Source organism: Manacus candei, unplaced genomic scaffold (assembly GCF_025592945.1).
Source record: "Manacus candei isolate 608988 ecotype Guabito, Panama unplaced genomic scaffold, ASM2559294v1 h1tg000238l, whole genome shotgun sequence".
Classification (NCBI taxonomy): domain Eukaryota; kingdom Metazoa; phylum Chordata; class Aves; order Passeriformes; family Pipridae; genus Manacus; species Manacus candei.
The window spans coordinates 150,236-438,593 of NW_026138286.1; the positions used below are offsets into that span (position 1 = coordinate 150,236).

At 46.9% G+C, this 288,358-nt stretch overlaps 2 protein-coding genes, 8 long non-coding RNA genes and 1 pseudogene across 11 annotated transcripts; 5 read left to right on the forward strand and 6 right to left on the reverse strand.

The window, feature by feature from the left end:
• Positions 1–19,131: 19,131 nt before the first annotated feature.
• Positions 19,132–51,106, reverse strand: LOC127464585 (uncharacterized). Of its 2 annotated transcripts, none has more exons than XR_007901456.1 (2): positions 50,817–51,106; positions 19,132–19,320 (listed from the first exon to the last, which is right to left on the reverse strand). It is a non-coding gene; the product is annotated as an uncharacterized LOC127464585 (long non-coding RNA). The 2 variants fall into 2 exon arrangements; XR_007901455.1 differs by having other exon boundaries at positions 50,806–51,106.
• LOC127464583 (uncharacterized) lies at positions 23,872–30,612 on the forward strand. The gene is made up of 3 exons (XR_007901453.1): positions 23,872–24,003; positions 24,113–24,379; positions 30,487–30,612. It is a non-coding gene; the product is annotated as an uncharacterized LOC127464583 (long non-coding RNA).
• Positions 51,107–69,196: 18,090 nt separating the features above from the next.
• LOC127464588 (uncharacterized) lies at positions 69,197–71,342 on the forward strand. Its single transcript, XR_007901459.1, has 3 exons — positions 69,197–69,340; positions 70,538–70,601; positions 71,175–71,342. It is a non-coding gene; the product is annotated as an uncharacterized LOC127464588 (long non-coding RNA).
• Positions 71,343–84,941: 13,599 nt separating this feature from the next.
• On the forward strand, positions 84,942–88,354 carry LOC127464592 (uncharacterized). The gene is given in 3 exon segments (XM_051774948.1): positions 84,942–85,448; positions 85,451–87,300; positions 88,067–88,354. Coding segments are annotated over 3 exon segments (2,535 nt in total). The 5' UTR covers positions 84,942–85,051.
• Positions 88,355–89,156: 802 nt separating this feature from the next.
• On the forward strand, positions 89,157–202,620 carry LOC127464581 (uncharacterized). The gene is made up of 2 exons (XM_051774946.1): positions 89,157–90,678; positions 202,426–202,620. The coding sequence occupies exon 1, from the start codon at positions 89,222–89,224 to the stop codon at positions 90,362–90,364; it is 1,143 nt and encodes a 380-aa protein (XP_051630906.1). The 5' UTR covers positions 89,157–89,221; the 3' UTR covers positions 90,365–90,678; positions 202,426–202,620.
• On the reverse strand, positions 94,455–98,887 carry LOC127464584 (uncharacterized). Its single transcript, XR_007901454.1, has 3 exons — positions 98,733–98,887; positions 95,377–95,414; positions 94,455–94,793 (listed from the first exon to the last, which is right to left on the reverse strand). It is a non-coding gene; the product is annotated as an uncharacterized LOC127464584 (long non-coding RNA).
• On the reverse strand, positions 117,311–148,837 carry LOC127464586 (uncharacterized). The gene is made up of 2 exons (XR_007901457.1): positions 147,723–148,837; positions 117,311–117,586 (listed from the first exon to the last, which is right to left on the reverse strand). It is a non-coding gene; the product is annotated as an uncharacterized LOC127464586 (long non-coding RNA).
• LOC127464582 (NADH-ubiquinone oxidoreductase chain 2-like) lies at positions 119,686–121,101 on the reverse strand (annotated as a pseudogene).
• Positions 175,861–176,630, reverse strand: LOC127464587 (uncharacterized). Its single transcript, XR_007901458.1, has 2 exons — positions 176,488–176,630; positions 175,861–176,166 (listed from the first exon to the last, which is right to left on the reverse strand). It is a non-coding gene; the product is annotated as an uncharacterized LOC127464587 (long non-coding RNA).
• A 33,501-nt stretch (positions 202,621–236,121) lies between the features above and the next one.
• On the forward strand, positions 236,122–240,253 carry LOC127464590 (uncharacterized). Its single transcript, XR_007901461.1, has 3 exons — positions 236,122–236,176; positions 239,508–239,545; positions 240,091–240,253. It is a non-coding gene; the product is annotated as an uncharacterized LOC127464590 (long non-coding RNA).
• A 14,897-nt stretch (positions 240,254–255,150) lies between these two features.
• On the reverse strand, positions 255,151–257,601 carry LOC127464591 (uncharacterized). The gene is made up of 3 exons (XR_007901462.1): positions 257,011–257,601; positions 255,751–255,814; positions 255,151–255,177 (listed from the first exon to the last, which is right to left on the reverse strand). It is a non-coding gene; the product is annotated as an uncharacterized LOC127464591 (long non-coding RNA).
• Positions 257,602–288,358: the final 30,757 nt, after the last annotated feature.

The window sequence follows — 288,358 nt, forward strand, 5'->3', positions numbered from 1 at the left end:
CAATGGGGGAAGAAATCTGGGCAAATCTGGGAAAAATGTGATAAAAAATCGGGGAAAATGTGGAAAAAATGGGAAAAAAAATCTGGGAAAATCTGGAGAAAAATGTGTGAAAATCTGGGAAAATGTGGGAAAAATGTGGAAAAAATGGGGAAAAATCTGGGAAAATGGGGGGAAAATCTGGGAAAATCTGGACAAAATGGGGAAAAATCTGGGAAATGGGGGAAAAATGGGAAAAAATCTGGGAAAATGGGGGAAAATTGGGAAAAATCTGGAAAATGGGGGGGAAATGGGGAAAAACTCAGGAAAATGTGGAAAAATGGGGGAAAATCTGGGAAAAATGGGGAAAATGGGGGGAAATGTGGAAAAATGGGGAAAAATGTGGAAAAACTGGGTTAAACTGGGAGGAACTGGGAGAAACTGGGCCAGAGGGAAAGGGATGTTGCCATGGAAATGTGAGCCAGCCCCTCCCCCACCCGGCCCAGGGCTCACGGGGGGGGGAACTGGGTTAAACTGGGACATACTGGGAGGCACTGGGGGGGACACAGGGAGTTACTGGGAGCTACTGGAAGCTACTGGGGGGGTCACTGGGGTTACTGGGATGGACACTGGGGTTACTGGGAGCTACTGGGGGGCTTACTGGGAGTTACTGGGAGCTACTGGGTTGGACACTGGGGTTACTGGGAGTTACTGGGGTGGACACTAGGATTACTGGGAGTTACTGGGAGCTACTGGGATAGACACTGGGGTTACTGGGAGCTACTAGGAGCTACTGGGGGGGTCACTGGGGTTACTGGGGGGGTCGCTGGAGATACCGGAGGCATTACTGGGGTTACTGGGAGCTACTGGGAGCCACTGGGAGCGGCCCATCCCCCTCCCTCCCCAAGGTCACCCCAAGGACACGGAGGGGGAGAGGGGGGGAAGCCCTGCCCCCTCCCAGTCCCTCCCAGTCTCTCCTAGTTCCCTCCCAGTCCCTCCCAGTACCTGAACTGGTCACACTGGGAGCGGCTCCAGGTCCCCCCTCCAGTTTGGGCCCCCGGGGCTATTTTTGGGACCCGGTGACATCACTGGGGGGGAGGGGCCTCGAGGGGGCGGCCCCTCCCCTCTCCCTTCCCAGTACAGACCAGTAAGGGACCAGTAACGGCCCCAGTGGGGGGGGGAGGGGAAGGAGGGAACACTGAGGGTGGGGATGGAGCAGGATGGTCCTTGAGCGTGGGGGAAGGGCAGGACCGGCCCTGAGGGTGGGGGAAGGGCAGGAGGTTCCCTGAGGGTGGGGGAGGGGCAGGAGGGACCCCGAGGTGGGGGGAGGGGCAGGAGGGTCCTGAGGGTTGGGGAGGGGCAGGGAGGGACCCCGAAAGTGAAGGAGGGGCCCTGAGGGTCCCTGAGGGTGGGGGAAGGGTAGGAAGTTCCCCGAGGGTGGGGGAGGTGCAGGAGAGTCTCTGAGGTTGGGGGAGGGGTCCTGAGGGCCCCTGAAGGTGGGGGAGGGGCAGGGAGGGCTCCTGAGAGTGGGGGAGGGGTAGCAGGTTCACTGGGGGGAGGGGAAGGAAGAAACCCTGAGGGTGGGGGAGGGACAGGAGAGACCCTGAGGGTTGGGGAGGTGCAGGAAGGGGGGGAGGGGCTTTGGGGGGGCCCTTAAAGGTGGGGGGAGGGGCTGAAAGTGGGTCCATCATTGGGAGGGGACACGCCCACCCAAAACCCAGTAAGTCCCAGTTGAGCTCCCAGTTCAGGGAGGGGGAGAGGATGCAAAAGACACGCCCACTTGCAGAGGCTATGGCCACCTTGGGATGGGACACGCCCACCAGGGAGAGACCACGCCCACCTAAAGAAGGGACACGCCCACCCGCAAACCACTAAGTCCCAGCTGAGTTCTGCCTTAACTGGTCCTTACTGGTCCCACCACCCCATTCCGCGTTCCAGTGACCCGTACTGGTCCATACTGGTTTATACTGGTCTGTACTGGTCTGACCTTGACGGAGATGATGAAGCGCCCCCAACCCCCTTAACTGGTCCTTACTGATCCCACCACCCCATTCCCTGTTTCAGTGACCCGTACTGGTTTATATCGGTTTATACTGCTCTACCCTGGTTTATACTGGTCTATACTGGTCCATACTGGTTTGTACCGGTCTGTACTGGTCTGACCTTGATGGAGATGCTGAAGTGCCCCCAACCCCCTTAACTGGTCCTTACTGGTCCCACCACCCTGCTCGCTGTTCTAGTGACCTGTACTGGTCCATACTGGTCCATACTGGTCCGTACTGTTTTTTTACTGGTCTATACTGGTCTATACCGGTCTATACTGGTCTACACTGGTCTATACTGGTCTATAATGGTCTGACCTTGATGGAGATGCTGAAGTGCCCCCAAGCCCCTTAACTGGTCTTTATCGGTCCCACTGCCCCTTTCCCCATTCCAGTGACCCATATTGGTCTATACTGGTCCATACTGGTTTATACTGGTCTATACCGATCTATACTGGTCTATGCTGCTCTGTACTGGTCTGACCTTGATGAAGATGCTGAAGTGCCCCCAACCCCCTTAACTGGTCCTTACTGGTCCCACCGCCCTGCTCCCCATTCCATTGACCCATACTGGGTCGTGGTGGCAAGAACCCCAGCAGGAGCCAGGTGGGGTCTTCCTGCCATTGGATGAGTGCTCTGGGAGGTCAGGGCTGCTCACAGATCCAGATCACACCAGCACATTTCCAAGAGCACTGTCAAATGGGAAGGGCAAAGCGCAATTATTAGGAAGGAATGGAGCTTTTCTCAGTCAGTGTTTCCAGTTTCCTACTCCTGAGGAATCTGGGGGTTGAGAAATGGAAAAGAAACTCTCATGTTGGACAAGTCACTGAGACTCCTGAGTTGTAACTTGGAATACACAAGTGCTTCTGTAAGCAACTTCCTAAAGTGCTTTTGGTCTCTGCTCTGCTTTTGACAGAAGCAGCATCACTTCTGCTGGACCCATCTGTTTTTTCTTTATCTGCCCTTTTCCACCTGCCTGAGGTTTCTCTCAGGTCAAAGTGAGAGCACAGACATTTGGATGGAGTGGTGACAGGGAAGTCATGAATGGATTTCTGATGTTGAATCTACTGTTTTGAAATCAGAAAATGTAGCGCTGAAGTCATCGTTAGCCTTTGAGAGGGAAACAGGAGAAAAATCGGATAAACTTGTTGCTAAAAATGAGCTAATTCAAACTGAGGTTGACCACCTTCAAAGTCTTGTTGCGCCAGAGTGCAGAGAGAAAACTGTTGCTAAAAAAACAGGCTCCTGGTTTGGTCAGGCAACTTCATAAACCAGTGTCTTACCCTGGCATTGAGACTTGGGAAACCACAGAGAACCCTGATTCTAAGTCTCAGGAGAGAAAGAAACAAGGAGAATTTGAAGTTCAACTGATGTTTCTAGAGTCTCCCAGTTTTCCTCACATTAATGAAAATAGACTGAGTGATCCCTGTGATAATGAACAAAGGGAAGATTATTCTTTACCTCTCTCAATTTCCTTTGTACCTGATACTGAATCCACTAAAAAACCTTGGACTCAAAAAGAGAACCTGACCCAGAAAACAACTCAATTCATTCTGATTCAAGTGGTTAAAGAGCAGAAGCATTATGGCGATAAACCTGGACAAATTAAAAGCCAACCAGTGAAATCCTATCAATATATCACATACCTTGGGATTCCACTTTGTTCTCATCAACAGTTAATACAATTTCCAATGGATATGGGGACAAAATGTTCGCAGCAAAATGCCAAAGATGGGATTAAAACCCAGACGAAAAAGAATTAAAATCACTGGAGAAAAAGAAGAAACCAGTCTTCAACCAAGAGCTTCACCCTGTTACTGTTTTGTTGATATTACCTTTTTGCTTTTTATTCTAATAATCATATTGTATGTTAAAATTTGGATGATTATGAAACAGTCAGCTCACTGATTACCCCCATCAATACTAGACAATGCCCGCAGTATACACCCGTCCCAGCCCCTCCAGGAGCCCTCAAATCCCATCCTGGTCCCACAGGACACTCCCAACTTCCCCTCAAACACTCCGAGGCCCCCAGATTGACTCCCAGATCCAGAAAACTCTTGCTGCCTGCCCATGGAGTGCCCAGTGTGGCCCACCAACTGCACCACAAAGCCAAAGCTTCCAGGCTTTCTTTCCTGGGAATTAGGGCTGTTCTTTCCTATTTTCAGCCATGCCTCCCAACCGATAGCCCAACTCCCAAACTGCTAGCATGCCTGTTGATACAGAATTGTTAAAATAAACCTTGCCAGTATATGTTTTCAGCCACTGATTATTTAGTGTCGTTTCACTTTAATCCACCCCAAGGGAATTATTAATAAAAACCTGAGTTACCCCCTCTCCCCTTTTCCTGGGGTGGGTTGTAACACCAATCAGCACTGACTCCGCCCAGTAGGCATAGCAAAGGAAGTTTCCTTTTGGTTTAGGGTTTAGTGTTAGGGTTAGGGTTAGGGTTAGGGTTTAAGGTTAGGGTTAGGGTTAGGGTTAGGGTTAGGGTTAGGTTTTGAGTTAGGGTTAGGGTTAGAAAGGGTTAGGGTTAGGAAATTTAGGGTTAGAGTTAGAGTTAGCAAAAGTTAGGGTTAGGGTTAGGTTTTCGGTTAGCAAAAGACAGGGTTACTGTTAGGGTTAGGGTTAGGGTTAGGGGTATGGGTAAGGGTTATGGTTAGGAAGAATTTGTCTCAGTGCGCGATCTAACAATCGCGGGTTTAGCCCATTCTGGACACGCAGCGGTGCCCAATAAGCCCCTCTCAGGCTATAAGCCCGATTCATTGCCCACCGCTGTCAGAATCTTGTGCTTTTTCTCTTGGGTCTCTGCTTTTGCTGTTGCTGTTCAGTTGCGTGTCTGGCAGAATACCCACCTATGTACTCTACTTCTATAGAGCACTGTCCCCAACCCCAACATTAAAAGAGATACTGGGAGCTATGCGCAAACCCTGTTCCCTAACCCTAACCAAGAGACTGCAAGCTATGCGCAAACCTTTTTCCCTAACCCTAACCTTAAAAGTGAGAATGCAAGCTATGCGCAAACCCTTTTCCCAAACCCTAACCCTAAAAACGAGACTGCAAGTTATGCGCAAACCCTCTTCCCTAACCCTAACCTTAAAAAAGAGACTGCAAACTATGTGCAAACCCTGTTACCTAACCCTAACCTTAAAAAAGAGACTGCAAGCTATAGGCAAACCCTTTTCTCTGAACCTAACCTTAAAAAAGAGACTGCAAGCTATGCGCAAACCCAATTCCCTGACCCTAATCCTAAAAAAGCGAATGCTTTAGGGTTCGGGTTAGGGTTAAGGTTAGGGTTAGGGTAGGGGTTAGGGTTGGGGTTAGGGTTAGGGTTAGTCAGAATCTGTCTCAATGCGCGATCTAACTATCGCGGGTTTACCCCATTCCAGGAACGCAGTGGTGCCCAGTAAACCCCTCTCGGGCTATAAACCCAATTCAGTGCCCACCACTGTCAGAATCTTTTGCTTTTTCTCTTGGGTCTCTGCTTTTGCTGTTGCTGTTCTGTTGCGTGTCTGGCAGAATACCCACCTCCGTCCGGTATGTACTCTGCTTCTATAGAGCACTGGCCCCGCCCACTGGGTGGAGTCAAGAGGTGGAGTCCGTGTTGATTGTTCTGCGTCACTGGCTCCGCCTACTGGGCGGAGTCAGTGCTGATTGGTGTTACAACCCGCCCCAGGAAAAGGGGAGAGGGGGTAACTCAGGTTTTTATTAATAATTCCCTTGGGGTGGATTAAAGTGAAACGACACTAAATAATCGGTGTCTGAAAACATATACTGGCAAGGTTTATTTTAACAATTCTGTATCAACAGGCATGCTAGCAGTTTGGGTGCTGTCATACCACAATGTGACACAGAGATAACCTTTGGGGGGGGAAAGAAAATGCATAGGGGAGAGAAAGGCAGGATAAGAGCAAGGGAGAGTAAGAGAAAGAAAAGCTGAGAGTGGACAGATGTATATAGTCACCGCCCACAGGGTCCAGCAATGCTTCCATGTCTGTCAGTTGAAGTGGTGGCCTTGATCTGCCGGGGGTGAAGGAGGGAAGTCCCCATACTCCAAGAAGTTATGAGTTATAGCCATGATTAGTGTCACGGACCATGCCTCGAGCCTCCAACATCTTGAGGGTTGCAGTCTCTCTTCTAAGGTTAGGGAACAGGCTTTGGGCATAGCTTGCAGTTACTGTGTGGACCAATTGTCAGAGACTGAAATGGTTAATGATTTATGCATTCTAGGAGACTTTTCAGGCTTTTGACTTGCATGATACCTCTGATGAGCAGTCGGGCCCCTCCCTCCCTCCAGTGCTGACGGTGTGAAGCCCTGAAAAGGCAAGAGCTGAGCTTGCAGGCTTTTGACTGTTGATATATCTGATGAGGAATCAGGCCCCTCCCTCCCTCTGCTATGAGATGTTAGGGTTAGGGTTAGGGTTAAGGTTAGCAAGGGTTAGGGTTTAGGTTGTAGGGTTTACGGTTTGGGGTTTAAGGTAGCGTTAAACCATCATTTTCGGGGTATGGGCCCGATTGCTTAATTAGCTGACCTTACTAGAAAATAATATAGAGGGAGTATAGAGGATTTTGATTCCTTTAGTGTAGGTTTGATTCCTACTTTTCTAAAATTAGGAAATGAGAGGATTGGTATACCTCTATGTTTACTTTATCATAGTAACCCTTTTGGATTCAGGCACATTTCCTTGAGTGTCTTAGGTAGGGGGGTAGGCCTGCATAGGAGATAGGAAGGCTGGTATGCCATAGGCATATGTTAGGGGTAAGAAGTTTTTTCAAAGCAAATGTATGAGTTGATCATATCGGAATCGAGGGTAAGAGGCGCGGATTCATAAGAATCCTGCGGAAAGGAGGAGGGTTTTTGTAGCTAAAGTAGGGGGAATGAGTTCTTGAGGGAGATTAAGTGAGCTGGGGTTTAGGAATAGAATGGTTGTGAGTGCATTTATTAGTATAATATTAGCATATTCGGCAAGAAAAACCAAGGCGAATGGCCCTGCAGCATATTCTACGTTGAACCCTGAGACTAGTTCAGATTCTCCTTCTGTCAGGTCAAATGGAGGGCGGTTTGTTTCGGCAAGAGTGGAGATATATCATATTATTGCTAAGGGCCAGGAGGAGAAAATGAGGTAGAGAGGTTCTTGAGTTGTAGCTAGGGTATTGAGGGTGTAGTTACCACTAAGGATAATTACGGATAGGAGAATAATGGCCAGGGTAACTTCGTAAGAGATAGTTTGTGCGACTGCTCGGAGGGCGCCGATTAAGGCATATTTTGAGTTAGAGGCTCACCCTGATCATAGAATTGAGTAGACTGCCAAGCTAGATAGAGCTAGAAGGAAGAGTATGCCAAGGTTTAGGTCAGTAAGGGGAAAGGGTAGGGGAAGTGGTGTTCAGATTGTAATTGCTAGGAGAAGGGCTAAGATAGGAGTAGATATAAATAAGTAAGGGGATGAAGTTGATGGACGAATTGGTTCTTTAATGAATAGTTTTACTCCATCTGCTATAGGTTGTAAGAGACCAAATGGTCCTACAATATTAGACCCTTTTCGGGTTTGCATATAACTTAGAATCTTACGTTCAACTAGGGTAAGAAATGCTACGGCGATGAGGATGGAGAGAGCATAGGATATTGATATAATAAAGTAAGTGAGGGTTAAGTGAATTGTCATGTGGTTTGTGTTGGAGCTAGGGAGAGGATTTGAACCTCTGGGTAAAGGGCTTAAGCCTTCTGCATTTGCCAAGCTCTGCCACGCTAGCGGTCCTTTTCTAGGAGGGGGTTATGGTGGAGCTCTTAGTAATTTAGTTGGGTTCATTACTGGGTGCGAAGGCGTGCTTGTGGCATAGGCCTTACTTCTTCGATCCTTTCGTACTAGAAGGAGTTGTAACATAGATAGAAACCGACCTGGATTACTCCGGTCTGAACTCAGATCACGTAGGACGGTTAATCGTTGAACAAACGAACCCTTGGTAGCGGTTGCACCACTAGGATGTCCTGATCCAACATCGAGGTCGTAAACCTCCTTGTCGATGTGGGCTCTTGAAGGAGATTGCGCTGTTATCCCTGGGGTAGCTAGGTTCATTAATCAATTATATTGGGTCTGGTTACTATTAGCACGTTGATGGGTAGTTCTTGGTTAAGATGGATTGTCTGATATTTGGAGGTTAAGTTTGTCTCCAAGGTCGCCCCAACCAAAAAATGCACACCAGCAAAATCCCGGTGGAGTAGGCCCTGTGGGTGAGTATTGTTTATGGGAGTGGTAGCAGATTTCAAAGTTCCACAGGGTCTTCTTGTCTTATGGGGTTATTCCTGCTTTTGCACGGGAAGATCAATTTCACTGATTATCTGTAGGAGACAGCTAAGACCTCGTTAAGCCATTCATACAAGTGCCGATTTATGGGACAATTGATTGCGCTACCTTTGCACGGTTAGGATACCGCGACCGTTGAACGAATTGTCACTGGGCAGGCTTCACCTTTAATACTTGGTTTGCTAAAGGCTATGTTTTTGGTAAACAGTCGGGCCTTGGATTTGCCTAGTTCCTTTTACAGATTTTAATCATCTTTGGGGGCGCTCCATAGGTGGGTTAACAGAGTTTTGGGTATAAGGTCTTGTTAAGGTTAAAAAATATCCTGTGGATTGTTAATAATGTTGTAATGTAAGCTTGCGCCATAGAGGGGATCCCTAGTTACTTATTTTAGCATAAATTCTCTTATTTAATATAAGTTGGCCTATTGGGGAAGAGGGAGTCATGAGGAAGTTTAGATTTTTTTAGGTGAGGAGCTTTGACGCATTCTTTAATGGTGGCTGCTTGAAGGCCCACAATTAAGCCGTAATTAAATTTATCCGCTAGGGGAGAGTGTATTCTTTTTTAAAGGAGCTGTACCTCCTTTAAATAGCCCTTAATTCGCTTCATGTGGGTTGAGTGTAGTCCTGGGAGGTGAATTAAGAGGGAACTAAGATTCATTTCATAGGCAACCAGCTATCACCCAGCTCGATTGGCTTTTCGCCACTACTAACGAGTCTTCCCACTCTTTTGCAACAGAGACGGGTTTGCTCAGTAGATAGCTACTCGTGAGTAGCTCACTTGGGTTTCGGGGAAGCAAGCTTAAATTGGCGTTTTGCTTGGGTAGTTCTCGCTAAATCATGATGCAAAAGGTACAAGGGTTGGTCTTTGCTATTTATTGCTTGGGTTGTCATTACTATTTCATTCTTCCCTTACGGTACATGATCTCTATTGCGTCTTGAGTTTACCTTTCTATCGCCTAGACTAGGTTGAGTGAGAGAATGTTTTGATTTAATGGGTAGTATTAACTTAGTTTCTATGTAATCTGGTAGAAGAGCTAGAGTTAGGCTTCAAGGCGATCTGATATGGAACAGATATCTTTCAGGTGTAAGCTGAATGCTTTAGTTATAGCTACGTCTTGGTAGACTAAGTGCACCTTCCGGTACACTTACCTTGTTACGACCTGCCTCATCTCTAGCTTAGGGGTTTATTATAAATAAAATTAATCCTAGCTTGTGAGGAGGGTGACGGGCGGTATGTACGTGCTTCAGAGCCAGTTTAAAGGAGGCATTATTATCCTGCTTTACTGCTAAATCCGCCTTTTAGGAGTGATTTCACACTCCTTGTCGTGAGGTATTCTATGCTAGAAAATGTAACCCATTTCTACCATCTCATGAGCTATACCTTGACCTGTCTTATTAGTGGGATGTTGCTGTTGTGCCCACTGTTAAACCCTCAGTTTAGGGGTGGGCTGACGACGGCGGTATATAGGCTGATTTGGCAAGGGATGGTTGGGTGTATCGTGGGTTCTCGGTTATAGAACAGGCTCCTCTAGGTGGGTTTGGAGCACCGCCAAGTCCTTAGAGTTTTAAGCGTTTGTGCTCGTAGTTCTCAGGCGGATGCTTAAGTGGTGAAAGCATCGGGATTTAGGGCCAGGCATAGTGGGGTATCTAATCCCAGTTTGTGTCCTGGCTTTCGTGGAGTTTTGTTGATCATGAAGCTAAGATCATTTCTATGGGTGTATTGGATGCATCTTGTGCTTATAACAGCTTGGTTACATTTCAGTCTTAGTTGAAGTGATAATGAAAAACCACTCTTTACGCCGTATAAAGTTAATTTGGGTTTCTTGTGTGACCGCGGTGGCTGGCACAAGATTTACCAACCCTGGTAAGTTGCTTTAACTAAGTCAAGTTTACACTTATTGCTTAATATTAATTACTGCTGAAAACCCATGGGGGTGTGGCTAGGCAAGGCGTTTTGGGCTACAATTGGAGTGGTGTGCCTGATGCCTGCTCCTGCTGTCTTTTTAAGGTGCTGAGGGCATTTTCACTGGGATGCGGATACTTGCATGTATATATTTGGCAAGAACTAACTGTAAGGTTAGGACTAAGTCTTTTTTGTCCTTGGGTATGTGTAATAGCCGTCTTAACATCTTCAGTGTTATGCTTTATTGTAAGCTACAAGGACTAAGGCTGTTATAGGCATAGTGATTATTATTTGTGCTTCTTTTAGTTGTAGTAATAGTTGATATTGATTTAGGATTTGTTTAGTGGTTGGAGAAGTAGTTCTAGTGGATAACAAGAATGTGTTGTTGAGAAGTTAGAAGAGTAGAAAGGGGCAGGATTGTAGTGTTGTGGGCGGGTTTGTTAAGGTTTATGTTCTTGTAGTTGAAATTACAACGATGGTTTTTCAGGCCAAAGGTCTTGGATAGAGGCCAAGCAGGAATTGTTATGACGTACTTTATACTATTTTTAAGTGTTAGTTTTATTTTGGGAGGACTAGCAGTTGCTTCCAATCCTTCTCCATACTATGCAGTAGTGGGGTTAGTGTTGGCGTCTATTGTAGGGTGTGGATGGTTAATGAGTTTGGGGGTGTCTTTTGTATCACTAGTGTTATTTCTGGTATATTTAGGTGGGATGTTAGTGGGTTTTGTGTATTCGGTTTCATTGGCAGCAGATCCATTTCCTGAGACCTGAGGGGACTGGCAGGTTGTTGGGTATGGTGCTGGGTTAGTTTTAGTGTTGGGGGGTGGGGTGTTTATTATAGGGCTATCTGAGTTAGAGTGGTTGGGGATAAACACAGTGGATAGTGGGGGTGTTTTATCTATTCGGTTGGATTTTGAGGGAGCGGCTATGTTTTATTCTTGGGGGGTGGGACAATTTTTAATTGCGGGCTCGGTCTGTTGCTGACGTTGTTTGTTGTGCTAGAACTTGTACGAGGGTTGTCTCGTGGGGCAATTAGGGCGGTTTAAGGAGGTGTGGTTCAGAGAATAGTTTAATGAAAATGCCAGCTTTGGGAGTTGGTGATAAAGGTTTGATTCCTTTTTTTCTGAAGGGTTGGAAAAAAGTTTGGGACCAACTGTTAAAGGTGTATGTGGGTGGAATATTAGTTAGAGTAGTGGGGGCGATTAATTGGGGAGGTAAGAGGGTGAAAGTAAATGATGGGGTAGATTAAAGTGTAAACAAACAAATGAACAAATGAATGATGAAAGGAAATGATGGGGTAGATTAAAGTGTAAACAAACAAATGAACAAATGAATGATGAAAGGAAATGATGGGGTAGATTAAAGTGTAAACAAACAAATGAACAAATGAATGATGAAAGGAAATGATGGGGTAGATTAAAGTGTAAACAAACAAATGAACAAATGAATGATGAAAGGAAATGATGGGGTAGATTAAAGTGTAAACAAACAAATGAACAAATGAATGATGAAAGGAAATGATGGGGTAGATTAAAGTGTAAACAAACAAATGAACAAATGAATGATGAAAGGAAATGATGGGGTAGATTAAAGTGTGTTAAAAAAATTTAACAAATTGATGATGCAAATGTCTGAATTGGAAAATTAGGGGAATGGAAAGTTTGTAAAATTTGAAATTTTTGTTAAAAAATTTAAAAACAAAAATTAATGATGAATAGAGGGAAAGTCCCTAGATCATTGCAAAAAATGACAAAATTTTTGTCATTTTTTGTGAAATTGACGACAAAAAATATGTCTGGCATGCATTAATTAAATTGCAACTTGATGAGAGACGTAATGGAAAAACCAAGCCAACAGCACGTGACAGTGCATCAGTGCAACCATATGAGACCGAGTAACACTTGAAACCATATCATTAATTTTCACGCAAAAGTGAGAAAACCGCTCGCTGACCATAAGGGGTCCATGTCAACCATTAATGGGGGCCCCCTGGCGGAGCACTCTGAAGGGCTTATTGAGATCTACCCCAAAAAAAAAAAACCAAAAGTTTAGAAGAGAGAAAATGCCGTGATCACGAGGTCCAGGTTGGCCGAGCATCCCCAACCATTAGTAACGGAGCGCAAGTTTAGGAAAATTAAGCAAGTTATGGCCCTGACCGAGGAACCAGAGGCGACAAAGAGCAAGTTATGAGAGTGGGTTATTGGTGGAAAGGGAAAGAATACACCTGAAGCTGGACATGATAAACATTACTAACGCCGGGTTGCTGGTTTCTCGTGAGGAGTACGACTAATAAGTAACCCAGCATTCTTGGTTGGTACATAGAGCAAGGTTAAGTGGTGAGTGGTCCATGGACCATGGATTTTAGGTTCTGTGACGTTCCTCGTATTGAGAAGGATTTTATGCGAAAATTAGCAGCCTTAGGTTTTAGTTCGTTTGGCGCGATTATTCCTAGAACATGACATGTTATGTCCTTGTGTGGGAATGTACCTAGATCTGTGAATGACAAGTTTTGGATTGTATGGGAGATAGTATGGAAATTTGGATGGTTTTTGCAATAATAGTATGTCAGATTTTCCTACATGCATGTTATGTCTAATGTGGTGGAGGATGCTATGCAAAGTAATACATACTGTAGGGTATGGGGGGAGGGGGGGGCCCCTCCCCTTGATGTACGTGTTGATTGGAAAGTTGGGGGGTGCTTGGATATTTTTTGGAAAACTCTAAGAAGGGGCGGCCTTCAGTCTTTGGTTTACAAGACCAACGTTTTTTATAAACTATTAGAGTGGTTAGAGGTTGAGTATCTTATTTTCTAGGAGACTAGTAATGGGGAATAAGATGAGAATGATTGTGAAGTAGGTAGTTGAGGCGAGTTGTCCGATGATAATAAATGGATGTTCGACTGGTTGGCTCCCGATTCATGTAAGGATTAAAAAATTTGTTACTAGGATTCAGAATAGAAGTTGGGAGAGAGGTCAGAAGGTTATAGTTCGTTGCTTTGATATGTGGAGGAATGGGGCTAGAAATAGAATTAAGATGGAGGCAGCTAGGGCTAGGACTCCTCCTAATTTGTTGGGGATTGATCGTAGGATGGCATATGCAAATAGGAAGTACTACTCAGGTTTAATGTAGGGAGGTGTTACTAATGGGTTTGCAGGTGTAAAATTTTCTGGATCTCCTAAGAGGTTGGGTGAGAATATGGCAAGTGTTATTAGAGGAATGAGGAGGAACAAAAGGCCTAGAATATCTTTTATTGAGAAATAGGGGTGGAATGGGATTTTGTCGCAGTCTGAATAAATACCTAGGGGGTTGTTTGAGCCTGTTTCGTGTAAGAAAGTTAAGTGGATGAGGGTGAGACCTGCAATTAAGAATGGGAGGAGGAAGTGGAGGGCAAAGAACCGGGTAAGTGTAGGGTTGTCAAATGAGAATCCTCCTCAAGCTCATTCTACAAGTGTTTGGCCAATGTAAGGAATTGCTGAGAATAGGTTAGTAATTACTGTAGCGCCTCAGAATGATATTTGGCCTCATGGGAGGACATATCCTACGAAGGCAGTTGCTATTAGAGTTAAGAGGAGAATAACTCCTGTGTTTCAGGTTTCTTTATATAGGTAGGAACCATAGTAGAATCCTCGTCCAATGTGTAGGTAAATGCATATGAAGAAGAAGGAGGCGCCGTTTGCATGGAGGTTTCGGATTAGTCAGCCGAATTGAACATTTCAGCATGTATGGGCGACGGACGTGAATGCCAGGGTGATATCCGCTGTATAATGTATTGCTAGTAGGAGGCCAGTGGTGATTTGGATTGTTAGACAGATGCCAAGAAGAGATCCAAAGTTTCATCAGGCGGAAATGTTTGGTGGTGTTGGCAGGTCAATTAAAGAATTGTTGATTATTTTTAGAAGGGGGTGATGTTTTCGTAAGTTAGGGGTCATTAATTCTTAGTTCTGTGTAAATAAGATTATAATTAAGATAGATAGAGCGAAGGATCCTAGATAGGTTTTGATTAGTCCAGAGTGTAGAGTAGTTGAGATTTTGGATACTTTGAGTTGAAGGGTCACTAGTCCTTCTGGGCCTATTTTTTTATATCAGGATAGGTCGATTAAATGGGATGCAATGTTCTGGCCGTTGTTTAGGAGTTTAGTAGAGCTGAGGCGGTGTATAAGGGGGTTAAAATATCCTAGAGTGCTGGAGAAGTTTATAGTGGTATTTTGTTTGGGGGCAGAGAAGGTATGTGTGAGTTTTGATAGTTCTAATGCCAGAATGATGCCTAATGTTGTAATAATGATAGCAGTGGTTTTTGTGACCAGTGGTATGGTTATAGGAGGGGTTTTTGTAGGGGAGATATAAGAGGTAATTAATAGACCAGCTATAATACTTCCGAGAGCGAGACGAGTAATTGGGTTTGTGACTGCTGGGTTGTTTTCATTGATGGGAGTAATGGAGGGAATCCGGGTGTAGTCAGTTTGTACTAGTAGGGTTATAGGTAGGCTGTAAGTTGCAGTAAAAGCTGTAGCTACGAGGGTTAGGAGGAGTGCTCAGGTGTTTAGATAGGAGGTGTTAAGACTTTGGATAATGAGATCTTTTGAGTAAAACCCTGCTAAAAATGGTGTTCCTATGAGAGCTAAATTTCCGATTGTCAGGCATGAGGTAGTTGTAGGGAGTAGTTTCTGTAATCCTCCTATTTTTCGAATGTCTTGTTCACCGTTAAGGCTGTGAATGATAGACCCAGAGCAAAGGAAGAGTATGGCTTTAAAGAATGCATGCGTAGAGATGTGTAGGAAGGCTAGTTGAGGTAGATTTAGGCCAATAGTGACTATTATTAGTCCTAGTTGGCTGGATGTAGAGAAAGCAATAATTTTTTTGATGTCGTTTTGGGTAAGAGCGCATGTAGCGGCAAACAGGGTGGATAGGGCACCTATACAAAGGCACATAGTTAGGGCAATTTGGTTGTTACATAATATGTGGTGAGTGAGAATAAGTAGAAAGATTCCGGCAACTACTATTGTGTTGGAATGGAGTAGGGCAGATACAGGGGTTGGCCCTTCTATAGCTGCTGGGAGTCATGGATGCAGGCCAAATTGGGCAGATTTACCTGTGGCGGCTAGGATGAGCCCTAAGAGAGGGAGAAGGGATATTTGGTTTGGGGAGGATTGCTGTTGAATTTCTCAAGTGTTTATTGAGGATGCTAGTCATGCTATGTAGAGGATTAGTCCAATATCCCCAATACGGTTGTAAAGTACAGCTTGAAGTGCAGCGGTGTTGGCTTCTGCTCGACCGTGTCACCATCCAATCAGGAGGAAGGATATAATTCCGACTCCCTCTCAGCCGATAAATAAGAGGAATATGTTATTAGCGATGATTAGGATGAGTATTGCAATGAGAAAGATTAGAAGGTAAAGAGAGAATTTTGTGGTGTGGGGTTCTGAGGCTATATATCATGTTGTAAATTGAAGAATAGATCATGTTACGAATAGTGCAATAGGAAAAAACGTTAAGGAGTATTGGTCTATTTTAAGGCTAAAAGGGATTTTGAAGTTCGCAATAAATTTTCATTCTCAATAGAAAGTGGTATTTTCCATCTTTAAGTAGATGGAGAGGATTATGGGAATTAAACTATGAAGGAAGTTTTAACAGTGTGTATGATGGTTGTTGGAGAGTTTAGGTAGTTTTTGGATAGGAGGGGGAGTAGGATGGGTATAGAGAGGGTAGCCAGGGTCAAGAATATAGAGGTGTTGAGGATTAATGGGAAGTCCATTACTTTTACTTGGACTTGCACCAAGATGAATGGCTCCTAAGACCAGTGGATTGCTATTATCCTTTAAAAGTAAGGGGGCTGAGGTCTTAGGCTCAGATGCAAGAGTTAGCAGTTCTTGTTGGTTAAACCTCCCCTCGGCAGGCAAGAAGAGTTTAACTTCTATTTTTAGGATCACAGTCTAATGTTTGGTTTAAAACTATGCTTGCATGTGGGAATTCCTGAGATTAGCTCTGGTTTTAGGATGAGGAGGAGGGAGGGAAGGATATGAAGTGTTATAAGGAGATGTTCTCGTGTATTTGAATTTTGGGTGGTTGTAATATAGGTTGGAGTTGGGCCTCGTTGGGTTATAAGGAGTATGTAGAGGGTATAGGCTGCAGTTAGTAGAGTTGCGGCTCCGGTTAGGATAATGGTGAAGGTGGATCAGTTGAAGAGTGCAATTATGATAGTTAATTCAGCTATCAGGTTAGTGGTAGGAGGAAGGGCTATGTTTGTTAGGTTGGCTAGGAGCCATCAGATTCCTGTTAGAGGTAAAAGGGGTTGTAGGCCTCGTGTTAGAAGGAGAGTACGACTATGTATGCGTTCATAGTTTGTATTAGCTAGGCAAAATAGTATGGAAGAGGTGAGTCCATGTGAAATCATTAGGATTATGGCCCCTGAAAAGGATCAGTGGGTTTGGATTATTGTTGCGGCAATGACTAGACCTATGTGGCTTACTGAGGAGTAGGCGATTAATGACTTAAGGTCGATTTGGCGTAGGGAGATGGAGCTTGTCATTAGTGCCCCTCATAAGGCTAGGGTTAAAAATGGGTAGTAGAGGTAGTCTAATAGGGAGTTTGTAATTATTGAGGTACGCATAATGCTGTATCCCCCAAGTTTGAGGAGGAGCGCAGCGAGGAGTATGGATCCTGCGATTGGTGCCTCTACGTGGGCTTTTGGGAGTCATAGGTGTAGTCCGTAAAGGGGAGCTTTCACTATGAAAGCGAGCAAAAGGGCTAGACTTGATATGAGGCCTGTTCAGGAGTTTGTAAGAGATGAGTGTGAAAGTTTTATTATAGTGATGTGTATAGTTCCTGTTTGGGTGTGAAGATAGAGGATCACTACTACTAGGGGAAGAGAACTAATTAGTGTATAAAATAAGAGGTAGATTCCAGCACTTAAACGTTCTGGTTGGCTACCCCATTGTGTGATTAGAATTAGGGTAGGGATTAGGGTAGCTTCGAATGCGATATAAAATAATATCAGTTCTAAGGCTGAGAAGGCCAAGATAATGAATGGTTGGGTGAGGATTATGGTTATGGTAAAAATTAAAAATATATTTTCGTGTGGGAGATTCTTGTTGAAGGTGATGTTGGCTTGCCAGGATTATAAGAGGTAGAAGTCAACAAGATAGAACTAATAAGGGGGATGAAATTTGATCAGTTCCAAGTCATGGTGATAGGTTTTTGCTAGGGTAATAGGTTGAAGGAAGTCATTGTAAGCTAGCGGTTGCAATTAAGAGGCTGTGCGAGGTGACATTGAGTCATAGGAATTTTGGAGGAGATAAGAGGGTCGTGGGGAGTAATATGACTGTGGGGAGAATAATTTTTAACATTGTAGAAGGTTTAGATTGTGTAAATGATCCGATCCGTGAGTTCGGGTGGAAGCTACTAGGACTGCTAGACCGGCGCCTGCTTCACAGGCTGAGAATGCTAACATAAGAATGGGCATTAAGGTGGGGGATGTTGTTTGGGTTTGAATAGGTCATATGGAGAGAGCAATGTATATTGATAGTATTATGCTTTCTAAGCATAGCAGGGCAGAAATTAGGTGTATTCAGTGAAAGGCTAGTCCTAGACTACTTAGGGTGAAGGCAGAGTAGAAGCTTAAATGCAGAAAGGTCATTGAGAAAGTCACGGGGTAGGACTGTGGTTTGTTGAGCCGAAATCAACTGTCTTTGCTAGACTAACTTTCTGAAGTTATTCTGCTCATTCTAAGCCCCCTTGAATTCATTCATAAATTAGCCCTAGTGTGAGGAGGAGAATGACTGTGGAGGTTCATGTTAAGGTAGTGAGGGGGGAGAGGAGTTGAGTAGCCCATGGGAGGGGCAGTAGGAGGGCAATTTCTAGGTCGAACAAGAGGAATAAGATTGCGACAAGGAAGAATCGGATTGAAAATGGGAGGCGGGCAGAGCCCAGTGGGTCAAAGCCACATTCGTATGGGGATAATTTTTCTGAATCTGGATTTATTTGAGCTAATCAAAAGTTTAGTGAAGTTAAGATAATACATAGTGATAGAGAAATTGTGAATATAAAGAGGATGATGTTAATTGCCTTTCTCTGGTTTTGATCCAGATTTTAGAGATTGGAAGTCAATTGTAATTAATATACTAGAAGGGCAAGATCCTCATCAATGGATTGTTATGTAGAGGAACAGTCAGATAATGTCAACAAAATGTCAGTATCAGGCCGCTGCTTCAAAGTCAAAGTGGTGGTTGGATGTGAAGTGGAATTTTACGAGGCGGAGGAGGCAAATCAAGAGGAAGGAGGATCCAGTGATTACATGGAGACCATGAAATCCTGTGGTGACGAAAAAGGTTGATCCATAGACTCCGTTGGCAATTGAGAATGGAGCTTCATAATATTCTAGTGCTTGAAGTGCTGTAAAGTAGAATCCTAATAGGACGGTTATAAGTAGGGCTTGGGTAGCTTGGTTCCGATTGCCCTCTGTAATGCTGTGATGTGCTCATGTGACAGTGACTCCTGAGGCTAGGAGGATAGCAGTGTTTAGTAGGGGGACTTCTATTGGATTGAGAGGTTTGATTCCTATAGGAGGTCATTGTCCTCCGAGTTCTGGAGTGGGGACTAAGCTGGAGTGGAAGAATGCTCAGAAGAATCCTAGGAAGAAGAATGCTTCGGATGTAATAAATAAAATTATTCCGTAATGTAAGCCCTTTTGGACTGTAGGGGTATGGTGGCCTTGGAATGTGCTTTCTTGTACAATGTCACGTCATCATTGGAGTATCACTAGGATTATAGAGAGTAGGCCTAGGAGTAAGAGTTGGATAGAGTTGTGGTGAAATCATATGGCTAACCCAGAGGTAGTGAGGAGGGCGGCTGCTGCTCCAAAAATGGGTCAAGGGCTTGGGTCTACTATGTGAAATGAGTGGGCTTGGTGTGTCATTAAGGGTTAAATGTTTTCTTGTAAGTAAAGGCTTAGAAGAAGTACAAAGACATACACTTGGATTATTGCCACGGCCACTTCTAGAATTGTTAAGAGGAGTAGAATTGTTATAGTTAGAAGGGACACGGTAGGTATAATGGGAAGGAGGACGGTAGTGGCTGTTGAAATGAGTTGGATGAGTAGGTGTCCTGCTGTGAGGTTGGCTGTGAGGCGAACTCCTAAGGCTAAAGGGCAAATGAGAAGGCTTGTTGTTTCAATTATGATGAGGGCAGGAATTAGAGGTGTTGGGGTGCCTTCTGGTAGGAGGTGTCCAAGGGAAGCTGAAGGTTGGTTTCGTAGGCCTGTTAGCAGGGTGGCAAGTCATAGAGGGAAGGCGAGGGCTAGGTTTATTGATAGTTGGGTAGTAGGTGCGAATGTGTAAGGTAGGAGGCCTAATAGGTTAATTGTTAGAAGTATAATTATGAGTGATGATAGGATTAGGGCTCATTTATGGCCTTTTTTGTTTAATGGGGTTATTAGTTGTTTTGTGATTAAATGGAGAAATCAGAGTTGAAGAGTTGAAAGATGATTTGTAACTCATCAATTGCCAGGAGAAGGAAGTAATAGGGTTGGGAATAACAGCGAGATGAGGATAAGGGGGATTCCGAGGAGGGTTGGGCTTATGAATTGATCAAAGAAGCTTAGGTTCATGGTCAGTTTCAGGAATGGGTTTTTATAGTGGGTAGTGTTTTGTTGGAGGGTGAGTTAGTTGGGGTAAATAGTAAGAGTTTAGGTTGAAGGATAAGAGAAAAAGTGAATCATGAAGTTAGTATGATAAAAAGTCAAGGTGCGGGGTTTATTTGGGGCATGTCATTAAGGAGGGTGAATAATCCTCTTTCTCTAGCTTAAAAGGCTAGTGCTGGTTCATAGCTTCTTAATGATTAGGATGTTAGAAGTGAAGATCAGTTTTCGAAGTGTGTTAGAGGGGCTGATTCTACTACGATAGGTATGAAGCTGTGGTTGGCTCCACAGATTTCTGAGCACTGACCGTAGAAGATTCCAGGACGGGTTGTGATAAAGGAAGTTTGGTTCAGTCGTCCTGGAATTGCATCGGTTTTTACACCAAGGCTAGGAACAGCTCAGGAGTGGAGAACGTCATCAGCTGTAACAATAATTCGAATCGGGGATTCTATTGGAATGACGATGCAGTTATCAACTTCTAGGAGGCGGAAATGACCGAGTGGTAGATCCATAGTTGGTAGTATGTAAGAGTCAAAAGATAAATCTTTAAAGTCTGTATATTCGTAGGATCAGTATCATTGGGGGCCAATAGCTTTGAGGGTGAGGTCAGGTTCATCGATTTCGTCTATCATGTAGAGGATTTGAAGGGATGGGAGGGCTAGTATAATTAGGACAATGGCAGGTAAGATTGTTCAGACAAGTTCTACTTCTTGTGCGTCGACGGTGTTGGAGGATAGTTTTTCTATAAGTATAAGAGCTAGTAAATACAGGACTAGGCTACAAATGGCTAGTGCGACTATTAGGGCGTGGTTGTGAAATTCAATAAGTTCTTCTATAATAGGGGATGAAGCGTCTTGAAAACCAAATTGAGAGTGGTTGGCCATGGAGTTGGGATGGGAGGTGCTGGGTTTTCACCTGTGATTTAGTCTTGACAAGACTATGTAATGATTTTACTAACAACCCATAAGAAAGAAGCATGAGTGGTTTGATGCGGTTGGCTTGAAACCAGCTTATGAGGGTTCGATTCCTTCCTTTCTTGTACTTGGACAAAAGCTGGTTCTTCAAAGGTATGGTAGGGAGGAGGGCAGCCGTGAATTCATTCAATGTTTGTGGAGGTAAGTTCTGGTTGCACTACGTTCCGTTTGGATGCGAAGGCTTCTCAGATAATGAACATTAGTATAATTACAGCTACTATGGAGATGAGGGAGCCGATGGAGGATAGGGTGTTTCATAGGGTATAAGCATCTGGGTAGTCTGAGTATCGTCGTGGTATACCAGCTAGGCCTAGGAAATGTTGTGGGAAGAATGTTAGGTTGACCCCAAAGAATATTACTCCAAAGTGGGCTTTAGCTCATGTAGAGTGAAGGGTGTAGCCAGTGAACAGTGGGAATCAATGTGTGAAGCCAGCAAAAATGGCGAATACTGCCCCCATAGATAATACATAGTGGAAATGTGCAACTACGTAGTAGGTGTCGTGCAGGGCGATGTCTAGGGAGGAGTTGGCAAGAATGATGCCTGTTAGTCCACCAATGGTGAAGAGGAAAATAAAGCCTAGGGCTCATAGTATGGGCGGGTCTCATTTGATTGTTCCACCGTGTAGGGTTGCTAGTCAGCTGAAGACTTTAATGCCAGTGGGGATTGCAATAATTATGGTGGCGGATGTGAAGTAAGCTCGGGTATCTACGTCCATTCCAACTGTAAATATGTGGTGAGCTCATACGATAAAGCCCAAGAAACCAATGGATAATATGGCTCAGACTATGCCTATGTAGCCAAAGGGTTCTTTTTTACCGGCGTAGTAGGCTACAACATGGGAAATAATTCCGAATCCTGGTAGGATAAGGATGTAGACTTCTGGATGGCCAAAAAACCAGAATAAGTGTTGATATAAAATTGGGTCTCCACCTCCTGCGGGGTCAAAGAATGTAGTGTTTAGGTTTCGATCTGTTAGAAGCATTGTAATGCCAGCAGCGAGGACTGGTAGGGAGAGGAGAAGTAGAACTGCAGTAATTGGGACGGATCAAACGAATAGAGGGGTTTGGTATTGTAAGAGAGCAGGTGGTTTTATATTGATTGCTGTGGTGATAAAGTTGATTGCCCCAAGGATGGATGAGACACCTGCCAGGTGAAGGGAGAAGATGGCAAGGTCTACTGATGCACCGGCGTGGGCTAGATTTCCGGCTAGGGGTGGGTATACTGTTCATCCTGTTCTGGTCCCGGTTTCTACTGTAGAAGATGCTAGAAGAAGTAGGAAGGATGGAGGAAGTAGTCAGAAGCTCATGTTATTTATTCGTGGAAATGCTATGTCGGGGGCACCAATTATTAATGGTACTAATCAGTTACCAAACCCTCCGATTATAATAGGCATTACTATAAAGAAAATTATAACGAAGGCATGTGCCTAAAAGGGTGCCTGGTTGTCCTAGTTCTGCTCGAATGAGGAGACTAAGGGCTGTGCCGATTATACCAGCTCATGCGCCAAAAATAAGGTAAAGTGTGCCGATATCTTTGTGGTTAGTGGAAAATAGTCAACGGTTGATGAAAGTCATAGGTAAGATGGCTGAGTGTAGAAGCGTTAGGTTGTAGTCCTTTTTACAGAGGTTTGATTCCTCTTCTTATCGATTCTGTAGTGAAGTTCATGTTGAGTTGCAAGCTCATTGATGTGCATTAAACATGCGTCGGGATCTAGTAGACAGAAGCCTGTTGGTTGGGGCATTTAGCTGTTAACTAAAATTTAATGGGATCAAAGCCCATCTGTCTAGGGGGAGGTTCTAGCTTAATTAAAGCATCTGAGTTGCATTCAGGAGATGCAGGTTAGTATCCTGTGTACCTTAACAGAAACTAAGAGGGATTAGCCCTTGTTTAAGGCTTTGAGGGCCTTCGGTTTAAATAACCTAAGTTTCTAAGGGATTGCGAGTACTATGGGAGATAGTGGTAGGAGTATAATTGATAAGGAGGTAAAGGTTGTGGTTAGGGTGTTAGTTGGTTTGTTAGTTTGTCATTGTTTTATGTAGTTAGTGAAGTTTGGGGGTAGTGTGATGGTTGCACAGTAGGCCAGTCGTAGGTAGAAGAAAAGTCCAAGTAAAGAGAGTAGGGTAATAGCTGTGGCTACTACTGTTAGTTCTTGTTTTGTGAGCTCTTGAATAATTAACCATTTGGGTAGGAATCCCGTTAGGGGAGGAAGACCTGCAAGGGAGAGGAGAGTGAGCATAAGGATTGTGGTTAGTGATGGAATTTTGGTTCATGTGGATATAACAGTGGATAGTTTTAGGGTATTGGTTGTGTTAAGGATGAAGAAGATGGCGGAAGTTGTTACAGTATATAGATAGAACGTAATTAAAGTCAGATTGGGGTTATAGTTGAGAATAATAGTTATTCGTCCTAGGTGTGCGATAGATGAGAAAGCTAAAATTTTGCGAGTTTGGGTTTGGTTAAGTCCTATTCAGCCACCTAGGACTGCGGAAGCAATAGCTATCGAAGATAGGAGAGTTGGGTTGAGTGAGGGGGATGTTAGGTAGAATAGTGTGGTTGGTGGAAATTTTGTGACTGTGGCTAGTAGGAGGCATGTTGTTATAGTTGAGCCTTGAAGAACTTCTGGAAATCAGAAATGAAATGGGACTAAGCCTAGTTTAATTGAAATTGCAATAGTTAGTAGTATACATGATATGGGGTGGGTTAGTTGGGTGATGTCCCATTGGCCAGAGAATCATGCATTGGTCATGCTGGAGAGTAAAAGTAGCGTAGATGCGACTGCTTGAGTTAGAAAGTATTTAGTAGAGGCTTCAATGGCTCGTGGATGGTGGCTTTTAGAGATTAATGGAAGAATAGCTAAAGTGTTAATTTCTAAGCCGACTCATGCTATTATTCAGTGGTTACTCGAAATTGTGATTGAGGTTCCTAGGAGTAAGCTTATTGTGGAGATTAGTTTAGCTTGGGGATTCATTAGTAAGGGAAGGAGTTAAAGATGAATCCAGACTATAAAATTCTGAAATGAGAAGTTCGGTTGTACTAGACTTTCTATTTTGCAGAAATTCCTGAGATTCATTGCGTTGTCCGAGCCCATACGATTGGACACACCTGTTCACCTGTCCAAACTTGGAAACTAGGTCTGCCAACCGGGAAAAGATTATCTCAAGTACTGTTGACTCCAAGTAAATGATCACTGTAATCCACTTAGATCTCCTCACTGGGGATAGACATGATTATATTATTGTCTGTATTTCCACTGTTACTCAGTTGTTATGTTGTTTACATTTTTAGAAATGACACTTCATCAATACACTGTTCGAGTCATTCACCAGTGTCATGGTCCAACCATGGACCACGCGGTGGGATGGAATCCAACAGCCCCCAGGAGCTGGTTTCTCCCCTGAGGGTGCAGAGCAGCAGGGCCTTTTCCAGACCCAACTGTACCTTCCAGAAAGATATCAGCTATACTTTGCTTCTTTGCTGACTTCTGTTTTAGATGTCAATGTGTGGACCACCCTGGCCAACGTGACGAAGATGGACGTGATATGTGTGTCCATGGTAACTCCCACGAGTCCTTTTTGCACCTGTCTGGTTGGAGTACCCATTGATAACTACTGGTGGGGAACTCTATATAATGAGACCATGTTAGCAAACTGCACATATCCAGGAGTTGTCATTTCTTCTTAGAGATATATACCAGAACGCATCAGCTTGGTGCAATGAGACTCTGCAAAAACGATTTATTCCTGGATCCGATGTGATAGGTCTCCCAAATGATCTGTTTCTCATTTGTGGACAAAGAGCATGGAAAGGTATTCCGGGAAAGGCTGTAGGAGGCCCTTGTGCCTTTGGACGATTAACCTTTTTTCATCCTCGCAGCGTAACCTTGCCTAAACTAAGAAGACGCAGACGTAGCACACGGCGATTTATTCCAGACTGTAACTCTGATGTAGAGTTTTGGAATAAGGCTGAAAGAATAACTGCTAGTGTAATATCTCAGATAGGGACTGCTCATGCTTTGGCTTCTCTAAATAAACTAGGATGCTGGTTGGCTAAAGAAGCTAATGCTACTTCTGCTGCTTTGAGTGCATTGCTCACAGATGTAGACTCTGTTAGACATGCAAGTTTACAAAATAGAGCTGCTATTGATTTTTTGTTGTTAGCCCAGGGACATGGCTGTCAAGATTTTGAGGGCATGTGCTGTATGAATTTAAGTGATCATTCTGAATCTGTTCATGCTAGCATCCAGAAATTAAAAACCCTTACTCAACAATTACATGTTCATGATGAATGGAACCTCTTCGGTGATTGGAAATGGGGATGGCCCTGGTTACGAAAAGCGTTAATAGGTTTGTCAATAGTTGGATGTATAATAACATGCATATTGTGTATGATTCCCTGTATACTAACATGTGTACGTCGAATGATAAACACCAGGCTAAATGCATTACAATCACGAGTAGTTCGTTATCACCCTCTTGCTACCATTGATTACGCGGTGGTATGTAAGGGGGGTACTTTTGAATTAGATGATCAATGGAGCATAGAGGCGTGAGAACGAAGTCATATTAGGATGTGAAACCAGCTAGAGTATGGTACAATGTAACTTCATGGCAGAAGCTAATTGTAAAGTCCATTGTGCTTTTCAACAAGTCAGCTTGTAAGGTCCATTGTGCTTTTTAGCAAGTCAGCTTGATATTCCCTATTATCCGAGCTGAGTTTTTCCTTGGTTTTGCTATATATTGCAAGATAGATACATCTACCCTTGAAACACAATGGTAGAGGTCATCCATAGGGGTGAGAAAGATAATGATGGGAGGAAGATTATGTGGGCAGGGGTCGCTCGCCCCTTGCCCCACAAGTAGGGCATGCGCAGACTGTTGCCATTAGGTAATGATCAGGTGGGGTTTGGCTGCCATTCAGGCATCACCTTATACTGCATACTGGCCCTACGTAGTGTAATGTGGAACTGATAAAATGGGGTGTCGGAGCTGCTGAGTTGAGCGATACTCATCCTACCACCGAGACTGTGTTGCTCCGCGGGGACGCCCGCAAAGCATGGGTACCGACCAGCTGCTGCAGATCCTGACAGCCCTGGCCTGTCTGTGTGGGTAAGCACAGTTTTTTGATAGGAAGCAACTGAGAGAACAAACTTTTTTAATATCCTTTTTGTGTTCCTTTAATTCTCCTTTTATGTTTATAGTATTTTTCCTTTAGTTTCCCTTTTTACTAACCAATATCATGTTATCCATAATATTGTGTTAAGATCCTTCTTTGGTATCCTTTTTTCACTAGTTAATACTGTATTAAATGCTGTTCGTAGTATTTGTTTTAATGCCACCCGATAAGATAGTTATTTTGTATCCCTTTTTCTTTTTAGTTTTTAATCCCTCTTGTTAAGTTTATTACTAGTATTATTATTCTCACTGTAATAAAAGATATTTTGTGTGCTTGAGTATTTTTGGCACTTGTCTTTATTCCGGACATGTATCCGAACGTACTGCTACATAAATTGGCGTAGTCGGCAGGATACATGGAGGAATAAGCAGTGTCCCCGGGAATTCGTTGGTGGAGTGCTCAGCTGACGTGTCCCTGTGTATTGGTGGGAGATCTTCAGGTGGAGTGCACAGCCTGGAGAGCCGCGTCCCCATGTGTGTTGTGTAAAAGGGAGATTCTCAGGTGGAGAGCATAGCCTGGGAAGCCGCGTCCCTGTGTGTGTGGTGAACTCTGTGTGGGTGCCGTGAGTGCCAGTGTCTGGGTTCATATCTTATAATTGTTTTGTTTTAAAGTGGTTTTTGTTGTTCTTGTTGATTAAGTTACTATATGGGTGGCAATGCTTGTGTTTTATATGCTTTGTTTGTTTTTTGCATATGGGAGGTAGTTCTGAGCAATTAATTGTGAGTATACCACACTTCTTGAGACCTAGAATTAAGATTTGTCCTTTTTTGCAACTGTTGTTTATATGTACGACTTTGTTGTATTAATTGTAATAAATATATCTTGGGACGTAGAGGCAGCCAGGAGATAAGGCTAGATCGGACTTTAAATTTTTATTGTATTCGGTGTGGAGCGAATCAAAGCCTAGAAGATACCCAGTGGATTAGGTTTTATTGTTGTTTCACTCATAGATATGTCTTTCTGAGGATTCATTTAGAGTTACTGTAGAGTGTGTATTTTGTGGTTGGTATATAAAGATTTTAGATTTGATGTGTATGTGTAGTTAGGCTTGTTTGTGATGTAAGAGCCATAGTGTGTGGATTAGTGTGTCTCTGTGTTTAGCTTAAAAATTGAGAATCTTTTGTCATTGTTCTGTTAGTGAGAACATTAGTAGATTAAGATGAAAAAGTGGTTAGGAGGGTCAGCCGCAGGCGGCAATGAACCTAAGAAAGCTCCTCCCCGTGAATTAATAGAATTGGGGCAGGAGCCATAGATTACTTTGTAGAATAAGTGGGAAGCATGTACAAAGATTCCTCTTGAGTATTGGGGGCAGCAGACCCCGACGGAGGTATTGCAATACTGGGAGCAGTTTACCCCTACTACTAAATCAAGCAGTCATCTGGAACAGGTTGGACGAATAGGGGGTGCACTGCTTACTGCATACAAGTTAACTGTGGAAAAATGCAAAAAACTGCAGGAGCAGCTGAATGCTCTAAGAGCCACTCAGTTGGTACAACGCCAGACTTTACTTGACCTTCAGGCCTAAAAGAACAGGGTAGAAGATAAATGTGTTACTTTAGCTGAGAAATATGCTGTGAGAACTGTTCGGCACAGACAAAGGAAAATAGACCCAAGTGATCGGGGACCAGGGGTGTGAGCTATAATCACTTCCCCTGATTGAGATCCAGAGAAGTGGGATAGTAACATATAGAGTAGTAGTGATGATTCTGATGAGGACGATTTTATAGAAAATTCAGAGAAGTTATCAACATCAGATGAGTTAGCACACAGAGCAAGGGGCTGACTCTGTGATAATAGACGATGTTGATGCCACGAAGTTTTTAGGGTTAACTAATGATGTATATGTACAAAATGCCCTTCGGCGTTTAAGACGAACACCAGGAGTTGATAGAACTTTGGTTTCAGTTATTGCTGAAGGTCTCAGTGACCGTTTTACTAATGATGGATCATGGCAGGATGGAAGTTCATCCTGGGTAACTCTGCATCAAGCAATCAAAATATTAAAGGGGGAAGAAGTGAAAATAGCTATTGAGCTGCAAAGCCCTGAACTTTACATGCAACAGCCTTTAATTCCAGTAATGCGAAACAAATTGTTAGAAGGTTGTCCTGTACCCTGGAAACCATACATTATTCCACTGTTAGTGTCTAACTCAGGCGCACCCACAGAAGAGATCATAGAGAGGTTGCAGCAACTTGGTGACCTTCCAGGCCTCCCACCCACAGAACAAAACCTTAACTTGATACTGTTGTAATGAGGAGGGGTAATATGATACCTCAAGTAAATATTAAGTTGTTAGTATTTGGAAGGGGGGAGTTGTTTGTGTTTTGTCTCCCACAGGACCCTGCTGGCTTCCAGCATGTTTGATGAAACCTTATCATGAGCGGCAAGAATTCTGGACAGAGATCAGTGAATGCTGAGCAGCACAAGACCAGCCCGAATATCACATGGAAGAAAAACATATCCTAAATATAATTAATTGTGTCTACTAACTTTTGCTAACTGGTGTAATGACTCAGTTATCGTGTACCTGTCTCTCGTGTGTCTTGTCCACACCTGATGTTGTGATTTATGTAATGAACAATGTCCTGGCCAGAGGCTGGGAGGCTATAGCTACCAAAGCCATGATTACTCCTGCATTAGCCTATTCAGTGCAGGTCATGTATCTTGAATAACAAGATGGATTGGTTATTCTTTCCTGCATAGCAAGTCTCGTGTCCCAATAGATCCCTGGATCTACTGCTCCAGAGATAAGAAGGTTTATATTTCTTAGATGAGTTGCACCAACAATCTGTATGCTTTGTTTTGTATTACTGGTAAGCAACAATCAGAATTGGAATATTATTCCTGAACAGTGTGCTGCCAAGTTGTTCTTGCAGCAGTGTTAAAGGTAAAGGCTAAAGCTAAGCCCTGGCTTCAAGAAGTGAAGGACATATGTGATGCCGTGTGCAGAGGGACTGCAATTGTACTTGGTTTTGTCTCCTGGGATGGGGCAGACGTGCCATTAAGGGGGGAAAGAAGACAATAGAAAACTATAAAACTTGTAACATCCTGAAGCCTAATGGTCATCACTGTATAGAATGATCTGTTTCTGTGCTATTCATGCCACACCAATGATGTTTGTGAAGATCAGGCAGAACGGTGTGGTTTGGGAATTCTAAATCAGACACTGATTGTTTAGCAGTGCTCATATTTGTATGTGTTTCATCCCGGTAGTGTTACAGCAGGTGGCAAGAATTATTTGGAATCTACAAATGGCAGAAACCTTTGGCTTACGAGTCTATACAAGAATATATGTGATTGTGAAATAACCATGTGTGAGGTGCTGGGCCTCGCAGAAGAAAAGATTATGTTGAAAAGCTGGTTGGTAAGACTGCAAATGAAGGACTGATGTTTGTGGACCTCCCTATGGGCTCTGGCTCGCATCATGTTTACAATTTTCTTATGATGAACTGGTAATATTCTAGTTAAGTACAGAAATGATTTCACACTCAATGGTATAGTTAATATGAAGATGGATAAAATTCTTTTATAGCATGGAGGCAAGAGATAACCTGTACTATCACTCCATGAGGTGAAGGGGGATTGACTGCAGTCAGGGGTAAACTGGGGCAGGACGGTTTGCTCCCAATGAGGCCTGGAATCTGTACAGAGAGTGCAAGCTTTCTGTGGGAGCGGTTGGTGAGACCAGGATGTTGTCTGGTGTTGCATCAAACTCCAGATAAACATTGCCTGTGATAGCGCCTAACAGACCTATAAACGTGTGACTGGCAGTCAACCACTTCATACTATAAAAGATGAATCCAGACTATAAAATTCTGAAATGAGAAGTTCTGTTGTACTACACTTTCTATTTTGCAGAAATTCCTGAGATTCATTGTGTTGTCCGGGCCCATACGATTGGACACACCTGTTCACCTGTCCAAACTTGGAAACTAGGTCTGCCAACCGGGAAAAGATTATCTCAAGTACTGTTGACTCCAAGTAAATGACCACTGTAATCCACTAAGATCTCCTCACTGGGGATAGACATGATTATATTATTGTCTGTATTTTCACTGTTACTCAGTTGTTATGTTGTTTACATTTTTAGAAATGACACTTCATCAATACACTGTTCGAGTCATTCATCAGTGTCATGGTCCAACCATGGACCATGCGGTGGGATGGAATCCAACAGCCCCCAGGAGCTGGTTTCTCCCCTGAGGGTGCAGAGCAGCAGGGCCTTTTCCAGACCCAACTGTACCTTCCAGAAAGATATCAGCTATACTTTGCTTCTTTGCTGACTTCTGTTTTAGATGTCAATGTGTGGACCACCCTGGCCAACGTGACGAAGATGGACGTGATATGTGTGTCCATGGTAACTCCCACGAGTCCTTTTTGCACCTGTCTGGTTGGAGTACCCATTGATAACTACTGGTGGGGAACTCTATATAATGAGACCGTGTTAGCAAACTGCACATATCCAGGAGTTGACAGTTTTTCTTAGAGATATATACCAGAACGCATCAGCTTGGTGCAATGAGACTCTGCAAAAACAATTTATTCCTGGATCTGATGCAATAGGTCTCCCAAATGATCTGTTTCTCATTTGCGGACAAAGAGCATGGAAAGGTATTCCGGGAAAGGCTGTAGGAGGCCCTTGTGCCTTTGGACGATTAACCTTTTTTCATCCTCACAGCGTAACCTTGCCTAAACTAAGAAGACGCAGACGTAGCATACGGCGATTTATTCCAGACTGTAACTCTGATAGTGCACGGAAGAAGAGAAGAAAGAGTTAAGGAAGAAACCGAGAGGTCAAAGCAGCCACTGGAGAGAGTGGAGAGGGTCAACGCAACATCGAAAGCGGTGAGTGACTGGGACACACCCCGCACGTCTAAGACTGCTCCCTGGGCGAAAGCGTGCCTGCAGCTCGGAGAACGAGCCGCGGAGCACCTTAAGATCGTCAGGGAAAGGCCTGTTAGTCCCCTGAGTGTCGGTCATCTGGTAAAGCGACTCTTCGCTACCGACTGTGTGGACCATGTGCAAGAAGCGGCTTGCCGCTGCCGCGTCCTAGTAACCCCAGCCACCGCTGACCCCCGCGGAGCCCCCGCTCCAGTTTTCTGTCCAGCAGAAACTGGCCGTGGCTCCCCGCCTGCTCACCGCTGCTGACTGACCCTGCGGCGTGCTTAAAAAGCACTGCCAGCAAAAAGCCCCTGCACCGTATTCAGACCGCGCGGGCTTCACCGAGGCGCCGCGCCGCGCCTTCCGACACAGCGCGCCCCCGACCCCCGCGCCGCCCAGCGAACCGCGGGAACCCCCGGAGCCGCCGCTGCCGCCGCTGCGAACGCCGCGCTCAGCGGAGACGGAGCCGGGACCACGCCGAGCCGCCGCCACGTGACTGAGACGCCGCCGCCAGCGCCGCCGCTTCGTTCGCCGCTTTGCAACCCGCACACGCCGATCCCTGCAGCCCCAAGCCGCCGCCTCTACAACCAGCCCCTGCGTCCGTCGCTACAGCTGCCCGTGCCTGCCGCCGCCGCTTGCCGCTTGCCGCCTGCGCCGGGACATCAGCCGCCGCCGACGGGACGCCACAGCCCAACCGACAGTGAGCCAACACAAATCAACAAACCGACAGACCCTCTTCAGCAGCGCACCCCAGCAGCGCCGAGACACAAAGGTAACATGGGAAATTTTTTCCCTACCGAAGTATCACGGGACACAGAAGCACTGGCTGCTCTGCTGAATCCTTACTATGTTCAGGTTACAAGGGCTGAACTATCAGAGTTGGTGCGGCTCATTAAAGCAGCCGTACCAGAACTACCTCTGGTTGAAGCCCTCAACATTCACATATGGGACAAAATAGGCAATCTTATCAAACTCAAGGCTCAGAGAGGGGATTCCCAAGCAAACAATGCTTACCCAGCCTGGCAAGCTATAATGACTGCATTAAGCAGATCCCACCAAAGAACGACGAACACATACACCCCCACTCAGGCTGCAAGCAGCAGCCCCACTTTTACGCGCCGCAGTTTGAACTCACAAAGCTCCGCGGGGGGAGGGGGTGGAGCCGTTCACAATTCAACTCCGGGGAAGGGAACCGGGAGCCCAAGGGACACGGACCGGCGGGAGGGAGCGGGGCCCCAGATGCGAGGTTCCAGTCAGTGGGACAGCAACAGGGGGTCCCGTGACGGGAGTGGGGGGGCTAGCCCAGCTTACTCGCCAACCCATCCCGCGCATGAACGCCGAGTACGCGCCCAGGAGCGGGCACCACCATCTCGCCTGCCACGCGGTTCGGACACCGACCCGTCCTTCCCCGCCCCCGCGCCGTACTCCCCAACCACCACCACCACCCACCCACAGACAGCCGCTTTCGCCGGAGCTGCAGGGGGGGGGGGGGAATGGGAGGAATGGGGGGAGGAGGAGGGGGATTTCGGGATAGCTCCGCCGGCAAGGGATGAAGCAACATACCGAGAAGGTACAATTGATAGGTGGGCTTTATGCAGAGAAGAGGCATTGCGTACTGGGGACTTACAAGTTATACAAGCATGTCCAGTAATTATCGGTCCACGTCAAAGCCGCAGGTTCCAACCATTACCACATGAACTAACCAAAGAACTAAGACAGTTAATGAGAGAAACTGGTGTATCATCCCCTAACACGCTTGCATTTTTAGAGTCACTAAGTTCCACATACATCTTCATGCCTCATGACTGGAGAACCTTGTTACAAATAAGCCTTTCTAACACACAATACAATGTATTGCTGAACGATTTTGGAGAAATCTGTTCTGCTTATGCTAATGACCCACAAGCAGGGGTATCAGCACACCAACTCACAGGGGATGGGAACTATCGTTCCATAGATGCTCAAACCGGTTACAATAGAGAGGTATACGAGGTAATAGCAAAACATGCCATGCGGGCAATAAGAAAATTACCTACATCAGACAGAGATGCAAACTTGTCATTTACCAAAATAATACAGGGCCCAACAGAACCTAAAACAAAATTCCTAGATCGGCTGCAATCTGCTCTGGATAGGCAGATTGAAAATGAGGAAGCCAGGGAAATCCTTAGTAGAAGACTGGCTTTCGAAAATGCTAATGTGGATTGTAAAAGAGTTCTGCAAACCCTTCCTAAGAGGGAAACTTGCAGTATCTCAGAATTAGTTCGTGCCTGCCAAGAGGTGGGTTCTTTAACACATCAATCAGATTTGCTAGCAGTAGCACTGAGTACTCAGTTAAGGACAGAGCAGGGGGTCAGACCCAAAGATGGTTGTTTCATTTGTGGGGCCCCTGACCATTTCCAAAGGGACTGCCCTCAGAAACCTCTAGCATTGGCACCTCGAAAGCAACCCAAAGCAAGGAGGATGCCAAAAAACTGGAGGCGAGGGGCGCTGTCGCACGCCCCGGTACAGCAATCACATGCGACACAGGGGAACAGGCTGGCGATTTGTGCCCCCCCAGCTCAGCCAGCGCTCTGTGCCCCTGCACCCCAGCCAGCGATCTGTGCCCCGCCACATCAGCCAGCGCTGGGCTGGACTTATCCAACAGGGACACAGTCCTCATAACTTCCACTGAGGTGGTGCTAATCCCGACTGGACATCGGGGTCCCCTTAATCCAGGGGTACATGCACTGCAGATTGGAAGGTCCTCTACCACCAGAATGGGTTTGTTTGTGCTGCCAGGTGTAATAGACTCGGATTCTCATAGGGAGATTCTGATAATGGCATGGACCCCTTCACCCCCCTGCTTCATCCCGAAAGGACAGAAGCTTGCTCAGTTAATCCCCTTATACAGTACGTTGCCTGCAGGGGAGGGGGGGAGAGAGCGGGGTTCAGGGGCCTTTGGTAGCACGGGACAACCACAAGTTTACTGGGCAGCAGCCATCACAGCAGCACAGCAGCTCATGACGTGCCAGGTTAATGGGCACCGATTTACAGGCCTTTTGGATTCGGGAGCCGATGTTTCCATCATAAAGGACTCCGAATGGCCACTTGACTGGCCTACTGTTTGCCCAGCTGCAACCATTCAAGGGGTGGGAGGCACACAAAGACCCAGACAGAGTGCTCAAGTACTCACTGTCTTGGGACCAGAGGGGCAAGTAGCAAAGGTAGCTCCATTCATAGCCCCGATCCCTTGCTCTCTGTGGGGACGTGATATACTTTCACAGTTTGGCACAGTAATGCAAATTCCTCCTGCAAGCAACCAGGTTTTTCAATAGGGGCCATTGGTCAGCCGTCCCAAGCACCGATTAAGCTGGTCTGGAAAAGTGACCAGCCGGTCTGGGTAGACCAATGGCCCATGAAAAAAGAAAGGCTTGAACATTTAAAGATGTTTGTAGAGGAACAATTGGAAGCAGGACACATTGTGCCAACAAATAGTCCCTGGAACACTCCTGTATTTTGCATTCCCAAAAAAACTGGCAAATGGAGGATGATTCAGGATCTCAGACCAGTAAACGCAGTCATTGAGTCTATGGGGGCATTGCAACCAGGATTACCCTCACCTGCTATGCTCCCAGCGAACTGGCCTCTGACAATAATTGATTTAAAGGACTGCTTTTTCACCATATTCCTGCACCCCGAGGATGCCCCAAGGTTTGCATTTTCTATTCCAGCATTAAACAACTCACAGCCTATGCAAAGGTATCACTGGGTTGTTCTCCCTCAGGGGATGAAGAACAGTCCAACCATATGCCAAACAGTAGTTGCAAATGCTATTCAACCCGTCAGAAAACGTTTTCCCTCTGCAATAATCTACCAATACATGGATGATATTTTAATAAGCATGGCCACAGAAAATGAACTGCAAATTGTTGTTACTGCTTTAACTGATGCTGTCCAAGAAGCAGGTTTACAGGTTGCAGAAGAGAAAATCCAGCGATCGCAGCCCTGGAGCTATCTTGGATGGAGAATCACGCAACAACAGATTTCCCCACAGCCGCTGCAGCTCGAGGTAAAAGACACTTTAACCTTACATGAGTTGCAAAAACTCCTGGGAGCTATTAATTGGTTAAGGCCTGTTCTAGGCTTAACCACAGAGGAGCTACACCCTCTCTTTGTGTTACTAAAGGGGGACTCTGATCTGACGTCTAATAGGACTCTGACAGCAGAGGCCAAACAGGCGTTAGACATCTGTGCCAAGGCGATCGAATCTAGGCAGAGCAGAAGGAGAGATCCTGAACTGCAAATCTGCCTGGCCTTAATTCCCAGCAGGTACCAGCCATTTGCAGTCTTATTCCAGTGGGACCAGACTGAAAAGGACCCACTGCTGGTTCTAGAATGGCTATTTCTGCCCCACACCCCACCTAAAACTGTATGGACAATTAATGAAATGTTTGCTAAGCTTGTTATTAAAGGCAGAGTTCGATTACAGGAACTAGATGGAAGGGATCCAGCGGTCATTACATTCCAGCCACGAAGGACAATTTAGCTTGGATGCTGGCTGAGGACACCGAGTTCCAAGCTACCTTAGCAGGTTTTGATGGTAACATTTCAGTTAATCTCCCCAAGCACAAACTTTGGGCAGAAATCGGTAATTTGCCTTTAAGAACCACGACTAGATGCAGAAGTGAGCCAGTAAAAGGCCTCACAGTTTTTACAGATGCATCTGGGCGATCACAGAAAGCTGCAGTGACTTGGATAAATCCTGATACCGGACAATGGGAACAAAAAGTACAGACCATGAACCAATGCTCTGTGCAGGTTCTGGAACTGGCTGCCATTTGTATTGCCTTGGAAAAGTTTTCTGAACAACCTGTTAATATTGTCACTGATTCTTGTTATGCTGCAGGGCTAGTTTCACGTCTAGAATGTTCATTTCTTCGGGATGTTTCTAACCCTCATTTGTTGTTTGAAATGCGTTGTATTTGGTTCCTTGTTAATCACAGAAGGTTTGATTTTTATATAATGCACATCAGGTCTCACACTGACATGCCAGGGCCAATAGCTGAAGGGAACCGAGAAGCTGACAAAGCAGCAATGTTCAACACAGTACCCAGGACCCTTGAGCAAGCAAAATTGTCCCATTCATTTTTCCACCAGAATGCACGCTCTCTAAAGAGACAATTCAAAATTACTATCAATCAGGCCCGAGATATCATATTGACTTGTCCAGACTGTCAAAAAATTACCCCCATGCCATCTCAGGAAGGTGTTAACCCCAGAGGGTTAATATCCAATCAGATATGGCAAACAGATGTTACACACATCCCAGAATTTGGCCCCTTGAAATATGTACATGTAACTGTAGACACACATTCACAGTACATCACTGCTACAGCACACACAGGTGAGAAAGCCAAGGATGTAATAAGACACTGGCTAAGCTGTTTTGCTACCCTTGGCACTCCACAACAGATTAAGACCGATAACGGACCAGCATACGTCTCTGAAAAGGTAAGGAATTTCCTATCAGAATGGGGAATTTCACATATTACAGGAATTCCACACTCACCTACGGGACAAGCAATTGTAGAAAGCGCACACCGCACACTGAAAGAGATGCTAATAAAACAAAGAGGGGGGGAGAAACTATACAGTCCGCAAGAACGTTTGTGGAAAGCCACATATGTTATCAATTTTTTAAATTGTGACAGTGCTGAAAGAAGCAGATATGAGAAGCAGCACAAATCTCAGGCGTTTGCCTCTCCCAGGCCATTAGTCATGGTAAAAGATTTGATCTCGGTGTTGCAAAGCAGTTTAAATTTAGTAGTAGAATGGCTAAGGCTTAAGTAAAAGGGTAAGGCCTAGAAAGCAACACATTACAGTAGTGAGTTAAGCAGCAGCCTTGTTCGTGGGAATAGAATGTACTGAAGAAGTAGAAACAATAATCAAAAGATTTAGTCAAGCATGTACGTAACGATTTGTACCTTAGATGTGGTAAGGGTCTGTTAAACAGTTTCTAGGGGGGTAGGACAACTTAAGCAGATTTATGATTAAAGTAGATGATTGTTAATTGTTATAAACTACTGCACCTGGGTTGCTATAGAAACTGTAATTGTTTTAGCCGTGAGAATACATGTAAACTTGTTTGTGTATAAAAGTTGAACTGAGAACGAGGGTCGTCGGAATCCTGACTTGGGGCGTTAGCCCGCAGGTTCCCGGGGCCCCGAATAAAGCACCCATAAACCGGCACTCTGTTGGTTTGTGTCTTTGTTTACGGGCAACATCGGGACAATGGACAGGACCTTTAGATCTTCTGACTTGGGGGAGAGGTTACGCTTGTGTGGCAACAGGAAAAGAACTGAAGTGGATTCCCTCCAGGTGTGTAAAGCCCTATTTGGATACACAATCACAGCTGCAGGAACCAGATAACTCAGGAGTTTAAAAACAGTTATGTTATGTTTCAGTTTATATTAATGACCAATGTGGTGACAAGCAAACTGCAAATATTGGTGTGTGTATGTGTATGCGTGACTGATGACGGCCGTCGTGTGTGAGATGAGTGAATGAATAAGAGAGTTGTGTGACTGGAAAACATAAAAACACAGAATACCTCACAAGACCACATTACCTACACCACAAGGTCACCTTGAAAGAATTGAGTTTTGATATGCTTACCCTGTTTCTTGAATAAAGTTTGAAATCCCCAGTTATTAAAAAACCCTCAGATTAATAAAAGTTATAGTTTACACACAGTTGGGCTAAAGGCCCCAAGTTAATAAAATAATTATCCAAGTTGCACTACCCTATAGGAATATAAGGTTTTAAAAGGTTTATATTAGAGTTAAGAAGCTAAGCGAAGCAATGCGCTGGGTCGCTGCGAAGCTTGGTAGTTTACAATGTTCTGGTTGTTTGCACTGTTTTTTGCACTGCTTTTTGTGACTTCTTTAAGATATTAGAGAGAGGGGATATGTGGGAGGCGTGTCTGGATGCACAGGGGATGTGCCAGGGCGATGAGCCCAAGGGGACATGCGCAGTCACATATAACTCTATTGGCTGAAGAAGTCACATGGTACGCAGGGATTTAAGAGTGGGAATTTTGAATAAACTTCTCTTTGTCTCACCACCACACGAGGAGCATCATTCATTCCTTGTTATACAAGGGTCGCCTGCTGCTGTTGGACATGAGCTTCCTCCGGGCATCAGGAAATGTCCAAGGAGGAAAAGGCAGTGAAAACTTTGGGACAGGTTTCCTAGATCAAACCCATGAATTCCTCTGAGCATCTACCCTCATCCCAAGTATCTGCAGTCACACATATATAGATTCTGGACTGTAGAAGACAGGCTTAGCATGACTTTAAGATGATTTCTTCTCAATTTTTTGATTTATTTTTCTACTGCCAGGTCTGAGAGGGGCATCGTGGAACCAAAGGAACCCTGAGACATTTCAGAATCCCACGTGTTGGGTCTGTCTGAGCTGGAGTTCATTTTCTCACTGCAGGCGTCACAGTGCTGTGCTTTGCATTGGGAGTTACAAAGGGGTTAATCACACCAGTGCTTTGGCAACTGCTGAGCAGGGCTGGTGCAGCATCTGCATTGTCAGCTTCGTCCCCTGAATCGGGGGCAAGATCATGGGAGGCGATACAGACAGGTCAGTTGAGCCAAATGGACCAAAGGGACATTGCAGAATATATGGCGTCAGCTCAGCTACAAGAACTCAGGAAAGGAACAGGAAAGGGGGAAAATCCATTTTTTTACAATACATGCCTTCTGAGCGGCTTCTCTGTGTGGTGAAGCCCTGCTTCCCATGAAGTGGCCAGGAAGTAGAGAGAAAATCTTTTTATTTCTCATCTATCGCACACCTAGGATGAATAACTATTATTCTCAACTATAACCCCAATCTGACTTTAATTACGTTCTATCTATATACTGTAACAACTTCCGCCATCTTCTTCATCCTTAACACAACCAATACCCTAAAACTATCCACTGTTATATCCACATGAACCAAAATTCCATCACTAACCACAATCCTTATGCTCACTCTCCTCTCCCTTGCAGGTCTTCCTCCCCTAACGTGATTCCTACCCAAATGGTTAATTATTCAAGAGCTCACAAAACAAGAACTAACAGTAGTAGCCACAGCTATTACCCTACTCTCTTTACTTGGACTTTTCTTCTACCTACGACTGGCCTACCATCACACTACCCCCAAACTTCACTAACTACATAAAACAATGACAAACTAACAAACCAACTAACACCCTAACCACAACCTTTACCTCCTTATCAATTATACTTCTACCACTATCTCCCATAGTACTCGCAATCCCTTAGAAACTTAGGTTATTTAAACCGAAGGCCTTCAAAGACTTAAACAAGGGCTAATCCCTCTTAGTTTCTGTTAAGGTACACAGGATACTAACCTGCATCTCCTGAATGCAACTCAGATGCTTTAATTAAGCTAGAACCTCCCCCTAGACAGATGGGCTTTGATCCCATTAAATTTTAGTTAACAGCTAAATGCCCCAACCAACAGGCTTCTGTCTACTAGATCCCGGCGCATGTTTAATGCACATCAATGAACTTGCAACTCAACATGAACTTCACTACAGAATCGATAAGAAGAGGAATCAAACCTCTGTAAAAAGGACTACAACCTAACGCTTCTACACTCAGCCATCTTACCTATGACTTTCATCAACCGTTGACTATTTTCCACTAACCACAAAGATATCGGCACACTTTACCTTATTTTTGGCGCATGAGCTGGTATAATCGGCACAGCCCTTAGTCTCCTCATTCGAGCAGAACTAGGACAGCCAGGCACCCTTTTAGGCGATGACCAAATTTACAATGTAATCGTCACCGCACATGCCTTCGTTATAATTTTCTTTATAGTAATGCCTATTATAATCGGAGGGTTTGGTAACTGATTAGTACCATTAATAATTGGTGCCCCCGACATAGCATTTCCACGAATAAATAACATGAGTTTCTGACTACTTCCTCCATCCTTCCTACTTCTTCTAGCATCTTCTACAGTAGAAGCCGGGGTCGGAACAGGATGAATAGTATACCCACCCCTAGCCGGAAATCTAGCCCACGCCGGTGCATCAGTAGACCTTGCCATCTTCTCCCTTCACCTGGCAGGTGTCTCATCCATCCTTGGGGCAATCAACTTTATCACCACAGCAATCAATATAAAACCACCTGCTCTCTCACAATACCAAACCCCTCTATTCGTTTGATCCGTCCCAATTACTGCAGTTCTACTTCTCCTCTCCCTACCAGTCCTCGCTGCTGGCATTACAATGCTTCTAACAGATCGAAACCTAAACACTACATTCTTTGACCCCGCAGGAGGCGGAGACCCAATTTTATATCAACACTTATTCTGGTTTTTTGGCCATCCAGAAGTCTACATCCTTATCCTACCAGGATTCGGAATTATTTCCCATGTTGTAGCCTACTACGCCGGTAAAAAAGAACCCTTTGGCTACATAGGCATAGTCTGAGCCATATTATCCATTGGTTTCTTGGGCTTTATCGTATGAGCTCACCACATATTTACAGTTGGAATGGACGTAGATACCCGAGCTTACTTCACATCCGCCACCATAATTATTGCAATCCCCACTGGCATTAAAGTCTTCAGCTGACTAGCAACCCTACACGGTGGAACAATCAAATGAGACCCGCCCATACTATGAGCCCTAGGCTTTATTTTCCTCTTCACCATTGGTGGACTAACAGGCATCATTCTTGCCAACTCCTCCCTAGACATCGCCCTGCACGACACCTACTACGTAGTTGCACATTTCCACTATGTATTATCTATGGGGGCAGTATTCGCCATTTTTGCTGGCTTCACACATTGATTCCCACTGTTCACTGGCTACACCCTTCACTCTACATGAGCTAAAGCCCACTTTGGAGTAATATTCTTTGGGGTCAACCTAACATTCTTCCCACAACATTTCCTAGGCCTAGCTGGTATACCACGACGATACTCAGACTACCCAGATGCTTATACCCTATGAAACACCCTATCCTCCATCGGCTCCCTCATCTCCATAGTAGCTGTAATTATACTAATGTTCATTATCTGAGAAGCCTTCGCATCCAAACGGAAAGTAGTGCAACCAGAACTTACCTCCACAAACATTGAATGAATTCATGGCTGCCCTCCTCCCTACCATACCTTTGAAGAACCAGCTTTTGTCCAAGTACAAGAAAGGAAGGAATCAAACCCTCATAAGCTGGTTTCAAGCCAACCGCATCAAACCACTCATGCTTCTTTCTTATGGGTTGTTAGTAAAATCATTACATAGTCTTGTCAAGACTAAATCACAGGTGAAAACCCAGTACATCCCATCCCAACTCCATGGCCAACCACTCTCAATTTGGTTTTCAAGACGCTTCATCCCCTATTATAGAAGAACTTATTGAATTTCACGACCACGCCCTAATAGTCGCACTAGCCATTTGTAGCCTAGTCCTGTATTTACTAGCTCTTACACTTATAGAAAAACTATCCTCCAACACCATCGACGCACAAGAAGTAGAACTTGTCTGAACAATCTTACCTGCCATTGTCCTAATTATACTAGCCCTCCCATCCCTTCAAATCCTCTACATGATAGACGAAATCGATGAGCCTGACCTCACCCTCAAAGCTATTGGCCACCAATGATACTGATCCTACGAATATACAGACTTTAAAGATTTATCTTTTGACTCTTACATACTACCAACTATGGATCTACCACTCGGTCATTTCCGCCTCCTAGAAGTTGATAACCGCATCGTCATTCCAATAGAATCCCCGATTCGAATTATTGTTACAGCTGATGACATTCTCCACTCCTGAGCTGTTCCTAGCCTTGGTGTAAAAACCGATGCAATTCCAGGACGACTGAACCAAACTTCCTTTATCACAACCCGTCCTGGAATCTTCTACGGTCAGTGCTCAGAAATCTGTGGAGCCAACCACAGCTTCATACCTATCGTAGTAGAATCAGCCCCTCTAACACACTTCGAAAACTGATCTTCACTTCTAACATCCTAATCATTAAGAAGCTATGAACCAGCACTAGCCTTTTAAGCTAGAGAAAGAGGATTATTCACCCTCCTTAATGACATGCCCCAACTAAACCCCGCACCTTGACTTTTTATCATACTAACTTCATGATTCACTTTTTCTCTTATCCTTCAACCTAAACTCTTACTATTTACCCCAACTAACTCACCCTCCAACAAAACACTACCCACTATAAAAACCCATTCCTGAAACTGACCATGAACCTAAGCTTCTTTGATCAATTCATAAACCCAACCCTCCTCGGAATCCCCCTTATCCTCATCTCACTGTTATTCCCAACCCTATTACTTCCTTCTCCTGGCAATCGATGAGTTACAAATCATCTTTCAACTCTTCAACTCTGATTTCTCCATTTAATCACAAAACAACTAATAACCCCATTAAACAAAAAAGGCCATAAATGAGCCCTAATCCTATCATCACTCATAATTATACTTCTAACAATTAACATATTAGGCCTCCTACCTTACACATTCACACTTACTACCCAACTATCAATAAACCTAGCCCTCGCCTTCCCTCTATGACTTGCCACCCTGCTAACAGGCCTACGAAACCAACCTTCAGCTTCCCTTGGACACCTCCTACCAGAAGGCACCCCAACACCTCTAATTCTTGCCCTCATCATAATTGAAACAACAAGCCTTCTCATTCGCCCTTTAGCCTTAGGAGTTCGCCTCACAGCCAACCTCACAGCAGGACACTTACTCATCCAACTCATTTCAACAGCCACTACCGTCCTCCTTCCCATTATACCTACCGTGTCCCTTCTAACAATTCTACTCCTCTTAACAATTCTAGAAGTGGCCGTGGCAATAATCCAAGCGTATGTCTTTGTACTTCTTCTAAGCCTTTACTTTCAAGAAAACATTTAACCCTTAATGACACACCAAGCCCACTCATTTCACATAGTAGACCCAAGCCCTTGACCCATTTTTGGAGCAGCAGCCGCCCTCCTCACTACCTCTGGGTTAGCCATATGATTTCACCACAACTCTATCCAACTCTTACTCCTAGGCCTACTCTCTATAATCCTAGTGATACTCCAATGATGACGTGACATTGTACAAGAAAGCACATTCCAAGGCTACCATACCCCTACAGTCCAAAAGGGCTTACGTTACGGAATAATTTTATTTATTACATCCGAAGCATTCTTCTTCCTAGGATTCTTCTGAGCATTCTTCCACTCCAGCTTAGTCCCCACTCCAGAACTCGGAGGACAATGACCTCCTATAGGAATTAAACCTCTCAATCCAATAGAAGTCCCCCTACTAAACACTGCTATCCTCCTAGCCTCAGGAGTCACTGTCACATGAGCACATCACAGCATCACAGAGGGCAATCGGAACCAAGCTACCCAAGCCCTACTTATAACCGTCCTATTAGGATTCTACTTTACAGCACTTCAAGCAATAGAATATTATGAAGCTCCATTCTCAATTGCCGATGGAGTCTATGGATCAACCTTTTTTGTCGCCACAGGATTTCATGGTCTCCACGTAATCATTGGATACTCCTTCCTCTCGATTTGCCTCCTCCGCCTCGTAAAATTCCACTTCACATCCAACCACCACTTTGACTTTGAAGCAGCGGCCTGATACTGACATTTTGTTGACATTATCTGACTGTTCCTCTACATAACAATCCATTGATGAGGATCTTGCCCTTCTAGTATATTAATTACAATTGACTTCCAATCTCTAAAATCTGGATCAAAACCAGAGAAAGGCAATTAACATCATCCTCTTTATATTCACAATTTCTCTATCACTATGTATTATCTTAACTTCACTAAACCTTTGATTAGCTCAAATAAATCCAGATTCAGAAAAATTATCCCCATACGAATGTGGCTTTGACCCACTGGGCTCTGCCCGCCTCCCATTTTCAATCCGATTCTTCCTTGTCGCAATCTTATTCCTCTTGTTCGACCTAGAAATTGCCCTCCTACTGCCCCTCCCATGGACTACTCAACTCCTCTCCCCCCTCACTACCTTAACATGAACCTCCACAGTCATTCTCCTCCTCGCACTAGGGTTAATTTATGAATGAATTCAAGGGGGCTTAGAATGAGCAGAATAACTTCAGAAAGTTAGTCTAGCAAAGACAGTTGATTTCGGCTCAACAAACCACAGTCCTACCCCGTGACTTTCTCAATGACCTTTCTGCATTTAAGCTTCTACTCTGCCTTCACCCTAAGTAGTCTAGGACTAGCCTTTCACCGAATACACCTAATTTCTGCCCTGCTATGCTTAGAAAGCATAATACTATCAATATACATTGCCCTCTCCATATGACCTATTCAAACCCAAACAACATCCCCCACCTTAATGCCCATTCTTATGTTAGCATTCTCAGCCTGTGAAGCAGGCGCCGGTCTAGCAGTCCTAGTAGCTTCCACCCGAACTCACGGATCGGATCATTTACACAATCTAAACCTTCTACAATGTTAAAAATTATTCTCCCCACAGTCATATTACTCCCCATAACCCTCCTATCTCCTCCAAAATTCCTATGACTCAATGTCACCTCGCACAGCCTCTTAATTGCAACCGCTAGCTTACAATGACTTCCTTCAACCTATTACCCTAGCAAAAACCTATCACCATGACTTGGAACTGATCAAATTTCATCCCCCTTATTAGTTCTATCTTGTTGACTTCTACCTCTTATAATCCTGGCAAGCCAAAATCACCTTCAACAAGAACCTCCCACACGAAAATATATTTTTACCATAACCATAATCCTCACCCAACCATTCATTATCTTGGCCTTCTCAGCCTTAGAACTGATATTATTTTATATCGCATTCGAAGCTACCCTAATCCCTACCCTAATTCTAATCACACAATGGGGTAGCCAACCAGAACGTTTAAGTGCTGGCATCTACCTCTTATTTTATACACTAATTAGTTCTCTTCCCCTAGTAGTAGTGATCCTCTATCTTCACACCCAAACAGGAACTATACACATCACTATAATAAAACTTTCACACTCATCTCATTCAAACTCCTGAACAGGCCTCATATCAAGTCTAGCCCTATTGCTCACTCTCATAGTGAAAGCTCCCCTTTACGGACTACACCTATGACTCCCAAAAGCCCACGTAGAGGCACCAATCGCAGGATCCATACTCCTAGCTGCGTTCCTCCTCAAACTTGGGGGATACAGCATTATGCGTACCTCAATAATTACAAACTCCCTATTAGACTACCTCTACTACCCATTTTTAACCCTAGCCTTATGAGGGGCACTAATAACAAGCTCCATCTGCCTACGCCAAATCGACCTTAAGTCATTAATCGCCTACTCCTCAGTAAGCCACATAGGTCTAGTCATTGCCGCAACAATAATCCAAACCCACTGATCCTTTTCAGGGGCCATAATCCTAATGATTTCACATGGACTCACCTCTTCCATACTATTTTGCCTAGCTAATACAAACTATGAACGCATACATAGTCGTACTCTCCTTCTAACACGAGGCCTACAACCCCTTTTACCTCTAACAGGAATCTGATGGCTCCTAGCCAACCTAACATAGCCCTTCCTCCTACCACTAACCTGATAGCTGAATTAACTATCATAATTGCACTCTTCAACTGATCCACCTTCACCATTATCCTAACCGGAGCCGCAACTCTACTAACTGCAGCCTATACCCTCTACATACTCCTTATAACCCAACGAGGCCCAACTCCAACCTATATTACAACCACCCAAAATTCAAATACACGAGAACATCTCCTTATAACACTTCATATCCTTCCCTCCCTCCTCCTCATCCTAAAACCAGAGCTAATCTCAGGAATTCCCACATGCAAGCATAGTTTTAAACCAAACATTAGACTGTGATCCTAAAAATAGAAGTTAAACTCTTCTTGCCTGCCGAGGGGAGGTTTAACCAACAAGAACTGCTAACTCTTGCATCTGAGCCTAAGACCTCAGCCCCCTTACTTTTAAAGGATAATAGCAATCCACTGGTCTTAGGAGCCATTCATCTTGGTGCAAGTCCAAGTAAAAGTAATGGACTTCCCATTAATCCTCAACACCTCTATATTCTTGACCCTGGCTACCCTCTCTATACCCATCCTACTCCCCCTCCTATCCAAAAACTACCTAAACTCTCCAACAACCATCATACACACTGTTAAAACTTCCTTCATAGTTAGTTTAATTCCCATAATCCTCTCCATCTACTTAAAGATGGAAAATACCACTTTCTATTGAGAATGAAAAGTTATTGCGAACTTCAAAATCCCTTTTAGCCTTAAAATAGACCAATACTCCTTAACATTTTTTCCTATTGCACTATTCGTAACATGATCTATTCTTCAATTTACAACATGATATATAGCCTCAGAACCCCACACCACAAAATTCTCTCTTTACCTTCTAATCTTTCTCATTGCAATACTCATCCTAATCATCGCTAATAACATATTCCTCTTATTTATCGGTTGAGAGGGAGTCGGAATTATATCCTTCCTCCTGATTGGATGGTGACACGGTCGAGCAGAAGCCAACACCGCTGCACTTCAAGCCGTACTTTACAACCGTATTGGGGATATTGGACTAATCCTCTGCATAGCATGACTAGCATCCTCAATAAACACTTGAGAAATTCAACAGCAATCCTCCCCAAACCAAATATCCCTTCTCCCTCTCTTAGGGCTCATCCTAGCCACCACAGGTAAATCCACCCAATTTGGCCTGCATCCATGACTCCCAGCAGCTATAGAAGGGCCAACCCCTGTATCTGCCCTACTCCATTCCAGCACAATAGTAGTTGCCGGAATCTTTCTACTTATTCTCACTCACCACATATTATGTAACAACCAAATTGCCCTAACTATGTGCCTTTGTATAGGTGCCCTATCCACCCTATTTGCCGCTACATGCGCTCTTACCCAAAACGACATCAAAAAAATTATTGCTTTCTCTACATCCAGCCAACTAGGACTAATAATAGTCACTATTGGCCTAAATCTACCTCAACTAGCCTTCCTACACATCTCTACGCATGCATTCTTTAAAGCCATACTCTTCCTTTGCTCTGGGTCTATCATTCACAGCCTTAACGGTGAACAAGACATTCGAAAAATAGGAGGATTACAGAAACTACTCCCTACAACTACCTCATGCCTGACAATCGGAAATTTAGCTCTCATAGGAACACCATTTTTAGCAGGGTTTTACTCAAAAGATCTCATTATCCAAAGTCTTAACACCTCCTATCTAAACACCTGAGCACTCCTCCTAACCCTCATAGCTACAGCTTTTACTGCAACTTACAGCCTACCTATAGCCCTACTAGTACAAACTGACTACACCCGGATTCCCTCCATTACTCCCATCAATGAAAACAACCCAGCAGTCACAAACCCAATTACTCGTCTCGCTCTCGGAAGTATTATAGCTGGTCTATTAATTACCTCTTATATCTCCCCTACAAAAACCCCTCCTATAACCATACCACTGGTCACAAAAACCACTGCTATCATTATTACAACATTAGGCATCATTCTGGCATTAGAACTATCAAAACTCACACATACCTTCTCTGCCCCCAAACAAAATACCACTATAAACTTCTCCAGCACTCTAGGATATTTTAACCCCCTTATACACCGCCTCAGCTCTACTAAACTCCTAAACAACGGCCAGAACATTGCATCCCATTTAATCGACCTATCCTGATATAAAAAAATAGGCCCAGAAGGACTAGCGACCCTTCAACTCAAAGTATCCAAAATCTCAACTACTCTACACTCTGGACTAATCAAAACCTATCTAGGATCCTTCGCTCTATCTATCTTAATTATAATCTTATTTACACAGAACTAAGAATTAATGGCCCCTAACTTACGAAAACATCACCCCCCTTCTAAAAATAATCAACAATTCTTTAATTGACCTGCCAACACCACCAAACATTTCCGCCTGATGAAACTTTGGATCTCTTCTTGGCATCTGTCTAACAATCCAAATCACCACTGGCCTCCTACTAGCAATACATTATACAGCGGATATCACCCTGGCATTCACGTCCGTCGCCCATACATGCCGAAATGTTCAATTCGGCTGACTAATCCGAAACCTCCATGCAAACGGCGCCTCCTTCTTCTTCATATGCATTTACGTACACATTGGATGAGGATTCTACTATGGTTCCTACCTATATAAAGAAACCTGAAACACAGGAGTTATTCTCCTCTTAACTCAAATAGCAACTGCCTTCGTAGGATATGTCCTCCCATGAGGCCAAATATCATTCTGAGGCGCTACAGTAATTACTAACCTATTCTCAGCAATTCCTTACATTGGCCAAACACTTGTAGAATGAGCTTGAGGAGGATTCTCAGTTGACAACCCTACACTTACCCGGTTCTTTGCCCTCCACTTCCTCCTCCCATTCTTAATTGCAGGTCTCACCCTCATCCACTTAACTTTCTTACACAAAACAGGCTCAAACAACCCCCTAGGTATTTATTCAGACTGCGACAAAATCCCATTCCACCCCTATTTCTCAATAAAAGATATTCTAGGCCTTTTGTTCCTCCTCATTCCTCTAATAACACTTGCCATATTCTCACCCAACCTCTTAGGAGATCCAGAAAATTTTACACCTGCAAACCCATTAGTAACACCTCCCCACATTAAACCTGAGTGGTACTTCCTATTTGCATATGCCATCCTACGATCAATCCCCAACAAATTAAGAGGAGTCCTAGCCCTAGCCGCCTCCGTCTTAATTCTATTTCTAGCCCTATTCCTCCACATATCAAAGCAACGAACTATAACCTTCTGACCTCTCTCCCAACTTCTATTCTGAATCCTAGTAACAAATCTTTTAATCCTTACATGAATCGGTAGTCAACCAGTCGAACATCCATTTATTATCATCGGACAACTCGCCTCAGCTACCTACTTCACAATCATTCTCATCTTATTCCCCACTACTAGTCTCCTAGAAAATAAGATACTCAACCTCTAACCACTCTAATAGTTTATAAAAAACGTTGGTCTTGTAAACCAAAGACTGAAATCCGCCCCTTCTTAGAGTTTTCCAAAAAATATCCAAGCACCCCCCAACTTTCCAATCAACACGTACATCAAGGGGAGGGCCCCCCCCCCCCCCCATACCCTACGGTATGCATTACTTTGCATAGCATCCTCCACCACATTAGACATAACATGCATGTAGGAAAATCTGACATACTATTATTGCAAAAACCATCCAAATTTCCATACTATCTCCCATACAATCCAAAACTTGTCATTCACAGATCTAGGCACATTCCCACACAAGGACATAACATGTCATGTTCTAGGAATAATCCCGCCAAACGAACTAAAACCTAAGGCTGCTAATTTTTGTATAAAATCCTTCTCAATACGAGGAACGTCACAGAACCTAAAATCCATGGTCCATGGACCACTCACCACTTAACCTTGCTCTATGTACCAACCAAGAAGTGCTGGGTTATTTATTAGTCGTACTCCTCACGAGAAACCAGCAACCCGGCGTTAGTAATGTTTATCATGTCCAGCTTCAGGTGTATTCTTTCCCTTTCCACCAATAACCCACTCTCATAACTTGCTCTTTGTCGCCTCTGGTTCCTCGGTCAGGGCCATAACTTGCTTAATTTTCCTAAACTTGCGCTCCGTTACTAATGGTTGGGGATGCTCGGCCAACCTGGACCTCGTGATCGCGGCATTTTCTCTCTTCTAAACTTTTGGGTTTTTTTTTTGGGGTAGATCTCAATAAGCCCTTCAGAGTGCTCCGCCAGGGGGCCCCCATTAATGGTTGACATGGACCCCTTATGGTCGGCGAGCGGTTTTCTCACTTTCGCGTGAAAATTAATGATATGGTTTCAAGTGTTATTCGGTCTCATACGGTTGCACTGATGCACTGTCACGTGTTGTTGGCTTGGTTTTTCCATTACGTCTCTCATCAAGTTGCAGTTTAATTAATGCACGCCAGACATATTTTTTGTCGTCAATTTCACAAAAAATGACAAAAATTTTGTCATTTTTTGCAATGATCTAGGGACTTTCCCTCTATTAATCATTAATTTTTGTTTTTAAATTTTTTAACAAAAATTTCAAATTTTACAAACTTTCCATTCCCCTAATTTTCCAATTCAGACATTTGCATCATCAATTTGTTAAATTTTTTTAACACACTTTAATCTACCCCATCATTTCCTTTCATCATTCATTTGTTCATTTGTTTGTTTACACTTTAATCTACCCCATCATTTCCTTTCATCATTCATTTGTTCATTTGTTTGTTTACACTTTAATCTACCCCATCATTTCCTTTCACCCTCTTACCTCCCCAATTAATCGCCCCCACTACTCTAACTAATATTCCACCCACATACACCTTTAACAGTTGGTCCCAAACTTTTTTCCAACCCTTCAGAAAAAAAGGAATCAAACCTTTATCACCAACTCCCAAAGCTGGCATTTTCATTAAACTATTCTCTGAACCACATCTCCTTAAACCGCCCGAATTGCCCCACGAGACAACCCTCGTACAAGTTCTAGCACAACAAACAACGTCAGCAACAGACCCCAGCCCGCAATTAAAAATTGTCCCACCCCCCAAGAATAAAACATGGCCGCTCCCTCAAAATCCAACCGAATAGATAAAACACCCCCACTATCCACTGTGTTTATCCCCAACCACTCTAACTCAGATAGCCCTATAATAAACACCCCACCCCCCAACACTAAAACTAACCCAGCACCATACCCAACAACCTGCAAGTCCCCTCAGGTCTCAGGAAATGGATCTGCTGCCAATGAAACCGAATACACAAAACCCACTAACATCCCACCTAAATATACCAGAAATAACACTAGTGATACAAAAGACACCCCCAAACTCATTAACCATCCACACCCTACAATAGACGCCAACACTAACCCCACTACTGCATAGTATGGAGAAGGATTGGAAGCAACTGCTAGTCCTCCCAAAATAAAACTAACACTTAAAAATAGTATAAAGTACGTCATAACAATTCCTGCTTGGCCTCTATCCAAGACCTTTGGCCTGAAAAACCATCGTTGTAATTTCAACTACAAGAACATAAACCTTAACAAACCCGCCCACAACACTACAATCCTGCCCCTTTCTACTCTTCTAACTTCTCAACAACACATTCTTGTTATCCACTAGAACTACTTCTCCAACCACTAAACAAATCCTAAATCAATATCAACTATTACTACAACTAAAAGAAGCCCCAATAATAATCACTATGCCTATAACAGCCTTAGTCCTTGTAGCTTACAATAAAGCATAACACTGAAGATGTTAAGACGGCTATTACACATACCCAAGGACAAAAAAGACTTAGTCCTAACCTTACAGTTAGTTCTTGCCAAATATATACATGCAAGTATCCGCATCCCAGTGAAAATGCCCTCAGCACCTTAAAAAGACAGCAGGAGCAGGCATCAGGCACACCACTCCAATTGTAGCCCAAAACGCCTTGCCTAGCCACACCCCCATGGGTTTTCAGCAGTAATTAATATTAAGCAATAAGTGTAAACTTGACTTAGTTAAAGCAACTTACCAGGGTTGGTAAATCTTGTGCCAGCCACCGCGGTCACACAAGAAACCCAAATTAACTTTATACGGCGTAAAGAGTGGTTTTTCATTATCACTTCAACTAAGACTGAAATGTAACCAAGCTGTTATAAGCACAAGATGCATCCAATACACCCATAGAAATGATCTTAGCTTCATGATCAACAAAACTCCACGAAAGCCAGGACACAAACTGGGATTAGATACCCCACTATGCCTGGCCCTAAATCCCGATGCTTTCACCACTTAAGCATCCGCCTGAGAACTACGAGCACAAACGCTTAAAACTCTAAGGACTTGGCGGTGCTCCAAACCCACCTAGAGGAGCCTGTTCTATAACCGAGAACCCACGATACACCCAACCATCCCTTGCCAAATCAGCCTATATACCGCCGTCGTCAGCCCACCCCTAAACTGAGGGTTTAACAGTGGGCACAACAGCAACATCCCACTAATAAGACAGGTCAAGGTATAGCTCATGAGATGGTAGAAATGGGTTACATTTTCTAGCATAGAATACCTCACGACAAGGAGTGTGAAATCACTCCTAAAAGGCGGATTTAGCAGTAAAGCAGGATAATAATGCCTCCTTTAAACTGGCTCTGAAGCACGTACATACCGCCCGTCACCCTCCTCACAAGCTAGGATTAATTTTATTTATAATAAACCCCTAAGCTAGAGATGAGGCAGGTCGTAACAAGGTAAGTGTACCGGAAGGTGCACTTAGTCTACCAAGACGTAGCTATAACTAAAGCATTCAGCTTACACCTGAAAGATATCTGTTCCATATCAGATCGCCTTGAAGCCTAACTCTAGCTCTTCTACCAGATTACATAGAAACTAAGTTAATACTACCCATTAAATCAAAACATTCTCTCACTCAACCTAGTCTAGGCGATAGAAAGGTAAACTCAAGACGCAATAGAGATCATGTACCGTAAGGGAAGAATGAAATAGTAATGACAACCCAAGCAATAAATAGCAAAGACCAACCCTTGTACCTTTTGCATCATGATTTAGCGAGAACTACCCAAGCAAAACGCCAATTTAAGCTTGCTTCCCCGAAACCCAAGTGAGCTACTCACGAGTAGCTATCTACTGAGCAAACCCGTCTCTGTTGCAAAAGAGTGGGAAGACTCGTTAGTAGTGGCGAAAAGCCAATCGAGCTGGGTGATAGCTGGTTGCCTATGAAATGAATCTTAGTTCCCTCTTAATTCACCTCCCAGGACTACACTCAACCCACATGAAGCGAATTAAGGGCTATTTAAAGGAGGTACAGCTCCTTTAAAAAAGAATACACTCTCCCCTAGCGGATAAATTTAATTACGGCTTAATTGTGGGCCTTCAAGCAGCCACCATTAAAGAATGCGTCAAAGCTCCTCACCTAAAAAAATCTAAACTTCCTCATGACTCCCTCTTCCCCAATAGGCCAACTTATATTAAATAAGAGAATTTATGCTAAAATAAGTAACTAGGGATCCCCTCTATGGCGCAAGCTTACATTACAACATTATTAACAATCCACAGGATATTTTTTAACCTTAACAAGACCTTATACCCAAAACTCTGTTAACCCACCTATGGAGCGCCCCCAAAGATGATTAAAATCTGTAAAAGGAACTAGGCAAATCCAAGGCCCGACTGTTTACCAAAAACATAGCCTTTAGCAAACCAAGTATTAAAGGTGAAGCCTGCCCAGTGACAATTCGTTCAACGGTCGCGGTATCCTAACCGTGCAAAGGTAGCGCAATCAATTGTCCCATAAATCGGCACTTGTATGAATGGCTTAACGAGGTCTTAGCTGTCTCCTACAGATAATCAGTGAAATTGATCTTCCCGTGCAAAAGCAGGAATAACCCCATAAGACAAGAAGACCCTGTGGAACTTTGAAATCTGCTACCACTCCCATAAACAATACTCACCCACAGGACCTACTCCCCCGGGATTTTGCTGGTGTGCATTTTTTGGTTGGGGCGACCTTGGAGACAAACTTAACCTCCAAATATCAGACAATCCATCTTAACCCAGAACTACCCATCAACGTGCTAATAGTAACCAGACCCAATATAATTGATTAATGAACCTAGCTACCCCAGGGATAACAGCGCAATCTCCTTCAAGAGCCCACATCGACAAGGAGGTTTACGACCTCGATGTTGGATCAGGACATCCTAGTGGTGCAACCGCTACCAAGGGTTCGTTTGTTCAACGATTAACCGTCCTACGTGATCTGAGTTCAGACCGGAGTAATCCAGGTCGGTTTCTATCTATGTTACAACTCCTTCTAGTACGAAAGGATCGAAGAAGTAAGGCCTATGCCACAAGCACGCCTTCGCACCCAGTAATGAACCCAACTAAATTACTAAGAGCTCCACCATAACCCCCTCCTAGAAAAGGACCGCTAGCGTGGCAGAGCTTGGCAAATGCAGAAGGCTTAAGCCCTTTACCCAGAGGTTCAAATCCTCTCCCTAGCTCCAACACAAACCACATGACAATTCACTTAACCCTCACTTACTTTATTATATCAATATCCTATGCTCTCTCCATCCTCATCGCCGTAGCATTTCTTACCCTAGTTGAACGTAAGATTCTAAGTTATATGCAAACCCGAAAAGGGTCTAATATTGTAGGACCATTTGGTCTCTTACAACCTATAGCAGATGGAGTAAAGCTATTCATTAAAGAACCAATTCGTCCATCAACTTCATCCCCTTACTTATTTATATCTACTCCTATCTTAGCCCTTCTCCTAGCAATTACAATCTGAACACCACTTCCCCTACCCTTTCCCCTTACTGACCTAAACCTTGGCATACTCTTCCTTCTAGCTCTATCTAGCTTGGCAGTCTACTCAATTCTATGATCAGGGTGAGCCTCTAACTCAAAATATGCCTTAATCGGCGCCCTCCGAGCAGTCGCACAAACTATCTCTTACGAAGTTACCCTGGCCATTATTCTCCTATCCGTAATTATCCTTAGTGGTAACTACACCCTCAATACCCTAGCTACAACTCAAGAACCTCTCTACCTCATTTTCTCCTCCTGGCCCTTAGCAATAATATGATATATCTCCACTCTTGCCGAAACAAACCGCGCTCCATTTGACCTGACAGAAGGAGAATCTGAACTAGTCTCAGGGTTCAACGTAGAATATGCTGCAGGGCCATTCGCCTTGGTTTTTCTTGCCGAATATGCTAATATTATACTAATAAATGCACTCACAACCATTCTATTCCTAAACCCCAGCTCACTTAATCTCCCTCAAGAACTCATTCCCCCTACTTTAGCTACAAAAACCCTCCTCCTTTCCGCAGGATTCTTATGAATCCGCGCCTCTTACCCTCCATTCCGATATGATCAACTCATACATTTGCTTTGAAAAAACTTCTTACCCCTAACATATGCCTATGGCATACCAGCCTTCCTATCTCCTATGCAGGCCTACCCCCCTACCTAAGACACTCAAGGAAATGTGCCTGAATCCAAAAGGGTTACTATGATAAAGTAAACATAGAGGTATACCAATCCTCTCATTTCCTAATTTTAGAAAAGTAGGAATCGAACCTACACTAAAGGAATCAAAATCCTCTACACTCCCTCTATATTATTTTCTAGTAAGGTCAGCTAATTAAGCAATCGGGCCCATACCCCGAAAATGATGGTTTAACGTTACCTTAAACCCCAAACCGTAAACCCTACAACCTAAACCCTAACCCTTGCTAACCTTAACCCTAACCCTAACCCTAACATCTCATAGCAGAGGGAGGGAGGGGCCTGATTCCTCATCAGATATATCAACAGTCAAAAGCCTGTAAGCTCAGCTCTTGCCTTTTCAGGGCTTCACACTGTCAGCACTGGAGGGAGGGAGGGGCCCGACTGCTCATCAGAGGTATCATGCAAGTCAAAAGCCTGAAAAGTCTCCTAGAATGCATAAATCATTAACCATTTCAGTCTCTGACAATTGGTCCACACAGTAACTGCAAGCTATGCCCAAAGCCTGTTCCCTAACCTTAGAAGAGAGACTGCAACCCTCAAGATGTTGGAGGCTCGAGGCATGGTCCGTGACACTAATCATGGCTATAACTCATAACTTCTTGGAGTATGGGGACTTCCCTCCTTCACCCCCGGCAGATCAAGGCCACCACTTCAACTGACAGACATGGAAGCATTGCTGGACCCTGTGGGCGGTGACTATATACATCTGTCCACTCTCAGCTTTTCTTTCTCTTACTCTCCCTTGCTCTTATCCTGCCTTTCTCTCCCCTATGCATTTTCTTTCCCCCCCCAAAGGTTATCTCTGTGTCACATTGTGGTATGACAGCACTCAAACTGCTCGCATGCTTGTTGATACAGAATTGTTAAAATAAGCCTTGCCAGTATATGTTTTCAGACACCGATTATTTAGTGTCGTTTCACTTTAATCCACCCCAAGGGAATTATTAATAAAAACCTGAGTTACCCCCTCTCCCCTTTTCCTGGGGCGGGTTGTAACACCAATCAGCACTGACTCCGCCCAGTAGGCGGAGCCAGTGACGCAGAACAATCAACATGGACTCCACCTCTTGACTCCACCCAGTGGGCGGGGCCAGTGCTCTATAGAAGCAGAGTACATACCGGACGGAGGTGGGTATTCTGCCAGACACGCAACAGAACAGCAACAGCAAAAGCAGAGACCCAAGAGAAAAAGCAAAAGATTCTGACAGCGGTGGGCACTGAATCGGGTTTATAGCCCGAGAGGGGTTTACTGGGCACCACTGCGTTCCTGGAATGGGGTAAACCCGCGATAGTTAGATCGCACATTGAGACAGATTCTGACTAACCCTAACCCTAACCCCAACCCTAACCCCTAATCCTTACCCCAACCCTAACCCTAACCCTAAACCCTAACCCCAACCCTAACCCTTACCCTAACCCTAACCCTAACCCTAGTAGTTTGCAGTCTCTTTTTTAAAGTTAGGGTTAGGGAACTGGTTTTGTGCATAGCTTGCAGTCTCTTTTTTAAGGTTAAGGTTAGGGAACAGGGTTTGCACATAGCTTGCATTCACTTTTTTAGGATTCGGGTCAGGGAATCGGGTTTGCGCATAGCTTGCAGTCTCTTTTTTAAGGTTAGGTTCAGAGAAAAGGGTTTGCCTATAGCTTGCAGTCTCTTTTTTAAGGTTAGGGTTAGGTAACAGGGTTTGCGCATAGTTTGCAGTCTCTTTTTTAAGGTTAGGGTTAGGGAAGAGGGTTTGCGCATAACTTGCAGTCTCGTTTTTAGGGTTAGGGTTAGGGAAAAGGGTTTGCGCATAGCTTGCATTCTCACTTTTAAGGTTAGGGTTAGGGAAAAAGGTTTGCGCATAGCTTGCAGTCTCTTGGTTAGGGTTAGGGAACAGGGTTTGCGCATAGCTTCCAGTCTCTCTTTTAATGTTGGGGTTAGGGGACAGTGCTCTATAGAAGTAGAGTACATAGGTGGGCATTCTGCCAGACACGCAACTGAACAGCAACAGCAAAAGCAGAGACCCAAGAGAAAAAGCACAAGATTCTGACAGCGGTGGGCAATGAATCGGGCTTATAGCCTGAGAGGGGCTTATTGGGCACCGCTGCGTGTCCAGAATGGGCTAAAACCGCGATTGTTAGATCGCGCACTGAGACAAATTCTTCCTAACCCTAACCCTTACCCATACCCCTAACCCTAACCCTAACCCTAACAGTAACCCTGTCTTTTGCTAACCCTAACCCTAACCCTAACCCTAACTTTTGCTAACTCTAACTCTAACCCTAAATTTCCTAACCCTAACCCTAACCCTTTCTAACCCTAACCCTAACTCAAAACCTAACCCTAACCCTAACCCTAACCCTAACCCTAAACCCTAACCCTAATCCTAACCCTAAACCAAAAGGAAACTTCCTTTGCTATGCCTACTGGGCGGAGTCAGTGCTGATTGGTGTTACAACCCGCCCCAGGAAAAGGGGAGAGGGGGTAACTCAGGTTTTTATTAATAATTCCCTTGGGGTGGATTAAAGTGAAACGACACTAAATAATCGGTGTCTGAAAACATATACTGGCAAGGTTTATTTTAACAATTCTGTATCAACAGGCATGCGAGCAGTTTGGGAGTTGGGCTATCAGTTGGGAGGCATGGCTGAAAATAGGAAAGAACAGCCCTAATTCCCAGGAAAGAAAGCCTGGAAGCTTTGGCTTTGTGGTGCAGTTGGTGGGCCACACTGGGCACTCCATGGGCAGGTAGCAAGAGTTTTCTGGATCTGGGAGTCAATCTGGGGGCCTCGGAGTGTTTGAGGGGAAGTTGGGAGTGTCCTGTGGGACCAGGATGGGATTTGAGGGCTCCTGGAGGGGCTGGGACGGGTGTATACTGCGGGCATCGTCTAGTATTGATGGGGGTAATCAATGAGCTGACTGTTTCATAATCATCCAAATTTTAACATACAATATGATTATTAGAATAAAAAGCAAAAGGGTAATATCAACAAAACAGTAACAGGGTGAAGCTCTTAGTTGAAGACTGGTTTCTTCTTTTTCTCCAGTGATTTTAATTCTTTTTCGTCTGGGTTTTAATCCCATCTTTGGCATTTTGCTGCGAACATTTTGTCCCCATATCCATTGGAAATTGTATTAACTGTTGATGAGAACAAAGTGGAATCCCAAGGTATGTGATATATTGATAGGATTTCACTGGTTGGCTTTTAATTTGTCCAGGTTTATCGCCATAATGCTTCTGCTCTTTAACCACTTGAATCAGAATGAATTGAGTTGTTTTCTGGGTCGGGTTCTCTTTTTGAGTCCAAGGTTTTTTAGTGGATTCAGTATCAGGCACAAAGGAAATTGAGGGAGGTAAAGAATAATCTTCCCTTTGTTCATTATCACAGGGATCACTCAGTCTATTTTCATTAATGTGAGGAAAGCTGGGAGACTCTAGAAACATCAGTTGAACTTCAAATTCTCCTTGTTTCTTTCTCTCCTGAGACTTAGAATCAGGGTTCTCTGTGGTTTCCCAAGTCTCAATGCCAGGGTAAGACACTGGTTTATGAAGTTGCCTGACCAAACCAGGAGCCTGTTTTTTTAGCAACAGTTTTCTCTCTGCACTCTGGCGCAACAAGACTTTGAAGGTGGTCAACCTCAGTTTGAAGCAGTTCATTTTTAGCAACAAGTTTATCCGATTTTTCTCCTGTTTCCCTCTCAAAGGCTAACGATGACTTCAGCACCACATTTTCTGATTTCAAAACAGTAGATTCAACATCAGAAATCCATTCGTGACTTCCCTGTCACCACTCCATCCGAATGTCTGTGTACTCACTTTGACCTGAGAGAAACCTCAGGCAGGTGGAAAAGGGCAGATAAAGAAAAAACAGATGGGTCCAGCAGAAGTGATGCTGCTTCTGTCAAAAGCAGAACAGAGACCAAAAGCACTTTAGGAAGTTGCTTACAGAAGCACTTGTGCATTCCAAGTTACAGCTCAGGAGTCTCAGTGACTTGTCCAACATGAGAGTTTCTTTTCCATTTCTCAACCCCCAGATTCCTCAGGAGTAGGAAACTGGAAACACTGACTGAGAAAAGCTCCATTCCTTCCTAATAATTGTGCTTTGCCCTTCCCATTTGACAGTGCTCTTGGAAATGTGCTGGTGTGATCTGGATCTGTGAGCAGCCCTGACCTCCCAGAGCACTCATCCAATGGCAGGAAGACCCCACCTGGCTCCTGCTGGGGTTCTTGCCACCATGACCCAGTATGGGTCAATGGAATGGGGAGCAGGGCGGTGGGACCAGTAAGGACCAGTTAAGGGGGTTGGGGGCACTTCAGCATCTCCATCAAGGTCAGACCATTATAGACCAGTATAGACCAGTGTAGACCAGTATAGACCAGTATAGACCAGTATAGACCAGTATAGACCAGTAAAAAACCAGTACGGACCAGTATGGACCAGTATGGACCAGTACAGATCACTAGAACAGCGAGCAGGGTGGTGGGACCAGTAAGGACCAGTTAAGGGAGTTGGGGGCACTTCAGCATCTCCATCAAGGTCAGACCAGTACAGACCGGTACAAACCAGTATGGACCAGTATAGACCAGTATAAACCAGGGTAGAGCAGTATAAACCGATATAAACCAGTACGGGTCACTGAAACAGGGAATGGGGTGGTGGGATCAGTAAGGACCAGTTAAGGGGGTTGGGGGCGCTTCATCATCTCCGTCAAGGTCAGACCAGTACAGACCAGTATAAACCAGGATAGACCAGTATAAACCAGTATGGACCAGTACGGGTCACTGGAACGCGGAATGGGGTGGTGGGACCAGTAAGGACCAGTTAAGGCAGAACTCAGCTGGGACTTAGTGGTTTGCGGGTGGGCGTGTCCCTTCTTTAGGTGGGCGTGGTCTCTCCCTGGTGGGCGTGTCCCATCCCAAGGTGGCCATAGCCTCTGCAAGTGGGCGTGTCTTTTGCATCCTCTCCCCCTCCCTGAACTGGGAGCTCAACTGGGACTTACTGGGTTTTGGGTGGGCGTGTCCCCTCCCAATGATGGACCCACTTTCAGCCCCTCCCCCCACCTTTAAGGGCCCCCGCAAAGCCCCTCCCCCCCTTCCTGCACCTCCCCAACCCTCAGGGTCTCTCCTGTCCCTCCCCCACCCTCAGGGTTTCTTCCTTCCCCTCCCCCCAGTGAACCTGCTACCCCTCCCCCACTCTCAGGAGCCCTCCCTGCCTCTCCCCCACCTTCAGGGGCCCTCAGGACCCCTCCCCCAACCTCAGAGACTCTCCTGCCCCTCCCCCACCCTCGGGGAACTTCCTACCCTTCCCCCACCCTCAGGGACCCTCAGGGTCCCTCCTTCACTTTCGGGGTCCCTCCCTGCCCCTCCCCAACCCTCAGGACCCTCCTGCCCTTCCCCCCACCTCGGGGTCCCTCCTGCCCCTCCCCCACCCTCAGGGAACCTCCTGCCCTTCCCCCACCCTCAGGGCCGGTCCTGCCCTTCCCCCACGCTCAAGGACCATCCTGCTCCATCCCCACCCTCAGTGTTCCCTCCTTCCCCTCCCCCCCCCACTGGGGCCGTTACTGGTCCCTTACTGGTCTGTACTGGGAAGGGAGAGGGGAGGGGCCGCCCCCTCGAGGCCCCTCCCCCCCAGTGATGTCACCGGGTCCCAAAAATAGCCCCGGGGGCCCAAACTGGAGGGGGGACCTGGAGCCGCTCCCAGTGTGACCAGTTCAGGTACTGGGAGGGACTGGGAGGGAACTGGGAGGGACTAGGAGGGACTGGGAGGGGGCAGGGCTTCCCCCCCTCTCCCCCTCCGTGTCCTTGGGGTGACCTTGGGGAGGGAGGGGGATGGACCGCTCCCAGTGGCTCCCAGTAGCTCCCAGTAACCCCAGTAATGCCTCCGGTATTTCCAGTGACCCCCCCAGTAACCCCAGTGACCCCCCCAGTAGCTCCTAGTAGCTCCCAGTAACCCCAGTGTCTATCCCAGTAGCTCCCAGTAACTCCCAGTAATCCTAGTGTCCATCCCAGTAACTCCCAGTAACCCCAGTGTCCACCCCAGTAGCTCCCAGTAACTCCCAGTAAGCCCCCCAGTAGCTCCCAGTAACTCCCAGTAACCCCAGTGACCCCCCCAGTAGCTCCCAGTAACCCCAGTGTCCATCCCAGTAACCCCAGTGACCCCCCGAGTAGCTTCCAGTAGCTCCCAGTAACTCCCAGTGTCCCCCCCAGTGCCTCCCAGTATGTCCCAGTTTAACCCAGTTCCCCCCCCCGTGGGCCCTGGGCCGGGTGGGGGAGGGGCTGGCTCACATTTCCATGGCAACATCCCTTTCCCTCTGGCCCAGTTTCTCCCAGTTCCTCCCAGTTTAACCCAGTTTTTCCACATTTTTCCCCATTTTTCCACATTTCCCCCCATTTTCCCCATTTTACCCAGATTTTCCCCCATTTTTCCACATTTTCCTGAATTTTTCCCCATTTCCCCCCCATTTTCTAGATTTTTCCCAATTTTCCTACATTTTCCCAGATTTTTTCCCATTTTTCCCCCATTTTCCCAGATTTTTCCCCATTTTTTTCTACATTTTTCCCACATTTTCCCAGATTTTCACACATTTTTCTCCAGATTTTCCCAGATTTTTTTTCCCATTTTTTCCACATTTTCCCCGATTTTTTATCACATTTTTCCCAGATTTGCCCAGATTTCTTCCCCCATTTTCCTGGATTTTTCCCAGAATTTCCCATATTTTCCCCATTTCTCCAAAATTTTTTTTATCTTTCCCCATTTTTCCCCATTTCCTGGATTTTCTCCCATTTTTTCCACATTTTCCCAGATTTTTCCTCATTTTTCCCAGATTTTCCCAGATTTTTCCCCATTTTCCCCAGATTTTCCCCAGATTTTTTCCCATTTTTTTAAATCTTTCCCCATTTTTCCCCATTTTCTGGGATTTTTTTCCCATTTTTCTCCATTTCCCCCCATTTTCCCCAGATTTTCCAGCATTTCCCCCCCAGTTTGTCCCCATTTTCCCAGATTTCTCCCAGATTTTCCCAGATTTTTCCCTATTTTTTCCCCATTTTCCCGGATTTTTCCCAGATTTGTCCTCCACTTTTCCCAGAATTTCCCACATTTTCCCAGATTTTTCCCACATTTTTTCCCATTTTTCCCACATTTTCTCAGATTTTTCTCCAGATTTTCTTCAGATTTTCCCACATTTTCCCAGATTTTCCCCCATTTTTCTTGATTTTTCCCGATTTTCCCCATTTTTCGGATTTTTTTCCCATTTTTTCCCATTTTCACACATTTTTTCCTCATTTTCCTCCATTTTCACGGATTTCTCCTCATTTCCCCCATTTTCCCACAGTTTTTCCCAATTTTTTCACATTTTCCCAGATTTTTCCCCATTTTCCCCATTTTCCCCAGATTTTTCCCCATTTCACCCCCATTTTCTCGGATTTTTCCCCATTTTCCCACATTTTCCCAAATTTTTTCCCACATTTTCCCAGATTTTCTCCCTATTTCCCCAGATTTTTCCTCATTTTTCCCATTTTTTCCCAGATTTTTTCCCAATTATTTCCCCCATTTTCCCAGATTTCCCCCCTTTTTTTCCCACATTTCCCCGGATTTTTTCCCAATTTCCCCCCATTTTCCATGATTTTTCCCACATTTTTTCCACATTTTCCCAGATTTTTCCTCATTTTCCCCCATTTTTCCCAGATTTTTCCCCATTTTTCTCAGATTTTTTTCCCCAGATTTCCAGATTTTCCCAGAATATTCCCCATTTTCCCCCCATTTTTTCCCTATTTTCCCAGATTTTTCCCATTTTTTCCCCTTTCCCCCCCATTTTTTTCACATTTTCCCCAGATTTTCTCCCATTTTCCCCAGAATTTCCCAGGGTTTTCCCAATTTTTTCCCCATTTTCCCAGTTTTTTCCCAATTTTTTCCCCATTTTCCCGGAGTTTTTCTCGATTTCCCTATTTTCCCAGATTTCCCCCCCATTTTTCCCACATTTTCCCAGATTTTCACACATTTTTCCCCATTTTCCCCCTTTTTTTCCTCATTTTTCCATATTTTCCCATATTTTCCCCCATTTTCCCCAGAATTTCCCACATTTTCCCCCATTTTTCCCCAGTTCCCCGGATTTTTCTCACATTTTCCCCAGAATTTTCCACAATTTCCCCATTTGCCCACATTTTCCCAGATTTTTCACCATTTTCCTGATTTTCCCCCCATTTTTCCCACATTTTCACAGATTTTTCTCCAGATTTCCCCCACATTTTTCCCCCATTTCCCCACATTTTCTTGGATTTTTGGGTCCCCAGTTTTCCAAATTTCCCAAATTTCCCCAGTGGGGAAAAATGGGGGGAAAAAACCAGGAATTTTGGGGAAAATGGGGAAAAATTGGGGAAAAAAGTGGGAAATTTGGTGAACACGAATGAAAAATTGGGAAAAATGGGGGAAAATTTGAGAAAAAAGTGGGAAATTTGGGGAAAATTGATAAAAATGGGGAAAAATGGGGGGAAATTTAGGAAAACTGGGGGAAAATCCAGGAAAATGTGGAAAAATGGGGGAAATTTTGGGGAAAAAGTCAGAAATTTGGGGAAATGGGGGATTTTGAGGGGAAATGGAGGGAAAACTGGGAAAAAAGTAAGAAATTTGGGGAAAAAGGGGTGAAAAATCAGGAAAAATGAGGGATAATTGGGAAAAATTAGGGGAAATATAGGAAAAAATTGGGAAAAAATGGCGGAATTTGGGGAAAATGGGGGGAATTGAGAAAAAAAAAGGGGAATTTGGGTAAAATTGGATGAAAAATTGGGGAAAGTTGGGAAAAATGGGGGGAAATTTGGGGAAAATGGGAAAAAATGGGGGAAATTTGGGAACAATGGAAGGAATTTGGAAAAAAAATGGGGAAAAATTGAGAAAAATGGGGAAATTTGGGAAAAATGGGGGAAATGGGGGGAAAATTGGGGAAAGAGTGGGAAATTTGGGAGAAATGGATGAAAAACTGGGAAAAATGAGGGGAAATTTGGGAAAAACTTGGGTGTCCCCACCAGGTTCGGCCCCGCCATGGCCTCGATAGCCCCGGGATCACGTGAGACCCCTACCCCATGCCCTGACCCCTCCCCCTCCCCGAGGTCACTGCCCTGACCCCCCGAGTCCAGGCTGTCACCCCTCCCCCACCCCGTGGCCCCTCCCACACTTTATGGCCCCTTCCCCATTTTGTGGCCCCTACCCCATTCTGTAGCCCCTACCCCACTCTGTGACCCCTCTCCCACTTCATGGCCCCTCCCCCACTCTCTGACCCCTCCCCCACTCTATGGCCCCTCATCCACTTTATGGCCCCTCCCCCACTCTCAGACCCTTCCCCCTTATTATGGCCCCTCCCCCACTCTGTGGCTCCTCCCCCACTCTGTGACCCCTCCCCCATTCTGTGACCCCTCTCCCACTCTGTGACCCCTCCCCCACTTTACGGCCTCTCCCCCACTCTGTGACCCCTCCCCCACCGACAGCTTCTCCCTGCAGAGAGAACAGCCAACACACTATTTCACTTCTCACTTTAACAAAGCTCTTTTCTCCTTCAAGCCCCTCAAAGGCGCCAAGGCCACATAGGAGGCCACACACAAACTCCTCTTCCCACTTGACTACACCTTCTCCCTCACTGTTCTACAGGGAACACCAGGAATCTGCTCGCAGAGGCCTCTCCTTTCCCATCAGTAGCTCAGCACAAGGAGTTAAAGGAGCTCAAGCCTTAGGCCACAAGAGCTGACAGCGAGGAAACTTTGGGAGCAAACTAATGCTGCTAACACGGACCCAGCTGAATCCAGCACACAATCACAGAATCCAAGAGTCCTTCAGCTTGGAAAAGACCTCCAAGCTCACTGAGTCTTGTGCAGCCCCTCCCCGACTGCCTGCAGGGACTGGATGATGCTTTGCACAAGCACCAAAAGGAATGTTGTGAAAGCCATGGTCTGCAGGAGGACACAGAGAAGGGCTTGGTTGGGGCTGGGAAGGAGGGAGCTGGCGCTGGGGGAGCGGGGATGGAGCCTCGGGGATGTGACGCAGCAAGGACAGGGGCCCAGGCAGTTGGCAGGCGGCAAGGCCTCACCTCCTGCCCCAGCAGCAGCACTGGGCCCTGCCCAAGGCGCTCCTGCCAGGGGCTGGGCCCTGCAGGCAGGGGCAGAACCCACTCCCTGGGGCGGCCTTGCTGCCCTGGCCCTCGTCCGGCCCAGCCTCTCCCTGTGTGCGTGCTCCCCACAGCACAGGCTGCACTGGGCAGCATCCCCTGATGGGCCCTGCAGAGCTGCCCCCCGGGGACACTTCCCTTTTATGTCACAGGTGCCACAGCCTGTCCCAGCCAGCCCTGCCCATTGTCCCCACCCCGGCTCAGTGACTCACAGTGGCCCCTGGCAACCAAAGAACCAAAGCCCCACACCCCCAGAGTGCAGCCCTACCCATGTGCAAGGGGCCCCCAAAGGGTTCCCTGCTCAAAGCAGCCCCTCCAAACCCTTGTCAGATAGAAAACTGGGGGACGTGACCCTTGGATGCTTTTAGTACAGAGATACAAGCTTTTCTTGAATAATGGAGGGGGGCACTTTTTAATTATTAATATTTACAGTTATCCATTTGGGGACAGGATGTCCTACAGGCTAATGTGGTGTCACATTTGGAGTAAAAAGTACTTTTCAAAGAAACCCAGGGTGCATGGGTGATGCAGAGGAAGCTGCCAAGTCACCCAATGTGAAGCTCAACACTGCTTTGCACCAGCACTGCCCTTTCACACACATCTTTGGCAAAGACAAAGATGTCAGGGTTTAGTTTCTAAATCAGTAACACTTGACAAGACCTCTTTATGAACTGACAGCAAAAGAACTTAGGAGCAGCTTAGGGTTGGCAAGAAGAGAAGGGTTGATGGGTATGTCATGAACACGGACAGCTGGATGGTCTTGGAGCTGACCAAGGACTGCCAGATACAAAAGACATCACCTGCTGGACTTGGCCCAAACACCAGCCCCTCCTCTCCCTTCTCAACCACTCAACCACAGCCTGCACACACCCACACCTGCCCGGTGCCAACTGGCTGTTTCTCTTCTCTTTTCTGCCTGGGGGCGAAGGAAGGACAGGGAGGGCATTTGCCTTCGGGCCAGAGGGAAGGGGAAGGAGATCCCCCCAAATCCATCCCTGGCAGGATGGGGGCTGGAGGAGACATTGGGGGACCCCCAAGAATATTTTCGAGGGGAAGAAAGGATGGGGGCACCCACAGGGGGTTGGGGGGAGGGAGGGACCCAGGAATCTCGTGGTGGGACACTGGGGAGTTCCCAGTAGTTTCTTGGGGGGGTGGACCCCCAGCAGTCCGGGGTGGAAAAATGGACGGAGGAATCCGCTGTAAAGGGTTGGTGACACCCAAAAGACTCTAGGAGGGGGTCGGGAGGGGCCCCGGAGTCCTGAAGAGTGTTTGGGGGTCCCCAGGAGGGAGTCTGGGGGTCTGAGGTAGTCCCAGGAGATTTTCAAGGGTTAAGGGGATGCACAGGAGATTTGGGGGAGGAGGGGGAAGGGCGCGGGGTCCCCAGGAGTCTTGGGGGGGATTCGGAGGGGTCACCAGGAGCCCCTGGACCCCCTGAACTCACCCCACACCACCATGGCCTCGTTGGGGCCGCACGTGAAAAACAGCGCGGCGGGGGGAGACCCTGGGGCCGGGATCGATCGGGACCAATCGGGTTCAATCCCGATCCTCCCTTCCCCCGCCATCACTGCCCCGCTCCCGGCAGCCCCCGCGGAAGTTTCGACGTTCTATTGGGTGACTCACCGGCACAAGGACAGGGGCCCAGCAGAATTTGGCAATGACGTCATTCCAGCAGAGCCGTTCTATTGGCTGCGACCCACGAGGGAGTCCCAAAACCTGTTCATGGCTTGGGGGGGAAGGAGAGCCGGCACGGCCGGGAACGGGGGTTCAGAGGGTGTTCAAGTGCCCAGGAAAGGGGCAAAAAACTTTCCCCTCTCTCTCCCAGTGCCCCCTCAGCCCATCCCAGTGTCTCCCCTCTCTCCCAGCACCCCCTCAGCCCATCCCAGTGTCTCTCCCAGTGCCCCCTCGACCCATCCCAGTCTCTCCCCTGCTCTCCCAGTGCCCCCTCAGCCCATCCTGGTCTCTCCCCTGCTCTCCCAGTGCCCCCGTCCATCCATCGAGGTCCCAGCCCGGCCCTGCCCCCTGCTCTGCTCCGCCCTGGATTTCTCCCCTGCAGGGGCAGCTGAGGTGGCTCCAGGGCGGGCGGAAGCTTTCGGGGCAGGGGTGGCTCCTGACATGCTGCTGGAACCGCCCCTGTCTGGGCGGGCCCGTCAGCCTGGGGCACCTCCTCACCCGAGCCTGGGGGACGGGCCGGCAACTGGGAGGGGCTTTGGGGAGGAATGGGGAGGCTGAGAAGGGCTTGGAGGTCGTGGAGGTAACTGGGAAGGGGTTTGGGGGAGTTTGGGGGTTTGGGAGGGAGGTTGGGGAGATTGGGGCAGCTGTGAGGGGTTTTGGGGAATCGTCGGGGATGTGGGAAGGAACTGGGAGAGAGTTTGGGGGCATACTCAAGGGGAAGGGGGCAACTAGGAGAGGGTTTGAAAGGTCCTGGGAGGGCTGGAGGTAACTGGGAGGGGTTTGGGGGCATCTTGTGGGTTTTTGTGGGTCTGGGAGGCAGTCTGGGGGCCTCGGAGGGTTTAAGGGGAAGTTGGGAGTGTCCTGTGGGACCGGGATGGGATTTGAGGGTTCCTGGAGGGGCTGGGAGGGCTTTATGCCTTTATACTGTGGGCAATGTCTAGTATTGATGGGGGTAATCCGTGAGTTGACTGTTTCATAATCATCCAAATTTTAACAAGACTTTGAAGGTGGTCAACCTCATTTTGAAGCAGCTCATTTTTAGCAACAAATTTATCCGATTTTTCTCCTGTTTCCCTCTCAAAGGCTAACGATGACTTCAACACCACATTTTCTGATTTCAAAACAGTAGACTCAACATCAGAAATCCATTCATGACTTCCCTGTCACCACTCCATCCGAATGTCTGTGCACTCACTGTGACCGGAGAGAAACCTGCCTGTTTGCAGCGCACTGACTGGGCAACTTTTCTTTTTGCAGGTGGAAAAGGGCAGATAAAGAAAAAACAGATGGGTCCAGCAGAAGTGATGCTGCTTCTGTCAAAAGCAGAGCAGAGGCCGAAAGCACTTTAGGAAGTTACTTACAGAAGCATTGTGCATTCCAAGTTACAGCTCAGGAGTCTCAGTGACTTGTCCAACATGGGAGCTCCTTTTCCATTTCTCAACCCCCAGATTCCTCAGGAGCAGGAAACTGAAAACACTGACTGAGAAAAGCTCCATTCCTTCCTAATAATTGTGCTTTGTCCTTCCCATTTGACAGTGCTCTTGGAAATGTGCTGGTGTGATCTGGATCTGGGAGCAGCCCTGACCTCCCACAGCCCTGACCACACACACCTCATCCAACGGCAGGAAGAACCTGCCTGGCTCCTGCTGGGGTTCTCACCACCCACCGACAGCTTCTCCCTGCAGAGGGGTGGGCAACTACCCAGGCAGGATGAGACCTGACCCCAGCAGGCAGCAAAGTCCCTGCCCTGGCACAAAGAACCCTGGAGCACAGGGACCCTGCTCTGCGGGACAACCCCGGGCATCCCTGGCTGCACCCCCACCTTCCCACCCCGCAGCCATCCCTGGGAGAAGGAGCCCACCTGCGCTGTCCCTCTGACGGTGCTGCAGGGAAGGCCTGCCCTGGAGAACATCCTCCTCCTGTGCAACAGAGAAACTGGGAGAGTCCTGACAGATGCGCAAGGTGTGGGATGTGGTAGCTTTAGGAGATTCCTCCAGGAACACAAGCGACATTGCCCTGCACCTGTAGACTCACTCTGCAGAGGAGTGTGAAGTTGTGTCCCCAAGTTGAGTCTCAGCTGAACATCTCCCATCTTTCTGCTGCCTTTAACCTCCCTTTGCCTTTCTTCTCTTCTCTCGTGCCTACAGGCAGTGCCCTCGGCCCTGCTGGGCTGTGCAGAGGAGCTGCTCCTGGGCAGAGCTGTCTCTCTGCAGTGCTGCCCGCTTGCCAGGATTTCCCTGTGTGCCAGGAGCCCGGCCCAGCTGAGTAGCACAGCAAGAGCCAAAGGCAACCCTTTCTCTGCCCCTCTGGGTTCCCCACAGGTGTCCCTGGGGCTCCAGGGGAACCTGCTGTGGAACAGGCTGAAGGAAACAATGATGTTCCCTCTTCTCACCTCTTCAGTGACACTTCTTTCCAGCAGTGACACTTCTTTCCAGCAGTGACATTTCTCCTCTTAGAAAATTACCAGGGTATGATGATCACCTTTTCTAGTTTCATCATTACACAGGACACCAGGAGGGTGACAGTAAAGGATCTGGTAACTCCCTGGCACAGTGGGGGTTTTTCCTGGAGTCCCACAGAGAAATGTGTCAGGGCTCTGAGAGGTGTCCAACCCTGAGCTGGACTGATGCACACACGGGGGTGTTCAGAGACACGAGTCCTTCCCTCGCACACACACAGGCAGTTCAATGCAGCAGGGGCAGTGTCTCCCTGGGCTCCTGCTACCACTCCCAGAGCCTGGAGCCACCTCAGCCCTGTAATGCTCCCACCCTGCCCACTCCTACACTTCAGATGAACATTGGGGTTTTCTAGTCACTGGAACTGCCCAGACCAGCCCCTCCCTGGTCCCCCCATCTCCCTGCCCCGCCCCAGCCCAGCAGAGCAGCACAGTCGTTTCCTGTCCTGCAGCAAGAAAGGGAGGCAATAGAGGACAGGGACAGTGACTGCATGTCTGGACTGCTCAGGAGATCATCAGCTCAGGCGGCAGCTCCTGCAGCCCCAGGGCCAGACCCGCTTCCCAGTGGCCCAGGCAGCTGCTGCCACGTGGGCACAAGCTCTGCTGCCCAGGAGGGTCCTGTAGTGAAGGACTTTGCAGATGGCCACGTAGCGGTCATAGGGCATGATGGTGAGAAGGGCAAGCTCCGCTGTGATCAAGAAGAAAAGCAAAAAACACCTGTGCAGCTCATCCTGAGTAGGACATGCCCGTGGTGTTCCAGAGGGAATTGGCCATGGCTTTGGGGAGAGTGGTGCAGATGCAGCCCGGGTGTGTGAGGGAGAGGTGGAGCAGGAAGAAGTCCCTGGGGGGTGTGCAGGTGGTGGTGGCAGGCTACGGCGCTGAGGATGAGGCCGTTGCCCAGGAGGGCAGCCAGGGAGATGCCCAGGAAGAAGCAGAAGTGCAAGAGCTGCAGCCAGGAGGAGGAAGTGGGGGATGGAGCTGCTGTTGGACATGAGCTTCCTCCGGGCATCAGGAAATGTCCAAGGAGGAAAAGGCAGTGAAAACTTTGGGACAGGTTTCCTAGATCAAACCCATGAATTCCTCTGAGCATCTACCCTCATCCCAAGTATCTGCAGTCACACATATATAGATTCTGGACTGTAGAAGACAGGCTTAACATGACTTTAAGATGATTTCTTCTCAATTTTTTGATTTATTTTTCTACTGCCAGGTCTGAGAGGGGCATCGTGGAACCAAAGGAACCCTGAGACATTTCAGAATCCCACATGTGTTGGGTCTGTCTGAGCTGGAGTTCATTTTCTCACTGCAGGCGTCACAGTGCTGTGCTTTGCATTGGGAGCTACAAAGGGGTTAATCACACCAGTACTTTGGCAACTGCTGAGCAGGGCTGGTGCAGCATCTACATTGTCAGCTTCGTCCCTTGAATCGGGGGCAAGATCATGGGAGGCGATACAGACAGGTCAGTTGAGCCAAATGGACCAAAGGGACATTGCAGAATATATGGTGTCAGCTCAGCTACAAGAGCTCAGGAAAGGAACAGGAAAGGGGGAAAATCCATTTTTTTACAATACATGCCTTCTGAGCGGCTTCTCTGTGTGGTGAAGCCCTGCTTCCCATGAAGTGGTCAGGTATCGCCGCTGACAGGAAGTAGAGAGAAAATCTTTTTTTTCCCTCTTCACTTATGCATGCGCAAACTTTGGCTTTTGCTTTAGTAAAGTACCTGATCTCAAGGTAGAAATAATTTTCCATCTTATTCTGTCTCTTCTGTCTGGCTGGGAAGGGCAGCAATAGAGCAGCTTGGTGGGCACCTGGCATCCAGGTAAGGTCAACCCACTGCAACATTGCAGGCTCTCATGGAACCAAAGGACTGCTGGGAGACTGGGGGAACTCACGGAATCAAGTGGCCGTCGTGGCACTGCCCTGCATCATAGAAGCAAATGTTCCCTGGGAAACTACAGAAACCAGGGACTTAAGGGACATCATTGGGATGTGCGGGACCTCATGGAATTAAACAAACCGTGGGATATTTTTGGAACTTCATAGAATCAAAGGGATAAAACAAAAGAATTAAACCCCATGACCAGAAACCATTGGATCGAACATTTCTTTAATATGCCAGCTGGGGATTCATGGGGGTACTCTGCCATGCATGAATCAAAGAATCAGTATAAATTTCGGTATCAAGTGATACTTGAAAGACCCTCCCCTTCACAAGCAGTCCAAAATTCTCTTATGATTTTAGGGTCAAATCACCTCTTAGATTTTATTCGTGGAGCAAGACTGCCATCTAGCGTCCATTTCTTCTGGGAGGGGCAGTCATTTTCACAGAGTGGTCTTCTCCCTTAGCAGGCCTCGTAGCATCTCTGACTGATCTATCCGACCCCTAACCCCTAAACTAAATGCTTTAGGACCAGCTAAGACGTGTCTTAGAACTTCCCATTTGCTTAAACAATGCATAATTGACTTTCTTCTTAACAGAACAATCTCTTATTAAACAAGTTTTCTGAGGCCTGTAAGCTAATTTCTTGAAGATGGGCATATGATACACTCTCTATTAGTTTCCATGTATCATCTACATTCTCTCTCCTACAACTAATTGTAGTCTTAAAAGAAAAGAAAAGACTGCTACCATGCCAAGAAAGCAAACCCCTTTGTTGATTAGGATTTTTATCTAAGAAAAACTTCTGATTTACGAAGTCATTAAGGATGGAGTCATTCAGTCATTTCAGTGCCATTGTGACAATATGGGGCCTCATGTAACACATGGAACACAGAACACTGCACATTCCCAAGCAATCAAGGGCCTCATGGAAGACGGAGGCCCCGCAGAGAGACCTCAAATCAGAGGTTTGACCTCAAATCCTCAACCAGAGGAAGTTCAACAAGGGGAAGTGCCAGATTCTGTCCCTGTGATGGGGCAGCCCCGAATGTCCGGACAGACTGGGAATAATATTCTGCATAGCAGAGCTGGAAAATGGCCTCTGGGGTCCTGGTGGATGGCCAGTTGGCCAAGAGTCAGTGGTGCTCTAGTGGGGGCTCACTGCTCGGTCACAGGAGGGTTTTCAGACACACGAGTCCTTCGCTTGCACACAGACACAGACAGTTCATGGCAGCAGGGGCAGTATCTCCTGGGATTCCTGCTGCCGCACCAGGAGCCTGGATGCACCTAAGCCCTTGTGGGGTGCCACCTACTCTGCCACTATCTGACATGCCCCACCGCCTGAGAGGAGAAAGAGAATGAAATTTTTGAATGTGCCTCTGAGTGCCCCTCAACCTGCTGCAAATGTGCAGATTCCAGTACATCCAGTTCAGGTGTGACAGGCTGTTCCCTGGTCCTCTGAGTAAGAAGAGCTGGACGAGGGACACAGCAGAACTCGCTTACTGAGCCTGTATCTCCATGAATCCCAAAGCAAGTGCGAGGGGTTATGCCACGTCCGAGTTTTCTCAGGGGGTGTTTCTCCCATGCATTGCCTCCCCGTGGAACTGGTGCCACAGCCCCCGACAAAACCACAAGTGGTCTTTGTCCCTAGCAAAAGTGCTCCTGCTGCTAGCCGGGATTTTCCACGGGAAAGGCCAGGAAAAGTTGAGTCCGGAGGGCACTGAGCCCGGAGGGATGTTCTGCCTCTCGTGCCCCTCGACCATTCTCCCAAGCCCAGCCCTGCCCTGCCGGTTCTACGGTGCAGAACACGGACCTTTTTCGCGCTGCCGCCACTCTCTCCTGGCCTCCGCCTCCAGCCAGCACCCGAGGAGAGCCCGAGAGGCGCCGGCGCCTGTCCCAGCCCCGGGGCGGATTTGTCGGAGGAGGACAGGGGAGGAGGGAGAGGAAGGCAGAGGAGGCGGAGAGAAGGCGGACAACCATGAGCAGAGAGTCGGGGCTGGTGGGGGCAGGGAAGCGCCGGGAAGCGGATCGGCGTTGTCGGGGAGCGGGGCTGGCGGCGCTGGTCGCGGTTTTGATCTGTGCGCAGGGCCGGTGGCCGGACACCGTATCCATTCCTACCGGCAACTCCCGGGTCACAGCCCCGATCTCCTCGTACGCGCTGCTAAATGGTCCAGAGAGCTGCGGACGCCAACGGTGTGGCTGTTGGTGACGGGAGACGGTCTTTCCGCCGTCCTCTGGCTCACCGGAACCCATCATGGGTAGCGGTTCTGTATTCCTGGGCCCTGGCGGACACAGACTCATTGACACTGTCGTCTTCAGATTTCAAGGGATTCTCTTAGGAAAAAAACTCGGTTAATTGGTTCTACGGCAGAGCAAATTAGCACCCTTATGAAAACATGGCTTTTCATTCCTACACAGAGCGCAGGCTTGCGACAGAATGCCTGAGTGCAAAATGATTTATACAGCACAGGACAGTGCAAATCTGGGCATCCTGCAGTAAGTTGTCAGGTGTGTCCTTACCTTCTCTTGAGGCATCGTCTCCTGGTTACTCTGATCCACTCCAGGTAGGAACCGCGATTCTCTGGTTCATGAAGATCTTTCTCTTTGGATGGGAGGAGGGGTTCTTGCCTTGCCTGGAGTGTGGAAAAGACAGAGAGTAAGGGTCCGCAAGATTTGGAGTGTCACTCGTCAAGGATCTGAACACAACATCTCGGACGTGTTCTGAAGTAGCTGTGAAGGCAGACAGTGCGAAAGGAGCGAGGTGCAACCAAGCCAGACCAAGTGTTAGAGGTGGTGAGAGAGGAAAGCAAAGCAGTAAGAAAGGAGAGACCTCCAACAATATGGCCCTGGCCTCAGGAAGGGTGGTTGCAGGACCATCCTTCATTAGCCTCTCAGTAAAAATGCAGAATTCTCAGCTTCCTCTAAATGTGTTATCTCTCCTCTGATATTTAAGATGGTAGAAAATTTTCAGGAGCACACAGGCATAAGGAGGGTGAACTCGATAATGCTCTTCCACCTGGGAAGCATGTGAAAGCCTCTGTTTCCTGTGGTGTGATGGGTGCCTGGGATCCCTCTGGACTTGGTTTAGGGAAGGGACTGGGTGTAAGGGTCTCCATCTGCCAAGCCCCCAGACCTTCAACTGCCCTGGGTGGGCCAGGGCTCTCCTAGCCCCACCACTCGCAAGCAGCACTCTGGTAGTTGCCCCATGTGCTCCCTGCATGTGCGTCAGGGTCTTCATCCTGTTCCCTGCTCATCCCTTGGTACATTCCCTAGGGCATATGCTCTTCTTGCCATCGCTGGAGCTGGGATATCCAGCAGCCCTGCTGGAGCCACGTTCCTCTCAGACTTTGCGTTTTCGCAGAAGAGAAAGGCAACTCTAGAGACACTGGGCTGCTGCCCAGCAGGGCTCATCTCCCTTTCCCGGGGAGCTGGGAGAGAGGCATTCTTCCCAGGCAGACGAAGGACAGGGGAAAAGCCACAGAAGTGGAGGAGACACGTGTTCCCAGAGGAAACTGCAAGCAGCCCAGAGAGCTGAGGACAGTACGGGAAGATGTGAAAGGTGCAGAGGGGTAGAAGCCGGGAGCTCCCAAAAGCACATCAGCGGGTGTGCAGCAGAGTAGGCGATTGTAACTGGGGATGGGAGGACTGCACTGCGAGCTGACCGCGAACAATCTCTGCTCATGAGTGAGACCCCAGAGCCAGGCAATGCTCAGAATGTCATCGGCTGGGGGAGCCAGACGGGCTGTTGCTTGGGGAGGGAGAAACCCAAAGAGAGCATTTGAGGTACTGAAAGTACAGTTCATTTCTCGACCCTCCTGCTTCCTTTACTCCCCCTCTAAGAGATTCGTTTCTGGCAACTCTCTTCTCTCGGCACAGGGTGGAGATTTCTGACACTCTCGGCAAACAGGCAGGTTCGTCTCAGCATGAATTTTGGCTACCTCGACGTCACTTTCTACCTGGTACACCTCCTCTCTATATCCCAACTTTTCATAAATGCATTCTTTTTCCTCCCAGGAAATAGTCAACTGCCTTTTCAGGCCCCGTGGGGGAATACAACTGAATAGAGAAACATCGCTGCAGATCATGTACTTACTGTCCTTCATGTGTTCACTCCAGGCGATCTTACTTCTCTAAAGAAATAAAGAGGGAAAAAAGTGAAAGCTCAGGCCTCCTTCTCTCTCTGCTCGCCACTTCAACTTCACTATCCCTCTCCGTCTGTCCTTTCCTCCACATGCTACCACCAAAAGATATCTCGGCTCTCTCTACAGTCACACATTTCTCCTTTTCTAAAGAAAATCAGGAGATCATTCCAAAGCTGCTCCCGGTCTATCAAACTCTCATCTCACTAACTTTATTAATGCATCCCTTTCAACCTGCAGGCTGCCTCTGGCACGACTTCCAGTTTTCCCCGGCTGGCAACATATTCAAATCTCTCTGTTTGCAGTGGGCCATGGCTTACGGGGGCTGCGATACACAGGGATACCTATCGACGTCTCTGGGGAGCGGAGCTGTCAGCAGGAGCATTTCTGCTGGAGACAAATTGCACCTTAGTTTTAGACTTGGTCTGTGGACCAGTTCTACGCTGAAGTAGTGCATGGGTGAAGCACCTGCCCATGAGAAATCATGGCATGGCATCTCCCACCCGCTTTGGACCAATGGAGATACAGTCTCCGTGATGAGATCCCAGATGTGTCACTTCTCCTGCTCAGAAGACTAGGGAACACCTGAAATATGTATGCTTGTCCTGAAGACAGAGAGTTCTAACTATTTGGGCAGCCTGGAGAAAACTGGAGGTCGTGCCAGAGGCAACCTGGAAGCAGAATCTGACGCATTATTAAGTTTAGTGAGATGAGGATTTGATAGGCCAGGGGTAAAGTCAGTGTTCTAGCACTGGTGCCTCTTGCGCTGCGCTGTGCTTTTTACGTCACTTGGTACCCAGGTACTCAAGCCTGTTCTCTTTGTATGGCTGAAAACCCTGTTTTAATAGAAGCACTAATACCCGACTCGTCGTCCATGACGGTGCCCGGAGAGCCAGAGGATGGTGGAAAGACCATCACCCGTCACCCACAGCCGCCCCGTTGGCGCCCGCAGCTCTCTGGACCATTTAGCACCGAGAAACTCGGGGCTGTGACCCGGGAGCTGCCGGTAGGAATGGATAAATTCACCGTTTCGTATGTTGGCGTGTGAGCACTTGGTGATTTCACTGCTCCCGCTGGTCTCTACCAATGGGTCCTGCTGCACCTGGGCTCTACCAGCAGACACGGGCAGGGAGCTGAAGAAAAACCGTCGGAAGTGTTTTTGTACTGGATGTTTTTGCCCAAAACAAAGGGCACAGCAGCAGTCAAGCCAATACGGAGAAGAATTTGAAGAGGATATAAAGGTGTCTAGTAGTTGAAATGTCCAATAATATTTGCTGGAGAGAGGTGAGCGGAAAAGAGAAGTGGATTGGTGAAGTCACAGAAGAATGGAAAGCTGCGGGATTAAGCCAAGTGAAGAGAGGAAGAAAAGTAGGAAAGGGGAAGGACGGACTGCACGAATTCACTGAAGGACAGAGAGTAAAGCAAGGAAAGAATAACGGCTCGACAAAGAAAAAAGCGATGAGTGTTCCCAGGGAATACTTTATGGACCAGAGGGAGGGAGGGCTGGGAAGATAGTTCGGGAGAAGAGCTTTGTGAAGAACCTACCAGACAGGAGGGCAACCTCGAGGAATATGCACCCCAGGGGGCTGCCCCGGCCCCTACGGTCTCCGGCCGCCAGCCCTGCGCACAGATCAAAACCGCGGCCAGCACCGCCAGCCCCGTTCTCCGAAAACGCCGCAGCCGCCGATCCGCTTCCCGGTGCCCCGCTGCCCCCGCCAGCCCCGACTCTCTGCTCCTAGCGGGTCGCCTCCGCCTCCTCTGCCTTCCTCTCCCTCCTCCCCTGTCCTCCTCCGACAAATCAGCCCCGGGGCTGGGACAGGCGCCGGCGCCTCTCGGGCTCTCCTCGGGTGCTGGTTGGAGGCGGAGGCCAGGTGACAGCGGCGGCAGCGCGGCGGCGGTCCATGCTCTGCACCGTAGAACCGGCGGGGCCGGACTGGGTGGCAGGGGTGGTGTTTGGTATCGAGGATCTTCAGATTGACAGACCATGTGCTTCTTACACCGCCATCGTCTCTTCCCTCACATCTCTCTTTTGGCACGTAGAGACTCCTGAATTGTCCTCCAGGGTAAGCGCTTGCCGGAATGGTCGAGGGGTACGAGAGGCAGAACATCCCTCCAGGCTCAGTGCCCTCCGGGTTCAACCTCTCCAGGCCTTTCCCGTGGAACATCCCGGCTAGCAGCAGGAACACTTTTGCTAGGGACAAAGACCACTTGTGGTTTTGTCGGGGGCTGCGGCACCAGTGCCACGGGGAGGCAGTGCATGGGAGAAACACCTTCCCCTGAGAAAACTCGGACGTGGCATAACCCCTCGCACTTGCTTTGGGATTCATGGAGATGCAGGCTCAGTAAGCGAGTTCTGCTGTGTCCCTCGTCCAGCTCTTCTTGCTCAGAGATGCCAGGGATCAGCCTCTCACACCTGAACTGGATGTACTGGAATCTGCACATTTGCAGCAGGTTGAGGGGCACTCAGAGGCACATTCAAAAATTTCATTCTCTTTCTCATCTCTGTCACCTCCGTAGGACATAAATGACCACCAAAACAGGGTGTGATCTATTGCCATGTGCACTGGAAAACCCAGGTCATCTCCTCAGGGCATTCATCACAGACCTGTCATCCGCTCTTGGCACTCACAATAGAACCACAACTTCCAACACTGGCTTCTCACCCGGTAAACAGAGATTCTTTTGCCTTCCTTGGAGAGGCCGGAAGAACTAGACAGGGTGTATCTGTTTGCATTGCACAGACAAGTCTTGAGCACACACCTGCTGTTGGTGTGGGGAGATGACCCTGAGCAAGAACAATTGCCATCAACCTCCTGGGGAGACCTTGAAGTTATGTGAGACAAAGAGTGTCTCGGTGTCACATTGCATTTACGGTTCTAAATCCTGGCAAAGCCCATGCGTGCAGCTCTGGGATGTGCTTCTCTTGGACAGAGCTCCGCGTTTCCGTCTCTCAGGCGGTGGGGCATCTCAGATAGTGGCAGAGCAGGTGGCACCCCACAAGGGCTTAGGTGCATCCAGGCTCCTGGCGTGGCAGCAGGAATCCCAGGAGATACTGCCCCTGCTGCCATGAACTGTCTGTGTCTGTGTGCAAGTGAAGGACTCGTGTGTCTGAAAACCCTCCTGTGACCGAGCAGTGAGCCCCCGCCAGAGCACCACTGACTCTTGGCCAACTGGCCATCCACCAGGACTCCAGAGGCCATTTTCCAGTGCCGCTATGCAGAATATTATTCCCAGTCTGTCCGGACGTTCGGGGTTGCCCCATCACAGGGACAGAATCTGGCACTTCCCCTTGTTGAACTTCCTCTGGTTGAGGATTTGAGGTCAAACCTCTGATTTGAGGTCTCTCTGCGGGGCCTCCGTCTTCCATGAGGCCCTGGAGTGTTACAATGGCCCCTTGATTGCTTGGGAATGTGCAGTGTTCTGTGTTCCATGTGTTACATGAGGCCCCATATTGTCACAATGGCACTGAAATGAGAGAGGATCTCCATCCTTAATGGCTTCGTAAATCAGAAGTTTTTCTTAGATAAAAATCCTAATCAACAAAGGGGTTTGCTTTCTTGGCATGGTAGCAGTCTTTTCTTTTCTTTTAAGACTACAATTAGTTGTAGGAGAGAGAATGTAGATGATACATGGAAACTAATAGAGAGTGTATCATATGCCCATCTTCAAGAAATTAGCTTACAGGCCTCAGAAAACTTGTTTAATAAGAGATTGTTCTGTTAAGAAGAAAGTCTTACATTGTTTAAGCAAATGGGAAGTTCTAAGACACGTCTTAGCTGGTCCTAAAGCATTTAGATTAGGGGTTAGTGGTCGGATAGATCAATCAAAGATGCTACGAGGTCTGTTAAGGGAGAAGACCACTCTGTGAAAATGACTGCCCCTCCCAGAAGAAATGGACGCTAGATGGCAGTCTTGCTCCACGAATAAAATCCAAGAGGCGATTTGACCCTAAAATCATAAGAGAATTTTGGACTGCTTGTGAAGGGGAGGGTCTTTCAAGTATCACTGTATTTATACTCCGAAATTTATACTGATTCTTTGATTCATGCATGGCAGAGTACCCCCATGAATCCCCAGCTGGCATATTAAAGAAATGTTCGATCCAATGGTTTCTGGTCATGGGGTTTAATTCTTTTGTTTTATCCCTTTGATTCCATGAAGTTCCAAAAATATCCCACGGTTTGTTTAATTCCATGAGGTCCCGCACATCCCAATGATGTCCCTTAAGTCCCTGGTTTCTTAGTTTCCCAGGGAACATTTGCTTCTATGATGCAGGGCAGTGCCACGACGGCCACTTGATTCCGTGAGTTCCCCCAGTCTCCCAGCAGTCCTTTGGTTCCATGAGAGCCTGCAATGTTGCAGTGGGTTGACCTTACCTGGATGCCAGGTGCCCACCAAGCTGCTCTATTGCTGCCCTTCCCAGCCAGACAGAAGAGACAGAAGAAGATGGAAAATTATTTCTACCTTGAGATCAGGCACTTTACTAAAGCAAAAGCCAAAGTTTGCGCATGCATAAGTGAAGAGGGAAAAAAAAGATTTTCTCTCTACTTCCTGTCAGCAGCGATACCTGGCCACTTCATGGGAAGCAGGGCTTCACCACACAGAGAAGCCGCTCAGAAGGCATGTATTGTAAAAAAATGGATTTTCCCCCTTTCCTGTTCCTTTCCTGAGCTCTTGTAGCTGAGCTGACACCATATATTCTGCAATGTCCCTTTGGTCCATTTGGCTCAACTGACCTGTCTGTATCGCCTCCCATGATCTTGCCCCCGATTCAAGGGACGAAGCTGACAATGTAGATGCTGCACCAGCCCTGCTCAGCAGTTGCCAAAGCACTGGTGTGATTAACCCCTTTGTAGCTCCCAATGCAAAGCACAGCACTGTGACACCTGCAGTGAGAAAATGAACTCCAGCTCAGACAGACCCAACACGTGGGATTCTGAAATGTCTCAGGGTTCCTTTGGTTCCACGATGCCCCTCTCAGACCTGGCAGTAGAAAAATAAATCAAAAAATTGAGAAGAAATCATCTTAAAGTCATGCTAAGCCTGTCTTCTACAGTCCAGAATCTATATATGTGTGACTGCAGATACTTGGGATGAGGGTAGATGCTCAGAGGAATTCATGGGTTTGATCTAGGAAACCTGTCCCAAAGTTTTCACTGCCTTTTCCTCCTTGGACATTTCCTGATGCCCGGAGGAAGCTCATGTCCAACAGCAGCTCCATCCCCCACTTCCTCCTCCTGGCTGCAGCTCTTGCACTTCTGCTTCTTCCTGGGCATCTCCCTGGCTGCCCTCCTGGGCAACGGCCTCATCCTCAGCGCCGTAGCCTGCCACCACCACCTGCACACCACCAGGGACTTCTTCCTGCTCCACCTCTCCCTCACACACCCGGGCTGCATCTGCACCACTGTCCCCAAAGCCATGGCCAATTCCCTCTGGAACACCAGGGGCATGTCCTACTCAGGATGAGCTGCACAGGTGTTTTTTGCTTTTCTTCTTGATCACAGCGGAACTTGCCCTTCTCACCATCATGTCCTACGACTGCTACATGTCCATCTGCAAAATCCTTCACTACAGGACCCTCCTGGGCAGCAGAGCTTGTGCCCACTTGGCAGCAGCTGGCTGGGCCACTGGGAAGCGGGTCTGGCCCTGGGGCTGCAGGAGCTGCCGCCTGAGCTGATGATCTCCTGAGCAGTCCAGACACGCAGTCACTGTCCCTGTCCTCTATTGCCTCCCTTTCTTGCTGCAGGACCAGAAACGACTGTGCTGCTCTGCTGGGCTGGGGCGGGGTAGGGAGATGGGGGGACCAGGGGGGGCTGGTCTGGGCAGTTCCAGTGAGTAGAAAACCCCAATGTTCATCTGAAGTGTAGGAGTGGGCAGGGTGGGAGCATTACAGGGCTGAGGTGGCTCCAGGCTCTGGGAGTGGTAGCAGGAGCCCAGGGAGACACTGCCCCTGCTGCAATGAACTGCCTGTGTGTGTGCGAGGGAAGGACTCGTGTCTCTGAACACCCCCGTGTGTGCATCAGTCCAGCTCAGGGTTGGACACCTCTCAGAGCCCTGACACATTTCTCTGTGTGACTCCAGGAAAACCCCCACTGTGCCAGGGAGTTACCAGATCCTTTACTGTCACCCTCCTGGTGTCCTGTGTAATGATGAAACTAGAAAAGGTGATCATCATACCCTGGTAATTTTCTAAGAGGAGAAATGTCACTGCTGGAAAGAAGTGTCACTGCTGGAAAGAAGTGTCACTGAAGAGGTGAGAAGAGGGAACATCATTGTTTCCTTCAGCCTGTTCCACAGCAGGTTCCCCTGGAGCCCCAGGGACACCTGTGGGGAACCCAGAGGGGCAGAGAAAGGGCACAGCCCAGCAGGGCCGAGGGCACTGCCTGTAGGCACGAGAGAAGAGAAGAAAGGCAAAGGGAGGTTAAAGGCAGCAGAAAGATGGGAGGTGTTCAGCTGAGACACAACCTGGGGACACAACTTCACACTCCTCTGCAGAGTGAGTCTACAGGTGCAGGGCAATGTCGCTTGTGTTCCTGGAGGAATCTCCTAAAGCTACCACATCCCACAGCCTTGCACATCTGTCAGGACTCTCCCAGTTTCTCTGTTGCACAGGAGGAGGATGTTCTCCAGGGCAGGCCTTCCCTGCAGCACCGTCAGAGGGACAGCGCAGGTGGGCTCCTTCTCCCAGGGATGGCTGCGGGGTGGGAAGGTGGAGGTGCAGCCAGGGATGCCCGGGGCTGTCCCGCAGAGCAGGGTCCCTGTGCTCCGGGGTTCTTCGTGCCAGGGTGTTGCAAAGCAGTTTAAATTTAGTAGTAGAATGGCTAAGGCTTAAGTAAAAGGGTAGGCCTAGAAAGCAACACATTACAGTAGTGAGTTAAGCAGCAGCCTTGTTCGTGGGAATAGAATGTACTGAAGAAGTAGAAACAATAATCAAAAGATGTAGTCAAGCATGTACGTAACGATTTGTACCTTAGATGTGGTAAGGGTCTGTTAAACAGTTTCTAGGGGGGTAGGACAACTTAAGCAGATTTATGATTAAAGTAGATGATTGTTAATTGTTATAAACTACTGCACCTGGGTTGCTATAGAAACTGTAATTGTTTTAGCCGTGAGAATACATGTAAACTTGTTTGTGTATAAAAGTTGAACTGAGAACGAGGGTCGTCGGAATCCTGACTTGGGGCGTTAGCCCGCAGGTTCCCGGGGCCCCGAATAAAGCACCCATAAACCGGCACTCTGTTGGTTTGTGTCTTTGTTTACGGGCAACAGTTTTGGCGACACCAGATGGAACTCCGGGGGTAGCTGGGCGGCTCACGAGCTGATCTACTCCATGCCGGCAACCAGGTGATTTCTGGGGAGACATCGACCCGTGCCCGACCCGCGCCCGCCGGACAACCCTCTAGGTAAGCCCGAAGGTGCTTTATTCTTTTAGGTTTGTTGGTTGGGAGCCTGCCTATAAGACGGGATAGTGAGTGTCCCGCTGGGTTGGGCTAAAGGTACCTTGGTTGGGAAGCCTAGGCGCTGGTCTTAAGACGCGGCGAAAGCTGCGCAGTACCAGCACTCGCCTCTCAGAGGGAGAATCGGCGAGTTGGTTTTGGTTTTGGTTTTGTTCTGGTTTATATTGTTGTGTTATCGTGCTGGTCGTTAAAAGTATTGTTTTGTGTTGTTGTGTTATTGTGAATTTGATGAATTTAGATTGTGGTGTGTGTGTGAGCAAGTAGCAAGCATGATGTCATTTAAAACCTTTAGAGCACTATCCTGCACAGAAAAAGATATCCCTAGCGATTCTCCGCTTGGTTGCTTGTTAAAACATTGGAAGGAAGGAAATTTTGGACAAGAGTTAAGCAAGAAACAGTTGATTGATTATTGTAATAATGTATGGCCTCAATATGAAACAGAAGGAATGCAGTGGCCCAGAAATGGATCACTGACTTTGGAAATTATAACCCCTTTGATGCGATATTTACGAGAGAATGAGAAGTGGGATGAAATACCGTATCTGGATTTATTTTATTATTTAGAACAAAACACTGAATGGCAAAAGGAATGTGGTATCTTAGTGTTGAAAGAACTGGAACTGGAGGATGATAAATGTAAGAAATGTCAAGAGCGGAGTATAAAGATATTGAAAGGATTGGATGATAAACATGAGCAGAAAATACGGTTTTCAGAACCAGAGGAGGATGTGTCTTTGTTAGTCTCCCCCGGAGTAACTCCAAGTGCGCCCCCGAGAAATAGTCTCCCTTCACGTGCAAGGGCACAATCACACACCATGCCCCCGTTAGAATCATCCTCGGATGAGGAAGAAACAGGGGGGCGGGAATGTGACAGAACTCCTCTAGCAGAACGGACTCGGAGAGGGCGAAGGGAGAGGGAAAGAAGACGGGGAGGGGGGAGGGAGACAGACGTTTCGCTCTCACCCCCTAGATTGATGGCTCCCTTGCGAGAAGCGGTTGGAGCAGGCAGGGGAAAAATCATGATAAAAGTTCCTTTTTCGCCTAATGATTTACTAATTTGGAAACAGTCAGCTGGGACATATAGAGAAAATCCTGAGCGGGTGGCTCGTGTTATAAAAATGGTTATAAAAACACAAGACCCGGACTGGAATGATTTACAGGTATTAATAGATACAATTTTAGATTCAACAGAAAAAGAAATGGTATTAAAGGTGATGGTGGAGAGAGCAAAGGAAAGGATTCGTACCCTGCCTCGGGCAGCGCGGGGGACGGTAAACGATTTTGTACCGTGGGAGGACCCCGACTGGGACGCTAATAACCCCGCAGATTATAAAAAGTTAAAAATTTACCAGGAATTATTGGTAGAGGGAATACGATGTGGCATTCCAAAAACGTTGAATTGGTCTAAGTTATATTCAGTAATGCAAGATAAGACTGAGTCCCCTTCTGCCTTTTTAGAAAGGCTAAAGGAAACAGCTAGGAGGTATACAGACTTAGATGTTGAAGACGAGTCTGGAAAATTACAATTAGCATTGATCTTTATGGGACAATCACAAGAATATATTAGAAAGAAATTTCAAAAACTGGAAGGGAGAGAAACAAGAGATTTAGAGAAATTGTTAGAAGTGGCTTGGAAAGCATATAACAATCGGGAAAAGGAAAGTACTAAGAAACAACAAGCGAGCTTGTTGGCGCTTTTACAAGCTTCAGGAGAGAACAATGGGGCCGGTGGCCATAGAGGAAGAAGTCGTGGTAATAGGGGAAGGGGAGGAATGGGTAGAGGATTTAACAATCAGTCGGGATTTGGAAATCAATACGGGGGAGGACGTGGTAGAGTAGGACCAAATCAGTGTGCTCTTTGTAAAGGACAAGGACATTGGAAAAACGAATGCCCATTAAATGCTGGAAATGGAATGAATCCTTGGAATCCTCAAAGCTTTGTGAATCCACAAAACCCTGTTGGTATGGGCACGCCACAGGGTGTCGCCCAAGCATTTATGTTAGGGAGTTGTGGAAGACAGAGTCGGCTAGATTCAGACTAAAAGGTTGTTTTGCAAGTAGAGGGGGAGCCGACGGAATTTAGAATCGATACTGGAGCTAGTTTTTCGGCAATGAATGAATTGATGGGGCCATTAAGTGATTTAACCGTACAAGTAGTGGGAGTTTCAGGACAAATAGAGGAAAGAACATTTCTGCGACCTCTAGATATCAAATTTAAGGGAAGAGAATTAGATCATCAATTTCTGTACATGCCTAACAGTCCTGAATGTTTATTAGGAAGGGATTTGCTTTCAGCCTTGCAAGCTAAAATTATATTTGAAAAAGAGAGAGTCAAGATAGAAATTCCAGAAGAAAATTTAGCAAAAATTTTTGTTGTGAAAGAAGTGGAAAAGGAAGAAATACCCCAAGAGATTGAACAGGCTGTTGTACCCTGGGTGTGGGAGACCGGGGTTCCTGGGAAATCTAAAGCAGCCACCCCAGTTAGAATAGAATTAAAAGAAGGAGCACAACCTGTCAGAGTTAGGCAATACCCAATTAGTTTAGAAGCAAGAAAGGGAATAGCCCCTATGATTTCACAGTTCCTAACTCTAGGAATATTACAAGAATGTGAATCAGAATTTAACACCCCCATATTTCCGATAAAAAAAAACCAAATGGAAAATATAGATTAGTACAAGATTTGAGAGCAGTAAATCTTATTACAAAAGATATTCACCCGGTTGTAGCAAATCCTTATACCTTGCTAACATCTGTGTCTGAGAAGTTTCAGTGGTTTACTGTGGTTGATTTGAAAGATGCTTTCTTCTGCATACCACTGGCACGAGAAAGTTGGAAAATCTTTGCCTTTGAATGGGAAAGTCCGGAGACAGGACGAAAGAGACAGCTCGCTTGGACTCGATTACCACAAGGATTCAAATGCTCACCCACGATATTTGGTAATCAGTTAGCAAAGGAACTAGAGGAATGGAAGACTACTCAGGTAAAAGAATCTCCTTTTTCATATATAATACTGCAATATGTAGATGACATTTTCTTAGGAGCTACAGAACAGGGACTTTGTCGTCAGTTAACTATTGAACTGTTAAACATGCTGGGCCAAGCAGGCTACCGAGTCTCAAAAGAAAAAGCACAATTAGTAAAACGGAAAGTTATCTATCTGGGATGTGAAATTTCCCAAGGAGTCCGGCGCCTGGGAACAAATAGAATTCAAGCAATATGTGCTATACCTGTGCCTAGAAATAATCAAGAACTGAGATCTTTTCTAGGAATGGTCGGATGGTGCAGGCTGTGGATTCCTAACTTCGGACTGACTGCTCGACCACTGTATGAAGCAGCAAAGGAGTCCAAGCTAACCTGGGGGACAGAGCAAGAAAAAGCATTCCAGGAACTGAAGAAAGCCCTCCAGGAAGCACCTGCCCTGGGACTACCGGACCCAACCAAGGAATTTCAGCTCTATGTTTGTGAGAGACAGCGAATGGCCTTAGGAGTCCTCACTCAGCGTCTAGGATCCTGGAAGAGACCGGTTGGGTACTTCTCCAAACGGCTAGACGCAGTAAGTGGGGGATGGCCGGGGTGTCTCAGAGCTGTGGCAGCGACGGTCATTTTAATACAGGAAGCGCGCAAATTGACTCTGGGAAAACACATGATAGTGTACGTGCCCCACATGGTCATAGCAGTTCTAGAGCAAAAAGGGGGGCATTGGCTCTCCTCCAGCCGCATGTTGCAATACCAGGCTTTGTTGAGAGAACAAGATGATGTTGAACTGAAAATTACTAACCATCTCAACCCAGCAGAATTCCTTAGGTCTACACAGGAAGAAGGCACCCTGGAGCATGACTGTGTAGAGACCATTGAACAAGTCTACGCGAGCAGAAGAGACTTGAAGGACGAACCACTGACAGATCCTGACTGGGAGTTGTTCACCGACGGATCTAGCTTTGTGGAAAATGGCACCAGGTATGCTGGGTATGCAGTGGTCACTTTACAACAAGTGATAGAAGCGAATGCACTACCCCAAGGTACGTCTGCACAAAAGGCCGAGATATGGGCATTGGTGAGAGCTTTAATATTAAGCCAAGGAAGGAGAGTTAACATATGGACTGACTCCAAATATGCTTTTGGGGTAGTTCATGTTCACGGAGCACTCTGGAAGGAGAGAGGACTTCTTACTTCTCAGGGGACAACGATTAAACATCGGGAAGAAATTTTACAATTGCTAGAGGCAATACATAAGCCCTCAGCAGTGGCAATAATGCATGTCAGAGGACACCAGGCTGATCCAGGACGAGAGTTTCAGGGAAATCGATACGCTGACCAAGCAGCCAGGAGGGCTGCGAGAGAGGTATGGACTCAAATGGTTCTTTTACCAACCCGGAATAATCCAGCAATAGCATTCATGGAAGAGAAACCGCATTATTCACCTGAAGATGAGAAATTAGCTGTGATGATGGAAGCGAAGAAAAATATCAGGGGGTGGTATATCACTCCTACGAGACAGGTAATTTTACCAGTCAGAATAATGAAAGCAGTGCTTGAAATGGAACACAACAAGTGCCACTGGGGTGCAGAAGCACTAGTGAAATTCTTGAAAAACGAAATTTTCTCAAACCAGATGTTAACACTAGCTAAAAGGGTGAATGCAATGTGTCCTATGTGTATAAAGAATAATCCAGTAGTCAGGAAGCAAGTACAAATGGGAAAACTACAAGTAGGACAGTTACCAGGAGACTATTGGCAAGTAGATTTTTCTGAGTTGCCTAAGGCCCAAACTTTTAAATATCTGCTAGTGTATGTTTGTACCTTCTCAGGGTGGCCAGAAGCTTTTCCATGCAGGACCAATCAGGCAAAAGAAGTAGTGAAAACCCTTCTGAAGGAAATCATCCCAAGATTTGGAGTTCCCCTAGGGTTGTCCTCTGATCGAGGACCGCACTTTACAGCAGGGATAGTCCAAGATGTGTCAGCTGTATTAGGGATAACATGGAATCTCCATACACCATGGAGACCGCAGTCTAGTGGACAAGTAGAAAGAATGAATCAGACATTAAAAGGTCAATTGAAGAAGATCTGTCAGGAAGCCAAAATCCAGTGGCCCCAAGCAGTACCCCTCGCTCTGCTGAGAGTTAGGATTAAACCAAGGGAAAGAATAGGAGTAAGTCCATACGAAATATTGTATGGCAAGCCCTATCATGCGGCTACTTACCAAGGGGATCCTCATGTAGTGGGTGATCAGGCAAGTATTTAACTATGTGTTATCTTTGAATAAGACCCTCACAGCCCTCAGAGGAGCGCTGCAGTGGAATCGGCCTCTGCCCCTGGAGAATCCGGTTCATGACATTTCTCCAGGAGACCAAGTCTATGTGAAAAACTGGTCAGTGGAACCATTAAAGGGAACATGGGACGGTCCTCGCCAGGTGATAATGACCACTTATACGGCGGTGAAAGTCGAGGGAATCGACAATTGGATCCATTACACCCGAGTCAAGAAGGTTCCAGTCTCATGGTCGGTAGAACCTCTCTCACCTACGAAGATGGTATTTCGAGCCAACAATTGAAGATTGTGGTATTCCTGGGGTTGATAAGTTTAGCAGAGACCACCGTGAGAATTGAAACCCCAGATCCTTATTTGTTTGTACCAGAACACACTGATGTAAACTTAACTTGTCTGTTTTCAGATGACCAGGGAGCTGAATTAAGAGATGTCCACGTCAAGTGGAGACGGAGAGATCAAGATCGAATCATAACAGAAGGAGTGACAACAGTTTGGGATGCGACACAACAAAAGGGTTATACCGTTCTGCAGGTACCTGAGGTGTCTAAAACCGTAGAAGGGACATACATGTGTGTAGTTTGGATTCAAAGGAGTTTTGATTATGGGTATGTAGAAATACACATGATAAACAAAACTCGGGAAATAATGACTAAGGTACAAGTTATACCCCCTAGGAAAACTCGACATGTGAGAGATCTGCAGATTCCGAATAGAGAAATAGAACAGGAAAATTTAATTGTGGGCCTAATTCGAGATTTTGGGGAAAGTACAAAACGTTACTAAAATTACTGCATGTCTCCCTATGCCTCATGCAGCAGGAGACCCAATTCCATGGGGAATAATTCCAGTGCCGGAAATACCCAAAATGTTTAAGAATATTACAAGGAATTGCAAATTTGTAACCATCACATGGAGCGAAACGGTAGATGTATGTTTATTAAGTGACAAAATGATGAAGAAGCAATGTGAACAGATGCCGGGATATTTCCGATGGGTAGTAATTGGGACATGGGTAACAAGTGAAACAATTAATGAATTAAAAGGATACTGTTTAGTTACAAATTCGACACACCCATGCTCTAAAGTTCCGGCTTCAGTAAAACGAGAAAAACAAGAAGAGGTCTGTCAAAATATTACCAGTTCTACAACCATGGAAGAATGGCAAACAATTTGGGGACCCAGCCTGCTAGAGACATATAGTTATATTGGAAAGGTACAGTGGTGCATTCACTGGAAGGGGAAAAAGAATCAAACTTATTCTACAGGAAATAGAGGGAATCATAATTGGAGGACAGAAACACATACAAAAGAGGATTGGAATTGTACCCGAATATACACATGTGATACCCCAGACGATGAAATAGGCTTAATGCCAGTCAAAACACTCCTGCAGTTAGGATGTGAGTGTCGAGGATATAACCATACTATTAAAGGACATGTGAAAAACATTGATTGTCACACTACTACAGTTAGAAGTCCCGGAAACCTAGTATGGGTCATGGGACATGGTCAATGGACCACCCACATGCCACTAGACGGTCCGGTTGTACCTGTCACACTAGGGATACCTACTCTTTGTCCACTCTGGAGAAAAGAGAAGTTAACACCAGCAGAGATGCGATCACGGGAGAAAAGAGAAGTCAGTAATGACATTAATGACCTGGAACTAACAGATTGGCATGAGCCATCAGCAGGAGTTAAATTCGGATGGGCACTAGAATCTTTGTTTGCCCCAATTTCAACATATCGAAATAGAGAAATGTTGTTCAAATTGATGAGCCAGACCGAAAGGTTAGCAGCAGTCACTAAGAAAGGATTTAAAGATCTAAATTTACAATTACAAGCCACCTCTAGAATGACCATACAAAACCGCATGGCATTAGACCTGATATTACTCAAAGAACATGGAGTTTGCGGTTACCTGCATGCAAAGGATGAGCATTGTTGTGTACACATCCCAAATGTCACTCAAGAAGTAGAGAAAGATATTAATCAATTAGAACAAATTGACGAGAATGTTCATAAACTGCAGAAAGAAGCGGAACACAATTGGATAGGACAATTATTCAGCTCCCTAGGTCTCCATGTGTCAGGATGGATATCTTCTGTTATCCAGTACGGAATATTGATTGTAATAATTGTTGTCATAGCCATAACTGTTTACAAGTGTCTTTTAGGAATGATTGTAAAAGAAGGTCAACATACGAGACGCATCATGAAAGCTATAACAAGAAAAGAAGTAATCTCACCGCAAAATGGATCACCTCCCATCCATCAAGAAACTGCAACCTGAAGATTGCTGTATTTGAGCATCCTTGCAAGCAAAGCCTGAAGAATGCTCAAAAGGGGGGACTGTTGCAAAGCAGTTTAAATTTAGTAGTAGAATGGCTAAGGCTTAAGTAAAAGGGTAGGCCTAGAAAGCAACACATTACAGTAGTGAGTTAAGCAGCAGCCTTGTTCGTGGGAATAGAATGTACTGAAGAAGTAGAAACAATAATCAAAAGATGTAGTCAAGCATGTACGTAACGATTTGTACCTTAGATGTGGTAAGGGTCTGTTAAACAGTTTCTAGGGGGGTAGGACAACTTAAGCAGATTTATGATTAAAGTAGATGATTGTTAATTGTTATAAACTACTGCACCTGGGTTGCTATAGAAACTGTAATTGTTTTAGCCGTGAGAATACATGTAAACTTGTTTGTGTATAAAAGTTGAACTGAGAACGAGGGTCGTCGGAATCCTGACTTGGGGCGTTAGCCCGCAGGTTCCCGGGGCCCCGAATAAAGCACCCATAAACCGGCACTCTGTTGGTTTGTGTCTTTGTTTACGGGCAACAAGGGCAGGGACTTTGCTGCCTGCTGGGGTCAGGTCTCATCCTGCCTGGGTAGTTGCCCACCCCTCTGCAGGGAGAAGCTGTCGGTGGGTGGTGAGAACCCCAGCAGGAGCCAGGCAGGTTCTTCCTGCCGTTGGATGAGGTGTGTGTGGTCAGGGCTGTGGGAGGTCAGGGCTGCTCCCAGATCCAGATCACACCAGCACATTTCCAAGAGCGCTGTCAAATGGGAAGGACAAAGCACAATTATTAGGAAGGAATGGAGCTTTTCTCAGTCAGTGTTTTCAGTTTCCTACTCCTGAGGAATCTGGGGGTTGAGAAATGGAAAAGGAGCTCCCATGTTGGACAAGTCACTGAGACTCCTGAGCTGTAACTTGGAATGCACAATGCTTCTGTAAGCAACTTCCTAAAGTGCTTTCGGCCTCTGCTCTGCTTTTGACAGAAGCAGCATCACTTCTGCTGGACCCATCTGTTTTTTCTTTATCTGCCCTTTTCCACCTGCAAAAAGAAAAGTTGCCCAGTCAGTGCGCTGCAAACAGGCAGGTTTCTCTCAGGCCGCAGTGAGTGCACAGACATTCGGATGGAGTGGTGACAGGGAAGTCATGAATGGATTTCTGATGTTGAGTCTACTGTTTTGAAATCAGAAAATGTGGTGTTGAAGTCATCGTTAGCCTTTGAGAGGGAAACAGGAGAAAAATCGGATAAATTTGTTGCTAAAAATGAGCTGCTTCAAACTGAGGTTGACCACCTTCAAAGTCTTGTTAAAATTTGGATGATTATGAAACAGTCAACTCACGGATTACCCCCATCAATACTAGACAATGCCCGCAGTATAAAGGCATAAAGCCCTCCCAGCCCCTCCAGGAACCCTCAAATCCCATCCCGGTCCCACAGGACACTCCCAACTTCCCCTTAAACCCTCCGAGGCCCCCAGACTGCCTCCCAGACCCACAAAAACCCACAAGATGCCCCCAAACCCCTCCCAGTTACCTCCAGCCCTCCCAGGACCTTTCAAACCCTCTCCTAGTTGCCCCCTTCCCCTTGAGTATGCCCCCAAACTCTCTCCCAGTTCCTTCCCACATCCCCGACGATTCCCCAAAACCCCTCACAGCTGCCCCAATCTCCCCAACCTCCCTCCCAATCCCCCAAACTCCCCCAAACCCCTTCCCAGTTACCTCCACGACCTCCAAGCCCTTCTCAGCCTCCCCATTCCTCCCCAAAGCCCCTCCCAGTTGTCGGCCCGTCCCCCAGGCTCGGGTGAGGAGGTGCCCCAGGCTGACGGGCCCGCCCAGACAGGGGCGGTTCCAGCAGCATGTCAGGAGCCACCCCTGCCCCGAAAGCTCCCGCCCGCCCTGGAGCCACCTCAGCTGCCCCTGCAGGGGAGAAATCCAGGGCGGAGCAGAGCAGGGGGCAGGGCCGGGCTGGGACCTCAATGGACGGGGGCACTGGGAGAGCAGGGGAGAGACCGGGATGGGTTGAGGGGGCACTGGGAGAGCAGGGGAGAGACTGGGATGGGCTGAGGGGGCACTGGGAGAGCAGGGGAGAGACCAGGATGGGCTGAGGGGGCACTGGGAGGGAGAGGGGAAAGTTTTTGCCCCTTTCCTGGGCACTTGAACACCCTCTGCACCCCCGTTCCTGGCCGTGCCGGTTGTCCTTTCCCCCCAAGCCATGAACAGGTTTTGGGACTCCCTCGTGGATCGCAGCCAATAGAACGGCTCTGCTGGAATGACGTCATTGCCAATTTCTGCTGGGCCCCTGTCCTTGTGCCGGTGAGTCACCCAATAGAACGTCGAAACTTCCACGGGGGCTGCCGGGAGCGGGGCAGTGATGGCGGGGGAAGGGAGGATCGGGATTGAACCCGATTGGTCCCGATCGATCCCGGCCCCAAGGTCTCCCCCCGCCGCGCTGTTTTTCACGTGCGGCCCCAACGAGGCCATGGTGGTGTGAGTTCAGGGGGTCCGGGGGCTCCTGGTGACCCCTCTGAATCTCCCCCAAGACTCTCGGGAACTGCCCAGATCCCCCCCAAGGCTCTTGGGGACCCCCCCCCCTTTCCCCCTCCTCCCCCAAATCTCCTGTGCATCCCCTTAACCCTTCAAAATCTCCTGGGACCACCTCAGACCCCCAGACTCCCTCCTGGGGACCCCCAAACACTCTTCAGGACTCCGGGGCCCCTCCCGACCCCCTCCTAGAGTCTTTTGGGTGTCACCAACCCTTTACGGCGGATTCCTCTGTCCATTTTTCCACCCCGGACTGCTGGGGGTCCACCCCCCCAAGAAACTACTGGGAACTCCCCAGTGTCCCACCACGAGATTCCTGGGTCCCTCCCCCCCCCCAACCCCCTGTGGGTGCCCCCATCCTTTCTTCCCCTCAAAAACATTCTTGGGGGTCCCCCAATGTCTCCTCCAGCCCCCATCCTGCCAGGGATGGATTTGGGGGGATCTCCTTCCCCTTCCCTCTGGCCCGAAGGCAAATGCCCTCCCTGTCCTTCTTCCTTCGCCCCCAGGCAGAAAAGAGAAGAGAAACAGCCAGTTGGCCCTGGCAGGTGTGGGTGTGTGCAGGCTGTGGTTGAGTGGTTGAGAAGGGAGAGGAGGGGCTGGTGTTTGGGCCAAGTCCAGCAGGTGATGTCTTTTGTGTCTGGCAGTCCTTGGTCAGCTCCACGACCATCCAGCTGTCAGTGTTCATGACATACCCATCAGCCCTTCTCTTCTTGGCTCCTACACTTGCCAACCCTAAGCTGCTCCTAAGTTCTCTTACTGTCAGTTCATAAAAAGGTCTTGTCAAGTGTTACTGATTTAGAAACTAAACCCTGACATCTTTGTCTTTGCCAAAGATGTGTGTGAAAGGGCAGTGCTGGTGCAAAGCAGTGTTGAGCTTCACATTGGGTGACTTGGCAGCTTCCTCTGCATCACCCATGCACCCTGGGTTCTTTGAAAAGTACTTTTCACTCCAAATGTGACACCACATTAGCCTGTAGGACATCCTGTCCCCAAATGGATAACTGTAAATATTAATAATTAAAAAGTGCCCCCCTCCATTATTCAAGAAAAGCTTGTATCTCTGTACTAAAAACATCCAAGGGTCACGTCCCCCAGTTTTCTATCTGGCACATGGGTAGGGCTGCACTCTGGGGGTGTGGGGCTTTGGTTCTTTGGTTGCCAGGGGCCACTGTGAGTCACTGAGCCGGGGTGGGGACAATGGGCAGGGCTGGCTGGGACAGGCTGTGGCACCTGTGACATAAAAGGGAAGTGTCCCCGTGGGGAGGCTCTGCAGGGCCCATCAGGGGATGCTGCCCAGTGCAGCCTGTGCTGTGGGGAGCACGCACACAGGGAGAGGCTGGGCCGGACGAGGGCCAGGGCAGCAAGGCCGCCCCAGGGAGTGGGTTCTGCCCCTGCCTGCAGGGCCCAGCCCCTGGCAGGAGTGCCTTGGGCAGGGCCCGGTGCTGCTGCTGGGGCAGGGGGTGAGGCCTTGCCGCCTGCCAGCTGTCTGGGCCCCTGTCCTTGCTGCGCCACATCCCCGAGGCTCCATCCCCGCTCCCCCAGCGCCAGCTCCCTCCTTCCCAGCCCCAACCAAGCCCTTCTCTGTGTCCTCCTGCAGACCATGGCTTTCACAACATTCCTTTTGGTGCTTGTGCAAAGCATCATCCAGTCCCTGCAGGCAGTCGGGGAGGGGCTGCCCAAGACTCAGTGAGCTTGGAGGTCTTTTCCAAGCTGAAGGACTCTTGGATTCTGTGATTGTGTGCTGGATTCAGCTGGGTCCGTGTTAGCAGCATTAGTTTGCTCCCAAAGTTTCCTCGCTGTCAGCTCTTGTGGCCTAAGGCTTGAGCTCCTTTAACTCCTTGTGCTGAGCTACTGATGGGAAAGGAGAGGCCTCTGCGAGCAGATTCCTGGTGTTCCCTGTAGAACAGTGAGGGAGAAGGTGTAGTCAAGTGGGAAGAGGAGTACTGTTTGTGTGTGGCCTCCTATGTGGCCTTGGCGCCTTTGAGGGGCTTGAAGGAGAAAAGAGCTTTGTTAAAGTGAGAAGTGAAATAGTGTGTTGGCTGTTCTCTCTGCAGGGAGAAGCTGTCGGTGGGGGAGGGGTCACAGAGTGGGGGAGAGGCCGTAAAGTGGGGGAGGGGTCACAGAGTGGGAGAGGGGTCACAGAATGGGGGAGGGGTCACAGAGTGGGGGAGGAGCCACAGAGTGTGGGAGGGGCCATAAAGTGGGGGAAGGGTCTGAGAGTGGGGGAGGGGCCATAAAGTGGATGAGGGGTCATAGAGTGGGGGAGGGGTCAGAGAGTGGGGGAGGGGCCATGAAGTGGGAGAGGGGTCACAGAGTGGGGTAGGGGCTACAGAATGGGGTAGGGGCCACAGAATGGGGAAGGGACCATAAAGTGTGGGAGGGGCCACGGGGTGGGGGAGGGGTGACAGCCTGGACTCGGGGGGTCAGGGCAGTGACCTCGGGGAGGGGGAGGGGTCAGGGCATGGGGTAGGGGTCTCACCTGATCCCGGGGCTATCGAGGCCATGGCGGGGCCGAACCTGTTGGGGACACCCAAGTTTTTCCCAAATTTCCCCTCATTTTTCCCAGTTTTTCATCCATTTCTCCCAAATTTCCCACTCTTTCCCCAATTTTCCCCCCATTTCCCCCATTTTTCCCAAATTTCCCCATTTTTCTCAATTTTTCCCCATTTTTTTTCCAAATTCCTTCCATTGTTCCCAAATTTCCCCCATTTTTTCCCATTTTCCCCAAATTTCCCCCCATTTTTCCCAACTTTCCCCAATTTTTCATCCAATTTTACCCAAATTCCCCTTTTTTTTTCTCAATTCCCCCCATTTTCCCCAAATTCCGCCATTTTTTCCCAATTTTTTTCCTATATTTCCCCTAATTTTTCCCAATTATCCCCCATTTTTCCTGATTTTTCACCCCTTTTCCCCAAATTTCTTACTTTTTTCCCAGTTTTCCCTCCATTTCCCCTCAAAATCCCCCATTTCCCCAAATTTCTGACTTTTTCCCCAAAATTTCCCCCATTTTTCCACATTTTCCCGGATTTTCCCCCAGTTTTCCTAAATTTCCCCCCATTTTTCCCCATTTTTATCAATTTTCCCCAAATTTCCCACTTTTTTCTCAAATTTTCCCCCATTTTTCCCAATTTTTCATTCGTGTTCACCAAATTTCCCACTTTTTTCCCCAATTTTTCCCCATTTTCCCCAAAATTCCTGGTTTTTTCCCCCCATTTTTTCCCACTGGGGAAATTTGGGAAATTTGGAAAACTGGGGACCCAAAAATCCAAGAAAATGTGGGGAAATGGGGGAAAAATGTGGGGGAAATCTGGAGAAAAATCTGGGAAAATGTGGGAAAAATGGGGGGAAAATCAGGAAAATGGTGAAAAATCTGGGAAAATGTGGGCAAATGGGGAAATTGCGGAAAATTCTGGGAAAAATGTGAGAAAAATCCAGGGAACTGGGGAAAAATGGGGGAAAATGTGGGAAATTCTGGGGAAAATGGGGGAAAATATGGGAAAATATGGAAAAATGAGGAAAAAAAGGGGGGAAATGGGGAAAAATGTGTGAAAATCTGGGAAAATGGGGGAAAAATGGGGGGAAATCTGGGAAAATGGGGGGAAATCGAGAAAAAATCCGGGGAAATGGGGAAAAAATTGGGAAAAAAATGGGAAAATGGGGAAAAATTGGGAAAAACCCTGGGAAATTCTGGGGAAAATGGGAGAAAATCTGGGAAAAATGTGGAAAAAATGGGGGGGAAAGGGGAAAAAATGGGAAAAATCTGGGAAAATAGGGAAAAAATGGGGGGAAAATGGGGAATATTCTGGGAAAATCTGGAAATCTGGGGAAAAAAATCTGAGAAAAATGGGGAAAAATCTGGGAAAAATGGGGGAAAATGAGGAAAAATCTGGGAAAATGTGGAAAAAATGTGGGAAAAATCATGGAAAATGGGGGGAAATTGGGAAAAAATCCGGGGAAATGTGGGAAAAAAAGGGGGGAAATCTGGGAAAATGGGGAAAATAATTGGGAAAAAATCTGGGAAAAAATGGGAAAAATGAGGAAAAATCTGGGGAAATAGGGAGAAAATCTGGGAAAATGTGGGAAAAAATTTGGGAAAATGTGGGAAAATGGGGAAAAATCCGAGAAAATGGGGGTGAAATGGGGAAAAATCTGGGGAAAATGGGGAAAATGGGGAAAAATCTGGGAAAATGTGAAAAAATTGGGAAAAACTGTGGGAAAATGGGGGAAATGAGGAGAAATCCGTGAAAATGGAGGAAAATGAGGAAAAACGTGTGAAAATGGGAAAAAATGGGAAAAAATCTGGAAAAATGGGGAAAATCGGGAAAAATCAAGAAAAATGGGGGAAAATCTGGGAAAATGTGGGAAAATCTGAAGAAAATCTGGAGAAAAATCTGAGAAAATGTGGGAAAAATGGGAAAAAATGTGGGAAAAATCTGGGAAAATGTGGGAAATTCTGGGAAAAGTGGAGGACAAATCTGGGAAAAATCCGGGAAAATGGGGAAAAAATAGGGAAAAATCTGGGAAAATCTGGGAGAAATCTGGGAAAATGGGGACAAACTGGGGGGGAAATGCTGGAAATTCTGGGGAAAATGGGGGGAAATGGAGAAAAATGGGAAAAAATCCCAGAAAATGAGGAAAAATGGGGAAAGATTTAAAAAAATGGGAAAAAATCTGGGGAAAATCTGGGAAAAATAGGGAAAAATCTGGGAAAATCTGGGAAAAATGAGGAAAAATCCGGGAAAATGTGGAAAAAATGGGAGAAAATCCAGGAAATGGGGAAAAATGGGGAAAGATAAAAAAAATTTTGGAGAAATGGGGAAAATATGGGAAATTCTGGGAAAAATCCAGGAAAATGGGGGAAGAAATCTGGGTAAATCTGGGAAAAATGTGAGAAAAAATCGGGGAAAATGTGGAAAAAATGGGAAAAAAAATCTGGGAAAATCTGGAGAAAAATGTGTGAAAATCTGGGAAAATGTGGAAAAAATGGGGAAAAAATGGGGAAAAATCTGGGAAAATGGGGGGGAAATCTGGGAAAATCTGGACAAAATGGGGAAAAATCTGGGAAAATGGGGGAAAAATGGGAAAAAATCTGGGAAAATGTAGGAAAATTGGGAAAAATCTGGAAAATGGGGGGGAAATGGGGAAAAATTCAGGAAAATGTGGAAAAATGGGGGAAAATCTGGGAAAAATGGGGAAAATGAGGGGAAATGTGGAAAAATGGGGGGAAATGTGGAAAAACTGGGTTAAACTGGGAGGAACTGGGAGAAACTGGGCCAGAGGGAAAGGGATGTTGCCATGGAAATGTGAGCCAGCCCCTCCCCCACCCGGCCCAGGGCCCACGGCGGGGGGGAACTGGGTTAAACTGGGACATACTGGGAGGCACTGGGGGGGACACAGGGAGTTACTGGGAGCTACTGGAAGCTACTGGGGGGGGTCACTGGGGTTACTGGGATGGACACTGGGGTTACTGGGAGCTACTGGGGGGCTTACTGGGAGTTACTGGGAGCTACTGGGGTGGACACTGGGGTTACTGGGAGTTACTGGGGTGGACACTAGGATTACTGGGAGTTACTGGGAGCTACTGGGATAGACACTGGGGTTACTGGGAGCTACTAGGAGCTACTGGGGGGGTCACTGGGGTTACTGGGGGGGTCACTGGAGATACCGGAGGCATTACTGGGGTTACTGGGAGCTACTGGGAGCCACTGGGAGCGGCCCATCCCCCTCCCTCCCCAAGGTCACCCCAAGGACACGGAGGGGGGAGAGGGGGGGAAGCCCTGCCCCCTCCCAGTCCCTCCCAGTCCCTCCCAGTTCCCTCCCAGTCCCTCCCAGTACCTGAACTGGTCACACTGGGAGCGGCTCCAGGTCCCCCCTCCAGTTTGGGCCCCCGGGGCTATTTTTGGGACCCGGTGACATCACTGGGGGGGAGGGGCCTCGAGGGGGCGGCCCCTCCCCTCTCCCTTCCCAGTACAGACCAGTAAGGGACCAGTAACGGCCCCAGTGGGGGGGGGAGGGGAAGGAGGGACCCCGAGGTGGGGGGAGGGGCAGGAGGGTCCTGAGGGTTGGGGAGGGGCAGGGAGGGACCCCGAAAGTGAAGGAGGGGCCCTGAGGGTCCCTGAGGGTGGGGGAAGGGTAGGAAGTTCCCCGAGGGTGGGGGAGGGGCAGGAGAGTCTCTGAGGTTGGGGGAGGGGTCCTGAGGGCCCCTGAAGGTGGGGGAGAGGCAGGGAGGGCTCCTGAGAGTGGGGGAGGGGTAGCAGGTTCACTGGGGGGAGGGGAAGGAAGAAACCCTGAGGGTGGGGGAGGGACAGGAGGGACCCTGAGGGTTGGGGAGGTGCAGGAAGGGGGGGAGGGGCTTTGGGGGGGCCCTTAAAGGTGGGGGGAGGGGCTGAAAGTGGGTCCATCATTGGGAGGGGACACGCCCACCCAAAACCCAGTAAGTCCCAGTTGAGCTCCCAGTTCAGGGAGGGGGAGAGGATGCAAAAGACACGCCCACTTGCAGAGGCTATGGCCACCTTGGGATGGGACACGCCCACCAGGGAGAGACCACGCCCACCTAAAGAAGGGACACGCCCACCCGCAAACCACTAAGTCCCAGCTGAGTTCTGCCTTAACTGGTCCTTACTGGTCCCACCACCCCATTCCGCGTTCCAGTGACCCGTACTGGTCCATACTGGTTTATACTGGTCTATACCGGTCTATACCAGTCCATACTGGTCTATACTGGTTTATACTGGTCTGTACTGGTCTGACCTTGACGGAGATGATGAAGCGCCCCCAACCCCATTAACTGGTCCTTACTGATCCCACCACCCCATTCCCTGTTTCAGTGACCCGTACTGGTTTATATCGGTTTATACTGCTCTACCCTGGTTTATACTGGTCTATACTGGTCCATACTGGTTTGTACCGGTCTGTACTGGTCTGACCTTGATGGAGATGTTGAAGTGCCCCCAACCCCCTTAACTGGTCCTTCCTGGTCCCACCACCCTGCTCCCCATTCCATTGACCCATACTGGGTCGTGGTGGCAAGAACGCCAGCAGGAGCCAGGTGGGGTCTTCCTGCCGTTGGATGAGTGCTCTGGGAGGTCAGGGCTGCTCACAGATCCAGATCACAGCAGCACATTTCCAAGAGCACTGTCAAATGTGAAGGACAAAGCACAATTATTAGGAAGGAATGGAGCTTTTCTCAGTCAGTGTTTCCAGTTTCCTACTCCTGAGGAATCTGGGGGTTGAGAAATGGAAAAGAAACTCTCATGTTGGACAAGTCACTGAGACTCCTGAGCTGTAACTTGGAATGCACAAGTGCTTCTGTAAGCAACTTCCTAAAGTGCTTTCGGTCTCTGCTCTGCTTTTGACAGAAGCAGCATCACTTCTGCTGGACCCATCTGTTTTTTCTTTATCTGCCCTTTTCCACCTGCCTGAGGTTTCTCTCAGGTCAAAGTGAGAGCACAGACATTTGGATGGAGTGCTGACAGGGAAGTCATGAATGGATTTCTGATGTTGAATCTACTGTTTTGAAATCAGAAAATGTAGTGCTGAAGTCATCGTTAGCCTTTGAGAGGGAAACAGGAGAAAAATCGGATAAACTTGTTGCTAAAAATGAGCTGCTTCAAACTGAGGTTGACCACCTTCAAAGTCTTGTTGCGCCAGAGTGCAGAGACAAAACTGTTGCTAAAAAAACAGGCTCCTGGTTTGGTCAGGCAACTTGATAAACCAGTGTCTTACCCTGGCATTGAGACTTGGGAAACCACAGAGAACCCTGATTCTAAGTCTCAGGAGAGAAAGAAACAAGGAGAATTTGAAGTTCAACTGATGTTTCTAGAGTCTCCCAGCTTTCCTCACATTAATGAAAATAGACTGAGTGATCCCTGTGATAATGAACAAAGGGAAGATTATTCTTTACCTCCCTCAATTTCCTTTGTACCTGATACTGAATCCACTAAAAAACCTTGGACTCAAAAAGAGAACCTGACCCAGAAAACAACTCAATTCATTCAAGTGGTTAAAGAGCAGAAGCATTATGGCGATAAACCTGGACAAATTAAAAGCCAACCAGTGAAATCCTATCAATATATCACATACCTTGGGATTCCACTTTGTTCTCATCAACAGTTAATACAATTTCCAATGGATATGGGGACAAAATGTTCGCAGCAAAATGCCAAAGATGGGATTAAAACCCAGACGAAAAAGAATTAAAATCACTGGAGAAAAAGAAGAAACCAGTCTTCAACCAAGAGCTTCACCCTGTTACTGTTTTGTTGATATTACCTTTTTGCTTTTTATTCTAATAATCATATTGTGTGTTAAAATTTGGATGATTATAAAACAGTCAGCTCACTGATTACCCCCATCAATACTAGACAATGCCCGCAGTATACACCCGTCCCAGCCCCTCCAGGAGCCCTCAAATCCCATCCTGGTCCCACAGGACACTCCCAACTTCCCCTCAAACACTCCGAGGCCCCCAGATTGACTCCCAGATCCAGAAAACTCTTACTGCCTGCCCATGGAGTGCCCAGTGTGGCCCACCAACTGCACCACAAAGCCAAAGCTTCCAGGCTTTCTTTCCTGGGAATTAGGGCTGTTCTTTCTTATTTTCAGCCATGCCTCCCAACTGATAGCCCAACTCCCAAACTGCTCGCATGCCTGTTGATACAGAATTGTTAAAATAAACCTTGCCAGTATATGTTTTCAGACACCGATTATTTAGTGTCGTTTCACTTTAATCCACCCCAAGGGAATTATTAATAAAAACCTGAGTTACCCCCTCTCCCCTTTTCCTGGGGCGGGTTGTAACACCAATCAGCACTGACTCCGCCCAGTAGGCATAGCAAAGGAAGTTTCCTTTTGGTTTAGGGTTTAGTGTTAGGGTTAGGGTTAGGGTTAGGGTTAGGGTTTACGGTTAGGGTTAGGGTTAGGGTTAGGGTTAGGGTTAGGTTTTGAGTTAGGGTTAGGGTTAGAAAGGGTTAGGGTTAGGAAATTTAGGGTTAGAGTTAGAGTTAGCAAAAGTTAGGGTTAGGGTTAGGGTTAGGTTTTCGGTTAGCAAAAGACAGGGTTACTGTTAGGGTTAGGGTTAGGGTTAGGGGTATGGGTAAGGGTTAGGGTTAGGAAGAATTTGTCTCAGTGCGCGATCTAACAATCGCGGTTTTAGCCCATTCTGGACACGCAGCGGTGCCCAATAAGCCCCTCTCAGGCTATAAGCCCGATTCATTGCCCACCGCTGTCAGAATCTTGTGCTTTCTCTCTTGGGTCTCTGCTTTTGCTGTTGCTGTTCAGTTGCGTGTCTGTCAGAATACCCACCTATGTACTCTACTTCTATAGAGCACTGTCCCCTAACCCCAACATTAAAAGAGAGACTGGAAGCTATGCGCAAACCCTGTTCCCTAACCCTAACCAAGAGACTGCAAGCTATGCGCAAACCTTTTTCCCTAACCCTAACCTTAAAAGTGAGAATGCAAGCTATGCACAAACCCTTTTCCCTAACCCTAACCCTAAAAACGAGACTGCAAGTTATGCGCAAACCCTCTTCCCTAACCCTAACCTTAAAAAAGAGACTGCAAACTATGCGCAAACCCTGTTACCTAACCCTAACCTTAAAAAAGAGACTGCAAGCTATAGGCAAACCCTTTTCTCTGAACCTAACCTTAAAAAAGAGACTGCAAGCTATGCGCAAACCCGATTCCATGACCCTAATCCTAAAAAAGCGAATGCTTTAGGGTTCGGGTTAGGGTTAAGGTTAGGGTTAGGGTAGGGGTTAGGGGTTAGGGTTGGGGTTAGGGTTAGGGTTAGTCAGAATCTGTCTCAATGCGCGATCTAACTATCGCGGGTTTACCCCATTCCAGGAACGCAGTGGTGCCCAGTAAACCCCTCTCGGGCTATAAACCCGATTCAGTGCCCACCACTGTCAGAATCTTTTGCTTTTTCTCTTGCGTCTCTGCTTTTGCTGTTGCTGTTCTGTTGCGTGTCTGGCAGAATACCCACCGCCGTCCGGTATGTACTCTGCTTCTATAGAGCACTGGCCCCGCCCACTGGGTGGAGTCAAGAGGTGGAGTCCGTGTTGATTGTTCTGCGTCACTGGCTCCGCCTACTGGGCGGAGTCAGTGCTGATTGGTGTTACAACCCGCCCCAGGAAAAGGGGAGAGGGGGTAACTCAGGTTTTTATTAATAATTCCCTTGGGGTGGATTAAAGTGAAACGACACTAAATAATCGGTGTCTGAAAACATATACTGGCAAGGTTTATTTTAACAATTCTGTATCAACAGGCATGCGAGCAGTTTGGGTGCTGTCATACCCCAATGTGACACAGAGATAACCTTTGGGGGGGGAAAGAAAATGCATAGGGGAGAGAAAGGCAGGATAAGAGCAAGGGAGAGTAAGAGAAAGAAAAGCTGAGAGTGGACAGATGTATATAGTCACCGCCCACAGGGTCCAGCAATGCTTCCATGTCTGTCAGTTGAAGTGGTGGCCTTGATCTGCCGGGGGTGAAGGAGGGAAGTCCCCATACTCCAAGAAGTTATGAGTTATAGCCATGATTAGTGTCACGGACCATGCCTCGAGCCTCCAACATCTTGAGGGTTGCAGTCTCTCTTCTAAGGTTAGGGAACAGGCTTTGGGCATAGCTTGCAGTTACTGTGTGGACCAATTGTCAGAGACTGAAATGGTTAATGATTTATGCATTCTAGGAGACTTTTCAGGCTTTTGACTTGCATGATACCTCTGATGAGCAGTCGGGCCCCTCCCTCCCTCCAGTGCTGACGGTGTGAAGCCCTGAAAAGGCAAGAGCTGAGCTTACAGGCTTTTGACTGTTGATATATCTGATGAGGAATCAGGCCCCTCCCTCCCTCTGCTATGAGATGTTAGGGTTAGGGTTAGGGTTAAGGTTAGCAAGGGTTAGGGTTTAGGTTGTAGGGTTTACAGTTTGGGGTTTAAGGTAGCGTTAAACCATCATTTTCTGGGTATAGGCCCGCTAGCTTAATTAGCTGACCTTACTAGAAAATAATATAGAGGGAGTATAGAGGATTTTGATTCCTTTAGTGTAGGTTCGATTCCTACTTTTCTAAAATTAGGAAATGAGAGGATTGGTATACCTCTATGTTTACTTTATCATAGTAACCCTTTTGGATTCAGGCACATTTCCTTGAGTGTCTTAGGTAGGGGGGTAGGCCTGCATAGGAGATAGGAAGGCTGGTATGCCATAGGCATATGTTAGGGGTAAGAAGTTTTTTCAAAGCAAATGTATGAGTTGATCATATCGGAATGGAGGGTAAGAGGCGCGGATTCATAAGAATCCTGCGGAAAGGAGGAGGGTTTTTGTAGCTAAAGTAGGGGGAATGAGTTCTTGAGGGAGATTAAGTGAGCTGGGGTTTAGGAATAGAATGGTTGTGAGTGCATTTATTAGTATAATATTAGCATATTCGGCAAGAAAAACCAAGGCGAATGGCCCTGCAGCATATTCTACGTTGAACCCTGAGACTAGTTCAGATTCTCCTTCTGTCAGGTCAAATGGAGGGCGGTTTGTTTCGGCAAGAGTGGAGATATATCATATTATTGCTAAGGACCAGGAGGAGAAAATGAGGTAGAGAGGTTCTTGAGTTGTAGCTAGGGTATTGAGGGTGTAGTTACCACTAAGGATAATTACGGATAGGAGAATAATGACCCGGGTAACTTCGTAAGAGATAGTTTGTGCGACTGCTCGGAGGGCGCCGATTAAGGCATATTTTGAGTTAGAGGCTCACCCTGATCATAGAATTGAGTAGACTGCCAAGCTAGATAGAGCTAGAAGGAAGAGTATGCCAAGGTTTAGGTCAGTAAGGGGAAAGGGTAGGGGAAGTGGTGTTCAGATTGTAATTGCTAGGAGAAGGGCTAAGATAGGAGTAGATATAAATAAGTAAGGGGATGAAGTTGATGGACGAATTGGTTCTTTAATGAATAGCTTTACTCCATCTGCTATAGGTTGTAAGAGACCAAATGGTCCTACAATATTAGACCCTTTTCGGGCTTGCATATAACTTAGAATCTTACGTTCAACTAGGGTAAGAAATGCTACGGCGATGAGGATGGAGAGAGTATAGGATATTGATATAATAAAGTAAGTGAGGGTTAAGTGAATTGTCATGTGGTTTGTGTTGGAGCTAGGGAGAGGATTTGAACCTCTGGGTAAAGGGCTTAAGCCTTCTGCATTTGCCAAGCTCTGCCACGCTAGCGGTCCTTTTCTAGGAGGGGGTTATGGTGGAGCTCTTAGTAATTTAGTTGGGTTCATTACTGGGTGCGAAGGCGTGCTTGTGGCATAGGCCTTACTTCTTCGATCCTTTCGTACTAGAAGGAGTTGTAACATAGATAGAAACCGACCTGGATTACTCTGGTCTGAACTCAGATCACGTAGGACGGTTAATCGTTGAACAAACGAACCCTTGGTAGCGGTTGCACCACTAGGATGTCCTGATCCAACATCGAGGTCGTAAACCTTGTCGATGTGGGCTCTTGAAGGAGATTGCGCTGTTATCCCTGGGGTAGCTAGGTTCATTAATCAATTATATTGGGTCTGGTTACTATTAGCACGTTGATGGGTAGTTCTTGGTTAAGATGGATTGTCTGATATTTGGAGGTTAAGTTTGTCTCCAAGGTCGCCCCAACCAAAAAATGCACACCAGCAAAATCCCGGTGGAGTAGGCCCTGTGGGTGAGTATTGTTTATGGGAGTGGTAGCAGATTTCAAAGTTCCACAGGGTCTTCTTGTCTTATGGGGTTATTCCTGCTTTTGCACGGGAAGATCAATTTCACTGATTATCTGTAGGAGACAGCTAAGACCTCGTTAAGCCATTCATACAAGTGCCGATTTATGGGACAATTGATTGCGCTACCTTTGCACGGTTAGGATACCGCGGCCGTTGAACGAATTGTCACTGGGCAGGCTTCACCTTTAATACTTGGTTTGCTAAAGGCTATGTTTTTGGTAAACAGTCGGGCCTTGGATTTGCCTAGTTCCTTTTACAGATTTTAATCGTCTTTGGGGGTGCTCCATAGGTGGGTTAACAGAGTTTTGGGTATAAGGTCTTGTTAAGGTTAAAAAATATCCTGTGGATTGTTAATAATGTTGTAATGTAAGCTTGCACCATAGAGGGGATCCCTAGTTACTTATTTTAGCATAAATTCTCTTATTTAATATAAGTTGGCCTATTGGGGAAGAGGGAGTCATGAGGAAGTTTAGATTTTTTTAGGTGAGGAGCTTTGACGCATTCTTTAATGGTGGCTGCTTGAAGGCCCACAATTAAGCCGTAATTAAATTTATCCGCTAGGGGAGAGTGTATTCTTTTTTAAAGGAGCTGTACCTCCTTTAAATAGCCCTTAATTCGCTTCATGTGGGTTGAGTGTAGTCCTGGGAGGTGAATTAAGAGGGAACTAAGATTCATTTCATAGGCAACCAGCTATCACCCAGCTCGATTGGCTTTTCGCCACTACTAACGAGTCTTCCCACTCTTTTGCAACAGAGACGGGTTTGCTCAGTAGATAGCTGCTCGTAAGTAGCTCGCTTGGGTTTCGGGGAAGTAAGCTTAAATTGGCGTTTTGCTTGGGTAGTTCTCGCTAAATCATGATGCAAAAGGTACAAGGGTTGGTCTTTGCTATTTATTGCTTGGGTTGTCATTACTATTTCATCCTTCCCTTGCGGTACATGATCTCTATTGCGTCTTGAGTTTACCTTTCTATCGCCTAGACTAGGTTGAGTGAGAGAATGTTTTGATTTAATGGGTAGTATTAACTTAGTTTCTATGTAATCTGGTAGAAGAGCTAGAGTTAGGCTTCAAGACGATCTGATATGGAACAGATATCTTTCAGGTGTAAGCTGAATGCTTTAGTTATAGCTACGTCTTGGTAGACTAAGTGCACCTTCCGGTACACTTACCTTGTTACGACCTGCCTCATCTCTAGCTTAGGGGTTTATTATAAATAAAATTAATCCTAGCTTGTGAGGAGGATGACGGGCGGTATGTACGTGCTTCAGAGCCAGCTTAAAGGAGGCATTATTATCCTGCTTTACTGCTAAATCCGCCTTTTAGGAGTGATTTCACACTCCTTGTCGTGAGGTATTCTATGCTAGAAAATGTAGCCCATTTCTACCATCTCATGAGCTATACCTTGACCTGTCTTATTAGTGGGATGTTGCTGTTGTGCCCACTGTTAAACCCTCAGTTTAGGGGTGGGCTGACGACGGCGGTATATAGACTGATTTGGCAAGGGATGGTTGGGTGTATCGTGGGTTCTCGGTTATAGAACAGGTTCCTCTAGGTGGGTTTGGAGCACCGCCAAGTCCTTAGAGTTTTAAGCGTTTGTGCTCGTAGTTCTCAGGCGGATGCTTAAGTGGTGAAAGCATCGGGATTTAGGGCCAGGCATAGTGGGGTATCTAATCCCAGTTTGTGTCCTGGCTTTCGTGGAGTTTTGTTGATCATGAAGCTAAGATCATTTCTATGGGTGTATTGGATGCATCTTGTGCTTATAACAGCTTGGTTACATTTCAGTCTTAGTTGAAGTGATAATGAAAAACCACTCTTTACGCCGTATAAAGTTAATTTGGGTTTCTTGTGTGACCGCGGTGGCTGGCACAAGATTTACCAACCCTGGTAAGTTGCTTTAACTAAGTCAAGTTTACACTTATTGCTTAATATTAATTACTGCTGAAAACCCATGGGGGTGTGGCTAGGCAAGGCGTTTTGGGCTACAATTGGAGTGGTGTGCCTGATGCCTGCTCCTGCTGTCTTTTTAAGGTGCTGAGGGCATTTTCACTGGGATGCGGATACTTGCATGTATATATTTGGCAAGAACTAACTGTAAGGTTAGGACTAAGTCTTTTTTGTCCTTGGGTATGTGTAATAGCCGTCTTAACATCTTCAGTGTTATGCTTTATTGTAAGCTACAAGGACTAAGGCTGTTATAGGCATAGTGATTATTATTTGTGCTTCTTTTAGTTGTAGTAATAGTTGATATTGATTTAGGATTTGTTTAGTGGTTGGAGAAGTAGTTCTAGTGGATAACAAGAATGTGTTGTTGAGAAGTTAGAAGAGTAGAAAGGGGCAGGATTGTAGTGTTGTGGGCGGGTTTGTTAAGGTTTATGTTCTTGTAGTTGAAATTACAACGATGGTTTTTCAGGCCAAAGGTCTTGGATAGAGGCCAAGCAGGAATTGTTATGACGTACTTTATACTATTTTTAAGTGTTAGTTTTATTTTGGGAGGACTAGCAGTTGCTTCCAATCCTTCTCCATACTATGCAGTAGTGGGGTTAGTGTTGGCGTCTATTGTAGGGTGTGGATGGTTAATGAGTTTGGGGGTGTCTTTTGTATCACTAGTGTTATTTCTGGTATATTTAGGTGGGATGTTAGTGGTTTTTGTGTATTCGGTTTCATTGGCAGCAGATCCATTTCCTGAGACCTGAGGGGACTGGCAGGTTGTTGGGTATGGTGCTGGGTTAGTTTTAGTGTTGGGGGGTGGGGTGTTTATTATAGGGCTATCTGAGTTAGAGTGGTTGGGGATAAACACAGTGGATAGTGGGGGTGTTTTATCTATTCGGTTGGATTTTGAGGGAGCGGCTATGTTTTATTCTTGGGGGGTGGGACAATTTTTAATTGCGGGCTCGGTCTGTTGCTGATGTTGTTTGTTGTGCTAGAACTTGTACGAGGGTTGTCTCGTGGGGCAATTAGGGCGGTTTAAGGAGGTGTGGTTCAGAGAATAGTTTAATGAAAATGCCAGCTTTGGGAGTTGGTGATAAAGGTTTGATTCCTTTTTTTCTGAAGGGTTGGAAAAAAGTTTGGGACCAACTGTTAAAGGTGTATGTGGGTGGAATATTAGTTAGAGTAGTGGGGGTGATTAATTGGGGAGGTAAGAGGGTGAAAGGAAATGATGGGGTAGATTAAAGTGTAAACAAACAAATGAACAAATGAATGATGAAAGGAAATGATGGGATAGATTAAAGTGTAAACAAACAAATGAACAAATGAATGATGAAAGGAAATGATGGGATAGATTAAAGTGTAAACAAACAAATGAACAAATGAATGATGAAAGGAAATGATGGGGTAGATTAAAGTGTAAACAAACAAATGAACAAATGAATGATGAAAGGAAATGATGGGGTAGATTAAAGTGTAAACAAACAAATGAACAAATGAATGATGAAAGGAAATGATGGGGTAGATTAAAGTGTGTTAAAAAAATTTAACAAATTGATGATGCAAATGTCTGAATTGGAAAATTAGGGGAATGGAAAGTTTGTAAAATTTGAAATTTTTGTTAAAAAATTTAAAAACAAAAATTAATGATGAATAGAGGGAAAGTCCCTAGATCATTGCAAAAAATGACAAAATTTTTGTCATTTTTTGTGAAATTGACGACAAAAAATATGTCTGGCGTGCATTAATTAAATTACAACTTGATGAGAGACGTAATGGAAAAACCAAGCCAACAGCACGTGACAGTGCATCAGTGCAACCATATGAGACCGAGTAACACTTGAAACCATATCATTAATTTTCACACGAAAGTGAGAAAACCGCTCGCCGACCATAAGGGGTACATGTCAACCATATATGGGAGCCCCCTGGCGGAGCATTCTGAAGGGCTTATTGAGATCTACCCAAAAAAAAAAACCAAAAGTTTAGAAGAGAGAAAATGCCGCGATCACGAGGTCCAGGTTGGCCGAACATCCCCAACCATTAGTAACGGAGCGCAAGTTTAGGAAAATTAAGCAAGTTATGGCCCTGACCGAGGAACCAGAGGCGACAAAGAGCAAGTTATGAGAGTGGGTTATTGGTGGAAAGGGAAAGAATACACCTGAAGCTGGACATGATAAACATTACTAGCGCCGGGTTGCTGGTTTCTCGTGAGGAGTACGACTAATAAGTAACCCAGCACTTCTTGGTTGGTACATAGAGCAAGGTTAAGTGGTGAGTGGTCCATGGACCATGGATTTTAGGTTCTGTGACGTTCCTCGTATTGAGAAGGATTTTATGCGAAAATTAGCAGCCTTAGGTTTTAGTTCGTTTGGCGGGATTATTCCTAGAACATGACATGTTATGTCCTTGTGTGGGAATGTGCCTAGATCTGTGAATGACAAGTTTTGGATTGTATGGGAGATAGTATGGAAATTTGGATGGTTTTTGCAATAATAGTATGTCAGATTTTCCTACATGCATGTTATGTCTAATGTGGTGGAGGATGCTATGCAAAGTAATACATACTGTAGGGTATGGGGGGAGGGGGGGGCCCTCCCCTTGATGTACGTGTTGATTGGAAAGTTGGGGGGTGCTTGGATATTTTTTGGAAAACTCTAAGAAGGGGGCGGCCTTCAGTCTTTGGTTTACAAGACCAACGTTTTTTATAAACTATTAGAGTGGTTAGAGGTTGAGTATCTTATTTTCTAGGAGACTAGTAATGGGGAATAAGATGAGAATGATTGTGAAGTAGGTAGTTGAGGCGAGTTGTCCAATGATAATAAATGGATGTTCTACTGGTTGGCTACCGATTCATGTAAGGATTAAAAAATTTGTTACTAGGATTCAGAATAGAAGTTGGGAGAGAGGTCAGAAGGTTATAGTTCGTTGCTTTGATATGTGGAGGAATGGGGCTAGAAATAGAATTAAGACGGAGGCGGCTAGGGCTAGGACTCCTCCTAATTTGTTGGGGATTGATCGTAGGATGGCATATGCAAATAGGAAGTACTACTCAGGTTTAATGTGGGGAGGTGTTACTAATGGGTTTGCAGGTGTAAAATTTTCTGGATCTCCTAAGAGGTTGGGTGAGAATATGGCAAGTGTTATTAGAGGAATGAGGAGGAACAAAAGGCCTAGAATATCTTTTATTGAGAAATAGGGGTGGAATGGGATTTTGTCGCAGTCTGAATAAATACCTAGGGGGTTGTTTGAGCCTGTTTTGTGTAAGAAAGTTAAGTGGATGAGGGTGAGACCTGCAATTAAGAATGGGAGGAGGAAGTGGAGGGCAAAGAACCGGGTAAGTGTAGGGTTGTCAACTGAGAATCCTCCTCAAGCTCATTCTACAAGTGTTTGGCCAATGTAAGGAATTGCTGAGAATAGGTTAGTAATTACTGTAGCGCCTCAGAATGATATTTGACCTCATGGGAGGACATATCCTACGAAGGCAGTTGCTATTTGAGTTAAGAGGAGAATAACTCCTGTGTTTCAGGTTTCTTTATATAGGTAGGAACCATAGTAGAATCCTCGTCCAATGTGTAGGTAAATGCATATGAAGAAGAAGGAGGCGCCGTTTGCATGGAGGTTTCGGATTAGTCAGCCGAATTGAACATTTCGGCATGTATGGGCGACGGACGTGAATGCCAGGGTGATATCCGCTGTATAATGTATTGCTAGTAGGAGGCCAGTGGTGATTTGGATTGTTAGACAGATGCCAAGAAGAGATCCAAAGTTTCATCAGGCGGAAATGTTTGGTGGTGTTGGGAGGTCAATTAAAGAATTGTTGATTATTTTTAGAAGGGGGTGATGTTTTCGTAAGTTAGGGGCCATTAATTCTTAGTTCTGTGTAAATAAGATTATAATTAAGATAGATAGAGCGAAGGATCCTAGATAGGTTTTGATTAGTCCAGAGTGTAGAGTAGTTGAGATTTTGGATACTTTGAGTTGAAGGGTCGCTAGTCCTTCTGGGCCTATTTTTTTATATCAGGATAGGTCGATTAAATGGGATGCAATGTTCTGGCCGTTGTTTAGGAGTTTAGTAGAGCTGAGGCGGTGTATAAGGGGGTTAAAATATCCTAGAGTGCTGGAGAAGTTTATAGTGGTATTTTGTTTGGGGGCAGAGAAGGTATGTGTGAGTTTTGATAGTTCTAATGCCAGAATGATGCCTAATGTTGTAATAATGATAGCAGTGGTTTTTGTGACCAGTGGTATGGTTATAGGAGGGGTTTTTGTAGGGGAGATATAAGAGGTAATTAATAGACCAGCTATAATACTTCCGAGAGCGAGACGAGTAATTGGGTTTGTGACTGCTGGGTTGTTTTCATTGATGGGAGTAATGGAGGGAATCCGGGTGTAGTCAGTTTGTACTAGTAGGGCTATAGGTAGGCTGTAAGTTGCAGTAAAAGCTGTAGCTACGAGGGTTAGGAGGAGTGCTCAGGTGTTTAGATAGGAGGTGTTAAGACTTTGGATAATGAGATCTTTTGAGTAAAACCCTGCTAAAAATGGTGTTCCTATGAGAGCTAAATTTCCGATTGTCAGGCATGAGGTAGTTGTAGGGAGTAGTTTCTGTAATCCTCCTATTTTTCGAATGTCTTGTTCACCGTTAAGGCTGTGAATGATAGACCCAGAGCAAAGGAAGAGTATGGCTTTAAAGAATGCATGCGTAGAGATGTGTAGGAAGGCTAGTTGAGGTAGATTTAGGCCAATAGTGACTATTATTAGTCCTAGTTGGCTGGATGTAGAGAAAGCAATAATTTTTTTGATGTCGTTTTGGGTAAGAGCGCATGTAGCAGCAAATAGGGTGGATAGGGCACCTATACAAAGGCACATAGTTAGGGCAATTTGGTTGTTACATAATATGTGGTGAGTGCGAATAAGTAGAAAGATTCTGGCAACTACTATTGTGCTGGAATGGAGTAGGGCAGATACAGGGGTTGGCCCTTCTATAGCTGCTGGGAGTCATGGATGCAGGCCAAATTGGGCGGATTTACCTGTGGCGGCTAGGATGAGCCCTAAGAGAGGGACAAGGGATATTTGGTTTGGGGAGGATTGCTGTTGAATTTCTCAAGTGTTTATTGAGGATGCTAGTCATGCTATGCAGAGGATTAGTCCAATATCCCCAATACGGTTGTAAAGTACGGCTTGAAGTGCAGCGGTGTTGGCTTCTGCTCGACCGTGTCACCATCCAATCAGGAGGAAGGATATAATTCCGACTCCCTCTCAGCCGATAAATAAGAGGAATATGTTATTAGCGATGATTAAGGTGAGTATTGCAATGAGAAAGATTAGAAGGTAAAGAGAAAATTTTGTGGTGTGGGGTTCTGAGGCTATATATCATGTTGTAAATTGAAGAATAGATCATGTTACGAATAGTGCAATAGGAAAAAACGTTAAGGAGTATTGGTCTATTTTAAGGTTAAAAGGGATTTTGAAGTTCGCAATAAATTTTCATTCTCAATAGAAAGTGGTATTTTCCATCTTTAAGTAGATGGAGAGGATTATGGGAATTAAACTAACTATGAAGGAAGTTTTAACAGTGTGTATGATGGTTGTTGGAGAGTTTAGGTAGTTTTTGGATAGGAGGGGGAGTAGGATGGGTATAGAGAGGGTAGCCAGGGTCAAGAATATAGAGGTGTTGAGGATTAATGGGAAGTCCATTACTTTTACTTGGACTTGCACCAAGATGAATGGCTCCTAAGACCAGTGGATTGCTATTATCCTTTAAAAGTAAGGGGGCTGAGGTCTTAGGCTCAGATGCAAGAGTTAGCAGTTCTTGTTGGTTAAACCTCCCCTCGGCAGGCAAGAAGAGTTTAACTTCTATTTTTAGGATCACAGTCTAATGTTTGGTTTAAAACTATGCTTGCATGTGGGAATTCCTGAGATTAGCTCTGGTTTTAGGATGAGGAGGAGGGAGGGTAGGATATGAAGTGTTATAAGGAGATGTTCTCGTGTATTTGAATTTTGGGTGGTTGTAATATAGGTTGGAGTTGGACCTCGTTGGGTTATAAGGAGTATGTAGAGGGTATAGGCTGCAGTTAGTAGAGTTGCGGCTCCGGTTAGGATAATGGTGAAGGTGGATCAGTTGAAGAGTGCAATTATGAGAGTTAATTCAGCTATCAGGTTAGTGGTAGGAGGAAGGACTATGTTTGTTAGGTTGGCTAGGAGCCATCAGATTCCTGTTAGAGGTAAAAGGGGTTGTAGGCCTCGTGTTAGAAGGAGAGTACGACTATGTATGCGTTCATAGTTTGTATTAGCTAGGCAAAATAGTATGGAAGAGGTGAGTCATTAGGATTATGGCCCCTGAAAAGGATCAGTGGGTTTGGATTATTGTTGCGGCAATGACTAGACCTATGTGGCTTACTGAGGAGTAGGCGATTAATGACTTAAGGTCGATATGGCATAGGCAGATGGAGCTTGTCATTAGTGCCCCTCATAAGGCTAGGGTTAAAAATGGGTAGTAGAGGTAGTCTAATAGGGAGTTTGTAATTATTGAGGTACGCATAATGCCGTATCCCCCAAGTTGAGGAGGAGCGCAGCTAGGAGTATGGATCCTGCGATTGGTGCCTCTACGTGGGCTTTTGGGAGTCATAGGTGTAGTCCGTAAAGGGGAGCTTTCACTATGAAAGCGAGCAAAAGGGCTAGACTTGATATGAGGCCTGTTCAGGAGTTTGTAAGAGATGAGTGTGAAAGTTTTATTATAGTGATGTGTATAGTTCCTGTTTGGGTGTGAAGATAGAGGATCACTACTACTAGGGGAAGAGAACTAATTAGTGTATAAAATAAGAGGTAGATGCCAGCACTTAAACGTTCTGGTTGGCTACCCCATTGTGTGATTAGAATTAGGGTAGGGATTAGGGTAGCTTCGAATGCGATATAAAATAATATCAGTTCTAAGGCTGAGAAGGCCAAGATAATGAATGGTTGGGTGAGGATTATGGTTATGGTAAAAATATATTTTCGTGTGGGAGGTTCTTGTTGAAGGTGATTTTGGCTTGCCAGGATTATAAGAGGTAGAAGTCAACAAGATAGAACTAATAAGGGGGATGAAATTTGATCAGTTCCAAGTCATGGTGATAGGTTTTTGCTAGGGTAATAGGTTGAAGGAAGTCATTGTAAGCTAGCGGTTGCAATTAAGAGGCTGTGCGAGGTGACATTGAGTCATAGGAATTTTGGAGGAGATAGGAGGGTCATGGGGAGTAATATGACTGTGGGGAGAATTATTTTTAACATTGTGGAAGGTTTAGATTGTGTAAATGATCCGATCCGTGAGTTCGGGTGGAAACTACTAGGACTGCTAGACTGGCGCCTGCTTCACAGGCTGAGAATGCTAACATAAGAATGGGCATTAAGGTGGGGGATGTTGTTTGGGTTTGAATAGGTCATATGGAGAGGGCAATGTATATTGATAGTATTATACTTTCTAAGCATAGCAGGGCAGAAATTAGGTGTATTCGGTGAAAGGCTAGTCCTAGACTACTTAGGGTGAAGGCAGAGTAGAAGCTTAAATGCAGAAAGGTCATTGAGAAAGTCACGGGGTAGGACTGTGGTTTGTTGAGCCGAAATCAACTGTCTTTGCTAGACTAACTTTCTGAAGTTATTCTGCTCATTCTAAGCCCCCTTGAATTCATTCATAAATTAGCCCTAGTGTGAGGAGGAGAATGACTGTGGAGGTTCATGTTAAGGTAGTGAGGGGGGAGAGGAGTTGAGTAGCCCATGGGAGGGGCAGTAGGAGGGCAATTTCTAGGTCGAACAAGAGGAATAAGATTGCGACAAGGAAGAATCGGATTGAAAATGGGAGACGGGCAGAGCCCAGTGGGTCAAAGCCACATTCGTATGGGGATAATTTTTCTGAATCTGGATTTATTTGAGCTAATCAAAGGTTTAGTGAAGTTAAGATAATACATAGTGATAGAGAAATTGTGAATATAAAGAGGATGATGTTAATTGCCTTTCTCTGGTTTTGATCCAGATTTTAGAGATTGGAAGTCAATTGTAATTAATATACTAGAAGGGCAAGATCCTCATCAATGGATTGTTATGTAGAGGAACAGTCAGATAATGTCAACAAAATGTCAGTATCAGGCCGCTGCTTCAAAGCCAAAGTGGTGGTTGGATGTGAAGTGGAATTTTACGAGGCGGAGGAGGCAAATCAAGAGGAAGGAGGATCCAATGATTACATGGAGACCATGAAATCCTGTGGCGACGAAAAAGGTTGATCCATAGACTCCGTTGGCAATTGAGAATGGAGCTTCATAATATTCTAGTGCTTGAAGTGCTGTAAAGTAGAATCCTAATAGGACGGTTATAAGTAGGGCTTGGGTAGCTTGGTTCCGATTGCCCTCTGTAATGCTGTGATGTGCTCATGTGACAGTGACTCCTGAGGCTAGGAGGATAGCAGTGTTTAGTAGGGGGACTTCTATTGGATTGAGAGGTTTGATTCCTATAGGAGGTCATTGTCCTCCGAGTTCTGGAGTGGGGACTAAGCTGGAGTGGAAGAATGCTCAGAAGAATCCTAGGAAGAAGAATGCTTCGGATGTAATAAATAAAATTATTCCGTAACGTAAGCCCTTTTGGACTGTAGGGGTATGGTGGCCTTGGAATGTGCTTTCTCGTACGATGTCACGTCATCATTGGAGTATCACTAGGATTATAGAGAGTAGGCCTAGGAGTAAGAGTTGGATAGAGTTGTGGTGAAATCATATGGCTAACCCAGAGGTAGTGAGGCGGGCGTCTGCTGCTCCAAAAATGGGTCAAGGGCTTGGGTCTACTATGTGAAATGAGTGGGCTTGGTGTGTCATTAAGGGTTAAATGTTTTCTTGTAAGTAAAGGCTTAGAAGAAGTACAAAGACATACGCTTGGATTATTGCCACGGCCACTTCTAGAATTGTTAAGAGGAGTAGAATTGTTATAGTTAGAAGGGACACGGTAGGTATAATGGGAAGGAGGACGGTAGTGGCTGTTGAAATGAGTTGGATGAGTAAGTGTCCTGCTGTGAGGTTGGCTGTGAGGCGAACTCCTAAGGCTAAAGGGCGAATGAGAAGGCTTGTTGTTTCAATTATGATGAGGGCAGGAATTAGAGGTGTTGGGGTGCCTTCTGGTAGGAGGTGTCCAAGGGAAGCTGAAGGTTGGTTTCGTAGGCCTGTTAGCAGGGTGGCAAGTCATAGAGGGAAGGCGAGGGCTAGGTTTATTGATAGTTGGGTAGTAGGTGTGAATGTGTAAGGTAGGAGGCCTAATAGGTTAATTGTTAGAAGTATAATTATGAGTGATGATAGGATTAGGGCTCATTTATGGCCTTTTTTGTTTAATGGGGTTATTAGTTGTTTTGTGATTAAATGGAGAAATCAGAGTTGAAGAGTTGAAAGATGATTTGTAACTCATCGATTGCCAGGAGAAGGAAGTAATAGGGTTGGGAATAACAGCGAGATGAGGATAAGGGGGATTCCGAGGAGGGTTGGGCTTATGAATTGATCAAAGAAGCTTAGGTTCATGGTCAGTTTCAGGAATGGGTTTTTATAGTGGGTAGTGTTTTGTTGGAGGGTGAGTTAGTTGGGGTAAATAGTAAGAGTTTAGGTTGAAGGATAAGAGAAAAAGTGAATCATGAAGTTAGTATGATAAAAAGTCAAGGTGCAGGGTTTAGTTGGGGCATGTCATTAAGGAGGGTGAATAATCCTCTTTCTCTAGCTTAAAAGGCTAGTGCTGGTTCATAGCTTCTTAATGATTAGGATGTTAGAAGTGAAGATCAGTTTTCGAAGTGTGTTAGAGGGGCTGATTCTACTACGATAGGTATGAAGCTGTGGTTGGCTCCACAGATTTCTGAGCACTGACCGTAGAAGATTCCAGGACGGGTTGTGATAAAGGAAGTTTGGTTCAGTCGTCCTGGAATTGCATCGGTTTTTACACCAAGGCTAGGAACAGCTCAGGAGTGGAGAACGTCATCAGCTGTAACAATAATTCGAATCGGGGATTCTATTGGAATGACGATGCAGTTATCAACTTCTAGGAGGCGGAAATGACCGAGTGGTAGATCCATAGTTGGTAGTATGTAAGAGTCAAAAGATAAATCTTTAAAGTCTGTATATTCGTAGGATCAGTATCATTGGGGGCCAATAGCTTTGAGGGTGAGGTCAGGTTCATCGATTTCGTCTATCATGTAGAGGATTTGAAGGGATGGGAGGGCTAGTATAATTAGGACAATGGCAGGTAAGATTGTTCAGACAAGTTCTACTTCTTGTGCGTCGACGGTGTTGGAGGATAGTTTTTCTATAAGTATAAGAGCTAGTAAATACAGGACTAGGCTACAAATGGCTAGTGCGACTATTAGGGCGTGGTCGTGAAATTCAATAAGTTCTTCTATAATAGGGGATGAAGCGTCTTGAAAACCAAATTGAGAGTGGTTGGCCATGGAGTTGGGATGGGAGGTGCTGGGTTTTCACCTGTGATTTAGTCTTGACAAGACTATGTAATGATTTTACTAACAACCCATAAGAAAGAAGCATGAGTGGTTTGATGCGGTTGGCTTGAAACCAGCTTATGAGGGTTTGATTCCTTCCTTTCTTGTACTTGGACAAAAGCTGGTTCTTCAAAGGTATGGTAGGAAGGAGGGCAGCCGTGAATTCATTCAATGTTTGTGGAGGTAAGTTCTGGTTGCACTACGTTCCGTTTGGATGCGAAGGCTTCTCAGATAATGAACATTAGTATAATTACAGCTACTATGGAGATGAGGGAGCCGATGGAGGATAGGGTGTTTCATAGGGTATAAGCATCTGGGTAGTCTGAGTATCGTCGTGGTATACCAGCTAGGCCTAGGAAATGTTGTGGGAAGAATGTTAGGTTGACCCCAAAGAATATTACTCCAAAGTGGGCTTTAGCTCATGTAGAGTGAAGGGTGTAGCCAGTGAACAGTGGGAATCAATGTGTGAAGCCAGCAAAAATGGCGAATACTGCCCCCATAGATAATACATAGTGGAAATGTGCAACTACGTAGTAGGTGTCGTGCAGGGCGATGTCTAGGGAGGAGTTGGCAAGAACAATGCCTGTTAGTCCACCAATGGTGAAGAGGAAAATAAAGCCTAGGGCTCATAGTATGGGCGGGTCTCATTTGATTGTTCCACCGTGTAGGGTTGCTAGTCAGCTGAAGACTTTAATGCCAGTGGGGATTGCAATAATTATGGTGGCGGATGTGAAGTAAGCTCGGGTATCTACGTCCATTCCAACTGTAAATATGTGGTGAGCTCATACGATAAAGCCCAAGAAACCAATGGATAATATGACTCAGACTATGCCTATGTAGCCAAAGGGTTCTTTTTTACCGGCGTAGTAGGCTACAACATGGGAAATAATTCCGAATCCTGGTAGGATAAGGATGTAGACTTCTGGATGGCCAAAAAACCAGAATAAGTGTTGATATAAAATTGGGTCTCCGCCTCCTGCGGGGTCAAAGAATGTAGTGTTTAGGTTTCGATCTGTTAGAAGCATTGTAATGCCAGCAGCGAGGACTGGTAGGGAGAGGAGAAGTAGAACTGCAGTAATTGGGACGGATCAAACGAATAGAGGGGTTTGGTATTGTGAGAGAGCAGGTGGTTTTATATTGATTGCTGTGGTGATAAAGTTGATTGCCCCAAGGATGGATGAGACACCTGCCAGGTGAAGGGAGAAGATGGCAAGGTCTACTGATGCACCGGCGTGGGCTAGATTTCCGGCTAGGGGTGGGTATACTATTCATCCTGTTCCGGCCCCGGCTTCTACTGTAGAAGATGCTAGAAGAAGTAGGAAGGATGGAGGAAGTAGTCAGAAGCTCATGTTATTTATTCGTGGAAATGCTATGTCGGGGGCACCAATTATTAATGGTACTAATCAGTTACCAAACCCTCCGATTATAATAGGCATTACTATAAAGAAAATTATAACGAAGGCATGTGCGGTGACGATTACATTGTAAATTTGGTCATCGCCTAAAAGGGTGCCTGGTTGTCCTAGTTCTGTTCGAATGAGGAGACTAAGGGCTGTGCCGATTATACCAGCTCATGCGCCAAAAATAAGGTAAAGTGTGCCGATATCTTTGTGGTTAGTGGAAAATAGTCAACGGTTGATGAAAGTCATAGGTAAGATGGCTGAGTGTAGAAGCGTTAGGTTGTAGTCCTTTTTACAGAGGTTTGATTCCTCTTCTTATCGATTCTGTAGTGAAGTTCATGTTGAGTTGCAAGCTCATTGATGTGCATTAAACATGCGTCGGGATCTAGTAGACAGAAGCCTGTTGGTTGGGGCATTTAGCTGTTAACTAAAATTTTATGGGATCAAAGCCCATCTGTCTAGGGGGAGGTTCTAGCTTAATTAAAGCATCTGAGTTGCATTCAGGAGATGCAGGTTAGTATCCTGTGTACCTTAACAGAAACTAAGAGGGATTAGCCCTTGTTTAAGGCTTTGAGGGCCTTCGGTTTAAATAACCTAAGTTTCTAAGGGATTGCGAGTACTATGGGAGATAGTGGTAGGAGTATAATTGATAAGGAGGTAAAGGTTGTGGTTAGGGTGTTAGTTGGTTTGTTAGTTTGTCATTGTTTTATGTAGTTAGTGAAGTTTGGGGGTAGTGTGATGGTTGCACAGTAGGCCAGTCGTAGGTAGAAGAAAAGTCCAAGTAAAGAGAGTAGGGTAATAGCTGTGGCTACTACTGTTAGTTCTTGTTTTGTGAGCTCTTGAATAATTAACCATTTGGGTAGGAATCCCGTTAGGGGAGGAAGACCTACAAGGGAGAGGAGAGTGAGCATAAGGATTGTGGTTAGTGATGGAATTTTGGTTCATGTGGATATAACAGTAGATAGTTTTAGGGTATTGGTTGTGTTAAGGATGAAGAAGATGGCGGAAGTTGTTACAGTATATAGATAGAACGTAATTAAAGTCAGATTGGGGTTATAGTTGAGAATAATAGTTATTCGTCCTAGGTGTGCGATAGATGAGAAAGCTAAAATTTTGCGAGTTTGGGTTTGGTTAAGTCCTATTCAGCCACCTAGGACTGCGGAAGCAATAGCTATCGAAGATAGGAGTGTTGGGTTGAGTGAGGGGGATGTTAGGTAGAATAGTGTGGTTGGTGGAAATTTTGTGACTGTGGCTAGTAGGAGGCATGTTGTTATAGTTGAGCCTTGAAGAACTTCTGGAAATCAGAAATGAAATGAGACTAAGCCTAGTTTAATTGAAATTGCAATAGTTAGTAGTATACATGATATGGGGTGGGTTAGTTGGGTGATGTCCCATTGGCCAGAGAATCATGCATTGGTCATGCTGGAGAGTAAAAGTAGCGTAGATGCGACTGCTTGAGTTAGAAAGTATTTAGTAGAGGCTTCAATGGCTCATGGATGGTGGCTTTTAGAGATTAATGGAAGAATAACTAAAGTGTTAATTTCTAAGCTGACTCATGCTATTATTCAGTGGTTACTCGAAATTGTGATTGAGGTTCCTAGGAGTAAGCTTATTGTGGAGATTAGTTTAGCTTGGGGATTCATTAGTAAGGGAAGGAGTTAAAGATGAATCCAGACTATAAAATTCTGAAATGAGAAGTTCGGTTGTACTAGACTTTATATTTTGCAGAAATTCCTGAGATTCATTGCGTTGTCCGAGCCCATACGATTGGACACACCTGTTCACCTGTCCAAACTTGGAAACTAGGTCTGCCAACCGGGAAAAGATTATCTCAAGTACTGTTGACTCCAAGTAAATGACCACTGTAATCCACTTAGATCTCCTCACTGGGGATAGACATGATTATATTATTGTCTGTATTTCCACTGTTACTCAGTTGTTATGTTGTTTACATTTTTAGAAATGACACTTCATCAATACACTGTTCGAGTCATTCACCAGTGTCATGGTCCAACCATGGACCACGCGGTGGGATGGAATCCAACAGCCCCCAGGAGCTGGTTTCTCCCCTGAGGGTGCAGAGCAGCAGGGCCTTTTCCAGACCCAACTGTACCTTCCAGAAAGATATCAGCTATACTTTGCTTCTTTGCTGACTTCTGTTTTAGATGTCAATGTGTGGACCACCCTGGCCAACGTGACGAAGATGGACGTGATATGTGTGTCCATGGTAACTCCCACGAGTCCTTTTCGCACCTGTCTGGTTGGAATACCCATTGATAACTACTGGTGGGGAACTCTATATAATGAGACCATGTTAGCAAACTGCACATATCCAGGAGTTGACATTTCTTCTTAGAGATATATACCAGAACGCATCAGCTTGGTGCAATGAGACTCTGCAAAAACGATTTATTCCTGGATCCGATGTGATAGGTCTCCCAAATGATCTGTTTCTCATTTGTGGACAAAGAGCATGGAAAGGTATTCCGGGAAAGGCTGTAGGAGGCCCTTGTGCCTTTGGACGATTAACCTTTTTTCATCCTCGCAGCGTAACCTTGCCTAAACTAAGAAGACGCAGACGTAGCACACGGCGATTTATTCCAGACTGTAACTCTGATGTAGAGTTTTGGAATAAGGCTGAAAGAATAACTGCTAGTGTAATATCTCAGATAGGGACTGCTCATGCTTTGGCTTCTCTAAATAAACTAGGATGCTGGTTGGCTAAAGAAGCTAATGCTACTTCTGCTGCTTTGAGTGCATTGCTCACAGATGTAGACTCTGTTAGACATGCAAGTTTACAAAATAGAGCTGCTATTGATTTTTTGTTGTTAGCCCAGGGACATGGCTGTCAAGATTTTGAGGGCATGTGCTGCATGAATTTAAGTGATCATTCTGAATCTGTTCATGCTAGCATCCAGAAATTAAAAACCCTTACTCAACAATTACATGTTCATGATGAATGGAACCTCTTCAGTGATTGGAAATGGGGATGGCCCTGGTTACGAAAAGCGTTAATAGGTTTGTCAATAGTTGGATGTATAATAACATGCATATTGTGTATGATTCCCTGTATACTAACATGTGTACGTGGAATGATAAACACCAGGCTAAATGCATTACAATCACGAGTAGTTCGTTATCACCCTCTTGCTACCATTGATCACGCGGTGGTATGTAAGGGGGGTACTTTTGAATTAGATGATCAATGGAGCATAGAGGCGTGAGAACGAAGTCATATTAGGATGTGAAACCAGTTAGAGTATGGTACAATGTAACTTCATGGCAGAAGCTAATTGTAAAGTCCATTGTGCTTTTCAACAAATCAGCTTGTAAGGTCCATTGTGCTTTTTAGCAAGTCAGCTTGATATTCCCTATTATCCGAGTTGAGTTTTTCCTTGGTTTTGCTATATATTGCAAGATAGATACATCTACCCTTGAAACACAATGGTAGAGGTCATCCATAGGGGTGAGAAAGATGATGATGGGAGGAAGATTATGTGGGCAGGGGTCGCTCGCCCCTTGCCCTACAAGTAGGGCACGCGCAGACTGTTGCCATTAGGTAATGATCAGGCGGTGTTTGGCTGCCATTCAGGTATCACCTTATACTGCATACTGGCCCTACGTAGTGTAATGTGGAACTGATAAAATGGGGTGTCGGAGCTGCTGAGTTGAGCGATACTCATCCTACCACCGAGACTGTGTTGCTCCGCGGGGACGCCCGCAAAGCATGGGTACCGACCAGCTGCTGCAGATCCTGACAGCCCTGGCCTGTCTGTGTGGGTAAGCACAGTTTTTTGATAGGAAGCAACTGAGAGAACAAACTTTTTAAATATCCTTTTAGTGTTCCTTTAATTCCCCTTTTATGTTTATAGTATTTTTCCTTTAGTTTTCCCTTTTTACTAACCGCTATCGTGTTATCCATAATATTGTGTTAAGATCCTTCTTTGGTATCCCTTTTTCACTAGTTAATACTGTATTAAATGCTGTTCGTAGTATTTGTTTTAATGCCACCCGATAAGATAGTTATTTTGTATCCCTTTTTCTTTTTAGTTTTTAATCCCTCTTGTTAAGTTTATTACTAGTATTATTATTCTCACTGTAATAAAAGATATTTTGTGTGCTTGAGTATTTTTGGCACTTGTCTTTATTCCGGACATGTATCCGAACGTACTGCTACATAAATTGGCGTAGTCGGCAGGATACATGGAGGAATAAGCAGTGCCCCAGGGAATTCGTTGGTGGAGTGCTCAGCTGACGTGTCCCTGTGTATTGGTGGGAGATCTTCAGGTGGAGTGCACAGCCTGGAGAGCCGCGTCCCCATGTGTGTTGTGTAAAAGGGAGATTCTCAGGTGGAGAGCATAGCCTGGGAAGCCGCGTCCCTGTGTGTGTGGTGAACTCTGTGTGGGTGCCGTGAGTGCCAGTGTCTGGGTTCATATCTTATAATTGTTTTGTTTTAAAGTGGTTTTTGTTGTTCTTGTTGATTAAGTTACTATATGGGTGGCAATGCTTGTGTTTTATATGCTTTGTTTGTTTTTTGCATATGGGAGGTAGTTCTGAGCAATTAATTGTGAGTATACCACACTTCTTGAGACCTAGAATTAAGATTTGTCCTTTTTTGCAACTGTTGTTTATATGTACGACTTTGTTGTATTAATTGTAATAAATATATCTTGGGACGTAGAGGCAGCCAGGAGATAAGGCTAGATCGGACTTTAAATTTTTATTGTATTCGGTGTGGAGCGAATCAAAGCCTAGAAGATACCCAGTGGATTAGGTTTTATTGTTGTTTCACTCATAGATATGTCTTTCTGAGGATTCATTTAGAGTTACTGTAGAGTGTGTATTTTGTGGTTGGTATATAAAGATTTTAGATTTGATGTGTATGTGTAGTTAGGCTTGTTTGTGATGTAAGAGCCATAGTGTGTGGATTAGTGTGTCTCTGTGTTTAGCTTAAAAATTGAGAATCTTTTGTCATTGTTCTGTTAGTGAGAACATTAGTAGATTAAGATGAAAAAGTGGTTAGGAGGGTCAGCCGCAGGCGGCAATGAACCTAAGAAAGCTCCTCCCCGTGAATTAATAGAATTGGGGCAGGAGCCATAGATTACTTTGTAGAATAAGTGGGAAGCATGTACAAAGATTCCTCTTGAGTATTGGGGGCAGCAGACCCCGACGGAGGTATTGCAATACTGGGAGCAGTTTACCCCTACTACTAAATCAAGCAGTCATCTGGAACAGGTTGGACGAATAGGGGGTGCACTGCTTACTGCATACAAGTTAACTGTGGAAAAATGCAAAAAACTGCAGGAGCAGCTGAATGCTGTAAGAGCCACTCAGTTGGTACAATGCCAGACTTTACTTGACCTTCAGGCCTAAAAGAACAGGGTAGAAGATAAATGTGTTACTTTAGAAATATGCTGTGAGAACTGTTCGGCACAGACAAAGGAAAATAGACCCAAGTGATCGGGGACCAGGGGTGCGAGCTATAATCACTTCCCCTGATTGAGATCCAGAGAAGTGGGATAGTAACATATAGAGTAGTAGTGATGATTCTGATGAGGACGATTTTATAGAAAATTCAGAGAAGTTATCAACATCAGATGAGTTGGCACACAGAGCAAGGGGCTGACTCTGTGATAATAGACGATGTTGATGCCACGAAGTTTTTAGGGTTAACTAATGATGTATATGTACAAAATGCCCTTTGGCATTTAAGACGAACACCAGGAGTTGATAGAACTTTGGTTTCAGTTATTGCTGAAGGTCTCAGTGACCGTTTTACTAATGATGGATCATGGCAGGATGGAAGTTCATCCTGGGTAACTCTGCATCAAGCAATCAAAATATTAAAGGGGGAAGAAGTGAAAATAGCTATTGAGCTGCAAAGCCCTGAACTTTACATGTAACAGCCTTTAATTCCAGTAATGCGAAACAAATTGTTAGAAGGCTGTCCTGTACCCTGGAAACCATACATTATTCCACTGTTAGTGTCTAACTCAGGCGCACCCACAGAAGAGATCATAGAGAGGTTGCAGCAACTTGGTGACCTTCCAGGCCTCCCACCCACAGAACAAAACCTTAACTTGATACTGTTGTAATGAGGAGGGGTAATATGATACCTCAAGTAAATATTAAGTTGTTAGTATTTGGAAGGGGGGAGTTGTTTGTGTTTTGTCTCCCACAGGACCCTGCTGGCTTCCAGCATGTTTGATGAAACCTTATCATGAGCGGCAAGAATTCTGGACAGAGATCAGTGAATGCTGAGCAGCACAAGACCAGCCCGAATATCACATGGAAGAAAAACATATCCTAAATATAATTAATTGTGTCTACTAACTTTTGCTAACTGGTGTAATGACTCAGTTATCGTGTACCTGTCTCTCGTGTGTCTTGTCCACACCTGATGTTGTGATTTATGTAATGAACAATGTCCTGGCCAGAGGCTGGGAGGCTATAGCTACCAAAGCCATGATTACTCCTGCATTAGCCTATTCAGTGCAGGTCATGTATCTTGAATAACAAGATGGATTGGTTATTCTTTCCTGCATAGCAAGTCTCGTGTCCCAATAGATCCCTGGATCTACTGCTCCAGAGATAAGAAGGTTTATATTTCTTAGATGAGTTGCACCAACAATCTGTATGCTTTGTTTTGTATTACTGGTAAGCAACAATCAGAATTGGAATATTATTCCTGAACAGTGTGCTGCCAAGTTGTTCTTGCAGCAGTGTTAAAGGTAAAGGCTAAAGCTAAGCCCTGGCTTCAAGAAGTGAAGGACATATGTGATGCCGTGTGCAGAGGGACTGCAATTGTACTTGGTTTTGTCTCCTGGGATGGGGCAGACGTGCCATTAAGGGGGGAAAGAAGACAATAGAAAACTATAAAACTTGTAACATCCTGAAGCCTAATGGTCATCACTGTATAGAATGATCTGTTTCTGTGCTATTCATGCCACACCAATGATGTTTGTGAAGATCAGGCAGAACGGTGTGGTTTGGGAATTCTAAATCAGACACTGATTGTTTTGCAGTGCTCATATTTGTATGTGTTTCATCCCGGTAGTGTTACAGCAGGTGGCAAGAATTATTTGGAATCAACAAATGACAGAAACCTTTTGGCTTATGAGTCTATACAAGAATATATGTGATTGTGAAATAACCATGTGTGAGGTGCTGGGCCTCGCAGAAGAAAAGCTTATGTTGAAAAGCTGGTTGGTAAGACTGCAAATGAAGGACTGATGTTTGTGGACCTCCCTATGGGCTCTGGCTCGCATCATGTTTACAATTTTCTTATGATGAACTGGTAATATTCTAGTTAAGTACAGAAATGATTTCACACTCAATGGTATAGTTAATATGAAGATGGATAAAATTCTTTTATAGCATGGAGGCAAGAGATAACCTGTACTATCACTCCATGAGGTGAAGGGGGATTGACTGCAGTCAGGGGTAAACTGGGGCAGGACGGTTTGCTCCCAATGAGGCCTGGAATCTGTACAGAGAGTGCAAGCTTTCTGTGGGAGCGGTTGGTGAGACCAGGATGTTGTCTGGTGTTGCATCAAACTCCAGATAAACATTGCCTGTGATAGCGCCTAACAGACCTATAAACGTGTGACTGGCAGTCAACCACTTCATACTATAAAAGATGAATCCAGACTATAAAATTCTGAAATGAGAAGTTCTGTTGTACTACACTTTCTATTTTGCAGAAATTCCTGAGATTCATTGTGTTGTCCGGGCCCATACGATTGGACACACCTGTTCACCTGTCCAAACTTGGAAACTAGGTCTGCCAACCGGGAAAAGATTATCTCAAGTACTGTTGACTCCAAGTAAATGACCACTGTAATCCACTTAGATCTCCTCACTGGGGATAGACATGATTATATTATTGTCTGTATTTTCACTGTTACTCAGTTGTTATGTTGTTTACATTTTTAGAAATGACACTTCATCAATACACTGTTCGAGTCATTCACCAGTGTCATGGTCCAACCATGGACCACGCGGTGGGATGGAATCCAACAGCCCCCAGGAGCTGGTTTCTCCCCTGAGGGTGCAGAGCAGCAGGGCCTTTTCCAGACCCAACTGTACCTTCCAGAAAGATATCAGCTATACTTTGCTTCTTTGCTGACTTCTGTTTTAGATGTCAATGTGTGGACCACCCTGGCCAACGTGACGAAGATGGACGTGATATGTGTGTCCATGGTAACTCCCACGAGTCCTTTTCGCACCTGTCTGGTTGGAGTACCCATTGATAACTACTGGTGGGGAACTCTATATAATGAGACCGTGTTAGCAAACTGCACATATCCAGGAGTTGACAGTTTTTCTTAGAGATATATACCAGAACGCATCAGCTTGGTGCAATGAGACTCTGCAAAAACAATTTATTCCTGGATCCGATGCAATAGGTCTCCCAAATGATCTGTTTCTCATTTGTGGACAAAGAGCATGGAAAGGTATTCCGGGAAAGGCTGTAGGAGGCCCTTGTACCTTTGGACGATTAACCTTTTTTCATCCTCACAGCGTAACCTTGCCTAAACTAAGAAGACGCAGACGTAGCATACGGCGATTTATTCCAGACTGTAACTCTGATAGTGCACGGAAGAAGAGAAGAAAGAGTTAAGGAAGAAACCGAGAGGTCAAAGCAGCCACTGGAGAGAGTGGAGAGGGTCAACGCAACATCGAAAGCGGTGAGTGACTGGGACACACCCCGCACGTCTAAGACTGCTCCCTGGGCGAAAGCGTGCCTGCAGCTCGGAGAACGAGCCGCGGAGCACCTTAAGATCGTCAGGGAAAGGCCTGTTAGTCCCCTGAGTGTCGGTCATCTGGTAAAGCGACTCTTCGCTACCGACTGTGTGGACCACGTGCAAGAAGCGGCTTGCCGCTGCCGCGTCCTAGTAACCCCAGCCACCGCTGACCCCCGCGGAGCCCCCGCTCCAGTTTTCTGTCCAGCAGAAACTGGCCGTGGCTCCCCGCCTGCTCACCGCTGCTGACTGACCCTGCGGCGTGCTTAAAAAGCACTGCCAGCAAAAAGCCCCTGCACCGTATTCAGACCGCGCGGGCTTCACCGAGGCGCCGCGCCGCGCCTTCCGACACAGCGCGCCCCCGACCCCCGCGCCGCCCAGCGAACCGCGGGAACCCCCGGAGCCGCCGCTGCCGCCGCTGCGAACGCCGCGCTCAGCGGAGACGGAGCCGGGACCACGCCGAGCCGCCGCCACGTGACTGAGACGCCGCCGCCAGCGCCGCCGCTTCGTTCGCCGCTTTGCAACCCGCACACGCCGATCCCTGCAGCCCCAAGCCGCCGCCTCTACAACCAGCCCCCGCGTCCGTCGCTACAGCTGCCCGTGCCTGCCGCCGCCGCTTGCCGCTTGCCGCCTGCGCCGGGACATCAGCCGCCGCCGACGGGACGCCACAGCCCAACCGACAGTGAGCCAACACAAATCAACAAACCGACAGACCCTCTTCAGCAGCGCACCCCAGCAGCGCCGAGACACAAAGGTAACATGGGAAATTTTTTCCCTACCGAAGTATCACGGGACACAGAAGCACTGGCTGCTCTGCTGAATCCTTACTATGTTCAGGTTACAAGGGCTGAACTATCAGAGTTGGTGCGGCTCATTAAAGCAGCCGTACCAGAACTACCTCTGGTTGAAGCCCTCAACATTCACATATGGGACAAAATAGGCAATCTTATCAAACTCAAGGCTCAGAGAGGGGATTCCCAAGCAAACAATGCTTACCCAGCCTGGCAAGCTATAATGACTGCATTAAGCAGATCCCACCAAAGAACGACGAACACATACACCCCCACTCAGGCTGCAAGCAGCAGCCCCACTTTTACGCGCCGCAGTTTGAACTCACAAAGCTCCGCGGGGGGAGGGGGTGGAGCCGTTCACAATTCAACTCCGGGGAAGGGAACCGGGAGCCCAAGGGACACGGACCGGCGGGAGGGAGCGGGGCCCCAGATGCGAGGTTCCAGTCAGTGGGACAGCAGCAGGGGGTCCCGTGACGGGAGTGGGGGGGCTAGCCCAGCTTACTCGCCAACCCATCCCGCGCATGAACGCCGAGTACGCGCCCAGGAGCGGGCACCACCATCTCGCCTGCCACGCGGTTCGGACACCGACCCGTCCTTCCCCGCCCCCGCGCCGTACTCCCCAACCACCACCACCACCCACCCACAGACAGCCGCTTTCGCCGGAGCTGCGGGGGGGGGGAATGGGAGGAATGGGGGGAGGAGGAGGGGGATTTCGGGATAGCTCCGCCGGCAAGGGATGAAGCGACATACCGAGAAGGTACAATTGATAGGTGGGCTTTATGCAGAGAAGAGGCATTGCGTACTGGGGACTTACAAGTTATACAAGCATGTCCAGTAATTATCGGTCCACGTCAAAGCCGCAGGTTCCAACCATTACCACATGAACTAACCAAAGAACTAAGACAGTTAATGAGAGAAACTGGTGTATCATCCCCTAACACGCTTGCATTTTTAGAGTCACTAAGTTCCACATACATCTTCATGCCTCATGACTGGAGAACCTTGTTACAAATAAGCCTTTCTAACACACAATACAATGTATTGCTGAACGATTTTGGAGAAATCTGTTCTGCTTATGCTAATGACCCACAAGCAGGGGTATCAGCACACCAACTCACAGGGGATGGGAACTATCGTTCCATAGATGCTCAAACCGGTTACAATAGAGAGGTATACGAGGTAATAGCAAAACATGCCATGCGGGCAATAAGAAAATTACCTACATCAGACAGAGATGCAAACTTGTCATTTACCAAAATAATACAGGGCCCAACAGAACCTAAAACAAAATTCCTAGATCGGCTGCAATCTGCTCTGGATAGGCAGATTGAAAATGAGGAAACCAGGGAAATCCTTAGTAGAAGACTGGCTTTCGAAAATGCTAATGTGGATTGTAAAAGAGTTCTGCAAACCCTTCCTAAGAGGGAAACTTGCAGTATCTCAGAATTAGTTCGTACCTGCCAAGAGGTGGGTTCTTTAACACATCAATCAGATTTGCTAGCAGTAGCACTGAGTACTCAGTTAAGGACAGAGCAGGGGGCCAGACCCAAAGATGGTTGTTTCATTTGTGGGGCCCCTGACCATTTCCAAAGGGACTGCCCTCAGAAACCTCTCGCATTGGCACCTCGAAAGCAACCCAAAGCAAGGAGGATGCCAAAAAACTGGAGGCGAGGGGCGCTGTCGCACGCCCCGGTACAGCAATCACATGCGACACAGGGGAACAGGCTGGCGATTTGTGCCCCCCCAGCTCAGCCAGCGCTCTGTGCCCCTGCACCCCAGCCAGCGATCTGTGCCCCGCCACATCAGCCAGCGCTGGGCTGGACTTATCCAACAGGGACACAGTCCTCATAACTTCCACTGAGGTGGTGCTAATCCCGACTGGACATCGGGGTCCCCTTAATCCAGGGGTACATGCACTGCAGATTGGAAGGTCCTCTACCACCAGAATGGGTTTGTTTGTGCTGCCAGGTGTAATAGACTCGGATTCTCATAGGGAGATTCTGATAATGGCATGGACCCCTTCACCCCCCTGCTTCATCCCGAAAGGACAGAAGCTTGCTCAGTTAATCCCCTTATACAGTACGTTGCCTGCAGGGGAGGGGGGGAGAGAGCGGGGTTCAGGGGCCTTTGGCAGCACGGGACAACCACAAGTTTACTGGGCAGCAGCCATCACAGCAGCACAGCAGCTCATGACGTGCCAGGTTAATGGGCACCGATTTACAGGCCTTTTGGATTCGGGAGCCGATGTTTCCATCATAAAGGACTCCGAATGGCCACTTGACTGGCCTACTGTTTGCCCAGCTGCAACCATTCAAGGGGTGGGAGGCACACAAAGACCCAGACAGAGTGCTCAAGTACTCACTGTCTTGGGACCAGAGGGGCAAGTAGCAAAGGTAGCTCCATTCATAGCCCCGATCCCTTGCTCTCTGTGGGGACGTGATATACTTTCACAGTTTGGCACAGTAATGCAAATTCCTCCTGCAAGCAACCAGGTTTTTCAATAGGGGCCATTGGTCAGCCGTCCCAAGCACCGATTAAGCTGGTCTGGAAAAGTGACCAGCCGGTCTGGGTAGACCAATGGCCCATGAAAAAAGAAAGGCTTGAACATTTAAAGATGTTTGTAGAGGAACAATTGGAAGCAGGACACATTGTGCCAACAAATAGTCCCTGGAACACTCCTGTATTTTGCATTCCCAAAAAAACTGGCAAATGGAGGATGATTCAGGATCTCAGACCAGTAAACGCAGTCATTGAGTCTATGGGGGCATTGCAACCAGGATTACCCTCACCTGCTATGCTCCCAGCGAACTGGCCTCTGACAATAATTGATTTAAAGGACTGCTTTTTCACCATATTCCTGCACCCCGAGGATGCCCCAAGGTTTGCATTTTCTATTCCAGCATTAAACAACTCACAGCCTATGCAAAGGTATCACTGGGTTGTTCTCCCTCAGGGGATGAAGAACAGTCCAACCATATGCCAAACAGTAGTTGCAAATGCTATTCAACCCGTCAGAAAACGTTTTCCCTCTGCAATAATCTACCAATACATGGATGATATTTTAATAAGCATGGCCACAGAAAATGAACTGCAAATTGTTGTTACTGCTTTAACTGATGCTGTCCAAGAAGCAGGCTTACAGGTTGCAGAAGAGAAAATCCAGCGATCGCAGCCCTGGAGCTATCTTGGATGGAGAATCACGCAACAACAGATTTCCCCACAGCCGCTGCAGCTCGAGGTAAAAGACACTTTAACCTTACATGAGTTGCAAAAACTCCTGGGAGCTATTAATTGGTTAAGGCCTGTTCTAGGCTTAACCACAGAGGAGCTACACCCTCTCTTTGTGTTACTAAAGGGGGACTCTGATCTGACGTCTAATAGGACTCTGACAGCAGAGGCCAAACAGGCGTTAGACATCTGTGCCAAGGCGATCGAATCTAGGCAGAGCAGAAGGAGAGATCCTGAACTGCAAATCTGCCTGGCCTTAATTCCCAGCAGGTACCAGCCATTTGCAGTCTTATTCCAGTGGGACCAGACTGAAAAGGACCCACTGCTGGTTCTAGAATGGCTATTTCTGCCCCACACCCCACCTAAAACTGTATGGACAATTAATGAAATGTTTGCTAAGCTTGTTATTAAAGGCAGAGTTCGATTACAGGAACTAGATGGAAGGGATCCAGCGGTCATTACATTCCAGCCACGAAGGACAATTTAGCTTGGATGCTGGCTGAGGACACCGAGTTCCAAGCTACCTTAGCAGGTTTTGATGGTAACATTTCAGTTAATCTCCCTAAGCACAAACTTTGGGCAGAAATCGGTAATTTGCCTTTAAGAACCACGACTAGATGCAGAAGTGAGCCAGTAAAAGGCCTCACAGTTTTTACAGATGCATCTGGGCGATCACAGAAAGCTGCAGTGACTTGGATAAATCCTGATACCAGACAATGGGAACAAAAAGTACAGACCATGAACCAATGCTCTGTGCAGGTTCTGGAACTGGCTGCCATTTGTATTGCCTTGGAAAAGTTTTCTGAACAACCTGTTAATATTGTCACTGATTCTTGTTATGCTGCAGGGCTAGTTTCACGTCTAGAATGTTCATTTCTTCGGGATGTTTCTAACCCTCATTTGTTGTTTGAAATGCATTGTATTTGGTTCCTTGTCAATCACAGAAGGTTTGATTTTTATATAATGCACATCAGGTCTCACACTGACATGCCAGGGCCAATAGCTGAAGGGAACCGAGAAGCTGACAAAGCAGCAATGTTCAACACAGTACCCAGGACCCTTGAGCAAGCAAAATTGTCCCATTCATTTTTCCACCAGAATGCACGCTCTCTAAAGAGACAATTCAAAATTACTATCAATCAGGCCCGAGATATCATATTGACTTGTCCAGACTGTCAAAAAATTACCCCCATGCCATCTCAGGAAGGTGTTAACCCCAGAGGGTTAATATCCAATCAGATATGGCAAACAGATGTTACACACATCCCAGAATTTGGCCCCTTGAAATATGTACATGTAACTGTAGACACACATTCACAGTACATCACTGCTACAGCACACACAGGTGAGAAAGCCAAGGATGTAATAAGACACTGGCTAAGCTGTTTTGCTACCCTTGGCACTCCACAACAGATTAAGACCGATAACGGACCAGCATACGTCTCTGAAAAGGTAAGGAATTTCCTATCAGAATGGGGAATTTCACATATTACAGGAATTCCACACTCACCTACGGGACAAGCAATTGTAGAAAGCGCACACCGCACACTGAAAGAGATGCTAATAAAACAAAGAGGGGGGGAGAAGCTATACAGTCCGCAAGAACGTTTGTGGAAAGCCACATATGTTATCAATTTTTTAAATTGTGACAGTGCTGAAAGAAGCAGATATGAGAAGCAGCACAAATCTCAGGCGTTTGCCTCTCCCAGGCCATTAGTCATGGTAAAAGATTTGATCTCGGGACAATGGACAGGACCTTTAGATCTTCTGACGTGGGGGAGAGGTTATGCTTGTGTGGCAACAGGAAAAGAACTGAAGTGGATTCCCTCCAGGTGTGTAAAGCCCTATTTGGATACACAATCACAGCTGCAGGAACCAGATAACTCAGGAGTTTAAAAACAGTTATGTTATGTTTCGGTTTATATTAATGACCAATGTGGTGACAAGCAAACTGCAAATATTGGTGTGTGTATGTGTATGCGTGAATGATGACGGCCGTCGTGTGTGAGATGAGTGAATGAATAAGAGAGTTGTGTGACTGGAAAACATAAAAACACAGAATACCTCACAAGACCACATTACCTACACCACAAGGTCACCTTGAAAGAATTGAGTTTTGATATGCTTACCCTGTTTCTTGAATAAAGTTTGAAATCCCCAGTTATTAAAAACCCCTCAGATTAATAAAAGTTATAGTTTACACACAGTTGGGCTAAAGGCCCCAAGTTAATAAAATAATTATCCAAGTTGCACTACCCTATAGGAATATAAGGTTTTAAAAGGTTTATATTAGAGTTAAGAAGCTAAGCGAAGCAATGCGCTGGGTCGCTGCGAAGCTTGGTAGTTTACAATGTTCTGGTTGTTTGCACTGTTTTTTGCACTGCTTTTTGTGACTTCTTTAAGATATTAGAGAGAGGGGATATGTGGGAGGCGTGTCTGGATGCACAGGGGATGTGCCAGGGCGATGGGTCCGAGGGGACATGCGCAGTCACATATAACTCTATTGGCTGAAGAAGTCACATGGTACGCAGGGATTTAAGAGTGGGAATTTTGAATAAACTTCTCTTTGTCTCACCACCACACGAGGAGCATCATTCATTCCTTGTTATACAAGGGTCGCCTGCTGCTGTTGGACATGAGCTTCCTCCGGGCATCAGGAAATGTCCAAGGAGGAAAAGGCAGTGAAAACTTTGGGACAGGTTTCCTAGATCAAACCCATGAATTCCTCTGAGCATCTACCCTCATCCCAAGTATCTGCAGTCACACATATATAGATTCTGGACTGTAGAAGACAGGCTTAGCATGACTTTAAGATGATTTCTTCTCAATTTTTTGATTTATTTTTCTACTGCCAGGTCTGAGAGGGGCATCGTGGAACCAAAGGAACCCTGAGACATTTCAGAATCCCACATGTGTTGGGTCTGTCTGAGCTGGAGTTCATTTTCTCACGGCAGGCGTCACAGTGCTGTGCTTTGCATTGGGAGTTACAAAGGGGTTAATCACACCAGTGCTTTGGCAATTGCTGAGCAGGGCTGGTGCAGCATCTGCATTGTCGGCTTCGTCCCCTGAATCGGGGGCAAGATCATGGGAGGCGATACAGACAGGTCAGTTGAGCCAAATGGACCAAAGGGACATTGCAGAATATATGGCATCAGCTCAGCTACAAGAACTCAGGAAAGGAACAGGAAAGGGGGAAAATCCATTTTTTTACAATACATGCCTTCTGAGCGGCTTCTCTGTGTGGTGAAGCCCTGCTTCCCATGAAGTGGCCAGGAAGTAGAGAGAAAATCTTTTTATTTCTCATCTATCGCACACCTAGGATGAATAACTATTATTCTCAACTATAACCCCAATCTGACTTTAATTACGTTCTATCTATATACTGTAACAACTTCCGCCATCTTCTTCATCCTTAACACAACCAATACCCTAAAACTATCCACTGTTATACCCACATGAACCAAAATCCCATCACTCACCACAATCCTTATGCTCACTCTCCTCTCCCTTGCAGCTCTTCCTCCCCTAACGGGATTCCTACCCAAATGGTTAATTATTCAAGAGCTCACAAAACAAGAACTAACAGTAGTAGCCACAGCTATTACCCTACTCTCTTTACTTGGACTTTTCTTCTACCTACGACTGGCCTACTGTGCAACCATCACACTACCCCCAAACTTCACTAACTACATAAAACAATGACAAACTAACAAACCAACTAACACCCTAACCACAACCTTTACCTCCTTATCAATTATACTCCTACCACTATCTCCCATAGTACTCGCAATCCCTTAGAAACTTAGGTTATTTAAACCGAAGGCCTTCAAAGCCTTAAACAGGGGCTAATCCCTCTTAGTTTCTGTTAAGGTACACAGGATACTAACCTGCATCTCCTGAATGCAACTCAGATGCTTTAATTAAGCTAGAACCTCCCCCTAGACAGATGGGCTTTGATCCCATTAAATTTTAGTTAACAGCTAAATGCCCCAACCAACAGGCTTCTGTCTACTAGATCCCGGCGCATGTTTAATGCACATCAATGAGCTTGCAACTCAACATGAACTTCACTACAGAATCGATAAGAAGAGGAATCAAACCTCTGTAAAAAGGACTACAGCCTAACGCTTCTACACTCAGCCATCTTACCTATGACTTTCATCAACCGTTGACTATTTTCCACTAACCACAAAGATATCGGCACACTTTACCTTATTTTTGGCGCATGAGCTGGTATAATCGGCACAGCCCTTAGTCTCCTCATTCGAGCAGAACTAGGACAGCCAGGCACCCTTTTAGGCGATGACCAAATTTACAATGTAATCGTCACTGCACATGCCTTCGTTATAATTTTCTTTATAGTAATGCCTATTATAATCGGAGGGTTTGGTAACTGATTAGTACCATTAATAATTGGTGCCCCCGACATAGCATTTCCACGAATAAATAACATGAGCTTCTGACTACTTCCTCCATCCTTCCTACTTCTTCTAGCATCTTCTACAGTAGAAACCGGGACCAGAACAGGATGAACAGTATACCCACCCCTAGCCGGAAATCTAGCCCACGCCGGTGCATCAGTAGACCTTGCCATCTTCTCCCTTCACCTGGCAGGTGTCTCATCCATCCTTGGGGCAATCAACTTTATCACCACAGCAATCAATATAAAACCACCTGCTCTCTTACAATACCAAACCCCTCTATTCGTTTGATCCGTCCCAATTACTGCAGTTCTACTTCTCCTCTCCCTACCAGTCCTCGCTGCTGGCATTACAATGCTTCTAACAGATCGAAACCTAAACACTACATTCTTTGACCCCGCAGGAGGTGGAGACCCAATTTTATATCAACACTTATTCTGGTTTTTTGGCCATCCAGAAGTCTACATCCTTATCCTACCAGGATTCGGAATTATTTCCCATGTTGTAGCCTACTACGCCGGTAAAAAAGAACCCTTTGGCTACATAGGCATAGTCTGAGCCATATTATCCATTGGTTTCTTGGGCTTTATCGTATGAGCTCACCACATATTTACAGTTGGAATGGACGTAGATACCCGAGCTTACTTCACATCCGCCACCATAATTATTGCAATCCCCACTGGCATTAAAGTCTTCAGCTGACTAGCAACCCTACACGGTGGAACAATCAAATGAGACCCGCCCATACTATGAGCCCTAGGCTTTATTTTCCTCTTCACCATTGGTGGACTAACAGGCATCATTCTTGCCAACTCCTCCCTAGACATCGCCCTGCACGACACCTACTACGTAGTTGCACATTTCCACTATGTATTATCTATGGGGGCAGTATTCGCCATTTTTGCTGGCTTCACACATTGATTCCCACTGTTCACTGGCTACACCCTTCACTCTACATGAGCTAAAGCCCACTTTGGAGTAATATTCTTTGGGGTCAACCTAACATTCTTCCCACAACATTTCCTAGGCCTAGCTGGTATACCACGACGATACTCAGACTACCCAGATGCTTATACCCTATGAAACACCCTATCCTCCATCGGCTCCCTCATCTCCATAGTAGCTGTAATTATACTAATGTTCATTATCTGAGAAGCCTTCGCATCCAAACGGAACGTAGTGCAACCAGAACTTACCTCCACAAACATTGAATGAATTCACGGCTGCCCTCCTCCCTACCATACCTTTGAAGAACCAGCTTTTGTCCAAGTACAAGAAAGGAAGGAATCGAACCCTCATAAGCTGGTTTCAAGCCAACCGCATCAAACCACTCATGCTTCTTTCTTATGGGTTGTTAGTAAAATCATTACATAGTCTTGTCAAGACTAAATCACAGGTGAAAACCCAGCACCTCCCATCCCAACTCCATGGCCAACCACTCTCAATTTGGTTTTCAAGACGCTTCATCCCCTATTATAGAAGAACTTATTGAATTTCACAACCACGCCCTAATAGTCGCACTAGCCATTTGTAGCCTAGTCCTGTATTTACTAGCTCTTATACTTATAGAAAAACTATCCTCCAACACCGTCGACGCACAAGAAGTAGAACTTGTCTGAACAATCTTACCTGCCATTGTCCTAATTATACTAGCCCTCCCATCCCTTCAAATCCTCTACATGATAGACGAAATCGATGAACCTGACCTCACCCTCAAAGCTATTGGCCCCCAATGATACTGATCCTACGAATATACAGACTTTAAAGATTTATCTTTTGACTCTTACATACTACCAACTATGGATCTACCACTCGGTCATTTCCGCCTCCTAGAAGTTGATAACTGCATCGTCATTCCAATAGAATCCCCGATTCGAATTATTGTTACAGCTGATGACGTTCTCCACTCCTGAGCTGTTCCTAGCCTTGGTGTAAAAACCGATGCAATTCCAGGACGACTGAACCAAACTTCCTTTATCACAACCCGTCCTGGAATCTTCTACGGTCAGTGCTCAGAAATCTGTGGAGCCAACCACAGCTTCATACCTATCGTAGTAGAATCAGCCCCTCTAACACACTTCGAAAACTGATCTTCACTTCTAACATCCTAATCATTAAGAAGCTATGAACCAGCACTAGCCTTTTAAGCTAGAGAAAGAGGATTATTCACCCTCCTTAATGACATGCCCCAACTAAACCCCGCACCTTGACTTTTTATCATACTAACTTCATGATTCACTTTTTCTCTTATCCTTCAACCTAAACTCTTACTATTTACCCCAACTAACTCACCCTCCAACAAAACACTACCCACTATAAAAACCCATTCCTGAAACTGACCATGAACCTAAGCTTCTTTGATCAATTCATAAGCCCAACCCTCCTCGGAATCCCCCTTATCCTCATCTCGCTGTTATTCCCAACCCTATTACTTCCTTCTCCTGGCAATCGATGAGTTACAAATCATCTTTCAACTCTTCAACTCTGATTTCTCCATTTAATCACAAAACAACTAATAACCCCATTAAACAAAAAAGGCCATAAATGAGCCCTAATCCTATCATCACTCATAATTATACTTCTAACAATTAACCTATTAGGCCTCCTACCTTACACATTCGCACCTACTACCCAACTATCAATAAACCTAGCCCTCGCCTTCCCTCTATGACTTGCCACCCTGCTAACAGGCCTACGAAACCAACCTTCAGCTTCCCTTGGACACCTCCTACCAGAAGGCACCCCAACACCTCTAATTCTTGCCCTCATCATAATTGAAACAACAAGCCTTCTCATTCGCCCTTTAGCCTTAGGAGTTCGCCTCACAGCCAACCTCACAGCAGGACACTTACTCATCCAACTCATTTCAACAGCCACTACCGTCCTCCTTCCCATTATACCTACCGTGTCCCTTCTAACAATTCTACTCCTCTTAACAATTCTAGAAGTGGCCGTGGCAATAATCTAAGCGTATGTCTTTGTACTTCTTCTAAGCCTTTACTTACAAGAAAACATTTAACCCTTAATGACACACCAAGCCCACTCATTTCACATAGTAGACCCAAGCCCTTGACCCATTTTTGGAACAGCAGCCGCCCGCCTCACTACCTCTGGGTTAGCCATATGATTTCACCACAACTCTATCCAACTCTTACTCCTAGGCCTACTCTCTATAATCCTAGTGATACTCCAATGATGACGTGACATCGTACGAGAAAGCACATTCCAAGGCCACCATACCCCTACAGTCCAAAAGGGCTTACGTTACGGAATAATTTTATTTATTACATCCGAAGCATTCTTCTTCCTAGGATTCTTCTGAGCATTCTTCCACTCCAGTTTAGTCCCCACTCCAGAACTCGGAGGACAATGACCTCCTATAGGAATTAAACCTCTCAATCCAATAGAAGTCCCCCTACTAAACACTGCTATCCTCCTATCCTCAGGAGTCACTGTCACATGAGCACATCACAGCATCACAGAGGGCAATCGGAACCAAGCTACCCAAGCCCTACTTATAACCGTCCTATTAGGATTCTACTTTACAGCACTTCAAGCACTAGAATATTATGAAGCTCCATTCTCAATTGCCAACGGAGTCTATGGATCAACCTTTTTCGTCGCCACAGGATTTCATGGTCTCCATGTAATCATTGGATCCTCCTTCCTCTTGATTTGCCTCCTCCGCCTCGTAAAATTCCACTTCACATCCAACCACCACTTTGGCTTTGAAGCAGCGGCCTGATACTGACATTTTGTTGACATTATCTGACTGTTCCTCTACATAACAATCCATTGATGAGGATCTTGCCCTTCTAGTATATTAATTACAATTGACTTCCAATCTCTAAAATCTGGATCAAAACCAGAGAAAGGCAATTAACATCATCCTCTTTATATTCACAATTTCTCTATCACTATGTATTATCTTAACTTCACTAAACCTTTGATTAGCTCAAATAAATCCAGATTCAGAAAAATTATCCCCATACAAATGTGGTTTTGACCCACTGGGCTCTGCCCGCCTCCCATTTTCAATCCAATTCTTCCTTGTCGCAATCTTATTCCTCTTGTTCGACCTAGAAATTGCCCTCCTACTGCCCCTCCCATGGACTACTCAACTCCTCTCCCCCCCCACTACCTTAACATGAACCTCCACAGTCATTCTCCTCCTCACACTAGGGCTAATTTATGAATGAATTCAAGGGGGCTTAGAATGAGCAGAATAACTTCAGAAAGTTAGTCTAGCAAAGACAGTTGATTTCGGCTCAACAAACCACAGTCCTACCCCGTGACTTTCTCAATGACCTTTCTGCATTTAAGCTTCTACTCTGCCTTCACCCTAAGTAGTCTAGGACTAGCCTTTCACCGAATACACCTAATTTCTGCCCTGCTATGCTTAGAAAGCATAATACTATCAATATACATTGCCCTCTCCATATGACCTATTCAAACCCAAACAACATCCCCCACCTTAATGCCCATTCTTATGTTAGCATTCTCAGCCTGTGAAGCAGGCGTCGGTCTAGCAGTCCTAGTGGAAGCTAGTAGCTTCCACCCGAACTCACGGATCGGATCATTTACACAATCTAAACCTTCTACAATGTTAAAAATTATTCTCCCCACAGTCATATTACTCCCCATAACCCTCCTATCTCCTCCAAAATTCCTATGACTCAATGTCACCTCGCACAGCCTCTTAATTGCAACCGCTAGCTTACAATGACTTCCTTCAACCTATTACCCTAGCAAAAACCTATCACCATGACTTGGAACTGATCAAATTTCATCCCCCTTATTAGTTCTATCTTGTTGACTTCTACCTCTTATAATCCTGGCAAGCCAAAATCACCTTCAACAAGAACCTCCCACACGAAAATATATTTTTACCATAACCATAATCCTCACCCAACCATTCATTATCTTGGCCTTCTCAGCCTTAGAACTGATATTATTTTATATCGCATTCGAAGCTACCCTAATCCCTACCCTAATTCTAATCACACAATGGGGTAGCCAACCAGAACGTTTAAGTGCTGGAATCTACCTCTTATTTTATACACTAATTAGTTCTCTTCCCCTAGTAGTAGTGATCCTCTATCTTCACACTCAAACAGGAACTATACACATCACTATAATAAAACTTTCACACTCATCTCTTACAAACTCCTGAACAGGCCTCATATCAAGTCTAGCCCTATTGCTCGCTTTCATAGTGAAAGCTCCCCTTTACGGACTACACCTATGACTCCCAAAAGCCCACGTAGAGGCACCAATCGCAGGATCCATACTCCTCGCTGCGTTCCTCCTCAAACTTGGGGGATACAGCATTATGCGTACCTCAATAATTACAAACTCCCTATTAGACTACCTCTACTACCCATTTTTAACCCTAGCCTTATGAGGGGCACTAATAACAAGCTCCATCTCCCTACGCCAAATCGACCTTAAGTCATTAATCGCCTACTCCTCAGTAAGCCACATAGGTCTAGTCATTGCCGCAACAATAATCCAAACCCACTGATCCTTTTCAGGGGCCATAATCCTAATGACTCACCTCTTCCATACTATTTTGCCTAGCTAATACAAACTATGAACGCATACATAGTCGTACTCTCCTTCTAACACGAGGCCTACAACCCCTTTTACCTCTAACAGGAATCTGATGGCTCCTAGCCAACCTAACAAACATAGCCCTTCCTCCTACCACTAACCTGATAGCTGAATTAACTATCATAATTGCACTCTTCAACTGATCCACCTTCACCATTATCCTAACCGGAGCCGCAACTCTACTAACTGCAGCCTATACCCTCTACATACTCCTTATAACCCAACGAGGTCCAACTCCAACCTATATTACAACCGCCCAAAATTCAAATACACGAGAACATCTCCTTATAACACTTCATATCCTACCCTCCCTCCTCCTCATCCTAAAACCAGAGCTAATCTCAGGAATTCCCACATGCAAGCATAGTTTTAAACCAAACATTAGACTTGATCCTAAAAATAGAAGTTAAACTCTTCTTGCCTGTCGAGGGGAGGTTTAACCAACAAGAACTGCTAACTCTTGCATCTGAGCCTAAGACCTCAGCCCCCTTACTTTTAAAGGATAATAGCAATCCACTGGTCTTAGGAGCCATTCATCTTGGTGCAAGTCCAAGTAAAAGTAATGGACTTCCCATTAATCCTCAACACCTCTATATTCTTGACCCTGGCTACCCTCTCTATACCCATCCTACTCCCCCTCCTATCCAAAAACTACCTAAACTCTCCAACAACCATCATACACACTGTTAAAACTTCCTTCATAGTTAGTTTAATTCCCATAATCCTCTCCATCTACTTAAAGATGGAAAATACCACTTTCTATTGAGAATGAAAAGTTATTGCGAACTTCAAAATCCCTTTTAGCCTTAAAATAGACCAATACTCCTTAATGTTTTTTCCTATTGCACTATTCGTAACATGATCTATTCTTCAATTTACAACATGATATATAGCCTCAGAACCCCACACCACAAAATTCTCTCTTTACCTTCTAATCTTTCTCATTGCAATACTCATCCTAATCATCGCTAATAACATATTCCTCTTATTTATCGGTTGAGAGGGAGTCGGAATTATATCCTTCCTCCTGATTGGATGGTGACACGGTCGAGCAGAAGCCAACACCGCTGCACTTCAAGCTGTACTTTACAACCGTATTGGGGATATTGGACTAATCCTCTGCATAGCATGACTAGCATCCTCAATAAACACTTGAGAAATTCAACAGCAATCCTCCCCAAACCAAATATCCCTTGTCCCTCTCTTAGGGCTCATCCTAGCCGCCACAGGTAAATCCGCCCAATTTGGCCTGCATCCATGACTCCCAGCAGCTATAGAAGGGCCAACCCCTGTATCTGCCCTACTCCATTCCAGCACAATAGCAGTTGCTGGAATCTTTCTACTTATTCGCACTCACCACATATTATGTAACAACCAAATTGCCCTAACTATGTGCCTTTGTATAGGTGCCCTATCCACCCTATTTGCCGCTACATGCGCTCTTACCCAAAACGACATCAAAAAAATTATTGCTTTCTCTACATCCAGCCAACTAGGACTAATAATAGTCACTATTGACCTAAATCTACCTCAACTAGCCTTCCTACACATCTCTACGCATGCATTCTTTAAAGCCATACTCTTCCTTTGCTCTGGGTCTATCATTCACAGCCTTAACGGTGAACAAGACATTCGAAAAATAGGAGGATTACAGAAACTACTCCCTACAACTACCTCATGCCTGACAATCGGAAATTTAGCTCTCATAGGAACACCATTTTTAGCAGGGTTTTACTCAAAAGATCTCATTATCCAAAGTCTTAACACCTCCTATCTAAACACCTGAGCACTCCTCCTAACCCTCGTAGCTACAGCTTTTACTGCAACTTACAGCCTACCTATAGCCCTACTAGTACAAACTGACTACACCCGGATTCCCTCCATTACTCCCATCAATGAAAACAACCCAGCAGTCACAAACCCAATTACTCGTCTCGCTCTCGGAAGTATTATAGCTGGTCTATTAATTACCTCTTATATCTCCCCTACAAAAACCCCTCCTATAACCATACCACTGGTCACAAAAACCACTGCTATCATTATTACAACATTAGGCATCATTCCGGCATTAGAACTATCAAAACTCACACATACCTTCTCTACCCCCAAACAAAATACCACTATAAACTTCTCCAGCACTCTAGGATATTTTAACCCCCTTATACACCGCCTCAGCTCTACTAAACTCCTAAACAACGGCCAGAACATTGCATCCCATTTAATCGACCTATCCTGATATAAAAAAATAGGCCCAGAAGGACTAGCGACCCTTCAACTCAAAGTATCCAAAATCTCAACTACTCTACACTCCGGACTAATCAAAACCTATCTAGGATCCTTCGCTCTATCTATCTTAATTATAATCTTATTTACACAGAACTAAGAATTAATGGCCCCTAACTTACGAAAACATCACCCCCTTCTAAAAATAATCAACAATTCTTTAATTGACCTCCCAACACCACCAAACATTTCCGCCTGATGAAACTTTGGATCTCTTCTTGGCATCTGTCTAACAATCCAAATCACCACTGGCCTCCTACTAGCAATACATTATACAGCGGATATCACCCTGGCATTCACGTCCGTCGCCCATACATGCCGAAATGTTCAATTCGGCTGACTAATCCGAAACCTCCATGCAAACGGCGCCTCCTTCTTCTTCATATGCATTTACCTACACATTGGACGAGGATTCTACTATGGTTCCTACCTATATAAAGAAACCTGAAACACAGGAGTTATTCTCCTCTTAACTCAAATAGCAACTGCCTTCGTAGGATATGTCCTCCCATGAGGTCAAATATCATTCTGAGGCACTACAGTAATTACTAACCTATTCTCAGCAATTCCTTACATTGGCCAAACACTTGTAGAATGAGCTTGAGGAGGATTCTCAGTTGACAACCCTACACTTACCCGGTTCTTTGCCCTCCACTTCCTCCTCCCATTCTTAATTGCAGGTCTCACCCTCATCCACTTAACTTTCTTACACAAAACAGGCTCAAACAACCCCCTAGGTATTTATTCAGACTGCGACAAAATCCCATTCCACCCCTATTTCTCAATAAAAGATATTCTAGGCCTTTTGTTCCTCCTCATTCCTCTAATAACACTTGCCATATTCTCACCCAACCTCTTAGGAGATCCAGAAAATTTTACACCTGCAAACCCATTAGTAACACCTCCCCACATTAAACCTGAGTAGTACTTCCTATTTGCATATGCCATCCTACGATCAATCCCCAACAAATTAGGAGGAGTCCTAGCCCTAGCCGCCTCCGTCTTAATTCTATTTCTAGCCCCATTCCTCCACATATCAAAGCAACAAACTATAACCTTCTGACCTCTCTCCCAACTTCTATTCTGAATCCTAGTAACAAATTTTTTAATCCTTACATGAATCGGTAGCCAACCAGTCGAACATCCATTTATTATCATCGGACAACTCGCCGCAGCTACCTACTTCACAATCATTCTCATCTTATTCCCCATTACTAGTCTCCTAGAAAATAAGATACTCAACCTCTAACCACTCTAATAGTTTATAAAAAACGTTGGTCTTGTAAACCAAAGACTGAAGGCCGCCCCCTTCTTAGAGTTTTCCAAAAAATATCCAAGCACCCCCCAACTTTCCAATCAACACGTACATCAAGGGGAGGGCCCCCCCCTCCCCCCATACCCTACAGTATGTATTACTTTGCATAGCATCCTCCACCACATTAGACATAACATGCATGTAGGAAAATCTGACATACTATTATTGCAAAAACCATCCAAATTTCCATACTATCTCCCATACAATCCAAAACTTGTCATTCACAGATCTAGGCACATTCCCACACAAGGACATAACATGTCATGTTCTAGGAATAATCCCGCCAAACGAACTAAAACCTAAGGCTGCTAATTTTCACATAAAATCCTTCTCAATACGAGGAACGTCACAGAACCTAAAATCCATGGTCCATGGACCACTCACCACTTAACCTTGCTCTATGTACCAACCAAGAAGTGCTGGGTTACTTATTAGTCGTACTCCTCACAAGAAACCAGCAACCCGGCGTTAGTAATGTTTATCATGTCCAGCTTCAGGTGTATTCTTTCCCTTTCCACCAATAACCCACTCTCATAACTTGCTCTTTGTCGCCTCTGGTTCCTCGGTCAGGGCCATAACTTGCTTAATTTTCCTAAACTTGCGCTCCGTTACTAATGGTTGGGGATGTTCGGCCAACCTGGACCTCGTGATCGCGGCATTTTCTCTCTTCTAAACTTTTGGGTTTTTTTTTTTTGGGTAGATCTCAATAAGCCCTTCAGAATGCTCCGCCAGGGGGCTCCCATATATGGTTGACATGTACCCCTTATGGTCGCCGAGCGGTTTTCTCACTTTCGCGTGAAAATTAATGATATGGTTTCAAGTGTTACTCGGTCTCATACGGTTGCACTGATGCACTGTCACGTGCTGTTGGCTTGGTTTTTCCATTACGTCTCTCATCAAGTTGTAATTTAATTAATGCACGCCAGACATATTTTTTGTCATCAATTTCACAAAAAATGACAAAAATTTTGTCATTTTTTGCAATGATCTAGGGACTTTCCCTCTATTCATCATTAATTTTTGTTTTTAAATTTTTTAACAAAAATTACAAATTTTACAAACTTTCCATTCCCCTAATTTTCCAATTCAGACATTTGCATCATCAATTTGTTAAATTTTTTTAACACACTTTAATCTACCCCATCATTTCCTTTCATCATTCATTTGGTCATTTGTTTGTTTACACTTTAATCTACCCCATCATTTCCTTTCATCATTCATTTGTTCATTTGTTTGTTTACACTTTAATCTACCCCATCATTTCCTTTCATCATTCATTTGTTCATTTGTTTGTTTACACTTTAATCTACCCCATCATTTCCTTTCACCCTCTTACCTCCCCAATTAATCCCCCCCACTACTCTAACTAATATTCCACCCACATACACCTTTAACAGTTGGTCCCAAACTTTTTTCCAACCCTTCAGAAAAAAAGGAATCAAACCTTTATCACCAACTCCCAAAGCTGGCATTTTCATTAAACTATTCTCTGAACCACATCTCCTTAAACCGCCCGAATTGCCCCACGAGACAACCCTCGTACAAGTTCTAGCACAACAAACAACGTCAGCAACAGACCGAGCCCGCAATTAAAAATTGTCCCACCCACCAAGAATAAAACATAGCCGCTCCCTCAAAATCCAACCGAATAGATAAAACACCCCCACTATCCACTGTGTTTATCCCCAACCACTCTAACTCAGATAGCCCTATAATAAACACCCCACCCCCCAACACTAAAACTAACCCAGCACCATACCCAACAACCTGCCAGTCCCCTCAGGTCTCAGGAAATGGATCTGCTGCCAATGAAACCGAATACACAAAAACCACTAACATCCCACCTAAATATACCAGAAATAACACTAGTGATACAAAAGACACCCCCAAACTCATTAACCATCCACACCCTACAATAGACGCCAACACTAACCCCACTACTGCATAGTATGGAGAAGGATTGGAAGCAACTGCTAGTCCTCCCAAAATAAAACTAACACTTAAAAATAGTATAAAGTACGTCATAACAATTCCTGCTTGGCCTCTATCCAAGACCTTTGGCCTGAAAAACCATCGTTGTAATTTCAACTACAAGAACATAAAACCTTAACAAACCCGCCCACAACACTACAATCCTGCCCCTTTCTACTCTTCTAACTTCTCAACAACACATTCTTGTTATCCACTAGAACTACTTCTCCAACCACTAAACAAATCCTAAATCAATATCAACTATTACTACAACTAAAACAAGCCCCAATAATAATCACTATGCCTATAACAGCCTTAGTCCTTGTAGCTTACAATAAAGCATAACACTGAAGATGTTAAGACGGCTATTACACATACCCAAGGACAAAAAAGACTTAGTCCTAACCTTACAGTTAGTTCTTGCCAAATATATACATGCAAGTATCCGCATCCCAGTGAAAATGCCCTCAGCACCTTAAAAAGACAGCAGGAGCAGGCATCAGGCACACCACTCCAATTGTAGCCCAAAACGCCTTGCCTAGCCACACCCCCACGGGTTTTCAGCAGTAATTAATATTAAGCAATAAGTGTAAACTTGACTTAGTTAAAGCAACTTACCAGGGTTGGTAAATCTTGTGCCAGCCACCGCGGTCACACAAGAAACCCAAATTAACTTTATACGGCGTAAAGAGTGGTTTTTCATTATCACTTCAACTAAGACTGAAATGTAACCAAGCTGTTATAAGCACAAGATGCATCCAATACACCCATAGAAATGATCTTAGCTTCATGATCAACAAAACTCCACGAAAGCCAGGACACAAACTGGGATTAGATACCCCACTATGCCTGGCCCTAAATCCCGATGCTTTCACCACTTAAGCATCTGCCTGAGAACTACGAGCACAAACGCTTAAAACTCTAAGGACTTGGCGGTGCTCCAAACCCACCTAGAGGAACCTGTTCTATAACCGAGAACCCACGATACACCCAACCATCCCTTGCCAAATCAGCCTATATACCGCCATCGTCAGCCCACCCCTAAACTGAGGGTTTAACAGTGGGCACAACAGCAACATCCCACTAATAAGACAGGTCAAGGTATAGCTCATGAGATGGTAGAAATGGGCTACATTTTCTAGCATAGAATACCTCACGACAAGGAGTGTGAAATCACTCCTAAAAGGCGGATTTAGCAGTAAAGCAGGATAATAATGCCTCCTTTAAGCTGGCTCTGAAGCATGTACATACCGCCCGTCACCCTCCTCACAAGCTAGGATTAATTTTATTTATAATAAAACCCTAAGCTAGAGATGAGGCAGGTCGTAACAAGGTAAGTGTACCGGAAGGTGCACTTAGTCTACCAAGACGTAGCTATAACTAAAGCATTCAGCTTACACCTGAAAGATATCTGTTCCATATCAGATCGCCTTGAAGCCTAACTCTAGCTCTTCTACCAGATTACATAGAAACTAAGTTAATACTACCCATTAAATCAAAACATTCTCTCACTCAACCTAGTCTAGGCAATAGAAAGGTAAACTCAAGACGCAATAGAGATCATGTACCATAAGGGAAGAATGAAATAGTAATGACAACCCAAGCAATAAATAGCAAAGACCAACCCTTGTACCTTTTGCATCATGATTTAGCGAGAACTACCCAAGCAAAACGCCAATTTAAGCTTGCTTCCCCGAAACCCAAGCGAGCTACTTACGAGCAGCTATCTACTGAGCAAACCCGTCTCTGTTGCAAAAGAGTGGGAAGACTCGTTAGTAGTGGTGAAAAGCCAATCGAGCTGGGTGATAGCTGGTTGCCTATGAAATGAATCTTAGTTCCCTCTTAATTCACCTCCCAGGACTACACTCAACCCACATGAAGCGAATTAAGGGCTATTTAAAGGAGGTACAGCTCCTTTAAAAAAGAATACACTCTCCCCTAGCGGATAAATTTAATTACAGCTTAACTGTGGGCCTTCAAGCAGCCACCATTAAAGAATGTGTCAAAGCTCCTCACCTAAAAAAATCTAAACTTCCTCATGACTCCCTCTTCCCCAATAGGCCAACTTATATTAAATAAGAGAATTTATGCTAAAATAAGTAACTAGGGATCCCCTCTATGGCGGAAGCTTACATTACAACATTATTAACAATCCACAGGATATTTTTTAACCTTAACAAGACCTTATACCCAAAACTCTGTTAACCCACCTAGGGAGCACCCCCAAAGACGATTAAAATCTGTAAAAGGAACTAGGCAAATCCAAGGTCCGACTGTTTACCAAAAACATAGCCTTTAGCAAACCAAGTATTAAAGGTGAAGCCTGCCCAGTGACAATTCGTTCAACGGCCGCGGTATCCTAACCGTGCAAAGGTAGCGCAATCAATTGTCCCATAAATCGGCACTTGTATGAATGGCTTAACGAGGTCTTAGCTGTCTCCTACAGATAATCAGTGAAATTGATCTTCCCGTGCAAAAGCAGGAATAACCCCATAAGACAAGAAGACCCTGTGGAACTTTGAAATCTGCTACCACTCCCATAAACAATACTCACCCACAGGGCCTACTCCACCGGGATTTTGCTGGTGTGCATTTTTTGGTTGGGGCGACCTTGGAGACAAACTTAACCTCCAAATATCAGACAATCCATCTTAACCAAGAATTACCCATCAACATACTAATAGTAACCAGACCCAATATAATTGATTAATGAACCTAGCTACCCCAGGGATAACAGCGCAATCTCCTTCAAGAGTCCACATCGACAAGGAGGTTTACGACCTCGATGTTGGATCAGGACATCCTAGTGGTGCAACCGCTACCAAGGGTTCGTTTGTTCAACGATTAACCGTCCTACGTGATCTGAGTTCAGACCGGAGTAATCCAGGTCGGTTTCTATCTATGTTACAACTCCTTCTAGTACGAAAGGATCGAAGAAGTAAGGCCTATGCCACAAGCACGCCTTCGCACCCAGTAATGAACCCAACTAAATTACTAAGAGCTTCACCACAACTCCCTCCTAGAAAAGGACCGCTAGCATGGCAGAGCTTGGCAAATGCAGAAGGCTTAAGCCCTTTACCCAGAGGTTCAAATCCTCTCCCTAGCTCCAACGCAAACCACATGACAATTCACTTAACCCTCACTTACTTTATTATATCAATATCCTATGCTCTCTCCATCCTCATCGCCGTAGCATTTCTTACCCTAGTTGAACGTAAGATTCTAAGTTATATGCAAGCCCGAAAAGGGTCTAATATTGTAGGACCATTTGGTCTCTTACAACCTATAGCAGATGGAGTAAAGCTATTCATTAAAGAACCAATTCGTCCATCAACTTCATCCCCTTACTTATTTATATCTACTCCTATCTTAGTCCTTCTCCCAGCAATTACAATCTGAACACCACTTCCCCTACCCTTTCCCCTTACTGACCTAAACCTTGGCATACGCTTCCTTCTAGCTCTATCTAGCTTGGCAGTCTACTCAATTCTATGATCAGGGTGAGCCTCTAACTCAAAATATGCCTTAATCGGCGCCCTCCGAGCAGTCGCACAAACTATCTCTTACGAAGTTACCCGGGTCATTATTCTCCTATCCGTAATTATCCTTAGTGGTAACTACACCCTCAATACCCTAGCTACAACTCAAGAACCTCTCTACCTCATTTTCTCCTCCTGGTCCTTAGCAATAATATGATATATCTCCACTCTTGCCGAAACAAACCGCCCTCCATTTGACCTGACAGAAGGAGAATCTGAACTAGTCTCAGGGTTCAACGTAGAATATGCTGCAGGGCCATTCGCCTTGGTTTTTCTTGCCGAATATGCTAATATTATACTAATAAATGCACTCACAACCATTCTATTCCTAAACCCCAGCTCACTTAATCTCCCTCAAGAACTCATTCCCCCTACTTTAGCTACAAAAACCCTCCTCCTTTCCGCAGGATTCTTATGAATCCGCGCCTCTTACCCTCCATTCCGATATGATCAACTCATACATTTGCTTTGAAAAAACTTCTTACCCCTAACATATGCCTATGGCATACCAGCCTTCCTATCTCCTATGCAGGCCTACCCCCCTACCTAAGACACTCAAGGAAATGTGCCTGAATCCAAAAGGGTTACTATGATAAAGTAAACATAGAGGTATACCAATCCTCTCATTTCCTAATTTTAGAAAAGTAGGAATCGAACCTACACTAAAGGAATCAAAATCCTCTATACTCCCTCTATATTATTTTCTAGTAAGGTCAGCTAATTAAGCTAGCGGGCCTATACCCAGAAAATGATGGTTTAACGCTACCTTAAACCCCAAACCGTAAACCCTACAACCTAAACCCTAACCCTTGCTAACCTTAACCCTAACCCTAACCCTAACATCTCATAGCAGAGGGAGGGAGGGGCCTGATTCCTCATCAGATATATCAACAGTCAAAAGCCTGTAAGCTCAGCTCTTGCCTTTTCAGGGCTTCACACCGTCAGCACTGGAGGGAGGGAGGGGCCCGACTGCTCATCAGAGGTATCATGCAAGTCAAAAACCTGAAAAGTCTCCTAGAATGCATAAATCATTAACCATTTCAGTCTCTGACAATTGGTCCACACAGTAACTGCAAGCTATGCCCAAAGCCTGTTCCCTAACCTTAGAAGAGAGACTGCAACCCTCGAGATGTTGGAGGCTCGAGGCATGGTCCGTGACACTAATCATGGCTATAACTCATAACTTCTTGGAGTATGGGGACTTCCCTCCTTCACCCCCGGCAGATCAAGGCCACCACTTCAACTGACAGACATGGAAGCATTGCTGGACCCTGTGGGCGGTGACTATATACATCTGTCCACTCTCAGCTTTTCTTTCTCTTACTCTCCCTTGCTCTTATCCTGCCTTTCTCTCCCCTATGCATTTTCTTTCCCCCCCCAAAGGTTATCTCTGTGTCACATTGTGGTATGACAGCACTCAAACTGCTCGCATGCCTGTTGATACAGAATTGTTAAAATAAACCTTGCCAGTATATGTTTTCAGACACCGATTATTTAGTGTCGTTTCACTTTAATCCACCCCAAGGGAATTATTAATAAAAACCTGAGTTACCCCCTCTCCCCTTTTCCTGGGGCGGGTTGTAACACCAATCAGCACTGACTCTGCCCAGTAGGCGGAGCCAGTGACGCAGAACAATCAACACGGACTCCACCTCTTGACTCCACCCAGTGGGCGGGGCCAGTGCTCTATAGAAGCAGAGTACATACCGGACGGCGGTGGGTATTCTGCCAGACACGCAACAGAACAGCAACAGCAAAAGCAGAGACCCAAGAGAAAAAGCAAAAGATTCTGTCAGCGGTGGGCACTGAATCGGGCTTATAGCCCGAGAGGGGTTTACTGGGCACCACTGCGTTCCTGGAATGGGGTAAACCCGCGATAGTTAGATCACACATTGAGACAGATTCTGACTAACCCTAACCCTAACCCCAACCCTAACCCCTAACCCTTACCCCAACCCTAACCCTAACCCTAACCCTAAACCCTAACCCCAACTCTAACCCTTACCCTAACCCTAACCCTAACCCTAGTAGCTTGCAGTCTCTTTTTTAAAGTTTGGGTTAGGGAACTGGTTTTGTGCATAGCTTGCAGTCTCTTTTTTAAGGTTAGGTTCAGAGAAAAGGGTTTGCGTATAGCTTGCAGTCTCTTTTTTAAGGTTAGGGTTAGGTAACAGGGTTTGCGCATAGTTTGCAGTCTCTTTTTTAAGGTTAGGGTTAGGTAACAGGGTTTGCGCATAGCTTGCAGTCTCTTGGTTAGGGTTAGGGAACAGGGTTTGCGCATAGCTTCCAGTCTCTCTTTTAATGTTGGGGTTAGGGGACAGTGCTCTATAGAAGTAGAGTACATAGGTGGGTATTCTGCCAGACACGCAACTGAACAGCAACAGCAAAAGCAGAGACCCAAGAGAAAAAGCACAAGATTCTGACAGCGGTGGGCAATGAATCGGGCTTATAGCCTGAGAGGGGCTTATTGGGCACCGCTGCGTGTCCAGAATGGGCTAAAAACGCGATTGTTAGATCGCGCACTGACACAAATTCTTCCTAACCCTAACCCTTACCCATACCCCTAACCCTAACCCTAACCCTAACAGTAACCCTGTCTTTTGCTAACCCTAACCCTAACCCTAACCCTAACCCTAACTTTTGCTAACTCTAACTCTAACCCTAAATTTCCTAACCCTAACCCTTTCTAACCCTAACCCTTTCTAACCCTAACCCTAACTCAAAACCTAACCCTAACCCTAACCCTAACCCTAACCCTAAACCCTAACCCTAATTCTAACCCTAAACCAAAAGGAAGCTTCCTTTGCTATGCCTACTGGGCGGAGTCAGTGCTGATTGGTGTTACAACCCGCCCCAGGAAAAGGGGAGAGGGGGTAACTCAGGTTTTTATTAATAATTCCCTTGGGGTGGATTAAAGTGAAACGACACTAAATAATCGGTGTCTGAAAACATATACTGGCAAGGTTTATTTTAACAATTCTGTATCAACAGGCATGCGAGCAGTTTGGGAGTTGGGCTATCAGTTGGGAGGCATGGCTGAAAATAGGAAAGAACAGCCCTAATTCCCAGGAAAGAAAGCCTGGAAGCTTTGGCTTTGTGGTGCAGTTGGTGGGCCACACTGGGCACTCCATGGGCAGGTAGCAAGAGTTTTCTGGATCTGGGAGTCAATCTGGGGGCCTCGGAGTGTTTGAGGGGAAGTTGGGAGTGTCCTGTGGGACCAGGATGGGATTTGAGGGCTCCTGGAGGGGCTGGGACGGGTGTGTACTGCGGGCATCGTCTAGTATTGATGGGGGTAATCAGTGAGCTGACTGTTTCATAATCATCCAAATTTTAACACACAATATGATTATTAGAATAAAAAGCAAAAGGGTAATATCAACAAAACAGTAACAGGGTGAAGCTCTTGGTTGAAGACTGGTTTCTTCTTTTTCTCCAGTGATTTTAATTCTTTTTCGTCTGGGTTTTAATCCCATCTTTGGCATTTTGCTGCCAACATTTTGTCCCCATATCCATTGGAAATTGTATTAACTGTTGATGAGAACAAAGTGGAATCCCAAGGTATGTGATATATTGATAGGATTTCACTGGTTGGCTTTTAATTTGTCCAGGTTTATCGCCATAATGCTTCTGCTCTTTAACCACTTGAATCAGAATGAATTGAGTTGTTTTCTGGGTCAGGTTCTCTTTTTGAGTCCAAGGTTTTTTAGTGGATTCAGTATCAGGCACAAAGGAAATTGAGGGAGGTAAAGAATAATCTTCCCTTTGTTCATTATCACAGGGATCACTCAGTCTATTTTCATTAATGTGAGGAAAGCTGGGAGACTCTAGAAACATCAGTTGAACTTCAAATTCTCCTTGTTTCTTTCTCTCCTGAGACTTAGAATCAGGGTTCTCTGTGGTTTCCCAAGTCTCAATGCCAGGGTAAGACACTGGTTTATCAAGTTGCCTGACCAAACCAGGAGCCTGTTTTTTTAGCAACAGTTTTCTCTCTGCACTCTGGCGCAACAAGACTTTGAAGGTGGTCAACCTCAGTTTGAAGCAGTTCATTTTTAGCAACAAGTTTATCCGATTTTTCTCCTGTTTCCCTCTCAAAGGCTAACGATGACTTCAGCACCACATTTTCTGATTTCAAAACAGTAGATTCAACATCAGAAATCCATTCATGACTTCCCTGTCAGCACTCCATCCAAATGTCTGTGTACTCACTTTGACCTGAGAGAAACCTCAGGCAAGTGGAAAAGGGCAGATAAAGAAAAAACAGATGGGTCCAGCAGAAGTGATGCTGCTTCTGTCAAAAGCAGAGCAGAGACCGAAAGCACTTTAGGAAGTTGCTTACAGAAGCACTTGTGCATTCCAAGTTACAGCTCAGGAGTCTCAGTGACTTGTCCAACATGAGAGTTTCTTTTCCATTTCTCAACCCCCAGATTCCTCAGGAGTAGGAAACTGAAAACACTGACTGAGAAAAGCTCCATTCCTTCCTAATAATTGTGCTTTGCCCTTCCCATTTGACAGTGCTCTTGGAAATGTGCTGCTGTGATCTGGATCTGTGAGCAGCCCTGACCTCCCAGAGCACTCATCCAATGGCAGGAAGACCCCACCTGGCTCCTGCTGGGGTTCTTGCCACCACGACCCAGTATGGGTCAATGGAATGGGGAGCAGGGCGGTGGGACCAGTAAGGACCAGTTAAGGGGGTTGGGGGCACTTCAGCATCTTCATCAAGGTCAGACCAGTACAGAGCAGCATAGACCCGTATAGATTGGTATAGACCAGTATAAACCAGTATGGACCAGTATAGACCAATATGGGTCACTGGAATGCGGAATGGGGCAGTGGGACCAGGAAGGACCAGTTTAGGGGCTTGGGGGCACTTCAGCATCTCCATCAAGGTCAGACCATTATAGACCAGTATAGACCAGTGTAGACCAGTATAGACCAGTATAGACCAGTATAGACCAGTATAGACCAGTAAAAAACCAGTACGGACCAGTATGGACCAGTATGGACCAGTACAGGTCACTAGAACAGCGAGCAGGGTGGTGGGACCAGTAAGGACCAGTTAAGGGAGTTGGGGGCACTTCAGCATCTCCATCAAGGTCAGACCAGTACAGACCGGTACAAACCAGTATGGACCAGTATAGACCAGTATAAACCAGGGTAGAGCAGTATAAACCAACATAAACCAGTACGGGTCACTGAAACAGGGAATGGGGTGGTGGGACCAGTAAGGACCAGTTAAGGGGGTTGGGGGCGCTTCATCATCTCTGTCAAGGTCAGACCAGTACAGACCAGTATAAACCAGTATAGACCAGTATGAACTGGTATAGACCAGTATAGACCAGTATAAACCAGTATGGACCAGTACGGGTCACTGGAACGCGGAATGGGGTGGTGGGACCAGTAAGGACCAGTTAAGGCAGAACTCAGCTGGGACTTAGTGGTTTGCGGGTGGGCGTGTCCCTTCTTTAGGTGGGCGTGGTCTCTCCCTGGTGGGCGTGTCCCATCCCAAGGTGGCCATAGCCTCTGCAAGTGGGCGTGTCTTTTGCATCCTCTCCCCCTCCCTGAACTGGGAGCTCAACTGGGACTTACTGGGTTTTGGGTGGGCGTGTCCCCTCCCAATGATGGACCCACTTTCAGCCCCTCCCCCCACCTTTAAGGGCCCCCCCAAAGCCCCTCCCCCCCTTCCTGCACCTCCCCAACCCTCAGGGTCCCTCCTGTCCCTCCCCCACCCTCAGGGTTTCTTCCTTCCCCTCCCCCCAGTGAACCTGCTACCCCTCCCCCACTCTCAGGAGCCCTCCCTGCCTCTCCCCCACCTTCAGGGGCCCTCAGGACCCCTCCCCCAACCTCAGAGACTCTCCTGCCCCTCCCCCACCCTCGGGGAACTTCCTACCCTTCCCCCACCCTCAGGGACCCTCAGGGCCCCTCCTTCACTTTCGGGGTCCCTCCCTGCCCCTCCCCAACCCTCAGGACCCTCCTGCCCCTCCCCCCACCTCGGGGTCCCTCCTGCCCCTCCCCCACCCTCAGGGAACCTCCTGCCCTTCCCCCACCCTCAGGGACAGTCCTGCCCTTCCCCCACGCTCAAGGACCATCCTGCTCCATCCCCACCCTCAGTGTTCCCTCCTTCCCCTCCCCCCCCCACTGGGGCCGTTACTGGTCCCTTACTGGTCTGGACTGGGAAGGGAGAGGGAAGGGCCGCCCCCTCGAGGCCCCTCCCCCCCAGTGACGTCACCGGGTCCCAAAAATAGCCCCGGGGGCCCAAACTGGAGGGAGGACCTGGAGCCGCTCCCAGTGTGACCAGTTCAGGTACCAGGAGGGACTGGGAGGGAACTGGGAGGGACTGGGAGGGACTGGGAGGGGGCAGGGCTTACCCCCCTCCCCCCCCTCCGTGTCCTTGGGGTGACCTTGGGGAGGGAGGGGGATGGGCCGCTCCCAGTGGCTCCCAGTAGCTCCCAGTAACCCCAGTAATGCCTCCGGTATCTCCAGTGACCCCCCCAGTAACCCCAGTGACCCCCCCAGTAGCTCCTAGTAGCTCCCAGTAACCCCAGTGTCTATCCCAGTAGCTCCCAGTAACTCCCAGTAATCCTAGTGTCCATCCCAGTAACTCCCAGTAACCCCAGTGTCCACCCCAGTAGCTCCCAGTAACTCCCAGTAAGCCCCCCAGTAGCTCCCAGTAACTCCCAGTAACCCCAGTGACCCCCCCAGTAGCTCCCAGTAACCCCAGTGTCCATCCCAGTAACCCCAGTGACCCCCCGAGTAGCTTCCAGTAGCTCCCAGTAACTCCCAGTGTCCCCCTCAGTGCCTCCCAGTATGTCCCAGTTTAACCCAGTTCCCCCCCCCGTGGGCCCTGGGCCGGGTGGGGGAGGGGCTGGCTCACATTTCCATGGCAACATCCCTTTCCCTCTGGCCCAGTTTCTCCCAGTTCCTCCCAGTTTAACCCAGTTTTTCCACATTTCCCCCCATTTTTCCACATTTCCCCCCATTTTCCCCATTTTTTCCAGATTTTCCCCCATTTTTCCACATTTTCCTGAATTTTTCCCCATTTCCCTCCCATTTTCCAGATTTTTCCCAATTTTCCTACATTTTCCCAGATTTTTTCCCATTTTTCCCCCATTTTCCCAGATTTTTCCCCATTTTGTCCAGATTTTCCCAGATTTTCCCCCCATTTTCCCAGATTTTTCCCCATTTTTTCCACATTTTTCCCACATTTTCCCAGATTTTCACACATTTTTCTCCAGATTTTCCCAGATTATTTTTCCCATTTTTTCCACATTTTCCCCGATTTTTTCTCACATTTTTCCCAGATTTGCCCAGATTTCTTCCCCCATTTTCCTGGATTTTTCCCAGAATTTCCCATATTTTCCCCATTTCTCCAAAATTTTTTTTATCTTTCCCCATTTTTCCCCATTTCCTGGATTTTCTCCCATTTTTTCCACATTTTCCCAGATTTTTCCTCATTTTTCCCAGATTTTCCCAGATTTTTCCCCATTTTCCCCAGATTTTCCCCAGATTTTTTCCCATTTTTTTAAATCTTTCCCCATTTTTCCCCATTTTCTGGGATTTTTTCCCATTTTTCTCCATTTCCCCCCATTTTCCCCAGAATTTCCAGCATTTCCCCCCCAGTTTGTCCCCATTTTCCCAGATTTCTCCCAGATTTTCCCAGATTTTTCCCTATTTTTTCCCCATTTTCCCGGATTTTTCCCAGATTTGTCCTCCACTTTTCCCAGAATTTCCAACATTTTCCCAGATTTTTCCCACATTTTTTCCCATTTTTCCCACATTTTCTCAGATTTTTCTCCAGATTTTCTTCAGATTTTCCCACATTTTCCCAGATTTTCCCCCATTTTTCTTGATTTTTCCCGATTTTCCCCATTTTTCCAGATTTTTTTCCCATTTTTTCCCATTTTCACTCATTTTTCCTCATTTTCCTCCATTTTCACGGATTTCTCCTCATTTCCCCCATTTTCCCACAGTTTTTCCCAATTTTTTCACATTTTCCCAGATTTTTCCCCATTTTCCCCAGATTTTTCCCCATTTCATCCCCATTTTCTCGGATTTTTCCCCATTTTCCCACATTTTCCCAAATTTTTCCCACATTTTCCCAGATTTTCTCCCTATTTCCCCAGATTTTTCCTCATTTTTCCCATTTTTTCCCAGATTTTTTCCCAATTATTTTCCCCATTTTCCCAGATTTCCCCCCTTTTTTTCCCACATTCCCCCGGATTTTTTCCCAATTTCCCCCCATTTTCCATGATTTTTCCCACATTTTTTCCACATTTTCCCAGATTTTTCCTCATTTCCCCCATTTTTCCCAGATTTTTCCCCATTTTTCTCAGATTTTTTTCCCCAGATTTCCAGATTTTCCCAGAATATTCCCCATTTTCCCCCCATTTTTTCCCTATTTTCCCAGATTTTTCCCATTTTTTCCCCTTTCCCCCCCATTTTTTCCACATTTTTCCCAGATTTTCTCCCATTTTCCCCAGAATTTCCCAGGGTTTTTCCCAATTTTTTCCCCATTTTCCCGGAGTTTTTCTCGATTTCCCCCCATTTTCCCAGATTTTCCCCCCATTTTTCCCACATTTTCCCAGATTTTCACACATTTTTCCCCATTTTCCCCCTTTTTTTCCTCATTTTTCCATATTTTCCCATATTTTCCCCCATTTTCCCCAGAATTTCCCACATTTTCCCCCATTTTTCCCCAGTTCCCCGGATTTTTCTCACATTTTTCCCAGAATTTTCCGCAATTTCCCCATTTGCCCACATTTTCCCAGATTTTTCTCCAGATTTCCCCCACATTTTTCCCCCATTTCCCCACATTTTCTTGGATTTTTGGGTCCCCAGTTTTCCAAATTTCCCAAATTTCCCCAGTGGGAAAAAATGGGGGAAAAAAACCAGGAATTTTGGGGAAAATGGGGAAAAATTGGGGAAAAAAGTGGGAAATTTGGTGAACACGAATGAAAAATTGGGAAAAATGGGGGAAAATTTGAGAAAAAAGTGGGAAATTTGGGGAAAATTGATAAAAATGGGGGAAAATGGGGGGAAATTTAGGAAAACTGGGGGAAAATCTGGGAAAATGTGGAAAAATGGGGGAAATTTTGGGGAAAAAGTCAGAAATTTGGGGAAATGGGGGATTTTGAGGGGAAATGGAGGGAAAACTGGGAAAAAAGTAAGAAATTTGGGGAAAAGGGGTGAAAAATCAGGAAAAATGGGGGATAATTGGGAAAAATTAGGGGAAATTTAGGAAAAAATTGGGAAAAAATGGCGGAATTTGGGGAAAATGGGGAAATTTGGGAAAAATGGGGTGAATTGAAAAAAAAAAGGGGGAATTTGGGTAAAATTGGATGAAAAATTGGGGAAAGTTGGGAAAAATGGGGGGAAATTTGGGGAAAATGGGAAAAAATGGGGGAAATTTGGGAACAATGGAAGGAATTTGGAAAAAAAATGGGGAAAAATTGAGAAAAATGGGGAAATTTGGGAAAAATGGGGGAAATGGGGGGAAAATTGGGGAAAGAGTGGGAAATTTGGGAGAAATGGATGAAAAACTGGGAAAAATGAGGGGAAATTTGGGAAAAACTTGGGTGTCCCCACCAGGTTCGGCCCCGCCATGGCCTCGATAGCCCCGGGATCAGGTGAGACCCCTACCCCATGCCCTGACCCCTCCCCCTCCCCGAGGTCACTGCCCTGACCCCCCGAGTCCAGGCTGTCACCCCTCCCCCACCCCGTGGCCCCTCCCACACTTTATGGCCCCTTCCCCATTCTGTGGCCCCTACCCCATTCTGTAGCCCCTACCCCACTCTGTGACCCCTCTCCCACTTCATGGCCCCTCCCCCACTCTCTGACCCCTCCCCCACTCTATGGCCCCTCATCCACTTTATGGCCCCTCCCCCACTCTCAGACCCTTCCCCCACTTTATGGCCCCTCCCACACTCTGTGGCTCCTCTCCCACTCTGTGACCCCTCCCCCATTCTGTGACCCCTCTCCCACTCTGTGACCCCTCCCCCACTTTACAGCCTCTCCCCCACTCTGTGACCCCTCCCCCACCGACAGCTTCTCCCTGCAGAGAGAACAGCCAACACACTATTTCACTTCTCACTTTAACAAAGCTCTTTTCTCCTTCAAGCCCCTCAAAGGCACCAAGGCCACATAGGAGGCCACACACAAACAGTACTCCTCTTCCCACTTGACTACACCTTCTCCCTCACTGTTCTACAGGGAACACCAGGAATCTGCTCGCAGAGGCCTCTCGTTTCCCATCAGTAGCTCAGCACAAGGAGTTAAAGGAGCTCAAGCCTTAGGTCACAAGAGCTGACAGCGAGGAAACTTTGGGAGCAAACTAATGCTGCTAACACGGACCCAGCTGAATCCAGCACACAATCACAGAATCCAAGAGTCCTTCAGCTTGGAAAAGACCTCCAAGCTCACTGAGTCTTGTGCAGCCCCTCCCCGACCGCCTGCAGGGACTGGATGATGCTTTGCACAAGCACCAAAAGGAATGTTGTGAAAGCCATGGTCTGCAGGAGGACACAGAGAAGGGCTTGGTTGGGGCTGGGAAGGAGGGAGCTGGCGCTGGGGGAGCGGGGATGGAGCCTCGGGGATGTGGCGCAGCAAGGACAGGGGCCCAGGCAGCTGGCAGGCGGCAAGGCCTCACCCCCTGCCCCAGCAGCAGCACCGGGCCCTGCCCGAGGCGCTCCTGCCAGGGGCTGGGCCCTGCAGGCAGGGGCAGAACCCACTCCCTGGGGCGGCCTTGCTGCCCTGGCCCTCGTCCGGCCCAGCCTCTCCCTGTGTGCGTGCTCCCCACAGCACAGGCTGCACTGGGCAGCATCCCCTGATGGGTCCTGCAGAGCTGCCCCACAGGGACACTTCCCTTTTATGTCACAGGTGCCACAGCCTGTCCCAGCCAGCCCTGCCCATTGTCCCCACCCCGGCTCAGTGACTCACAGTGGCCCCTGGCAACCAAAGAACCAAAGTCCCACACCCCCAGAGTGCAACCCTACCCATGTGCAAGGGGCCCCCAAAGGGTTCCCTGCACAAAGTAGCCCCTCCAAACCCTTGTCAGATAGAAAACTGGGGGACGTGACCCTTGGATACTTTTAGTACAGAGATACAAGCTTTTCTTGAATAATGGAGGGGGGCACTTTTTAATTATTAATATTTACAGTTATCCATTTGGGGACAGGATGTCCTACAGGCTAATGTGGTGTCACATTTGGAGTGAAAAGTACTTTTCAAAGAAACCCAGGGTGCATGGGTAATACAGAGGAAGCTGCCAAGTCACCCAATGTGAAGCTCAACACTGCTTTGCACCAGCACTGCCCTTTCACACACATCTTTGGCAAAGACAAAGATGTCAGGGTTTAGTTTCTAAATCAGTAACACTTGACAAGACCTCTTTATGAACTGACAGCAAAAGAACTTAGGAGCAGCTTAGGGTTGGCAAGAAGAGAAGGGCTGATGGGTATGTCATGAACACTGACAACTGGATGGTCGTGGAACCGACCAAGGACTGCCAGACACAAAAGACATCACCTGCTGGACTTGGCCCAAACACCAGCCCCTCCTCTCCCTTCTCAACCACTCAACCACAGCCTGCACACACCCACACCTGCCCGGTGCCAACTGGCTGTTTCTCTTCTCTTTTCTGCCTGGGGGCGAAGGAAGAAGGACAGGGAGGGCATTTGCCTTCGGGCCAGAGGGAAGGGGAAGGAGATCCCCCCAAATCCATCCCTGGCAGGATGGGGGCTGGAGGAGACATTGGGGGACCCCCAAGAATATTTTCGAGGGGAAGAAAGGATGGGGGCACCCACAGGGGGTTGGGGGGGGGGAGCGACCCAGGAATCTCGTGGTGGGACACTGGGGAGTTCCCAGTAGTTTCTTGGGGGGGTGGACCCCCAGCAGTCCAGGGTGGAAAAATGGACGGAGGAATCCGCCGTAAAGAGTTGGTGACACCCAAAAGACTCTAGGAGGGGGTTGGGAGGGGCCCCGGAGTCCTGAAAAGTGTTTGGGGGTCCCCAGGAGGGAGTCTGGGGGTCTGAGGTAGTCCCAGGAGATTTTGAAGGGTTAAGGGGATGCACAGGAGAATTGGGGGAGGAGGGGGAAAGGCGGAGGGTCCCCAGGAGTCTTGGGGGGGATCTGGGCAGCTCCCGAGAGTCTTGGGGGAGATTCGGAGGGGTCACCAGGAGCCCCCGGACCCCCTGAACTCACCCCACACCACCATGGCCTCGTTGGGGTCGCACGTGAAAAACAGTGCGGCGGGGGGAGACCCTGGGGCCGGGATCGATCGGGACCAATCGGGTTCAATCCCGATCCTCCCTTCCCCCGCCATCACCGCCCCGCTCCCGGTAGCCCCCGCGGAAGTTTCGACGTTCTATTGGGTGACTCACCGGCACAAGGACAGGGGCCCAGCAGAATTTGGCAATGTCATTCCAGCAGAGCCGTTCTATTGGCTGCGACCCACGAGGGAGTCCCAAAACCTGTTCATGGCTTGGGGGGAAAGACAGCCGGCACGACCGGGAACGGGGGTTCAGAGGGTGTTCAAGTGCCCAGGAAAGGGGCAAAAAACTTTCCCCTCTCCCTCCCAGTGCCCCCTCAGCCCATCCCAGTGGCTCCCCTCTCTCCCAGCGCCCCCTCAGCCCATCCCAGTGTCTCTCCCAATGCCCCCTCGACCCATCCCAGTCTCTCCCCTGCTCTCCCAGTGCCCCCTTAGCCCATCCCGGTCTCTCCCCTGCTCTCCCAGTGCCCCCGTCCATCCATCGAGGTCCCAGCCCGGCCCTGCCCCCTGCTCTGCTCTGCCCTGGATTTCTCCCCTGCAGGGGCAGCTGAGGTGGCTCCAGGGCGGGCGGAAACTTTCGGGGCAGGGGGTGGCTCCTGACATGCTGCTGGAACCGCCCCTGTCTGGGCGGGCCCGTCAGCCTGGGGCACCTCCTCACCCAAGCCTGGGGGATGGGCCGGCAACTGGGAGGGGCTTTGGGGAGGAATGGGGAGGCTGAGAAGGGGTTGGGGGTCGTGGAGGTAACTGGGAAGGGGTTTGGGGGAGCTTGGAGGGTTGGGAGGGAGGTTTGGAGATTGGGGTGACTGTGAGGGGTTTTGGGGAATCGTCGGGGATGTGGGAAGGAACTGGGAGAGAGTTTGGGGGCATACTCAAGGGGAAGGGGGCAACTAGGAGAGGGTTTGAAAGGTCCTGGGAGGGCTGGAGGTAACTGGGAGGGGTTTGGGGGCATCTTGTGGGTTTTTGTGGGTCTGGGAGGCAGTCTGGGGGCCTCGGAGGGTTTAAGGGGAAGTTGGGAGTGTCCTGTGGGACCGGGATGGGATTTGAGGGTTCCTGGAGGGGCTGGGAGGGCTTTATGCCTTTATACTGTGGGCATTGTCTAGTATTGATGGGGGTAATCCGTGAGTTGACTGTTTCATAATCATCCAAATTTTAACAAGACTTTGAAGGTGGTCAACCTCATTTTGAAGCAGCTCATTTTTAGCAACAAATTTATCCGATTTTTCTCCTGTTTCCCTCTCAAAGGCTAACAATGACTTCAACACCACATTTTCTGATTTCAAAACAGTAGACTCAACATCAGAAATCCATTCATGACTTCCCTGTCACCACTCCATCCGAATGTCTGTGCACTCACTGTGACCGGAGAGAAACCTGCCTGTTTGCAGTGCACTGACTGGGCAACTTTTCTTTTTGCAGGTGGAAAAGGGCAGATAAAGAAAAAACAGATGAGTCCAGCAGAAGTGATGCTGCTTCTGTCAAAAGCAGAGCAGAGGCCGAAAGCACTTTAGGAAGTTGCTTACAGAAGCATTGTGCATTCCAAGTTACAGCTCAGCAGTCTCAGTGACTTGTCCAACATGGGAACTCCTTTTCCATTTCTCAACCCCCAGATTCCTCAGGAGTAGGAAACTGAAAACACTGACTGAGAAAAGCTCCATTCCTTCCTAATAATTGTGCTTTGTCCTTCCCATTTGACAGTGCTCTTGGAAATGTGCTGGTGTGATCTGGATCTGGGAGCAGCCCTGACCTCCCACAGCCCTGACCACACACACCTCATCCAACGGCAGGAAGAACCTGCCTGGCTCCTGCTGGGGTTCTCACCACCCACCGACAGCTTCTCCCTGCAGAGGGGTGGGCAACTACCCAGGCAGGATGAGACCTGACCCCAGCAGGCAGCAAAGTCCCTGCCCTGGCACAAAGAACCCCGGAGCACAGGGACCCTGCTCTGCAGGACAGCCCCGGGCATCCCTGGCTGCACCCCCACCTTCCCACCCCGCAGCCATCCCTGGGAGAAGGAGCCCACCTGCGCTGTCCCTCTGACGGTGTTGCAGGGAAGGCCTGCCCTGGAGAACATCCTCCTCCGGCGCGACAGAGAAACTGGGAGAGTCCTGACAGATGTGCAAGGCTGTGGGATGTGGTAGCTTTAAGAGATTCCTCCAGGAACACAAGCGACATTGCCCTGCACCTGTAGACTCACTCTGCAGAGGAGTGTGAAGTTGTGTCCCCAAGTTGTGTCTCAGCTGAACGCCTCCCATCTTTCTGCTGCCTTTAACCTCCCTTTGCCTTTCTTCTCTTCTCTCGTGCCTACAGGCAGTGCCCTCGGCCCTGCTGGGCTGTGCAGAGGAGCTGCTCCTGGGCAGAGCTGTCTCTCTGCAGTGCTGCCCACTTACCAGGATTTCCCTGTGTGCCAGGAGCCCGGTCCAGCTGAGCAGCACAGCAAGAGCCAAAGGCAGCCCTTTCTCTGCCCCTCTGGGTTCCCCACAGGTGTCCCTGGGGCTCCAGGGGAACCTGCTCTGGAACAGGCTGAAGGAAACAATGATGTTCCCTCTTCTCACCTCTTCAGTGACACTTCTTTCCAGCAGTGACACTTCTTTCCAGCAGTGACATTTCTCCTCTTAGAAAATTACCAGGGTATGATGATCACCTTTTCTAGTTTCATCATTACACAGGACACCAGGAGGGTGACAGCAAAGGATCTGGTAACTCCCTGGCACAGTGGGGGTTTTCCTGGAGTCACACAGAGAAATGTGTCAGGGCTCTGAGAGGTGTCCAACCCTGAGCTGGACTGATGCACACACGGGGGTGTTCAGAGACACGAGTCCTTCCCTGGCACACACACAGGCAGTTCATTGCAGCAGGGGCAGTGTCTCCCTGGGCTCCTGCTACCACTCCCAGAGCCTGGAGCCACCTCAGCCCTGTAATGCTCCCACCCTGCCCACTCCTACACTTCAGATGAACATTGGGGTTTTCTAGTCACTGGAACTGCCCAGACCAGCCCCTCCCTGGTCCCCCCATCTCCCTGCCCCGCCCCAGCCCAGCAGAGCAACACAGTCGTTTCTGGTCGTGCAGCAAGAAAGGGAGGCAATAGAGGACAGGGAGAGTGACTGCATGTCTGGACTGCTCAGGAGATCATCAGCTCAGGCGGCAGCTCCTGCAGCCCCAGGGCCAGACCCGCTTCCCAGTGGCCCAGGCAGCTGCTGCCAAGTGGGCACAAACTCTGCTGCCCAGGAGGGTCCTGTAGTGAAGGACTTTGCAGATGGCCACGTAGCGGTCATAGGACATGATGGTGAGAAGGGCAAGCTCCGCTGTGATCAAGAAGAAAAGCAAAAAACACCTGTGCAGCTCATCCTGAGTAGGACATGCCCCTGGTGTTCCAGAGGGAATTGGCCATGGCTTTGGGGAGAGTGGTGCAGATGCAGCCCGGGTGTGTGAGGGAGAGGTGGAGCAGGAAGAAGTCCCTGGTGGTGTGCAGGTGGTGGTGGCAGGCTACGGCGCTGAGGATGAGGCCGTTGCCCAGGAGGGCAGCCAGGGAGATGCCCAGGAAGAAGCAGAAGTGCAAGAGCTGCAGCCAGGAGGAGGAAGTGGGGGATGGAGCTGCTGTTGGACATGAGCTTCCTCCGGGCATCAGGAAATGTCCAAGGAGGAAAAGGCAGTGAAAACTTTGGGACAGGTTTCCTAGATCAAACCCATGAATTCCTCTGAGCATCTACCCTCATCCCAAGTATCTGCAGTCACACATATATAGATTCTGGACTGTAGAAGACAGGCTTAGCATGACTTTAAGATGATTTCTTCTCAATTTTTTGGTTTATTTTTCTACTGCCAGGTCTGAGAGGGGCATCGTGGAACCAAAGGAACCCTGAGACATTTCAGAATCCCACATGTGTTGGGTCTGTCTGAGCTGGAGTTCATTTTCTCACGGCAGGTGTCACAGTGGTGTGCTTTGCATTGGGAGCTACAAAGGGGTTAATCACACCAGTGCTTTGGCAACTGCTGAGCAGGGCTGGTGCAGCATCTGCATTGTCAGCTTCGTCCCTTGAATCGGGGGCAAGATCATGGGAGGCGATACAGACAGGTCAGTTGAGCCAAATGGACCAAAGGGACATTGCAGAATATATGGCGTCAGCTCAGCTACAAGAACTCAGGAAAGGAACAGGAAAGGGGGAAAATCCATTTTTTTACAATACATGCCTTCTGAGCGGCTTCTCTGTGTGGTGAAGCCCTGCTTCCCATGAAGTGGCCAGGTATCGCTGCTGACAGGAAGTAGAGAGAAAATCTTTTTTTTCCCTCATCACTTATGCATGTGCAAACTTTGGCTTTTGCTTTAGTAAAGTGCCTGATCTCAAGGTAGAAATAATTTTCCATCTTATTCTGTCTCTTCTGTCTGGCTGGGAAGGGCAGCAATAGAGCAGCTTGGTGGGCACCTGGCATCCAGGTAAGGTCAACCCACTGCAACATTGCAGGCTCTCATGGAACCAAAGGACTACTGGGAGACTGGGGGAACTCACGGAATCAAGTGGCCGTCGTGGCACTGCCCTGCATCATAGAAGCAAATGTTCCCTGGGAAACTAAGAAACCAGGGACTTAAGGGACATCATTGGGATGTGCGGGACCTCATGGAATTAAACAAACCATGGGATATCTTTGGAACTTCATGGAATCAAAGGGATAAAACAAAAGAATTAAACCCCATGACCAGAAACCATTGGATCGAACATTTCTTTAATATGCCAGCTGGGGATTCATGGGGGTACTCTGCCATGCATGAATCAAAGAATCAGTATAAATTTCAGAGTATAAATACAGTGATACTTGAAAGACCCTCCCCTTCACAAGCAGTCCAAAATTCTCTTATGATTTTAGGGTCAAATCGCCTCTTGGATTTTATTCGTGGAGCAAGACTGCCATCTAGCGTCCATTTCTTCTGGGGGGGGCAGTCATTTTCACAGAGTGGTCTTCTCCTTTAGCAGGCCTCGTAGTATCTCTGAATCAAAGAATCAGTATAAATTTCGGAGTATAAATACAGTGATACTTGAAAGACCCTCCCCTTCACAAGCAGTCCAAAATTCTCTTATGATTTTAGGGTCAAATCGCCTCTTGGATTTTATTCGTGGAGCAAGACTGCCATCTAGCGTCCATTTCTTCTGGGGGGGGCAGTCATTTTCACAGAGTGGTCTTCTCCCTTAGCAGGCCTCATAGCATCTCTGATTAATCTATCCGACCACTAACCCCTAAACTAAATGCTTTAGGACCAGCTAAGACGTGTCTTAGAACTTCCCATTTGCTTAAACAATGTAAGACTTTCTTCTTAACAGAACAATCTCGTATTAAACAAGTTTTCTGAGGCCTGTAAGCTAATTTCTTGAAGATGGGCATATGATACACTCTCTATTAGTTTCCATGTATCATCTACATTCTCTCTCCTACAACTAATTGTAGTCTTAAAAGAAAAGAAAAGACTGCTACCATGCCAAGAAAGCAAACCCCTTTGTTGATTAGGATTTTTATCTAAGAAAAACTTCTGATTTACGAAGCCATTAAGGATGGAGATCCTCTCTCATTTCAGTGCCATTGTGACAATATGGGGCCTCATGTAACACATGGAACACAGAACACTGCACATTCCCAAGCAATCAAGGGGCCATTGTAACACTCCAGGGCCTCATGGAAGACGGAGGCCCCGCAGAGAGACCTCAAATCAGAGGTTTGGGCAATCTCAACCAGAGGAAGTTCAACAAGGGGAAGTGCCAGATTCTGTCCCTGTGATGGGGCAACCCCGAATGTCCGGACAGACTGGGAATGATATTCTGCATAGCAGCGCTGGAAAATGGCCTCTGGGGTCCTGGTGGATGGCCAGTTGGCCAAGAGTCAGTGGTGCTCTGGCGGGGGCTCACTGCTCGGTCACAGGAGGGTTTTCAGACACACGAGTCCTTCACTTGCACACAGACACAGACAGTTCATGGCAGCAGGGGCAGTATTTCCTTGGGTTCCTGCTGCCACGCCAGGAGCCTGGATGCACCTAAGCCCTTGTGGGGTGCCACCTACTCTGCCACTATCTGAGATGCCCCACCGCCTGAGAGACGGAAACGCGTAGCTCTGTCCAAGAGAAGCACATCCCGGAGCTGCACGCATGGGCTTTACCAGGATTTAGAACCGTAAATGCAATGTGACACCGAGACACTCTTTGTCCCACATAACTTCAAGGTCTCCCCAGGAGGTTGATGGCAATTGTTCTTGCTCAGGGTCATCTCCCCACACCAACAGCAGGTGTGTGCTCAAGACTTGTCTGTGCAATGCAAACAGATACACCCTGTCTAGTTCTTCCGGTCTCTCCAAGGAAGGCAAAAGAATCTCTGTGTGCCGGGTGAGAAGCCAGTGCTGGAAGTTGTGGTTCTATTGTGAGTGCCAAGAGCGGATGGCAGGTCTGTGATGAATGCCCTGAGGAGATGACCTGGGTTTCCAGCGCACATGGCAATAGATCACACCCTGTTTTGGTGGTCATTTATGTCCTACGGAGGTGACAGAGATGAGAAAGAGAATGAAATTTTTGAATGTGCCTCTGAGTGCCCCTCAACCTGCTGCAAATGTGCAGATTCCAGTACATCCAGTTCAGGTGTGAGAGGCTGATCCCTGGCATCTCTGAGCAAGAAGAGCTGGACGAGGGACACAGCAGAACTCGCTTACTGAGCCTGCATCTCCATGAATCCCAAAGCAAGTGTGAGGGGTTATGCCACGTCCGAGTTTTCTCAGGGGAAGGTGTTTCTCCCATGCATTGCCTCCCCGTGGCACTGGTGCCACAGCCCCCGACAAAACCACAAGTGGTCTTTGTCCCTAGCAAAAGTGCTCCTGCTGCTAGCCGGGATGTTCCACTAGAAAGGCCAGGAGAAGTTGAGTCGGGAGGGCACTGAGCCCGGAGGGATGTTCTGCCTCTCGACCATTCTCGCAAGCCCAGCCCGGCCCCGCCGGTTCTAGGGTGCAGAACACGGACCGCTGCCGCGCTGCCGTCGCTCTCTCCTGGCCTCCGCCTCCAGCCAGCACCCGAGGAGAGCCCGAGAGGCACCGGCGCCTGTCCCAGCCCCGGGGCGGATTTGTCGGAGGAGGACAGGGGAGGAGGGAGAGGAAGGCAGAGGAGGCGGAGAGAAGGCGGCCCACCATGAGCAGAGAGTCGGGGCTGGTGGGGGCAGGGAAGCGCCGGGAAGCGGATCGGCGGCTGCGGCATTGTCGGGGAGCGGGGCTGGCGGCTCTGGTCGCGGTTTTGATCTGTGCACAGGGCCGGTGGCCGGAGACCGTATCCATTCCTACTGGCAACTCCCGGGTCACAGCCCCGATCTCCTCGTACGCGCTGCTAAATGGTCCAGAGAGCTGCGGACGCCAACGGTGTGGCTGTTGGTGACGGGAGACGGTCTTTCTGCCGTCCTCTGGCTCTCCGGACCCCATCATGGGAAGGGGCTCTGTATTCCTGGGCCCTGGCGGACACGGACTCATTGACACTGTCGTCTTCAGAGATTTCAGGGGTTCTCTTAGAAACAAAACTCGGTTAATTGGTTCTACGGCAGAGTAAATTAGCACCCTTATGCCTGGGAAGAATGCCTCTCTCCCAGCTCCCCGGGAAAGGGAGATGAGCCCTGCTGGGCAGCAGCCCAGTGTCTCTAGATTTGCCTTTCTCTTCTGCGAAAACGCAAAGTCTGAGAGGAACGTGGCTCCAGGGCTGCTGGATATCCCAGCTCCAGCGATGGCAAGGAGAGCATATGCCCTAGGGAATGTACTGAGGGATGAGCAGGGAACAGGATGAAGACCCTGACGCACATGCAGGGAGCACATGGGGCAACTACCAGAGTGCTGCTTGCGAGTGGTGGGGCTAGGAGAGCCCTGGCCCACCCAGGGCAGTTGAAGGTCTGGGGGCTTGGCAGTAAGAAAGGAGAGACCTCCAACCATGTGGCCCTGGCCTCAGGAAGGATGGTTGCAGGACCATCCTTCATTAGCCTCTCAGTAAAAATGCAGAATTCTCAGCTTCCTCTAAATGTGTTATCTCTCCTCTGATATTTAAGATGGTAGAAAATTTTCAGGAGCACACAGGCATAAGGAGGGTGAACTCGATAATGCTCTTCCATCTGGGAAGCATGTGAAAGCCTCTGTTTCCTGTGGTGTGATGGGTGCCTGGGATCCCTCTGGACTTGGTTTAGGGAAGGGGCTGGGTCTCCATCTGCCAAGACACGTGTTCTCCGAGGAAGCTGCAAGCAGCCTAGAGAAATGAGGACAGCACGGGAAGATGTGAAAGGTGCAGAGGGGTAGAAGCCGGGAGCTCCCAAAAGCACATCAGCGGGTGTGCAGCAGAGCAGGCGATTGTAACTGGGGATGGGAGGACTGCACTGCGAGCTGACCGCGAACAATCTCTGCCACTGAGTGAGACCCCAGAGCCAGGTAATGCTCAGAATGCCATCGGCTGGGGGAGCCAGACGGGCTGTTGCTTGGGGAGGGAGAAACCCAAAGAGAGCATTTGAGGTACTGAAAGTACAGTTCATTTCTCGACCCTCCTGCTTCCTTTGCTCCCCCTCTAAGAGATTCGTTTCTGGCAGCTCTCTTCTCTCGGCACAGGGTGGAGATTTCTGACACTCTCGGTAAACAGGCAGGTTCGTCTCAGCATGAATTTTGGCTACCTCGACGTCACTTTCTACCTGGTACACCTCCTCTCTATATCCCAGTGTTTCATAAATGCATTCTTTTTCCTCCCAGGAAATAGTCAACTGCCTTTTCAGGCCCCGTGGGGGAATACAACTGAATAGAGAAACATCGCTGCAGATCATGTACTTACTGTCCTTCATGTGTTCACTCCAGGCGATCTTACTTCTCTAAAGAAATAAAGAGGGAAAGAAGTGAAAGCTCAGGCCTCCTTCTCTCTCTGCTCGCCACTTCAACTTCACTATCCCTCTCCGTCTGTCCTCTCCTCCACATGCTACCACCAAAAGATATCTCGACTCTCTCTACAGTCACACATTTCTCCTTTTCTAAAGAAAATCAGGAGATCATTCCAAAGCTGCTCCCGGTCTATCAAACTCTCATCTCACTAACTTTATTAATGCATCCCTTTCAACCTGCAGGCTGCCTCTGGCACGACTTCCAGTTTTCCCCGGCTGGCAACATATTCAAATCTCTCTGTTTGCAGTGGGCCATGGCTTACGGGGGCTGCGATACACCGGGAGACCGATCGACGTCTCTGGGGAGCGGAGCTGTCAGCAGGAGCATTTCTGCTGGAGACAAATAGCACCTTAGTTTTAGACTTGGTCTGTGGACCAGTTCTACGCTGAAGTAGTGCATGGGTGAAGCACCTGCCCATGAGAAATCATGGCATGGCATCTCCCACCTGCTTTGGACCAATGGAGATACAGTCTCCGTGATGAGATCCTAGTTGTGTCACTTCTCCTGCTCAGAAGACTAGGGAACACCTGAAATATGTATCTTGTCCTGAAAACAGAGAGCGCTAACTATTTGGGCAGCCTGGAGAAAACTGGAGGTCGTGCCAGAGGCAACCTGGAAGCAGAATCTGACGCATTATTAAGTTTAGTGAGATGAGGATTTGATAGGCCAGGGGTAAAGTCAGTGTTCTAGCACTGGTAACTCTTGCGCTGCGCTGTGCTTTTTACGTCACTTGGCACCCAGGTACTCAAGCCTGTTCTCTTTGTATGGTTGAAAACCCTGTTTTAATAGAAGTGCTAATACCCAACTCGTCTCCATGACGGTGCCCGGAGAGCCAGAGGATGGTGGAAAGACCATCACCCGTCACCCACAGCCGCCCCGTTGGTGCCCGCAGCTCTCTGGACCATTTAGCACCGAGAAACTCGGGGCTGTGACCCGGGAGCTGCCGGTAGGAATGGATAAATTCACCGTTTCGTATGTTGGTGTGTGAGCACTTGGTGATTTCACTGCTCCCGCTGGTCTCTACCAATGGGTCCTGCTGCACCTGGGCTCTACCAGCAGACACGGGCAGGGAGCTGAAGAAAAACCGTCGGAAGTGTTTTTGCACTGGATGTTTTTGCCCAAAACAAAGGGCACAGCAGCAGTCAAGCCAATACGGAGAAGAATTTGAAGAGGATATAAAGGTGTGTAGTAGTTGAAATGTCCATTAATATTTGCTGGAGAGAGGTGAGCGGAAAAGAGAAGTGGATTGGTGAAGTCACAGAAGAATGGAAAGCTGCGGGATTAAGCCAAGCGAAGAGAGGAAGAAAAGTAGGAAAGGGGAAGGACGGACTGCACGAATTCACTGAAGGACAGAGAGTAAAGCAAGGAAAGAATAACGGCTCGACAAAGAAAAAAGCGATGAGTGTTCCCAGGGAATACTTTATGGACCAGAGGGAGGGAGGGCTGGGAAGATAGTTCGGGAGAAGAGCTTTGTGAAGAACCTACCAGACAGGAGGGCAACCTCGAGGAATATGCACGTCCACCCCAGGGGGCTGCCCCGGCCCCTACGGTCTCCGGCCGCCAGCCCTGCGCACAGATCAAAACCGCGGCCAGCGCCACCAGCCCCGTTCTCCGAAAACGCCGCAGCCGCCGATCCGCTTCCCGGTGCCCCGCTGCCCCCGCCAGCCCCGACTCTCTGCTCCTAGCGGGTCGCCTCCGCCTCCTCTGCCTTCCTCTCCCTCCTCCCCTGTCCTCCTCCGACAAATCCGCCCCGGGGCTGGGACAGGCGCCGGCGCCTCTCGGGCTCTCCTCGGGTGCTGGTTGGAGGCGGAGGCCAGGTGACAGCGGCGGCAGCGCGGCGGCGGTCCATGCTCTGCACCGTAGAACCGGCGGGGCCGGACTGGGTGGCAGGGGTGGTGTTTGGTATCGAGGATCTTCAGATTGACAGACCATGTGCTTCTTACACCGCCATCGTCTCTTCCCTCACATCTCTCTTTTGGCACGTAGAGACTCCTGAATTGTCCTCCAGGGTAAGCGCTTGCCGGAATGGTCGAGGGGTACGAGAGGCAGAACATCCCTCCGGGCTCAGTGCCCTCCGGGTTCAACCTCTCCTGGCCTTTCCCGTGGAACATCCCGGCTAGCAGCAGGAGCACTTTTGCTAGGGACAAAGACCACTTGTGGTTTTGTCGGGGGCTGTGGCACCAGTGCCACGGGGAGGCAGTGCATGGGAGAAACACCTTCCCCTGAGAAAACAAGGGCTTAGGTGCATCCAGGCTCCTGGTGTGGCAGCAGGAACCCCAGGAGATACTGCCCCTGCTGCCATGAACTGTCTGTGTCTGTGTGCAAGCGAAGGACTCGTGTGTCTGAAAACCCTCCTGTGACCGAGCAGTGAGCCCCCGCTAGAGCACCACTGACTCTTGGCCAACTGGCCATCCACCAGGACCCCAGAGGCCATTTTCCAGCGCTGCTATGCAGAATATCATTCCCAGTCTGTCCGGACATTCGGGGTTGCCCCATCACAGGGACAGAATCTGGCACTTCCCCTTGTTGAACTTCCTCTGGTTGAGGATTGCCCAAACCTCTGATTTGAGGTCTCTCTGCGGGGCCTCCGTCTTCCATGAGGCCCTGGAGTGTTACAATGGCCCCTTGATTGCTTGGGAATGTGCAGTGTTCTGTGTTCCATGTGTTACATGAGGCCCCATATTGTCACAATGGCACTGAAATGAGAGAGGATCTCCATCCTTAATGGCTTCGTAAATCAGAAGTTTTTCTTAGATAAAAATCCTAATCAACAAAGGGGTTTGCTTTCTTGGCATGGTAGCAGTCTTTTCTTTTCTTTTAAGACTACAATTAGTTGTAGGAGAGAGAATGTAGATGATACATGGAAACTAATAGAGAGTGTATCATATGCCCATCTTCAAGAAATTAGCTTACAGGCCTCAGAAAACTTGTTTAATACGAGATTGTTCTGTTAAGAAGAAAGTCTTACATTGTTTAAGCAAATGGGAAGTTCTAAGACACGTCTTAGCTGGTCCTAAAGCATTTAGTTTAGGGGTTAGGGGTCGGATAGATCAATCAGAGATGCTACGAGGCCTGCTAAGGGAGAAGACCACTCTGTGAAAATGACTGCCCCTCCCAGAAGAAATGGACGCTAGATGGCAGTCTTGCTCCACGAATAAAATCCAAGAGGCGATTTGACCCTAAAATCATAAGAGAATTTTGGACTGCTTGTGAAGGGGAGGGTCTTTCAAGTATCACTGTATTTATACTCTGAAATTTATACTGATTCTTTGATTCATGCATGGCAGAGTACCCCCATGAATCCCCAGCTGGCATATTAAAGAAATGTTCGATCCAATGGTTTCTGGTCATGGGGTTTAATTCTTTTGTTTTATCCCTTTGATTCCATGAAGTTCCAAAGATATCCCACGGTTTGTTTAATTCCATGAGGTCCCGCACATCCCAATGATGTCCCTTAAGTCCCTGGTTTCTTAGTTTCCCAGGGAACATTTGCTTCTATGATGCAGGGCAGTGCCACGACGGCCACTTGATTCCGTGAGTTCCCCCAGTCTCCCAGCAGTCCTTTGGTTCCATGAGAGCCTGCAATGTTGCAGTGGGTTGACCTTACCTGGATGCCAGGTGCCCACCAAGCTGCTCTATTGCTGCCCTTCCCAGCCAGACAGAAGAGACAGAATAAGATGGAAAATTATTTCTACCTTGAGATCAGGCACTTTACTAAAGCAAAAGCCAAAGTTTGCACATGCATAAGTGAAGAGGGAAAAAAAAGATTTTCTCTCTACTTCCTGTCAGCAGCGATACCTGGCCACTTCATGGGAAGCAGGGCTTCACCACACAGAGAAGCCGCTCAGAAGGCATGTATTGTAAAAAAATGGATTTTCCCCCTTTCCTGTTCCTTTCCTGAGCTCTTGTAGCTGAGCTGACGCCATATATTCTGCAATGTCCCTTTGGTCCATTTGGCTCAACTGACCTGTCTGTATCGCCTCCCATGATCTTGCCCCCGATTCAGGGGACGAAGTCGACAATGCAGATGCTGCACCAGCCCTGCTCAGCAGTTGCCAAAGCACTGGTGTGATTAACCCCTTTGTAACTCCCAGTGCAAAGCACAGCACTGTGACGCCTGCCGTGAGAAAATGAACTCCAGCTCAGACAGACCCAACACATGTGGGATTCTGAAATGTCTCAGGGTTCCTTTGGTTCCACGATGCCCCTCTCAGACCTGGCAGTAGAAAAATAAATCAAAAAATTGAGAAGAAATCATCTTAAAGTCATGCTAAGCCTGTCTTCTACAGTCCAGAATCTATATATGTGTGACTGCAGATACTTGGGATGAGGGTAGATGCTCAGAGGAATTCATGGGTTTGATCTAGGAAACCTGTCCCAAAGTTTTCACTGCCTTTTCCTCCTTGGACATTTCCTGATGCCCGGAGGAAGCTCATGTCCAACAGCAGCTCCATCCCCCACTTCCTCCTCCTGGCTGCAGCTCTTGCACTTCTGCTTCTTCCTGGGCATCTCCCTGGCTGCCCTCCTGGGCAACGGCCTCATCCTCAGCGCCGTAGCCTGCCACCACCACCTGCACACCCCCCAGGGACTTCTTCCTGCTCCACCTCTCCCTCACACACCCGGGCTGCATCTGCACCACTCTCCCCAAAGCCATGGCCAATTCCCTCTGGAACACCAGGGGCATGTCCTACTCAGGATGAGCTGCACAGGTGTTTTTTGCTTTTCTTCTTGATCACAGCGGAGCTTGCCCTTCTCACCATCATGTCCTACGACTGCTACATGTCCATCTGCAAAGTCCTTCACTACAGGACCCTCCTGGGCAGCAGAGCTTGTGCCCACTTGGCAGCAGCTGGCTGGGCCACTAGGAAGAGGGTCTGGCCCTGGGGCTGCAGGAGCTGCCGCCTGAGCTGATGATCTCCTGAGCAGTCCAGACACGCAGTCACTGTCCCTGTCCTCTATTGCCTCCCTTTCTTGCTGCACGACCAGAAACGACTGTGCTGCTCTGCTGGGCTGGGGCGGGGCAGGGAGATGGGGGGACCAGGGAGGGGCTGGACTGGGCAGTTCCAGTGACTAGAAAACCCCAATGTTCATCTGAAATGTAGGAGTGGGCAGGGTGGGAGCATTACAGGGCTGAGGTGGCTCCAGGTTCTGGGAGTGGCAGCAGGAGCCCAGGGAGACACTGTCCCTGCTGCAATGAACTGCCTGTGTGTGTGCGAGGGAAGGACTCGTGTCTCTGAACACCCCAGTGTGTGTGAGCAGTGCATCAGTCCAGCTCAGGGTTGGACACCTCTCAGAGCCCTGACACATTTCTCTGTGTGACTCCAGGAAAACCCCCGCTGTGCCAGGGAGTTACCAGATCCTTTGCTGTCACCCTCCTGGTGTCCTGTGTAATGATGAAACTAGAAAAGGTGATCATCATACCCTGGTAATTTTCTAAGAGGAGAAATGTCACTGCTGGAAAGAAGTGTCACTGGAGAGGTGAGAAGAGGGAACATCATTGTTTCCTTCAGTCTGTTCCACAGCAGGTTCCCCTGGAGCCCCAGGGACACCTGTGGGGAACCCAGAGGGGCAGAGAAAGGGCTGCCTTTGGCTCTTGCTGTGCTGCTCAGCTGGGCCGGGCTCCTGGCACACAGGGAAATCCTGGCAAGCGGGCAGCACTGCAGAGAGACAGCTCTGCCCAGGAGCAGCTCCTCTGCACAGCCCAGCAGGGCCGAGGGCACTGCCTGTAGGCACGAGAGAAGAGAAGAAAGGCAAAGGGAGGTTAAAGGCAGCAGAAAGATGGGAGGTGTTCAGCTGAGACACTCAGCAGAGTGAGTCTACAGGTGCAGGGCAATGTCGCTTGTGTTCCTGGAGGAATCTCCTAAAGCTACCACATCCCACAGCCTTGCATATCTGTCAGGACTCTCCCAGTTTCTCTGTCGCCCCGGAGGAGGATGTTCTCCAGGGCAGGCCTTCCCTGCAGCACCGTCAGAGGGACAGCGCAGGTGGGTTCCTTCTCCCAGGGATGGCTGCGGGGTGGGAAGGTGGGGGTGCAGCCAGGGATGCCCGGGGCTGTCCCGCAGAGCAGGGTCCCTGTGCTCCGGGGTTCTTCGTGCCAGGGCAGGGACTTTCCTGCCTGCCGGGGTCAGGTCTCATCCTGCCTGGGTAGTTGCCCACCCCTCTGCAGGGAGAAGCTGTCGGTGGGTGGTGAGAACCCCAGCAGGAGCCAGGCAGGTTCTTCCTGCCGTTGGATGAGGTGTGTGTGGTCAGGGCTGTGGGAGGTCAGGGCTACTCCCAGATCCAGATCACACCAGCACATTTCCAAGAGCACTGTCAAATGGGAAGGACAAAGCACAATTATTAGGAAGGAATGGAGCTTTTCTCAGTCAGTGTTTTCAGTTTCCTACTCCTGAGGAATCTGGGGGTTGAGAAATGGAAAAGGAGCTCCCATGTTGGACAAGTCACTGAGACTGCTGAGCTGTAACTTGGAATGCACAAGTGCTTCTGTAAGCAACTTCCTAAAGTGCTTTTGGCCTCTGCTCTGCTTTTGACAGAAGCAGCATCACTTCTGCTGGACCCATTTGTTTTTTCTTTATCTGCCCTTTTCCACCTGCAAAAAGAAAAGTTGCCCAGTCAGTGCACTGCAAACAGGCAGGTTTCTCTCCGGTCACAGTGAGTACACAGACATTCGGATGGCGTGGTGACAGGGATGTCATGAATGGATTTCTGATGTTGAATCTACTGTTTTGAAATCAGAAAATGTGGTGTTGAAGTCATCGTTAGCCTTTGAGAGGGAAACAGGAGAAAAATCGGATAAATTTGTTGCTAAAAATGAGCTGCTTCAAAATGAGGTTGACCACCTTCAAAGTCTTGTTAAAATTTGGATGATTATGAAATAGTCAACTCACGGATTACCCCCATCAATACTAGACAATGCCCACAGTATAAAGGCATAAAGCCCTCCCAGCCCCTCCAGGAACCCTCAAATCCCATCCCGGTCCCACAGGACACTCCCAACTTCCCCTTAAACCCTCCGAGGCCCCCAGACTGCCTCCCAGACCCACAAAAACCCACAAGATGCCCCCAAACCCCTCCCAGTTACCTCCAACCCTCCCAGGACCTTTCAAACCCTCTCCTAGTTGCCCCCTTCCCCTTGAGTATGCCCCCAAACTCTCTCCCAGTTCCTTCCCACATCCCCGACGATTCCCCAAAACCCCTCACAGCTGCCCCAATCTCCCCAACCTCCCTCCCAAACCCCCAAACTCCCCCAAACCCCTTCCCAGTTACCTCCACGACCCCCAACCCCTTCTCAGCCTCCCCATTCCTCCCCAAAGCCCCTCCCAGTTGCCGGCCCGTCCCCCAGGCTCGGGTGAGGAGGTGCCCCAGGCTGACGGGCCCGCCCAGACAGGGGCGGTTCCAGCAGCATGTCAGGAGCCACCCCCTGCCCCGAAAGTTTCCGCCCGCCCTGGAGCCACCTCAGCTGCCCCTGCAGGGGAGAAATCCAGGGCGGAGCAGAGCAGGGGGCAGGGCCGGGCTGGGACCTCGATGGACGGGGGCACTGGGAGAGCAGGGGAGAGACCGGGATGGGCTGAGGGGGCACTGGGAGAGAGGGGAGACACTGGGATGGGCTGAGGGGGCACTGGGAGGGAGAGGGGAAAGTTTTTTACCCCTTTCCTGGGCACTTGAACACCCTCTGCACCCCCGTTCCCGGCCGTGCCGGTTGTCCTTTCCCCCCCAAGCCATGAACAGTTTCTGGGGCTCCCTCGTGGGTCGCAGCCAATAGAACGGCTCTGCTGGAATGACGTCATTGCCAAATTCTGCTGGGCCCCTGTCCTTGTGCCGGTGAGTCACCCAATAGAACGTCGAAACTTCCGCGGGGGCTGCCGGGAGCGGGGCGGTGATGGCGGGGGAAGGGAGGATCGGGATTGAACCCGATTGGTCCCGATCGATCCCGGCCCCAGGGTCTCCCCCCGCCGCGCTGTTTTTCACGTGCGACCCCAGCGAGACCATGGTGGTGTGGGGTGAGTTCAGGGGGTCCGGGGGCTCCTGGTGACCCCTCCGAATCTCCCCCAAGACTCTCGGGAACCACCCAGATCCCCCCCAAGACCCCTGGGGACCCTCCGCCTTTCCCCCTCCTCCCCCAAATCTCCTGTGCATCCCCTTAACCCTTGAAAATCTCCTGGGACCACCTCAGACCCCCAGACTCCCTCCTGGGGACCCCCAAACACTCTTCAGGACTCCGGGGCCCCTCCCGACCCCCTCCTAGAGTCTTTTGGGTGTCACAAACTCTTTACGGCGGATTCCTCCGTCCATTTTTCCACCCCGGACTGCTGGGGGTCCACCCCCCCAAGAAACTACTGGGAACTCCCCAGTGTCCCACCACGAGATTCCTGGGTCCCTCCCACCCCCCAACCCCCTGTGGGTGCCCCCATCCTTTCTTCCCCTCAAAAACATTCTTGGGGGTCCCCCAATGTCTCCTCCAGCCCCCATCCTGCCAGGGATGGATTTGGGGGGATCTCCTTCCCCTTCCCTCTGGCCCGAAGGCAAATGCCCTCCCTGTCCTTCTTCCTTCGCCCCCAGGCAGAAAAGAGAAGAGAAACAGCCAGTTGGCCCTGGCAGGTGTGGGTGTGTGCAGGCTGTGGTTGAGAAGGGTAAGGAGGGGGCTGGTGTTTGGGCCAAGTCCAGCAGGTGATGTCTTTTGTGTCTGGCAGTCCTTGGTCGGCTCCACGACCATCCAGCTGTCAGTGTTCATGACATACCCATCAGCCCTTCTCTTCTTGGCTCCTACACTTGCCAACCCTAAACTGCTCCTAAGTTCTCTTGCTGTCAGTTCATAAAGAGGTCTTGTCAAGTGTTACTGATTTAGAAACTAAACCCTGACATCTTTGTCTTTGCCAAAGATGTGTGTGAAAGGGCAGTGCTGGTGCAAAGCAGTGTTGAGCTTCACATTGGGTGACTTGGCAGCTTCCTCTGCATCACCCATGCACCCTGGGTTCTTTGAAAAGTACTTTTCACTCCAAATGTGACACCACATTAGCCTGTAGGACATCCTGTCCCCAAATGGATAACTGTAAATATTAATAATTAAAAAGTGCCCCCCTCCATTATTCAAGAAAAGCTTGTATCTCTGTACTAAAAGTATCCAAGGGTCACGTCCCCCAGTTTTCTATCTGACAAGTGTTTGGAGGGGCTGCTTTGAGCAGGGAACCCTTTGGGGGCCCCTTGCATATGGGTAGGGCTGCACTCTGGGGGTGTGGGGCTTTGGTTCTTTGGTTGCCAGGGGCCACTGTGAGTCACTGAGCCGGGGTGGGGACAATGGGCAGGGCTGGCTGGGACAGGTTGTGGCACCTGTGACATAAAAGGGAAGTGTCCCCGTGGGGCAGCTCTGCAGGGCCCATCAGGGGATGCTGCCCAGTGCAGCCTGTGCTGTGGGGAGCACGCACACAGGGAGAGGCTGGGCCGGACGAGGGCCAGGGCAGCAAGGCCGCCCCAGGGAGTGGGTTCTGCCCCTGCCTGCAGGGCCCAGCCCCTGGCAGGAGCGCCTTGGGCAGGGCCTGGTGCTGCTGCTGGGGCAGGGGATGAGGCCTTGCCGCCTGCCAGCTGTCTGGGCCCCTGTCCTTGCTGCGCCACATCCCCGAGGCTCCATCCCTGCTCCCCCAGCGCCAGCTCCCTCCTTCCCAGCCCCAACCAAGCCCTTCTCTGTGTCCTCCTGCAGACCATGGCTTTCACAACATTCCTTTTGGTGCTTGTGCAAAGCATCATCCAGTCCCTGCAGGCAGTCGGGGAGGGGTTGCCCAAGACTCAGTGAGCTTGGAGGTCTTTTCCAAGCTGAAGGACTCTTGGATTCTGTGATTGTGTGCTGGATTCAGCTGGGTCCGTGTTAGCAGCATTAGTTTGCTCCCAAAGTTTCCTTGCTGTCAGCTCTTGTGGCCTAAGGCTTGAGCTCCTTTAACTCCTTGTGCTGAGCTGCTGATGGGAAAGGAGAGGCCTCTGCGAGCAGATTCCTGGTGTTCCCTGTAGAACAGTGAGGGAGAAGGTGTAGTCAAGTGGGAAGAGGAGTACTGTTTGTGTGTGGCCTCCTATGTGGTCTTGGCGCCTTTGAGGGGCTTGAAGGAGAAAAGAGCTTTGTTAAAGTGAGAAGTGAAATAGTGTGTTGGCTGTTCTCTCTGCAGGGAGAAGCTGTCGGTGGGGGAGGGGTCACAGAGTGGGGGAGGGGTCACAGAATGGGGGAGGGGTCACAGAGTGGGGGAGGGGTCACAGAATGGGGGAGGGGTCACTGAGTGGGGGAGAGGCCGTAAAGTGGGGGAGGGGTCACAGAGTGGGAGAGGGGTCACAGAATGGGGGAGGGGTCACAGAGTGGGGGAGGAGCCACAGAGTGGGGGAGGGGCCATAAAGTGGGGGAAGGGTCTGAGAGTGGGGAAGGGGCCATAAAGTGGATGAGGGGCCATAGAGTGGGGGAGGGGTCAGAGAGTGGGGGAGGGGCCATGAAGTGGGAGAGGGGTCACAGAGTGGGGTAGGGGCTACAGAATGGGGTAGGGGCCACAGAATGGGGAAGGGGCCATAAAGTGTGGGAGGGGCCACGGGGTGGGGGAGGGGTGACAGCCTGGACTCGGGGGGTCAGGGCAGTGACCTCGGGGAGGGGGAGGGGTCAGGGCATGGGGTAGGGGTCTCACCTGATCCCGGGGCTATCGAGGCCATGGCGGGCCGAACCTGGTGGGGACACCCAAGTTTTTCCCAAATTTCCCCTCATTTTTCCCAGTTTTTCATCCATTTCTCCCAAATTTCCCACTCTTTCCCCAATTTTCCCCCCATTTCCCCCATTTTTCCCAAATTTCCCCATTTTTCTCAATTTTTCCCCATTTTTTTTCCAAATTCCTTCCATTGTTCCCAAATTTCCCCCATTTTTTCCCATTTTCCCCAATTTTCCCCCCATTTTTCCCAACTTTCCCCAATTTTTCATCCAATTTTACCCAAATTCCCCCTTTTTTTTCTCAATTCACCCCATTTTTCCCAAATTTCCCCATTATCCCCAAATTCTGCCATTTTTTCCCAATTTTTTCCTAAATTTCCCCTAATTTTTCCCAATTATCCCCCATTTTTCCTGATTTTTCACCCATTTTCCCCAAATTTCTTACTTTTTTCACAGTTTTCCCTCCATTTCCCCTCAAAATCCCCCATTTCCCCAAATTTCTGACTTTTTCCCCAAAATTTCCCCCGTTTTTCCACATTTTCCCAGATTTTCCCCCAGTTTTCCTTAATTTCCCCCCATTTTTCCCCATTTTTATCAATTTTCCCCAAATTTCCCACTTTTTTCTCAAATTTTCCCCCATTTTTCCCAATTTTTCATTCGTGTTCACCAAATTTCCCACTTTTTTCCCCAATTTTTCCCCATTTTCCCCAAAATTCCTGGTTTTTTCCCCCCATTTTTTCCCACTGGGGAAATTTGGGAAATTTGGAAAACTGGGGACCCAAAAATCCAAGAAAATGTGGGGAAATGGGGGAAAAATGTGGGGGAAATCTGGAGAAAAATCTGGGAAAATGTGGGAAAAATGGGGGGAAAATCAGGAAAATGGTGAAAAATCTGGGAAAATGTGGGCAAATGGGGAAATTGCGGAAAATTCTGGGAAAAATGTGAGAAAAATCCGGGGAACTGGGGAAAAATGGGGGAAAATGTGGGAAATTCTGGGGAAAATGGGGGAAAATATGGGAAAATATGGAAAAATGAGGAAAAAAAGGGGGGAAATGGGGAAAAATGTGTGAAAATCTGGGAAAATGGGGGAAAAATGGGGGGAAATCTGGGAAAATGGGGGGAAATCGAGAAAAACTCCGGGAAAATGGGGAAAAATTGGGAAAAACCCTGGGAAATTCTGGGGAAAATGGGAGAAAATCTGGGAAAAATGTGGAAAAAATGGGGGGGAAAGGGGAAAAAATGGGAAAAATCTGGGAAAATAGGGAAAAAATGGGGGGGAAATGGGGAATATTCTGGGAAAATCTGGAAATCTGGGGAAAAAAATCTGAGAAAAATGGGGAAAAATCTGGGAAAAATGGGGGAAAATGAGGAAAAATCTGGGAAAATGTGGAAAAAATGTGGGAAAAATCATGGAAAATGGGGGGAAATTGGGAAAAAGTCCGGGGAAATGTGGGAAAAAAAGGGGGGAAATCCGGGAAAATGGGGAAAATAATTGGGAAAAAATCTGGGAAAAAATGGGAAAAATGAGGAAAAATCTGGGGAAATAGGGAGAAAATCTGGGAAAATGTGGGAAAAAATTTGGGAAAATGTGGGAAAATGGGGAAAAATGCGAGAAAATGGGGGCGAAATGGGGAAAAATCTGGGGAAAATGGGGAAAATCTGGGAAAATGTGAAAAAATTGGGAAAAACTGTGGGAAAATGGGGGAAATGAGGAGAAATCCGTGAAAATGGAGGAAAATGAGGAAAAATGTGTGAAAATGGGAAAAAATGGGAAAAAAATCCGGAAAAATGGGGAAAATCGGGAAAAATCAAGAAAAATGGGGGAAAATGTGGGAAAATGTGGGAAAATGTGGGAAAATGTGGGAAAATCTGGAAGAAAATCTGGAAGAAAATCTGGAGAAAAATCTGAGAAAATGTGGGAAAAATGGGAAAAAATGTGGGAAAAATCTGGGAAAATGTGGGAAATTCTGGGAAAAGTGGAGGACAAATCTGGGAAAAATCCGGGAAAATGGGGAAAAAATAGGGAAAAATCTGGGAAAATCTGGGAGAAATCTGGGAAAATGGGGACAAACTGGGGGGGAAATGCTGGAAATTCTGGGGAAAATGGGGGGAAATGGAGAAAAATGGGAAAAAATCCCAGAAAATGAGGAAAAATGGGGAAAGATTTAGAAAAATGGGAAAAAATCTGGGGAAAATCTGGGAAAATCTGGGAAAAATGAGGAAAAATCTGGGAAAATGTGGAAAAAATGGGAGAAAATCCAGGAAATGGGGAAAAATGGGGAAAGATAAAAAAAATTTTGGAGAAATGGGGAAAATATGGGAAATTCTGGGAAAAATCCAGGAAAATGGGGGAAGAAATCTGGGCAAATCTGGGAAAAATGTGATAAAAAATTGGGGAAAATGTGGAAAAAATGGGAAAAAAAATCTGGGAAAATCTGGAGAAAAATGTGTGAAAATCTGGGAAAATGTGGGAAAAATGTGGAAAAAATGGGGAAAAATCTGGGAAAATGGGGGGAAAATCTGGGAAAATCTGGACAAAATGGGGAAAAATCTGGGAAAATGGGGGAAAAATGGGAAAAAATCTGGGAAAATGTAGGAAAATTGGGAAAAATCTGGACAATGGGGGGGAAATGGGGAAAAATTCAGGAAAATGTGGAAAAATGGGGGAAAATCTGGGAAAAATGGGGAAAATGGGGGGAAATGTGGAAAAATGGGGGGAAATGTGGAAAAACTGGGTTAAACTGGGAGGAACTGGGAGAAACTGGGCCAGAGGGAAAGGGATGTTGCCATGGAAATGTGAGCCAGCCCCTCCCCCACCCGGCCCAGGGCCCACGGGGGGGGAACTGGGTTAAACTGGGACATACTGGGAGGCACTGGGGGGGACACTGGGAGTTACTGGGAGCTACTGGAAGCTACTGGGGGGGTCACTGGGGTTACTGGGATGGACACTGGGGTTACTGGGAGCTACTGGAGGGGTCACTGGGGTTACTGGGAGTTACTGGGAGCTACTGGGGGGCTTACTGGGAGTTACTGGGAGCTACTGGGGTGGACACTGGGGTTACTGGGAGTTACTGGGGTGGACACTAGGATTACTGGGAGTTACTGGGAGCTACTAGGAGCTACTGGGGGGGTCACTGGGGTTACTGGGGGGGTCGCTGGAGATACCGGAGGCATTACTGGGGTTACTGGGAGCTACCGGGAGCCACTGGGAGCGGCCCATCCCCCTCCCTCCCCAAGGTCACCCAAAGGACACGGAGGGGGAGAGGGGGGTAAGCCCTGCCCCCTCCCAGTCCCTCCCAGTCCCTCCCAGTTCCCTCCCAGTCCCTCCCAGTACCTGAACTGGTCACACTGGGAGCGGCTCCAGGTCCCCCCTCCAGTTTGGGCCCCCGGGGCTATTTTTGGGACCCGGTGACGTCACTGGGGGGGAGGGGCCTCGAGGGGGCGGCCCCTCCCCTCTCCCTTCCCAGTACAGACCAGTAAGGGACCAGTAACGGCCCCAGTGGGGGGGGGAGGGGAAGGAGGGAACACTGAGGGTGGGGATGGAGCAGGATGGTCCTTGAGCGTGGGGGAAGGGCAGGACCGTCCCTGAGGGTGGGGGAAGGGCAGGACCGTCCCTGAGGGTGGGGGAGGGGTAGTCGGGTCCCTGAGGGTGGGGGAGAGGCAGGAGGAACCCCGAGGTGGGGGGAGGGGCAGGAGGGTCCTGAGGGTTGGGGAGGGGCAGGGAGGGACCCTGAAAGTGAAGGAGGGGCCCTGAGGGTCCCTGAGGATGGGGGAAGGGTAGGAAGTTCCCCGAGGGTGGGGGAGGGGCAGGAGAGTCTCTGAGGTTGGGGGAGGGGTCCTGAGGGCCCCTGAATGTGGGGGAGGGGCAGGGAGGGCTCCTGAGAGTGGGGGAGGGGTAGCAGGTTCACTGGGGGGAGGGGAAGGAAGGGACCCGGAGGGTGGGGGAGGGACAGGAGAGACCCTGAGGGTTGGGGAGGTGCAGGAAGGGGGGGAGGGGCTTTGGGGGGGCCCTTAAAGGTGGGGGGAGGGGCTGAAAGTGGGTCCATCATTGGGAGGGGACACGCCCACCCAAAACCCAGTAAGTCCCAGTTGAGCTCCCAGTTCAGGGAGGGGGAGAGGATGCAAAAGACACGCCCACTTGCAGAGGCTATGGCCACCTTGGGATGGGACACGCCCACCAGGGAGAGACCACGCCCACCTAAAGAAGGGACACGCCCACCCGCAAACCACTAAGTCCCAGCTGAGTTCTGCCTTAACTGGTCCTTACTGGTCCCACCACCCCATTCCGCGTTCCAGTGACCCGTACTGGTCCATACTGGTTTATACTGGTCTATACTGGTTTATACTGGTCTGTAGTGGTCTGACCTTGACGGAGATGCTGAAGCGTCCCCAACCCCCTTAACTGGTCCTTACTGATCCCACCACCCCATTCCCTGTTTCAGTGACCCGTACTGGTTTATATCGGTTTATACTGCTCTACCCTGGTTTATACTGGTCTATACTGGTCCATACTGGTTTGTACCGGTCTGTACTGGTCTGACCTTGATGGAGATGCTGAAGTGCCCCCAACCCCCTTAACTGGTCCTTACTGGTCCCACCACCCTGCTCGCTGTTCTAGTGACCTGTACTGGTCAATACTGGTCCATACTGGTCCATACTGGTTTTTTACTGGTCTATACTGGTCTATACTGGTCTACACTGGTCTATACTGGTCTATAATGGTCTGACCTTGATGGAGATGCTGAAGTGCCCCCAAGCCCCTTAACTGGTCCTTCTCGGTCCCACTGCCCCATTCCCCATTCCAGTGACCCATATTGGTCTATACTGGTCCATACTGGTTTATACTGGTCTATACCGATCTATACTGGTCTATGCTGCTCTGTACTGGTCTGACCTTGATGAAGATGCTGAGGTGCGCCCAACCCCCTTAACTGGTCCTTCCTGGTCCCACCACCCTGCTCTCCATTCCATTGACCCATACTGGGTCGTGGTGGCAAGAACCCCAGCAGGAGCCAGGTGGGGTCTTCCTGCCGTTGGATGAGTGCTCTGGGAGGTCAGGGCTGCTCCCAGATCCAGATCACAGCAGCACATTTCCAAGAGCACTGTCAAATGGGAAGGGCAAAGCACAATTATTAGGAAGGAATGGAGCTTTTCTCAGTCAGTGTTTCCAGTTTCCTACTCCTGAGGAATCTGGGGGTTGAGAAATGGAAAAGAAACTCTCATGTTGGACAAGTCACTGAGACTCCTGAGCTGTAACTTGGAATGCACAAGTGCTTCTGTAAGCAACTTCCTAAAGTGCTTTCGGCCTCTGCTCTGCTTTTGACAGAAGCAGCATCACTTCTGCTGGACCCATCTGTTTTTTCTTTATCTGCCCTTTTCCACCTGCCTGAGGTTTCTCTCAGGTCAAAGTGAGAGCACAGACATTTGGATGGAGTGCTGACAGGGAAGTCATGAATGGATTTCTGATGTTGAATCTACTGTTTTGAAATCAGAAAATGTAGTGCTGAAGTCATCGTTAGCCTTTGAGAGGGAAACAGGAGAAAAATCGGATAAACTTGTTGCTAAAAATGAGCTGCTTCAAACTGAGGTTGACCACCTTCAAAGTCTTGTTGCGCCAGAGTGCAGAGACAAAACTGTTGCTAAAAAAACAGGCTCCTGGTTTGGTCAGGCAACTTGATAAACCAGTGTCTTACCCTGGCATTGAGACTTGGGAAACCACAGAGAACCCTGATTCTAAGTCTCAGGAGAGAAAGAAACAAGGAGAATTTGAAGTTCAACTGATGTTTCTAGAGTCTCCCAGCTTTCCTCACATTAATGAAAATAGACTGAGTGATCCCTGTGATAATGAACAAAGGGAAGATTATTCTTTACCTCCCTCAATTTCCTTTGTACCTGATACTGAATCCACTAAAAAACCTTGGACTCAAAAAGAGAACCTGACCCAGAAAACAACTCAATTCATTCTGATTCAAGTGGTTAAAGAGCAGAAGCATTATGGCGATAAACCTGGACAAATTAAAAGCCAACCAGTGAAATCCTATCAATATATCACATACCTTGGGATTCCACTTTGTTCTCATCAACAGTTAATAAAATTTCCAATGGATATGGGGACAAAATGTTCGCAGCAAAATGCCAAAGATGGGATTAAAACCCAGACGAAAAAGAATTAAAATCACTGGAGAAAAAGAAGAAACCAGTCTTCAACCAAGAGCTTCACCCTGTTACTGTTTTGTTGATATTACCTTTTTGCTTTTTATTCTAATAATCATATTGTATGTTAAAATTTGGATGATTATGAAACAGTCAGCTCACTGATTACCCCCATCAATACTAGACAATGCCCGCAGTATACACCCGTCCCAGCCCCTCCAGGAGCCCTCAAATCCCATCCTGGTCCCACAGGACACTCCCAACTTCCCCTCAAACACTCCGAGGCCCCCAGATTGACTCCCAGATCCAGAAAACTCTTGCTACCTGCCCATGGAGTGCCCAGTGTGGCCCACCAACTGCACCACAAAGCCAAAGCTTCCAGGCTTTCTTTCCTGGGAATTAGGGCTGTTCTTTCCTATTTTCAGCCATGCCTCCCAACCGATAGCCCAACTCCCAAACTGCTCGCATGCCTGTTGATACAGAATTGTTAAAATAAACCTTGCCAGTATATGTTTTCAGACACCGATTATTTAGTGTCGTTTCACTTTAATCCACCCCAAGGGAATTTTTAATAAAAACCTGAGTTACCCCCTCTCCCCTTTTCCTGGGGCGGGTTGTAACACCAATCAGCACTGACTCCGCCCAGTAGGCATAGCAAAGGAAGTTTCCTTTTGGTTTAGGGTTTAGTGTTAGGGTTAGGGTTAGGGTTTAAGGTTAGGGTTAGGGTTAGGGTTAGTGTTAGGGTTAGGTTTTGAGTTAGGGTTAGGGTTAGAAAGGGTTAGGTTAGGAAATTTAGGGTTAGAGTTAGAGTTAGCAAAACTTAGGGTTAGGGTTAGGGTTAGGTTTTCGGTTAGCAAAAGACAGGGTTACTGTTAGGGTTAGGGTTAGGGTTAGGGGTATGGGTAAGGGTTATGGTTAGGAAGAATTTGTCTCAGTGCGCGATCTAACAATCGCGGTTTTAGCCCATTCTGGACACGCAGCGGTGCCCAATAAGCCCCTCTCAGGCTATAAGCCCGATTCATTGCCCACCGCTGTCAGAATCTTGTGCTTTTTCTCTTGGGTCTCTGCTTTTGCTGTTGCTGTTCAGTTGCGTGTCTGGCAGAATACCCACCACCGTCCGGTATGTACTCTACTTCTATAGAGCACTGACCCCTAACCCCAACATTAAAAGAGAGACTGCAAGCTATGCGCAAACCCTGTTCCCTAACCCTAACCTTAAAAGTGAGAATGCAAGCTATGCGCAAACCCTTTTCCCTAACCCTAACCCTAAAAACGAGACTGCAAGTTATGCGCAAACCCTCTTCCCTAACCCTAACCTTAAAAAAGAGACTGCAAACTATGCGCAAACCCTGTTACCTAACCCTAACCTTAAAAAAGAGACTGCAAGCTATACGCAAACCCTTTTCTCTGAACCTAACCTTAAAAAAGAGACTGCAAGCTATGCGCAAACCCGATTCCCTGACCCTAATCCTAAAAAAGTGATTGCTTTAGGGTTCGGGTTAGGGTTAAGGTTAGGGTTAGGGTAGGGGTTAGGGGTTAGGGTTGGGGTTAGGGTTAGGGTTAGTCAGAATCTGTCTCAATGCGCGATCTAACTATCGCGGGTTTACCCCATTCCAGGAACGCAGTGGTGCCCAGTAAACCCCTCTCGGGGTATAAACCCGATTCAGTGCCCACCGCTGTCAGAATCTTGTGCTTTTTCTCTTGCGTCTCTGCTTTTGCTGTTGCTGTTCTGTTGCGTGTCTGGCAGAATACCCACCGCCGTCCGGTATGTACTCTGCTTCTATAGAGCACTGGCCCGCCCACTGGGTGGAGTCAAGAGGTGGAGTCCGTGTTGATTGTTCTGCGTCACTGGCTCCGCCTACTGGGCGGAGTCAGTGCTGATTGGTGTTACAACCCGCCCCAGGAAAAGGGGAGAGGGGGTAACTCAGGTTTTTATTAATAATTCCCTTGGGGTGGATTAAAGTGAAACGACACTAAATAATCGGTGTCTGAAAACATATACTGGCAAGGTTTATTTTAACAATTCTGTATCAACAGGCATGCTAGCAGTTTGAGTGCTGTCATACCACAATGTGACACAGAGATAACCTTTGGGGGGGGAAAGAAAATGCATAGGGGAGAGAAAGGCAGGATAAGAGCAAGGGAGAGTAAGAGAAAGAAAAGCTGAGAGTGGACAGATGTATATAGTCACCGCCCACAGGGTCCAGCAATGCTTCCATGTCTGTCAGTTGAAGTGGTGGCCTTGATCTGCCGGGGGTGAAGGAGGGAAGTCCCCATACTCCAAGAAGTTATGAGTTATAGCCATGATTAGTGTCACGGACCATGCCTCGAGCCTCCAACATCTCGAGGGTTGCAGTCTCTCTTCTAAGGTTAGGGAACAGGCTTTGGGCATAGCTTGCAGTTACTGTGTGGACCAATTGTCAGAGACTGAAATGGTTAATGATTTATGCATTCTAGGAGACTTTTCAGGCTTTTGACTTGCATGATACCTCTGATGAGCAGTCGGGCCCCTCCCTCCCTCCAGTGCTGACGGTGTGAAGCCCTGAAAAGGCAAGAGCTGAGCTTGCAGGTTTTTGACTGTTGATATATCTGATGAGGAATCAGGCCCCTCCCTCCCTCTGCTATGAGATGTTAGGGTTAGGGTTAGGGTTAAGGTTAGCAAGGGTTAGGGTTTAGGTTGTAGGGTTTACGGTTTGGGGTTTAAGGTAGCGTTAAACCATCATTTTCTGGGTATAGGCCCGATAGCTTAATTAGCTGACCTTACTAGAAAATAATATAGAGGGAGTATAGAGGATTTTGATTCCTTTAGTGTAGGTTTGATTCCTACTTTTCTAAAATTAGGAAATGAGAGGATTGGTATACCTCTATGTTTACTTTATCATAGTAACCCTTTTGGATTCAGGCACATTTCCTTGAGTGTCTTAGGTAGGGGGGTAGGCCTGCATAGGAGATAGGAAGGCTGGTATGCCATAGGCATATGTTAGGGGTAAGAAGTTTTTTCAAAGCAAATGTATGAGTTGATCATATCGGAATGGAGGGTAAGAGGCGCGGATTCATAAGAATCCTGCGGAAAGGAGGAGGGTTTTTGTAGCTAAAGTAGGGGGAATGAGTTCTTGAGGGAGATTAAGTGAGCTGGGGTTTAGGAATAGAATGGTTGTGAGTGCATTTATTAGTATAATATTAGCATATTCGGCAAGAAAAAACAAGGCGAATGGCCCTGCAGCATATTCTACGTTGAACCCTGAGACTAGTTCAGATTCTCCTTCTGTCAGGTCAAATGGAGCGCGGTTTGTTTCGGCAAGAGTGGAGATATATCATATTATTGCTAAGGGCCAGGAGGAGAAAATGAGGTAGAGAGGTTCTTGAGTTGTAGCTAGGGTATTGAGGGTGTAGTTACCACTAAGGATAATTACGGATAGGAGAATAATGGCCCGGGTAACTTCGTAAGAGATAGTTTGTGCGACTGCTCGGAGGGCACCGATTAAGGCATATTTTGAGTTAGAGGCTCACCCTGATCATAGAATTGAGTAGACTGCCAAGCTAGATAGAGCTAGAAGGAAGAGTATGCCAAGGTTTAGGTCAGTAAGGGGAAAGGGTAGGGGAAGTGGTGTTCAGATTGTAATTGCTGGGAGAAGGACTAAGATAGGGGTAGATATAAATAAGTAAGGGGATGAAGTTGATGGACGAATTGGTTCTTTAATGAATAGCTTTACTCCATCTGCTATAGGTTGTAAGAGACCAAATGGTCCTACAATATTAGACCCTTTTCGGGCTTGCATATAACTTAGAATCTTACGTTCAACTAGGGTAAGAAATGTTACGGCGATGAGGATGGAGAGAGCATAGGATATTGATATAATAAAGTAAGTGAGGGTTAAGTGAATTGTCATGTGGTTTGCGTTGGAGCTAGGGAGAGGATTTGAACCTCTGGGTAAAGGGCTTAAGCCTTCTGCATTTGCCAAGCTCTGCCACGCTAGCGGTCCTTTTCTAGGAGGGAGTTGTGGTGAAGCTCTTAGTAATTTAGTTGGGTTCATTACTGGGTGCGAAGGCGTGCTTGTGGCATAGGCCTTACTTCTTCGATCCTTTCGTACTAGAAGGAGTTGTAACATAGATAGAAACCGACCTGGATTACTCCGGTCTGAACTCAGATCACGTAGGACGGTTAATCGTTGAACAAACGAACCCTTGGTAGCGGTTGCACCACTAGGATGTCCTGATCCAACATCGAGGTCGTAACCCTCCTTGTCGATGTGGACTCTTGAAGGAGATTGCGCTGTTATCCCTGGGGTAGCTAGGTTCATTAATCAATTATATTGGGTCTGGTTACTATTAGCACGTTGATGGGTAGTTCTTGGTTAAGATGGATTGTCTGATATTTGGAGGTTAAGTTTGTCTCCAAGGTCGCCCCAACCAAAAAATGCACACCAGCAAAATCCCGGTGGAGTAGGCCCTGTGGGTGAGTATTGTTTATGGGAGTGGTAGCAGATTTCAAAGTTCCACAGGGTCTTCTTGTCTTATGGGGTTATTCCTGCTTTTGCACAGGAAGATCAATTTCACTGATTATCTGTAGGAGACAGCTAAGACCTCGTTAAGCCATTCATACAAGTGCCGATTTATGGGACAATTGATTGCGCTACCTTTGCACGGTTAGGATACCGCGGCCGTTGAACGAATTGTCACTGGGCAGGCTTCACCTTTAATACTTGGTTTGCTAAAGGCTATGTTTTTGGTAAACAGTCGGACCTTGGATTTGCCTAGTTCCTTTTACAGATTTTAATCGTCTTTGGGGGCGCTCCATAGGTGGGTTAACAGAGTTTTGGGTATAAGGTCTTGTTAAGGTTAAAAAATATCCTGTGGATTGTTAATAATGTTGTAATGTAAGCTTGCGCCATAGAGGGGATCCCTAGTTACTTATTTTAGCATAAATTCTCTTATTTAATATAAGTTGGCCTATTGGGGAAGAGGGAGTCATGAGGAAGTTTAGATTTTTTTAGGTGAGGAGCTTTGACGCATTCTTTAATGGTGGCTGCTTGAAGGCCCACAATTAAGCTGTAATTAAATTTATCCACTAGGGGAGAGTGTATTCTTTTTTAAAGGAGCTGTACCTCCTTTAAATAGCCCTTAATTCGCTTCATGTGGGTTGAGTGTAGTCCTGGGAGGTGAATTAAGAGGGAACTAAGATTCATTTCATAGGCAACCAGCTATCACCCAGCTCGATTGGCTTTTCACCACTACTAACGAGTCTTCCCACTCTTTTGCAACAGAGACGGGTTTGCTCAGTAGATAGCTGCTCGTGAGTAGCTCACTTGGGTTTCGGGGAAGCAAGCTTAAATTGGCGTTTTGCTTGGGTAGTTCTCGCTAAATCATGATGCAAAAGGTACAAGGGTTGGTCTTTGCTATTTATTGCTTGGTTTGTCATTACTATTTCATTCTTCCCTTACGGTACATGATCTCTATTGCGTCTTGAGTTTACCTTTCTATTGCCTAGACTAGGTTGAGTGAGAGAATGTTTTGATTTAATGGGTAGTATTAACTTAGTTTCTATGTAATCTGGTAGAAGAGCTAGAGTTAGGCTTCAAGGCGATCTGATATGGAACAGATATCTTTCAGGTGTAAGCTGAATGCTTTAGTTATAGCTACGTCTTGGTAGACTAAGTGCACCTTCCGGTACACTTACCTTGTTACGACCTGCCTCATCTCTAGCTTAGGGGTTTATTATAAATAAAATTAATCCTAGCTTGTGAGGAGGGTGACGGGCGGTATGTACGTGCTTCAGAGCCAGCTTAAAGGAGGCATTATTATCCTGCTTTACTGCTAAATCCGCCTTTTAGGAGTGATTTCACACTCCTTGTCGTGAGGTATTCTATGCTAGAAAATGTAGCCCATTTCTACCATCTCATGAGCTATACCTTGACCTGTCTTATTAGTGGGATGTTGCTGTTGTGCCCACTGTTAAACCCTCAGTTTAGGGGTGGGCTGACGACGGCGGTATATAGGCTGATTTGGCAAGGGATGGTTGGGTGTATCGTGGGTTCTCGGTTATAGAACAGGTTCCTCTAGGTGGGTTTGGAGCACCGCCAAGTCCTTAGAGTTTTAAGCGTTTGTGCTCGTAGTTCTCAGGCGGATGCTTAAGTGGTGAAAGCATCGGGATTTAGGGCCAGGCATAGTGGGGTATCTAATCCCAGTTTGTGTCCTGGCTTTCGTGGAGTTTTGTTGATCATGAAGCTAAGATCATTTCTATGGGTGTATTGGATGCATCTTGTGCTTATAACAGCTTGGTTACATTTCAGTCTTAGTTGAAGTGATAATGAAAAACCACTCTTTACGCCGTATAAAGTTAATTTGGGTTTCTTGTGTGACCGCGGTGGCTGGCACAAGATTTACCAACCCTGGTAAGTTGCTTTAACTAAGTCAAGTTTACACTTATTGCTTAATATTAATTACTGCTGAAAACCCATGGGGGTGTGGCTAGGCAAGGCGTTTTGGGCTACAATTGGAGTGGTGTGCCTGATGCCTGCTCCTGCTGTCTTTTTAAGGTGCTGAGGGCATTTTCACTGGGATGCGGATACTTGCATGTATATATTTGGCAAGAACTAACTGTAAGGTTAGGACTAAGTCTTTTTTGTCCTTGGGTATGTGTAATAGCTGTCTTAACAACTTCAGTGTTATGCTTTATTGTAAGCTACAAGGACTAAGGCTGTTATAGGCATAGTGATTATTATTGGGGCTTGTTTTAGTTGTAGTAATAGTTGATATTGATTTGGGATTTGTTTAGTGGTTGGAGAAGTAGTTCAAGTGGATAACAAGAATGTGTTGTTGAGAAGTTAGAAGAGTAGAAAGGGGCAGGATTGTAGTGTTGTGGGCGGGTTTGTTAAGGTTTATGTTCTTTTAGTTGAAATTACAATGATGGTTTTTCAGGCCAAAGGTCTTGGATAGAGGCCAAGCAGGAATTGTTATGACGTACTTTATACTATTTTTAAGTGTTAGTTTTATTTTGGGAGGACTAACAGTTGCTTCCAATCCTTCTCCATACTATGCAGTAGTGGGGTTAGTGTTGGCGTCTATTGTAGGGTGTGGATGGTTAATGAGTTTGGGGGTGTCTTTTGTATCACTAGTGTTATTTCTGGTATATTTAGGTGGGATGTTAGTGGGTTTTGTGTATTCGGTTTCATTGGCAGCAGATCCATTTCCTGAGACCTGAGGGGACTGGCAGGTTGTTGGGTATGGTGCTGGGTTAGTTTTAGTGTTGGAGGGTGGGGTGTTTATTATAGGGCTATCTGAGTTAGAGTGGTTGGGGATAAACACAGTGGATAGTGGGGGTGTTTTATCTATTCGGTTGGATTTTGAGGGAGCGACTATGTTTTATTCTTGGGGGGTGGGACAATTTTTAATTGCGGGCTGGGGTCTGTTGCTGACGTTGTTTGTTGTGCTAGAACTTGTACGAGGGTTGTCTCGTGGGGCAATTCGGGCGGTTTAAGGAGATGTGGTTCAGAGAATAGTTTAATGAAAATGCCAGCTTTGGGAGTTGGTGATAAAGGTTTGATTCCTTTTTTTCTGAAGGGTTGGAAAAAGTTTGGGACCAACTGTTAAAGGTGTATGTGGGTGGAATATTAGTTAGAGTAGTGGGGGCGATTAATTGGGGAGGTAAGAGGGGGAAAGGAAATGATGGGGTAGATTAAAGTGTAAACAAACAAATGAACAAATGAATGATGAAAGGAAATGATGGGGTAGATTAAAGTGTAAACAAACAAATGAACAAATGAATGATGAAAGGAAATGATGGGGTAGATTAAAGTGTAAACAAACAAATGAACAAATGAATGATGAAAGGAAATGATGGGGTAGATTAAAGTGTAAACAAACAAATGAACAAATGAATGATGAAAAGAAATGATGGGGTAGATTAAAGTGTGTTAAAAAAATTTAACAAATTGATGATGCAAATGTCTGAATTGGAAAATTAGGGGAATGGAAAGTTTGTAAAATTTGAAATTTTTGTTAAAAAATTTAAAAACAAAAATTAATGATGAATAGAGGGAAAGTCCCTAGATCATTGCAAAAAATGACAAAATTTTTGTCATTTTTTGTGAAATTGATGACAAAAAATATGTCTGGCGTGCATTAATTAAATTGCAACTTGATGAGAGACGTAATGGAAAAACCAAGCCAACAGCACGTGACAGTGCATCAGTGCAACCGTATGAGACCGAATAACACTTGAAACCATATCATTAATTTTCACGCGAAAGTGAGAAAACCGCTCGCCGACCATAAGGGGTCCATGTCAACCATTAATGGGGGCCCCCTGGCGGAGCACTCTGAAGGGTTTATTGAGATCTACCCCAAAAAAACCCCCAAAAGTTTAGAAGAGAGAAAATGCCGCGATCATGAGGTCCAGGTTGGCCGAGCATCCCCAACCATTAGTAAGGGAGCGCAAGTTTAGGAAAATTAAGCAAGTTATGGCCCTGACCGAGGAACCAGAGGCGACAAAGAGCAAGTTATGAGAGTGGGTTATTGGTGGAAAGGGAAAGAATACACCTGAAGCTGGACATGATAAACATTACTAGCGCCGGGTTGCTGGTTTCTCGTGAGGAGTACGACTAATAAATAACCCAGCACTTCTTGGTTGGTACATAGAGCAAGGTTAAGTGGTGAGTGGTCCATGGACCATGGATTTTAGGTTCTGTGACGTTCCTCGTATTGAGAAGGATTTTATGCGAAAATTAGCAGCCTTAGGTTTTAGTTCGTTTGGCGGGATTATTCCTAGAACATGACATGTTATGTCCTTGTGTGGGAATGTGCCTAGATCTGTGAATGACAAGTTTTGGATTGTATGGGAGATAGTATGGAAATTTGGATGGTTTTTGCAATAATAGTATGTCAGATTTTCCTACATGCATGTTATGTCTAATGTGGTGGAGGATGCTATGCAAAGTAATGCATACCGTAGGGTATGGGGGGAGGGGGGGGCCCTCCCCTTGATGTACGTGTTGATTGGAAAGTTGGGGGGTGCTTGGATATTTTTTGGAAAACTCTAAGAAGGGGCAGCCTTCAGTCTTTGGTTTACAAGACCAACTTTTTTATAAACTATTAGAGTGGTTAGAGGTTGAGTGTCTTATTTTCTAGGAGACTAGTAATGGGGAATAAGATGAGAATGATTGTGAAGTAGGTAGTTGAGGCGAGTTGTCCAATGATAATAAATGGATGTTCGACTGGTTGGCTCCTGATTCATGTAAGGATTAAAAGATTTGTTACTAGGATTCAGAATAGAAGTTGGGAGAGAGGTCGGAAGGTTATAGTTCGTTGCTTTGATATGTGGAGGAATGGGGCTAGAAATAGAATTAAGACGGAGGCGGCTAGGGCTAGGACTCCTCCTAATTTGTTGGGGATTGATCGTAGGATGGCATATGCAAATAGGAAGTACCACTCAGGTTTAATGTGGGGAGGTGTTACTAATGGGTTTGCAGGTGTAAAATTTTCTGGATCTCCTAAGAGGTTGGGTGAGAATATGGCAAGTGTTATTAGAGGAATGAGGAGGAACAAAAGGCCTAGAATATCTTTTATTGAGAAATAGGGGTGGAATGGGATTTTGTCGCAGTCTGAATAAATACCTAGGGGGTTGTTTGAGCCTGTTTTGTGTAAGAAAGTTAAGTGGATGAGGGTGAGACCTGCAATTAAGAATGGGAGGAGGAAGTGGAGGGCAAAGAACCGGGTAAGTGTAGGGTTGTCAACTGAGAATCCTCCTCAAGCTCATTCTACAAGTGTTTGGCCAATGTAAGGAATTGCTGAGAATAGGTTAGTAATTACTGTAGCGCCTCAGAATGATATTTGGCCTCATGGGAGGACATATCCTACGAAGGCAGTTGCTATTAGAGTTAAGAGGAGAATAACTCCTGTGTTTCAGGTTTCTTTATATAGGTAGGAACCATAGTAGAATCCTCGTCCAATGTGTAGGTAAATGCATATGAAGAAGAAGGAGGCGCCGTTTGCATGGAGGTTTCGGATTAGTCAGCCGAATTGAACATTTCGGCATGTATGGGCGACGGACGTGAATGCCAGGGTGATATCCGCTGTATAATGTATTGCTAGTAGGAGGCCAGTGGTGATTTGGATTGTTAGACAGATGCCAAGAAGAGATCCAAAGTTTCATCAGGCGGAAATGTTTGGTGGTGTTGGGAGGTCAATTAAAGAATTGTTGATTATTTTTAGAAGGGGGTGATGTTTTCGTAAGTTAGGGGCCATTAATTCTTAGTTCTGTGTAAATAAGATTATAATTAAGATAGATAGAGCGAAGGATCCTAGATAGGTTTTGATTAGTCCGGAGTGTAGAGTAGTTGAGATTTTGGATACTTTGAGTTGAAGGGTCGCTAGTCCTTCTGGGCCTATTTTTTTATATCAGGATAGGTCGATTAAATGGGATGCAATGTTCTGGCCGTTGTTTAGGAGTTTAGTAGAGCTGAGGCGGTGTATAAGGGGGTTAAAATATCCTAGAGTGCTGGAGAAGTTTATAGTGATATTTTGTTTGGGGACAGAGAAGGTATGTGTGAGTTTTGATAGTTCTAATGCCAGAATGATGCCTAATGTTGTAATAATGATAGCAGTGGTTTTTGTGACCAGTGGTATGGTTATAGGAGGGGTTTTTGTAGGGGAGATATAAGAGGTAATTAATAGACCAGCTATAATACTTCCGAGAGCGAGACGAGTAATTGGGTTTGTGACTGCTGGGTTGTTTTCATTGATGGGAGTAATGGAGGGAATCTGGGTGTAGTCAGTTTGTACTAGTAGGGCTATAGGTAGGCTGTAAGTTGCAGTAAAAGCTGTAGCTACGAGGGTTAGGAGGAGTGCTCAGGTGTTTAGATAGGAGGTGTTAAGACTTTGGATAATGAGATCTTTTGAGTAAAACCCTGCTAAAAATGGTGTTCCTATGAGAGCTAAATTTCCGATTGTCAGGCATGAGGTAGTTGTAGGGAGTAGTTTCTGTAATCCTCCTATTTTTCGAATGTCTTGTTCGCCGTTAAGGCTGTGAATGACAGACCCAGAGCAAAGGAAGAGTATGGCTTTAAAGAATGCATGCGTAGAGATGTGTAGGAAGGCTAGTTGAGGTAGATTTAGGCCAATAGTGACTATTATTAGTCCTAGTTGGCTGGATGTAGAGAAAGCAATAATTTTTTTGATGTCGTTTTGGGTAAGAGCGCATGTAGCGGCAAATAGGGTGGATAGGGCACCTATACAAAGGCACATAGTTAGGGCAATTTGGTTGTTACATAATATGTGGTGAGTGCGAATAAGTAGAAAGATTCCAGCAACTGCTATTGTGCTGGAATGGAGTAGGGCAGATACAGGGGTTGGCCCTTCTATAGCTGCTGGGAGTCATGGATGCAGGCCAAATTGGGCAGATTTACCTGTGGCGGCTAGGATGAGCCCTAAGAGAGGGAGAAGGGATATTTGGTTTGGGGAGGATTGCTGTTGAATTTCTCAAGTGTTTATTGAGGATGCTAGTCATGCTATGCAGAGGATTAGTCCAATATCCCCAATACGGTTGTAAAGTACGGCTTGAAGTGCAGCGGTGTTGGCTTCTGCTCGACCGTGTCACCATCCAATCAGGAGGAAGGATATAATTCCGACTCCCTCTCAACCGATAAATAAGAGGAATATGTTATTAGCGATGATTAGGATGAGTATTGCAATGAGAAAGATTAGAAGGTAAAGAGAGAATTTTGTGGTGTGGGGTTCTGAGGCTATATATCATGTTGTAAATTGAAGAATAGATCATGTTACGAATAGTGCAATAGGAAAAAACATTAAGGAGTATTGGTCTATTTTAAGGCTAAAAGGGATTTTGAAGTTCGCAATAAATTTTCATTCTCAATAGAAAGTGGTATTTTCCATCTTTAAGTAGATGGAGAGGATTATGGGAATTAAACTAACTATGAAGGAAGTTTTAACAGTGTGTATGATGGTTGTTGGAGAGTTTAGGTAGTTTTTGGATAGGAGGGGGAGTAGGATGGGTATAGAGAGGGTAGCCAGGGTCAAGAATATAGAGGTGTTGAGGATTAATGGGAAGTCCATTACTTTTACTTGGACTTGCACCAAGATGAATGGCTCCTAAGACCAGTGGATTGCTATTATCCTTTAAAAGTAAGGGGGCTGAGGTCTTAGGCTCAGATGCAAGAGTTAGCAGTTCTTGTTGGTTAAACCTCCCCTCGACAGGCAAGAAGAGTTTAACTTCTATTTTTAGGATCAAGTCTAATGTTTGGTTTAAAACTATGCTTGCATGTGGGAATTCCTGAGATTAGCTCTGGTTTTAGGATGAGGAGGAGGGAGGGTAGGATATGAAGTGTTATAAGGAGATGTTCTCGTGTATTTGAATTTTGGGCGGTTGTAATATAGGTTGGAGTTGGACCTCGTTGGGTTATAAGGAGTATGTAGAGGGTATAGGCTGCAGTTAGTAGAGTTGCGGCTCCGGTTAGGATAATGGTGAAGGTGGATCAGTTGAAGAGTGCAATTATGATAGTTAATTCAGCTATCAGGTTAGTGGTAGGAGGAAGGGCTATGTTTGTTAGGTTGGCTAGGAGCCATCAGATTCCTGTTAGAGGTAAAAGGGGTTGTAGGCCTCGTGTTAGAAGGAGAGTACGACTATGTATGCGTTCATAGTTTGTATTAGCTAGGCAAAATAGTATGGAAGAGGTGAGTCCATGTGAAATCATTAGGATTATGGCCCCTGAAAAGGATCAGTGGGTTTGGATTATTGTTGCGGCAATGACTAGACCTATGTGGCTTACTGAGGAGTAGGCGATTAATGACTTAAGGTCGATTTGGCGTAGGGAGATTGTTGCAAAGCAGTTTAAATTTAGTAGTAGAATGGCTAAGGCTTAAGTAAGAGGGTAGGCCTAGAAAGCAACACTTTACAGTAGTGAGTTAAGCAGCAGCCTTGTTCGTGGGAATAGAATGTACTGAAGAAGTAGAAACAATAATCAAAAGATTTAGTCAAGCATGTACGTAACGATTTGTACCTTAGATGTGGTAAGGGTCTTTTAAACAGTTTCTAGGGGGGTAAGACAACTTAAGCAGATTTATGATTAGAGTAGATGATTGTTAATTGTTATAAACTACTGCACCTGGTTTGCTATAGAAACTGTAATTGTTTTAGCCGTGAGAATACATGTAAACTTGTTTGTGTATAAAAGCTGAACTGAGAACGAGGGTCGTTGGAACCCTGTCTTGGGGCGTTAGCCCGCAGGTTCCCGGGGCCCCGAATAAAGCACCCATAAACCGGCACTTTGTTGGTTTGTGTCTTTGTTTACGGGCCTAGGAAATGTTGTGGGAAGAATGTTAGGTTGACCCCAAAGAATATTACTCCAAAGTGGGCTTTAGCTCATGTAGAGTGAAGGGTGTAGCCAGTGAACAGTGGGAATCAATGTGTGAAGCCAGCAAAAATGGCGAATACTGCCCCCATAGATAATACGTAGTGGAAATGTGCAACTACGTAGTAGGTGTCGTGCAGGGCGATGTCTAGGGAGGAGTTGGCAAGAACGATGCCTGTTAGTCCACCAATGGTGAAGAGGAAAATAAAGCCTAGGGCTCATAGTATGGGCGGGTCTCATTTGATTGTTCCACCGTGTAGGGTTGCTAGTCAGCTGAAGACTTTAATGCCAGTGGGGATTGCAATAATTATGGTGGTGGATGTGAAGTAAGCTCGGGTATCTACGTCCATTCCAACTGTAAATATGTGGTGAGCTCATACGATAAAGCCCAAGAAACCAATGGATAATATGGCTCAGACTATGCCTATGTAGCCAAAGGGTTCTTTTTTACCGGCGTAGTAGGCTACAACATGGGAAATAATTCCGAATCCTGGTAGGATAAGGATGTAGACTTCTGGATGGCCAAAAAACCAGAATAAGTGTTGATATAAAATTGGGTCTCCGCCTCCTGCGGGGTCAAAGAATGTCGTGTTTAGGTTTCGATCTGTTAGAAGCATTGTAATGCCAGCAGCGAGGACTGGTAGGGAGAGGAGAAGTAGAACTGCAGTAATTGGGACGGATCAAACGAATAGAGGGGTTTGGTATTGTGAGAGAGCAGGTGGTTTTATATTGATTGCTGTGGTGATAAAGTTGATTGCCCCAAGGATGGATGAGACACCTGCCAGGTGAAGGGAGAAGATGGCAAGGTCTACTGATGCACTGGCGTGGGCTAGATTTCCGGCTAGGGGTGGGTATACTATTCATCCTATTCCGGCCCCGGCTTCTACTGTAGAAGATGCTAGAAGTAGGAAGGATGGAGGAAGTAGTCAGAAGCTCATGTTATTTATTCGTGGAAATGCTATGTCGGGGGCACCAATTATTAATGGTACTAATCAGTTACCAAACCCTCCAATTATAATAGGCATTACTATAAAGAAAATTATAACGAAGGCATGTGCGGTGACGATTACATTGTAAATTTGGTCATCGCCTAAAAGGGTGCCTGGCTGTCCTAGTTCTGCTCGAATGAGGAGACTAAGGGCTGTGCCGATTATACCAGCTCATGCGCCAAAAATAAGGTAAAGTGTGCCGATATCTTTGTGGTTAGTGGAAAATAGTCAACGGTTGATGAAAGTCATAGGTAAGATGGCTGAGTGTAGAAGCGTTAGGTTGTAGTCCTTTTTACAGAGGTTTGATTCCTCTTCTTATCGATTCTGTAGTGAAGTTCATGTTGAGTTGCAAGCTCATTGATGTGCATTAAACATGCGTCGGGATCTAGTAGACAGAAGCCTGTTGGTTGGGGCATTTAGCTGTTAACTAAAATTTAATGGGATCAAAGCCCATCTGTCTAGGGGGAGGTTCTAGCTTAATTAAAGCATCTGAGTTGCATTCAGGAGATGCAGGTTAGTATCCTGTGTACCTTAACAGAAACTAAGAGGGATTAGCCCTTGTTTAAGGCTTTGAGGGCCTTCGGTTTAAATAACCTAAGTTTCTAAGGGATTGCGAGTACTATGGGAGATAGTGGTAGGAGTATAATTGATAAGGAGGTAAAGGTTGTGGTTAGGGTGTTAGTTGGTTTGTTAGTTTGTCATTGTTTTATGTAGTTAGTGAAGTTTGGGGGTAGTGTGATGGTTGCACAGTAGGCCAGTCGTAGGTAGAAGAAAAGTCCAAGTAAAGAGAGTAGGGTAATAGCTGTGGCTACTACTGTTAGTTCTTGTTTTGTGAGCTCTTGAATAATTAACCATTTGGGTAGGAATCCCGTTAGGGGAGGAAGACCTGCAAGGGAGAGGAGAGTGAGCATAAGGATTGTGGTTAGTGATGGAATTTTGGTTCATGTGGATATAACAGTGGATAGTTTTAGGGTATTGGTTGTGTTAAGGATGAAGAAGATGGCGGAAGTTGTTACAGTATATAGATAGAACGTGATTAAAGTCAGATTGGGGTTGTAGTTGAGAATAATGGTTATTCATCCTAGGTGTGCGATAGATGAGAAAGCTAAAATTTTGCGAGTTTGGGTTTGGTTAAGTCCTATTCAGCCACCTAGGACTGCGGAAGCAATAGCTATTGAAGATAGGAGAGTTGGGTTGAGTGAGGGGGATGTTAGGTAGAATAGTGTGGTTGGTGGAAATTTTGTGACTGTGGCTAGTAGGAGGCATGTTGTTATAGTTGAGCCTTGAAGAACTTCTGGAAATCAGAAATGAAATGGGACTAAGCCTAGTTTAATTGAAATTGCAATAGTTAGTAGTATACATGATATGGGGTGGGTTAGTTGGGTGATGTCCCATTGGCCAGAGAATCATGCATTGGTCATGCTGGAGAGTAAAAGTAGCGTAGATGCGACTGCTTGAGTTAGAAAGTATTTAGTAGAGGCTTCAATGGCTCGTGGATGGTGGCTTTTAGAGATTAATGGAAGAATAGCTAAAGTGTTAATTTCTAAGCCGACTCATGCTATTATTCAGTGGTTACTCGAAATTGTGATTGAGGTTCCTAGGAGTAAGCTTATTGTGGAGATTAGTTTAGCTTGGGGATTCATTAGTAAGGGAAGGAGTTAAAGATGAATCCAGACTATAAAATTCTGAAATGAGAAGTTCTGTTGTACTAGACTTTATATTTTGCAGAAATTCCTGAGATTCATTGCGTTGTCCGAGCCCATACGATTGGACACACCTGTTCACCTGTCCAAACTTGGAAACTAGGTCTGCCAACCGGGAAAAGATTATCTCAAGCCCTGTTGACTCCAAGTAAATGATCACTGTAATCCACTTAGATCTCCTCACTGGGGATAGACATGATTATATTATTGTCTGTATTTCCACTGTTACTCAGTTGTTATGTTGTTTACATTTTTAGAAATGACACTTCATCAATACACTGTTCGAGTCATTCACCAGTGTCATGGTCCAACCATGGACCACGCGGTGGGATGGAATCCAACAGCCCCCAGGAGCTGGTTTCTCCCCTGAGGGTGCAGAGCAGCAGGGCCTTTTCCAGACCCAACTGTACCTTCCAGAAAGATATCAGCTATACTTTGCTTCTTTGCTGACTTCTGTTTTAGATGTCAATGTGTGGACCACCCTGGCCAACGTGACGAAGATGGACGTGATATGTGTGTCCATGGTAACTCCCACGAGTCCTTTTCGCACCTGTCTGGTTGGAGTACCCATTGATAACTACTGGTGGGGAACTCTATATAATGAGACCGTGTTAGCAAACTGCACATATCCAGGAGTTGACATTTCTTCTTAGAGATATATACCAGAACGCATCAGCTTGGTGCAATGAGACTCTGCAAAAACAATTTATTCCTGGATCCGATGCAATAGGTCTCCCAAATGATCTGTTTCTCATTTGTGGACAAAGAGCATGGAAAGGTATTCCGGGAAAGGCTGTAGGAGGCCCTTGTACCTTTGGACGATTAACCTTTTTTCATCCTCACAGCGTAACCTTGCCTAAACTAAGAAGACGCAGACGTAGCATACGGCGATTTATTCCAGACTGTAACTCTGATAGTGCACGGAAGAAGAGAAGAAAGAGTTAAGGAAGAAACCGAGAGGTCAAAGCAGCCACTGGAGAGAGTGGAGAGGGTCAACGCAACATCGAAAGCGGTGAGTGACTGGGACACACCCCGCACGTCTAAGACTGCTCCCTGGGCGAAAGCGTGCCTGCAGCTCGGAGAACGAGCCGCGGAGCACCTTAAGATCGTCAGGGAAAGGCCTGTTAGTCCCCTGAGTGTCGGTCATCTGGTAAAGCGACTCTTCGCTACCGACTGTGTGGACCACGTGCAAGAAGCGGCTTGCCGCTGCCGCGTCCTAGTAACCCCAGCCACCGCTGACCCCCGCGGAGCCCCCGCTCCAGTTTTCTGTCCAGCAGAAACTGGCCGTGGCTCCCCGCCTGCTCACCGCTGCTGACTGACCCTGCGGCGTGCTTAAAAAGCACTGCCAGCAAAAAGCCCCTGCACCGTATTCAGACCGCGCGGGCTTCACCGAGGCGCCGCGCCGCGCCTTCCGACACAGCGCGCCCCCGACCCCCGCGCCGCCCAGCGAACCGCGGGAACCCCCGGAGCCGCCGCTGCCGCCGCTGCGAACGCCGCGCTCAGCGGAGACGGAGCCGGGACCACGCCGAGCCGCCGCCACGTGACTGAGACGCCGCCGCCAGCGCCGCCGCTTCGTTCGCCGCTTTGCAACCCGCACACGCCGATCCCTGCAGCCCCAAGCCGCCGCCTCTACAACCAGCCCCCGCGTCCGTCGCTACAGCTGCCCGTGCCTGCCGCCGCCGCTTGCCGCTTGCCGCCTGCGCCGGGACATCAGCCGCCGCCGACGGGACGCCACAGCCCAACCGACAGTGAGCCAACACAAATCAACAAACCGACAGACCCTCTTCAGCAGCGCACCCCAGCAGCGCCGAGACACAAAGGTAACATGGGAAATTTTTTCCCTACCGAAGTATCACGGGACACAGAAGCACTGGCTGCTCTGCTGAATCCTTACTATGTTCAGGTTACAAGGGCTGAACTATCAGAGTTGGTGCGGCTCATTAAAGCAGCCGTACCAGAACTACCTCTGGTTGAAGCCCTCAACATTCACATATGGGACAAAATAGGCAATCTTATCAAACTCAAGGCTCAGAGAGGGGATTCCCAAGCAAACAATGCTTACCCAGCCTGGCAAGCTATAATGACTGCATTAAGCAGATCCCACCAAAGAACGACGAACACATACACCCCCACTCAGGCTGCAAGCAGCAGCCCCACTTTTACGCGCCGCAGTTTGAACTCACAAAGCTCCGCGGGGGGAGGGGGTGGAGCCGTTCACAATTCAACTCCGGGGAAGGGAACCGGGAGCCCAAGGGACACGGACCGGCGGGAGGGAGCGGGGCCCCAGATGCGAGGTTCCAGTCAGTGGGACAGCAGCAGGGGGTCCCGTGACGGGAGTGGGGGGGCTAGCCCAGCTTACTCGCCAACCCATCCCGCGCATGAACGCCGAGTACGCGCCCAGGAGCGGGCACCACCATCTCGCCTGCCACGCGGTTCGGACACCGACCCGTCCTTCCCCGCCCCCGCGCCGTACTCCCCAACCACCACCACCACCCACCCACAGACAGCCGCTTTCGCCGGAGCTGCGGGGGGGGGGGGAATGGGAGGAATGGGGGGAGGAGGAGGGGGATTTCGGGATAGCTCCGCCGGCAAGGGATGAAGCGACATACCGAGAAGGTACAATTGATAGGTGGGCTTTATGCAGAGAAGAGGCATTGCGTACTGGGGACTTACAAGTTATACAAGCACGTCCAGTAATTATCGGTCCACGTCAAAGCCGCAGGTTCCAACCATTACCACATGAACTAACCAAAGAACTAAGACAGTTAATGAGAGAAACTGGTGTATCATCCCCTAACACGCTTGCATTTTTAGAGTCACTAAGTTCCACATACATCTTCATGCCTCATGACTGGAGAACCTTGTTACAAATAAGCCTTTCTAACACACAATACAATGTATTGCTGAACGATTTTAGAGAAATCTGTTCTGCTTATGCTAATGACCCACAAGCAGGGGTATCAGCACACCAACTCACAGGGGATGGGAACTATCGTTCCATAGATGCTCAAACCGGTTACAATAGAGAGGTATACGAGGTAATAGCAAAACATGCCATGCGGGCAATAAGAAAATTACCTACATCAGACAGAGATGCAAACTTGTCATTTACCAAAATAATACAGGGCCCAACAGAACCTAAAACAAAATTCCTAGATCGGCTGCAATCTGCTCTGGATAGGCAGATTGAAAATGAGGAAGCCAGGGAAATCCTTAGTAGAAGACTGGCTTTCGAAAATGCTAATGTGGATTGTAAAAGAGTTCTGCAAACCCTTCCTAAGAGGGAAACTTGCAGTATCTCAGAATTAGTTCGTGCCTGCCAAGAGGTGGGTTCTTTAACACATCAATCAGATTTGCTAGCAGTAGCACTGAGTACTCAGTTAAGGACAGAGCAGGGGGTCAGACCCAAAGATGGTTGTTTCATTTGTGGGGCCCCTGACCATTTCCAAAGGGACTGCCCTCAGAAACCTCTAGCATTGGCACCTCGAAAGCAACCCAAAGCAAGGAGGATGCCAAAAAACTGGAGGCGAGGGGCGCTGTCGCACGCCCCGGTACAGCAATCACATGCGACACAGGGGAACAGGCTGGCGATTTGTGCCCCCCCAGGTCAGCCAGTGCTCTGTGCCCCTGCACCCCAGCCAGCGATCTGTGCCCCGCCACATCAGCCAGCGCTGGGCTGGACTTATCCAACAGGGACACAGTCCTCATAACTTCCACTGAGGTGGTGCTAATCCCGACTGGACATCGGGGTCCCCTTAATCCAGGGGTACATGCACTGCTGATTGGAAGGTCCTCTACCACCAGAATGGGTTTGTTTGTGCTGCCAGGTGTAATAGACTCGGATTCTCATAGGGAGATTCTGATAATGGCATGGACCCCTTCACCCCCCTGCTTCATCCCGAAAGGACAGAAGCTTGCTCAGTTAATCCCCTTATACAGTACGTTGCCTGCCGGGGAGGGGGGGAGAGAGCGGGGTTCAGGGGCCTTTGGCAGCACGGGGCAACCACAAGTTTACTGGGCAGCAGCCATCACAGCAGCACAGCAGCTCATGATGTGCCAGGTTAATGGGCACCGATTTACAGGCCTTTTGGATTCGGGAGCCGATGTTTCCATCATAAAGGACTCCGAATGGCCACTTGACTGGCCTACTGTTTGCCCAACTGCAACCATTCAAGGGGTGGGAGGCACACAAAGACCCAGACAGAGTGCTCAAGTACTCACTGTCTTGGGACCAGAGGGGCAAGTAGCAAAGGTAGCTCCATTCATAGCCCCGATCCCTTGCTCTCTGTGGGGACGTGATATACTTTCACAGTTTGGCACAGTAATGCAAATTCCTCCTGCAAGCAACCAGGTTTTTCAATAGGGGCCATTGGTCAGCCGTCCCAAGCACCGATTAAGCTGGTCTGGAAAAGTGACCAGCCGGTCTGGGTAGACCAATGGCCCATGAAAAAAGAAAGGCTTGAACATTTAAAGATGTTTGTAGAGGAACAATTGGAAGCAGGACACATTGTGCCAACAAATAGTCCCTGGAACACTCCTGTATTTTGCATTCCCAAAAAAACTGGCAAATGGAGGATGATTCAGGATCTCAGAGCAGTAAACGCAGTCATTGAGTCTATGGGGGCATTGCAACCAGGATTACCCTCACCTGCTATGCTCCCAGCGAACTGGCCTCTGACAATAATTGATTTAAAGGACTGCTTTTTCACCATATTCCTGCACCCCGAGGATGCCCCAAGGTTTGCATTTTCTATTCCAGCATTAAACAACTCACAGCCTATGCAAAGGTATCACTGGGTTGTTCTCCCTCAGGGGATGAAGAACAGTCCAACCATATGCCAAACAGTAGTTGCAAATGCTATTCAACCCGTCAGAAAACGTTTTCCCTCTGCAATAATCTACCAATACATGGATGATATTTTAATAAGCATGGCCACAGAAAATGAACTGCAAATTGTTGTTACTGCTTTAACTGATGCTGTCCAAGAAGCAGGCTTACAGGTTGCAGAAGAGAAAATCCAGCGATCGCAGCCCTGGAGCTATCTTGGATGGAGAATCACGCAACAACAGATTTCCCCACAGCCGCTGCAGCTCGAGGTAAAAGACACTTTAACCTTACATGAGTTGCAAAAACTCCTGGGAGCTATTAATTGGTTAAGGCCTGTTCTAGGCTTAACCACAGAGGAGCTACACCCTCTCTTTGTGTTACTAAAGGGGGACTCTGATCTGACGTCTAATAGGACTCTGACAGCAGAGGCCAAACAGGCGTTAGACATCTGTGCCAAGGCGATCGAATCTAGGCAGAGCAGAAGGAGAGATCCTGAACTGCAAATCTGCCTGGCCTTAATTCCCAGCAGGTACCAGCCATTTGCAGTCTTATTCCAGTGGGACCAGACTGAAAAGGACCCACTGCTGGTTCTAGAATGGCTATTTCTGCCCCACACCCCACCTAAAACTGTATGGACAATTAATGAAATGTTTGCTAAGCTTGTTATTAAAGGCAGAGTTCGATTACAGGAACTAGATGGAAGGGATCCAGCGGTCATTACATTCCAGCCACGAAGGACAATTTAGCTTGGATGCTAGCTGAGGACACCGAGTTCCAAGCTACCTTAGCAGGTTTTGATGGTAACATTTCAGTTAATCTCCCTAAGCACAAACTTTGGGCAGAAATCGGTAATTTGCCTTTAAGAACCACGACTAGATGCAGAAGTGAGCCAGTAAAAGGCCTCACAGTTTTTACAGATGCATCTGGGCGATCACAGAAAGCTGCAGTGACTTGGATAAATCCTGATACCGGACAATGGGAACAAAAAGTACAGACCATGAACCAATGCTCTGTGCAGGTTCTGGAACTGGCTGCCATTTGTATTGCCTTGGAAAAGTTTTCTGAACAACCTGTTAATATTGTCACTGATTCTTGTTATGCTGCAGAGCTAGTTTCACGTCTAGAATGTTCATTTCTTCGGGATGTTTCTAACCCTCATTTGTTGTTTGAAATGCATTGTATTTGGTTCCTTGTCAATCACAGAAGGTTTGATTTTTATATAATGCACATCAGGTCTCACACTGACATGCCAGGGCCAATAGCTGAAGGGAACCGAGAAGCTGACAAAGCAGCAATGTTCAACACAGTACCCAGGACCCTTGAGCAAGCAAAATTGTCCCATTCATTTTTCCACCAGAATGCACGCTCTCTAAAGAGACAATTCAAAATTACTATCAATCAGGCCCGAGATATCATATTGACTTGTCCAGACTGTCAAAAAATTACCCCCATGCCATCTCAGGAAGGTGTTAACCCCAGAGGGTTAATATCCAATCAGATATGGCAAACAGATGTTACACACATCCCAGAATTTGGCCCCTTGAAATATGTACATGTAACTGTAGACACACATTCACAGTACATCACTGCTACAGCACACACAGGTGAGAAAGCCAAGGATGTAATAAGACACTGGCTAAGCTGTTTTGCTACCCTTGGCACTCCACAACAGATTAAGACCGATAACGGACCAGCATACGTCTCTGAAAAGGTAAGGAATTTCCTATCAGAATGGGGAATTTCACATATTACAGGAATTCCACACTCACCTACGGGACAAGCAATTGTAGAAAGGGCACACCGCACACTGAAAGAGATGCTAATAAAACAAAGAGGGGGGGAGAAGCTATACAGTCCGCAAGAACGTTTGTGGAAAGCCACATATGTTATCAATTTTTTAAATTGTGACAGTGCTGAAAGAAGCAGATATGAGAAGCAGCACAAATCTCAGGCGTTTGCCTCTCCCAGGCCATTAGTCATGGTAAAAGATTTGATCTCGGGACAATGGACAGGACCTTTAGATCTTCTGACTTGGGGGAGAGGTTACGCTTGTGTGGCAACAGGAAAAGAACTGAAGTGGATTCCCTCCAGGTGTGTAAAGCCCTATTTGGATACACAGTCACAGTTGCAGGAACCAGATAACTCAGGAGTTTAAAAACAGTTATGTTATGTTTCGGTTTATATTAATGACCAATGTGGTGACAAGCAAACTGCAAATATTGGTGTGTGTATGTGTATGCGTGAATGATGACGGCCATCGTGTGTGAGATGAGTGAATGAATAAGAGAGTTGTGTGACTGGAAAACATAAAAACACAGAATACCTCACAAGACCACATTACCTACACCACAAGGTCACCTTGAAAGAATTGAGTTTTGATATGCTTACCCTGTTTCTTGAATAAAGTTTGAAATCCCCAGTTATTAAAAAACCCTCAGATTAATAAAAGTTATAGTTTACACACAGTTGGGCTAAAGGCCCCAAGTTAATAAAATAATCCAAGTTGCACTACCCTATAGGAATATAAGGTTTTAAAAGGTTTATATTAGAGTTAAGAAGCTAAGCGAAGCAATGCGCTGGGTCGCTGCGAAGTTTGGTAGTTTACAATGTTCTGGTTGTTTGCACTGTTTTTTGCACTGCTTTTTGTGACTTCTTTAAGATATTAGAGAGAGGGGATATGTGGGAGGCGTGTCTGGATGCACAGGGGATGTGCCAGGGCGATGGGCCCAAGGGGACATGCGCAGTCACATATAACTCTATTGGCTGAAGAAGTCACATGGTACGCAGGGATTTAAGAGTGGGAATTTTGAATAAACTTCTCTTTGTCTCACCACCACACGAGGAGCATCATTCATTCCTTGTTATACAAGGGTCGCCTGCTGCTGTTGGACATGAGCTTCCTCCGGGCATCAGGAAATGTCCAAGGAGGAAAAGGCAGTGAAAACTTTGGGACAGGTTTCCTAGATCAAACCCATGAATTCCTCTGAGCATCTACCCTCATCCCAAGTATCTGCAGTCACACATATATAGATTCTGGACTGTAGAAGACAGGCTTAGCATGACTTTAAGATGATTTCTTCTCAATTTTTTGATTTATTTTTCTACTGCCAGGTCTGAGAGGGGCATCGTGGAACCAAAGGAACCCTGAGACATTTCAGAATCCCACATGTGTTGGGTCTGTCTGAGCTGGAGTTCATTTTCTCACTGCAGGCGTCACAGTGCTGTGCTTTGCATTGGGAGTTACAAAGGGGTTAATCACACCAGTGCTTTGGCAACTGCTGAGCAGGGCTGGTGCAGCATCTGCATTGTCGGCTTCGTCCCCTGAATCGGGGGCAAGATCATGGGAGGCGATACAGACAGGTCAGTTGAGCCAAATGGACCAAAGGGACATTACAGAATATATGGCATCAGCTCAGCTACAAGAACTCAGGAAAGGAACAGGAAAGGGGGAAAATCCATTTTTTTACAATACATGCCTTCTGAGCGGCTTCTCTGTGTGGTGAAGCCCTGCTTCCCATGAAGTGGCCAGGAAGTAGAGAGAAAATCTTTTTATTTCTCATCTATCGCACACCTAGGATGAATAACTATTATTCTCAACTATAACCCCAATCTGACTTTAATTACGTTCTATCTATATACTGTAACAACTTCCGCCATCTTCTTCATCCTTAACACAACCAATACCCTAAAACTATCCACTGTTATATCCACATGAACCAAAATCCCATCACTCACCACAATCCTTATGCTCACTCTCCTCTCCCTTGCAGGTCTTCCTCCCCTAACGGGATTCCTACCCAAATGGTTAATTATTCAAGAGCTCACAAAACAAGAACTAACAGTAGTAGCCACAGCTATTACCCTACTCTCTTTACTTGGACTTTTCTTCTACCTACGACTGGCCTACTGTGCAACCATCACACTACCCCCAAACTTCACTAACTACATAAAACAATGACAAACTAACAAACCAACTAACACCCTAACCACAACCTTTACCTCCTTATCAATTATACTCCTACCACTATCTCCCATAGTACTCGCAATCCCTTAGAAACTTAGGTTATTTAAACCGAAGGCCTTCAAAACCTTAAACAAGGGCTAATCCCTCTTAGTTTCTGTTAAGGTACACAGGATACTAACCTGCATCTCCTGAATGCAACTCAGATGCTTTAATTAAGCTAGAACCTCCCCCTAGACAGATGGGCTTTGATCCCATTAAATTTTAGTTAACAGCTAAATGCCCCAACCAACAGGCTTCTGTCTACTAGATCCCGACGCATGTTTAATGCACATCAATGAGCTTGCAACTCAACATGAACTTCACTACAGAATCGATAAGAAGAGGAATCAAACCTCTGTAAAAAGGACTACAACCTAACGCTTCTACACTCAGCCATCTTACCTATGACTTTCATCAACCGTTGACTATTTTCCACTAACCACAAAGATATCGGCACACTTTACCTTATTTTTGGCGCATGAGCTGGTATAATCGGCACAGCCCTTAGTCTCCTCATTCGAGCAGAACTAGGACAGCCAGGCACCCTTTTAGGCGATGACCAAATTTACAATGTAATCGTCACCGCACATGCCTTCGTTATAATTTTCTTTATAGTAATGCCTATTATAATCGGAGGGTTTGGTAACTGATTAGTACCATTAATAATTGGTGCCCCCGACATAGCATTTCCACGAATAAATAACATGAGCTTCTGACTACTTCCTCCATCCTTCCTACTTCTTCTAGCATCTTCTAGAGTAGAAGCCGGGGCCGGAACAGGATGAACAGTATACCCACCCCTAGCCGGAAATCTAGCCCACGCCGGTGCATCAGTAGACCTTGCCATCTTCTCCCTTCACCTGGCAGGTGTCTCATCCATCCTTGGGGCAATCAACTTTATCACCACAGCAATCAATATAAAACCACCTGCTCTCTCACAATACCAAACCCCTCTATTCGTTTGATCCGTCCCAATTACTGCAGTTCTACTTCTCCTCTCCCTACCAGTCCTCGCTGCTGGCATTACAATGCTTCTAACAGATCGAAACCTAAACACGACATTCTTTGACCCCGCAGGAGGCGGAGACCCAATTTTATATCAACACTTATTCTGGTTTTTTGGCCATCCAGAAGTCTACATCCTTATCCTACCAGGATTCGGAATTATTTCCCATGTTGTAGCCTACTACGCCGGTAAAAAAGAACCCTTTGGCTACATAGGCATAGTCTGAGCCATATTATTCATTGGTTTCTTGGGCTTTATCGTATGAGCTCACCACATATTTACAGTTGGAATGGACGTAGATACCCGAGCTTACTTCACATCCACCACCATAATTATTGCAATCCCCACTGGCATTAAAGTCTTCAGCTGACTAGCAACCCTACACGGTGGAACAATCAAATGAGACCCGCCCATACTATGAGCCCTAGGCTTTATTTTCCTCTTCACCATTGGTGGACTAACAGGCATCGTTCTTGCCAACTCCTCCCTAGACATCGCCCTGCACGACACCTACTACGTAGTTGCACATTTCCACTATGTATTATCTATGGGGGCAGTATTCGCCATTTTTACTGGCTTCACACATTGATTCCCACTGTTCACTGGCTACACCCTTCACTCTACATGAGCTAAAGCCCACTTTGGAGTAATATTCTTTGGGGTCAACCTAACATTCTTCCCACAACATTTCCTAGGCCTAGCTGGTATACCACGACGATACTCAGACTACCCAGATGCTTATACCCTATGAAACACCCTATCCTCCATCGGCTCCCTCATCTCCATAGTAGCTGTAATTATACTAATGTTCATTATCTGAGAAGCCTTCGCATCCAAACGGAAAGTAGTGCAACCAGAACTTACCTCCACAAACATTGAATGAATTCACGGCTGCCCTCCTCCCTACCATACCTTTGAAGAACCAGCTTTTGTCCAAGTACAAGAAAGGAAGGAATCGAACCCTCATAAGCTGGTTTCAAGCCAACCGCATCAAACCACTCATGCTTCTTTCTTATGGGTTGTTAGTAAAATCATTACATAGTCTTGTCAAGACTAAATCACAGGTGAAAACCCAGCACCTCCCATCCCAACTCCATGGCCAACCACTCTCAATTTGGTTTTCAAGACGCTTCATCCCCTATTATAGAAGAACTTATTGAATTTCACAACCACGCCCTAATAGTCGCACTAGCCATTTGTAGCCTAGTCCTGTATTTACTAGCTCTTATACTTATAGAAAAACTATCCTCCAACACCATCGACGCACAAGAAGTAGAACTTGTCTGAACAATCTTACCTGCCATTGTCCTAATTATACTAGCCCTCCCATCCCTTCAAATCCTCTACATGATAGACGAAATCGATGAACCTGACCTCACCCTCAAAGCTATTGGCCCCCAATGATACTGATCCTACGAATATACAGACTTTAAAGATTTATCTTTTGACTCTTACATACTACCAACTATGGATCTACCACTCGGTCATTTCCGCCTCCTAGAAGTTGATAACCGCATCGTCATTCCAATAGAATCCCCGATTCGAATTATTGTTACAGCTGATGACGTTCTCCACTCCTGAGCTGTTCCTAGCCTTGGTGTAAAAACCGATGCAATTCCAGGACGACTGAACCAAACTTCCTTTATCACAACCCATCCTGGAATCTTCTACGGTCAGTGCTCAGAAATCTGTGGAGCCAACCACAGCTTCATACCTATCGTAGTAGAATCAGCCCCTCTAACACACTTCGAAAACTGATCTTCACTTCTAACATCCTAATCATTAAGAAGCTATGAACCAGCACTAGCCTTTTAAGCTAGAGAAAGAGGATTATTCACCCTCCTTAATGACATGCCCCAACTAAACCCCGCACCTTGACTTTTTATCATACTAACTTCATGATTCACTTTTTCTCTTATCCTTCAACCTAAACTCTTACTATTTACCCCAACTAACTCACCCTCCAACAAAACACTACCCACTATAAAAACCCATTCCTGAAACTGACCATGAACCTAAGCTTCTTTGATCAATTCATAAGCCCAACCCTCCTCGGAATCCCCCTTATCCTCATCTCGCTGTTATTCCCAACCCTATTACTTCCTTCTCCTGGCAATCGATGAGTTACAAATCATCTTTCAACTCTTCAACTCTGATTTCTCCATTTAATCACAAAACAACTAATAACCCCATTAAACAAAAAAGGCCATAAATGAGCCCTAATCCTATCATCACTCATAATTATACTTCTAACAATTAACCTATTAGGCCTCCTACCTTACACATTCACACTTACTACCCAACTATCAATAAACCTAGCCCTCGCCTCCCCTCTATGACTTGCCACCCTGCTAACAGGCCTACGAAACCAACCTTCAGCTTCCCTTGGACACCTCCTACCAGAAGGCACCCCAACACCTCTAATTCTTGCCCTCATCATAATTGAAACAACAAGCCTTCTCATTCGCCCTTTAGCCTTAGGAGTTCGCCTCACAGCCAACCTCACAGCAGGACACCTACTCATCCAACTCATTTCAACAGCCACTACCGTCCTCCTTCCCATTATACCTACCGTGTCCCTTCTAACAATTCTACTCCTCTTAACAATTCTAGAAGTGGCTGTGGCAATAATCCAAGCGTATGTCTTTGTACTTCTTCTAAGCCTTTACTTACAAGAAAACATTTAACCCTTAATGACACACCAAGCCCACTCATTTCACATAGTAGACCCAAGCCCTTGACCCATTTTTGGAGCAGCAGCCGCCCTCCTCACTACCTCTGGGTTAGCCATATGATTTCACCACAACTCTATCCAACTCTTACTCCTAGGTCTACTCTCTATAATCCTAGTGATACTCCAATGATGACGTAACATCGTACGAGAAAGCACATTCCAAGGCTACCATACCCCTACAGTCCAAAAGGGCTTACGTTACGGAATAATTTTATTTATTACATCCGAAGCATTCTTCTTCCTAGGATTCTTCTGAGCATTCTTCCACTCCAGCTTAGTCCCCACTCCAGAACTCGGAGGACAATGACCTCCTATAGGAATTAAACCTCTCAATCCAATAGAAGTCCCCCTACTAAACACTGCTATCCTCCTAGCCTCAGGAGTCACTGTCACATGAGCACATCACAGCATTACAGAGGGCAATCGGAACCAAGCTACCCAAGCCCTACTTATAACCGTCCTATTAGGATTCTACTTTACAGCACTTCAAGCAATAGAATATTATGAAGCTCCATTCTCAATTGCCGATGGAGTCTATGGATCAACCTTTTTCGTCGCCACAGGATTTCATGGTCTCCACGTAATCATTGGATCCTCCTTCCTCTTGATTTGCCTCCTCCGCCTCGTAAAATTCCACTTCACATCCAACCACCACTTTGGCTTTGAAGCAGCGGCCTGATACTGACATTTTGTTGACATTATCTGACTGTTCCTCTACATAACAATCCATTGATGAGGATCTTGCCCTTCTAGTATATTAATTACAATTGACTTCCAATCTCTAAAATCTGGATCAAAACCAGAGAAAGGCAATTAACATCATCCTCTTTATATTCACAATTTCTCTATCACTATGTATTATCTTAACTTCACTAAACCTTTGATTAGCTCAAATAAATCCAGATTCAGAAAAATTATCCCCATACAAATGTGGCTTTGACCCACTGGGCTCTGCCCGCCTCCCATTTTCAATCCAATTCTTCCTTGTCGCAATCTTATTCCTCTTGTTCGACCTAGAAATTGCCCTCCTACTGCCCCTCCCATGGACTACTCAACTCCTCTCCCCCCTCACTACCTTAACATGAACCTCCACAGTCATTCTCCTCCTCGCACTAGGGCTAATTTATGAATGAATTCAAGGGGGCTTAGAATGAGTAGAATAACTTCAGAAAGTTAGTCTAGCAAAGACAGTTGATTTCGGCTCAACAAACCACAGTCCTACCCCGTGACTTTCTCAATGACCTTTCTGCATTTAAGCTTCTACTCTGCCTTCACCCTAAGTAGTCTAGGACTAGCCTTTCACCGAATACACCTAATTTCTGCTCTGCTATGCTTAGAAAGCATAATACTATCAATATACATTGCCCTCTCCATATGACCTATTCAAACCCAAACAACATCCCCCACCTTAATGCCCATTCTTATGTTAGCATTCTCAGCCTGTGAAGCAGGCGCCGGTCTAGCAGTCCTAGTAGCTTCCACCCGAACTCACGGATCGGATCATTTACACAATCTAAACCTTCTACAATGTTAAAAATTATTCTCCCCACAGTCATATTACTCCCCATGACCCTCTTATCTCCTCCAAAATTCCTATGACTCAATGTCACCTCGCACAGCCTCTTAATTGCAACCGCTAGCTTACAATGACTTCCTTCAACCTATTACCCTAGCAAAAACCTATCACCATGACTTGGAACTGATCAAATTTCATCCCCCTTATTAGTTCTATCTTGTTGACTTCTACCTCTTATAATCCTGGCAAGCCAACATCACCTTCAACAAGAACCTCCCACACGAAAATATATTTTTACCATAACCATAATCCTCACCCAACTATTCATTATCTTGGCCTTCTCAGCCTTAGAACTGATATCGCATTCGAAGCTACCCTAATCCCTACCCTAATTCTAATCACACGATGGGGTAGCCAACCAGAACGTTTAAGTGCTGGCATCTACCTCTTATTTTAGACACTAATTAGTTCTCTTCCCCTAGTAGTAGTGATCCTCTATCTTCACACCCAAACAGGAACTATACACATCACTATAATAAAACTTTCACACTCATCTCTTACAAACTCCTGAACAGGCCTCATATCAAGTCTAGCCCTATTGCTCACTCTCATAGTGAAAGCTCCCCTTTACGGACTACACCTATGACTCCCAAAAGCCCACGTAGAGGCACCAATCGCAGGATCCATACTCCTCGCTGCGCTCCTCCTCAAACTTGGGGGATACGGCATTATGCGTACCTCAATAATTACAAACTCCCTATTAGACTACCTCTACTACCCATTTTTAACCCTAGCCTTATGAGGGGCACTAATGACAAGCTCCATCTCCCTACGCCAAATCGACCTTAAGTCATTAATCGCCTACTCCTCAGTAAGCCACATAGGTCTAGTCATTGCCGCAACAATAATCCAAACCCACTGATCCTTTTCAGGGGCCATAATCCTAATGATTTCACATGGACTCACCTCTTCCATACTATTTTGCCTAGCTAATACAAACTATGAACGCATACATAGTCGTACTCTCCTTCTAACACGAGGCCTACAACCCCTTTTACCTCTAACAGGAATCTGATGGCTCCTAGCCAACCTAACAAACATAGCCCTTCCTCCTACCACTAACCTGATAGCTGAATTAACTATCATAATTGCACTCTTCAACTGATCCACCTTCACCATTATCCTAACCGGAGCCGCAACTCTACTAACTGCAGCCTATACCCTCTACATACTCCTTATAACCCAACGAGGTCCAACTCCAACCTATATTACAACCGCCCAAAATTCAAATACACGAGAACATCTCCTTATAACACTTCATATCCTACCCTCCCTCCTCCTCATCCTAAAACCAGAGCTAATCTCAGGAATTCCCACATGCAAGCATAGTTTTAAACCAAACATTAGACTTGATCCTAAAAATAGAAGTTAAACTCTTCTTGCCTGTCGAGGGGAGGTTTAACCAACAAGAACTGCTAACTCTTGCATCTGAGCCTAAGACCTCAGCCCCCTTACTTTTAAAGGATAATAGCAATCCACTGGTCTTAGGAGCCATTCATCTTGGTGCAAGTCCAAGTAAAAGTAATGGACTTCCCATTAATCCTCAACACCTCTATATTCTTGACCCTGGCTACCCTCTCTATACCCATCCTACTCCCCCTCCTATCCAAAAACTACCTAAACTCTCCAACAACCATCATACACACTGTTAAAACTTCCTTCATAGTTAGTTTAATTCCCATAATCCTCTCCATCTACTTAAAGATGGAAAATACCACTTTCTATTGAGAATGAAAATTTATTGCGAACTTCAAAATCCCTTTTAGCCTTAAAATAGACCAATACTCCTTAATGTTTTTTCCTATTGCACTATTCGTAACATGATCTATTCTTCAATTTACAACATGATATATAGCCTCAGAACCCCACACCACAAAATTCTCTCTTTACCTTCTAATCTTTCTCATTGCAATACTCATCCTAATCATCGCTAATAACATATTCCTCTTATTTATCGGTTGAGAGGGAGTCGGAATTATATCCTTCCTCCTGATTGGATGGTGACACGGTCGAGCAGAAGCCAACACCGCTGCACTTCAAGCCGTACTTTACAACCGTATTGGGGATATTGGACTAATCCTCTGCATAGCATGACTAGCATCCTCAATAAACACTTGAGAAATTCAACAGCAATCCTCCCCAAACCAAATATCCCTTCTCCCTCTCTTAGGGCTCATCCTAGCCGCCACAGGTAAATCTGCCCAATTTGGCCTGCATCCATGACTCCCAGCAGCTATAGAAGGGCCAACCCCTGTATCTGCCCTACTCCATTCCAGCACAATAGCAGTTGCTGGAATCTTTCTACTTATTCGCACTCACCACATATTATGTAACAACCAAATTGCCCTAACTATGTGCCTTTGTATAGGTGCCCTATCCACCCTATTTGCCGCTACATGCGCTCTTACCCAAAACGACATCAAAAAAATTATTGCTTTCTCTACATCCAGCCAACTAGGACTAATAATAGTCACTATTGGCCTAAATCTACCTCAACTAGCCTTCCTACACATCTCTACGCATGCATTCTTTAAAGCCATACTCTTCCTTTGCTCTGGGTCTATCATTCACAGCCTTAACGGTGAACAAGACATTCGAAAAATAGGAGGATTACAGAAACTACTCCCTACAACTACCTCATGCCTGACAATCGGAAATTTAGCTCTCATAGGAACACCATTTTTAGCAGGGTTTTACTCAAAAGATCTCATTATCCAAAGTCTTAACACCTCCTATCTAAACACCTGAGCACTCCTCCTAACCCTCGTAGCTACAGCTTTTACTGCAACTTACAGCCTACCTATAGCCCTACTAGTACAAACTGACTACACCCGGATTCCCTCCATTACTCCCATCAATGAAAACAACCCAGCAGTCACAAACCCAATTACTCGTCTCGCTCTCGGAAGTATTATAGCTGGTCTATTAATTACCTCTTATATCTCCCCTACAAAAACCCCTCCTATAACCATACCACTGGTCACAAAAACCACTGCTATCATTATTACAACATTAGGCATCATTCCGGCATTAGAACTATCAAAACTCACACATACCTTCTCTGTCCCCAAACAAAATATCACTATAAACTTCTCCAGCACTCTAGGATATTTTAACCCCCTTATACACCGCCTCAGCTCTACTAAACTCCTAAACAACGGCCAGAACATTGCATCCCATTTAATCGACCTATCCTGATATAAAAAAATAGGCCCAGAAGGACTAGCGACCCTTCAACTCAAAGTATCCAAAATCTCAACTACTCTACACTCCGGACTAATCAAAACCTATCTAGGATCCTTCGCTCTATCTATCTTAATTATAATCTTATTTACACAGAACTAAGAATTAATGGCCCCTAACTTACGAAAACATCACCCCCTTCTAAAAATAATCAACAATTCTTTAATTGACCTCCCAACACCACCAAACATTTCCGCCTGATGAAACTTTGGATCTCTTCTTGGCATCTGTCTAACAATCCAAATCACCACTGGCCTCCTACTAGCAATACATTATACAGCGGATATCACCCTGGCATTCACGTCCGTCGCCCATACATGCCGAAATGTTCAATTCGGCTGACTAATCCGAAACCTCCATGCAAACGGCGCCTCCTTCTTCTTCATATGCATTTACCTACACATTGGACGAGGATTCTACTATGGTTCCTACCTATATAAAGAAACCTGAAACACAGGAGTTATTCTCCTCTTAACTCTAATAGCAACTGCCTTCGTAGGATATGTCCTCCCATGAGGCCAAATATCATTCTGAGGCGCTACAGTAATTACTAACCTATTCTCAGCAATTCCTTACATTGGCCAAACACTTGTAGAATGAGTTTGAGGAGGATTCTCAGTTGACAACCCTACACTTACCCGGTTCTTTGCCCTCCACTTCCTCCTCCCATTCTTAATTGCAGGTCTCACCCTCATCCACTTAACTTTCTTACACAAAACAGGCTCAAACAACCCCCTAGGTATTTATTCAGACTGCGACAAAATCCCATTCCACCCCTATTTCTCAATAAAAGATATTCTAGGCCTTTTGTTCCTCCTCATTCCTCTAATAACACTTGCCATATTCTCACCCAACCTCTTAGGAGATCCAGAAAATTTTACACCTGCAAACCCATTAGTAACACCTCCCCACATTAAACCTGAGTGGTACTTCCTATTTGCATATGCCATCCTACGATCAATCCCCAACAAATTAGGAGGAGTCCTAGCCCTAGCCGCCTCCGTCTTAATTCTATTTCTAGCCCCATTCCTCCACATATCAAAGCAACGAACTATAACCTTCCGACCTCTCTCCCAACTTCTATTCTGAATCCTAGTAACAAATCTTTTAATCCTTACATGAATCGGTAGTCAACCAGTCGAACATCCATTTATTATCATCGGACAACTCGCCTCAGCTACCTACTTCACAATCATTCTCATCTTATTCCCCATTACTAGTCTCCTAGAAAATAAGATACTCAACCTCTAACCACTCTAATAGTTTATAAAAAACGTTGGTCTTGTAAACCAAAGACTGAAGGCCGCCCCTTCTTAGAGTTTTCCAAAAAATATCCAAGCACCCCCCAACTTTCCAATCAACACGTACATCAAGGGGAGGGCCCCCCCCTCCCCCCATACCCTACGGTATGCATTACTTTGCATAGCATCCTCCACCACATTAGACATAACATGCATGTAGGAAAATCTGACATACTATTATTGCAAAAACCATCCAAATTTCCATACTATCTCCCATACAATCCAAAACTTGTCATTCACAGATCTAGGCACATTCCCACACAAGGACATAACATGTCATGTTCTAGGAATAATCCCGCCAAACGAACTAAAACCTAAGGCTGCTAATTTTCGCATAAAATCCTTCTCAATACGAGGAACGTCACAGAACCTAAAATCCATGGTCCATGGACCACTCACCACTTAACCTTGCTCTATGTACCAACCAAGAAGTGCTGGGTTATTTATTAGTCGTACTCCTCACGAGAAACCAGCAACCCGGCGTTAGTAATGTTTATCATGTCCAGCTTCAGGTGTATTCTTTCCCTTTCCACCAATAACCCACTCTCATAACTTGCTCTTTGTCGCCTCTGGTTCCTCGGTCAGGGCCATAACTTGCTTAATTTTCCTAAACTTGTGCTCCGTTACTAATGGTTGGGGATGCTCGGCCAACCTGGACCTCATGATCGCGGCATTTTCTCTCTTCTAAACTTTTGGGTTTTTTTTTTGGGGTAGATCTCAATAAACCCTTCAGAGTGCTCCGCCAGGGGGCCCCCATTAATGGTTGACATGGACCCCTTATGGTCGGCGAGCGGTTTTCTCACTTTCGCGTGAAAATTAATGATATGGTTTCAAGTGTCATTCGGTCTCATACTGTTGCACTGATGCACTGTCACGTGCTGTTGGCTTGGTTTTTCCATTACGTCTCTCATCAAGTTGCAATTTAATTAATGCACGCCAGACATATTTTTTGTCATCAATTTCACAAAAAATGACAAAAATTTTGTCATTTTTTGCAATGATCTAGGGACTTTCCCTCTATTCATCATTAATTTTTGTTTTTAAATTTTTTAACAAAAATTTCAAATTTTACAAACTTTCCATTCCCCTAATTTTCCAATTCAGACATTTGCATCATCAATTTGTTAAATTTTTTTAACACACTTTAATCTACCCCATCATTTCCTTTCATCATTCATTTGTTCATTTGTTTGTTTACACTTTAATCTACCCCATCATTTCCTTTCATCATTCATTTGTTCATTTGTTTGTTTACACTTTAATCTACCCCATCATTTCCTTTCATCATTCATTTGTTCATTTGTTTGTTTACACTTTAATCTACCCCATCATTTCCTTTCATCATTCATTTGTTCATTTGTTTGTTTACACTTTAATCTACCCCATCATTTCCTTTCACCCTCTTACCTCCCCAATTAATCGCCCCCACTACTCTAACTAATATTCCACCCACATACACCTTTAACAGTTGGTCCCAAACTTTTTTCCAACCCTTCAGAAAAAAAGGAATCAAACCTTTATCACCAACTCCCGAAGCTGGCATTTTCATTAAACTATTCTCTGAACCACATCTCCTTAAACCGCCCCAAATGCCCCACGAGACAACCCTCGTACAAGTTCTAGCACAACAAACAACGTCAGCAACAGACCCCAGCCCGCAATTAAAAATTGTCCCACCCCCCAAGAATAAAACATAGCCGCTCCCTCAAAATCCAACCGAATAGATAAAACACCCCCACTATCCACTGTGTTTATCCCCAACCACTCTAACTCAGATAGCCCTATAATAAACACCCCACCCTCCAACACTAAAACTAACCCAGCACCATACCCAACAACCTGCCAGTCCCCTCAGGTCTCAGGAAATGGATCTGCTGCCAATGAAACCGAATACACAAAACCCACTAACATCCCACCTAAATATACCAGAAATAACACTAGTGATACAAAAGACACCCCCAAACTCATTAACCATCCACACCCTACAATAGACGCCAACACTAACCCCACTACTGCATAGTATGGAGAAGGATTGGAAGCAACTGCTAGTCCTCCCAAAATAAAACTAACACTTAAAAATAGTATAAAGTACGTCATAACAATTCCTGCTTGGCCTCTATCCAAGACCTTTGGCCTGAAAAACCATCATTGTAATTTCAACTACAAGAACATAAAACCTTAACAAACCCGCCCACAACACTACAATCCTGCCCCTTTCTACTCTTCTAACTTCTCAACAACACATTCTTGTTATCCACTAGAACTACTTCTCCAACCACTAAACAAATCCTAAATCAATATCAACTATTACTACAACTAAAACAAGCCCCAATAATAATCACTATGCCTATAACAGCCTTAGTCCTTGTAGCTTACAATAAAGCATAACACTGAAGTTGTTAAGACAGCTATTACACATACCCAAGGACAAAAAAGACTTAGTCCTAACCTTACAGTTAGTTCTTGCCAAATATACACATGCAAGTATCCGCATCCCAGTGAAAATGCCCTCAGCACCTTAAAAAGACAGCAGGAGCAGGCATCAGGCACACCACTCCAATTGTAGCCCAAAACGCCTTGCCTAGCCACACCCCCACGGGTTTTCAGCAGTAATTAATATTAAGCAATAAGTGTAAACTTGACTTAGTTAAAGCAACTTACCAGGGTTGGTAAATCTTGTGCCAGCCACCGCGGTCACACAAGAAACCCAAATTAACTTTATACCGCGTAAAGAGTGGTTTTTCATTATCACTTCAACTAAGACTGAAATGTAACCAAGCTGTTATAAGCACAAGATGCATCCAATACACCCATAGAAATGATCTTAGCTTCATGATCAACAAAACTCCACGAAAGCCAGGACACAAACTGGGATTAGATACCCCACTATGCCTGGCCCTAAATCCCGATGCTTTCACCACTTAAGCATCCGCCTGAGAACTACGAGCACAAACGCTTAAAACTCTAAGGACTTGGCGGTGCTCCAAACCCACCTAGAGGAACCTGTTCTATAACCGAGAACCCACGATACACCCAACCATCCCTTGCCAAATCAGCCTATATACCGCCATCGTCAGCCCACCCCTAAACTGAGGGTTTAACAGTGGGCACAACAGCAACATCCCACTAATAAGACAGGTCAAGGTATAGCTCATGAGATGGTAGAAATGGGTTACATTTTCTAGCATAGAATACCTCACGACAAGGAGTGTGAAATCACTCCTAAAAGGTGGATTTAGCAGTAAAGCAGGATAATAATGCCTCCTTTAAGCTGGCTCTGAAGCACGTACATACCGCCCGTCACCCTCCTCACAAGCTAGGATTAATTTTATTTATAATAAACCCCTAAGCTAGAGATGAGGCAGGTCGTAACAAGGTAAGTGTACCGGAAGGTGCACTTAGTCTACCAAGACGTAGCTATAACTAAAGCATTCAGCTTACACCTGAAAGATATCTGTTCCATATCAGATCGCCTTGAAGCCTAACTCTAGCTCTTCTACCAGATTACATAGAAACTAAGTTAATACTACCCATTAAATCAAAACATTCTCTCACTCAACCTAGTCTAGGCGATAGAAAGGTAAACTCAAGACGCAATAGAGATCATGTACCGTAAGGGAAGAATGAAATAGTAATGACAAACCAAGCAATAAATAGCAAAGACCAACCCTTGTACCTTTTGCATCATGATTTAGCGAGAACTACCCAAGCAAAACGCCAATTTAAGCTTGCTTCCCCGAAACCCAAGCGAGCTACTTACGAGCAGCTATCTACTGAGCAAACCCGTCTCTGTTGCAAAAGAGTGGGAAGACTCGTTAGTAGTGGTGAAAAGCCAATCGAGCTGGGTGATAGCTGGTTGCCTATGAAATGAATCTTAGTTCCCTCTTAATTCACCTCCCAGGACTACACTCAACCCACATGAAGCGAATTAAGGGCTATTTAAAGGAGGTACAGCTCCTTTAAAAAAGAATACACTCTCCCCTAGCGGATAAATTTAATTACAGCTTAATTGTGGGCCTTCAAGCAGCCACCATTAAAGAATGCGTCAAAGCTCCTCACCTAAAAAATCTAAACTTCCTCATGACTCTCTCTTCCCCAATAGGCCAACTTATATTAAATAAGAGAATTTATGCTAAAATAAGTAACTAGGGATCCCCTCTATGGCGCAAGCTTACATTACAACATTATTAACAATCCACAGGATATTTTTTAACCTTAACAAGACCTTATACCCAAAACTCTGTTAACCCACCTATGGAGCACCCCCAAAGACGATTAAAATCTGTAAAAGGAACTAGGCAAATCCAAGGCCCGACTGTTTACCAAAAACATAGCCTTTAGCAAACCAAGTATTAAAGGTGAAGCCTGCCCAGTGACAATTCGTTCAACGGCCACGGTATCCTAACCGTGCAAAGGTAGCGCAATCAATTGTCCCATAAATCGGCACTTGTATGAATGGTTTAACGAGGTCTTAGCTGTCTCCTACAGATAATCAGTGAAATTGATCTTCCCGTGCAAAAGCAGGAATAACCCCATAAGACAAGAAGACCCTGTGGAACTTTGAAATCTGCTACCACTCCCATAAACAATACTCACCTACAGGGCCTACTCCCCCGGGATTTTGCTGGTGTGCATTTTTTGGTTGGGGCGACCTTGGAGACAAACTTAACCTCCAAATATCAGACAATCCATCTTAACCAAGAACTACCCATCAACGTGCTAATAGTAACCAGACCCAATATAATTGATTAATGAACCTAGCTACCCCAGGGATAACAGCGCAATCTCCTTCAAGAGCCCACATCGACAAGGAGGTTTACGACCTCGATGTTGGATCAGGACATCCTAGCGGTGCAACCGCTACCAAGGGTTCGTTTGTTCAACGATTAACCGTCCTACGTGATCTGAGTTCAGACCGGAGCAATCCAGGTCGGTTTCTATCTATGTTACAACTCCTTCTAGTACGAAAGGATCGAAGAAGTAAGGCCTATGCCACAAGCACGCCTTCGCACCCAGTAATGAACCCAACTAAATTACTAAGAGCTCCACCATAACCCCCTCCTAGAAAAGGACCGCTAGCGTGGCAGAGCTTGGCAAATGCAGAAGGCTTAAGCCCTTTACCCAGAGGTTCAAATCCTCTCCCTAGCTCCAACACAAACCACATGACAATTCACTTAACCCTCACTTACTTTATTATATCAATATCCTATGCTCTCTCCATCCTCATCGCCGTAGCATTTCTTACCCTAGTTGAACGTAAGATTCTAAGTTATATGCAAGCCCGAAAAGAGTCTAATATTGTAGGACCATTTGGTCTCTTACAACCTATAGCAGATGGAGTAAAGCTATTCATTAAAGAACCAATTCGTCCATCAACTTCATCCCCTTACTTATTTATATCTACTCCTATCTTAGCCCTTCTCCTAGCAATTACAATCTGAACACCACTTCCCCTACCCTTTCCCTTTACTGACCTAAACCTTGGCATACTCTTCCTTCTAGCTCTATCTAGCTTGGCAGTCTACTCAATTCTATGATCAGGGTGAGCCTCTAACTCAAAATATGCCTTAATCGGTGCCCTCCGAGCAGTCGCACAAACTATCTCTTACGAAGTTACCCTGGCCATTATTCTCCTATCCGTAATTATCCTTAGTGGTAACTACACCCTCAATACCCTAGCTACAACTCAAGAACCTCTCTACCTCATTTTCTCCTCCTGGTCCTTAGCAATAATATGATATATCTCCACTCTTGCCGAAACAAACCGCCCTCCATTTGACCTGACAGAAGGAGAATCTGAACTAGTCTCAGGGTTCAACGTAGAATATGCTGCAGGGCCATTCGCCTTGTTTTTTCTTGCCGAATATGCTAATATTATACTAATAAATGCACTCACAACCATTCTATTCCTAAACCCCAGCTCACTTAATCTCCCTCAAGAACTCATTCCCCCTACTTTAGCTACAAAAACCCTCCTCCTTTCCGCAGGATTCTTATGAATCCGCGCCTCTTACCCTCCATTCCGATATGATCAACTCATACATTTGCTTTGAAAAAACTTCTTACCCCTAACATATGCCTTATGCCTATGGCATACCAGCCTTCCTATCTCCTATGCAGGCCTACCCCCCTACCTAAGACACTCAAGGAAATGTGCCTGAATCCAAAAGGGTTACTATGATAAAGTAAACATAGAGGTATACCAATCCTCTCATTTCCTAATTTTAGAAAAGTAGGAATCGAACCTACACTAAAGGAATCAAAATCCTCTATACTCCCTCTATATTATTTTCTAGTAAGGTCAGCTAATTAAGCAATCCGGCCCATACCCCGAAAATGATGGTTTAACGTTACCTTAAACCCCAAACCGTAAACCCTAAAACCTAAACCCTAACCCTTGCTAACCTTAACCCTAACCCTAACCCTAACATCTCATAGCAGAGGGAGGGAGGGGCCTGATTCCTCATCAGATATATCAACAGTCAAAAGCCTGCAAGCTCAGCTCTTGCCTTTTCAGGGCTTCACACCGTCAGCACTGGAGGGAGGGAGGGGCCCGACTGCTCATCAGAGGTATCATGCAAGTCAAAAGCCTGAAAAGTCTCCTAGAATGCATAAATCATTAACCATTTCAGTCTCTGACAATTGGTCCACACAGTAACTGCAAGCTATGCCCAAAGCCTGTTCCCTAACCTTAGAAGAGAGACTGCAACCCTCGAGATGTTGGAGGCTCGAGGCATGGTCCGTGACACTAATCATGGCTATAACTCATAACTTCTTGGAGTATGGGGACTTCCCTCCTTCACCCCCGGCAGATCAAGGCCACCACTTCAACTGACAGACATGGAAGCATTGCTGGACCCTGTGGGCGGTGACTATATACATCTGTCCACTCTCAGCTTTTCTTTCTCTTACTCTCCCTTGCTCTTATCCTGCCTTTCTCTCCCCTATGCATTTTCTTTCCCCCCCCCAAAGGTTATCTCTGTGTCACATTGTGGTATGACAGCACCCAAACTGCTAGCATGCCTGTTGATACAGAATTGTTAAAATAAACCTTGCCAGTATATGTTTTCAGACACCGATTATTTAGTGTCGTTTCACTTTAATCCACCCCAAGGGAATTATTAATAAAAACCTGAGTTACCCCCTCTCCCCTTTTCCTGGGGCGGGTTGCAACACCAATCAGCACTGACTCCGCCCAGTAGGCGGAGCCAGTGACGCAGAACAATCAACATGGACTCCACCTCTTGACTCCACCCAGTGGGCGGGGCCAGTGCTCTATAGAAGCAGAGTACATACCGGACGGCGGTGGGTATTCTGCCAGACACGCAACAGAACAGCAACAGCAAAAGCAGAGACCCAAGAGAAAAAGCAAAAGATTCTGACAGCGGTGGGCACTGAATCGGGTTTATAGCCCGAGAGGGGTTTACTGGGCACCACTGCGTGTCTGGAATGGGCTAAAACCGCGATAGTTAGATCACACATTGAGACGGATTCTGACTAACCCTAACCCTAACCCCAACCCTAACCCCTAATCCTTACCCCAACCCTAACCCTAACCCTAAACCCTAACCCCAACCCTAACCCTTACCCTAACCCTAACCCTAACCCTAGTAGCTTGCAGTCTCTTTTTTAAAGTTAGGGTTAGGGAACTGGTTTTGTGCATAGCTTGCAGTCTCTTTTTTAAGGTTAAGGTTAGGGAACAGGGTTTGCACAGAGCTTGCATTCGCTTTTTTAGGATTAGGGTCAGGGAATCAGGTTTGCGTATAGCTTGCAGTCTTTTTTAAGGTTAGGGTTAGGTAACAGGGTTTGCACATAGTTTGCAGTCTCTTTTTTAAGGTTAGGGTTAGGGAAGAGGGTTTGCGCATAACTTGCAGTCTCATTTTTAGGGTTAGGGTTAGGGAAAAGGGTTTGCGCATAGCTTGCATTCTCACTTTTAAGGTTAGGGTTAGGGAAAAAGGTTTGCGCATAGCTTGCAGTCTCTTGGTTAGGGTTAGGGTTAGGGAACAGGGTTTGCGCATAGCTTCCAGTCTCTCTTTTAATGTTGGGGTTAGGGGACAGTGCTCTATAGAAGTAGAGTACATACTGGACGGTGGTGGGTATTCTGACAGACACGCAACTGAACAACAACAGCAAAAGCAGAGACCCAAGAGAAAAAGCACAAGATTCTGACAGCGGTGGGCAGTGAATCGGGCTTATAGCCTGAGAGGGGCTTATTGGGCACCGCTGCGTGTCCAGAATGGGCTAAAACCGCGATTGTTAGATCGTGCACTGAGACAAATTCTTCCTAACCATAACCCTTACCCATACCCCTAACCCTAACCCTAACCCTAACAGTAACCCTGTCTTTTGCTAACCCTAACCCTAACCCTAACCCTAACTTTTGCTAACTCTAACTCTAACCCTAAATTTCCTAACCCTAACCCTAACCCTTTCTAACCCTAACCCTAACTCAAAACCTAACCCTAACACTAACCCTAACCCTAACCCTAACCTTAAACCCTAACCCTAACCCTAACCCTAACACTAAACCCTAAACCAAAAGGAAACTTCCTTTGCTATGCCTACTGGGCGGAGTCAGTGCTGATTGGTGTTACAACCCGCCCCAGGAAAAGGGGAGAGGGGGTAACTCAGGTTTTTATTAAAAATTCCCTTGGGGTGGATTAAAGTGAAACGACACTAAATAATCGGTGTCTGAAAACATATACTGGCAAGGTTTATTTTAACAATTCTGTATCAACAGGCATGCTAGCAGTTTGGGAGTTGGGCTATCGGTTGGGAGGCATGGCTGAAAATAGGAAAGAACAGCCCTAATTCCCAGGAAAGAAAGCCTGGAAGCTTTGGCTTTGTGGTGCAGTTGGTGGGCCACACTGGGCACTCCATGGGCAGGTAGCAAGAGTTTTCTGGATCTGGGAGTCAATCTGGGGGCCTCGGAGTGTTTGAGGGGAAGTTGGGAGTGTCCTGTGGGACCAGGATGGGATTTGAGGGCTCCTGGAGGGGCTGGGACGGGTGTATACTGCGGGCATCGTCTAGTATTGATGGGGGTAATCAGTGAGCTGACTGTTTCATAATCATCCAAATTTTAACACACAATATGATTATTAGAATAAAAAGCAAAAAGGTAATATCAACAAAACAGTAACAGGGTGAAGCTCTTAGTTGAAGACTGGTTTCTTCTTTTTCTCCAGTGATTTTAATTCTTTTTTGTCTGGGTTTTAATCCCATCTTTGGCATTTTGCTGCCAACATTTTGTCCCCCTATCCATTGGAAATTGTATTAACTGTTGATGAGAACAAAGTGGAATCCCAAGGTATGTGATATATTGATAGGATTTCACTGGTTGGCTTTTAATTTGTCCAGGTTTATCGCCATAATGCTTCTGCTCTTTAACCACTTGAATCAGAATGAATTGAGTTGTTTTCTGGGTCGGGTTCTCTTTTTGAGTCCAAGGTTTTTTAGTGGATTCAGTATCAGGCACAAAGGAAATTGAGGGAGGTAAAGAATAATCTTCCCTTTGTTCATTATCACAGGGATCACTCAGTCTATTTTCATTAATGTGAGGAAAGCTGGGAGACTCTAGAAACATCAGTTGAACTTCAAATTCTCCTTGTTTCTTTCTCTCCTGAGACTTAGAATCAGGGTTCTCTGTGGTTTCCCAAGTCTCAATGCCAGGGTAAGACACTGGTTTATCAAGTTGCCTGACCAAACCAGGAGCCTGTTTTTTTAGCAAGTTTTCTCTCTGCACTCTGGCGCAACAAGACTTTGAAGGTGGTCAACCTCAGTTTGAAGCAGTTCATTTTTAGCAACAAGTTTATCCGATTTTTCTCCTGTTTCCCTCTCAAAGGCTAACGATGACTTCAGCACTACATTTTCTGATTTCAAAACAGTAGATTCAACATCAGAAATCCATTCGTGACTTCCCTGTCACCACTCCATCCAAATGTCTGTGCTCTCACTGTGACCGGAGAGAAACCTCAGGGAGGTGGAAAAGGGCAGATAAAGAAAAAACAGATGGGTCCAGCAGAAGTGATGCTGCTTCTGTCAAAAGCAGAGCAGAGACCGAAAGCACTTTAGGAAGTTGCTTACAGAAGCACTTGTGCATTCCAAGTTACAGCTCAGCAGTCTCAGTGACTTGTCCAACATGAGAGTTTCTTTTCCATTTCTCAACCCCCAGATTCCTCAGGAGTAGGAAACTGGAAACACTGACTGAGAAAAGCTCCATTCCTTCCTAATAATTGTGCTTTGCCCTTCCCATTTGACAGTGCTCTTGGAAATGTGCTGCTGTGATCTGGATCTGTGAGCAGCCCTGACCTCCCAGAGCACTCATCCAATGGCAGGAAGACCCCACCTGGCTCCTGCTGGGGTTCTTGCCACCACGACCCAGTATGGGTCAATGGAATGGGGAGCAGGGTGGTGGGACCAGTAAGGACCAGTTAAGGGGGTTGGGGGCACTTCAGCATCTCCATCAAGGTCAGACCATTATAGACCAGTATAGACCAGTGTAGACCAGTATAGGCCAGTATAGACCAGTATAGACCAGTATAGACCAGTAAAAAACCAGTACGGACCAGTATGGACCAGTATGGACCAGTACAGGTCACTAGAACAGCGAGCAGGGTGGTGGGACCAGTAAGGACCAGTTAAGGGGCTTGGGGGCACTTCAGCATCTCCATCAAGGTCAGACCATTATAGACCAGTATAGACCAGTGTAGACCAGTATAGGCCAGTATAGACCAGTATAGACCAGTATAGACCAGTAAAAAACCAGTACGGACCAGTATGGACCAGTATGGACCAGTACAGGTCACTAGAACAGCGAGCAGGGTGGTGGGACCAGTAAGGACCAGTTAAGGGGCTTGGGGGCACTTCAGCATCTCCATCAAGGTCAGACCAGTACAGACCGGTACAAACCAGTATGGACCAGTATAGACCAGTATAAACCAGGGTAGAGCAGTATAAACCGATATAAACCAGTACGGGTCACTGAAACAGGGAATGGGGTGGTGGGATCAGTAAGGACCAGTTAAGGGGGTTGGGGGCACTTCAGCATCTCCGTCAAGGTCAGACCAGTACAGACCAGTATAAACCAGTATAGACCAGTATGGACTGGTATAGACCGGTATAGACCAGTATAAACCAGTATGGACCAGTACGGGTCACTGGAACGCGGAATGGGGTGGTGGGACCAGTAAGGACCAGTTAAGGCAGAACTCAGCTGGGACTTCGTGGTTTGCGGGTGGGCGTGTCCCTTCTTTAGGTTGGCGTGGTCTCTCCCTGGTGGGCGTGTCCCATCCCAAGGTGGCCATAGCCTCTGCAAGTGGGCGTGTCTTTTGCATCCTCTCCCCCTCCCTGAACTGGGAGCTCAACTGGGACTTACTGGGTTTTGGGTGGGCGTGTCCCCTCCCAATGATGGACCCACTTTCAGCCCCTCCCCCCACCTTTAAGGGCCCCCCCAAAGCCCCTCCCCCCCTTCCTGCACCTCCCCAACCCTCAGGGTCTCTCCTGTCCCTCCCCCACCCTCAGGGTTTCTTCCTTCCCCTCCCCCCAGTGAACCTGCTGCCCCTCCCCCACTCTCAGGAGCCCTCCCTGCCCCTCCCCCACCTTCAGGGGCCCTCAGGACCCCTCCCCCAACCTCAGAGACTCTCCTGCACCTCCCCCACCCTCGGGGAACTTCCTACCCTTCCCCCACCCTCAGGGACCCTCAGGGCCCCTCCTTCACATTCAGGGTCCCTCCTGCCCCTCCCCAACCCTCAGGACCCTCCTGCCCCTCCCCCCACCTCGGGGTCCCTCCTGCCCCTCCCCCACCCTCAGGGAACCTCCTGCCCTTCCCCCACCCTCAGGGACGGTCCTGCCCTTCCCCCACGCTCAAGGACCATCCTGCTCCATCCCCACCCTCAGTGTTCCCTCCTTCCCCTCCCCCCCCCACTGGGGCCGTTACTGGTCCCTTACTGGTCTGTACTGGGAAGGGAGAGGGAAGGGGCCGCCCCCTCGAGGCCCCTCCCCCCAGTGACGTCACCGGGTCCCAAAAATAGCCCCGGGGGCCCAAACTGGAGGGAGGACCTGGAGCCGCTCCCAGTGTGACCAGTTCAGGTACCAGGAGGGACTGGGAGGGAACTGGGAGGGACTGGGAGGGACTGGGAGGGGGCAGGGCTTACCCCCCTCCCCCCCCTCCGTGACCTTGGGGTGACCTTGGGGAGGGAGGGGGATGGGCCGCTCCCAGTGGCTCCCAGTAGCTCCCAGTAACCCCAGTAATGCCTCCGGTATCTCCAGTGACCCCCCCAGTAACCCCAGTGACCCCCCCAGTAGCTCCTAGTAGCTCCCAGTAACCCCAGTGTCTATCCCAGTAGCTCCCAGTAACTCCCAGTAATCCTAGTGTCCACCCCAGTAACTCCCAGTAACCCCAGTGTCCACCCCAGTAGCTCCCAGTAACTCCCAGTAAGCCCCCCAGTAGCTCCCAGTAACTCCCAGTAACCCCAGTGACCCCCCCAGTAGCTCCCAGTAACCCCAGTGTCCATCCCAGTAACCCCAGTGACCCCCCGAGTAGCTTCCAGTAGCTCCCAGTAACTCCCAGTGTCCCCCCCAGTGCCTCCCAGTATGTTCCAGTTTAACCCAGTTCCCCCCCCCGTGGGCCCTGGGCCGGGTGGGGGAGGGGCTGGCTCACATTTCCATGGCAACATCCCTTTCCCTCTGGCCCAGTTTCTCCCAGTTCCTCCCAGTTTAACCCAGTTTTTCCACATTTTTCCCCATTTTTCCACATTTCCCCCCATTTTCCCCATTTTTCCCAGATTTTCCCCCATTTTTCCACATTTTCCTGAATTTTTCCCCATTTCCCCCCCATTTTCCAGATTTTTCCCAATTTTCCTACATTTTCCCAGATTTTTTCCCATTTTTACCCCATTTTCCCAGATTTTTCCCCATTTTGTCCAGATTTTCCCAGATTTTCCCCCCATTTTCCCAGATTTTTCCCCATTTTTTCCACATTTTTCCCACATTTTCCCAGATTTTCACACATTTTTCTCCAGATTTTCCCAGATTTTTTTTCCCATTTTTTCCACATTTTCCCCGATTTTTTATCACATTTTTCCCAGATTTGCCCAGATTTCTTCCCCCATTTTCCTGGATTTTTCCCAGAATTTCCCATATTTCCCCATTTTTCCAAAATTTTTTTTATCTTTCCCCATTTTTCCCCATTTCCTGGATTTTCTCCCATTTTTTCCACATTTTCCCGGATTTTTCCTCATTTTTCCCAGATTTTCCCAGATTTTTCCCCATTTTTCCCAGATTTTCCCCAGATTTTTTCCCATTTTTTCTAAATCTTTCCCCATTTTTCCCCATTTTCTGGGATTTTTTCCCATTTTTCTCCATTTCCCCCCATTTTCCCCAGAATTTCCAGCATTTCCCCCCCAGTTTGTCCCCATTTTCCCAGATTTCTCCCAGATTTTCCCAGATTTTTCCCTATTTTTTTCCCTTTTTCCTGGATTTTTCCCAGATTTGTCCTCCACTTTTCCCAGAATTTCCCACATTTTCCCAGATTTTTCTCCAGATTTTCTTCAGATTTTCCCACATTTTCCCAGATTTTCCCCCATTTTCTTGATTTTTCCCGATTTTCCCCATTTTTCGGATTTTTTTCCCATTTTTTCCCATTTTCACACATTTTTCCTCATTTTCCTCCATTTTCACGGATTTCTCCTCATTTCCCCCATTTTCCCACAGTTTTTCCCAATTTTTTCACATTTTCCCAGATTTTTCCCCATTTTCCCCATTTTCCCCAGATTTTTCCCCATTTCGCCCCCATTTTCTCGCATTTTTCCCCATTTTCCCACATTTTCCCAAATTTTTTCCCACATTTTCCCAGATTTTCTCCCTATTTCCCCAGATTTTTCCTCATTTTTCCCATTTTTTCCCAGATTTTTTCCCAATTATTTTCCCCATTTTCCCAGATTTCCCCCCTTTTTTTCCCACATTTCCCCGGATTTTTTCCCAATTTCCCCCCATTTTCCATGATTTTTCCCACATTTTTTCCACATTTTCCCAGATTTTTCCTCATTTTCCCCCATTTTTCCCAGATTTTTCCCCATTTTTCTCAGATTTTTTTCCCCAGATTTCCAGATTTTCCCAGAATATTCCCCATTTTCCCCCCATTTTTTCCCTATTTTCCCAGATTTTTCCCATTTTTTCCCCTTTCCCCCCCATTTTTTCCACATTTTTCCCAGATTTTTCTCCCATTTTCCCCAGAATTTCCCAGGGTTTTTCCCAATTTTTCCCCATTTTCCCAGTTTTTTCCCAATTTTTTCCCCATTTTCCCGGATTTTTTCTCGATTTCCCCCCATTTTCCCAGATTTTCCCCCCATTTTTCCCACATTTTCCCAGATTTTCACACATTTTTCCCCATTTTCCCCCTTTTTTTCCTCATTTTTCCATATTTTCCCATATTTTCCCCCATTTTCCCCAGAATTTCCCACATTTTCTCCCATTTTTCCCCAGTTCCCCGGATTTTTCTCACATTTTTCCCAGAATTTTCTGCAATTTCCCCATTTGCCCACATTTTCCCAGATTTTTCACCATTTTCCTGATTTTCCCCCCATTTTTCCCACATTTTCACAGATTTTTCTCCAGATTTCCCCCACATTTTTCCCCCATTTCCCCACATTTTCTTGGATTTTTGGGTCCCCAGTTTTCCAAATTTCCCAAATTTTCCCAGTGGGGAAAAATGGGGGGAAAAAACCAGGAATTTTGGGGAAAATGGGGAAAAATTGGGGGAAAAAGTGGGAAATTTGGTGAACACGAATGAAAAATTGGGAAAAATGGGGGAAAATTTGAGAAAAAAGTGGGAAATTTGGGGAAAATTGATAAAAATGGGGAAAAATGGGGGGAAATTTAGGAAAACAGGGAAAATCTGGGAAAATGTGGAAAAACGGGGGAAATTTTGGGGAAAAAGTCAGAAATTTGGGGAAATGGGGGATTTTGAGGGGAAATGGAGGGAAAACTGGGAAAAAAGTAAGAAATTTGGGGAAAAGGGGTGAAAAATCAGGAAAAATGGGGGATAATTGGGAAAAATTAGGGGAAATTTAGGAAAAAATTGGGAAAAAATGGCGGAATTTGGGGAAAATGGGGAAATTTGGGAAAAATGGGGTGAATTGAAAAAAAAAAGGGGAATTTGGGTAAAATTGGATGAAAAATTGGGGAAAGTTGGGAAAAATGGGGGGAAATTTGGGGAAAATGGGAAAAAATGGGGGAAATTTGGGAACAATGGAAGGAATTTGGAAAAAAAATGGGGAAAAATTGAGAAAAATGGGGAAATTTGGGAAAAATGGGGGAAATGGGGGGAAAATTGGGGAAAGAGTGGGAAATTTGGGAGAAATGGATGAAAAACTGGGAAAAATGAGGGGAAATTTGGGAAAAACTTGGGTGTCCCCAACAGGTTCGGCCCCGCCATGGCCTCGATAGCCCCGGGATCAGGTGAGACCCCTACCCCATGCCCTGACCCCTCCCCCTCCCCGAGGTCACTGCCCTGACCCCCCGAGTCCAGGCTGTCACCCCTCCCCCACCCTGTGGCCCCTCCCACACTTTATGGCCCCTTCCCCATTCTGTGGCCCCTACCCCATATTGTAGCCCCTACCCCACTCTGTGACCCCTCTCCCACTTCATGGCCCCTCCCCCACTCTCTGACCCCTCCCCCACTCTATGGTCCCTCATCCACTTTATGGCCCCTCCCCCACTCTCAGACCCTTCCCCCACTTTATGGCCCCTCCCCCACTCTGTGGCTCCTCCCCCACTCTGTGACCCCTCCCCCACTTTACAGCCTCTCCCCCACTCTGTGACCCCTCCCCCACCGACAGCTTCTCCCTGCAGAGAGAACAGCCAACACACTATTTCACTTCTCACTTTAACAAAGCTCTTTTCTCCTTCAAGCCCCTCAAAGGCGCCAAGGCCACATAGGAGGCCACACACAAACAGTACTCCTCTTCCCACTTGACTACACCTTCTCCCTCACTGTTCTACAGGGAACACCAGGAATCTGCTCGCAGAGGCCTCTCCTTTCCCATCAGTAGCTCAGCACAAGGAGTTAAAGGAGCTCAAGCCTTAGGCCACAAGAGCTGACAGCGAGGAAACTTTGGGAGCAAACTAATGCTGCTAACACGGACCCAGCTGAATCCAGCACACAATCACAGAACCCAAGAGTCCTTCAGCTTGGAAAAGACCTCCAAGCTCACTGAGTCTTGGGCAGCCCCTCCCCGACTGCCTGCAGGGACGGGATGATGCTTTGCACAAGCACTAAAAGGAATGTTGTGAAAGCCATGGTCTGCAGGAGGACACAGAGAAGGGCTTGGTTGGGGCTGGGAAGGAGGGAGCTGGCGCTGGGGGAGCGGGGATGGAGCCTCGGGGATGTGGCGCAGCAAGGACAGGGACCCAGGCAGCTGGCAGGCGGCAAGGCCTCACCCCCTGCCCCAGCAGCAGCACCGGGCCCTGCCCAAGGCACTCCTGCCAGGGGCTGGGCCCTGCAGGCAGGGGCAGAACCCACTCCCTGGGGCGGCCTTGCTGCCCTGGCCCTCGTCCGGCCCAGCCTCTCCCTGTGTGCGTGCTCCCCACAGCACAGGCTGCACTGGGCAGCATCCCCTGATGGGCCCTGCAGAGCTGCCCCACAGGGACACTTCCCTTTTATGTCACAGGTGCCACAGCCTGTCCCAGCCAGCCCTGCCCATTGTCCCCACCCCGGCTCAGTGACTCACAGTGGCCCCTGGCAACCAAAGAACCAAAGCCCCACACCCCCAGAGTGCAGCCCTACCCATGTGCCAGATAGAAAAGTGGGGGACGTGACCCTTGGATGCTTTTAGTACAGAGATACAAGCTTTTCTTGAATAATGGAGGGGGGCACTTTTTAATTATTAATATTTACAGTTATCCATTTGGGGACAGGATGTCCTGCAGGCTAATGTGGTGTCACATTTGGAGTAAAAAGTACTTTTCAAAGAAACCCAGGGTGCATGGGTGATGCAGAGGAAGCTGCCAAGTCACCCAATGTGAAGCTCAACACTGCTTTGCACCAGCACTGCCCTTTCACACACATCTTTGGCAAAGACAAAGATGTCAGGGTTTAGTTTCTAAATCAGTAACACTTGACAAGACCTCTTTATGAACTGACAGCAAGAGAACTTAGGAGCAGCTTAGGGTTGGCAAGTGTAGGAGCCAAGAAGAGAAGGGCTGATGGGTATGTCATGAACACTGACAGCTGGGTGGTCGTGGAGCCGACCAAGGACTGCCAGACACAAAAGACATCACCTGCTGGACTTGGTCCAAACACCAGCCCCTCCTCTCCCTTCTCAACCACTCAACCACAACCTGCACACACCCACACCTGCCAGGGCCAACTGGCTGTTTCTCTTCTCTTTTCTGCCTGGGGGCGAAGGAAGAAGGACAGGGAGGGCATTTGCCTTCGGGCCAGAGGGAAGGGGAAGGAGATCCCCCCAAATCCATCCCTGACAGGATGGGGGCTGGAGGAGACATTGGGGGACCCCCAAGAATGTTTTTGAGGGGAAGAAAGGATGGGGGCACCCACAGGGGGTTGGGGGGAGGGAGGGACCCAGGAATCTCGTGGTGGGACACTGGGGAGTTCCCAGTAGTTTCTTGGGGGGGTGGACCCCCAGCAGTCCGGGGTGGAAAAATGGACGGAGGAATCCGCCGTAAAGAGTTGGTGACACCCAAAAGACTCTAGGAGGGGGTCAGGAGGGGCCCCGGAGTCCTGAAGAGTGTTTGGGGGTCCCCAGGAGGGAGTCTGGGGGTCTGAGGTGGTCCCAGGAGATTTTCAAGGGTTAAGGGGATGCACAGGAGATTTGGGGGAGGAGGGGGAAAGGCGGAGGGTCCCCAGCGGTCTTGGGGGGGATCTGGGCAGTTCCCGAGAGTCTTGGGGGAGATTCGGAGGGGTCACCAGGAGCCCCCGGACCCCCTGAACTCACCCCACACCACCATGGCCTCGTTGGGGCCGCACGTGAAAAACAGCGCGGCGGGGGGAGACCCTGGGGCCGGGATCGATCGGGACCAATCGGGTTCAATCCCGATCCTCCCTTCCCCGCCCCCCACACCCCGCTCCCGGCAGCCCCCGCGGAAGTTTCGACGTTCTATTGGGTGACTCACCGGCACAAGGACAGGGGCCCAGCAGAATTTGGCAATGTCATTCCAGCAGAGCCGTTCTATTGGCTGCGACCCACGAGGGAGTCCCAAAACCTGTTCATGGCTTGGGGGGGAAGGACAGCCGGCACGGCCGGGAACGGGGGTGCAGAGGGTGTTCAAGTGCCCAGGAAAGGGGTAAAAAACTTTCCCCTCTCCCTCCCAGTACCCCCTCAGCCCATCCCAGTGTCTCCCCTCTCTCCCAGAGCCCCCTCAGCCCATCCCAGTGTCTCTCCCAATGCCCCCTCGACCCATCCCGGTCTCTCCCCTGCTCTCCCAGTGCCCCCTCAGCCCATCCTGGTCTCTCCCCTGCTCTCCCAGTGCCCCCTCAGCCCATCCCAGTCTCTCCCCTGCTCTCCCAGTGCCCCCTCAGCCCATCCCGGTCTCTCCCCTGCTCTCCCAGTGCCCCCGTCCATCGACGTCCCAGCCCGGCCCTGCCCCCTGCTCTGCTCTGCCCTGGATTTCTCCCCTGCAGGGGCAGCTGAGGTGGCTCCAGGGCGGGCGGGAGCTTTCGGGGCAGGGGGTGGCTCCTGACATGCTGCTGGAACCGCCCCTGTCTGGGCGGGCCCGTCAGCCTGGGGCACCTCCTCACCCGAGCCTGGGGGACGGGCCGGCAACTGGGAGGGGCTTTGGGGAGGAATGGGGAGGCTGAGAAGGGGTTGGGGGTCGTGGAGGTAACTGGGAAGGGGTTTGGGGGAGTTTGGGGGTTTGGGAGGGAGGTTGGGGAGATTGGGGCAGCTGTGAGGGGTTTTGGGGAATCGTCGGGGATGTGGGAAGGAACTGGGAGAGAGTTTGGGGGCATACTCAAGGGGAAGGGGGCAACTAGGAGAGGGTTTGAAAGGTCCTGGGAGGGCTGGAGGTAACTGGGAGGGGTTTGGGGGCATCTTGTGGGTTTTTGTGGGTCTGGGAGGCAGTCTGGGGGCCTCGGAGGGTTTAAGGGGAAGTTGGGAGTGTCCTGTGGGACCGGGATGGGATTTGAGGGTTCCTGGAGGGGCTGGGAGGGCTTTATGCCTTTATACTGTGGGCATTGTCTAGTATTGATGGGGGTAATCCGTGAGTTGACTGTTTCATAATCATCCAAATTTTAACAAGACTTTGAAGGTGGTCAACCTCATTTTGAAGCAGCTCATTTTTAGCAACAAATTTATCCGATTTTTCTCCTGTTTCCCTCTCAAAGGCTAACGATGACTTCAACACCACATTTTCTGATTTCAAAACAGTAGACTCAACATCAGAAATCCATTCATGACTTCCCTGTCACCACTCCATCCGAATGTCTGTGCACTCACTGTGGCCTGAGAGAAACCTGCCTGTTTGCAGTGCACTGACTGGGCAACTTTTCTTTTTGCAGGTGGAAAAGGGCAGATAAAGAAAAAACAGATGGGTCCAGCAGAAGTGATGCTGCTTCTGTCAAAAGCAGAGCAGAGACCGAAAGCACTTTAGGAAGTTGCTTACAGAAGCACTTGTGCATTCCAAGTTACAGCTCAGCAGTCTCAGTGACTTGTCCAACATGGGAGCTCCTTTTCCATTTCTCAACCCCCAGATTCCTCAGGAGTAGGAAACTGAAAACACTGACTGAGAAAAGCTCCATTCCTTCCTAATAATTGTGCTTTGTCCTTCCCATTTGACAGTGCTCTTGGAAATGTGCTGGTGTGATCTGGATCTGGGAGCAGCCCTGACCTCCCACAGCCCTGACCACACACACCTCATCCAACGGCAGGAAGAACCTGCCTGGCTCCTGCTGGGGTTCTCACCACCCACCGACAGCTTCTCCCTGCAGAGGGGTGGGCAACTACCCAGGCAGGATGAGACCTGGCCCCGGCAGGCAGCAAAGTCCCTGCCCTGGCACAAAGAACCCCGGAGCACAGGGACCCTGCTCTGCGGGACAGCCCCGGGCATCCCTGGCTGCACCTCCACCTTCCCACCCCACAGCCATCCCTGGGAGAAGGAGCCCACCTGCGCTGTCCCTCTGACGGTGCTGCAGGGAAGGCCTGCCCTGGAGAACATCCTCCTCCTGTGCAACAGAGAAACTGGGAGAGTCCTGACAGATGTACAAGGATGTGGGATGTGGTAGCTTTAGGAGATTCCTCCAGGAACACAAACGACATTGCCCTGCACCTGTAGACTCACTCTGCTGAGTGTCTCAGATGAACACCTCCATCTTTCTGCTGCCTTTAACCTCCCTTTGCCTTTCTTCTCTTCTCTCGTGCCTACAGGCAGTGCCCTCGGCCCTGCTGGGCTGTGCAGAGGAGCTGCTCCTGGGCAGAGCTGTCTCTCTGCAGTGCTGCCCGCTTGCCAGGATTTCCCTGTGTGCCAGGAGCCCGGCCCAGCTGAGCAGCACAGCAAGAGCCAAAGGAAGCCCTTTCTCTGCCCCTCTGGGTTCCCCACAGGTGTCCCTGGGGCTCCAGGGGAACCTGTTGTGGAACAGACTGAAGGAAACAATGATGTTCCCTCTTCTCACCTCTTCAGTGACACTTCTTTCCAGCAGTGACACTTCTTTCCAGCAGTGACATTTCTCCTCTTAGAAAATTACCAGGGTATGATGATCACCTTTTCTAGTTTCATCACTACACAGGACACCAGGAGGGTGACAGCAAAGGATCTGGTAACTCCCTGGCACAGCGGGGGTTTTCCTGGAGTCACACAGAGAAATGTGTCAGGGCTCTGAGAGGTGTCCAACCCTGAGCTGGACTGATGCACACACAGGGGTGTTCAGAGACACGAGTCCTTCCCTGGTACACACACAGGCAGTTCAATGCAGCAGGGACAGTGTCTCCCTGGGCTCCTGCTACCACTCCCAGAGCCTGGAGCCACCTCAGCCCTGTAATGCTCCCACCCTGCCGACTCCTACATTTCAGATGAACATTGGGGTTTTCTACTCACTGGAACTGCCCAGACCAGCCCCTCCCTGGTCCCCCCATCTCCCTGCCCCGCCCCAGCCCAGCAGAGCAGCACAGTCGTTTCTGGTCGTGCAGCAAGAAAGGGAGGCAATAGAGGACAGGGAGAGTGACTGCATGTCTGGACTGCTCAGGAGATCATCAGCTCAGGCGGCAGCTCCTGCAGCCCCAGGGCCAGACCTGCTTCCCAGTGGCCCAGCCAGCTGCTGCCACGTGGGCACAAGCTCTGCTGCCCAGGAGGGTCCTGTAGTGAAGGACTTTGCAGATGGCCACGTAGCGGTCATAGGACATGATGGTGAGAAGGGCAAGCTCCACTGTGATCAAGAAGAAAAGCAAAAAACACCTGTGCAGCTCATCCTGAGTAGGACATGCCCCTGGTGTTCCAGAGGGAATTGGCCATGGCTTTGGGGAGAGTGGTGCAGATGCAGCCCGGGTGTGTGAGGGAGAGGTGGAGCAGGAAGAAGTCCCTGGGGGGTGTGCAGGTGGTGGTGGCAGGCTACGGCGCTGAGGATGAGGCCGTTGCCCAGGAGGGCAGCCAGGGAGATGCCCAGGAAGAAGCAGAAGTGCAAGAGCTGCAGCCAGGAGGAGGAAGTGGGGGATGGAGCTGCTGTTGGACATGAGCTTCCTCCGGGCATCAGGAAATGTCCAAGGAGGAAAAGGCAGTGAAAACTTTGGGACAGGTTTCCTAGATCAAACCCATGAATTCCTCTGAGCATCTACCCTCATCCCAAGTATCTGCAGTCACACATATATAGATTCTGGACTGTAGAAGACAGGCTTAGCATGACTTTAAGATGATTTCTTCACAATTTTTTGATTTATTTTTCTACTACCAGGTCTGAGAGGCGCATCGTGGAACCAAAGGAACCCTGAGACATTTCAGAATCCCACATGTGTTGGGTCTGTCTGAGCTGGAGTTCATTATCTCACTGCAGGTGTCACAGTGCTGTGCTTTGCACTGGGAGTTACAAAGGGGTTAATCACACCAGTGCTTTGGCAACTGCTGAGCAGGGCTGGTGCAGCATCTGCATTGTCGGCTTCGTCCCTTGAATCGGGGGCAAGATCATGGGAGGCGATACAGACAGGTCAGTTGAGCCAAATGGACCAAAGGGACATTGCAGAATATATGGCGTCAGCTCAGCTACAAGAGCTCAGGAAAGGAACAGGAAAGGGGGAAAATCCATTTTTTTACAATACATGCCTTCTGAGCGGCTTCTCTGTGTGGTGAAGCCCTGCTTCCCATGAAGTGGCCAGGTATCGCTGCTGACAGGAAGTAGAGAGAAAATCTTTTTATTTTCCTCTTCACTTATGCATGCACAAACTTTGGCTTTTGCTTTAGTAAAGTGCCTGATCTCAAGGTAGAAATAATTTTCCATCTTATTCTGTCTCTTCTGTCTGGTTGGGAAGGGCAGCAATAGAGCAGCTTGGTGGGCACCTGGCATCCAGGTAAGGTCAACCCACTGCAACATTGCAGGCTCTCATGGAACAAAAGGACTGCTGGGAGATGGGGGAACTCACGGAATCAAGTGGCCGTCGTGGCACTGCCCTGCATCATAGAAGCAAATGTTCCCTGGGAAACTAAGAAACCAGGGACTTAAGGGACATCATTGGGATGTGCGGGACCTCATGGAATTAAACAAACCGTGGGATATCTTTGGAACTTCATGGAATCAAAGGGATAAAACAAAAGAATTAAACCCCATGACCAGAAACCATTGGATCGAACATTTCTTTAATATGCCAGCTGGGGATTCATGGGGGTACTCTGCCATGCATGAATCAAAGAATCAGTATAAATTTCAGAGTATAAATACAGTGATACTTGAAAGACCCTCCCCTTCACAAGCAGTCCAAAATTCTCTTATGATTTTAGGGTCAAATCGCCTCTTGGATTTTATTCGTGGAGCAAGACTGCCATCTAGCGTCCATTTCTTCTGGGAGGGGCAGTCATTTTCACAGAGTGGTCTTCTCCCTTAGCAGGCCTCGTAGCATCTCTGATTGATCTATCCGACCACTAACCCCTAATCTAAATGCTTTAGGACCAGCTAAGACGTGTCTTAGAACTTCCCATTTGCTTAAACAATGTAAGACTTTCTTCTTAACAGAACAATCTCGTATTAAACAAGTTTTCTGAGGCCTGTAAGCTAATTTCTTGAAGATGGGCATATGATACACTCTCTATTAGTTTCCATGTATGATCTACATTCTCTCTCCTACAACTAATTGTAGTCTTAAAAGAAAAGAAAAGACTGCTACCATGCCAAGAAAGCAAACCCCTTTGTTGATTAGGAATTTTATCTAAGAAAAACTTCTGATTTACGAAGTCATTAAGGATGGAGATCCTCTCTCATTTCAGTGCCATTGTGACAATATGGGGCCTCATGTAACACATGGAACACAGAACACTGCACATTCCCAAGCAATCAAGGGGCCATTGTAACACTCCAGGGCCTCATGGAAGACGGATACCCCGCAGAGAGACCTCAAATCAGAGGTTTGGGCAATCCTAACCAGAGGAAGTTCAACAAGGGGAAGTGCCAGATTCTGTCCCTGTGATGGGGCAGCCCAGAATGTCCGGACAGACTGGGAATGATATTCTGCATAGCAGCGCTGGAAAATGGCCTCTGGGGTCCTGGTGGATGGCCAGTTGGCCAAGAGTCAGTGGTGCTCTAGCGGGGGCTCACTGCTCGGTCACAGGAGGGTTTTCAGACACACGAGTCCTTTGCTTGCACACAGACACAGACAGTTCATGGCAGCAAGGGCAGTATTTCCTGGGTTTCCTGCTACCACGCCAGGAGCCTGGATGCACCTAAGCCCTTGTGGGGTGCCACCTACTCTGCCACTATCTGAGATGCCCCACCGCCTGAGATGAGAAAGAGAATGAAATTTTTGAATGTGCCTCTGAGTGCCCCTCAACCTGCTGCAAATGTGCAGATTCCAGTACATCCAGTTCAGGTGTGACAGGCTGTTTTCTGCTCCTCTGAGCAAGAAGAGCTGGACGAGGGACACAGCAGAACTCGCTTACTTAGCCTGTATCTCCATGAATCCCAAAGCAAGTGTGAGGGGTTATGCCACGTCCGAGTTTTCTCAGGGGAAGGTGTTTCTCCCATGCAGTGCCTCCCCGTGGCACTGGTGCCACAGCCCCCGACAAAACCACAAGTGGTCTTTGTCCCTAGCAAAAGTGCTCCTGCTGCTAGCCGGGATGTTCCACGGGAAAGGCCAGGAGAGGTTGAGCCCGGAGGGCACTGAGCCCGGAGGGATGTTCTGCCTCTCGTGCCCCTCGACCATTCTCGCAAGCCCAGCCCGGCCCCGCCTGTTCTACGGTGCAGAACACGGACCGCTGCCGCGCTGCCGCCGCTCTCTCCTGGCCTCCGCCTCCAGCCAGCACCCGAGGAGAGCCCGAGAGGCGCCGGCGCCTGTCCCAGCCCCGGGGCGGATTTGTCGGAGGAGGACAGGGGAGGAGGGAGAGGAAGGCAGAGGAGGCGGAGAGAAGGCGGCCCACCATGAGCAGAGAGTCGGGGCTGGTGGGGGCAGGGAAGCGCCGGGAAGTGGATCGGCGGCTGCGGCATTGTCGGGGAGCGGGGCTGGCGGCGCTGGTCGCGGTTTTGATCTGTGCACAGGGCCGGTGGCCGGAGACCGTATCCATTCCTACCGGCAACTCCCGGGTCACAGCCCCGATCTCCTCGTACGCGCTGCTAAATGGTCCAGAGAGCTGCGGACACCAACGGTGTGGCTGTTGGTGACGGGAGACGGTCTTTCCGCCGTCCTCTGGCTCTCCGGACCCCATCATGGGAAGCGGCTCTGTATTCCTGGGCCCTGGCGGACACAGACTCATTGACACTGTCGTCTTCAGAGATTTCAGGGGATTCTCTTAGAAACAAAACTCTGTTAATTGGTTCTACGGCAGAGCAAATTAGCACCCCTATGAAAACATGGCTTTTCATTCCTACACAGAGCGCAGGCTTGCGACAGAATACCTGAGTGCAAAGTGATTTATACAGCACAGGGCAGTGCAAATCTGGGCATCCTGCAGTAAGTTGTCAGGTGTGTCCTTACCTTCTCTTGAGGCATCGTCTCCTGGTTACTCTGATCCACTCCAGGTAGGAACCGCGATTCTCTGGTTCATGAAGATCTTTCTCTTTGGATGGGAGGAGGGGTTCTTACCTTACCTGGAGTGTGGAAAATACAGAGAGTAAGGGTCCGCAAGATTTGGAGTGTCACTCGTCAAGGATCTGAACACTACATCTCGGACGTGTTCTGAAGTAGCTGTGAAGGCAGACAGTGCGAAAGGAGCGAGGTGCAACCAAGGCAGACCAAGTGTTAGAGGTGGTGAGAGAGGAAAGCAAAGCAGTAAGAAAGGAGAGACCTCCAACCATATGGCCCTGGCCTCAGGAAGGGTGGTTGCAGGACCATCCTTCATTAGCCTCTCAGTAAAAATGCAGAATTCTCAGCTTCCTCTAAATGTGTTATCTCTCCTCTGATATTTAAGATGGTAGAAAATTTTCAGGAGCACACAGGCATAAGGAGGGTGAACTCGATAATGCTCTTCCACCTGGGAAGCATGTGAAAGCCTCTGTTTCCTGTGGTGTGATGGGTGCCTGGGATCCCTCTGGACTTGGTTTAGGGAAGGGGCTGGGTGTAAGGGTCTCCATCTGCCAAGCCCCCAGACCTTCAACTGCCCTGGGTGGGCCAGGGCTCTCCTAGCCCCACCACTCGCAAGCAGCACTCTGGTAGTTGCCCCATGTGCTCCCTGCATGTGCGTCAGGGTCTTCATCCTTTTCCCTGCTCATCCCTCAGTACATTCCCTAGGGCATATGTTCTCCTTGCCATCGCTGGAGCTGGGATATCCAGCAGCCCTGCTGGAGCCACGTTCCTCTCAGACTTTGCGTTTTCGCAGAAGAGAAAGGCAAATCTGGAGACACTGGGCTGCTGCCCAGCAGGGCTCATCTCCCTTTCCCGGGGAGCTGGGAGAGAGGCATTCTTCCCAGGCAGACGAAGAAGGACAGGGGAAAAGCCACAGAAGCGGAGGAGACACGTGTTCCCCGAGGAAACTGCAAGCAGCCCAGAGAGCTGAGGACAGTACGGGAAGATGTGAAAGGTGCAGAAGGGTAGAAACCGGGAACTCCCAAAAGCACATCAGCGGGTGTGCAGCAGAGCAGGCGATTGTAACTGGGGATGGGAGGACTGCACTGCGAGCTGACCGCGAACAATCTCTGCCACTGAGTGAGACCCCAGAGCCAGGCAATGCTCAGAATGCCATCGGCTGGGGGAGCCAGACGGGCTGTTGCTTGGGGAGGGAGAAACCCAAAGAGAGCATTTGAGGTACTGAAAGTACAGTTCATTTCTCGACCCTCCTGCTTCCTTTGCTCCCCCTCTAAGAGATTCGTTTCTGGCAGCTCTCTTCTCTCGGCACAGGGTGGAGATTTCTGACACTCTCGGTAAACAGGCAGGTTCGTCTCAGCATGAATTTTGGCTACCTCGACGTCACTTTCTACCTGGTACACCTCCTCTCTATATCCCAGTGTTTCATAAATGCATTCTTTTTCCTCCCAGGAAATAGTCAACTGCCTTTTCAGGCCCCGTGGGGGAATACAACTGAATAGAGAAACATCGCTGCAGATCATGTACTTACTGTCCTTCATGTGTTCACTCCAGGCGATCTTACTTCTCTAAAGAAATAAAGAGGGAAAAAAGTGAAAGCTCAGGCCTCCTTCTCTCTCTGCTCGCCACTTCAACTTCACTATCCCTCTCCGTCTGTCCTCTCCTCCACATGCTACCACCAAAAGATATCTCGACTCTCTCTACAGTCACACATTTCTCCTTTTCTAAAGAAAATCAGGAGATCATTCCAAAGCTGCTCCCGGTCTATCAAACTCTCATCTCACTAACTTTATTAATGCATCCCTTTCAACCTGCAGGCTGCCTCTGGCACGACTTCCAGTTTTCCCCGGCTGGCAACATATTCAAATCTCTCTGTTTGCAGTGGGCCATGGCTTACGGGGGCTGCGATACACCGGGAGACCGATCGACGTCTCTGGGGAGCAGAGCTGTCAGCAGGAGCATTTCTGCTGGAGACAAATAGCACCTTAGTTTTAGACTTGGGCTGTGGACCAGTTCTACGCTGAAGTAGTGCATGGGTGAAGCACCTGCCCATGAGAAATCATGGCATGGCATCTCCCACCCGCTTTGGACCAATGGAGATACAGTCTCCGTGATGAGATCCCAGTTGTGTCACTTCTCCTGCTCAGAAGACTAGGGAACACCTGAAATATGTATGCTTGTCCTGAAGACAGAGAGCTCTAACTATTTGGGCAGCCTGGAGAAAACTGGAGGTCGTGCCAGAGGCAACCTGGAAGCAGAATCTGACGCATTATTAAGTTTAGTGAGATTAGGATTTGATAGGCCAGGGATAAAGTCAGTGTTCTAGCACTGGTGCCTCTTGCGCTGCGCTGTGCTTTTTACGTCACTTGGTACCCAGGTACTCAAGCCTGTTCTCTTTGTATGGCTGAAAACCCTGTTTTAATAGAAGCGCTAATACCCAACTCGTCTCCATGACGGTGCCCGGAGAGCCAGAGGATGGTGGAAAGACCATCACCCGTCACCCACAGCCGCCCCGTTGGCGCCCGCAGCTCTCTGGACCATTTAGCACCGAGAAACTCGGGGCTGTGACCCGGGAGCTGCCGGTAGGAATGGATAAATTCACCGTTTCGTATGTTGGCGTGTGAGCACTTGGTGATTTCACTGCTCCCGCTGGTCTCTACCAATGGGTCCTGCTGCACCTGGGCTCTACCAGCAGACACGGGCAGGGAGCTGAAGAAAAACAGTCGGAAGTGTTTTTGCACTGGATGTTTTTGCCCAAAACAAAGGGCACAGCAGCAGTCAAGCCAATACGGAGAAGAATTTTAAGAGGATATAAAGGTGTGTAGTAGTTGAAATGTCCATTAATATTTGCTGGAGAGAGGTGAGCGGAAAAGAGAAGTGGATTGGTGAAGTCACAGAAGAATGGAAAGCTGCGGGATTAAACCAAGCGAAGAGAGGAAGAAAAGTAGGAAAGGGGAAGGACGGACTGCACGAATTCACTGAAGGACAGAGAGCAAAGCAGGGAAAGAATAACGGCTCGACAAAGAAAAAAGCGATGAGTGTTCCCAGGGAATACTTTATGGACCAGAGGGAGGGAGGGCTGGGAAGATAGTTCGGGAGAAGAGCTTTGTGAAGAACCTACCAGACAGGAGGGCAGCCTCGAGGAATATGCACGTCCACCCCAGGGGGCTGCCCCGGCCCCTACGGTCTCCGGCCGCCAGCCCTGCGCACAGATCAAAACCGCGGCCAACGCCACCAGCCCCGTTCTCCGAAAACGCCGCAGCCGCCGATCCGCTTCCCGGTGCCCCGCTGCCCCCCCGAGAGCCCCGACTCTCTGCTCCTAGCGGGTCGCCTCCGCCTCCTCTGCCTTCCTCTCCCTCCTCCCCTGTCCTCCTCCGACAAATCCATCCCGGGGCTGGGACAGGCACCGGCGCCTCTCGGGCTCTCCTCGGGTGCTGGTTGGAGGCGGAGGCCAGGTGACAGCGGCGGCAGCGCGGCAGCGGTCCGTGCTCTGCACCGTAGAACCGGCGGGGCCGGACTGGGTGGCAGGGGTGGTGTTTGGTATCGAGGATCTTCAGATTGACAGACCATGTGCTTCTTACACCGCCATCGTCTCTTCCCTCACATCTCTCTTTTGGCACGTAGAGACTCCTGAATTGTCCTCCAGGGTAAGCGTTTTCCGGAATGGTCGAGGGGTACGAGAGGCAGAACATCCCTCCGGCCTCAGTGCCCTCCGGGTTCAACCTCTCCTGGCCTTTCCCGTGGAACATCCCGGTTAGCAGCAGGAGCACTTTTGCTAGGGACAAAGACCACTTGTGGTTTTGTCGGGGGCTGTGGCACCAGTGCCACGGGGAGGCAGTGCATGGGAGAAACACCTTCCCCTGAGAAAACTCGGACGTGGCATAACCCCTCACACTTGCTCTGGGATTCATGGAGATGCAGTCTCAGTAAGCGAGTTCTGCTGTGTCCCTCGTCCAGCTCTTCTTGCTCAGAGATACCAGGGAACAACCTGTCACACCTGAACTGGATGTACTGGAATCTGCACATTTGCAGCAGGTTGAGGGGCACTCAGAGGCACATTCAAAAATTTCATTCTCTTTCTCATCTCTGTCACCTCCGTAGGACATAAATGACCACCAAAGCAGGGTGTGATCTATTGCCATGTGCACTGGAAAACCCAGGTCATCTCCTCAGGGCATTCATGACAGGCCTGCCATCCACTCTTGGCACTCACAATAGAACCACAACTTCCAGCACTGGCTTCTCACCCGGCACACAGAGATTCTTTTGCCTTCCTTGGAGAGACCGGAAGAACTAGACAGGGTGTATCTGTTTGCATTGCACAGACAAGTCTTGAGCACACACCTGCTCTTGGTGTGGGGAGATGACCCTGAGCAAGAACAATTGCCATCAACCTCCTGGGGAGACCTTGAAGTTATGTGGGACAAAGAGTGTCTCGGTGTCACATTGCATTTACGGTTCTAAATCCTGGTAAAGCCCATGCGTGCAGCTCCGGGATGTGCTTCTCTTGGACAGAGCTCCGCGTTTCCGTCTCTCAGGCAGTGGGGCATCTCAGATAGTGGCAGAGTAGGTGGCACCCCACAAGGGCTTAGGTGCATCCAGGCTCCTGGCGTGGTAGCAGGAAACCCAGGAGATACTGCCCTTGCTGCCATGAACTGTCTGTGTCTGTGTGCAAGCAAAGGACTCGTGTGTCTGAAAACCCTCCTGTGACCGAGCAGTGAGCCCCCGCTAGAGCACCACTGACTCTTGGCCAACTGGCCATCCACCAGGACCCCAGAGGCCATTTTCCAGCACTGCTATGCAGAATATCATTCCCAGTCTGTCCGGACATTCGGGGTTACCCCATCACAGGGACAGAATCTGGCACTTCCCCTTGTTGAACTTCCTCTGGTTAGGATTGCCCAAACCTCTGATTTGAGGTCTCTCTGCGGGGTATCCGTCTTCCATGAGGCCCTGGAGTGTTACAATGGCCCCTTGATTGCTTGGGAATGTGCAGTGTTCTGTGTTCCATGTGTTACATGAGGCCCCATATTGTCACAATGGCACTGAAATGAGAGAGGATCTCCATCCTTAATGGCTTCGTAAATCAGAAGTTTTTCTTAGATAAAATTCCTAATCAACAAAGGGGTTTGCTTTCTTGGCATGGTAGCAGTCTTTTCTTTTCTTTTAAGACTACAATTAGTTGTAGGAGAGAGAATGTAGATCATACATGGAAACTAATAGAGAGTGTATCATATGCCCATCTTCAAGAAATTAGCTTACAGGCCTCAGAAAACTTGTTTAATACGAGATTGTTCTGTTAAGAAGAAAGTCTTACATTGTTTAAGCAAATGGGAAGTTCTAAGACACGTCTTAGCTGGTCCTAAAGCATTTAGATTAGGGGTTAGTGGTCGGATAGATCAATCAGAGATGCTACGAGGCCTGCTAAGGGAGAAGACCACTCTGTGAAAATGACTGCCCCCCCCCAGAAGAAATGGACGCTAGATGGCAGTCTTGCTCCACGAATAAAATCCAAGAGGCGATTTGACCCTAAAATCATAAGAGAATTTTGGACTGCTTGTGAAGGGGAGGGTCTTTCAAGTATCACTGTATTTATACTCTGAAATTTATACTGATTCTTTGATTCATGCATGGCAGAGTACCCCCATGAATCCCCAGCTGGCATATTAAAGAAATGTTCGATCCAATGGTTTCTGGTCATGGGGTTTAATTCTTTTGTTTTATCCCTTTGATTCCATGAAGTTCCAAAGATATCCCACGGTTTGTTTAATTCCATGAGGTCCCGCACATCCCAATGATGTCCCTTAAGTCCCTGGTTTCTTAGTTTCCCAGGGAACATTTGCTTCTATGATGCAGGGCAGTGCCACAACGGCCACTTGATTCCGTGAGTTCCCCCATCTCCCAGCAGTCCTTTGGTTCCATGAGAGCCTGCAATGTTGCAGTGGGTTGACCTTACCTGGATGCCAGGTGCCCACCAAGCTGCTCTATTGCTGCCCTTCCCAGCCAGACAGAAGAGACAGAATAAGATGGAAAATTATTTCTACCTTGAGATCAGGCACTTTACTAAAGCAAAAGCCAAAGTTTGCGCATGCATAAGTGAAGAGGGAAAAAAAAGATTTTCTCTCTACTTCCTGTCAGCGGCGATACCTGGCCACTTCATGGGAAGCAGGGCTTCACCACACAGAGAAGCCGCTCAGAAGGCATGTATTGTAAAAAAATGGATTTTCCCCCTTTCCTGTTCCTTTCCTGAGCTCTTGTAGCTGAGCTGACGCCATATATTCTGCAATGTCCCTTTGGTCCATTTGGCTCAACTGACCTGTCTGTATCGCCTCCCATGATCTTGCCCCCGATTCAGGGGACGAAGCCGACAATGCAGATGCTGCACCAGCCCTGCTCAGCAGTTGCCAAAGCACTGGTGTGGTTAACCCCTTTGTAACTCCCAGTGCAAAGCACAGCACTGTGACGCCTGCAGTGAGATAATGAACTCCAGCTCAGACAGACCCAACACATGTGGGATTCTGAAATGTCTCAGGGTTCCTTTGGTTCCACGATGCCCCTCTCAGACCTGGCAGTAGAAAAATAAATCAAAAAATTGAGAAGAAATCATCTTAAAGTCATGCTAAGCCTGTCTTCTACAGTCCAGAATCTATATATGTGTGACTGCAGATACTTGGGATGAGGGTAGATGCTCAGAGGAATTCATGGGTTTGATCTAGGAAACCTGTCCCAAAGTTTTCACTGCCTTTTCCTCCTTGGACATTTCCTGATGCCCGGAGGAAGCTCATGTCCAACAGCAGCTCCATCCCCCTCTTCCTCCTCCTGGCTGCAGCTCTTGCACTTCTGCTTCTTCCTGGGCATCTCCCTGGCTGCCCTCCTGGGCAACGGCCTCATCCTCAGCGCCGTAGCCTGCCACCACCACCTGCACACCCCCCAGGGACTTCTTCCTGCTCCACCTCTCCCTCACACACCTGGGCTGCATCTGCACCACTCTCCCCAAAGCCATGGCCAATTCCCTCTGGAACACCAGGGGCATGTCCTACTCAGGATGAGCTGCACAGGTGTTTTTTGCTTTTCTTCTTGATCACAGTGGAGCTTGCCCTTCTCACCATCATGTCCTACGACTGCTACATGTCCATCTGCAAAGTCCTTCACTACAGGACCCTCCTGGGCAGCAGAGCTTGTGCCCACTTGGCAGCAGCTGGCTGGGCCACTAGGAAGAGGGTCTGGCCCTGGGGCTGCAGGAGCTGCCGCCTGAGCTGATGATCTCCTGAGCAGTCCAGACACGCAGTCACTGTCCCTGTCCTCTATTGCCTCCCTTTCTTGCTGCACGACCAGAAACGACTGTGCTGCTCTGCTGGGCTGGGGCAAGGCAGGGAGATGGGGGGACCAGGGAGGGGCTGGACTGGGCAGTTCCAGTGAGTAGAAAACCCCAATGTTCATCTGAAATGTAGGAGTCGGCAGGGTGGGAGCATTACAGGGCTGAGGTGGCTCCAGGCTCTGGGAGTGGTAGCAGGAGCCCAGGGAGACACTGCCCCTGCTGCAATGAACTGCCTGTGTGTGTGCGAGGGAAGGACTCGTGTCTCTGAACACCCCCGTGTGTGCATCAGTCCAGCTCAGGGTTGGACACCTCTCAGAGCCCTGACACATTTCTCTGTGTGACTCCAGGAAAACCCCCGCTGTGCCAGGGAGTTACCAGATCCTTTGCTGTCACCCTCCTGGTGTCCTGTGTAATGATGAAACTAGAAAAGGTGATCATCATACCCTGGTAATTTTCTAAGAGGAGAAATGTCACTGCTGGAAAGAAGTGTCACTGCTGGAAAGAAGTGTCACTGAAGAGGGGAGAAGAGGGAACATCATTGTTTCCTTCAGTCTGTTCCACAGCAGGTTCCCCTGGAGCCCCAGGGACACCTGTGGGGAACCCAGAGGGGCAGAGAAAGGGCTGCCTTTGGCTCTTGCTGTGCTGCTCAGCTGGGCCGGGCTCCTGGCACACAGGGAACTCCTGGCAAGCGGGCAGCACTGCAGAGAGACAGCTCTGCCCAGGAGCAGCTCCTCTGCACAGCCCAGCAGGGCCGAGGGCACTGCCTGTAGGCACGAGAGAAGAGAAGAAAGGCAAAGGGAGGTTAAAGGCAGCAGAAAGATGGGAGGTGTTCAGCTGAGACTTCCCTTGGGGACACAACTTCACACTCCTCTGCAGAGTGAGTCTACAGGTGCAGGGCAATGTCGCTTGTGTTCCTGGAGGAATCTCCTAAAGCTACCACATCCCACAGCCTTGCACATCTGTCAGGACTCTCCCAGTTTCTCTGTTGCACAGGAGGAGGATGTTCTCCAGGGCAGGCCTTCCCTGCAGCACCGTCAGAGGGACAGCGCAGGTGGGCTCCTTCTCCCAGGGATGGCTGCGGGGTGGGAAGGTGGGGGTGCAGCCAGGGATGCCCGCGGCTGTCCTGCAGAGCAGGGTCCCTGTGCTCCAGGGTTCTTTGTGCCAGGGCAGGGACTTTGCTGCCTGCCGGGGCCAGGTCTCATCCTGCCTGGGTAGTTGCCCACCCCTCTGCAGGGAGAAGCTGTCGGTGGGTGGTGAGAATCCCAGCAGGAGCCAGGCAGGTTCTTCCTGCCGTTGGATGAGGTGTGTGTGGTCAGGGCTGTGGGAGGTCAGGGCTGCTCCCAGATCCAGATCACACCAGCACATTTCCAAGAGCACTGTCAAATGGGAAGGACAAAGCACAATTATTAGGAAGGAATGGAGCTTTTCTCAGTCAGTGTTTTCAGTTTCCTACTCCTGAGGAATCTGGGGGTTGAGAAATGGAAAAGGAGCTCCCATGTTGGACAAGTCACTGAGACTGCTGAGCTGTAACTTGGAATGCACAAGTGCTTCTGTAAGCAACTTCCTAAAGTGCTTTCGGTCTCTGCTCTGCTTTTGACAGAAGCAGCATCACTTCTGCTGGACCCATCTGTTTTTTCTTTATCTGCCCTTTTCCACCTGCAAAAAGAAAAGTTGCCCAGTCAGTGCGCTGCAAACAGGCAGGTTTCTCTCAGGCCACAGTGAGTGCACAGACATTCGGATGGAGTGGTGACAGGGAAGTCATGAATGGATTTCTGATGTTGAATCTACTGTTTTGAAATCAGAAAATGTGGTGTTGAAGTCATCGTTAGCTTTTGAGAGGGAAACAGGAGAAAAATCGGATAAATTTGTTGCTAAAAATGAGCTGCTTCAAAATGAGGTTGACCACCTTCAAAGTCTTGTTAAAATTTGGATGATTATGAAACAGTCAGCTCACCGATTACCCCCATCAATACTAGACAATGCCCACAGTATAAAGGCATAAAGCCCTCCCAGCCCCTCCAGGAACCCTCAAATCCCATCCCGGTCCCACAGGACACTCCCAACTTCCCCTTAAACCCTCCGAGGCCCCCAGACTGCCTCCCAGACCCACAAAAACCCACAAGATGCCCCCAAACCCCTCCCAGTTACCTCCAGCCCTCCCAGGACCTTTCAAACCCTCTCCTAGTTGCCCCCTTCCCCTTGAGTATGCCCCCAAACTCTCTCCCAGTTCCTTCCCACATCCCCGACGATTCCCCAAAACCCCTCACAGCTGCCCCAATCTCCCCAACCTCCCTCCCAATCCCCCAAACTCCCCCAAACCCCTTCCCAGTTACCTCCACGACCCCCAACCCCTTCTCAGCCTCCCCATTCCTCCCCAAAGCCCCTCCCAGTTGCCGGCCCGTCCCCCAGGCTCGGGTGAGGAGGTGCCCCAGGCTGACGGGCCCGCCCAGACAGGGGCGGTTCCAGCAGCATGTCAGGAGCCACCCCTGCCCCGAAAGCTCCCGCCCGCCCTGGAGCCACCTCAGCTGCCCCTGCTGGGGAGAAATCCAGGGCGGAGCAGAGCAGGGGGCAGGGCCGGGCTGGGACCTCGATGGACGGGGGCACTGGGAGAGCAGGGGAGAGATCAGGATGGGCTGAGGGGGCACTGGGAGAGACACTGGGATGGGCTGAGGGGGCGCTGGGAGGGAGAGGGGAAAGTTTTTTGCCCCTTTCCTGGGCACTTGAACACCCTCTGCACCCCCGTTCCTGGCCATGCTGGCTGTCCTTCCCCCCCAAGCCATGAACAGGTTTTGGGGCTCCCTCGTGGGTCGCAGCCAATAGAACGGCTCTGCTGGAATGACGTCATTGCCAAATTCTGCTGGGCCCCTGTCCTTGTGCCGGTGAGTCACCCAATAGAACGTCGAAACTTCCGCGGGGGCTGCCGGGAGCGGGGCGGTGATGGCGGGGGAAGGGAGGATCGGGATTGAACCCGATTGGTCCCGATCGATCCCGGCCCCAGGGTCTCCCCCCACCGTGCTGTTTTTCACGTGCGGCCCCAACGAGGCCATGGTGGTGTCGGGTGAGTTCGGGGGTCTGGGGGCTCCTGGTGACCCCTCCGAATTTCCCCCAAGACTCTCGGGAACCACCCAGATCCCCCCCAAGACTCCTGGGGACCCCCCGCCTTTCCCCCTCCTCCCCCAAATCTCCTGTGCATCCCCTTAACCCTTGAAAATCTCCTGGGACCACCTCAGACCCCCAGACTCCCTCCTGGGGACCCCCAAACACTCTTCAGGACTCCGGGGCCCCTCCCGACCCCCTCCTAGAGTCTTTTGGGTGTCACCAACCCTTTACGGCGGATTCCTCCGTCCATTTTTCCACCCCGGACTGCTGGGGGTCCACCCCCCCAAGAAACTACTGGGAACTCCCCAGTGTCCCACCACGAGATTCCTGGGTCCCTCCCCCCCCCCAACCCCCTGTGGGTGCCCCCATCCTTTCTTCCCCTCAAAAACATTCTTGGGGGTCCCCCAATGTCTCCTCCAGCCCCCATCCTGTCAGGGATGGATTTGGGGGGATCTCCTTCCCCTTCCCTCTGGCCCGAAGGCAAATGCCCTCCCTGTCCTTCTTCCTTCGCCCCCAGGCAGAAAAGAGAAGAGAAACAGCCAGTTGGCCCTGGCAGGTGTGGGTGTGTGCAGGTTGTGGTTGAGTGGTTGAGAAGGGAGAGGAGGGGCTGGTGTTTGGACCAAGTCCAGCAGGTGATGTCTTTTGTGTCTGGCAGTCCTTGGTCGGCTCCACGACCACCCAGCTGTCAGTGTTCATGACATACCCATCAGCCCTTCTCTTCTTGGCTCCTACACTTGCCAACCCTAAGCTGCTCCTAAGTTCTCTTGCTGTCAGTTCATAAAGAGGTCTTGTCAAGTGTTACTGATTTAGAAACTAAACCCTGACATCTTTGTCTTTGCCAAAGATGTGTGTGAAAGGGCAGTGCTGTTGCAAAGCAGTGTTGAGCTTCACATTGGGTGACTTGGCAGCTTCCTCTGCATCACCCATGCACCCTGGGTTTCTTTGAAAAGTACTTTTTACTCCAAATGTGACACCACATTAGCCTGTAGGACATCCTGTCCCCAAATGGATAACTGTAAATATTAATAATTAAAAAGTGCCCCCCTCCATTATTCAAGAAAAGCTTGTATCTCTGTACTAAAAGCATCCAAGGGTCACGTCCCCCAGTTTTCTATCTGACAAGGGTTTGGAGGGGCTGCTTTGTGCAGGGAACCCTTTGGGGGCCCCTTGCACATGGGTAGGGCTGCACTCTGGGGGTGTGGGGCTTTGGTTCTTTGGTTGCCAGGGGCCACTGTGAGTCACTGAGCCGGGGTGGGGACAATGGGCAGGGCTGGCTGGGACAGGCTGTGGCACCTGTGACATAAAAGGGAAGTGTCCCTGTGGGGCAGCTCTGCAGGACCCATCAGGGGATGCTGCCCAGTGCAGCCTGTGCTGTGGGGAGCACGCACACAGGGAGAGGCTGGGCCGGACGAGGGCCAGGGCAGCAAGGCCGCCCCAGGGAGTGGGTTCTGCCCCTGCCTGCAGGGCCCAGCCCCTGGCAGGAGCGCCTTGGGCAGGGCCCGGTGCTGCTGCTGGGGCAGGGGGTGAGGCCTTGCCGCCTGCCAGCTGCCTGGGCCCCTGTCCTTGCTGCTCCACATCCCCGAGGCTCCATCCCTGCTCCCCCAGCGCCAGCTCCCTCCTTCCCAGCCCCAACCAAGCCCTTCTCTGTGTCCTCCTGCAGACCATGGCTTTCACAACATTCCTTTTGGTGCTTGTGCAAAGCATCATCCAGTCCCTGCAGGCAGTCGGGGAGGGGCTGCCCAAGACTCAGTGAGCTTGGAGGTCTTTTCCAAGCTGAAGGACTCTTGGATTCTGTGATTGTGTGCTGGATTCAGCTGGGTCCGTGTTAGCAGCATTAGTTTGCTCCCAAAGTTTCCTCGCTGTCAGCTCTTGTGGCCTAAGGCTTGAGCTCCTTTAACTCCTTGTGCTGAGCTACTGATGGGAAAGGAGAGGCCTCTGCGAGCAGATTCCTGGTGTTCCCTGTAGAACAGTGAGGGAGAAGGTGTAGTCAAGTGGGAAGAGGAGTACTGTTTGTGTGTGGCCTCCTATGTGGCCTTGGCGCCTTTGAGGGGCTTGAAGGAGAAAAGAGCTTTGTTAAAGTGAGAAGTGAAATAGTGTGTTGGCTGTTCTCTCTGCAGGGAGAAGCTGTCGGTGGGGGAGGGGTCACAGAGTGGGGGAGAGGCCGTAAAGTGGGGGAGGGGTCACAGAGTGGGAGAGGGGTCACAGAATGGGGGAGGGGTCACAGAGTGGGGGAGGAGCCACAGAGTGGGGGAGGGGCCATAAAGTGGGGGAAGGGTCTGAGAGTGGGGAAGGGGCCATAAAGTGGATGAGGGGCCATAGAGTGGGGGAGGGGTCAGAGAGTGGGGGAGGGGCCATGAAGTGGGAGAGGGGTCACAGAGTGGGGTAGGGGCTACAGAATGGGGTAGGGGCCACAGAATGGGGAAGGGGCCATAAAGTGTGGGAGGGGCCACGGGGTGGGGGAGGGGTGACAGCCTGGACTCGGGGGGTCAGGGCAGTGACCTCGGGGACGGGGAGGGGTCAGGGCATGGGGTAGGGGTCTCACCTGATCCCGGGGCTATCGAGGCCATGGCGGGGCCAAACCTGGTGGGGACACCCAAGTTTTTCCCAAATTTCCCCTCATTTTTCCCAGTTTTTCATCCATTTCTCCCAAATTTCCCACTCTTTCCCCAATTTTCCCCCCATTTCCCCCATTTTTCCCAAATTTCCCCATTTTTCTCAATTTTTCCCCATTTTTTTTCCAAATTCCTTCCATTGTTCCCAAATTTCCCCCATTTTTTCCCATTTTCCCCAAATTTCCCCCCATTTTTCCCAACTTTCCCCAATTTTTCATCCAATTTTACCCAAATTCCGCCTTTTTTTTTTTCAATTCACCCCATTTTTCCCAAATTTCCCCATTTTCCCCAAATTCCGCCATTTTTTCCCAATTTTTTCCTAAATTTCCCCTAATTTTTCCCAATTATCCCCCATTTTTCCTGATTTTTCACCCCTTTTCCCCAAATTTCTTACTTTTTTCCCAGTTTTCCCTCCATTTCCCCTCAAAATCCCCCATTTCCCCAAATTTCTGACTTTTTCCCCAAAATTTCCCCCATTTTTCCACATTTTCCTGGATTTTCCCCCAGTTTTCCTAAATTTCCCCCCATTTTTCCCCATTTTTATCAATTTTCCCCAAATTTCCCACTTTTTTCTCAAATTTTCCCCCATTTTTCCCAATTTTTCATTCGTGTTCACCAAATTTCCCACTTTTTCCCCCAATTTTTCCCCATTTTCCCCAAAATTCCTGTTTTTTTCCCCCCATTTTTTCCCACTGGGAAAATTTGGGAAATTTGGAAAACTGGGGACCCAAAAATCCAAGAAAATGTGGGGAAATGGGGGAAAAATGTGGGGGAAATCTGGAGAAAAATCTGGGAAAATGTGGGCAAATGGGGAAATTGCGGAAAATTCTGGGAAAAATGTGAGAAAAATCCGGGGAACTGGGGAAAAATGGGAGAAAATGTGGGAAATTCTGGGGAAAATGGGGGAAAATATGGGAAAATATGGAAAAATCAGGAAAAAAAGGGGGAAAATGGGGAAAAATGTGTGAAAATCTGGGAAAATGTGGGAAAAATGGGGGGAAAATCTGGGAAAATGGGGGGAAATCGAGAAAAACTCCGGGAAAATGGGGAAAAAATTGGGAAAAAACTGGGAAAATGGGGAAAAATTGGGAAAAACCCTGGGAAATTCTGGGGAAAATGGGAGAAAATCTGGGAAAAATGTGGAAAAAATGGGGGGGAAAGGGGAAAAAATGGGAAAAATCTGGGAAAATAGGGAAAAAATGGGGGAAAAATGGGGAATATTCTGGGAAAATCTGGAAATCTGGGGAAAAAAATCTGAGAAAAATGGGGAAAAATCTGGGAAAAATGGGGGGAAATGAGGAAAAATCTGGGAAAATGTGGAAAAAATGTGGGGAAAATGAGGAAAAATCTGGGAAAATGTGGAAAAAATGTGGGAAAAATCATGGAAAATGGGGGGAAATTGGGAAAAAATCCGGGGAAATAATTGGGAAAAAATCTGGGGAAAAATGGGAAAAATGAGGAAAAATCTGGGGAAATAGGGAGAAAATCTGGGAAAATGTGGGAGAAAATTTGGGAAAATGTGGGAAAATGGGGAAAAATCCGAGAAAATGGGGGTGAAATGGGGAAAAATCTGGGGAAAATGGGGAAAATGGGGAAAAATCTGGGAAAATGTGAAAAAATTGGGAAAAACTGTGGGAAAATGGGGGAAATGAGGAGAAATCCGTGAAAATGGAGGAAAATGAGGAAAAATGTGTGAAAATGGGAAAAAATGGGAAAAAATCTGGAAAAATGGGGAAAATTGGGAAAAATCAAGAAAAATGGGGGAAAATCTGGGAAAATGTGGGAAAATCTGAAGAAAATCTGGAGAAAAATCTGAGAAAATGTGGGAAAAATGGGAAAAAATGTGGGAAAAATCTGGGAAAATGTGGGAAATTCTGGGAAAAGTGGAGGACAAATCTGGGAAAAATCTGGGAAAAAGGGGAAAAAATAGGGAAAAATCTGGGAAAATCTGGGAGAAATCTGGGAAAATGGGGACAAACTGGGGGGGAAATGCTGGAAATTCTGGGGAAAATGGGGGGAAATGGAGAAAAATGGGAAAAAATCCCAGAAAATGGGGAAAAATGGGGAAAGATTTAAAAAAATGGGAAAAAATCTGGGGAAAATCTGGGAAAAATGGGGAAAAATCTGGGAAAATCTGGGAAAAATGAGGAAAAATCCGGGAAAATGTGGAAAAAATGGGAGAAAATCCAGGAAATGGGGAAAAATGGGGAAAGATAAAAAAAATTTTGGAGAAATGGGGAAAATATGGGAAATTCTGGGAAAAATCCAGGAAAATGGGGGAAGAAATCTGGGCAAATCTGGGAAAAATGTGATAAAAAATCGGGGAAAATGTGGAAAAAATGGGAAAAAAAATCTGGGAAAATCTGGAGAAAAATGTGTGAAAATCTGGGAAAATGTGGGAAAAATGTGGAAAAAATGGGGAAAAATCTGGGAAAATGGGGGAAAAATGGGAAAAAATCTGGGAAAATGTAGGAAAATTGGGAAAAATCTGGAAAATGGGGGGGAAATGGGGAAAAATTCAGGAAAATGTGGAAAAATGGGGAAAAATGTGGAAAAACTGGGTTAAACTGGGAGGAACTGGGAGAAACTGGGCCAGAGGGAAAGGGATGTTGCCATGGAAATGTGAGCCAGCCCCTCCCCCACCCGGCCCAGGGCCCACGGGGGGGGGAACTGGGTTAAACTGGGACATACTGGGAGGCACTGGGGGGGACACTGGGAGTTACTGGGAGCTACTGGAAGCTACTCGGGGGGTCACTGGGGTTACTGGGATGGACACTGGGGTTACTGGGAGCTACTGGGGGGGTCACTGGGGTTACTGGGAGTTACTGGGAGCTACTGGGGGGCTTACTGGGAGTTACTGGGAGCTACTGGGGTGGACACTGGGGTTACTGGGAGTTACTGGGATGGACACTAGGATTACTGGGAGTTACTGGGAGCTACTGGGATAGACACTGGGGTTACTGGGAGCTACTAGGAGCTACTGGGGGGGTCACTGGGGTTACTGGGGGGGTCGCTGGAGATACCGGAGGCATTACTGGGGTTACTGGGAGCTACTGGGAGCCACTGGGAGCGGCCCATCCCCCTCCCTCCCCAAGGTCACCCGAAGGACACGGAGGGGGGGGAGGGGGGGAAGCCCTGCCCCCTCCCAGTCCCTCCCAGTCCCTCCCAGTTCCCTCCCAGTCCCTCCCAGTACCTGAACTGGTCACACTGGGAGCGGCTCCAGGTCCCCCCTCCAGTTTGGGCCCCCGGGGCTATTTTTGGGACCCGGTGACGTCACTGGGGGGGAGGGGCCTCGAGGGGGCGGCCCCTCCCCTCTCCCTTCCCAGTACAGACCAGTAAGGGACCAGTAACGGCCCCAGTGGGGGGGGGAGGGGAAGGAGGGAACACTGAGGGTGGGGATGGAGCAGGATGGTCCTTGAGCGTGGGGGAAGGGCAGGAGGTTCCCTGAGGGTGGGGGAAGGGCAGGAGGTTCCCTGAGGGTGGGGGAGGGGCAGGAGGGACCCCGAGGTGGGGGGAGGGCAGGAGGTTCCCTGAGGGTGGGGGAAGGGCAGGAGGTTCCCTGAGGGTTGGGGAGGGGCAGGGAGGGACCCCGAAAGTGAAGGAGGGGCCCTGAGGGTCCCTGAGGGTGGGGGAAGGGTAGGAAGTTCCCCGAGGGTGGGGGAGGGGCAGGAGAGTCTCTGAGGTTGGGGGAGGGGTCCCGAGGGCCCCTGAAGGTGGGGGAGAGGCAGGGAGGGCTCCTGAGAGTGGGGGAGGGGTAGCAGGTTCACTGGGGGGAGGGGAAGGAAGAAACCCTGAGGGTGGGGGAGGGACAGGAGAGACCCTGAGGGTTGGGGAGGTGCAGGAAGGGGGGGAGGGGCTTTGGGGGGGCCCTTAAAGGTGGGGGGAGGGGCTGAAAGTGGGTCCATCATTGGGAGGGGACACGCCCACCCAAAACCCAGTAAGTCCCAGTTGAGCTCCCAGTTCAGGGAGGGGGAGAGGATGCAAAAGACACGCCCACTTGCAGAGGCTATGGCCACCTTGGGATGGGACACGCCCACCAGGGAGAGACCACGCCAACCTAAAGAAGGGACACGCCCACCCGCAAACCACTAAGTCCCAACTGAGTTCTGCCTTAACTGGTCCTTACTGGTCCCACCACCCCATTCCGCGTTCCAGTGACCCGTACTGGTCCATACTGGTTTATACTGGTCTATCCTGGTTTATACTGGTCTGTACTGGTCTGACCTTGACGGAGATGATGAAGCGCCCCCAACCCCCTTAACTGGTCCTTACTGATCCCACCACCCCATTCCCTGTTTCAGTGACCCGTACTGGTTTATATCGGTTTATACTGCTCTACCCTGGTTTATACTGGTCTATACTGGTCCATACTGGTTTGTACCGGTCTGTACTGATCTGACCTTGATGGAGATGCTGAAGTGCCCCCAACTCCCTTAACTGGTCCTTACTGGTCCCACCACCCTGCTCGCTGTTCTAGTGACCTGTACTGGTCCATACTGGTCCATACTGGTCCGTACTGTTTTTTTACTGGTCTATACTGGTCTATACTGGTCTATACTGGTCTATACTGGTCTACACTGGTCTATACTGGTCTATAATGGTCTGACCTTGATGAAGATGCTGAAGTGCCCCCAACCCCCTTAACTGGTCCTTACTGGTCCCACCGCCCTGCTCCCCATTCCATTGACCCATACTGGGTCGTGGTGGCAAGAACCCCAGCAGGAGCCAGGTAGGGTCTTCCTGCCATTGGATGAGTGCTCTGGGAGGTCAGGGCTGCTCCCAGATCCAGATCACAGCAGCACATTTCCAAGAGCACTGTCAAATGGGAAGGGCAAAGCACAATTATTAGGAAGGAATGGGCTTTTCTCAGTCAGTGTTTCCAGTTTCCTACTCCTGAGGAATCTGGGGGTTGAGAAATGGAAAAGAAACTCTCATGTTGGACAAGTCACTGAGACTCCTGAGCTGTAACTTGGAATGCACAAGTGCTTCTGTAAGCAACTTCCTAAAGTGCTTTTGGTCTCTGCTCTGCTTTTGACAGAAGCAGCATCACTTCTGCTGGACCCATCTGTTTTTTCTTTATCTGCCCTTTTCCACCCGCCTGAGGTTTCTCTCAGGTCAAAGTGAGAGCACAGACATTTGGATGGAGTGCTGACAGGGAAGTCATGAATGGATTTCTGATGTTGAATCTACTGTTTTGAAATCAGAAAATGTGGTGCTGAAGTCATCGTTAGCCTTTGAGAGGGAAACAGGAGAAAAATCGGATAAACTTGTTGCTAAAAATGAACTGCTTCAAACTGAGGTTGACCACCTTCAAAGTCTTGTTGCGCCAGAGTGCAGAGAGAAAACCGTTGCTAAAAAAACAGGCTCCTGGTTTGGTCAGGCAACTTCATAAACCAGTGTCTTACCCTGGCATTGAGACTTGGGAAACCACAGAGAACCCTGATTCTAAGTCTCAGGAGAGAAAGAAACAAGGAGAATTTGAAGTTCAACTGATGTTTCTAGAGTCTCCCAGCTTTCCTCACATTAATGAAAATAGACTGAGTGATCCCTGTGATAATGAACAAAGGGAAGATTATTCTTTACCTCCCTCAATTTCCTTTGTACCTGATACTGAATCCACTAAAAAACCTTGGACTCAAAAAGAGAACCAGACCCAGAAAACAAGTCAATTCATTCTGATTCAAGTGGTTAAAGAGCAGAAGCATTATGGCGATAAACCTGGACAAATTAAAAGCCAACCAGTGAAATCCTATCAATATATCACATACCTTGGGATTCCACTTTGTTCTCATCAACAGTTAATACAATTTCCAATGGATATGGGGACAAAATGTTGGCAGCAAAATGCCAAAGATGGGATTAAAACCCAGACAAAAAAGAATTAAAATCACTGGAGAAAAAGAAGAAACCAGTCTTCAACTAAGAGCTTCACCCTGTTACTGTTTTGTTGATATTACCCTTTTGCTTTTTATTCTAATAATCATATTGTGTGTTAAAATTTGGATGATTATGAAACAGTCAGCTCACTGATTACCCCCATCAATACTAGACGATGCCCGCAGTATACACCCGTCCCAGCCCCTCCAGGAGCCCTCAAATCCCATCCTGGTCCCACAGGACACTCCCAACTTCCCCTCAAACACTCCGAGGCCCCCAGATTGACTCCCAGATCCAGAAAACTCTTGCTACCTGCCCATGGAGTGCCCAGTGTGGCCCACCAACTGCACCACAAAGCCAAAGCTTCCAGGCTTTCTTTCCTGGGAATTAGGGCTGTTCTTTCCTATTTTCAGCCATGCCTCCCAACTGATAGCCCAACTCCCAAACTGCTCGCATGCCTGTTGATACAGAATTGTTAAAATAAACCTTGCCAGTATATGTTTTCAGACACTGATTATTTAGTGTCGTTTCACTTTAATCCACCCCAAGGGAATTATTAATAAAAACCTGAGTTACCCACTCTCCCCTTTTCCTGGGGCGGGTTGTAACACCAATCAGCACTGACTCCGCCCAGTAGGCATAGCAAAGGAAGTTTCCTTTTGGTTTAGGGTTAGGATTAGGGTTAGGGTTTAGGGTTAGGGTTAGGGTTAGGGTTAGGGTTAGGGTTAGGTTTTGAGTTAGGGTTAGGGTTAGAAAGGGTTAGGGTTAGGGTTAGGAAATTTAGGGTTAGAGTTAGAGTTAGCAAAAGTTAGGGTTAGGGTTAGGGTTAGGGTTAGCAAAAGACAGGGTTACTGTTAGGGTTAGGGTTAGGGTTAGGGGTATGGGTAAGGGTTAGGGTTAGGAAGAATTTGTCTCAGTGCGCGATCTAACAATCGCGGTTTTAGCCCATTCTGGACACGCAGCGGTGCCCAATAAGCCCCTCTCAGGCTATAAGCCCGATTCATTGCCCACCGCTGTCAGAATCTTGTGCTTTTTCTCTTGGGTCTCTGCTTTTGCTGTTGCTGTTCAGTTGCGTGTCTGGCAGAATACCCACCTATGTACTCTACTTCTATAGAGCACTGTCCCCTAACCCCAACATTAAAAGAGAGACTGCAAGCTATGCGCAAACCTTTTTCCCTAACCCTAACCTTAAAAGTGAGAATGCAAGCTATGCGCAAACCCTTTTCCCTAACCCTAACCCTAAAAACGAGACTGCAAGTTATGCGCAAACCCTCTTCCCTAACCCTAACCCTAAAAAAGAGACTGCAAGCTATACGCAAACCCTTTTCTCTGAACCTAACCTTAAAAAAGAGACTGCAAGCTACGCACAAACCCGATTCCCTGACCCTAATCCTAAAAAAGTGAATGCAAGCTATGTGCAAACCCTGTTCCCTAACCTTAACCTTAAAAAAGAGACTGCAAGCTATGCACAAAACCAGTTCCCTAACCCTAACTTTAAAAAAGAGACTGCAAGCTACTAGGGTTAGGGTTAGGGTTAGGGTAAGGGTTAGGGTTGGGATTAGGGTTAGGGGTTAGGGTTGGGGTTAGGGTTAGGGTTAGTCAGAATCTGTCTCAATGTGCGATCTAACTATCGCGGGTTTACCCCATTCCAGGAACGCAGTGGTGCCCAGTAAGCCCCTCTCGGGCTATAAACCCGATTCAGTGCCCACCGCTGTCAGAATCTTTTGCTTTTTCTCTTGCGTCTCTGCTTTTGCTGTTGCTGTTCTGTTGCGTGTCTGGCAGAATACCCACCGCCGTCCGGTATGTACTCTGCTTCTATAGAGCACTGGCCCCGCCCACTGGGTGGAGTCAAGAGGTGGAGTCCGTGTTGATTGTTCTGCGTCACTGGTTCCGCCTACTGGGCGGAGTCAGTGCTGATTGGTGTTACAACCCGCCCCAGGAAAAGGGGAGAGGGGGTAACTCAGGTTTTTATTAATAATTCCCTTGGGGTGGATTAAAGTGAAACGACACTAAATAATCGATGTCTGAAAACATATACTGGCAAGGTTTATTTTAACAATTCTGTATCAACAGGCATGCTAGCAGTTTGGGTACTGTCATACCACAATGTGACACAGAGATAACCTTTGGGGGGGGGAAAGAAAAATGCATAGGGGAGAGAAAGGCAGGATAAGAGCAAGGGAGAGTAAGAGAAAGAAAAGCTGAGAGTGGACAGATGTATATAGTCACCGCCCACGGGGTCCAGCAATGCTTCCATGTCTGTCAGTTGAAGTGGTGGCCTTGATCTGCCGGGGGTGAAGGAGGGAAGTCCCCATACTCCAAGAAGTTATGAGTTATAGCCATGATTAGTGTCACGGACCATGCCTCGAGCCTCCAACATCTCGAGGGTTGCAGTCTCTCTTCTAAGGTTAGGGAACAGGCTTTGGGCATAGCTTGCAGTTACTGTGTGGACCAATTGTCAGAGACTGAAATGGTTAATGATTTATGCATTCTAGGAGACTTTTCAGGCTTTTGACTTGCATGATACCTCTGATGAGCAGTCGGGCCCCTCCCTCCCTCCAGTGCTGACGGTGTGAAGCCCTGAAAAGGCAAGAGCTGAGCTTGCAGGCTTTTGACTGTTGATATATCTGATGAGGAATCAGGCCCCTCCCTCCCTCTGCTATGAGATGTTAGGGTTAGGGTTAGGGTTAAGGTTAGCAAGGGTTAGGGTTTAGGTTGTAGGGTTTACGGTTTGGGGGTTAAGGTAACGTTAAACAATCATTTTCGGGGTATGGGCCGGATTGCTTAATTAGCTGACCTTACTAGAAAATAATATAGAGGGAGTATAGAGGATTTTGATTCCTTTAGTGTAGGTTCGATTCCTACTTTTCTAAAATTAGGAAATGAGAGGATTGGTATACCTCTATGTTTACTTTATCATAGTAACCCTTTTGGATTCAGGCACATTTCCTTGAGTGTCTTAGGTAGGGGGGTAGGCCTGCATAGGAGATAGGAAGGCTGGTATGCCATAGGCATATGTTAGGGGTAAGAAGTTTTTTCAAAGCAAATGTATGAGTTGATCATATCGGAATGGAGGGTAAGAGGCGCGGATTCATAAGAATCCTGCGGAAAGGAGGAGGGTTTTTGTAGCTAAAGTAGGGGGAATGAGTTCTTGAGGGAGATTAAGTGAGCTGGGGTTTAGGAATAGAATGGTTGTGAGTGCATTTATTAGTATAATATTAGCATATTCGGCAAGAAAAACCAAGGCGAATGGCCCTGCAGCATATTCAACGTTGAACCCTGAGACTAGTTCAGATTCTCCTTCTGTCAGGTCAAATGGAGGGCGGTTTGTTTCGGCAAGAGTGGAGATATATCATATTATTGCTAAGGGCCAGGAGGAGAAAATGAGGTAGAGAGGTTCTTGAGTTGTAGCTAGGGTATTGAGGGTGTAGTTACCACTAAGGATAATTACGGATAGGAGAATAATGACCAGGGTAACTTCGTAAGAGATAGTTTGTGCGACTGCTCGGAGGGCGCCGATTAAGGCATATTTTGAGTTAGAGGCTCACCCTGATCATAGAATTGAGTAGACTGCCAAGCTAGATAGAGCTAGAAGGAAGAGTATGCCAAGGTTTAGGTCAGTAAGGGGAAAGGGTAGGGGAAGTGGTGTTCAGATTGTAATTGCTAGGAGAAGGGCTAAGATAGGAGTAGATATAAATAAGTAAGGGGATGAAGTTGATGGACGAATTGGTTCTTTAATGAATAGCTTTACTCCATCTGCTATAGGTTGTAAGAGACCAAATGGTCCTATAATATTAGACCCTTTTCGGGTTTGCATATAACTTAGAATCTTACGTTCAACTAGGGTAAGAAATGCTACGGCGATGAGGATGGAGAGAGCATAGGATATTGATATAATAAAGTAAGTGAGGGTTAAGTGAATTGTCATGTGGTTTGCGTTGGAGCTAGGGAGAGGATTTGAACCTCTGGGTAAAGGGCTTAAGCCTTCTGCATTTGCCAAGCTCTGCCACGCTAGCGGTCCTTTTCTAGGAGGGGGTTATGGTGGAGCTCTTAGTAATTTAGTTGGGTTCATTACTGGGTGCGAAGGCGTGCTTGTGGCATAGGCCTTACTTCTTCGATCCTTTCGTACTAGAAGGAGTTGTAACATAGATAGAAACCGACCTGGATTACTCCGGTCTGAACTCAGATCACGTAGGACGGTTAATCGTTGAACAAACGAACCCTTGGTAGCGGTTGCACCACTAGGATGTCCTGATCCAACATCGAGGTCGTAAACCTCCTTGTCGATGTGGGCTCTTGAAGGAGATTGCGCTGTTATCCCTGGGGTAGCTAGGTTCATTAATCAATTATATTGGGTCTGGTTACTATTAGCACGTTGATGGGTAGTTCTTGGTTAAGATGGATTGTCTGATATTTGGAGGTTAAGTTTGTCTCCAAGGTCGCCGCAACCAAAAAATGCACACCAACAAAATCCCGGTGGAGTAGGCCCTGTAGGTGAGTATTGTTTATGGGAGTGGTAGCAGATTTCAAAGTTCCACAGGGTCTTCTTGTCTTATGGGGTTATTCCTGCTTTTGCACGGGAAGATCAATTTCACTGATTATCTGTAGGAGACAGTTAAGACCTCGTTAAGCCATTCATACAAGTGCCGATTTATGGGACAATTGATTGCGCTACCTTTGCACGGTTAGGATACCGCGACCGTTGAACGAATTGTCACTGGGCAGGCTTCACCTTTAATACTTGGTTTGCTAAAGGCTATGTTTTTGGTAAACAGTCGGGCCTTGGATTTGCCTAGTTCCTTTTACAGATTTTAATCGTCTTTGGGGGCACTCCATAGGTGGGTTAACAGAGTTTTGGGTATAAGGTCTTGTTAAGGTTAAAAAATATCCTGTGGATTGTTAATAATGTTGTAATGTAAGCTTGCGCCATAGAGGGGATCCCTAGTTACTTATTTTAGCATAAATTCTCTTATTTAATATAAGTTGGCCTATTGGGGAAGAGGGAGTCATGAGGAAGTTTAGATTTTTTTAGGTGAGGAGCTTTGACGCATTCTTTAATGGTGGCTGCTTGAAGGCCCACAATTAAGCTGTAATTAAATTTATCCGCTAGGGGAGAGTGTATTCTTTTTTAAAGGAGCTGTACCTCCTTTAAATAGCCCTTAATTCGCTTCATGTGGGTTGAGTGTAGTCCTGGGAGGTGAATTAAGAGGGAACTAAGATTCATTTCATAGGCAACCAGCTATCACCCAGCTCGATTGGCTTTTCACCACTACTAACGAGTCTTCCCACTCTTTTGCAACAGAGACGGGTTTGCTCAGTAGATAGCTGCTCGTAAGTAGCTCGCTTGGGTTTCGGGGAAGCAAGCTTAAATTGGCGTTTTGCTTGGGTAGTTCTCGCTAAATCATGATGCAAAAGGTACAAGGGTTGGTCTTTGCTATTTATTGCTTGGTTTGTCATTACTATTTCATTCTTCCCTTACGGTACATGATCTCTATTGCGTCTTGAGTTTACCTTTCTATTGCCTAGACTAGGTTGAGTGAGAGAATGTTTTGATTTAATGGGTAGTATTAACTTAGTTTCTATGTAATCTGGTAGAAGAGCTAGAGTTAGGCTTCAAGGCGATCTGATATGGAACAGATATCTTTCAGGTGTAAGCTGAATGCTTTAGTTATAGCTACGTCTTGGTAGACTAAGTGCACCTTCCGGTACACTTACCTTGTTACGACCTGCCTCATCTCTAGCTTAGGGGTTTATTATAAATAAAATTAATCCTAGCTTGTGAGGAGGGTGACGGGCGGTATGTACGTGCTTCAGAGCCAGCTTAAAGGAGGCATTATTATCCTGCTTTACTGCTAAATCCACCTTTTAGGAGTGATTTCACACTCCTTGTCGTGAGGTATTCTATGCTAGAAAATGTAACCCATTTCTACCATCTCATGAGCTATACCTTGACCTGTCTTATTAGTGGGATGTTGCTGTTGTGCCCACTGTTAAACCCTCAGTTTAGGGGTGGGCTGACGACGGCGGTATATAGGCTGATTTGGCAAGGGATGGTTGGGTGTATCGTGGGTTCTCGGTTATAGAACAGGTTCCTCTAGGTGGGTTTGGAGCACCGCCAAGTCCTTAGAGTTTTAAGCGTTTGTGCTCATAGTTCTCAGGCGGATGCTTAAGTGGTGAAAGCATGGGGATTTAGGGCCAGGCATAGTGGGGTATCTAATCCCAGTTTGTGTCCTGGCTTTCGTGGAGTTTTGTTGATCATGAAGCTAAGATCATTTCTATGGGTGTATTGGATGCATCTTGTGCTTATAACAGCTTGGTTACATTTCAGTCTTAGCTGAAGTGATAATGAAAAACCACTCTTTACGCCGTATAAAGTTAATTTGGGTTTCTTGTGTGACCGCGGTGGCTGGCACAAGATTTACCAACCCTGGTAAGTTGCTTTAACTAAGTCAAGTTTACACTTATTGCTTAATATTAATTACTGCTGAAAACCCGTGGGGGTGTGGCTAGGCAAGGCGTTTTGGGCTACAATTGGAGTGGTGTGCCTGATGCCTGCTCCTGCTGTCTTTTTAAGGTGCTGAGGGCATTTTCACTGGGATGCGGATACTTGCATGTATATATTTGGCAAGAACTAACTGTAAGGTTAGGACTAAGTCTTTTTTGTCCTTGGGTATGTGTAATAGCCGTCTTAACATCTTCAGTGTTATGCTTTATTGTAAGCTACAAGGACTAAGGCTGTTTTAGGCATAGTGATTATTATTGGGGCTTGTTTTAGTTGTAGTAATAGTTGATATTGATTTAGGATTTGTTTAGTGGTTGGAGAAGTAGTTCTAGTGGATAACAAGAATGTGTTGTTGAGAAGTTAGAAGAGTAGAAAGGGGCAGGATTGTAGTGTTGTGGGCGGGTTTGTTAAGGTTTTATGTTCTTGTAGTTGAAATTACAATGATGGTTTTTCAGGCCAAAGGTCTTGGATAGAGGCCAAGCAGGAATTGTTATGACGTACTTTATACTATTTTTAAGTGTTAGTTTTATTTTGGGAGGACTAGCAGTTGCTTCCAATCCTTCTCCATACTATGCAGTAGTGGGGTTAGTGTTGGCGTCTATTGTAGGGTGTGGATGGTTAATGAGTTTGGGGGTGTCTTTTGTATCACTAGTGTTATTTCTGGTATATTTAGGTGGGATGTTAGTGGGTTTTGTGTATTCGGTTTCATTGGCAGCAGATCCATTTCCTGAGACCTGAGGGGACTGGCAGGTTGTTGGGTATGGTGCTGGGTTAGTTTTAGTGTTGGGGGGTGGGGTGTTTATTATAGGGCTATCTGAGTTAGAGTGGTTGGGGATGAACACGGTGGATAGTGGGGGTGTTTTATCTATTCGGTTGGATTTTGAGGGAGCGGCTATGTTTTATTCTTGGGGGGTGGGACAATTTTTAATTGCGGGCTGGGGTCTGTTGCTGACGTTGTTTGTTGTGCTAGAACTTGTACGAGGGTTGTCTCGTGGGGCAATTCGGGCGGTTTAAGGAGATGTGGTTCAGAGAATAGTTTAATGAAAATGCCAGCTTTGGGAGTTGGTGATAAAGGTTTGATTCCTTTTTTTCTGAAGGGTTGGAAAAAAGTTTGGGACCAACTGTTAAAGGTGTATGTGGGTGGAATATTAGTTAGAGTAGTGGGGGCGATTAATTGGGGAGGTAAGAGGGTGAAAGGAAATGATGGGGTAGATTAAAGTGTAAACAAACAAATGAACAAATGAATGATGAAAGGAAATGATGGGGTAGATTAAAGTGTAAACAAACAAATGAACAAATGAATGATGAAGGAAATGATGGGGTAGATTAAAGTGTAAACAAACAAATGAACAAATGAATGATGAAAGGAAATGATGGGGTAGATTAAAGTGTGTTAAAAAAATTTAACAAATTGATGATGCAAATGTCTGAATTGGAAAATTAGGGGAATGGAAAGTTTGTAAAATTTGAAATTTTTGTTAAAAAATTTAAAAACAAAAATTAATGATGAATAGAGGGAAAGTCCCTAGATCATTGCAAAAAATGACAAAATTTTTGTCATTTTTTGTGAAATTGACGACAAAAAATATGTCTGGCATGCATTAATTAAATTGCAACTTGATGAGAGATGTAATGGAAAAACCAAGCCAACAGCACGTGACAGTGCATCAGTGCAACCGTATGAGACCGAATAACACTTGAAACCATATCATTAATTTTCACGCAAAAGTGAGAAAACCGCTCGCCGACCATAAGGGGTCCATGTCAACCATTAATGGGGGCCCCCTGGCGGAGCACTCTGAAGGGTTTATTGAGATCTACCCCAAAAAAAAAACCCAAAAGTTTAGAAGAGAGAAAATGCCGCGATCACGAGGTCCAGGTTGGCCGAACATCCCCAACCATTAGTAACAGAGCGCAAGTTTAGGAAAATTAAGCAAGTTATGACCCTGACCGAGGAACCAGAGGCAACAAAGAGCAAGTTATGAGAGTGGGTTATTGGTGGAAAGGGAAAGAATACACCTGAAGCTGGACATGATAAACATTACTAGCGCCGGGTTGCTGGTTTCTCGTGAGGAGTACGACTAATAAGTAACCCAGCATTCTTGGTTGGTACATAGAGCAAGGTTAAGTGGTGAGTGGTCCATGGACCATGGATTTTAGGTTCTGTGACGTTCCTCGTATTGAGAAGGATTTTATGCAAAAATTAGCAGCCTTAGGTTTTAGTTCGTTTGGCGGGATTATTCCTAGAACATGACATGTTATGTCCTTGTGTGGGAATGTGCCTAGATCTGTGAATGACAAGTTTTGGATTGTATGGGAGATAGTATGGAAATTTGGATGGTTTTTGCAATAATAGTATGTCAGATTTTCCTACATGCATGTTATGTCTAATGTGGTGGAGGATGCTATGCAAAGTAATACATACTGTAGGGTATGGGGGGAGGGGGGGGCCCCTCCCCTTGATGTACGTGTTGATTGGAAAGTTGGGGGGTGCTTGGATATTTTTTGGAAAACTCTAAGAAGGGGCGGCCTTCAGTCTTTGGTTTACAAGACCAACGTTTTTTATAAACTATTAGAGTGGTTAGAGGTTGAGTATCTTATTTTCTAGGAGACTAGTAATGGGGAATAAGATGAGAATGATTGTGAAGTAGGTAGCTGAGGCGAGTTGTCCGATGATAATAAATGGATGTTCGACTGGTTGGCTCCCGATTCATGTAAGGATTAAAAGATTTGTTACTAGGATTCAGAATAGAAGTTGGGAGAGAGGTCGGAAGGTTATAGTTCGTTGCTTTGATATGTGGAGGAATGGGGCTAGAAATAGAATTAAGACGGAGGCGGCTAGGGCTAGGACTCCTCCTAATTTGTTGGGGATTGATCGTAGGATGGCATATGCAAATAGGAAGTACCACTCAGGTTTAATGTGGGGAGGTGTTACTAATGGGTTTGCAGGTGTAAAATTTTCTGGATCTCCTAAGAGGTTGGGTGAGAATATGGCAAGTGTTATTAGAGGAATGAGGAGGAACAAAAGGCCTAGAATATCTTTTATTGAGAAATAGGGGTGGAATGGGATTTTGTCGCAGTCTGAATAAATACCTAGGGGGTTGTTTGAGCCTGTTTTGTGTAAGAAAGTTAAGTGGATGAGGGTGAGACCTGCAATTAAGAATGGGAGGAGGAAGTGGAGGGCAAAGAACCGGGTAAGTGTAGGGTTGTCAACTGAGAATCCTCCTCAAGCTCATTCTACAAGTGTTTGGCCAATGTAAGGAATTGCTGAGAATAGGTTAGTAATTACTGTAGCGCCTCAGAATGATATTTGGCCTCATGGGAGGACATATCCTACGAAGGCAGTTGCTATTAGAGTTAAGAGGAGAATAACTCCTGTGTTTCAGGTTTCTTTATATAGGTAGGAACCATAGTAGAATCCTCGTCCAATGTGTAGGTAAATGCATATGAAGAAGAAGGAGGCGCCGTTTGCATGGAGGTTTCGGATTAGTCAGCCGAATTGAACATTTCAGCATGTATGGGCGACGGACGTGAATGCCAGGGTGATATCCGCTGTATAATGTATTGCTAGTAGGAGGCCAGTGGTGATTTGGATTGTTAGACAGATGCCAAGAAGAGATCCAAAGTTTCATCAGGCGGAAATGTTTGGTGGTGTTGGGAGGTCAATTAAAGAATTGTTGATTATTTTTAGAAGGGGGTGATGTTTTCGTAAGTTAGGGGCCATTAATTCTTAGTTCTGTGTAAATAAGATTATAATTAAGATAGATAGAGCGAAGGATCCTAGATAGGTTTTGATTAGTCCAGAGTGTAGAGTAGTTGAGATTTTGGATACTTTGAGTTGAAGGGTCGCTAGTCCTTCTGGGCCTATTTTTTTATATCAGGATAGGTCAATTAAATGGGATGCAATGTTCTGGCCGTTGTTTAGGAGTTTAGTAGAGCTGAGGCGGTGTATAAGGGGGTTAAAATATCCTAGAGTGCTGGAGAAGTTTATAGTGATATTTTGTTTGGGGACAGAGAAGGTATGTGTGAGTTTTGATAGTTCTAATGCCAGAATGATGCCTAATGTTGTAATAATGATAGCAGTGGTTTTTGTGACCAGTGGTATGGTTATAGGAGGGGTTTTCGTAGGGGAGATATAAGAGGTAATTAATAGACCAGCTATAATACTTCCGAGAGCGAGACGAGTAATTGGGTTTGTGACTGCTGGGTTGTTTTCATTGATGGGAGTAATGAAGGGAATCCGGGTGTAGTCAGTTTGTACTAGTAGGGCTATAGGTAGGCTGTAAGTTGCAGTAAAAGCTGTAGCTACGAGGGTTAGGAGGAGTGCTCAGGTGTTTAGATAGGAGGTGTTAAGACTTTGGATAATGAGATCTTTTGAGTAAAACCCTGCTAAAAATGGTGTTCCTATGAGAGCTAAATTTCCGATTGTCAGGCATGAGGTAGTTGTAGGGAGTAGTTTCTGTAATCCTCCTATTTTTCGAATGTCTTGTTCACCGTTAAGGCTGTGAATGATAGACCCAGAGCAAAGGAAGAGTATGGCTTTAAAGAATGCATGCGTAGAGATGTGTAGGAAGGCTAGTTGAGGTAGATTTAGGCCAATAGTGACTATTATTAGTCCTAGTTGGCTGGATGTAGAGAAAGCAATAATTTTTTTGATGTCGTTTTGGGTAAGAGCGCATGTAGCGGCAAATAGGGTGGATAGGGCACCTATACAAAGGCACATAGTTAGGGCAATTTGGTTGTTACATAATATGTGGTGAGTGCGAATAAGTAGAAAGATTCCGGCAACTACTATTGTGCTGGAATGGAGTAGGGCAGATACAGGGGTTGGCCCTTCTATAGCTGCTGGGAGTCATGGATGCAGGCCAAATTGGGCGGATTTACCTGTGGCGGCTAGGATGAGCCCTAAGAGAGGGAGAAGGGATATTTGGTTTGGGGAGGATTGCTGTTGAATTTCTCAAGTGTTTATTGAGGATGCTAGTCATGCTATGCAGAGGATTAGTCCAATATCCCCAATACGGTTGTAAAGTACGGCTTGAAGTGCAGCGGTGTTGGCTTCTGCTCGACCGTGTCACCATCCAATCAGGAGGAAGGATATAATTCCGACTCCCTCTCAGCCGATAAATAAGAGGAATATGTTATTAGCGATGATTAGGATGAGTATTGCAATGAGAAAGATTAGAAGGTAAAGAGAGAATTTTGTGGTGTGGGGTTCTGAGGCTATATATCATGTTGTAAATTGAAGAATAGATCATGTTACGAATAGTGCAATAGGAAAAAACGTTAAGGAGTATTGGTCTATTTTAAGGCTAAAAGGGATTTTGAAGTTCGCAATAAATTTTCATTCTCAATAGAAAGTGGTATTTTCCATCTTTAAGTAGATGGAGAGGATTATGGGAATTAAACTAACTATGAAGGAAGTTTTAACAGTGTGTATGATGGTTGTTGGAGAGTTTAGGTAGTTTTTGGATAGGAGGGGGAGTAGGATGGGTATAGAGAGGGTAACCAGGGTCAAGAATATAGAGGTGTTGAGGATTAATGGGAAGTCCATTACTTTTACTTGGACTTGCACCAAGATGAATGGCTCCTAAGACCAGTGGATTGCTATTATCCTTTAAAAGTAAGGGGGCTGAGGTCTTAGACTCAGATGCAAGAGTTAGCAGTTCTTGTTGGTTAAACCTCCCCTCGGCAGGCAAGAAGAGTTTAACTTCTATTTTTAGGATCACAGTCTAATGTTTGGTTTAAAACTATGCTTGCATGTGGGAATTCCTGAGATTAGCTCTGGTTTTAGGATGAGGAGGAGGGAGGGAAGGATATGAAGTGTTATAAGGAGATGTTCTCGTGTATTTGAATTTTGGGTGGTTGTAATATAGGTTGGAGTTGGACCTCGTTGGGTTATAAGGAGTATGTAGAGGGTATAGGCTGCAGTTAGTAGAGTTGCGGCTCCGGTTAGGATAATGGTGAAGGTGGATCAGTTGAAGAGTGCAATTATGAGAGTTAATTCAGCTATCAGGTTAGTGGTAGGAGGAAGGGCTATGTTTGTTAGGTTGGCTAGGAGCCATCAGATTCCTGTTAGAGGTAAAAGGGGTTGTAGGCCTCGTGTTAGAAGGAGAGTACGACTATGTATGCGTTCATAGTTTGTATTAGCTAGGCAAAATAGTATGGAAGAGGTGAGTCCATGTGAAATCATTAGGATTATGGCCCCTGAAAAGGATCAGTGGGTTTGGATTATTGTTGCGGCAATGACTAGACCTATGTGGCTTACTGAGGAGTAGGCGATTAATGACTTAAGGTCGATTTGGCGTAGGGAGATGGAGCTTGTCATTAGTGCCCCTCATAAGGCTAGGGTTAAAAATGGGTAGTAGAGGTAGTCTAATAGGGAGTTTGTAATTATTGAGGTACGCATAATGCTGTATCCCCCAAGTTTGAGGAGGAGCGCAGCGAGGAGTATGGATCCTGCGATTGGTGCCTCTACGTGGGCTTTTGGGAGTCATAGGTGTAGTCCGTAAAGGGGAGCTTTCACTATGAAAGTGAGCAATAGGGCTAGACTTGATATGAGGCCTGTTCAGGAGTTTGTAAGAGATGAGTGTGAAAGTTTTATTATAGTGATGTGTATAGTTCCTGTTTGAGTGTGAAGATAGAGGATCACTACTACTAGGGGAAGAGAACTAATTAGTGTATAAAATAAGAGGTAGATGCCAGCACTTAAACGTTCTGGTTGGCTACCCCATTGTGTGATTAGAATTAGGGTAGGGATTAGGGTAGCTTCGAATGCGATATAAAATAATATCAGTTCTAAGGCTGAGAAGGCCAAGATAATGAATGGTTGGGTGAGGATTATGGTTATGGTAAAAATATATTTTCGTGTGGGAGGTTCTTGTTGAAGGTGATTTTGGCTTGCCAGGATTATAAGAGGTAGAAGTCAACAAGATAGAACTAATAAGGGGGATGAAATTTGATCAGTTCCAAGTCATGGTGATAGGTTTTTGCTAGGGTAATAGGTTGAAGGAAGTCATTGTAAGCTAGCGGTTGCAATTAAGAGGCTGTGCGAGGTGACATTGAGTCATAGGAATTTTGGAGAAGATAGGAGGGTTATGGGGAGTAATATGACTGTGGGGAGAATAATTTTTAACATTGTAGAAGGTTTAGATTGTGTAAATGATCCGATCCGTGAGTTCGGGTGGAAGCTACTAGGACTGCTAGACCGGTGCCTGCTTCACAGGCTGAGAATGCTAACATAAGAATGGGCATTAAGGTGGGGGATGTTGTTTGGGTTTGAATAGGTCATATGGAGAGGGCAATGTATATTGATAGTATTATGCTTTCTAAGCATAGCAGGGCAGAAATTAGGTGGATTCGGTGAAAGGCTAGTCCTAGACTACTTAGGGTGAAGGCAGAGTAGAAGCTTAAATGCAGAAAGGTCATTGAGAAAGTCACGGGGTAGGACTGTGGTTTGTTGAGCCGAAATCAACTGTCTTTGCTAGACTAACTTTCTGAAGTTATTCTACTCATTCTAAGCCCCCTTGAATTCATTCATAAATTAGCCCTAGTGTGAGGAGGAGAATGACTGTGGAGGTTCATGTTAAGGTAGTGAGGGGGGAGAGGAGTTGAGTAGTCCATGGGAGGAGCAGTAGGAGGGCAATTTCTAGGTTGAACAAGAGGAATAAGATTGCGACAAGGAAGAATCGGATTGAAAATGGGAGGCGGGCAGAGCCCAGTGGGTCAAAGCCACATTCGTATGGGGATAATTTTTCTGAATCTGGATTTATTTGAGCTAATCAAAGGTTTAGTGAAGTTAAGATAATACATAGTGATAGAGAAATTGTGAATATAAAGAGGATGATGTTAATTGCCTTTCTCTGGTTTTGATCCAGATTTTAGAGATTGGAAGTCAATTGTAATTAATATACTAGAAGGGCAAGATCCTCATCAGTGGATTGTTATGTAGAGGAACAGTCAGATAATGTCAACAAAATGTCAGTATCAGGCTGCTGCTTCAAAGCCAAAGTGGTGGTTGGATGTGAAGTGGAATTTTACGAGGCGGAGGAGGCAAATCAAGAGGAAGGAGGATCCAATGATTACGTGGAGACCATGAAATCCTGTGGCGACGAAAAAGGTTGATCCATAGACTCCGTTGGCAATTGAGAATGGAGCTTCATAATATTCTAGTGCTTGAAGTGCTGCAAAGTAGAATCCTAATAGGACGGTTATAAGTAGGGCTTGGGTAGCTTGGTTCCGATTGCCCTCTGTAATGCTGTGATGTGCTCATGTGACAGTGACTCCTGAGGCTAGGAGGATAGCAGTGTTTAGTAGGGGGACTTCTATTGGATTGAGAGGTTTGATTCCTATAGGAGGTCATTGTCCTCCGAGTTCTGGAGTGGGGACTAAGCTGGAGTGGAAGAATGCTCAGAAGAATCCTAGGAAGAAGAATGCTTCGGATGTAATAAATAAAATTATTCCGTAACGTAAGCCCTTTTGGACTGTAGGGGTATGGTAGCCTTGGAATGTGCTTACTCGTACGATGTCACGTCATCATTGGAGTATCACTAGGATTATAGAGAGTAGGCCTAGGAGTAAGAGTTGGATAGAGTTGTGGTGAAATCATATGGCTAACCCAGAGGTAGTGAGGAGGGCAGCTGCTGCTCCAAAAATGGGTCAAGGGCTTGGGTCTACTATGTGAAATGAGTGGGCTTGGTGTGTCATTAAGGGTTAAATGTTTTCTTGTAAGTAAAGGCTTAGAAGAAGTACAAAGACATACGTTTGGATTATTGCCACGACCACTTCTAGAATTGTTAAGAGGAGTAGAATTGTTCTAGTTAGAAGGGACACGGTAGGTATAATGGGAAGGAGGACGGTAGTGGCTGTTGAAATGAGTTGGATGAGTAAGTGTCCTGCTGTGAGGTTGGCTGTGAGGCGAACTCCTAAGGCTAAAGGGCGAATGAGAAGGCTTGTTGTTTCAATTATGATGAGGGCAGGAATTAGAGGTGTTGGGGTGCCTTCTGGTAGGAGGTGTCCAAGGGAAGCTGAAGGTTGGTTTCGTAGGCCTGTTAGCAGGGTGGCAAGTCATAGAGGGGAGGCGAGGGCTAGGTTTATTGATAGTTGGGTAGTAGGTGTGAATGTGTAAGGTAGGAGGCCTAATAGGTTAATTGTTAGAAGTATAATTATGAGTGATGATAGGATTAGGGCTCATTTATGGTCTTTTTTGTTTAATGGGGTTATTAGTTGTTTTGTGATTAAATGGAGAAATCAGAGTTGAAGAGTTGAAAGACGATTTGTAACTCATCAATTGCCAGGAGAAGGAAGTAATAGGGTTGGGAATAACAGCGAGATGAGGATAAGGGGGATTCCGAGGAGGGTTGGGTTTATGAATTGATCAAAGAAGCTTAGGTTCATGGTCAGTTTCAGGAATGGGTTTTTATAGTGGGTAGTGTTTTGTTGGAGGGTGAGTTAGTTGGGGTAAATAGTAAGAGTTTAGGTTGAAGGATAAGAGAAAAAGTGAATCATGAAGTTAGTATGATAAAAAGTCAAGGTGCGGGGTTTAGTTGGGGCATGTCATTAAGGAGGGTGAATAATCCTCTTTCTCTAGCTTAAAAGGCTAGTGCTGGTTCATAGCTTCTTAATGATTAGGATGTTAGAAGTGAAGATCAGTTTTCGAAGTGTGTTAGAGGGGCTGATTCTACTACGATAGGTATGAAGCTGTGGTTGGCTCCACAGATTTCTGAGCACTGACCGTAGAAGATTCCAGGACGGGTTGTGATAAAGGAAGTTTGGTTCAGTCGTCCTGGAATTGCATCGGTTTTTACACCAAGGTTAGGAACAGCTCAGGAGTGGAGAACGTCATCAGCTGTAACAATAATTCGAATCGGGGATTCTATTGGAATGACGATGCGGTTATCAACTTCTAGGAGGCGGAAATGACCGAGTGGTAGATCCATAGTTGGTAGTATGTAAGAGTCAAAAGATAAATCTTTAAAGTCTGTATATTCGTAGGATCAGTATCATTGGTGGCCAATAGCTTTGAGGGTGAGGTCAGGCTCATCGATTTCGTCTATCATGTAGAGGATTTGAAGGGATGGGAGGGCTAGTATAATTAGGACAATGGTAGGTAAGATTGTTCAGACAAGTTCTACTTCTTGTGCGTCCACGGTGTTGGAGGATAGTTTTTCTATAAGTATAAGAGCTAGTAAATACAGGACTAGGCTACAAATGGCTAGTGTGACTATTAGGGCGTGGTCGTGAAATTCAATAAGTTCTTCTATAATAGGGGATGAAGCGTCTTGAAAACCAAATTGAGAGTGGTTGGCCATGGAGTTGGGATGGGAGGTGCTGGGTTTTCACCTGTGATTTAGTCTTGACAAGACTATGTAATGATTTTACTAACAACCCATAAGAAAGAAGCATGAGTGGTTTGATGCGGTTGGCTTGAAACCAGCTTATGAGGGTTCGATTCCTTCCTTTCTTGTACTTGGACAAAAGCTGGTTCTTCAAAGGTATGGTAGGGAGGAGGGCAGCCGTGAATTCATTCGATGTTTGTGGAGGTAAGTTCTGGTTGCACTACTTTCCGTTTGGATGCCAAGGCTTCTCAGATAATGAGCATTAGTATAATTACAGCTACTATGGAGATGAGGGAGCCGATGGAGGATAGGGTGTTTCATAGGGTATAAGCATCTGGGTAGTCTGAGTATCGTCATGGTATACCAGCTAGGCCTAGGAAATGTTGTGGGAAGAATGTTAGGTTGACTCCAAAGAATATTACTCCAAAGTGGGCTTTAGCTCATGTAGAGTGAAGGGTGTAGCCAGTGAACAGTGGGAATCAATGTGTGAAGCCAGCAAAAATGGCGAATACTGCCCCCATAGATAATACATAGTGGAAATGTGCAACTACGTAGTAGGTGTCGTGCAGGGCGATGTCTAGGGAGGAGTTGGCAAGAACGATGCCTGTTAGTCCACCAATGGTGAAGAGGAAAATAAAGCCTAGGGCTCATAGTATGGGCGGGTCTCATTTGATTGTTCCACCGTGTAGGGTTGCTAGTCAGCTGAAGACTTTAATGCCAGTGGGGATTGCAATAATTATGGTGGCGGATGTGAAGTAAGCTCGGGTATCTACGTCCATTCCAACTGTAAATATGTGGTGAGCTCATACGATAAAGCCCAAGAAACCAATGGATAATATGGCTCAGACTATGCCTATGTAGCCAAAGGGTTCTTTTTTACCGGCGTAGTAGGCTACAACATGGGAAATAATTCCGAATCCTGGTAGGATAAGGATGTAGACTTCTGGATGGCCAAAAAACCAGAATAAGTGTTGATATTAAATTGGGTCTCCGCCTCCTGCGGGGTCAAAGAATGTAGTGTTTAGGTTTCGATCTGTTAGAAGCATTGTAATGCCAGCAGCGAGGACTGGTAGGGAGAGGAGAAGTAGAACTGCAGTAATTAGGACGGATCAAACGAATAGAGGGGTTTGGTATTGTGAGAGAGCAGGTGGTTTTATATTGATTGCTGTGGAGATAAAGTTGATTGCCCCAAGGATGGATGAGACACCTGCCAGGTGAAGGGAGAAGATGGCAAGGTCTACTGATGCACTGGCGTGGGCTAGATTTCCGGCTAGGGGTGGGTACACTGTTCATCCTGTTCCGGCCCCGGCTTCTACTGTAGAAGATGCTAGAAGAAGTAGGAAGGATGGAGGAAGTAGTCAGAAGCTCATGTTATTTATTCGTGGAAATGCTATGTCGGGGGCACCAATTATTAATGGTACTAATCAGTTACCAAACCCTCCGATTATAATAGGCATTACTATAAAGAAAATTATAACGAAGGCATGTGCGGTGACGATTACATTGTAAATTTGGTCATCGCCTAAAAGGGTGCCTGGTTGTCCTAGTTCTGCTCGAATGAGGAGACTAAGGGCTGTGCCGATTATACCAGTTCATGCACCAAAAATAAGGTAAAGTGTGCCGATATCTTTGTGGTTAGTGGAAAATAGTCAACGGTTGATGAAAGTCATAGGTAAGATGGCTGAGTGTAGAAGCGTTAGGTTGTAGTCCTTTTTACAGAGGTTTGATTCCTCTTCTTATCGATTCTGTAGTGAAGTTCATGTTGAGTTGCAAGCTCATTGATGTGCATTAAACATGCGTCGGGATCTAGTAGACAGAAGCCTGTTGGTTGGGGCATTTAGCTGTTAACTAAAATTTAATGGGATCAAAGCCCATCTGTCTAGGGGGAGGTTCTAGCTTAATTAAAGCATCTGAGTTGCATTCAGGAGATGCAGGTTAGTATCCTGTGTACCTTAACAGAAACTAAGAGGGATTAGCCCCTGTTTAAGGCTTTGAAGGCCTTCGGTTTAAATAACCTAAGTTTCTAAGGGATTGCGAGTACTATGGGAGATAGTGGTAGGAGTATAATTGATAAGGAGGTAAAGGTTGTGGTTAGGGTGTTAGTTGGTTTGTTAGTTTGTCACTGTTTTATGTAGTTGGTGAAGTTTGGGGGTAGTGTGATGGTTGCACAGTAGGCCAGTCGTAGGTAGAAGAAAAGTCCAAGTAAAGAGAGTAGGGTAATAGCTGTGGCTACTACTGTTAGTTCTTGTTTTGTGAGCTCTTGAATAATTAACCATTTGGGTAGGAATCCCGTTAGGGGAGGAAGACCTGCAAGGGAGAGGAGAGTGAGCATAAGGATTGTGGTGAGTGATGGAATTTTGGTTCATGTGGATATAACAGTGGATAGTTTTAGGGTATTGGTTGTGTTAAGGATGAAGAAGATGGCGGAAGTTGTTACAGTATATAGATAGAACGTAATTAAAGTCAGATTGGGGTTATAGTTGAGAATAATAGTTATTCATCCTAGGTGTGCGATAGATGAGAAATAAAAAGATTTTCTCTCTACTTCTTGGCCACTTCATGGGAAGCAGGGCTTCACCACACAGAGAAGCCGCTCAGAAGGCATGTATTGTAAAAAAATGGATTTTCCCCCTTTCCTGTTCCTTTCCTGAGTTCTTGTAGCTGAGCTGATGCCATATATTCTGCAATGTCCCTTTGGTCCATTTGGCTCAACTGACCTGTCTGTATCGCCTCCCATGATCTTGCCCCTGATTCAGGGGACGAAGCCGACAATGCAGATGCTGCACCAGCCCTGCTCAGCAGTTGCCAAAGCACTGGTGTGATTAACCCCTTTGTAACTCCCAATGCAAAGCACAGCACTGTGACGCCTGCAGTGAGAAAATGAACTCCAGCTCAGACAGACCCAACACATGTGGGATTCTGAAATGTCTCAGGGTTCCTTTGGTTCCACGATGCCCCTCTCAGACCTGGCAGTAGAAAAATGAATCAAAAAATTGAGAAGAAATCATCTTAAAGTCATGCTAAGCCTGTCTTCTACAGTCTAGAATCTATATATGTGTGACTGCAGATACTTGGGATGAGGGTAGATGCTCAGAGGAATTCATGGGTTTGATCTAGGAAACCTGTCCCAAAGTTTTCACTGCCTTTTCCTCCTTGGACATTTCCTGATGCCCGGAGGAAGCTCATGTCCAACAGCAGCAGGCGACCCTTGTATAACAAGGAATGAATGATGCTCCTCGTGCGGTGGTGAGACAAAGAGAAGTTTATTCAAAATTCCCACTCTTAAATCCCTGCGTACCATGTGACTTCTTCAGCCAATAGAGTTATATGTGACTGCGCATGTCCCCTCGGGCCCATCGCCCTGGCA

Bases quoted from the DNA above. Each gene is read 5' to 3' on its own strand.
- LOC127464581 (XM_051774946.1), top strand. From the start codon at position 89,222: ATGGAAGAATGGCAAACAATTTGGGGACCCAGCCTGCTAGAGACATAT.